The 288,358-nt window shown below is 33.2% G+C and overlaps 6 protein-coding genes across 7 annotated transcripts in view; 4 read left to right on the forward strand and 2 right to left on the reverse strand.

Moving 5' to 3' along the window:
* Window positions 1–7,769: 7,769 nt before the first annotated feature.
* Window positions 7,770–166,087, forward strand: LOC140437853 (bicaudal D-related protein homolog). Of its 2 annotated transcripts, none has more exons than XM_072527629.1 (8): window positions 7,770–8,000; window positions 19,035–19,342; window positions 150,348–150,644; window positions 152,229–152,478; window positions 157,699–157,876; window positions 160,447–160,615; window positions 161,140–161,397; window positions 162,878–166,087. In XM_072527629.1, the coding sequence occupies exons 2-8, from the start codon at window positions 19,121–19,123 to the stop codon at window positions 163,007–163,009; spliced, it is 1,506 nt and encodes a 501-aa protein (XP_072383730.1). In that variant the 5' UTR covers window positions 7,770–8,000; window positions 19,035–19,120; the 3' UTR covers window positions 163,010–166,087. The 2 variants fall into 2 exon arrangements, with proteins under 2 accessions (XP_072383730.1, XP_072383731.1); XM_072527630.1 differs by having other exon boundaries at window positions 157,726–157,876.
* LOC140436312 (uncharacterized) lies at window positions 70,866–87,541 on the reverse strand. The gene is made up of 3 exons (XM_072525022.1): window positions 86,934–87,541; window positions 78,049–78,313; window positions 70,866–71,205 (listed from the first exon to the last, which is right to left on the reverse strand). Exons 1-3 carry the CDS (start codon window positions 87,460–87,462, stop codon window positions 70,947–70,949), a joined length of 1,053 nt encoding a protein of 350 aa, XP_072381123.1. The 5' UTR covers window positions 87,463–87,541; the 3' UTR covers window positions 70,866–70,946.
* Window positions 166,088–169,492: 3,405 nt separating the features above from the next.
* On the forward strand, window positions 169,493–196,371 carry LOC140437854 (SUN domain-containing ossification factor). Its single transcript, XM_072527631.1, has 8 exons — window positions 169,493–169,696; window positions 173,266–173,520; window positions 179,890–180,242; window positions 188,930–189,194; window positions 189,279–189,466; window positions 189,673–189,959; window positions 191,079–191,801; window positions 195,565–196,371. Exons 1-8 carry the CDS (start codon window positions 169,641–169,643, stop codon window positions 196,297–196,299), a joined length of 2,862 nt encoding a protein of 953 aa, XP_072383732.1. The 5' UTR covers window positions 169,493–169,640; the 3' UTR covers window positions 196,300–196,371.
* A 2,928-nt stretch (window positions 196,372–199,299) lies between these two features.
* On the reverse strand, window positions 199,300–222,186 carry LOC140437855 (facilitated trehalose transporter Tret1-like). Its single transcript, XM_072527633.1, has 6 exons — window positions 221,953–222,186; window positions 210,977–211,265; window positions 202,350–202,528; window positions 201,173–201,389; window positions 200,893–201,093; window positions 199,300–200,838 (listed from the first exon to the last, which is right to left on the reverse strand). The coding sequence occupies exons 1-6, from the start codon at window positions 221,996–221,998 to the stop codon at window positions 200,406–200,408; spliced, it is 1,365 nt and encodes a 454-aa protein (XP_072383734.1). The 5' UTR covers window positions 221,999–222,186; the 3' UTR covers window positions 199,300–200,405.
* Window positions 222,187–236,591: 14,405 nt separating this feature from the next.
* Window positions 236,592–271,726, forward strand: LOC140437856 (uncharacterized). Its single transcript, XM_072527634.1, has 3 exons — window positions 236,592–236,675; window positions 263,914–264,268; window positions 268,313–271,726. The coding sequence occupies exons 1-3, from the start codon at window positions 236,634–236,636 to the stop codon at window positions 268,657–268,659; spliced, it is 744 nt and encodes a 247-aa protein (XP_072383735.1). The 5' UTR covers window positions 236,592–236,633; the 3' UTR covers window positions 268,660–271,726.
* Window positions 271,727–282,048: 10,322 nt separating this feature from the next.
* ImpE3 (Ecdysone-inducible gene E3) overlaps window positions 282,049–288,358 on the forward strand; it is a 13,136-nt gene continuing 6,826 nt past the window's right edge. Inside the window, exon 1 of the mRNA XM_072525023.1 lies at window positions 282,049–282,250. Within this exon, the coding sequence (XP_072381124.1) occupies window positions 282,206–282,250 (45 nt within the window). The 5' untranslated portion in view covers window positions 282,049–282,205. The remainder of the gene's footprint in view (window positions 282,251–288,358) is intronic.

The raw sequence follows: 288,358 nt of genomic DNA on the forward strand, positions 1-288,358 counted from the left end.
GTTAATTTGTAGTAGGTGTGTTGAGCTTGTGACTCATTGTGTGTTCAAGGAATCTTGTGAGTTTTGAAAGACAGGCAGAGATATTCGAACAACTGCGAATACTTTGCCTGTCTTTCAAAACTCATAGTACATAAAGGGGAAGTTATTCAGGAAACTTTTGGAATACACATTAAAAAGGCAAATCTTACTGACAAGTAAGACTATATAACTGGACAAGTGGTTAACCATCTGATATTTGCAGATGACATCCAGATAGATGAGGCTAAAAATTTGTTCCTTTCGTATATGTTCATTGCATTTCATGAGTTGTTTCGTCTTTTTTAAGAACTCATCAGATAGGGCTAGAACCGAAGACAGATAAGAGCTGATGAATATTTACGTTAATAGAGCTACAAATTTATCTGCTTTTTTACATATTTTCCAGTATCTGTTGTTTTGGACATTTGTGCTTCCATCGATGAAACGCATCATACCTAATTATTTTTCGCAATATCTGGCTTGGGTGGTTTTCTAGATCAGCTAACTTAATCCTGGCTCTTTTGACCATGGTGTCGATCACTTTTACTTGCTGCAGTTCTCTGGTCAGGAAACGTTGAGCAACCTATCTGGGTACATTTAGGCTTCCCATAGGCTGCTGTTTTGTACCGCTTATTTTTATTTGTAATTTATTTTGCTGCATGTGAGTCCTCTTATTGACGCTTTAGCCATGTTTGCTTTTTGTAATGTTGTGTCTACATGTTTTTTAAACCTTGATCCATTATGATTCTCAGGTATTTAGGATCTCTCTTCCATTCGACGAGAGTGAGGTTGATGTAATCGCTAGGAATTTTCCTCATTTAGCTTTATTATCAATTTTTGAGATAATTATCGGTACATCATCTTACACACAGTACTTGAAAGCTGAAGGGCCTTTTCTTGGTTGATGTAATATTTAATTGATGGTACCGTGTGGTGAAATTCACTGTAAGGTGACCATTTTATATGTGTTTGAGGAACGTTAATACGTGGTTGACAATTTTGGTGTTCCTGTGTGTGTCGGTGATATCCTTTCGATTGGAACACCCAGATGGATGGATGAAAATACTAAAGACTTCAGTTTAACTAGGCTGAAATACAAATAAGTTGATGCTGAAATCTTTTATGCAATTGTAGTCTTCCTTCACGCTTAATATTTTTTAATTATTAATTGTCTTCGGTGTTGATATGTCCTTATATTAGTTTTTATAATATATGCCCCAAATAAGAACTACCGGAATTCTTGGTATTCCGTAGAATCACTGGTGTGTTCTCGATTCTTCTATGAAGTTAAGGTTTTACGAGAGAAAAGCAAGCTCTTTGATAAACTGATATCTAGATTTGTGTTCACCTATTTTTTGTGGATGTATATAAAACATACGAATTTACGGAAGAAATGTTCAGGAGCTGAAAAAAAATCGCCATCGTCCACCTTCTAGTGCGTCTGCTTGTCGAAAAAGTATCGCCTTTTTGTTCCAGACTATCGACCCCACCTTTAGTGATGTTATAAAAGGAAATTATTTGTTCATTTTCAGTGTTAGCATCAGTTGCCTTGTTTTTATGCAAGGAAGGAATCATTAAAACTGCCATTCTTGTTTGGAACACAAGACAAAAGTGTTTTATTAGATATGCATCCATATTAGGACGAGTTTATAGCACTAAGTTTTGATGGCTGGAGTAGGTATGGTATCACACAGAAGCTCCATTAAATATTATAAAAACTATCCAAAAATATCTACCAAAACAACAAAATGGAAGTCAGAATAGACGGACAACTTACAGAACCTATAGGGATAAGCAGCGGAATAAGACAAGGGGATTCATTGAGCCCCATACTCTGCAATTTGATGATGGATGAAATCATCAAAAGCGTTAATAAAGGAAGAGGATACAGAATGGGAAACAAAGAAATAAAAATACTCTGTTACGCAGACGACGCAATATTGTTAGTCCAAGATGAAGATAGAATGCAAAGACTGGTCCACAGATTTAACATAAGAGCAAAAGAATTTAATATGACAATCTCATCTCAAAATATGGAGAATGGTGGTATATTTCGTTTAGAACCATAGGTCGGTTTGCATAACTGCAAAATAGCTTGAGTTGGAACAGATAATTTCTTTTCATCTGTTCTTAGTGCTTGACCATCAGTACCTTTTCTTGAATAAATATAAGCGTTGAATAGATATGATGTATGAGCGTCACATAAGGTCATCATTTTGATGCCATATTTATAAGACTTATTTGGCATACATACTTTAAATCTACATCTGCCTCGAAAGTCAATAAGCATTTTGTCAATATATGTCAAATCATGTAAGCAGTAGTTTTCTTGCGAGTTTTCAACATTTCTTTTGAAAATCCATGATATTGCTGCTGTCCTGTCTGTCTTCTCTTTTTCTTTTTGGCTATCACCACAGTCGAATCTCAAACATGCCAACTAAACTTAAACTCTTGTTAGCGCAGTTCCGTCCACTCCCAAAAATGTCCCTCCCAGTTCCGTCGGTAGCATAAAGACTAACAAGATCTTCGTGGTTCGATTTAAAAATAGATGAAAAAACAAAATGCCAAAGAACGCTTTTAGTTCTACCATGTCAACATCAACTAATTCATTTTTTTGTTGGCCCTTGTATTTTATTCTTGCAAGTATCAGTTTTTTAATTGTCCTGTTTATTATTTCCAAGAGAACATCGTCTGTAAAGATACACCGCCAAAGAACTAGTGTTGTTGGATTTTGCCCCTTGTCCTTTGCCCATTTGTATCTGTTCCTCCCATAAAAGACTCTCCTTTCATTAGTTGCTTGTTCGTCTTCACTACTTTTAAAAGAGAACTGTTTCAACACCGTTATATCCTCGTCATTGATTTCTTCGCTTTGCTCTGTGTCGGACTTCTGCTTCATTATTTGTTCCCTCTACTGTATCGCTATCCAAATCGCTACACCACAGCATAGCAGTCCCCTCAAAGTTGGGATCAATGTAGGATACTTTTTTTGATGACCCACTAGCCATTTTTCTACAAAAAAACAGTAATTACATAATTATCTACATAATAAAAAGTTTCAGTTACGGTGATGTGGTGCCTTTACGTATCCCAGCAAATATTTAGCACGAAATAGAAGTAAAATCATTTTTGTCGTATGTGGTGAGGTCGTATAGGACCCCACCTCAACAGTTCATGGTTCAACATGTAATAAGCATCGTGCTATCAAACATTAGAAAAGGCATTATAAATGAAATTTAGTTCTCAACTTGTCTTGCCTCATTTGTATGATTTAGTGTTATCCTTCTGATATCGGCGCATTTGTCTTTTGTATAATGCTATCAATCTTCAAAAAATTCAAAAATGGGTTATATAGTAAATCATTCCAAACATGATACTCACTTGGCAACACCGCCGAGGAGCACTCACCTGTGAGCTTGCGTCAAATATCTTATCGGTTACGTTATTGTTTTGCGGTGTCATATGGTGTTCGGGAATAAAATTGATTATTTTTTCGATACAGGTACAAATCGACGCTGAAATTTGGAAATACTGTTAGGATTGCATCGTTTTCTATTATGAAATGATGATTGTTTAAGTGTAATTTAGGATTTTATCTATTATAAAAGATTGAGCAAATATTTTATTTTTATTTTCTATGGTTTATAATATCCTACGTCATCTTCCGGTGTCTAATTTTTTTCCTACTTAACTTTTTTAAAAAAACATTTTGTAGGTAATTCCTTATTTGTCAACTACTTCTTGTTCCTGTTCCTTTACTAAAGTTCTTCTCTTTCTTTCCTTTTTATTTATTGATATTGAATTTTTTTTTCTGCATAAGTAGGTAGTCTATTTTTTGTTGTGTTAGTCGATTCTTGTTTCTTTTGTGTATATGTTCACGCCATTTTGAGGTGATTTCAGTGTGTATCGCACTATTTACTATCACTCTTAATATTTCTTATTTTGTTCGAGTTAGCTTCAACTTTATTATTTAATATTGTCGTCAAAGACGATTAAATATGAACTTTATACGAACAATAAAACTTCCAGAAAATATAATTAGTTTACTATAACATAATAAAATGTACCCAGAGGAAAATCAACACTTTGAGGAAACATTGGTGTCTAAAAGTAAATTAGTGAAATTGATTCAAAAAAAGAGAAAAAAGAAAATGGAATAATGCAAAAATATGCTCAATTTAAAAACCAAATTATAAACAAGAGGGATTAAAACATACAAACATACTTGCTAGGTCACATTATTCTCTGCTTCATTCTACAGATTACGCATTTCGTACCTGTTTCAGTTTCAGCATTAAATTGTGCTCAATCAGTATTTGTTTAGTTAGAGAAAACTTGCCAGGCAAATGTAAATAGACAATACTGAGAAACTAACGTTTCAGTGTTTAATTAGAGTGTTCCAAATAAAGGAAGCGAGAAAAGCGAAATAGACAAAATATTAATGAAATGTAGCATCATTAAACACACTACTGAAGGCAAACAGTGTACCTATTCAGCACAGATGAATTCCAAAATATTAAGCAATAATTTGATCAACAGTTTTATACTCATGTGCAACATGGAGCATGAAGCCGAAGAAAGAAAAAATAAAGATCTGGAAAAAGAAAAATTTAATAAAATATGATAGCAGCCAAAGAAAAATAGAGGGGACAAACAACTAGCAGTAAATGAAAATATATAGAGGCAGCCTAAAACAAGCGAGGGAAACAGGAACAAAGAAGAGAACGACAAAAAAAGAGATGGATAGATGCTGTTCAGAGGGAAATCGACGAAATGTCAAATAGTAAAGTGGTGATACAAATGAAAGACTGAAAAAAGTAGAACACTAGCCTATAACTTGAAGTTCAAGAGCGTCCATGCTCTTTTAAAGAAACCAAGATGAATCGAGTAAAATTCGTATGTTTTAAATGAAGTTACATATAAAAAATATCAATTGTAGAAACTGTGTATACTTTAGTAACAATATATAAATACACAATGAGTTATAGGTGGGCGTATTAATATAATACTTGTAAAAAAGTAATGAAATCATCGTAACCTTCCAGATTGAATAGCTGTTGATGTAATATTGGCGATGATTCCTCGAATTATACATTTTTATTAAACGATAAACAAAGCAATTGTCGACAATATATATGTATATATATATATACATATATATATATATATAAATATATATATATATATATATATATATATATATATATATATATATATATATATATATATATATATAAACTAAGGTACACTCGAAGAGTGGTGGGTTTTTCGGTCAAAGTGGAGAAATAAAAGACAAAGAAGGTGGCTACTTCATCTATTTATTGAAGACGTTTCGCTTTCTGCTCAGAAAGCATCATCAGTTCATCTAAAAAGAACAATATGAAACCGAACGTCCATAGAGAAGTTACAACAAAAGTGTGTTACCTTACAAAGACATGTAGCAGTCAATGATATTAAAAATATGAAAAAACTTACAAAACTGGACATTATGTCCAGCGGTTCGAATTTATATAAATATATTTATTTATAAGTTTATAGTTCTGTAATATCTTAACAACTCCAACTCACTTATAACATCGTTACATATATATACCAAAAAGTATTATTCTCGGAACTTCTGGGGTAGTCCCACCTCTAAGTCGTTGTTTGACAAATGGATTTCTACAGCGCTCGATACATCGCGAAGGTTCTCGATGCCATTTCGAGATGCAACCGTTACATAGGCCATGCCGAAAGCATGTTCGTAACACTGCTCCCCTCTTAGATCTAGGCGTGCTGATCAGCAACTATATATGTAGGCCCAGGATGGCGGAATCTACAGGCCTCTCCAGCTCTGCATGACCCCCTCAAGAAGAAATAACAGTCTACTGAGAAGGACGCGATCTCTTTAGGTTAATACAACACACAGTAATTCTTACGCCGGTTTCTCGGAAGATCACTTCAAGCATGCTTCTGACAATCTTCTAATCCAGATTATCTAGTGCATGGCCTATCTTGGGTAAGGCCAAATTCTTGATTTCATAATTGATTGATCATAATTGCACACGATTTTCTTCAAATTAGTTAGAGCACGCCATATATACTCGTAGCTTGCCCTGTCTGCATACGACTTCCTGGTCACCATATACAGCAAAGATCGAGGACCATCTTCTAATCTCAGTACTCTTCCAACTTTAGGCTGCTGATTTTTCAACTAGTCTAAACGACCGAACTTCTTATAAAATACAGATGAGATTCCTGTAGTCATCTTAAGATTTTGGGCAACACTAAAAAGATCCTGCTGAACTTCTGTCGTCACGCCGAATCTAGCACTCTTTCTCTCTGCGTAATTTGACATAAACTCATTAAAGCTTATTCGCCGGTCATCTTTGATCTCATGTTGAAGGGTTCGGGTTTCTTCTGTTTTATTTGAGCCAGCACAATGTGCAAGACGATTTATGTGAACAACTTTTGGTTGACCTTTCGGCAACTTCTTAATTCGGTATATTACGTCATTTATTCTCTTTTTAAGGGAAGTATGTAATGTATTTTTCTTTCCAAGATTTTGAGTTTTTCTTTATTAGCTTAAGTTCCCGTCCATGCTTCGCATCCACATGTTATTATAGGTCTGACAATGGACTTGTAAATTTTGATTTTTGATGTACTTGTTAAGCTTTTCTGTTTATGTTATGAAGTCCTTTTTTGTATTTATATAATTAATATGAAGCACAGCTTGATGAAGATGATAGTAATAAGCAAGTTATTTTGTTATTAAGACAAAGAGTGATGTAGTTCCTAGGCAAACTTTGGAACTAATCCAAAAGGTCAAGAAGCTTCATATATTAATCATGAAGAAGAGGTAACTGAATAAAGTAAACCGGAAGAAAATAATTTGTTATACGTGAACCAATTTCAGCAGCTTAATTATTAGCAATAGAACAAAGTAAAAAATTGAAAAGATAGAGAAGATCATTCAAAGAAAAGTTTGAAGAAAATATATAAGGACTATATGATTGAATAGCGCTGGACCAAAATAATTACAGATAAACAAACCCACTCTTATTCATATTTAAACACATTAAGCCACCGCCACCACAGAGTTAGACACCATTAGAGCAGAATTAATACAAGACGCAAAATTGAGAAAACAAAAGCTTGGTGAAATAGTAGAAACCTAAATTCGTCGCAGAAATAACGTAGCAATCGATAGAATGGTTCACACTCTGGTTCTTCGGGGCCTAATAAATTTATTGTTCAAAAATCTGTTGGAAAAGTTCTTGCTTTAGTTTTTTGAGAAAGTCTAAAAACCGGACAATTTCTTCCAACGAAGAGGTGATACAAGATGTGGAGGCCTGGTTTGCAGAGCGATATAATTTTTTTAAAAGGTCTAGAGTCGTTGCAGCTTTGTTGAAATACATGCAAAGAATATAGGCGTTTGATACATTTATCCAATTAAAAGGAGAGTACCTATATTGAATAATAAATACTATGAATTTTAAAATTTCGTTTTCCACTATAATAGACTAAGAATTTTTCTATACATCCTCGTATTTTCATTTTACATATCTAGCACCGGTGTTTACAAATTTAAAAACATAATTTTATTTTAAGTAAGCAATTTATGAATAATTGAATTTGGCCAATTCTTTGTGAATTAGAATTATTATAATATAGAAATTAGTCTATTATTGAGGGTAAAATATTTAACAGCGGCAACGCTGCGTTTCCAGGTAACAATCGCGGGCGAGTTTGAAAACAAACGGCTATGGAAACAACTTTACCTTAGACCGCCGGCCAGACAAGCTGGCTGAGCTCTTTTCGTGGTTCTGTTTGTGTTTGTAATGTCGGAACTTTGCATCGGTTCAAAAACTTCTAGTGTCTGGTGTTTTGTTCATTCGAATTGGACTGTTTGTTGAATTTGTTGTTTTTGTGCGATTCTCAGTGCTTTTGACAGTTTACTTTTGGGATATAGCTGTGCTTTTATTGGATTAATTTATTTTGTACAGGTAAATAATTTATATATGCAGATCGTATCTTTAACGGGACTTTTTGTGGCGGTTGATTCTTAAGTTTTACACTCTACATCAATATGTTGTTATGTACTTTACATAAATTATTGATAGTAGATATCCATTTCTGGCATTTGTTTGTATTGTAACTAACACACTTTCAATTGTCAATTAAAGAGTAATTGAAGACAAATGCCTGAAGGTAGGTTTTTCAAAATTGTGTTTAAAGCCTTTTTATGAGCTAAAACTTTTCTAGCATGTTGAATTTACCTTAAAATTGATAATAACTATATATCTCAGGCTTATCTAGGATCTAAGAACATCTTAAATTTTAGTTATAAATGCAGGAAATATTACTAGAATCCTAAAAGTCCTGTTTTTAAGTCAGGTTCAATAAAGCATGCAAAAAAACCACATTTACTTAACAGTAAGGTGTCAGAAAAGCAACTAGACCGTTTGTAAAGTTGGCGTTATAACATTGCATAAATTTCATTAACGCAAAAAACGCTAATCTCAGGAACTATAATTTTCTCAATATTAGGTACAAATCTTGATCAAGTAAGTCACTCAAGATGTTGCGTTGGTTTAGCTCTATTCTTCCATGTGTTTAACTCATTTATTAGTATCAATATCAAAAATAAATTATACGTTCCTATGTTCATTATCCTGCTATTTACGTTTCTCGTAGCTGATTTTATGACAGTTTTTAATAATTTCTGTTTACGTTTCGTTAGAATCTTTCTGTGAAAGAACATACCACTTACCTCTTTCCATATTATCCATCCTGTTGTAACTCTGTTGCATGCATCTCAATCTATTTCCCCCTCACTCTGTAATACCGATCCTACGCATCTGTATATGTCACATTTTGAGACATCCTGAAAAATATGAACTTGTCCATCTGATCATTCAGGGTAAGATCCAAAATAAACGTGTTCCTGATAAAAGAAGAACATCATGGCTGAAAAATCTAAGATAATGTTACGGAAAATCGACCACAACATTATATAGAGCTGCTGTCGATAAAGTCACGATAGCGAATATGGTAGCCAACATGATATCCAACGATATTATGTTGGCGGTCATGGAACTAGAAAAAGAAGAAGAAGGAGACCTCTGTAATACCTAAATTTAGTTTTCATAATTTTTCTTCCGCTGCTATAACATCTCTTATAGCTTTTTGCCAATTGTCAGATGAAATGTTGGATAATGAATCATTTAGTAGTTGACAAAAAGCTTAAGTTTAAGTGTGGTATTGTTCTCACGACAAATTTCTTCATTTAAGTTCTGATTGCGAAAAGATATGGGTTGGTGCAATTAATTCTTCAAGGAAAAGTAGAAGGAAAACGAGGACCAGGAAGACAAAGAATTTCATGGCTGAAAAATAAATCTACGTACGTGGTTCAACACAACAACCACAAATCTTTTCAGAGCCGTAGTTTGCAAAATATATATTGCCATGCTGTTCGTCAACATCCGAAACGGATAGGCACTACAAGAAGAAGAAGAAGAACTTCTGATTGGTTAAGTGTCCGATGGTCAGGTGGTAATCGCAACTCCACGTCTGAGCAAAATCTTTATCTTCCTAGTCAATTCTGCCTGTTTCTGTTTCCTTGGATTGTTCCTTCATGTTATATATTGCCATTCCATCTTCCTTGGTCGAACCAAACTTCTTTTTGTCTATTGACTCCTCTACCGTCTACCATTCTGCTTATAGAATTGTTCCATTATCTCTTCCTATTCAGTATCCAGTCGCCTATCTTTTTCACCTTGTATGCTATTCTGATATTATAATTCTGAAATTTGGAACAGATAAACAATATAATTGGAAACAATAATAGATATTATGTATTTAACAGGAAATATGTTAGCCTAGCCATCCACGATTCTGTAAGTCAACAAAAAATTCAGAAATACAAAATTAAGAAGAAACTGAAGGTAAAATTAAGGGAGATAGGTGATTGACTCAGAATCGTAAACGCAGACTCAATAATTAGGGGAAATGACGAGAAAAAATCGGTGGAGACCGTTCTAAAAAAAGTGTCTCTGCATGTAACACGTCTTAAACAGCAAGCTACTTTTGATGCTATACATAAACATGAAGAAAAAATCAAAAATGCCAGAAGCATAGACACTGACCAGCAAAAACTGGCCACCCTATAAATTTTCGAAAATAAAAATTCATTGGAAGTTAAGCACTACCTCATATTATATATCTTTCATTTTTAAAACAAAAAATGGCCATTACTGCCTGATACCTTAGCATAATTGATTTAATTAGAAGGCTACAAAAGGAAAAATAGTGTAATATGGAAACGAATTACAAACAATAAAAATTACGAGTGAACTTAAACAAAATTGTCTAATATCGTGTATTAAGTATGCCCTAAAACATCAATAACCTTTTGCATACGATTTGGAAGGAAAAGGCACACATTTTAAATAAAAACTTAGGGAATACGTTCATATTCTTCACGAAGCATGTTTTGAAGTTCTGCAATACCTTCTGTCTGGTCTGGTTGACTTCTAACCCTACAATGAAGTTCATCACAAAGATGCTCGATGATATTCAGATCAGGGATGCAGACTGGGCGTTCTAGAGTATTAATTCCTACTCCCTCCAAGTAATTTGTCACGATTCTTACAGTATGCTGCCGTGTATTTTCATGCATAAAGACGATATTGTTTCCAATAAATGGACCAAATGGAACTAGTGCATCTGCCAAAACATCCTCTATACATTAATGAAAATAAGTTCATTTCGAGCTTCAACTGAGATTCCAGCCCAAACCATGACACTACCACTGAAAAACTTTCTTCTCTGCGACATATATGCTTGGGCATTTCTCCGTCTCCAAACCCTCTCTCACGACTTCAGAACCACGATTCACCAGTAAAGAGAATTCGGCTCGAATCCTGTATATCCCAGTGTTGATGTCGAGCAAAAATTAATCGATTCCTTCTGGGATGTAACTCGGAAACAATAGCCGGCCTTCTTGCCATTAGTTCTCTTTCTCTCTATGTACATTCACATTTCAAACCTCATGCAGACGGTTTCTTGCAGCATTTTCAGTGAAAAAGCGATTTCTTGGCACCACAATCAATGACCAATCGGATCCACAACAAGAGATAAAAACCCGAATACAAATGGCAAGACAAGCTTTTGTGAAATTCAGACCGCTCCTATGTAATCAAAACCTAAATTTCGAAATACGCTACAGAATGGTCAAGTGCTACATATGGTCCATCTTGCTTTATGGCATGGAAAACTGGACTTTGAAAAAAACATCTATCAACAAACTTGAAGCATTTGAAATGTGGTCATTGAGAAGAATGATGCGCATACCTTGGGTGGATAGAGTTCGAAACGATGACGTCCTTAAGAGAGCCGGCGTAGAAAGAGAACTCTTTGAATTAATTAAAAAACGCAAGATTGGTTACCTTGGGCACATATTGAGAGGAGCAAAATATGAAATACCACAGTTAATCCTACAAGGGAAGATCGAAGGTAGGAGAGGAGCCGGCCGCAAACAATTATCCTGGTTAAGGAATATTAAAGAATGGACAGGAATACACAATACAGGCGAGCTGTGTCACGCCGCCAAGAACAGAATTCTAGTAATGAGATAGTCGCCTACGCACTTTGGTGTATGGCATGTTAAGAAGAAGAAGGCGATTTCTTAAAAGTTGTATTACAATAAAAGGATGATCTTTTTGCGAGGTAACTCTTCTATAACCGGGACTAGGTCGACGTGAGTATGTACCAGTCTCTATAAAGCGATGGAAAGCTCTCTGTATTGTACTTTTCGAAATACCTAAAGTTTTGGATACGTTAACTTGACTTCTTCTTGTAGCAATGCAATAATTCGAGCAACGTCTACTGAAGATAACACCATATCTTAATTATTCACTTAATCGAAATCCACGTTTGAAATGCTGAAGTACTGTTTAATTAAATGTTTTCAACTTAGAAGGTAAACGTCAAAATTGACAAAAAAGCATACATGAACAGTGCATAAAACTTCCAATGAATTTTTATTTTCGGAAATTTATACGGTAACTACTTTTTTTGCCGTTCGGTGTAGTTCCATGAAGGTCCCCAACTCTTTTCTTGCTTTTGAAGTACTGCTTAATGACGTTTTAGCTGATTGTTTGTGTCTTAATGAGCACTGGCTTGTACCTGCTATGATGACGAGCTACATACTGTTTATATTAAGGGCTATAAGGTTGTTTCTAGATTTTGCAAGACGGTCTGGTCTCCTGGAGGTGTAGTGTATATATCAGGGATAACATAAGCTAAAAAATGCTGTGAGAGTGCTGACTATTGTACTCCAGATAGTGATTTAGACAAATTATGTACCATTATGCCTAAAGATCTTAAAAAAATTGAGGTGCACTAATCTGTTATTATTATGGGTGACTTAATGTTAATTTTAATGAAATAGACATAAGAGGTTTAAAACTGTAATTTTTTAGGATCATGAAATCTTATAAAAAAAGGTTGAATTTAACACACAGAGTAATAGATATCTTGATAAATATCTTACAAATATTGACGGCACCACAAAACTTGGTAGATCCCACTCACACATCTGACCGAAGAGGTATTTCCTTTCAAATAACTTATTCATCCACAAATTGTGCAACCAGAGTTTGTTATAGACCAATAACAAAGGATCTCTCTCTTGTCGTTTCCCCATTACTGAGGATGGTGATTTCTTTCAATATTCCTAACAATTTTTCTCAATTTCTTCGTAATTTTTATCAAGTTTTTCTTTAAATTTGGTTATACTTAAATGAATTTCAAAACAAAAGTTTCGTCGTAACGATTATAAAATTGAGATTTTTGCTACATTCAAAGATGCATTTTATTATTTTCAGAGCATATAAATTCACACCCTGTTAACTTTATAACGATTGCTAAAAAATAATCTTATCCAACTTCTTTAATAACTTTTGTTATATAATTACGTCAGCGAAATCAAAATTATTTAAATGTTGATATTGAATAACAAAAACATACTATAACATAACATAAACCTACTTTAGTCCTTTTAATGCTTCCGGATTCCATTGAAAATATTTCGTTTTCATTGATGGTCTTTTTTATGATTATTATTGAAGTTTTTTGCGTATGTACATAAATGTTTTGTTTCGCCATGCAGCAAAATGTAGTATAAATAGTTAAAGTAAGATACAAGGCGGTGGATATAAATTATTATATTATGTAAACAACGGTCACTTGGCGTGTCTCCTTTTCAACATAGCTCTGGAAAAGGCGGTCAGGGATGCCCAAATAGACAACAAAGGAAACTTTTTAATAAATCATCTGACATTTTGGCATTTGCAGATGATGTTGACCTACTTGCCCGCACAGCACGCAAGCTAGAAGAAATGTATACCACCTTGTCAAATGCCTCAAAAAATATGGACCTGCAAGTAAATGAGGCGAAAACTAAGATAATGACATCAACACCCAACAATAGAGCCAGAAACATTGGCGACCAATTCACGGTTGATAACTCTACCTTTAAAGTGGTGGACAAATTCACATACTTGGGCTCCCTAATCACCAAGGAGAACGTCTTGACGGAAGAAATCAAGCGAAGAATAATCCTAGCAAACAAATGCTATTTTGGACTGAGTAGACATACGAGAAGCAGAAACTTAAGCCAAAAAACAAAAATAACCATATACAAAACCCTTATACAACCAGTGTTGACATATATGGGTTGGAGACATGGACCATTTCCAAGGCAGATGAAAATCTCCTGCTTATATTTGAACGAAGGATCCTGAGAAGAATAATCGGTGGCATCTGAGAAAATGGTGTTTGAAGAAGGAGGTACAACTACGAGATATATCACAGATATAAACACATATTTGGTGATAAAGACGTAGTATCCTTTATAAAAATAGGAAGACTAAGATGGGCAGGACATCTGGCAAGATCACAGCAGAAAAACCCTCCTAGAAGAATCTTTATGTCACAACCTGTGGGAAGTAGAAGTAGGTGTAGATGAGGATGATAGAAAAATATGCCCAGCAAACTGGCAACAGTTCAGATAGGATACTTCATCACAACAAAAAGGCTCCGAAATATACTTAGAGAAAGCCTTCACTACATGGAAAAGAAAATGCGAAGGAATGGGAGTACCGGTACGGAACGAATACCTATATAAGTTAAACTTTGCAGACGAGCAAGTAGTGATTGCACAAGACCAAGAAAACCTCAGTTACATGATGAAGAAATTACAAAAAGGCTATAAGATATACCAAGGCTGGCCTAGATATTAACCTCGCGAAAACAGATTACCTATCTACAAGTGAAGAAGACATAGAAAATCTACAGATTGACGACAAGAATGGAGCCCCATAGGAAGGAGGAAAAGAGGACGACCCCGAAGATCCTGGAAGAACAAAGTAGACGACGACGTCATGAGTAATAGAGGCCTAAACGATGGAGAAGCAAGGTTAGCAGACGGTTAAGCAAGGGAAGGCAGTAAATACTGTAGAATCCCTGAATATATATACATACATACATTCTTGTTCTATAATTAATTTAATTAAAAATTTTTTGGCCACCATGTATAAATAATTATGGTAAGTAATGTTTAAATCACTAAATAGAGAATTGAAATAACCTTTAAAATAAGCTAGCACATGACCCCTATTTTCATTTAAAATCTACGATTACGTCACCAAATTCAAAGCGACGAAGTCGCTTATTTTCGATAAAAAATGAATTTATTTCATAATTTTGTCTCTCACTATATATAAAATTCTTTTATTAGGATATTTTTTAAATCCTATTTACACAAAAACATACAAGTTTAACTGGTTACCCTTACCCAAATTCAAACCTCAACAGTAAAAACTACAAAAATAGCATCAATGAATAGTGTCTTTGTAACATTTTACAAGAAAACTAATTTTATGAGTAATAACAGTCGGATTTGTTTGATTTAAGAGCTAAGCGAAAGAAACATGTGCTCGTAAAAAGGAGACGACAAAAATATGATGAGATCTCCACCAGTACCCACGGCCGCATACGTTTCATTTCCTACTCAGGTGTGCGAATATCTAATAACGTTGTTGCGTTTGATAATGCCAAACTCTACCGGGAATTTTATCCAAAAAGTATAAAAATTGTATAAAAGTCGTTTTTTATGTCTTTTATTTTATTAGATTTATTTTAAACTCGTCTTATGGTAGGCATTTCATGTACCGGATGACTAAGAATGACCTTCGGCTATGTCTCTGGTATGGATTATAATATAAGCGCAGGATAAAAAAAATATAGCAAAAGTCGCCTAGAAATGATTTACAAAGTTGTAAGTCCAGAACTAGATAGATGGCGTAATTAAAAATGAAGAATGAAAAAGCAACATTATCAAAAGAAAGGACACTGGAAATATGATCCTTCTATTCTTCGCAAAATTCTTCGTTTATATTTCCGTTTTAGTCTATCTTTTTAAATAAGAAGGGGGAAAGAATCGTAAACTTGTCAGACAATTTTAATCTTTGCAAATTTGATTGTCCTGTCCAATTGGTCCCCTGTTAAAAAAGTTTCTTCTCAGCATTGAAAAATCTCATAGTAAACCTTCAACTCTGTAAATCATTGGTCTGGTTTCGATCCTAGCACAAATAGAAAGTGTACAATAAGCTAATTTGTCACAGGAAGAACACAGGTAACAAATGTACAAATCCTAGAATAAAAAATAAGTCGCTTCATCATTGGTATTCAACATGAATATGTTCCATAAATTTAGTCTATGATGTCGAAAAATCACATAAAACATTTAATTATTCGTTGATTACTAAAAAAATATAATATTAAAATTGTAAAAACTTATTATTTAATGTTTTTTCTTCTCTTATTCGTCCTAATGTTACGCCCAGATCCAACAAAAGTTACATACAACATTTGCAGGTATCACCCTGAATGTCTGGTGTATTATTTGGGTACTGTACGTAGGTTTAGTTGCTGATGACTAACAAACCGGATTTTGATGCAAAACGTTTAACAATAGTGATTCATATTGTAAAGAACATGCTTTATTAATTATTTATGATACACCATTTAAATTACGGGATTACCTAAAAATAGTACCTGTAAAATAATTTTTTTTTAATAAATATCTCTTTTTATTTGTTTATAATACTGTACAAGCAGTGTAGAACTAGAGCTAATAATATTATTTACTTAAAGGTTCTCTGAGAATTTAAAGTTTTTTCATCGAAGCAATAAGAACCATATTTATCCGAATCGGAACCATTGATAGATGGAGAAAATATCGACGAACATTTTATGGGAAGTGGTTAATATGGAGACAACAGTCAAGAAATCAATAAAGATGAAGAAACCATTGTGGAACCGGTTATGAAACAAACAAAAAGAGTGTTCTGTTTTTCTTTACATATATACAGGGTGTCCAGAAACTCTCCTAACAAACGAAGACTGGAGATTTCTCAGATAATTTTAAGACAATTTAACCCAATTCTCCTAGTCCGAAAATGCTTCCTAAGGGAGCTAGAGATCTTTGAAGATGGCGCCTTGTAATTAGTATTTCTTAAATACCTCCAGAACTCTTCTATTTAGAAAAACGAAAACTGGTACGATTATTAATCCTCCAGAGTTGAATCGATTTCATAAATTGCTAATTTGTAGTATTGATCATAGACGTCCGTTTTAGGTAGGTCAACGGTTATTTTAACGTATATTTTAAGTATAATCACAATATGTACAACAGAAGTATAACCTACGTTTTTGTTGTTTGTGGTCAGTTCGCGAAGTGTACCTTTTAGTTTTCTACTTTGTGGCATTCAAATATAACAATTTTAATTCAACAAAAATGGTTTTTACTAATGGGGAATACTCTGATATGTTTTAGTTTATGGCGAAATGAGGTGTAACGCTCAAGCAGCACAACGTAGACCCTGAAAAATTTCCCAATCGTGATCTCACTCACTCAATATTTAGAGCTATTCATCAACGATTAAGAGAAACAGTTTCAGTGGTCTCAAAAAATAATGAACGGGGATGACATGATTATGTAACAGCAGCACATGAAGATGTTATTTTAATGGAAATTGAAGAAAATCCAGAAATTAGCGTTCGAAGACTCTCATGTATCCCACAATTTTAAAATCTTCCGTAGAAAATTTATATGCTTTTCATTTCACAAAGGTACCAGTACTGCTACAAGGAGATTTTCCTGCTCGTAAAGAATTCGCTAGATGGTTACAAAATCAGAAAAATCAAAATGATAATTTTTTTCAGGTACATTTTGTTTTCGACAAAGCTACATTCACAAAAAATGAAATTTCTAATGTGCATAATGCACAAGATAATTCGTATGTTCGTAACAATACATAATATGTTTAAACATTTAAGCATCAGCATAGGTTTAACATAAATTTGAAGCATGTATACAATTTTCTTAACTATTCCTCTTAAAAAATTATTTTCACGCTACCTATGTCTATATACGTTGCTAGATGCCTTAAAAATAACCCATAAGCAACGAGCGAATTGTCATGCCTGTACACAATAACGAAATAGCTCAGAGTAGGTTGTCCTTGCTCTTATTAGCTTTCGTTATTTAAATAGAAACCCTTCCTCTTAACAAAGAAGTTAGTTTCTATTATCGAGCAACCCAGATTACTTTCTAAGAAAAGCGGATATGTTGGTCTTCTATTAAATAATCTATTTAGTCAAGAAAAGTAGAAGTTATAGAAAATAAGGCCACACCGGACTTATTAATTAAGTACCATTTTCGCGTGGCACTCTTCGAAAAATGCTCCCACTCTTTTTTTATCCCTAGCCGGTCCAAATATCGAAAATCGAGTTCATTTTCGTTGTGGTTCCTGTTGCATGCGGTTGCCTCTATCAAACGGCAGTAAATGTAATTTCATACAGTGCTTCCTACATTAAATTTTTTTCTCTTTTGTCGTACAGACGTCTTCCAATTGAAGTCAATTCTGTTTGCCGCTTCCTCTATCTATTCAGTTCAGTCTATTCTATTCCAGTCTAGTCTAGTGTGAGGATTAACCTGATGTTTTACCTGTACCCACATTAATTTGATGATTGATGTGCTGATTGAATCCACCGCAATTCGTTACCTTACTTAATAAATCATCTACGATGCCTGAGAAGTCCCAATACACCTGTTGCGAGTGCAACATGTCAAGTGCCTTTATCGACTACTGTTCTATGAATGAACGTTATTACCTGTGACTACCTGCCGCCGACTGTAAGTACAATACCGATTCTTCAATTGTGATTGGCTGAGTTTTATGATCCAGTGATCATCTTTTCTCCAGTGCTACCTAAATCGTTAGGAATTGATTAATGACTTACAGTGCCTTTACTTTATGTATGGTTTGTTTATTTTGAATCAAACGGAACGAACTATTAATAGCATAAATCTACGGTATCTATATATATACGATGTATGATCAGATTTGTTTTATATGTAGTTTATATTTATGATAGATTTATGGTTTTTACATGACGGCTGTCCGGCCCAATTTAACAGGTATTTACGAGACTTTCTTGATAATAACTACAAAGACCACTGTATTTGAAGAGGCGGTCCAGTTGTTTGGCCAGCAAGGTCTCCGGATTTTAATCCTGGCGATTATTGTGTTTGATGATACTTTTTCTACTGTCTTCGCCATAAAATATTTCTTGGAACTCGCTACTATATTTGAAACCAGCTGTAGTTCATTTTTAATGTTCCACGACTTTTGAACTAATTAACAGTCAATCAATATGGAATAAAGAGCAAGTTTCATTTTTTAATGATTGAATATCCTATTCTCATAAAAAAGAAATAAATATAGATTGTTTAATTTATACTGATACATATAATTACTATTACTTAATTGCAGATTGGAAGTGAATAACTGTGTAATTAATATTTCCATAAAGACATATTATTATTATATTAGCGTATAATGATCATCAACTACTTGACAGTTAAATTGGTTTTGTATCTTTAATTTTATATCTCTTTTTCGTTTCAGATTGCTGTATTACGGTCACAATGTCGTCGTTTTCCATTTCGTTTCCCCTTTTCCGTAACCGGAATCCGCCTTGTTCACTTTAAACCATGTTACAATCGTTAGAAGAATACATAGTAGAAATGGAAAACCGTAGTGCCATAGACCAATCCCACGCGGGAGCAGTCAACGAAGACATCTGGACACAACTGCAACAAAAGGAAAACGACTTAGTTTTAGCCGCCGAATTGGGAAAAGCACTCTTGGAGAAAAGCGAAGAACTGAAGAGGCAGAAGGATGCAATGGAGGAGGAGTATTCGAAAAAATTAGAGGTAAGTTCAGTTTTTGATTTATGTGTATATACATGGTGATATGATTGTCAAAAAACATAGTTAACTAATACTTTTTCCCTTATTATATATTTTATACCTTTTGAAACTATAGGCCCGTAGTCGTCTTAAAAGCTCGTTTCTCTAAAACCAGCAGCATTTCTTTTGTAATATAAAACAATATTTCATTGTGTGGCACACCTGTTGACTCTCTTCTGGTGTGTACAATTTGCAGCACCACAAATTTAATACTTTAAAAATTATCGTTCCATCCGTAACGATGAGTGAGCAGTTTTTCACAAGTTCACACAGCTGATAAAAGAACTTAAACGGCGTGAATGCTCGAAGAAACCTCACGACAATTAAGAAAGAAATGGATGTTGCAGGTCAAAGGTCGTAATAATGCTCTACACGTTGTCGTATGTTTTCAGTTTTACTTCGGGAAGCTCCAGCAGTGACGTTTCAGGGATTTCTAGGCTCCAAGCCGTATTACTCTAAAAAGACGTGATCTGTAACTGTAATATAATTATGTACTTCGGTTTCACAATAAATATTAAAGCGACAAAATGATTGGTTTGGTTTTGTTGAAAGGAAATTAGGTTCATTAAAAACAGTTAAAAAGATATAATTCACCTTCTTAATTGTATAAAATGTTAAAAAAGTGCTCCATGATTGTGATAACGCTAAAGCCACGTACTAAGGCCGATTTGCAATCTAATGCTGATAATTATATTACTAGTAGACCAAATAAGCGAAGATATCTTTTACAACATCTTTATGTATAACATTTTACTGCTCTGTTGTGTCAATCAGCGTTCCTCAACAAGTTTTCGATTTATTTTATTAAAATAGGACCTACGGAATATAATATATCTTATTTTTACAGCGAATTTATTAACAATCATGTTTTAATGAGTTTTGTTAATTTTTTTGTGACTTATAATGTAGGTTTACCAAATGATCGAAGTTATACCTTTGCCAGAACATATTTTTATTAAAAAAAATATGGTTCCATCCACACATATCATTGAACAATGATTGATCTAATCTAGCCACTGTTAAGCACAAAGAAATATGTGCTGCAGCGGCGATATCTGTAAAGATTCTATTACCATCAAATTCAAACTTGTCATCATATATTAAATTTTTCTTAATGGTTAAAAAAGAAATGATTTGGTATTACCAACAGTTTTTACAATCTTTTGGTCATAGGTTTACAGATTAATAAAGATTTGCATTTGTAATGAGCTGCTAGTTGCAAACCTTACCTGCTGTATTTTCTTTTTAGCGTTTTTCCTTCTTCAATTGCTTACTTTTGTAATATTTCTTCTTCGATTTTCTTTTTTGCTACTATTAGTTGTAATGTATCTCGGGTTATATATTTTTTTCATTCCAATCATTTCTTTTGTTATTTCTGACATTAGGGACAAAAGTCGTCTTCACAACGCAATAATCTTATTTTAAACTCCAGCTGTGGCTTATTCCCATTAAAATAGTATTAACTTTAAGATGCCACAAGAAAATAGCTTCTGAACAATAAATATCTCTGCTTTGAACATTCTTTTATGAAGACGGTTGTAATCTTCGGTCATAAAATGACGTAGTATGACGAAATATATTATAATGACGTATCGAACGCCGTAATACGAGCTTTTTGGACATTTAAAAACGACAAACCATAGAAGAAAATATAAGCATAAAGATAAAATTAAGAAGTAGAAAAGAAATCTTACAGTTAAGTAGTGTAGAAGGTAATGTGACAACAGACAGAGTGAAAATACTAGAAAAACCAGAAAAATTTTACATGAAATTGTATGCACAACCAACATTAACACAAATCAGATTGACAGAAAAGAAGTAACAAACCAAGGATTTGTGGATATCATAATACCTTAATCTTCTCAACTTACATAATATTTGTCATTTTGTCATTTAGCATGCAATTTAAAACCTACTTATTCTACCGTATTTTGGACGCAAACGGGAAGGTATGTGATACCTAATTTGGAATTATTATAATTTGAGTATTTATTTACTGAAGACCTCCGTTTGAATACATAATGGGACTATAACGATGTCAGACATTAAGAAATGTGGTATATAGTGACCTGTTTCTCATTACTATATTTATCATCGGGACATTCTTACAATATGACAACTAAGAACTAATTAATTTGAATGTAAAGTGTATTGAAAACTCATTAATATATTATTATTTTCTTTCACCCATTGGGAAATAGCACAGTTATTTCAACTATATTTTCTGTGAAATTCTAGATCTTGTTCCCATCATAACAAATACCACAATATTCTGTAAATACGGTAAATTGATTCTTCAACAATAATTTATATAGTAATATATTCAATAAATTGCAGTCATTTATGTGTCAGTTCACGTATATAATGTTTAATCACTTGATTAAAAAAGTAGCAATTAGGCAGATTCATTATATCCACTAATAACCCTGCGCGGTTGATGTGGTTTTGTGTTTAAATAAAAAAAAAAAAAAATGTTTGTTCAAATTTTTTGTATTTATTAATTTTTGCTGTCAGAATTTATAGTCGGTTCGCTATATTTACGCGGGTTTCGGATAAAAAAAATTATGCTAATGACTCGTTAATAACCAGTTGCAGTAAACGACTTCCCAGAAAATTAGGCATTAATGGTCATATTTTAAAATACTTTAAAATAACATTAGGGTAGGTATAAATTTGTTACAATATTACAGTTGAATTGATTCTTTGCCAGTGTTGACATTGTATGTTTGGTGGAAATATTTAAAAATGCCTAGACGTGTGTTAGGTGTAGATAGTCTAATTTGTAGTGTACATAAGTATTTTACGGATGAAAAAGAAAATGGCGGTCCTTTAAAATCGGTAATGTCTGTTCAACAACGCGTATGTGATGCTCTAGGAATTGGTGAAAAACCAAACTAAGAGGAGTATTACAAAATCGCAATAATGAACGGCCGAAAGAAGATCACCGAAAAACTCGCCTATCATTGAAAACGAAAGATATTCCAGATGGAAAAAAAATTGAAATTCGTGATACCATTTATCGAATGCGAGCCAACAAGGAACATGTGACCTTAAATACAATTCTATCGGAATTAAAAGATAGAAAATTTGACGAAATTGGCAGAACAAGTCTATGGCAAGTGATACATAATTTGGGTTTCAAATTTCAAAAGGAGGATAACAGAAAAGCCCTTTGTGAAAGAAGTTCTGTTGTGCATAAAAGAATTAACTTTCTAAGAAAATATTCTAAATTAAAAGAAGAAATGGCAAATTTTATATATTTAGACGAAACATGGATATTTTCTAAGGGGTACTTTCAATTGTAACTCCAGAAGTGTGGTGCAACTGTATATTCAAGTGCGAGAAACTAATAGAAGATTGGTGGACTCGTGAAAATAAAATAAACGAAATAAGTCCAATCATAATAACAATTAATGGTGATGACAGTGATGGTGATGACGATTATGATATTTTTGATGATAATGACTGATTTTCATTTTTGTTGGCAAGTTAAATTTTTTTATTTTTCATTAGAAATTCTCTCCATGGAACAAATATACATAGACCATATTTTCTGTGTGAAGTGTAATATAAAATTATTATTAGGTTTATATTAGCCACATTAGACTCCATTAATGAAGTAATTCTCCTTATTATACTGTCAATTATATAAAAGATTTTCCATTGTTATTTAATTAAAAAAAGTTATGGATTATTTTTCATTTCATTTGACCAGTTGATATTTCCCCAAAGAGCAGGTAATTAAAACTGGGTACTTACAATAAAATTTTTAATCCGAAACCCGCGTAAATATAGCGAACCGACTATACTTATCTTACAATTTGTATAGAGCTTTTGTGTGATGGTATATAGTTTTTATTCCGTTATATTATAACGAATACGTTATTATATAATTCCCCCAATATTGTGTACCAAAAATGAACTTCAATGCAAATTATTATAAAACAAAATCGTTATGTCACCAAAATACAAGAAAATATTATTGTATTCGAGAAAATATACCTTAAAATTTCATAAATAGTGCTATTATGTTTACAAAACTTATTTTCATTTCGTGGTACCGCTACCGCTCATGCCGAACCGTTCGCTTTACTATCCATTGTTATTTGGCAAGAACGTGACTTCCAAAGAAATAGAAAAAAGCCGATGGCTCGTTTATTTATTTCTCAATTTCCTGCCACAAAAACGATTGGTAATTTTTTATTGTTGACTTAAGCTCCTTGAAGACTTCCAGTGATGGTTTCTGCCATTAAATAGTTACGCAAATTTCGTTCCTAAGGTGATCTAATGCAAGCGATGCCGATGAAAATGTAAATCAAGGTAGTATGACGTGGTTTAATATATGGTAACACCTCGTCCAATAAGTACTGACATTTTAAATGAATAAAACAATTTTTAGGCTAAATACAATCTTATTTGCCAACTTGGTGTACGTCTAGCTTATTCTAATGCTCCCCTAATCAATTCAATATATACAAATTTAAAAAAAATCAAAACCAATCAACAAAATTTGAAGATTTTAATAAAAAGAAAATTTTAATAATTTTAAGTTTCTTTTATAAGTTTCCCCCCACTCATTCCTAGTCTTCTAATGTAGGGTAATATTGAGAATATGTATTCTGTAATTATAAGAAAATAAGAAAAAGAAAACCAGTTGCAGATCTCCTTTTTCGAAAACCGTATTTTTGCATCTATTCCTTTCATTGTTATATAGTCATATCCTTCTTCGTTGTTGCTTATATGCCACTACAACAATTTATCTACCATTTTCCTAAGTTCTAACTTTATTATTAATTCATTCCTGTGCTTTATTTTATAATCCATAAAAAATTACAATATTTTGCAAAATGTCCCCCGGATATATTTTCGATTGATTTACGCATAGTAAAATTTGCTTTTTAAGCTACCAAGGGGTTGAAACCACTTGCAAAAATACGTGATATAGTGTTTCATTTTGTAAAAGATCCAAAAGTCGTCTGTAACCGATACCAATATAGATCTTTTCATCATTCCAAATCTTGATTATGAGCTCATACATTTGTCCTGCCACCTAATTTATATAGTTCGGATCACGGTGCCAATACCTAGAGCCTTGTTATTCTCTTTTGTCTTCGTAGTGCTTGTTTTACGTCTTTCATCGTCGGGGTCCTCTTCAATAAGCTGTATGTCCATATGCTCTTCATTCTCTTGTGTCCCTAAAAGAGTTTGGCAATAGATTTTCTAGACTGATTTTGTTTCTCTTGGATCGCAGGTTATCTGTCCTTGATTTCTGCATAGATTTGTTCGGGGTTTGTACCCTTCTCTTAAATTGTGTAGATAATTATACACTTCTTTTGTATCGTTTTTTTGAAGATTTTCTTCCAAAAAAACTAAAGGAAGATATTTGGACCTATTAACGAAAACGGAGTGTGGATATCCAGGTACAACCATAAACTCTACCAACTGTTCAAAGAAGCACCAATCTCAGAATTTGTCAAACTTTAGATACTTCGATGGTTTCTTCATGTAGTAAGAATGGAGATCGAAATATTGACGAAAAGAGCCCTAGGTAGTCAAATGCAGGGAGAAAGACCAAAAGGAAGGCAACGGAAGAGGTGGGAGGATGAAGTGGGGATGAAGATCGCCGCGGAACCAGCAAGGTCAGAGGCATAGTTTGAAGAAGGACAAGGCTCGATTTGAGCTGTAGTGCAATTGGAGAGAGAGATCAAATATGAAAATACCATCCTGTTCTTTTTTGTTTTTTATATCCCTTATATTTTTGGTTACTATACCACGTGTTTCAATACAAGATTTCCTGTTTTATCTTCTTGTTGGGTATATACGCGAAAGCTCAGAAGTGAAGCAAGAAATAATAATCTAGTATCTACTGTGGGTATTCAGTTTAGCATAAAATTAGGGTCACCTCGTAATTGGAATTTTTTTTTTCAAGTTAATGGCACTGGCAAAGCCAAAAGGCCAGTCATGTGGAATTTATTTTAGAAATTATAAATCCCTAAATCCTAAAAACCATTATCAGCATGTTTTTTGTTTTTGTGATTTTAAAGGCAATTGTAAATTGTTTGTATACTGATTTTCCATCTAGCTCCTGAGTTGTCATAGAATTGTGGGAAAATAGTTTAATATTTAGATTTACCATACATTAGTTCTTTGCTTGCATCTTATATATTCTTCTACAAATATTTTTCTTAACCTCTGTTATTAGTTTAATCCAATTTTTATCACTGTCTATTTGTAGCAGTTTTTGTATTACCTATTTGGTCACCAAATTTTGTTTTTTGTTGTTGGTTTAGAGATGTTTAGGTTTCCTTATTTTAATTTCTTTAATTACTTTTCCTTATTAGTTTATTTAAATTATTTCATATGTTTGCATAATTTGCTTTGTTTCATTTGTAAATCTCTTAACTCTTCATGTTTCTTGCATCTATTATTTCTTAGAAGAAATTGTCCCTAAAAAAGAAAGCTTACGCCCTCATCGAAGCTGTATTGACCAAGTTTAGTCACTAACAACTTTTATTAAAGCTAGTTTTCAAAAGAAACAAAAATCAGCCATATCATTCATTCACAGATCTAACATCAGCATACGATATTGTTTGGAGAAAGGAATTGATATATAAACTGACCTGTAGTATCTACCGCAAAGAGAAAATCAACCATTAACAACATGTTAACAAACAGAACCTTCCAGGTAATAATGGAAAAGAATATGAACAATCAGAAGAAACTTAGTATTGATCTTCCACTGAATCATGTGCTTTCCCCTTTAGTTGTTAGCCTCTATTTTGCTGATATGCCTGACAACCGAATCTCGCAAGTTTGTATAAGCTGACTACTGAAAACATTCTCATGAATGATCTATCCATCCTCAGCGAATAGTTTATAAAATTTAGATTACAACTACGTATTTTCTAAAAAAATTGAAGTATCAACAATTCATCTCGATAATAGGCTAGCAAACAGATAAACACGAGCATATCTTGATAACAGACTATTGAAACATGTACTCGAAATACCTTTGAGTTACTCTAAACAGATTGCTTACATTTATGGTGCACCGTCTAATTGAAGAAATGTTTAATTAAAGTCCGAAAGAAGGAGGAAGCGTGGGATGCCTCTTCAAAAAATTAAGAACAAAACTAGAATGAAAAAGAAGATGGTATGTAGGTATCACATCTTCTTTTAATCAGTTGTTTGCTGTTTTTGTTATCTAACTTTTGATCTGTTGCGTTTAGATTGAATTGCACCTGGACACAAAAAATTAAGTCTTCGTTTTTTATACGAAGACGGTTGCGTTTCGATTTAATTTAAGTCTCTTACCACTCCCTAACACGTGTTTCTGGGTCTACCCGTCATCAGAGAGAGTTTGTAAGAAGACTCAAACTAAATCAAAACGCACCGACTACTCTGGCAATTATAGGAAAAACAATTACCAAAGTATGCTACTAGAGACCTCTAGTGAGGAAATATGAAGTTAAATGTGTCGATAGCAATTAAAGTAAATTGTATACCCAAGCTTAATCAAGCCATTCAGAGCGATGCTGGGAATATTTATATTCCAGTTATATTGCCAGAGTAGTCGGTGCGTTTTGATTTAGTTTGAGTCTTCTTACAAACTCTCTCTGATGACGGGTAGACCCAGAAACACGTGTTAAGGAGTGGTAAGAGACTTAAATTAAATCGAAACGCAACCGTCTTCGTATAGTCCTTACTCGACGCAATGAGTACAAGAATGATGGTAATTTATATGGGTAAATTCTTGATGCATAGTGGAATATAAATATTCCCAGCATCGCTCTGAATGGCTTGATTAAGCTTGGGTATATAATTTACTTTAATTGCTATCTACACATTTAACTTGTTCGTTTTTTATACAATAGGGTCTAGTATGCAAAACAATAATTGCCTAAACACTTATTATCCCTAAAACGTAATTACAAACTTCAATAGTAAGTACTGTTTTACACAAATCTCTCCACCATAGATTCTATTTTTAACCAGAAACAATAAACGAATAAAAGAAGCAGGCGTGTAACGACCTGCGTTGAATTAGCTCAACAAATGATATTGAACTTTAATTACACTACAGATGGATGCACTTAAACTAAATATTTAAGTGAACTGACTATGTAGGTATTTATTTTCCCAACGGGATTAAATATAGAGCACGGTCTGTTTGAAATAGAACACAACGCTCTAGTTTTTTTAATTAAACAGCCAAAGAAAACGAAATTACAGAAAGATAAATATCCTGACCGGAAGATACGTTAATGTAGCAATCAGAGATGAAAAAAAAAAAAAAAATAAATAACAACAAAACATTGAAAACTTTGTTTTCAAAACTTCCACAAATTACATATATGTTCTTATATACTTATAGAGTTTTAAAATACGATATTATTCTTCGGAAACACAATTTTTCAGTTTATTATTATACGTATATATAGATAGTCATATCATTAAACAATTTCTAAACAATTTGCAAAAGTCCATACCGAGTAAACAAATAAACTCGGTTCGCTATTCCCAGTCCGAACTGTCTAGTGAATTTAGTAATTATTTTTTTGCGAAGTTAGTTACTTTTTGACAGACTAAAAGTGGCTGGAAATTACTATACAACCAAGCACACGTACTCATAGCCAATATTAATAGTAAACAAACTAAATAGTAAATAAAATAGAACTTTACGAATTACCGACAATCAATATTTATTTATCTGCACCATATAATAAATAGTTATGTTAAATTATAACATCTAAAATATATTTTTTAAATATATACTACCCAAAATTTGATGGGTTTAGTATACACTTCTACTATTTAGAATAATTCTTCTTTTTTAAAGAAAGAAGTAGGAATTGTTGTGTTGTAGGTTTCCGACAATGAATCTGTCAAAATGTGCCCGAGCTAAGCGAATGGAGTTTAGGCATATATATTTAGTGTTTTTTATGTCAGAGAAATTAGTAGGCAAAATTTCTCCAATGTCAAGAAACAAATAGCAAAAAAGCTCCACGCGAAGACTTATCAACAGGCTAAATCTTTCTAAAAAATAACTAAGTAAAGATGTTATCTATTTTATTTGAACTGTATTTAAATGATCTACTAAGTTCAATGAATGAGAAGAATGTTTGAATAGAGCTGAGGCTTGGTTCATTGCAAAAAAACAAACTTAATCTGGATAAGACACTCTACAAAACCATCTGAACAACTCTACATTATGAGGTAGAAGAAAAACAACATCCCAGTAAAATGTTTACAAGCATATATCACGTGTCACATTCATTACGAATTTTATGTACAGAAAGATCTTTGGATGGTAAAGGTACGTTTTTACTGGAGCGTCTGTTGCGATCATCGCGAGCGATCGTCGCTAAGCGATGATCGCGGTGTACCGCTTGTGTGGTCTGTTACGTCGCCGTTTCCACTTCCACTGAAGAAGAGTCTGTCGCTGGGGCTGCTAGCGTCGATCATTGGCGACTGATCCGAGAGCAGACATAGTCGTAAAACGCTGAGCGATTATAGTGGCTTGTGCATGTAACTTTAAGAGTTTTTTATTTGAGAGATTCTCTTCTGGAAACACTGAATATGGAATACAGTTTGTAGACGACTTGTCCATATCCTGTTTTACTAAACTTAACAAAAAATCAAACTGTAGTTCATTCAAATGGAAGAACTGTGAAAACTTATATATTGTATGTTTTTCTAATCTTCGTACACTTAACATTTCTTCTTCCTCTATTCCTTCTACTAGCAGTAATTTTAACAATAAATGTTCTCTTTTACATACGCCCATCGCTGCAACAAAACCACTTGTTCACTAGACAATTCACTAATCAAATCATCGGCATCATCGCTTCAGTAAAAACACTCCGCTTGCGATCATCGCTTAGCGATCATTGTTCAGCGACAATCGCTGAACGATGATCGCAACAGCCGACACAGTAAAAACGTATGTACCTACGTACATAATTATGTAGGGGACTCCTTGCTAGAATTTATTTATTAAATTAATTAAAGATAAAAGCTTCTTTGGTAAATATTTCATACACGTTTTTCTTGTATTAGTAAATATTACGTAGTCTATTATTTTTGTTTTGCTAGATTAAGACGATCACAACTAAGTGATGATAGGAAGACAAAAAGGAGACTATCAAAAGCATCAGAAATATAACACGCTACTACAACAGTTATGAATCTTTGCTATGTCCTTACGACTCAAATAGCTGTAGATTAGAGACAAAATAAATGATCATATTACACAGATTTGTATTGTAGTGTTGTACTACCATTCTGTGCACTTTTGCAGTGTTTTTCTACACTAATAATAGCAAAAGTAGTAAAACCAGTAGTAAAATCTGCATGATTTTGATCAGAAATCGCCAATGATATCGAATAAACCATAATTAAGGTATATGCACTGTTTTGATAAGATCATCTCGTCAAAGCGCAGTAAATTAAAGTTTGCATGTGTCGGTATTATTTTAAAAGATACAATTAACTAGATATCCTTTTTATATTGCATCAATTATCGTCACGCTGTATTACCAGTTCATTCATTACCAGACGTAATGGAAGTCATTGACTTTAATAACCAAGCTGTAAACACTACAAAGTTTTTACAAAGGTTTTTATTTAGACTATCTAGACTATAAATAAGAGTATTAAGTTAATAATTACTGACCAAAATGTAAGTTTTGTTTTAAATTAAGAATGATAAATGTCATATTTTGAACGAATGGTATGAAAGTTTGAAAGGAAAGATAGGAAAGATAACGTCTGTAGTATTTAACTTAAAGAGCAACAGATCTCAAACTAAAATAGAGAGAAGCATAAGCAAGAGTTTGAAAACAAATTGTAGAAAATAAAAACAAATCATCGGGAAAAAAATATAAAGCCATTGACACAATCCTAGCAGATCTGTTTTGTTAAGTAATTGCTTTCATGACAGATTAAAAAATTGTAATAATTAAAATTATAAATGTTAGGGTGTGGCTAAGCTGTCATATTAATTATTCCCAAAGTTTAGTTTAGAATTTAATAGTCAGCGACTTCGATTTCGTATGATTTTAAGCCAAGAGTGTAATTTTTCTTCTTGCTGCTCTTCTAGCTTATTCTTGCAGCATGAGTTTTAGAATTAATATGATCCACACAATCTATGGTTCAAATAAACAAGCTTCTTCACACTTCTCAGTGCACTAAAACTAGTCTGTTTATCCATTTAAAGATGTTAGAACGCTGAAAAGTGATAGATCAGGGAGAATTCATATGTGATTTATCCCCAACATTATTCAGAATATTCTTACAACAAGCATTAAATGAATAAAAACAACAATGTAGAATGATAGGATTGCAATTCAACATCACAAGATTACGGGGGCAACACAGTTGGGAACAATATGACAAACAGGGAGTAGAGGTGAATCTGAAAAAGACTCAGGATATTTATTTTTAGGGACAACAAAAAAAACGAAATGGAGCAGTCAGAAAACACAGCACAAGCTACTATTACTTTGTAATAAAGGTCGGACGTAACGAAATCCTTTATGGATAAAACCAAATTATTATATAATTAAATATCATTAATTAAAAACCAAAATACAAAAGAAAGAAAGGTCATATCACTATGTAATGGGGCCATAGTTAGAAGTTTTTTCATGTATAACTTAGAGGAATGAATTTTAAAAGACAAAAATGCTAGAATTTACTAAAATCTAGTTTAATAAAAAAGTCGGATAGAATTAAATTTAATAGAATTTTGTAAAAAAAAAATAAAAAGTCGGTTTTATTGCATGGATTTACTCAAACAGAAATATCTGTGTTGATAACAGCTTCAGACGCGGATTAAGTACTTGTGTGCTAAGAAACGTTGCGATGATTTAAATCTTAAGTGCATGCAGCCATGTGGCAACCACGTTGCCTGTCAATTATAAAAAGCGGGCTTGTAATTCAAAATTAGTTAATTTTAGACTGTTAATTTAATACTCGTAAAATAAAATATGTTGAAACATAACAAGTTAAATATCTCTTTGCAATGGTCATCTAGATAATTGGTATAGGCCAGTATTTCCAAACTGTTAGGTCCTTAGACCAGTTATCGATAATTTTTATTTTTTCAAAATTTATATTTATATAAGAAAAAAAACTTTATAATATAAACAATATAACACAAAAAGAATAGTTCAAAACAATTCTCTTGAACGAGAGAGCAAAAGTACTGAAAAGGTGGCAGGAACACTTTAGTTCGCTTAAGTACTTAATGGAGAAAGTGGAGCTAAAGGTAGAGATGATATAGAGCTAGAACAAGCGGTAACATAGATATTCATCTTGACTGATGGAATGGCATTAGCTGGATTAGTTGTGAATAAAACTCACTCACCTCTGAAGTTTTGGGAAGCTATTGCTAATTTTGAAACTAAGCTTTCAGGAATTTGGAAAAGTGTGTAATCTTAAGGAGTTCGAGAGCTAAAGGGCTAGTAACTACACAAGTGTGCGTGTGTTTAAGGGTTCCAAAGGGAACCACAGCTTGAATATGACACACACTTTCAATCAGGTACCCTGTACAATCAGCGTTCGTTATTCGCCGAATCAAATTAAGTGCCTTGAAAAGTGTTCATGTTTCTGATCCAATGACTATACAACCCCAGCTCTACCTACGTGGAGGTACTAGGATGAATTTAAATGACAAGGTGATACGACGTTCACCCAGGAGCAGATATAACTGAATTAGCGTTTAGAAAAAGTCTATTTGAGCTATGTTTCAGCAAACTACGTCTAGCGAACTTTGGAAAAAATAAATAAAAAAATTCAGTCTCTAGACAGAAACAAGTCACCCGGAGCAGATAAAATACGCAGCAATAGTGTAGTGGTCAAACATTTATAATCCTTTTTCACAAACTATTAATACAGGTATGGCAAGAACGCGCTTTACCAGAAGATTGGAATACTGGAATTATTTGCCCTACAAACAAAAAAGGAAACGTGCTTGACTGAGATTTGGGAACCGAGAGCTTTAGAGGGATTTCCACTCTTAATAGGGCATACAAAATTTGGTCCTTGATACTTAACGAACGACTGGCAAGTATACTGACAATATAATAGAAACCTAAAAAAGAGATCTGAGATGAATCAAGAACAGAAGCACTGTGGTATTTCCATAGTCAAAAAATCTTCAAACGTTCAAAGTAGTAAAAAAGCATTTAAATGCTAAACTTCGATCGAATTTTGGCAAAAATTTAATTTAAATTCACGGCATTAAATTTAATAAACAAATCTGTTAAATAAGCGATGTCTGGTAATTACTTTGGAAATCTATGGTATAGCCAAAATACTTTCTACTCTTTAGTAGGATGTTTAAATTATTTTGGAAATAAGCAAAACTTGGAAAATGTACAAGCAATAATTGCTACACGACGAAAGCACAATAACAATTTATTGATTTACATGTTACAAAAACATGTTTTCTTTGGGAAAACAAACAGTTTGAATAAGGTGAGAAATGTATATTTATACAGGGTAGCGCAAAACTATGGAAACACGGTAATGTCTCTGAAAAAATGAATATATATTTATAAAATTCTGAAATGATAAATGAGATGATATTCTGCATTTTCTGAAGAGTATTTAAAATTTATGCGACGTCAGCGTTTAGCGTATTGCCGATATCTTGATTTTTTTTAATGGCAACCTAGGTCGAGTGATATATGATAAAAAAATAAGAAAAGCTTATTTTTTCCTCTTTTCAGCAATACCAATAAAGTACCATATTAAAAATGTAATACACACTATCACTAATATAATACAAGAAATATTTGAAAAGACATAATACATGTAATTGTTGAACAATTTATATTAATTTTGAAAAGCAACAATTAATATGAAAAAAAATGCATTTTTGTACAAAAATGTGCTATATACACAATACAATCTGGAAATTTCGAATATAATCATTAATCATTTCTGAAGAAACCACCTGCATTTCAAGACGTATTCGATCCTTCAAATCTTTTAAATTAATTTCTCTATTTACATAGACCCGGTGTTTAAGATAGCCCCATAAAAAATCAAGTGGAGTCAAGTCGGGAGATCTTACCGGCCATTCAATTGCACCTCTTCGACCAATATATCTCTGGGGGAAAACGGTATTCAAATATTTCCTAACAATTTAATGATAGTACGCAGGAGCGCCATCCTGTTGAAACCACACTGTCAGATTTGGAAATAAATTGATTATTTCAGGAATAATCTGATGCTGCAGAAGATCAAGGTATTTTATACCGGTTAGTTCGCTGTCAATAAAAAAGGGACTTATCAAATGGTTTATTACTAAACCAGCCTACATATTAACTTTTTGTGGATATTGTGTTTGAGTCTCATCTATTCAGTGTGGATTGGAATCTGATCAGTTTCGGCTATTGTGTCTGTTAACAGTACTGTTCAAGCAGAATGTCGCTTCATCACTAAATACATGGAAATCTAAAAACCTTTTTGTCTATCAGTTTTCCAAGTAATATTGTACTTTTTTGGTATTGCTGAAAAGAGCTTTTCTATGATATACCACTCGACCTAGGTTGTCATTAGGAAAATCAAGATGGCCGCGATACGCTAAACGCTGGCGTTTAATATTCATAAATAATTTAATAATAATAAATTATTAATAAATAAAATATTAATTAATAAATAAATTTGAAATATTTTCTAGAAAATAAAGAATGTCATTCATATATATTCATTGGTTTCAGAGAAATTACCTTGTTTCCATACTTTTTCGCTACCCTGTTTGTAAACAATGGTTAAATCAAATCTCTAGTCTATGGAGTTGATATATTCAATGTTTAGAAGGAGAGACTTGGGTAAAGTTTACAGTCGTGATAACATAAACATTGCTTATGAATGAGGAAAAAATATTACACTCATAGAACTTTCAAAAATTTAAAAATTTCTCAAGAAATATCTTTATATCACCGTGTGCAACACTATTGCTTGATAAACACGTAGCTACATTCCTTTCCTGTATTAATACATAGCGATCGGCTGTTTTTAATCAAAATTATGTATTAAACTTCCTACAAATTACATGTTTAGCTTTAAAACCAGTTATTATCTTCAAGATAACCATTGCTAATGAAATCAATTCGCAGCAGTTGCATCATTTCTTTTTCGAAGTGTTTCTTATTATTTTTAATATGTGCTAACGATCTAAATCGAGACTGCGATTATTATAACTGTGAAAGTAATAAGCTAAATATAAGCGCATAAGTCGCTAAAGTATCTAGTTAAGAGATATTATAACCTGAATAAAAATATTATGCAATGAATGTAAAAAAGTTTTATTTTCAATGAAATTCCTTTTAAAAATAACAATTCTTTCAATTATTTAACTGAACTGGTATTTGTTAAACTGTTTGTTCGGGCTGTTAGGCCGTTGTCTTCTGATATTAGTTCTCGACGTTTCGCCAATACTAGGGGTTGGCATTTTCTGGAGATGTTACTGCTTCGCTTGTAAGCTGATACTGACGCCGCCGCGTTGTTTGACTCATTGTTCGGATTGTCGTTTGTTGAGTGTCTTCGTTTTTTTGGATGTTTTTGTTGTCTTGCTTTAGGCTTTAGCCTCTTCAGGACGTGGTTTGTTTTTTTTTGGTTTTGGCACTGGGTGGTCGTGGATCCCTGGTGTTTGCTTGTGGTGACCTGGTCATCGGAGGAGCGGACAATCAGAGGTGAAAGACAATGTTGAAACGGTTCTTTTCAGAATTTTTTGATCTAAAAAAATAATTAGTATATTTGTGAATTTAAATTTATGCAGCTGTGGCTGGTACCTCTGCAAATAGACAGGTATCGTTGTGCAATGGGATCGGGAAACCACAGAAAACCGATCCCCCCTGTCTAGAGCAAGCTCGAAGTGAGCATTTAATGTTAGTGGCGTGGCGACGGCGGTAGTAGAGGAGAGTTGCCTCCTGTATGTATATCAATGTATTCATCAGGAAGTTCGTTGCTGGCGAGTGCCAGTAAAATAGTGGGTAGGAAAGGGAGTTTGGGATAACGAATTTGCGATTATTTTGGATTAGGGATGAACCATTTTTTAAATTATATTGGTTCTAAATTATAATGGTAAATATAAGCTGATAAAATAATTACAATAACACTCACCGTCGTCGGTATCTTAATTTGGATTGTAAATGATAACTGAGTTAATTGCTTCGATGCGATTTGCACGTATCCACCATTCTTCTATAAACTTTTCACATTTTCACACACTTTTTACCTAAATTGCAGGAGTAGTAGTATTCAATACTTCTTGTCATCTTTAATAAACTGCTGCCTCGCTGTAACTGTTACGCCCAATATAGTTATCGTTGTAAGTTTGGCATATTCCTCAAAAACTATTCAAAGGGATTGAATTCACCCTGGTAAAGAGGCATTCTTTTATTTTATGTACTGTCCATGCAAACTTGGAAGCAGTTTTTCTGTCAACGCTCAGGATCCGCTTCATCGTGTTTTCCACACGTATACAATATAATATCCTTTCTTTTTAAAGTTAAAAAAAAGGAGATTATCTCTCAGAGCTCATTTATTAGAATCACATTACATCCTAGTTACCCCCAGTTTGCAGGTAAATATAAAATAAAAACATGTTTTAAAATATTGTTCTGAAGTTATTTTCTTGTGGAATTTTGGTGCAATTACTATTTTTATTGTCTAAAATAATCTCTACTTTAAGACTAGGACTATTCCTACAAGATTTATCGCATAGACAGGTAGATTAATTATATACTATATTAAAAGACTAGAAAACTTCGTTCAAAATTTGTCACACAGACAGAGATTATTATTTTAAGGAGAACCTGTTGGTTCCTTAATAACAATATGAATAATCTATTCCTAACATTTAGTTTCAAGCGAAATATTGTTAAAAAATCCCATCCCAAACATTTGTGAAAGCTGTAAATCTGAAAAAGAGACCGTAGATTTCTTAATGGATTTTGTAACCTCTTTTAAAATGAATTTTTATTAAATATCATTCAGATCTTCAAACTTCCTTGTTTTATCTCTAATCAACTAAACAACTTTGATTCTGTGCCAAGTTTATTTTCCTTTACATTTAGCACTTAGATTATATTGAAAAATAATCCTTTACTCTTTCATTTTTACGGATTCAGGTGAACTATTTAGGTCTTATTAATTACATTAAGATTTTGTTTGTAATGTGATTATATGAACACAGTTGCTTGTGTCGCTAGTTTTACTGATTTACGGATAACTAATAAGAGGTCGTGGGATTTAACAACACCGTCAACGTGATTGATGACCTATTAACAAATCCCTTCTTAGTTTTTATTGCATCAATGACGTATTATTTCATTTTACTGTAGATGGCACCTAAATAATAAGACGCAATGCTGTTATATCTATTATTTATTTTCTTTGACCTATTAAAGTCATATGACTCAGTACGCACAGAGTCAAAATATTGACCAATTTGACTCAAAATGGACTGCAATCATAAAATGCTTTCATCATCATCATCATCAATTGCGCTACAACTCTTCGCGAGTCTTTGCCGCGTTTACTATTGCCTTCCATTCCATAACATGGTCCTCCGAAAAGGAGGTTTTGCTACGGTCCAGCGACCCATACAAGTAAAAAAAATTGCTACGAAACGAATATTATTTCCTCGGAATAGGACAGATTATAAAAAATGCTTTCATGCAATAAAATTAATAGTGTTCGAGCTTAATTTTTTAAAACTATCTGGTAGGAATCAATTATTTATTTACCCAAAACATTTACAGTTGTAAATGTGCAATATTTGTTTTCAGATAACACAGCCACTTTAAATGGATTATCTAATCCTAAAAAATATATCTTTTGTTTTAAATTGTACTGTTTGTTAATTTGTTACTCACAAAACTGATAAGCTGAATTCGTTACATAGCAGCATATTTTAGAGTATGTGTATACTTAGAGTTATATAAAACTATATTTTAACAAGGCTGATTTTCAAGCTACTGGTTATCATTAGATAAAATAGAAGTGGGAAGCAATAAAGTTTTGTGCTCTTTTAATATGGATGTTGTCCTTTAATAGTTCTAAAGGTTTGTTCAGGCTGGTTATTTCTGGCGTACCTATGTCTAGTACGTTAGATCCTAAAATACGTAGATTTATGAAAATGCTTTTATGTAAATGCTAAAACTCTAATAAACCATCTAATATTTCTTCTTCTTATTTAGCCCATTTGCATCCACTTCTAGACAAAGATTTTCCCATGAGTTTACTTCTCTTTATTGTGTTTTATTTGATGCCAGTTTCTCCCCACTTTTGTTTTGATGTCTAGTTACCGTTTGTGTGATCTACCTCTACTGCGGCTATCTTCGCGTGGTCTTCAATGTACAATGTTTCGTCTGATATTAATAGTTATAAACTAATAATTTTCTTAAATCACTAATTTCCTTTCGATCTTGATGTATGGTCACTGTTAAAACGTTTACTCATTTTGCGTTTTAATTCTTGCTATTTTACATAATGTTTTACACAAATGCATAATGCTCCGTCTCCGCAGCTTATTATGTCTGAAACAGACATTCGAGAAGAAGCAGTAATATTCTCCGAACATTGCGCATTCGCATTACCTCAGAAGTCTGGAATATTTTGATCAGGGTTCGATTAATTTTGAATTCTTTCGCGATCGAACCTAGAATATGTCGCGATCAACCGTTTTGACACCGCTGCTGTATAGTCTCTCATATATTTCTCATTTGCTATATATATTTTAGTCAGTATATTCTATGTTGTACACATACATAAAACAGTTACACTATTTGTATCACTCACTCGGTGATTTCCTTTTAATCCTTTTCTTATAGTCGTTGTGTTACATCATCATCATCATTCAGGCAGGCTTTAGAACCCTGCCTGGGTCCTAGTCTCCTCAAGAATTTCTCCTCAAGGAACCTTGTTCTGGGTCTTCCTCTTCTTCTCTGACCAATGGGTTTATAAAAGAGGGTTTTTATAGCTGGGTCATTTTGTTCCATTCGCATTACATGCCATATCCACCTCAGACGTCATATCTTAATATGTTTTATGATAGCAGGTTCCTGGTATATTCTATAAAGTTCGAAGTTGTATTGTTTTCTCCACACTCCATTGTCATTCATTGCTCCATTGATTCGTCTTAGTACTTTTCTTTCGAAACATCCTAACATGTTTTCATTATTTTTTGTTTCAGAGTCCAGGTCTCTGAATCATATGTTAGGACTGGACGTATTATTGTTTTGTAGAGTTTTATTTTTGTATTTCTCGATATAATTGTGAATTTAAGGAGGAGATTGAACCCAAAATAGCATCTGATGGCGGTAGCATCATTTTCAGTGTTAAGGAGCGCTTCCAGGTATACAAATTCGTTCACTGCTTCGATGACGTAGTTTTCTAGAACAAGTGGTCGTAGGATTTGTGGTTGCGTGCTTATTTTCATATACTTTGTTTTGTTGGTGTTTATTATTAAACCCATTCTCCCAACAATATTGATATCATCAGCGTAGGATAGGATTTGCACTGATTTATTATATATCGAACCAGTGGTTGTGATTTGTGACATACGTATTACTTTTTCCAGAGCCAGATTAAACTGTATACAGGAAAAGGGTCTTCCTGGCGGATCCCGTTATTTGTTTCGAAAGGTTCAGACAGTTCCTCCTTAATTCGTACTCTATATTCAACTTCCTCAAAAGTTAGTTTTGTTAAATTTACCAACTGATTTGGTATTCTTAGCTTTTTCATTGCCTTGAACATTTCTCTTCTATTCACAGAGTCGTAGGCTGCTTTGTAGTTTATAAATATGTGATGAGTATCAATGCCATATTCCAGTGTTTTTTCCAAAATTTGTGTCAGAGTTGCAATCTGATGAATTGTCGATTTATCACCTCTGAAACGCTGCATTTAGAAGTGTAATCCCTCTGTGGTTAAAGCATTCAAAGATATCTCCTTTTTTGTGTATGGTACAAAGTATTTCAATATTCTAATTATTGCGGAGGGATTTCTGTATCCATATTTCTTTTATAAGTTGCTGTAATGCCATTATGGTATCATGGACACCTTCTTTATATAGTTCAGCTGGAAGATTATCTATTCCGGATAATTTGTATCTGGCTAGTTTTTTTAACTGCATTTTAAGCTTCAAGAATCTTTGGTGGTTCCTCTTCCCTCTCGTCTGTTCCCCTTGGCTTATCTCTTGTGACTTTAAGATTTTCTTCTTCTTTCTTTATACATATTAAGTGCCTGGTTAAAGTATCCCACCCATCTATTCAATACATCTTTCCTTGTTGTTAAAAGGTTGCCATTCTGACTTTTGCATTGTCTTGTGGTTGCCTTAAATTCTTTTCTGTTGTTCATGTTAACTTTCCTTTAAAATACTCTGACTTCTTTTTCTTTGTTGAGGTTTTCTATATATTTAAGTTACTTATTTAAGTGGTTTCGTTTCTTTTGTGTATCCTCTTTTCTTGCCTTCTATTTGTCTAGTAATTCTATACAGTTTTTTTAGTTCGTCGTGTAAGCATGTTTCTGTAGGCTTTATTTTTTTCTTTTGTTGCATCGTCAAACCAATGATTTTTACGGGTTCAAACCTATTGTATCTTTCGCTGCTGCTTCCATGCCTTCCTTTATTCTGGTCCAGTAGAAGTTTATATCTGTTTGACCTTCTTCATTTATATTTTGATTCCGTAGCCTGTTGGTGATGTTTTCCGAGTACCGTTGTGCAATTCTCAGCTTTTGCACATTCTATTTTTTTCTGTTATTATAATGCACATTATCTAAAAAACTGGGAGAATTTATATGTTTAGAAAAGATTTCACGTTTTCGACATTAATATCAGCGAATTCGCCACGTTTTGTCTTGAACATTGCGTAATTACCAGGGCTTTGGCTTGAATTATAGGCCCAGAGACTGGCAAGTTTGTGTTTGCAGAATTACAAAACCAATTGAGCACAACTTGATCCACAGCTAGTCTTTTTTGGTCAGCATTTTTTTGCCACAAAATTTTGACTTATTTATTTTGTAGCAATGTGGTAACTTTCTTTAATTATTTCTCTTTTTTTTCCTCTCCCGGTGGGAAAGAGCGTTTCCTCTTTCCCACCATACTCGTTTTTTACTAAATAAGACTAATACCACGGTAAAAAAACTGAAAAACATTGAACTGGACGTTTTAGCTAGATCTTAAAAGCTCGAGAAATAAATTTTATGGATCCGCCTTCCATTAGGAAATTTTTACCCCATTTATATTCCTTAAGAAAGGTCGAATTTTATTGTCCTTTATGGAGGTACTTTTAACGTTAACGGGTAAGTTCCGATGATGAGTGAGTTTAACAGAATGGTCGGTATAGAGAGAGATATATAAAAACGGAGATTTCCATTTCTAATGACCCGAAATTCGGAATCGGTGGTCATTTTATAGGAGTGGTCGCTTACAGTGGTTTTACTATACTTCTTTTTTTTTCTGAGCGATATTAAATCCTTCGTCTTCTTCTATCGACTCAGTAATCGAATATTCTTCACTTGAGGTGAATATTTATCACTACTTGAGTATCTTCTACTCCTATTATTATGCTGTCATATTATTTTTAATGTAATATTTTAATATTTAACGTCAGTTGTCATTTAAATACTGTTCTTTTAGAACTTTTATCATTATGTAAAATTAAAGAAGTAGTTCAGAAAAACAGTTGTTTTAATTTATGTTTTTATCAATGTGATTCTATTTAACATAAACTGATTACAACTGTCATCATATTTTTTTTGTTGGATGATGAGAGTAAGTAATTCACCTATCTATAAATACCAATAATTATCAGTTAAGTATATATCCCCAGTAACAATGTACCTTATAATTAAAACAGATAATGACAACTTTAATTATAATATCTGCTTTACGCAGCGGTACATTTTGAGTGATCACCTAGCTAGAGAATTTTCATTAGGAGGACCTTCCTTTATAGATCGATATGTTCGTGTACAAGGTTAAGGTTGGAAAAATTTATGATAGTAGTATCAAGGGGACAAATATAGACCACCGGAATATTTGTTTGGGTTATAAAAGCCTTTGTAAATATATTTACACAAGCTGAATTTTTTATGATACCAGTTGTAACGAAAACAAAATCATTTTATGAAAATTAAAATAGATTAAATTATAAATTAATTATAAATCTACAAAGAAATGCTTTTTATATTAAGATGACTCTACATTATGCAGTTTTCATGCTATGTAAGAGCTATGCAAGACAGATTATGCAACTGCCCATGCCCACAGGATATTTTCATGTAATTTCTGTGCTAGACGAAAAATTAGAACGTGTTCTATATTTCATGCTATTTTGATGCAATTTATCATCAAAATTCATGTTGCCAATATAACAAAATTTATAGTTTATCATAAAACTTAACCGTATTGTGTAAGTGTATAATAATTTGTGATTTATAATTGAATATACTTAATAAAGGACTGAAATTTTCAAGTGAAATATCTAAAGTTAAGGTTTTAATATACTCGTATTTCTTCTGTTGGCAACAATAAAAGTGGTACCTAAAATTGCTGTGATGTAAACAGATCAGCTAGGCAAGGGATGTGCCATGCAAGAAGTACTTGCATAGCATTAGACTTGCATGTCCTAGATGTATAATAAAGTTATCTTTATGTTTAAAAACATCTATTTTACAGATTTAAATTTGACATTTTTGCACTTTACCAGAGAGAATTACTAACTTCACTATGCAGTACAAAACTATGTGTGCAAAATGCAAAAAGTTTAACAAAGTCAAGTACATATTTCAATAAGATTATATATAACCAGTATAGAAACAATATTGATCAATGAATTCGAGAAAGCATGGAGTCTTTGGAATGTGCATTTTTGAAGATGGAATTATAATTTGACAGTTTTTTGCAGCCCTTACACCATCCTTTTTATCATTCCAGGAGCCTTTATTATTTAATTCTCATTACCTTTTCTTTTTATCTATTTGCTGGACGGTCTCTTCTTCTTTCGTATTTGTCAGACCCAATTATAAATTTGGTTCGCTAATCTTTCGTATGGTATTCTCCTCATGTGTATAAAACCCTGTTTTAACCATATTAATTTTTCTTTTGTTCTTTTCTGAGAATGTCCACACTTCTTCTAGGTATGTTACAGTATTTTCTACCAACGATCTGAACATTTTCTTCGTTCTATTACACAAACTTTTATTCCATAATAGGAAATGTAATTTTCTTGTTATATCTTCACCTCTCTATTTTGTTTTGTATATCTGCATTATCCTTGTGATCTAGTATCGGCAACACTGTGATCTTCTTGTCATCTGCATCTGTTTTTATATCCTTTGCATTATGTTTTTCTATTGATACTCAGTTTTCTTAGCATTGATTTCCAGACCACATTTTTAATATTCTTCAAGTAATTTCCTTATCATGTAGTTTTTATCGCCATCATCCTCCGCAATGACAACTTGATCGTCCACAAATAAAAGAGTAGATTTGCCTGATCGTAATTCGAACTCCCATAAGAATGCATTTCATTGCCCATTGTTTCAGTGCAGTATGGACGTAATATCTTGAAAATAGTTGGGGACATGCAGCAACCCTGTCTTAGCCCTATGTTAACTGAAAACATTTCTGAGCAGCCGTTCCGTATTCTTATATAGCTAAAGTTGCTTTCATAGAATTCTTTAACAGTATTTACACAAAATAGTGAGATATTTTGCTATTTCATGACAAGCTACAATTTATTCAGGGATACGCCGTCATAAACTTTTTATCGTTCAATATCAAATTCTTCAGTTTTCGTGATTAGCTGTCTGTGACAGAATAAGTGATCTGTACAAGACCTACTAGCTCTAAATCTACTCTGCTCTTCTTTGTCTGTCATATCTTTTTCTAGTCGATTTCTTAAAATGATTCATCATAAAATTCTTCTTTTTTCTCTGTCAGGGCATGCACATGAATTAGACTGTAGTTAAAGAAACTTCTTCTAAGAGTCTTGAAATACACATTCTGGGATCTGAAATCTCTTGATATTATTAACTTCAATTGAAGTCATTTCAAATGTTAAAAAGAGATCAGGTACAAATTATTTGATAATAATACTAGTAATGTTTATTTACTTTTCATTATACTGTTCTGAAGCTATTTTCTTGTGACATCTTAACCCATTAGTGCATAGATTATTTTTTCGCAGTTTTTAATGTGATATTTTTCGCTAATATTTTTTGGAAGCAGTATTATTAAAAAACGTTATATATGTATAAAAAACGATGCTATATACACATAAAAAATATGATTAAATGGCCAAATATATGGCCTAGGAGGACAAATTCGTTAAACTTCCCGTGCTCGAATCGGTATCAATAAAGTGTTATGATCATTTCGGCCTAGCCCAGCCTCATCAGACACTTTGGGCTGATACAAATTCAAACTCGGAAAGTCCAACGAATGTCTCCCAAAAGTTCACTACAACCGTAGTTAGCTACAAAAGCGCCACCTGCTTTGGCGGCCGTGAACGAAAACGATATGATAATATCGTTTTCTGTATCCTCTGCGCTATGCGAAATGTGTAAAAGATATAATCTTTTAGCGAAAGCCGCTATCGCTTTATTAAATTAAATGGCCAAATATATGGCCTAGGAGGACAAATTCGTTAAACTTCCCGTGCTCGAATCGGTATCAATAAAGTGTTATGATCATTTCGGCCTAGCCCAGCCTCATCAGACACTTTGGGCTGATACAAATTCAAACTCGGAAAGTCCAACGAATGTCTCCCAAAACTTCACTACAACCGTAGTTAGCTACAAAGGCGCCACCTGCTTTGGCGGCCGTGAACGAAAACGATATGATAATATCGTTTTCTGTATCCTCTGCGCTATGCGAAATGTGTAAAAGATATAACCTTTTAGCGAAAGCCGCTATCGCTTTCGCTTTCGCTTTAAACTTGCACGATAGCCCTTCGAAAGTCTATTTGGGACATCTGACAGTTGTTTGATTTTCGATACATACATCACGCGTTATTGACTGAAACATCAAGAAGCCATGTACCACAAACATTATTTGTTATACTCTGCAAGTACTGCTGTTCTGCTAACTTGTATGTGTTTTTTTTCCTTTTGCGAATAACCTCTAACATTTGTTTTTGGATTGATGCCATATCTATTTGAAGCAATGTATCCTACATACCAAAGAAACTGATCCGGCTAGTTAAAATGACACTAAATAACTCTACGTGTGAAATTGCTTGGTAGGGTTACATATCAGATCAATTTACGGTTGCAAAAGGCTTGAGACAGGGAGATCCTTTATCCACTACATTATTCAACTTAGTGTTAGAAACTGTAGTGGAAGAAACGATCATGAAAAATGAGCACCAGTGCTTGTCATTTGCTGACGATCTAACGATCCTAGCAAAAACCGAGAGAGAATAAAGAAGAGTTGTGAAGAAAATCATTGAAGAAGCACACAAATTCGGATTGGAACTAAATGAAGACAAAACCAAATATATGATCTTAGGAGGGACAGAAGAGAAAAAAGAAGACTTTAGTGTGAGGTCTATAAGTGGTAAAAGCTATATTTTTAAAAGGTTGGACAAATTTGAATACTTGGGTGTAGTTTTGGATGAAAATGGAAAAGAGAAATGGAAGCTCGAAGCCAGAATATCAAAAGGGAATAAAAAATTAGGTAGTTTAAGAGCTGTACTGAACTCAAAATACGTTTCTAGACAAGGTAAACTCAGAATATATAAAACAGTAATTCGACCTTCAGTAACATATGATGGTGAGACATGGACATTAAATAAGAAGGAAGAGGATACTCTGGAAAGATGGGAAAGGAAAATATTGAGACGCATATTCGGAGGACGGAAGACAGAAGAAGGTTGAGAGAGAAAAATCAACAATGAATTAATGGCTTTATACAAAGAACCCAGCATTACTAAATTCGTCAAGTCAGATGGTTGGGACATGTGGAAAGAATGGCAGCAAACAGAATGCCTAAACTAGTAATAACCAGAAAACTACTCGGCCCCAAAAGAAGAGATAGACCCAGAACGAGGTGGATTAGTAAAGTGGAGGAAGACCTTAAGCACGTGAAGGTGAGGGACTGGAAAGAAAAGCACAAAATAGAAGCGAATGGAGAAATATTGTCCACCAGATCCTTCAGAGCAGTTAAGAATGTTGTGTATACATATTTAAGTTAAAGTTTTGTTTAAAATAATTGTAATTAGTTAATATTAGGATTAAAAATTAGACATTAAATATGCCCTAAGCCTTAACGGCCTGTTGTGCGTAAAAATAAAATAAATAAATATCTTACATACTACGAGTAATAGTACTTAGTATCCCCTTAAACTGAAACTAATGGGTTAATGCAATTTACTATTTTTATTGGAAATAAGCCACAATTTTACTTTAAACCTTTACTTTTTAAGTTTATTTTGACATTTCGATTTAGATTTCGAAAATCGTTCTCAATACACAAAACATTAATAAATTAAATAATTTTTTTAATAAACATAAATATAAAATATATAGCGAATATGGTAAAGTCAAAATTGCAAACAAAAATTTCAATTCCTTGGTTTTTTTCATTGTAAATACAGTGTATTTTTTCAATTTGAAATCTGATAAATTCTAATCTTGGTCTAAAACTAATTATATACCATAAAAGTCGTTTGCATGCTGAATTGATCGTAAAAAATACAAAAAAAACCACGCAACGCTCTTTTAACATAACCATTTCTGAATTGACCAACCAAACAATAAACTTAATTAAACCAGAAGAAAAACCAAGACTTCTTTTTATACGTTTAATAAAAAGTACCGTAGAAAAGCATTCCGCAAGGTCGTCTGTATACCAGGTTGCTTTCGTTGGACGGATGTCGAAACGCTTGCGGAATTGAAGGATGTAACACTCGGTCTAAGTTTCGCATTGTTATTGGTACATTGTTCGGCTTAATGAATAGCCAATTAGGAAAATTGCAGTCGCCTTTGCCGAACTTAATTGGATTTGATAATTTTTGCATTTAACAGTTGCAGATTGGTTTCTCTTTGATTTCTTTTCTTTTCAACGACAAAATGTAAAGATATGAAAGTTGCATTGTACAAAAACTTCATAAAAACACGTAAAATCTCAAAAACATTTATTATATCAAAGTTTATGCTAAAATGTACTTGTAGAAATGTTATAAGTTCATGGAGTTTGAAGAGTTAATGGAATTTTAATCTTTTTTCGTGTCTTTTGGCTACGCAATTCATCATTAACATTTTCTTTACCTTTGTTAATGGAATCCTCTTCAGAGACATGTCGTACCTAAGCTTTCAGTAATTTAACCTATGTCCTCATATGTTAGCATCAATTGATCCACCCCTGGACTTTTTCAATATATATTCATTCTTAATATTACCCTTTTTTGTCACTCCACTCATTTATCTAAGCTTTCTCATTTCTAACATTCAGTATCGTACATTATAGCTAATCTCATCAAATTGGATACCATCCGTCCATCTATAGTGTATTTTTATGTATGAGAGAGTAATAAAACAATAAATTATGTATGCAAATCCCTAAACTGTTGATACGGGTGACTCAATGAAAAACAGATATTTGTCAACAAGTTTACAGAAGTATATAGGAAAACAATTTCAAATTGACTATGACCACCAGGTATAAAGGTTGGAGCAGAATAGAATACAATAGTTGTGAGGGTTACTAATCCCTAAATAAGGTTGCCAGTGTCGGAGTGATGGAGGTTAACAGGTACTAATGAATTTGCAAGAAATGTAAGATGTTTATTTTATTGGTTATATATAACCAATAAAAGTTTAATAAGTACCTACCTATTTGCAAAATAAAGTTTAATTCTTTAGATAAAATAAAACGTTTTATTTTATCTGAAATGAGTGCATTCCACGAAGTAAGGGTTTCAACAATCAAACATTTAATTCTTTAATTCCAGGAATCTACGACAGTAATTGACTAGATAATTACCTTCTAAACTTATTCCACAGAAAATGTGATAGTGGGTTTTTCCATTTTGTAGGAAGGTCCAAGTGGCGTATTCAAAATTCTTAACAGTTCACTAAAAATAGGTACTTCAGTTGCAAGGTGCAGTTTATTGTGTATACTAGTGTTATGGAAAATTTGGAAGTGCCGTGTAAACGCCGAAAAATTGGTCCTTTAACAGTTAATGAAAAAACATTAATATTTAATGGTTTTAAATCATTTACAGACAAACGTTTATGTGAAAGTGTTGATGAGACCGTTGAGTTAGTTAGCAGTACACTTGGTGTTGGGAAATCTACGATTTACAGAGTTATTAAAGAAGAGAAATGTGGTAGTTTTCAAATGCCACGTAATGCTCCAGGGAAACCAAAATTTCAAATAGAATATCATTTTAAAGAAGGACTTCGACGGAAAGTGCATGAATTCTTCTTTAGACAAGAATTTCCAACATTGGATAAAGTTCTTGTCTCAGTTCGAGATGATAAGGATTACCCAGAAATGAGTCGAAGTACGTTATGGAAACTTTTAAAAGAAATAGGCTTCCGCTGGAAAAAGAATCCCAGAAAGTCTATTTTATTAGAAAGAAGCGATATTGTCATATGGAGAAGACATTTTCTAAGAACCATAAAGGAAATGAGAAACCAAAAAAGAAAAATATTTTATCTTGATGAAACATGGATCAACGAGGGTCATACACCAAATAAATTTTGGCAGGATGAAACTGTTACAAGTCAAAGGCACGCTTTTGTAAATAACTTATCTACTGGTTTAAACCCACCATCAGGAAAGGGACGCAGGCTGATAATAGTACACATTGGCAGTTCAGACGGTTTTGTTGAAGGTGGTTTATTAACTTTTGAATCAACTCGTACCGGTGACTACCATGAAGACATGAACGCTGATGTCTTTCAAGAATGGTTCGAACATTGCTTCCTAAGAACTGTGTAATAGTAATGGATAATGCAAGTTTTCACTCCAGACTTATAGAAGGACTGCCCACAACCAAGTGGTTAAAAAAAGACTTGCAGAATTGGCTGAGTTCAAAAAATATTACGTACCATCCCGGATCTATAAGAAAGGAACTTTATTCGTTGTGTGCCCTTCATAAAGAAAAATTTAAAAAATACGAAATTGATGAAATTGCCAAAAATCGTGGAATGACAGTACTTAGATCCCCACCATATCATTGTGAATTAAACCCGATTGAACTGGTATGGGCACAGATAAAGAGTGAAGTTTCAAGAAAAAATACCACTTTTAAAACTCATGATGTTAAACAGTTGTTTTTGGAGGCCGTAAATAATGTAAAACCTGAAAACTGGGAAAAGGCAGTAAATCACACTATTAAAGAAGAGGAAAAAATGTGGAAGCTGGACAATATTACTGATAAAATGATCGAGCCAGTTATTATAAATCTTGGTTCTGAAAGTTCATCTTCTGAATCTGATTTGGATTTGTAACAAGTAGCTGTAAATTTTATATTAATATTTTTATTCATCTATTTAACATACCTTAGACGGTTTTAAAAACTCTTTTTCTCTTTTGTAATTTTTAAAAATTAAAAAAAATGTGAATTTTTTAAAACCCTTTTTAATGTAGGCCAGTCAGTTCTAATATAGTGTGTGATAAAAAAGGTCACTTTTGTTTACATACACATAACACTTTATAACACTGAAATAATTCATTTATTTTTTACAATTATTCAAAGTAATTTTTCAATTAATCTTGAGCACGCCCATGGAGTGGTCGGAGGTACCAGTTAAAATTATGCTAATTACTCTCTCGTTCATAAAAATAAACTATAATGGGTTAATGCAATTTACTATTTTTATTGGAAATAAGCCACAATTTTACTTTAAACCTTTACTTTTTAAGTTTATTTTGACATTTCGATTTACATTTCGAAAATCGTTCTTAATACACAAAACATTAATAAATTAAATAATTTTTTTAATAAAAATAAATATAAAATATGCATATAGTGAATATAGTAAAGTCAAAATAGCAAACAAAAATTTCAATTCTTTGGTTTTTTCATTGTAAATACAGTGTATTTTTTCAATTTGAAATCTGATAAATTCTAATCTTGGTCTAAAACTAATTATATACCATAAAAGTCGTTTGCATGCTGAATTGATCGTAAAAAATACAAAAAAACCCACGCAACGCTCTTTTAACATAACCGTTTCTGAATTGACCAACCAAACAATAAACTTAATTAAACCAGAAGAAAAACCAAGACTTCTTTTTATACGTTTAATAAAAAGTACCGTAGAAAAGCATTCCGCAAGGTCGTCTGTATACCAGGTTGCTTTCGTTGGACGGATGTCGAAACGCTTGCGGAATTGAAGGATGTAACACTCGGTCTAAGTTTCGCATTGTTATTGGTACATTGTTCGGCTTAATGAATAGCCAATTAGGAAAATTGCAGTCGCCTTTGCCGAACTTAATTGGATTTGATAATTTTTGCATTTAACAGTTGCAGATTGGTTTCTCTTTGATTTCTTTTCTTTTCAACGACAAAATGTAAAGATATGAAAGTTACATTGTACAAAAACTTCATAAAAACACGTAAAATCTCAAAAACATTTATTCTATTAAAGTTTATGCTAAAATATACTCAGAAGTGTCAAAGCATGTAAAAGTTCATGGAATTTGAAGAGTTAATGGAATTTTAATCTTTTTTCGTGTCTTTTGGCTACGCAATTCATCATTAACATTTTCTTTACCTTTGTTAATGGGATCCTCTTCAGAGACATGTCGTACCTAAGATTTCAGCAATTTAACCTATGTCCTCACATGTTAGCATCAATTGATCCACCCCTGGACTTTTTCATTATATATTCATTCTTAATATTACCCTTTTTTGTCACTCCACTCATTTATCTAAGCTTTCTCATTTCTAACATTCAGTATCGTACATTATAGCTAATCTCATCAAATTGGATACCATCCGTCCATCTAGTCGGTGTTTGTCCTCTGCTTAGATACGCCTCTTGTCTTGGTCGCCATTCCAGAATCCTTCTGGTCCATCTATCATCCATCAATCTGGCAACATGTCCGGCCCTAGCCCATTTAACCATGGCTATTCTTTCAACTGCATCCGTGACTCCTGTTTTTCTTCTTAGTTCTAGCTTGGTACTTTATCTCTCATGGTTATACCTAACATTGATCTTTCTATAGCGTATCGTGTAATTCTAATTTTATTTATTGTTTTTTTTTTGTCAGAAGGCTAAGGAAGAAGAATAGCGAAAAATCTTGCAACACATATAAAAAGGCACAAAAGAAAATGAAACTAGAAAGTGTAATGAATGAAAATGAAACTGGAAAGTGTCAGTATAAATAGAAAATGTAAACATTAAAGAAAAAACGACGAAACATATTAGAATGGAGAATAGTCTTGGAACAGGCCAAGATCCTAAAAGAGTTGTCGAACCAGTGCTGATAATGATCTTTTTAATTTATTGTACTTTAAAAATTTATTGCTATGTTGCAGCTTTTCTATACATTAAATCCATCTAAAGAGTCATAAAACCATTTTAATCTAATGTTTAAAAATAAGTAAGCGTAAAACATAGCGCACATTCTATTTGACAGAAAATGATGCAAAATCCCGTTTCTTATGTTGTCTAATAACTCCACTTATAATATTTTATACATTTTAAATGCAAATATCACTCGCAAAGCAATCTTAAAGTCATATATTATAAATGTAATCATTTTTATGTAGCCGCAAAGTTGCGAAAGGAAAATTAACCTCTAAATAGTCCGTCATTACTGAAAACAATAGTTCACTTACTTCATGGACGTAAGCGTATTAGGTAAAATAACTCATTAGTTTCTTAACATTGTTTTATCGTAGATAATGTACTTGTTTTTAGTCTTTAAAAATAAAATGTTGCACAAAATAAATGCTTACGCTCCAAAGTTACTTTTATTTTTTACAACAATGTGTGTTATACAATGCAATACATATTTTTAATCTATAATATGTAATAATCTCATAATTATTATAACTAATATAGTTTTATTAATTACGTAATTTCTAATGTGGAGTTACGAGGTTGCGATTACCACTTTATCATTGCGAGATACCCCATTTAAACTGGAAGCTATTGGACAACTACTAAATAGCGCAATATTAAAACTGTTATCTTACAAACTCAATAAACTCGTGTTCTCAGCGACTGAGGACTTTGTTTTATTTAAAATATTTATTTCTCCCCTGATTTTCACTAAAACTTTTAGAGCATTCCACAATGTTTTGCTTGCAAGTAGTTAGTACAAAATGAAAGTGAAAATAAATTTAAAAGTTGGTTTGGACCAGTTGAGTGATGTCGTTAAAGTACTGTAATTGGCATTGGTAGAAATAAAGGGTAGGATTATCTTCTAGTACCTGTTCGGGGACGAATTGAGGGCCGACCAAATCGAGGATAGCTGAATTTTTCAGACCAATAAACAAGTTCGAGAAACTACTTTCGGATTAGTTGTCTATTATTTAGATCCGTTTTATCTTAATAAAAAAATATTTATTAGACCTAAAAATTATGGCATGATTATCGTGTAAATGAATAGTCTCGTTCGCCCGATTGTAAAAGTACAGGTGACTCATTCCCAACCTACGTTGTTTAAATAAACTGATAAGAAATTAATTAAAATACATAGATATGTGCCCTTGAAAACATAATCGATAGATAATTATGAACTTGAATATTTTTGGATTCATGGTAAAATATACCATTATCACAGAAAAAGTCTCAGTAATAACAAATAATATTACTTTTAGACAAAATTCAAAGTTATTCATTCATTTAAAATTCATTTAATACAGTTCTTAACCCTGTTAATAAAATTTTGTAGTTTTCTTATTGGTTCTTCATTATCTTCACCTACGGCCAACACGGCATTATCATCAACAAATCATTCGGTTATGATCTAATTCAGGGATATCAGTAGTTTATAATAGGTACAAAACTGGTCCTATCACAACACCTTCTGGTACACCTGCGTTGATTTCTTTTAATTCCGAGTAGGCTTCTTCTTATTAAACCCTAAAACCATTATCTGAAATGTATGATTCCAAAAATTCTTTGTATTTACTTGACAAATCTTGCTGAAATACTTTATGAAAAGTGCGCCACGTCCAGTAAGACAGTTTTCTTCTTTTGATGCCTATTCGTTTCGAATATTGGCGATCATTCTGGCTATAATTATTTAACTGATGCTTTAAATAGATCAGTTGTTGTTGTGGAAAATCATTTCCTCAGGTTTTTTAACCATGATATTCTTCTTCTCCCAATTCCTCTCTTTCCGAATGCTTTGCCTTGAAGAATTCTTTTAAGTAGTCTGTATTTAGTGCCGTTTCTCATTACGTGTCCGAGATATTCTAACTTTCGACTTTTAATCGTATACATCACTTCTCTTTCTTTCCCCACTCTTCGTAGTACAGTCTCGTTGTTTATCTTGTCCGTCCATGATATCCTTAGGATTCTTCTGTACAGCCACATCTCGAAGGCTCTTAGTTTTTAGTGTAAGACAGTGGAGCGATCTTTCTTTTCTTCAAGTGATATTTCTATTATATCCGTTATTCTATGTACTTGGTCGATAGTCAAATGACTTGCTTGAAACCCAAATTGGTGTGATGGAATAAGAGCCTTAGCGTCTATGAGAGGTTTCAGCCTTTTTAGCTATAGCTTTTCGTATAGCTTCGAAATTACAGGTAGTAATAAAATCGCCCTGTGTGATGATACTGTATTTGTTTGCTTTTGAGGTTTAAGGATCATTATGACCTCTGCTACTTTCCATAACTTGGAAATATATTTTATTCTAAACGATGCTTTATAAGATATGTAAACTTTACTATGTCTTTTCTAGGGAGTTAAGTTAGGATTTCAGCAGTAATTAAATTAAACCCAAGTGCTTTCCTGGGATTGATATTTGCTTTAATTTTGTAGGTGACACTTCTTTTGGAGAGACTAGTTTAATTTCATCTAATTTCAAAATTCGTAGTGAATTCAGTTTCTAGTACTCCAAACGGAGTAAAGTAATAAAACATAATGACGGTATTAGATTTTTGTTTCGATACAGGGTAGCGGCAAGCCGCTTATACGTATTTCGACCACTTTAGGTCTCCTCAGAGCGGTATAGCCACTGCTCTAAATCAAAACAAAACCTATCCCGTCCTCAATAGTTATCTAAATAACTATTTACGGACATAACTACGCCATCTAAAAACAAAAAGAGAAATAAAATGATTTCTACCTGGCGAAACCGAATTCAAATTTTCACCACTGTGCCTTCTAAAACTTGCAAAGCAAACAGCAAAAAGTGTAAAGACTTGCTTACCTAGAAATCATAGACGCTATGAGGGACAGAGGAGCTATGAAGGCCCTAATGGATCTTCATCTTTTAAGCATAGTCATAAGATGAGAGGCGAGAATGTCATATTATGCCAGCCACAAGAAAACCGATCAGAACATAATATCACCATCATAAATAGAATCAGGTCTACCGAATGGATGATAATTTTTGACCATAGAATACCCAGATAGAGGCCGAAAGTATTTTCACAAGTTTGTAATTTACTTACGAGATGGATGGGGTGGAGGTAATACTTAACCCAGACTGCAGAATTTTATCTGGTACATAGACTGGTCTACAACAACAGAAAGGTCAGGTGCAGGGATATTCGGTAGTGGTAGAAATTTGAACGTTTCCACTAGGAGAATATACTTCTGTATTTCAAATATTTGCAATCTTGCAGTGAGCTAGAGAAATCAAAATGATGGCTTTCTGACATAGATGCACAGATAAGCTAGCAGCCAGGGGACTCTTATAAGCCCTACTAGGCTCGCGTGGAAATGTCAAAAGGAACTCTACAAACTGGCGGAACGTAAGTATCACACTGGTATGGGTTGAAAGTTGTAGGGAACACAACAACGAAAAAGCTGATAAATATGTTAGCCGAGAATCAGCTACAAAATACCTTAGTCCAGAGCCGGCCGTGAGAGTGTTAAAAGCCTCATTCAAAAAATGCCTGCATCCAAGGACAACATATCTCTCTCTGGGGAAACATACATACATTTTATAAAACCAAACAGCGAACGATAGTAAATATCTAGATCTTATATTTCTAATTATTTTGGGTATTATTTTAATGCTTTTGTGTCCCTATAGTAGTTTTTATTAAATTGTTATATATCTTTTCTACTAATTAGGCATATACTTACATTTTTGGGATTTGTTTTTCTGCTGTTTATCTGTAAACTTTTTTGGTTATTGGTCAAAACATCCGCAAATGTTCCATTATCAAGCCAAACAAATTGCAAATTCATTTGGAACTGGCACTGATTTTCTGACACCTTTTAAACTTTAAACTAAGTGCTGATTCTGAAAATATAAGCTATATTACATACATACCAACTTTTACAATACCTTTAAACATAGTTATATTTTATAATAAGCAGATTTTATGCAAACCATTATTCGCAAAAGTGACATTGTTGAATATAAACAAGTATATCAAATTCTAGTATAATTCTCCTTATCCATGCGTTAGTGACGAACTTTCCCTGAATTATAGATAAACTTAAGGCTACCTGAAATTAAAAATCCAAGGTTGACTTTCATTTACCCCAACAATCGTTAAAAGGTCATTTATCAATGACACAACTACTATTTTTTTGATATTGATAACTAAATCAAGTACAGGGTGGAAAACTAAAAAAATACACAAAAATATAGATATATCTTAGACCGTGTTTTATTTTTTTATGATATATTTTATATTTTAATTACATTTTAATTTAGTAACATTATTCTACCTTTGTTAGCCAAACATAGATTTGGTATAGTTCACTAGTCGTATTAATATTTTTTCGTCTCATTATATGCGTATGTGAGGACATACGTGTTAATAAAGTTGGTAAAGCTTTTTAAAAGACCAAGAGAATTAATTGCTTTTGATTGGGAAACGATTCGAGAGGTATTCAGTCATAGTAGTTACAGATCAAAAGAATCTAGAATGCTCACAGCACACAAGAGTAAATTCAAAGAAAACTTCGAATTTATAAAGATTTTTGAAACGATTCCTCGGCAATTCGTTAGCCAGCAGTTTCTCCTGACTTAGTCTTAGTCGAAGTCATATAGAAACTATTGAAAATTAAAATAGAACAAGCAGTTACTTGATCAGATAAAAGACACAAAAGACATGCCAAGACACTGCATATTTCTTGATAAAACATATGTTATTTGAGAGTTATATTTAAACATGTAAGGTGATAATCTTCACGAGAAAAGGCCATCAAAATAATAGTAAACTCTGTTGCCTTATAAGCTAGAACCAAATTAATAGTTTTAAGCGATACTGAATTTACATAATGACTGCTTAAAAAATTTACTTCAGTTTAACTTTTTGTGTATTTTATTGAGTTCATGATCATTATAATCATGTATTCGACTGTTGCACAATAAACTATTTTGCACTACTTGACCCTACAATTGTATACATGTTAAACAACACCTCTCAAGTTTGCTGACCAGACAGGGTCACACTAAACAAGAATTGAATCCGGTATCGAATAACAAATTCAGAAGACACGTAACAACATTTTGCACGACAAGAAAGCTATTTTTGTGATAATTCAATATGTGACTCATGCAGGTATTCCTTTATGGGTAGTATGAAAGACACTTGTGTGCGTGTGTGGAGGGAGGTTTGGCTTCGAGCTGTGTTTATTAGCCACAGATCATATTAATAAAATATTTCTAACTTACCATGAAATGTAATAAACCTGACTACCTCAAAAAAAAATTAAGCTATTTATGGTAAATATTTCTTTTTGTTTTCCTAAGAAATTCAATAGATCATACACTGATTTGTTGAATGAGGAAATCAAACAAGATATATTAACTGGACCTGCAATGTTTAGTTTATACAATTTGGATAACTCTTTGGATGAGCCCATCCCATGTTTGGTACATTCGAAAAATATGTGTTTTAAGTCTTTCACTGAAGTGTTGTTACACTCACAAAAAGGACTTTGGAATACTCCTATTTCAAATAGATGGGCTAGGAAGCAATCATGATGAATTTTATATATATATATATATATATATATATATATATATATATATATAATGTCGGTTTACAACGTTCTTCGACGTCTTCCGATTTCCAATCTCCATCTCATTCTATCGTTCCATAGATCGTCCTCCAGTTCTCTTTCTCTGATTTTTTTATCAACTCCTTCTCTCCAACTTCTTCTAGGCCTTCCTGGTCTTCGCCTACCTCTTGGTTGCCATTCAAGAATTTGTCTTGGTATTCTATTCTCCGGCATTCTCCTTAAGTGTCCGTACCATCTAAGTTGTGTCGTTTTGATGTCATCAACAATATTATGTGTAACCCCCATGATTTCTCGGACTCTCTCGTTTGTTATTCTGTCGCGTCTGGAGATTCCCGCCGAGCGGCGCCAGAAGTCCATTTCTGTTGCTCTAAGCATTTTCTCTGTTCTGTCTTTTAGGGGCCACACTTCGCATCCATATGTTGTGATACTTTTTATTATGGTGTTGTATATTCTTCTTTTATTTTCTTTAGAGATGTTTTAATCGCGCAGTACGCTGTTCATTAAGGCTATGCCTTTCCTTCCCTGTGTATTTCGTTCCTTTATGGCTGCATCTAATTTTCCGTCCTGAGTGATCTTTACTCCTAGGTATTTGTAGTCATCACATAGTTTGATCTCTTGATTTTCCTCTACGAGAAGGTTATGTTGATCTCCTCCGATACTCATGTACTCAGTTTGTTCCATATTCACTTCCAAACCCCACTCTGTAAACTCTTCTAATAGTTTTCGCATCATGTAACTAAGGTCTTCAGAGTCCTGTGCAATGATGACCTGGTCATCCGCAAAGCACAGAGTGTACAAAGTTAAGTCTATTAGTGGTATGCCCATATGCGTACATTTTTTCTTCCATTTGTTGAGTGCTGCTTTAAGGTATATTTTGAATAATGTTGGGGATATACAGCATCCTTGTCTTAGTCCTTTAGTCACTTTGAATCCCGGTGTTATCATGATGAATTTTAACTCTAGTAATAGTGGAAGCATGTAATTTGAAAAGAGAAAAGATTAGGTGAGAAATGCTATTAGGCAGAGTTGGATGAATTGAATAATAGTGAGCAATAGTTACACTTTTATTTAAAGCTTTCTATTTGTTCTCGATATCTTTCTTTATTAGTGGCAAGACATCGTTATTACTGGAAAGATGTATTGAATAGACGGGTGGAATACTATAACCAGGCATTTAATATAGAGCAAAAAGGAAGACGAAAGACATGCGATAAGGGGAACCAACGAGAGGGAAGAAGAACCACCAACGATTCTTGAAGTTAAAGATGCAGTTAAAAAACTAGCCAGAAACTCACAGCTGAAGTATATAAAGTAGGTTGCCACGATACCATAATGGCATTACAGCAGTTGATAAAAGAAATTTGGACACAGAAATTCCTCCCCAATGATTCGAATACTTTGCACCATACAAAAAAGAAGATATCTTTGAATGCTCTAACCACAGATGAATTACGTTTCTAAATGTAGCGTATAAACTATTTTCCACAGTACCATGTCACCGTATGGCACCACATGCAGAACGGATAGTAGGAAAATACCAGGCTGGTTTCGGAGGTGGTAAATCGACAATTTATTAGATTGCAACCCTAAAACAAATTTTAGAAAAAAACACTGGAATATGGCATTAATACTCATCACATATTTATAGACTACAAAGTAGTCTACGACCCTGTAAATAGAAGAAAAATGTTCAAAGCAATGAAAGAGCTAGGAATACCAAATCAGTTGGAAAATTTAACAAAACAGGGAGACCCTCTCTCTTGTATATGTCTCTGGAAAAAGTAATACGCATGTCACAAATTACAACCATTGGTTCAATACAATACATTGGTTCAAATGAATGAAGATGATCGGCAAACACCCCCCATCGAAGAAGAAATTAGAGAAGCCATCGCAACACTGAAAAATAATAAAGCTCGCGGTTCGGATAATCTCTCTGCCGAACTTTTCAAAAATGGTGGCAACCCTCTCATGAAACACATGCATAAACAGATAACTGCAATCTGGCAACAGAAAGAAACACCCACAGACTGGAAGTTAGGTGTACTGTGTCCTATAAACAAAAAGGGAGACATGATGGTGTGTGATAATTATAGAGGCATCACTCTACTCAATATGGCATATAAAGTGTTGTCCAACGTATTGTACAAAAGACTCCTCCCCTACGCCGAACAAATAGTGGGAGGATATCAGTACGGTTTCCGTTCTAATAAATCAACAACGGACCAGATATTTACAGTGAGGCAGATCCTTGAAAAAACCCTAGAGTTCGGCGTCGACACTCCGTTAATAGAAATAAACTTCTACTTGCTATAGTAGAATTTCGCATTCCATTTGATCTTGTCCGGTTAACTGAACTTACACTCACAGGTGCAGAGAGCATGGTAAAAATCCAAAACGATCTCTCAAGACCCTTCCATTGCAAAAATGGACTAAGACAGGGTGATGGACTATCGTGTCTCTTATTTAACCTGGCATTAGAAAAAATAATTCGAGAGTCGCAGATTACTACGAATGGTACTATCTTTAACAAATCAGTACAAATTGTCGGATACGCAGATGACATAGACATCATAGGTAGGTCTACAGAATCTCTTACTGAAGCATTTCGGTCGTTAAGAGCATCTGCACACAGAATGGGACTAAATATAAATGTTCAAAAGACCAAATATATGTGTTGCACTAGGTCAAGCAACCCGACACCTACACGAATAATAATTGATGACCTAGAACTGGAAGGTGTTGACACCTTCATATACTTAGGGTCGCTGCTAACCAAAGATAACAACGTCAGTGAAGAAATAAAAAGAAGAATAGTGCTCGCCAATAAGTGTTACTATGGCTTAAGAAGACAGATGGCCTCAAAAATGCCTAGAAAAATTAAACTGACCGTATACAAAACACTAATAAGACCAGTGCTAACATATGGCTCAGAAACTTGGACACTAACACAGAATGACCAAGAATTGCTCAATCGTTTTTGAGCGAAAAATACTAAGACGAATATATGGAGGCATAAAAGAACAAGGTTTGTGCCGCAGGTGTTACAATTTTGAGTTGTATAGAAGATTTGGAGAACCTGACATTGTAAAATTCATTAAGGTAGCACGCCTCAGATGGATAGGTCATGTAATCAGACGAGAGGAAGATGCCATAGTCAGAAAAGTTTTTGACCGAAGAGGGCCGATCGGACAACGAAGAAGAGGAAGACCGAGACTTAGGTACCAAGACAACCTAGAAAATGATTTGAAGTCTATCGGAATTAGAGCATGGAGAAGAGTTGCCAGAGACAGGGGCGAATGGAGGATTGTTCTGAAGAAGGCTTTGGCTCATAAAGAGCTGTAACGCCACTGATGATGATGATGGTTCAATATATAATAAAGCAATGCAAATCTTTGCCTATGCTGATGATATCAATATTGTTGGGAGAGCGGAAAACGCTGTACGAGACGCGTATGTAGCATTAAAAGAATCAGCTATAGAACTCACGCAGGGTTGTAAAGTCAGAATGATGATGGATCGTTATTAATTCCAATTGTTGCTTCTATTTCAGTATCGTAAGCACTTTCGGCTGCAATGTCTACTTCTTCTTTACCATATACCTGCATGTCCTTTAACCCAAACGAATTTAATATTATTTATGGTTCTGCATTGAAGATATTAAAGGTTTAGATTTAGATAATTTTTAAAGTGTTTAATTGGAGATCCAATGGTTGCTTGCAAAATCTATTTAGAGAGATTATATATCTAGATAGATAGAATTGCAGCTGTCTTAATTGGATATGAAAGGCACTTACAAGTTTAATTTTAACAGGAACATTAAACTATGAGCATATATCAGGCTCTATCAAATATTGGTCTAATGAAGTTAATATAGATCGATAGATGACTTAAGTGGCTCCCCGAAGAAAAATATAATATAACTTTTTTGTGAAGATAGTCTTTGTTTTAGTTTTATTAAATAATAAATTATGAAAACAATAAAAAACTATTTTTGGTTAAACAGTTAACTAAAGATCTTATGCTATAAAAAAACAGACGATGATAATAAATTTAGCGATCACAGTTTTGGTGGACAAGGTCATGAAATACATAAAATAAATAAATTATATATAAAATTTAATATCCATTACAATTTGGCAACAATAATAGTCAAGGAAGTATCCTTATTTCTCAACTTATATATAAAATGACGCAAGTGGTCAATTTGAAACAGCATTATGATTTCTTGTGCGTATTAAGGTTGTGCACCTATAGACAGAGACAAGGTCAGGCAACCGCCAATAGAGTAATAATTGGAGAATGAAAATCATTCAATTGATAATAGACTGTTAATAACTTTAGTAATTACTTTTTTTAATTAGCAAATTACTTCAAATTTCTATACCCGAAACGTAGCAAACGCCTGCGTTATATCATTATTTAAAAAAGACGACAACTAGTGCGAAAACTATGCAAATACTTCTTCTTCTTCCTTCTTGTATGTTGGCTTTAAGCCCGTTTCTTTTTCAATATTAGCCTCCTAAATTGTTTAAATTATCACACCATCTTATTCTTGGTCTGCCAATACTTTTTCGTCCATTTGTTGACTTATCTCGTGCTATTCGTACTATCCTTTCCTCTGCCATTCTACTAATGTGTTCGTTCCACTCCTTGTATTGCAATATTGTATTGTAATTCAGGTATGTTATTGTATTGCAAATACTTAAATTGATAAATTTGAATGGCAAAATTAGTCTAAAAACAGTTTTAAGTAGTTGAAGTGTAAGAAAGCGAATAGTGTGTTGTCTGACAGAAATATTACAATGAAACTGAAAGGAAAATTCTATAAAACTGCCATAAGACCAGCTATCTCGTACGGAATGCTTAGATGAAGGAGTGGAGGATCAAAAAAGGATAAAATTAAGGATGAATATATTAAGCAGGATGTCGGTAAAGGGTATTTTATTGGCATGACCTAAGATAAACACTTACAGAGAAATACAATACACAGAAAATACAAAGAAAATAGGTTTTCCAGACTGATTTTATTTCTTTCGGATCACTGGTCATTTGCCCTTCTTGATTTCTGCATAGATTTGTTCGGTGTTTGTATCTTTCTCTTAAATTACGTAGATATACGCTTCAATTATATTTTTGCTTTGGACACTTTCTTCCATTTTCTATATATTACCGTCTTCACATTTTCTTTTCTCTGTTCAGCATATTTTATCGGCCCTCCGTTTTGCAAATTCGTAGCTTGCTCTTCTTTCTCTGTTCTTCTATCCATATATTTCTTGTGTTCTTCATTTCTTTTTGTATCGCCTTTTTACACTCGTCATTGAACCATTCTCTTTTAGTTTGTTTAATTGTTTTGCTTATGATATTTCTTGCAGCGTTTATTAAATTTGTTTTAATTTCTTTCCAATGTTCTTTGGTGCCTAGACTGCCCGTATTTGTCAGTGTTTGTGTTATTTCTGTCTCATAGTTCTGTTTGATATATTGTTGTCTCAATTTTTGTATATCTAGTTGTTCTGTTGTTTGTTCCTGTCGGTCCCTCCTGTTTCTTTGAATTCTGCATCTGTATTTTATCTGTACTAGGAGATGGCCAGATCCGCAGCATGCTCCTCTTCCACTTTCTTTAAATATTGTATGCTTGTTGCGGCCCTTTTTCTCTATCAAGACATGATCAATTTGGTTGGCGGTTGTTCCACCAGCCATAATTCATGTCGCTTCGTCTATGTTGCGGTTTGGGAAAAAGTCGAGCTAATAATTATGCTTTTTCTACTGGAAAAATTGATAAGTAATTCTCCATTTTTATTGGTGTTTTGATGAAGTGAATGTTTACCAATAGTTCCTAAGAAAAGTTCTTCTTTGCCTTTTGACCATTCATATGTCTTCTATTTGACCATTCATATGTCGTATTACGATCATGATCAGCTAATCAATTTTAATATATTTTGAAGAAAGCTTTAATCACATGTAATGTGGAAATTTTTGTAAATGGTAGAATAAAAAATATTGTTATACCTACAGTACACTCACGACAGAATTATAATCGCTAGCAACTTGGATACAAGACTTACAGAACTTGTTGGATAGGAAAAATGAAACTAGCAATTACTACAAACTGAGTATAAACTTAGCATACAAGAAATGAATGCTTGAAATGCATCTGTCAAAATGAGATCATTTAGCATTCAGCATCAAAGATCAGAAGAGCTGAAGTGAGTGCTAACCTTTGTCGTAGGATGGCACCATACGAAGAAAAGGAATATAATGACCGTAAGACACTCAAAACAAAAGCAATAATTGGTATAGGAAACAAGATAACTACAAAGATACAAACAGAAAATTGAATTCACACGTTTGTACCAAGATCGAATAATCAAAACGAAAAAACGATTATTAAACCCTGTTTTTAAAATGCACTATAATATTTTGTGAAATAATTCTTCCAAAAATGTTATTAAACTTTTACAGTTTATCATTTTAAAATAGTATTTATTCAAAACACTCTAGTACGTTGAATATTTCATTGTATACTTCACGTAATCTACTTTAGAATCAAAAACAGTTTCTTCTTAGTAAACAAAAGAAAAAGTTGAAGGTTACACCACCGTAATCCTTCTCTCGCTATTACGGCAAGGTTAAATAAGAACAGAACGATTCCTTCTGAATAAAACATAGGTGATACTCGTTGCATAAAGCCCATTTTCCTGCGATGTGGTATATTCTTCCGGAGTTTTACGCCGCATTGAAACAGACAATGAAAGGAAGGAAACATATAGTTTGTTACGTTAGAGATTTTTTTCAAGCTATATTTTATAAGAAGGTGGCGTGTCTTCAAGAAACACAGTGGTGGTACGAGAAAATCAGCAAGCAAGTACTAATTCATGTATCACAGGTAGTCGTTCTCGAAACATGCGGATTTTAGTCACTCCAATAGCGAAAATTATATTTTTTTACAGTACCATACATCGTTAAAATAAATATTCTGCAGAATATTAAGAATCGCGTTATATTAGCAGATATGAATGCACAAAACTGTATTATTCTTTTAAGATCATCGTTATAAAGCTCTTGAAGTATCTGCATTTTATGGGGATGAAACCTATCTGCTTTTCTTACAGTTTTTCTGGACAGTCCCGTTTGTTTTACTACTGTCGTATGGGTTTTCTGACTTTTCTCTAAAAAATTATCACTGAAAGTAAAACTAAATTCTTGATTCATTAAATTGTTATAATTTGTTGATCTTCTTTTATTTAAAAACCGTTATTTTAAATTTGTCTAGAGATATATGGCTTTCATTTTTACAATAAAGGTCACACTATTCACTTTGACTATTTTTAAAATCGCAACAATTGCAATACCACCAAGAACATATTATTTTTAGAAGTAGTATTCATTTCACAACAACCAAACTTACACAATATCAATAAGAAGGCTGACTTTAATCATCTCAGTTTCCTATTATATATTTATCAACAATATGGTAACACTCCTTTCAAAAGCCTTTCTGAATCTCTAAAAGTTAGTATTTTTTCAGTTAATTTCCCCAATATCTTTATTTTTTGTTGGTGTTCTTTATTTGTGATATATTACTATATATAATTCTGTTGTGAGTTGCTCACATACTTTCTAAAAGCATCCCTGATGTCCACTGCATTTCTGAAACATCGCATTCCCCTTTCTATACAACCCGCAATACTGTTAAATCGATATGATCAATATTTGTCAAATTGTTCTTTTTAACTGCAGGAAAATGCTCGATATGTCATGAATACTACAGATGCTGTAACTAGAATAAAAGGTGTTCATATACAGCAAAGTAATACTTAAAAAAACAATAGAAAAACACTGATTTCATAAAGAAAAAGAATGTTAAGATTTGTAAAAAAAAATCTCTAGATCCTCACATAAACCACATGTGAATTGTTGAGAAGTTAAACGCAAAAAGCTTGTCTTTATACTAAAATGAGACATTCAATCAAGAAACAGGTGATCTGAGCAGGCATTCGTAGTGGTCTCTCTAGAAATGGGCTTATAACAGCCTAGAACAATTCTAGAGCATCTAATAGCAGGTCTGGTGGTCTTTTTCTTTACGTGCCATCTCCGCGACGGAGGTTGGCAATCATCATGGCTATTCTGATCTTAGATGCTGCCGCTCTGAATAGTTCGATTGATGTGCATCCGTACCATTGCCTCAAGTTACGCAACCGTGAGATTCTTGTCCTTCCTACACTTCTCTTGCCCTGGATTTTCCCTTGTATAATTAATTGAAGTATGTTGTATCTTTCATTAAGCATAACATGCCCCAGGTATTGCAGCTTTCGTGTCTTGATGGTTTCCAATATTTCCATTCTTTTGTTGACTCTTCTCGTGACTTCGTTGTTTGTTACATGCTCGGTCCATGATATCTTCAGGATTGTACATCCATGTACTGGTTTTCTATTATTTTAAGGATATCAATAGGCAGTTGATCTGAGGCTTTTTCCGTTTCTGGTGTTCTTTAATACATACAATACTTCTTCCTTTGTAATTTCTATACTTGTTCCTCTGTCCTCTAAAGATGTCTTGTAGGTTTCTTCTTTCGTCGTCGAAGAGCTCTTCCATATATTCTTTCCATGGTTTTAGCTTTTCGTCAGTCGTTCTCATAGTATTTCCATATTTATCTAAAAAAGTTGTATTGTGGTTTCTTTTTTGCAGCTCTGCCATTTCTTTAATCTTTTTATATAGGTTGAATAGATCGTATTTGTTCTGACGATCTTCTATCTCTTTACATTTTTCCTCATAGTAAGTTTGTTTTGCCTCTCTTATCATTTTTCTGATTTAATTATTAATGATTTTGTAATTGTGATTGTCTTTGTTCTTGGCTTATCTTCTTTGGTCCATCCTGTCGAGTATCTCGTCGGTCATCCAGTTGTCTCTCTTTCTTATCGGTTCTTTTAATAACTCTTTGCATGGAACGAGGAGGCAGTTTTTTAATGTTTCCCATTGTTGATTTATCTCGTAGGTTTAAGTATCTAATTTATCAAAGTTTTCGTATATTTTCCGTTGGAGTTTGTTTTTTTATATTAGCTTTTTTCAGTTTTCTAGGTGGTGGTCTAGAATAACTTAAACCATATCTTGAATAGAAACGATCTACACATGTAAAAAAGATTCTGTACAGTTTTGTCACAGTAGAGTGGAAAGGTGTATCCACAGTTTAAAATATATTTACAACAGCTTAGAATACGTCTTAACTTTTCTAGATCTTTTTAAAACTGTTCTAGTCCTTTTTCTAAAGAGAAGACTCTTAGCATATTTGTAACGTCACAGTGGTATGGTGGTTCTCAGATTTGTAACATCGCATTGGATAGTGGGGGTTACGCCAAACAACCTAATACTTTTACATCTGACAGTACATTTGCAAAGCAAAACCTGTAACATTTCCGCCAATTACTGATGATCTTCCACACATATTTGCGCTATCTTAAGCTATCGTGAACCCCGAGAAACTCCATCTTATCCATAAATAAAGGTCGAGGACCAACAGGAAAAGTTGAACTTAAAGTCAATGAAGAGAAAACAAAATACAACTGATAACAGAATGGGCCAAAGGGACAGAATTGGACAAAATATCAAAGTCAACACTTAGAATTTTGGAAATTTTGTCATCATCATATAACGGGGGTCCTACGGCGATTGCCGCTTCCCGCATTTCAGCCTCCATCTTTTCCTATCTCTCCAATCTCCCTCTTCTAAGCCTCTAGATTGCATTGTTTTTGTAATTTCTCTTCTCCAGGAATTTGGTGGTCTTCCCCTTTTCCTTCTTTCTGGCGGAACATACATTAAGGCTTTCTTTGGCCACCGCTCCTCCTCCATTCTCATCACGTGACCATACCATTGTAATTGCCTTCCTTGTATTCTATCTGAAAGAGTATCTCTAATTCCTGTACGGTTTCGTATTTCCTCATTCCTGATTCTTTCCATTCTCGATACTCGACATGACCTTCTAAGATAATCCATTTCCACAACGTCTACTTTATCTCGTTCATTCTTTGTCATCGTCCAACATTCGGCACCATATGTGGTAATTGGTTCTACAATTGCTCTGTATACGCGAAGTTTGGTATGCATCTTTATTTTATTAGACCACAGTAATGAATTCAGTATTCGGATGCATTTTTTCCCTTGGATTATTCGGTTTTGTACATCTATCTTAACTCTGCCATCTGCTGATATGATGCTTCCTAGATATTTATACTGGTTGCAGCCTTTTATGACTGCGTTTTCAAGCCTCAGATCTGTGGTATTTCCTCCAATTTTTAAATATTCTGTTTTGCTTATGTTTACAGTAAGCCCCCATTTGGCATATTCCTCAAATAATTTTCGATTCATATAATTTATATCTTCCTCATCGGTTGCAACCACCACCTGATCATCTGCAAACAACAATGTATACAGAGTTTCTTGTCCCACTTCGATGCCCATAAATCTACATTTATTTCTCCAATTCCTCAATGCTTCTTGGACGTATATTTTAAAGAGTGTCGGTGACAAACAGCATCCTTGCTTTAGGCCTTTAGTGACTTTAAATTCATTTGAGGTTCTGGTTCCAATTTTTACACAACTAACTGCATTTTCGTACAATTTATATATCGCTCGGATATACGTCGAATCCAATCCGGACCTTTTGAGGACCTCAAACATTTTCTTTAACGGGACACTATCATATGCTTTCTCAAGGTCTATCTAAATTTTGTACTTTTCAAATAATGTGGAGCAATAATTACATCTGTTAATGATACCACTGAAGAAATAACAAACAGAATCCAGGCTGAAAACTCATGATCGTATACACTGGATAACTGGAAAATAGAAAAGTCTAACAAGGGTATTAAAGGTCAAAATCTATATATTGTAGTAACATATGGATGCACAACATGGACACTGACCAAAGCAAATGAAGAATAACTGATTTGAAAAAAAAATATGCTTAAAACAATTTTCAACGATCACCACGATATAATTACATATCAGTATAAGATAAAAATAATATACAGTAATATAAAATACATATTAATCGAAGATCGAGACAATTGGAAAAATATGTATAGCCAGCCATGCCACACCGAAGATTGTAGAACTACATATATGGTGATGCTCATCTTAACAGGATCTCTTAGTTGGTCCGAATTGGTATGGGAATTTTAGGTACGTATTGGGAGGGTTTTTTATTACGTGGTGTTGAGAGCCATATCCTGTTTAAATAAATATGCTGTTATTTACTAACAAAGTTAATCGTTTGGAATTTGGATCTCTTTTCTGCAACTGTGGACGCATACGGGCACGCACATCTGCTATAATATTATGTCAAAATTTTGTATAAAATGATCATTTTACCTTCTTCAGATTTCGACGAGACTCCACTGTTAATAACCATCCTCCTCTGCTTCTTCATGCAGAGAGTGAATTACAGATATATGTATTTTTCTTTGAGATTGTTATTACGTATTATTCACCTACTTATTATAATATTTCAGGTCTGCTAATTTTTCAGGAATGTGCAGTCGCCATTACAAATAAGTTAGATAATAGAAAGAAGTGAATATCTGTTTAGCTGGTATTCTAGCCAGCTAGTTCCATTAATGTTTGTTGTATCCTTTTTGTTGTATTTTAAATTCAATTTCTTTTTCGAAAATAGATGCCTGGATGTGGTACCTGTCAGATAGTCTACGTTAGCTCTATTAAAAATATTTGTATACACGAGGTAAAAGAGCTTAATGATATTAACATTCTAGTTCCAATCCCGCTTCGATATCAATATATTTCAAATGCAATTTTACCGAAGGAGAGTCGGTATTGTATCTATAGCATGTGCAGTTATTAAACTAGATTTATTTTATATTGGAACCGTTTTGTGTTCATGCTTCAGCACTGTCCAACAACAATGATCAAAAATCAACAATCACTTTAAACACAAATAAAATATTTACTTAAATAAAAGGCAGATAACGAGCACAGTTTTTATTAAATCTTGCCCAAGTACTTTCACTCTCAGAACATCTTCAGAGGCATTTTTGACGAAAAGCATTTAGATAGAGCTGAGACTTGGAGTGAAGAAGAAAAAAAATGTTATCGTGATACTAATAAGGATCAATTGGTTGCAAAATAACTCAAGTAACAAGTCCAGGGGTTAAACATGCTGTATTTGTCTAAAGCTTAGTTTTATTTTATAAATACCGAGTATGCCAATTATAATTTTCCATAAAGTTTGTAGAACAAATTTATAGCATTTTACAAACTAAATGATAATTTTTTATTGTAAAATGATTAAAAGTAAAACTAATGTGTAACGATAAGACTACCAAAGAGAATTGAAATACTATTGTAAAAATAATATCTCAATCAACCATGGGAGCTTATCGTCTATACCTTGCCTAGCTCAGTATCTCAAGGGTGAGTTCGTCTTGTCTTAAACTAGGGATTGAACCTGAGTTCTCAGTTGATAGCAAATAAGACAAATTTTAACCAATCATATTTATTTAAATCAATAAAAAAAACAATAATTAACCCTGCCAAAGCTTAACAGTTATAAGTGTTACTTATTGCTTCGATGGGCGGCTTGTGTGTTCTAGCTGTTGGATCCTCCAATTAGAAGTTGTGGCTTCTGGAGAGCTGCAGTCACACGTGGCTGTATGTCCTGACTAAGTTTTGGTGTCCAATAAACCAATAAATTCAATAAATCCAATGAAATGTCCAGTAAACCAATAAGTTTTATATCTCCAATAAGAACTGAAAAAAGAATTGAAACAAATGAAAAATGGAAAAACACCCGGGCCTGGAGACATTCCCATCGAGTTGGTGAAACATGGACCGGATGCTCTTTTGGAAAGCATAGTGAATATTTTTAATAAGTGCTTAATTGAAGGCCAAACGATTCCAGACGATTGGAATTTGGCCCACATTAGCCCCATTTATAAAAAGGGAGACAGAAAAGAATGCGGACATTATAGAGGCATTAGCGTAACTAGCTCGCTGGGAAGGTTATATGGTCGTATATTGAAAAGAAGAATAGAAGAGGAGTATAAAGAAATTGAAGAACAAAGCGGCTTCAGAGCAGGAAGATCGTGCGTGGACAACACATTTACCCTTCAACAAGTAATTGAAAAACGAACAGCTCGAAATCTCCCTACGCATCTGGTATTTATAGATCTGGAGAAGGCTTATGATACAGTTCCTTTAAAACTCTTATTTAGTGTCTTGACGCAAACGGACCTTAGTAAAACATATCTAAAAGCAATACTGAACATCTATAAATGTCCTCAAAGCACTGTAAAAACAGGAAATACTTTCTCAAGGGTATTTACAGTAACGAAAGGCTTGAGACAAGGATGTTGTCTTTCCCCCACCCTATTCAAAATATATATCCAAGAAGCACTGCACCAGTGCAGACAAAAATGTGCGGGAATGGGGTTGAAGCTTAACAACCATTATCTGACAACGCTGTTCTTTGCAGATGATCAAGTACTAATTGCAAGCTGTGAAGAAGATGCAGATTATATGCTTAGAAAGCTCAAAGATGAATACGAAAAATGGGGGATGAGTATGAATATGTCTAAAACAGAATATATGCGAATAGGCAGTGAAGACGAAGACCCGGATTTGGAAATTAGACAAATGAAAAGGTGCTACGAATACAAATATTTGGGAAGTATTATCTGCAGTAAAGGAACAACGGAACGAGATATAGACTATAGAGTGAAACAAGGCAGGAAGAGTGTTCAAATTCTGAATTCGATACTTTGGTCCAACAAAGCTACTATGAGAACTAAAATGACTATCTACAAAGTATTTGTAGAGCCCATTCTTACATATGGAGCAGAATGTTGGCAAATGACAGTAAAAGGAAAGAAAAAAGTTGACACGGTTGAAATGGACTACCTAAGAAGAGCTTGCCGTATATCAAGAGTAGAACGTATACCTAATTCTGAAATTAGAAGAAAAACAGATAGAGTACATACAACTTCTGAAAGAATAGAAACTAGACAGTTAATATGGTATGGACACGTACAGAGGATGGACGACAACAGATGGCCAAAAAGAGCTATGGAATACAATCCAAGTAATAGAATGAAACGAGGAAGACCAGCCAAGTCTTGGATACAAGGTGTTATGGAAACCATGAAAGATAGAGCCATTGATGAAGACACCTGGAGAGATAGAAAAAGATGGCGATCGAAATGCGGGAAGCGGCAGAAGCTGTAGGATCCCCGCTTATATATATATATATATATATATATATATATATATATATATATATATATAAAACTAAAGTTAAAAATTCATTCCGTATCAAATGAAAATACAAAGATCCTTCTTTTAATAAAAAATCAACTTTTATTGAACTACATAAGGTTGCATAAAACACTTCACTTTTTCATTTCATTCACATTTTTCATTGTTTCTTGTTCTGATTTTTGATCTTCTTCTCCATCGTTGGCTTTTCGTTCAATTGTATTTCTAGAATTTTGGCCAAAAGCTGCCTCGGTGGTTCGACTCTTTTGAAATCCGCGTATATATTCTTTCTATCCAAACATTCCTTGTTGAACTTAAACCTGCTTGGTATGTCGTCAGGCTTTATCGGGCCACTTATAGATTTGTAGAGGTGCTTCGGAGTTGGTAACTGACGAGGAGGTTTTGGAGTCATCATATATCTGAAAAAAAAAAGATTTTTAAATTTTATCTTTACATTTAAAATTGATAAAGGATTAGTTTAAAGCTGTCCAAAAGAATGTGAAATATAAGATAAAAACATAAGATGGTTTAGAAGGAAAGAGATGGAGATATCTATCTCTTTCGCCATAATCAATCAAGATCAAATCAATTATTCTGAAGCTATTTTCTTGTGGCATTTTAATGTAATTTACTGTTTTTGTTGGAAATAAGCTACAATTGATATTTAAAATTAAGTTTATTTGACGTTTCGATTTCGACTTCAGAAATTTATAGTTTTCATACGAATATGTTTTTTTAATTTTTTTTTTTGTATTCCAGATTGACTGTTTTTTCTTTTCTCTGCATTTTTTCTTACTTCCTTGCAGAACCAAGGAGTTTTGTTGTGGAGTTTCTTATTCCTGTTTGCCTTTTTCTTTTTACCAACAAATTCTTTTGTACGTTGAATGGCCGACAGTATTATTAGATAATGCAGCATAAATAATACAAAGTAGGAAGCTGACATGAACAAAACTTTGTTCAAGAGTAGTAGCAGAATTTGAGACTCGTATCAGGCAAACAACTGATGTTTCTACTCGACAGAGAACCCTTGCTTCGTACAAATTACTATATGTTACTACAAATTTCCTTTAGCAGTTCTTGACATTGATTAAAACAGTAATTCCTGCCTACAGAACCCACTTTTCTCTCGTTATTGAATCCCAGAACATCATACACGCCTCCATCTTCTATTAGAATTTTATATTTGTATACAATATTTAAATTTATCCAAAATTATTTGTTTAATATCTTCATAAGTTCAATATCATCGCATATTTGGAGTTCACGTAGGTTTTTGTTTATTATGAATTATTTACATATATTTAAAGCATCACTAAATATTTATAGCTTTATTTATAAATAGTACTAACAAAAAAAATCATAGAAATTTATTTATCAATATAAATTGAATACAAGTGCATAAAAGGAAAATGAGATGAACTATCCGGGGTTTCGAGTATATTCTTCCTCAAAAAATTACTTAGAATACCCCGTAATTATATCTTATAGCGTCCAAATTCTTCTAAATTATATGACAAAACGAATAACAAACTAAACGAAAATAAAATCAGAAACCTTTCTTCTCTATTCAAAAAAGTAAAATCAATCTCTTTCTTAAGGTGCCCTCTCCATTACTGAAGGTTGGCTATAACTACAACAAATTGCTCTCTATCTTGAGCTGTTCTTAGTATCAAATGTGTGTCCATGCTCGTTCAGTGTCTTACATTTTTCAGCCAGGAGCCTTTTCTTCTTCCTTTCACTTCCCCTTTCATTATCAGTGACAACAATAGTGGAGAAAGTACACAGCCCTGGCGAACTTCTCTTTTTATTGACATTTCTGCTGTCATACGATTGTCTATTTTAATCGACGCCATTCGATCCCAATATAGTTTTTTAATAAAATCCACCGTGTTATGGTCTATCCCATGTTGTGTTAGGGTTTCTATGAGTTCTGTGTGTTTTACTCGATCAAACGCTTTTTCCTAGTCGATAAAACAGAGAAACATGTCTTTTAGTTGATCTCGGCATTTTTGTAGTAATATCTGGAGGCCAAATAATGCCTCCCTCGTATCAAACCCCATATGAAATCCAAATTGATTTCATCTGCTGTTCATCCATTCTTCTTTGGCTTTCCTGATTTTTGTTTCGGATGGTTCTCTGGGTTTCTTTATATTTTACTTCATTGCGGTTTTTGTAAGATCTTCTCACGTCCATCAGTTCTAGGATTTCTTCTGTCATCCATGTATTCTTTGTTCCTGAGGTTGCCCATTCTTTTCTACCAAAACATGATTTTGTGTATTATTGAACTGTAGGATTTGGGACCTCGAAGGTCCAGCTTCATCCAAACAAAACAGTTAATATGGTACGGCCATGTACAGAGAATGCCAGATGACAGGATTCCAAAACAGATTTTGACGTGGACACCACAAGGGAGAAGGAAAAGAGGAAGGCCGAGAAAAAGCTGGAGGGAGGGAATTGAAAAAGAACTAGAGGAAAGAGAAATCCCTCCAGGCCTATGGCTGAATAGAGAAGAATGGCGGTTAGGAGTCGGAAGGCGTCGGAGAACGCTGTAAACCGATAGTAGTAGTAGTAGTAGGTCCAGCTTCATTTGTTGTTCTGAGATTTTCGATCAACTTCTGGTGGTAACTGCAATCCAGCTACATATATGATTTTAGAGACCTTGCATTTGAGTGACCCGTTAATTTAATTAACTCCTGTTCAGAAACATCTTGCTTGAACAAGGCTGACACAGCTGAAGATTATAAGAATGGTTTGTTATTTTATGTTTTTTTGTGTCTATTCAAATTATTTCAGCTCACATTTTTGTCCACTTAGATACGGTGTTGATTCCAAGTGGACAGTTTTTGAACCAAGATCCATCCTTTCAGTTGGGGTGAACGGTAAGAAAAAGTCTGTCTGGCAAAATCTTTGGTCCCCCTTTGTCCATTAATTTCAAAAATAATCTAACTGGGCATAAATTTTCGTTTGATGAATTTCTTACCAACCATTTGCTGCTTGCGAAACTTTTTAAACCGCCTTGATTTGTTTTGGAAAAATGCTGTTGTATTCAATTCGGCCCGCAAATTCTCCCATAACATCAAATTCCTTCTAGAAAAAGTGAATCTTGCAGTTTACGGCCTCATTGCCTCTCTAAGAAAGTTCAAATGAGCAAGGGTAAAAAAACTTTTTTTGTGCTCCATCCGGGGTTTCCTCGTCGTAGCTTTGGATGATTTTTAATAGTTCTTCGGTGGATAATGCTTTTGAACTGAGTTTTCTTTTTTCTTGAACACTTTGAAGCTGCCTCTGCTTGGTATCTCTAGCTAATCTTGCACATTTGAAATATATATCCGAGAAAGGTTCGATTTTTATGCCGTACTCCGTAAATTTTTTTTTTACCATTTTTGCTGTAGTATTCAACATTGACTGATTCTTTATAGTCTTCGCCATTGCCTTTTTTCACATTGTAGGCATAATCCTCGAGAATTTTTGCTAGTTCTGTTATGGTAGTACATCTTTCAAGCGTAAAATTTCTCACCCGTAGAAACTCCGAAAATTTGGTCCAAATAGAGCTTCTGGACCTCTGCGTGTTCAATGGGACATTTTCCGAAATCAATTTTTTGATTTCTTCACCTGACTGGCATCAAAATCTTGATTTTTCGTCTGGATTCATTATATCTGTCCAAAATTGATTACGCCTCAATGACGTTTGTCAAACTGACAATTTTTCGCTGAGAAATCAGGGACAGGAAGGAGTTTTGTCAGTAGGAAACGTGGCGTTTCTATAACGCTATCAGTTAAAAATAGTCTAGTGAAATAGTCTCTTTAACAAAGTTTTGACCACAAATCAAGTGGTCTGTGGTTTTGACAGTCTCTCATATTTGTACACTCCGCATTTATCATCTTTTTATCTCTATAAGCGTGGTGTTTTTCTATTATTTTATTCAGATACCAACATTTTTTTATCACTTTTTCTGAACTTTATTTAGGATCATTTTAAAGTTGCTCACCAAGTTATAATCAGAGTTAATATCTGCACTTGGTATAGTCTTTGCAACGGTACAACTGTTTTAAATCTACTATCTGTTGGCGATTTCTATGGGTATAGGCGTTGTGGTAGAAGTTTAAAAAAATTGGTATAAAAACCTGATACTTTTTGCCATAGTGTAAATTTTTTACCTTTATTTCAACGAGTAACAATAAGAACAATTACTAATAATAAGAATGAGAAAGTTCGTATCATATAATTAAATTAACATAAACTTCCAGATCACTTCAAACATTATGCACTTAAAGTAGCAAAAAATGCACAAAAGATAAAAAACGTCTCGTTTTACATCATTTTACTTGCAATTACATCACACACAAGCGATTGCTTATCTAGTTTAATCGACGTTTTTGTATTTCTCGTTAAAACTAATATTCTCAACGAAAGCTGTAATAAAGTATTACAGAATTGCTCGTGTTCTGATTAATCACAACTTACAACATGCACCGCTCTACCGGGTGTAGCGGAAGTGCAGCAAAGCCAGCTGTTGCATGGAGTAATCACTAAAGGACGCAGTTTTTTTGACATAACGGTTACGTTTATGTTGGTATTATGACACCCTTTGCATTCTTGTCTTATAACAGTGAAAATCAAATCAATTGCATAATCTTAGTTTTGTTTTTATCTTCTTTACATGTTCATAATTTTTGCGGTATGGGGAAGATACAAAATAAATTATAATGCATTACTCAATATGCCCCATGTTAAGATTTGAGCTCCGTACAGTTTACAGTGTACAAGTTACAGTAACAGTTACTTCTTCTTCTTCTTACGATGCCTATCCGTTCCGGATGTTGGCAATCAACATGGCTATCCTAACTTTGCTTGCTGCTATTCTGAATAGTCCGGTTGTCGATGTATTAAACCACTTTCTCAGGTTTTGAAGCCAAGATATTCTCCTTCTCCCTGGTCCTCTCTTTCCAAATACCTTGCCCTGAAGAATGAGTTGCAACAAGCCGTATCTCTGTTCATTCCTCATAACATGGCCAAGATATTCTAGTTTGCGCTCTTTGATGGTGTTAATAATCTCGCATTCCTTGCCTATTCTACGTAGGACCTCAACATTAGTCACACGATCTACCCATGAAATTCTTAAAATACGTCTGTAACACCACATCTCGAATGCCTCGAGTTTTCTTAAAGAAGCTTCGGTAAGTGTCCAGGCCTCTACTCCGTATAATAACGTAGAAAATACATAGCATCTAATGAGAGAGATTTTGGTAGCAAGTGGTAAATCGTGACTTTTGAAAAGAGACTTCATCATTATGAACGCCGATGTCGCTTTTCCTATGCGTTGTTTTATTTCACTGGAGTGATCCCATTGGCTGTTAATGTTGGTACCAAGGTATGTGTAGCTGTTCACTCTGTGGATAGTAACAGTTACAGAAAAATGAAAACATAAATTGGATAATAAATAATTCCTTCTTTTAATAGGAAAACTACTGTTTAAACATTAGATTATAGTTTGTAAATGGCCCTTTGTATCTGATTATGTATTATATTATTAAGTGATGTCCTAAAGTAACGGATAAATTCATTTTATACGTTATTATAAACACAAATGGAAAATCCTGAAACAGGTCAATTTTTATATCTGAAAATACACTTTCCCACTGACATTATACAAATGTATCTTGAACTTCCTAGGGGTAGTAGTTACCCCTGAGAAAATTTTAAATTAAAAGGGGTAGCGTATGATACAACGTTTAATAGGGTTTTCAATGTTCTATTCAGTAATGTATATATTTTTCTTTTTTGTACAGGGAGCGTCAAGGAAAAAATTATTTTATTTCATTCCACCAAAAAGCCATCGTGTCGATTATCTTTCACGATTGACTGGTCTATTAGTTGTTTTGTTGTCAAAAAAATAACTTTTATTCTTTAAGTCTTCTTGTATATAACAATTTTTACATTCATGTAATAGCATATTTAAAAATATATACAAAAAGGAAACCAACTGGCATTTAGAAAAGGGTTTGGCACTAGAAAGGCCTTATTTGCTATACAAACATTCATATAACGTGTGATATATTCATATGCCTAGTTGACTTTAAGAAAGCCTTCGATAAAATACAACACAGAAGGCTGGCAAACATATCACCGAACGTAGAAATAGATGATCAGGATGTGAGAATTTATGCCGATATCAGAAAGCTATAATACGAGTAGACCAACAAAAATCTAAACAGATATCAATAAGAAGAGGAGTACGACAAGAATGTGTACTATCCCCTCTACTTTTTAATATGTGCTCAGAAGATTAAAAAAAGCACTAGAAGACGTCAATGAAGGCATATCAATTAACGGAACACTAGTGAATAATCTAAGATATTCAGACGACACAATACTCCGTGCGAACAGCCGAGAAGGGCTGTCAATTTTGGTAGATGGCACTACGTAGTATTGCGAGAACAAGAATGAAGAATGAAGAACAAGATTGAAGATGAAACAATTTAAGGTAAAGAAAAAGCTTTAGAGAAAGTACCCAGATACAATTGCTTGGGATGTGAGCTAAACGAACAATGGGACTACAGCCTCGAAATAAAACGATGCATTAAGATAGCCAGAAGCGCTTTCAATAAGATGAAAGCAGTATTATGCAATGGGAAACTGGGAGTAAAAATTTGAACTAGGGTCTTAAGATGCTACGTATTCTCTACCCTTTTATATAGAGTTAAAGCCTGTGTGATGACGGACGCAACTAAAAAAAATACTTGCTGGCTTTGAGATGTGATGTTATCGAAGAATGTGGAAAATATCATGGACACAACATGTAACAAACACGGAAACAAAAAAGATGAAAAAAGAAAAAGAAATACTCAACAATACAAAGAAAAAAAATGAGCTAGTTTCGTCACATACTAAGAAATAAAAAATATGAATTGATGCGATTGGTTGTACAAGGGAAAGTGGAAGGAAAAGGATGACCAAGCAGACGACGCACGTCCTAGTTAAAACATTTAAAATAGTAGAGTGGTGAAACAACGATAGAAATCTTCAGAACTGCTGCAGACAGAATACAATTGGCCCAAGATCTACTATATCCTTGAAGGATAAGGCACACAAAGAAGAAGACAAAAAGTATAGAAATAGTTTCTTAAATTAAAATAATGGATATGACCAATAGACAAACCTGAAATAGAACAAAAAGGAATATATTTTCTTAGCACTTAGTAGTTTGCTCTGTAATGTTGTATTAAAAAAAGAAAACAGTCATGGTGTAAATATACAATCTTACTTTTTATATAGCGGATGCAGCTTTTTGTCCGCCAAATCCACCAGTCTTTGGCCGACGCTCTGAAACTCAGGCATGGGGTCTTCGACGTTCTTCAGGTCTGGATGTCTTTCTATTCGATCAACCAAATTGTTCTCCCACATCTCAAAATCGGACATTTTCTTTCTAGAAACTTTTTCTTTTTGGAGAAGGTAAGCCTGCCCACACGATTTGTAGATGGTTCCATCTAAGTGTCTGAAATCAGGATCGGGACCTGTTTGAACTTTTACTGTAAATAACAAAATGATTTTTAGACTTTAGACTTTAGATTTTTAGAATCAAAAATAGAAGAGATTGTCAAAACTTGTTAATGGAGTTAAAGTTCATCCAAAACGGGTATAACAATACAGACGATAAATATCTACCAGTTGATTGGATTAAATTGATAAGAACATAACATAGCTTAATAGCTTAGTTTCGAGCAAGTAAAAAATCAATAAAATAATTTTAGTTGAAAGTAAATATTGAAGATTTCACGTTTAAAAACACTTTTCTAAAAATTATTTTAAAACAAAAACCACATCACCGAAACATTCAGGATCTTAAGCATGTGAAAGTTTATCAATCAAGCTCTTTTTCAAGATTATACGATTAGCTATCGTGTAGTAATAGGTAGTTTCAATTAATTAAACGGCTAATAAACAAAATTAGAAAATTAATTTAAAAACAAAACATTTAATTTTATTCATGATACTTATCTTTATTGTACTTTGATTACGAATTTTACTCGTTTGATATATTTTTAATTAAAGAATTCATAAAGTTTAATTTCGTTTGATGTGTAATATTAAACGATATAATTTATGATGTCACCGATGCATTATTAGAAAATATCGTGGGACCATGGACCGGCTTTATTTGTGGAAAATATTATAGAGTTATTTGTTGCTTTTTGTCATTGTGTTCAAATTTAATATTGTAATGTTTATTTTAATTTATTTAGTCTTCTAAAACTTGTTTTAATTTATTTGCAAGAGTCTTCTAACACTAACACTAAAAACACAATTCATTTATAGCATTTATTGACCTAACAGTGCAAATTTATTTTATCGACTGACTCTAAAATCTAAATTGTTCTTTGTATATATTTTTGCCTATCTTTGCCAACCGCTTCCAGATTCCAGTTGAAGTCTATAGAAGGCGCTAGAATTGTCGACAAGCAGCGTAGCAAAGACTTAGGCGTAAAAATATCATCATCCATTTTATTAATCAATGATAATAATCGAGATGATAACAATTTTGTTGCGATATTATTGTCTTGTACCATCTAGGTATTACTCTTCTTCTTCTTCCCGTGTTAAATTCTCATTAGACGTTGGCGACAATTTTGGCCCACATTAGTTTGTTTACAGCATTTATAAGCAGCTTTAAGAATGTTATATCCATCCATTGTTTCAAATTTTCACAATGGAACTGCTCAGAGTCTGATTAGGTTTGTTAAGACGCCCTTTTGTTAGGTATTTTTCAATATTCAAAAAATGTCGTCTCAGGTTTTTCTGTTAACTACACATGCACTGTAATTTTGAACAGAATTATGTCATCTTACTTTATTTCTTCTTCTCAAGTCAAAGTATTAGTCACTTATTATCTATTTCAGCATCAAACTTCACTCCATATTACGATGTGTAATATATTTTGTTCTTTCGACTTGCAATTTAATATTGCTTCTATTTTCTTCTCTATTATATTTTTGTTTCTCTGTTTATCACGTCTTCTTCTGGCATTTTTTCTTCGAAGAAATCTAATTTAGTTAGCTTGGATTTATGGGTTATATCTTTACTTTTTTACTTGTCTTGCCTTTTATTGTTCTGTGAATCTCTGAGCACATATACTGAAGCCTGTCAATTTTTTTATCAATTTTTATTTATTTAGCGTATGGCATTTTGACACATCTACAATATTACAATAAACATTACAATAAATGTTAATATAAAAATACTTAAATGATGCCCAGTTTATAGGCAAACGTCGAGGTTGATTATATAGTTGGTCGACTCGATCGTCGCAAACGGGAAGTCTTGTGAACTGCCCTCGTAGGCTCGCTGGTGGCACTCTTCTGTTCTGTACTTGATAGATTAGACCTCTCCGCAGCTGCATGACGGTAATGGTAGCTTGCCCCATTTGTGCAACATATCCGCACATCGACCATGTTAAGTTCTGATGCGGTTAAGTGTGCACCAGGCCATACGTGGTAGGTCAAATCCAGGAGGTGTCTGTAATGCAAAGTATGGCTGTATTTAGTCGACCATTCATGGATCCATTTGGTGATCATGTTGAACCCTGTGGCTGCGGCTGATTATACAGTTTGTATTGGAGATTTTGTAGAGCGCAGTCGACTTTTGATTGCATCTTCTATATAGTTATGAATCGGCAGCACCGTGTTGCTAAGGAGCTAATTATATTCTTTGGTAAGAAGAGTGAGTCGTCGAAGATGTGGTGGTGGAATGTTGCTCAGCACTGGTAGCCAATGTGTTGGTGTAGATTTGATTACTCCAGCGATCATTCTCATGGTGTTATTTAGGTGAACACCTATCTTTTTAACGTGAGCACTGTTGATCTATATTGGCGCGCAGTATTCAGCTTTGGAATAAACAAGAGCTAAGCTTAAAGACCTGAGTGTGGACGCTGATGCCCTCCATGTTGTGCCGCAGAGCTTCTGAATGATGTTATTTCTGGTTTTTATCTTCTCGGTAACTGTACTTAAATGTTCTCTAAAGCTTAACGTTCTGTCCAAGGCCACGCCTAGATATTTTGGATGTTTATTGTGGTTGAGTCGTATGTTATCAAAGTGAACGTTAAGGGTTCTTGACGCCAGATTGTTGTTTAGGTGGAAGCAGGTTACTTCGGTCTTGGAGGCATTGACCGAAGTCTTCATTTTTGAAAGTAATTTCTCATAACCTCTAGATCTTCCGTAAGAATCTCTTCAGCTTTTTCTAATGACTTTGTTTGGGTTAATAAAGCCCAGTCATCAGCATAGCCAAACTTTGTTGATGTTGTTGTCGGCATGTCTGCGATATAAAAGCTAAAAAGCAGTGGTGCGAGTAGCGAGCCTTGTAGCAGACCATTTTTGAGTTTTCTGTGGGTGCTTACTTCGGATTCTATATTTACTTGAAATACTCTGTCGGTGAGCATATTTTCTATTAATCTAGCGGTGAATTTGCAAGGAATAGTGCATAAGAGTTTATAAATAATTCCTTCTCGCCAGACGGTGTCGAAAGCTGCTGACAGATCTATGAACGCAGCAGAACTCTTTAGTTTTCTTTGAAAGCCGGCTTTTATGTCTGTGTACCTGGTCTGTGCAACCTGAATTTGGTCTAAAACCTGCTTGCTCAATTGGTATAGCTTTGAGGATTGTTGGGCTTATTCTGTTAAAAATTAGTCTTTCGAGTACTTTATACATTATAGACAATAGAGCAATTGGTCGAAAGCTTTTTGGGTGGTCAGCTGGTTTACCCTTTTAGTCTTGCTATGACTTTTGAGTGTTGAAATTCCCGTGAGACACTGCCGGTCTGAATTATGTTTGTGAAGAAATGTGATAGCCAGGTTTTTGTGTATTTTCCGCAATTGAGTATGAATTCGGTGTTTTTATCAATGATTCACGTGAAATTCTGATCTTACCTCCTGTACTACGTAGAAAATAACATCGCGTTACTAATCGGTATTTAATCGCCCGTACTATCAATTTGTTCAAGATACGACTTGATTTGTACGTCAAGTATTAATGTTTGTTGAACGGAGATAGGTAGTGTCCAACAGGTTGTCTATTTTAGTTAGTAGTTGTGAAAAAAATGTTAAGAGGCTTTATAAGAAAGTATTTTCTCGTCCATATTTTTTTACAGTGGTTTTTTGACCTAATATCTTTTGTTTTACAAATTGCTTCTTTGGAATCAACGATGTACCTACCGGCTTTAAGTAAGCAGTTAGATTTGTGGTATTAGTCTTTATTGGATTTATTGGGCGACTAAAAGAAGCTACACTTAAATTGAATTTGTAAATTCAAAAGGCACTAGACTTAATCGAGAAACATCAGAAGCGGATTGATTTCGGTTGCTTTGTATGGGTTATAGTGAAATCCGACTTCAGGTTTTGCGAGGAAAACCCTTTTTTAGGCTTTTTGCAGAATTATACTTGGATCCTGCATTCTGTGGAATATTTTGGGAACTGGAATTTTGTGGAGTTACTCGTTGAGATCTGGTTTCCAAGTTTTCTGGTTCATTGAAGTTTTCTGTAGTTTATCAGTTAGAGAAAAAAAAGACCCACGTACATGAACCCAACATTGAGGAACAACCCAAGAATACTTTGGTATAAGCTAAGTGGAACATTTTGAACTTTGCATTGAGTCTTATTAAAATCCAAGTAATAAAGCTCAGTTTCTTCATTGGTATGCCGCATAAGATTTTTCAGTATTTCCGGAGTAAAGAATTTTGTCCAAGTCCTGGTTGCTTACGAAAAATGTTTGGTACAGCTCGCGACCTAGGGCGTGGTTGGTGGGCTAAGTAGATTATTCCTGACTTTGATTTATATACATGTGGCGTGTCACAGTTTTCATTAATTGTATCAACAATGGAACTGTTCTCAGTTGACTTTTCAATGTCGTCGTCTTCATTTTCACTCACGTCTGAGTCACAGTTGCCGGAATTAATTCCTGACCGAACCTCGAAATCAGAGAGATTTGCTACCACTTCTACTAATTCTTTCTGCGTAACATATGTATTGATGTTTAGTTTTCTTATTACATTCAAAGGTATTTATAAAATCAGATGTAACGCAATGTTGTGGATACGTTTTAACACACTCTTGGTGTTTCTAGTCTTAATCTAACTGGCCCATATAATACCTTTTTATTTTTCAAATTAATATCAATAGAATCCACCATAATCTCGCTGTTTAAAAGCTAGTTGAGTCCCAATAGTTTGTCAATGGATTTATGGCTCTATTTTAGTAATTTAGAGAATACCTGTTGTCAAACAGAGGGCTGGATTATTTCTAGACATGTAACAACTTACTCATAGTGTTAGGGCTTTATAGTATGTTGCTTTATCCAAACTTTTATTAACTGTCTTATTTTGCTACTTTCTTGCTACTTGTGTCCGTTTTGTTCTTCCATCCATCATATATCTAGTTTGTTAGACTTCTACTCTCTTTCTGTGAACAAAAAATTCAAGACCGGTCCTGATAAAGTGAAATTGTAAAATTCAGCAGAGAAATTCAGACGGTTGCGTGACCAAGTCGTGTGCATTCGTATGCGCATTTAAATAAAAATTTTTCTCGTTTCGCTTTGTGTAATACCACTAATACCAATACGAGAAATTTATAATTTGTTATTTGTTTCAGGTAAGCCATTAGAAGTTTTGTGACATTTTCTTTATGATCGAGATTCGTGGTAAGTTTATAGTTATTTATGTTTTAGTTTGTGTAATATGTTACGTCTGAAATACGAGGGTATAGTAAAAAGTTTCTAGTTTCGTACAGTGTACCGGGTGACCAACTAAGAACGGCAGATATTAGATGATACAAGCTCGAGATAAAATACACAATAAAAGCGGCATCGAGAAACACCTGGAAATTATTTGAAGGGTACAGGTCCACTGGTAAATGACGTAATTAAATAATAACGTAATAAAAAGCAAAATTTTATAAATTAAAGTGAACTAGATTATTGTATTCTTTGCAAAATTCTGCGTGTATTTTTTGTTTTTTGTTATTTAATAACGACATCTAGCGGTGAATCTACGTTGTACAAGAGCAGTTCGGAACTATCCGATACATAAATGTACTTTTTCAATATTTTGTAAGTTTCGTCCAAAAATATATTGGGAAACAAAAATACATACCCTTTATTTATTAAAAAATAAAATAAAGTAAACTAAAATTATGTATGTATGCAAAATGGACAATATATTTTATTTTAAACTTCGATAAACATTTGTATCACAATTTGATTGAATATTTTTTATTCCCCTTCTAACTCCATACGAGGTCTGAATACAATCGAGATAGATTTCTACATTTATTGACATGATACACACTTGTAATGAATGTCAGAATCTATATCGCTGAAACACGGAGATTAACCCTTTCGTAACGGAAAACTGATATATCCGCGAAATCTAACGAGTCCGATACCCGGGAGACGTATAAGTCCGCAGGGACAGAAGATGCACTTCGAGACGGAAAACGTATTTATCAGCGCATGGATAACTTGACTGTGATCATTCTTACATATCTCTGGATCATTCACGTAACAGAGCACCAGCAAAATATCAATAGTGGGGATTTCTAGCATCGATTCTTACTAGCTCCGATAGGGTCGACACTTGGTTGATTTTGCGTCAGTGAATTTATAACTTCGTAGGCATACGCAATGTATTTGCACGTTTTTTCACAATATGTTTCGTAAAAAGGGTTTATCTGAAGAAGAATTGTTAGAACTTGCTTTTAACAGTGATTCAGACGAAAACTTTGATGTTGAATCAGAGAAGAGCTACGGGTGGTAAAATATTTGCGAACCGATGTGCAGTGATAGTGAGAAAAACCATGACAGTTCAGAAAGTGACACCGAACTCGTTGTTCCTGATATTCCATAACCCAAAAGACGAAAAAGAAAACAAAAAGAATCGGATCCTTTCGAGTGGCAAGAAAAAAATATTGCTCCTACAATACATAATTTTTCAAACGATGCCTCTGGATGTTGTATTGAAGCATTGTCGGACGCTCCATCTGTCCTACAAGTGTTTGAAGCCTTTTTTACACAAGTGTTAATGGAAAAAGTCGTTGAACAAACCAATATATTCTGTGATAATGCCAATTCTGGAATGCTTGGCTCTTTTCTCATGAAAAACTGGCAAAACACAGATATTGATAAGATATATGTTTTTATTGCCGTACCTTTGCTCATTCCACAACTAAAAAAGCAGAGACTGCGTGATTATTGGACCAAAGATGCTTTACTAGAACCACCAACATTTCAATAGTGTATGCCTCGAGATAGATATTTTCAGCTATTGAGAAATATCCAGTTTTCGGATAACAATAACTGTAACTTAAATGACCGTCTTGTGAAAATTAGAAGCATAAGTGACTATTTTAGAAATATTTTCAAGAAAAACTTCTATCCATTTGAAAATATTTCCATAGATGAAAGCCTTAGGTTATTCAAAGGACTTATCTCGTTTCGCCAATATCTTCCGAAAAAAAAAGGCATCGTTTTGGAATTAAGTTTATTGTCGCCATTGATTGTGAAACCGGTTATATATTAGATTTCATAATATATACCGGAGCGGATACAGATATAACTCAGTATTCTGAGAATCTTGGTATATCTGGGAATATCGTTATGACACTGACCGAGCCATATTGGAATAATGGCCACAAAATTTACATGGACAACTGGTACAGCAGTCCATTACTGGCTGAAGCTTTATTCGAAAAAAAGACTAATTGTTGCGGAACTGTAAAGCAGAATTGAAAACATATGCCAAAATTTAAAAATAATCTGGAAAAAGGTTCTATACAATACTTTTCTACTGACAAATCTTTCGCACTCAAATGGAAAGATAAAAGAGACGTTGTAATGTTGACAACCATGCATAAAGCTAATATTTCTAAAATCAAAAATAGCAGAAACCAAGAAGTTGAAAAGCCTGAATGTATTATCGCGTACAATATGAATATGGGTGGAGTCGACAGAACAGACATGTTCCTAAGTTCTACTGAATCCGTAAGGAAAAACGTGAAATGGTACAAAAAGGTCTTTTTTCATATACTTGACCTGGTTGTACTAAATGTAAATGGCTTGCTATTTACAAAGTCAAAACTGGGAAAAACATTCCTCTATTGGATTTCCAGAGGGATTTGGTGAAACAAATTTTACAAAAATATAAACAAAGCACTCCTCGACTGTCACGAAGTAACAGACCGAATGCTGGTGATCATCCATTACGGTTGGTAGAAAGACATTTTCCTACGCTCTATCCGTTACGAGAAAACCGGCGACCTTTGTCAAAAAGATGTGTCGTTTGTGCCAAACGCAAAATTAGAAAAGACACAAGGTACTTGTGTCAAAAGTATAATGCGTCTTTGTGTGTAGTAAGTTGTTTTGAACGATATCGTACAATTTTAACATTTTGAGTTCTGTATTGTTGAATTTGTTTCAAAATTAGAATTAATGTTTTTTTGTGCACATTTTTTTGGTTATTTTGCTTCTTTATAAATTTTCAATTCAAATAAAAATGATTTTTTAGTGACTAACTTGTTTCTTTTTCTAATAACGCCAATACGAACAGAAAAATAAATAAAAATGAATATATGTAATCACCATCATAATTACTGATTGTGACCGGGAAGCGGATTAATCAGCAACTGTTGACTTTGCCCGTACTGGGAAACTACTACGTTTAACCTGATGCCGGCTCGAAAGGGTTAACAAAATACAATAAAAAAAAGCTTGAACATTTTTTAGATGAACCTATGAAAGAATACTTACCTTGCCCAAGTAAGACATAATTAGAAACGAATACACACAAGAACTCATAATCGCCAAAAAGACAATTAAGGAGAATGCAAAAATGACTAAAAATAAAGACCAGTGTGAAATTGGACACTATCACAAGAAGAAAGCAGAGAAGACCAAAACACCTATAAATAGATAAGCCTAAATAATGGTCTCTTGAAAGCTCTTTATTACTGTCAATACCAAATAAAATTTAAGAAACTAATCTTTTCTGAAAAACGAACATAGTCTAGGTCCTAAAGTCTTCAAAGGATTTCCTACCTCTGAGGAAACCAAATTTGTTGTCAGGTCGTATATATGCCAATTTTTTATTACCTAATTCTACAATATTTCTTACCAAATTCACAACAATCTTCCAGACAATCCTTGTCCTTCTCCTTTTGCTCTTGTTTTGACGAAAAAAAACTCCAAGATTTTTTACTTTTTTCCTTTGGCTTTGGCTTAGTGACTTTTGTTGGACATAGACCTTCCTGCACAGGTTCCTTTGCTTTATCGTCTTTAGTTTTGGGCGTTTTCGAGCTTGTGGCAAAATATCTAACGGAACGTGAGTCCATGGGAGTATTTAATTTGGTGGTATAAATATGATTCATGGAAATACATTTTTTTGAATATTTTACACACTTGGTGGTACCAACAAATTGTTTCTGTCTAGTTTCATCTGTTGCTGAGCTTTTTGTACATAGCTGATGTTGGGCTGTTGTATGTTTCTTCAGTTCAAAAAATTTATTGACTGGATTAAACCATCCTGGGGTTCCTATCTTAACACTCAAGTATTTGAGACATCTAAATTGACTTGGGGATTGTATTGGTGCTAAAGTTGGATTAAGAATAATACTGCAAAATTTTTTAAAACTTAACAAAGCCATTTTTTAAACAAACTGATGTTGGTATTTTTAAAATGGGGTATGAAAATTGTACGTCAAAATTTTTAAATAATGTGACAGATTTGTTTTATGGTTTATTCAAAAAACTAAAGCTGCGATTGGTCTAAATGTTTACACAGTGTCTGTCAATTATTTACTTATTTACGAAAAATGAAAACACATTGATAAATTGTAGTGTAATTTAATGTTTGCAAATATAGGATACGAAATAAATACACATATATAAAGTTATTCGATCTCTATGTCCATATTTTCCTTCTAATCGATTTCTTCCTCATTTGAAGAGGTAACTTTCATAACCCCAAATGCTCAAAAACATTTTTTTTAATAAGAGATGTTTCTAATTCGTCATTTTAAAATACATAGCCTGTCATGTTATGATTGCGGATCAAAACTCCACGAGAAATCATAACAAATGGCAAAATCGCGCCACGTTTAATTAAAATAAAATCTTTATCAAATCTGAGTTTGTTTACGGCAAAAAAAAGAAAATTCTAATAAACATTTTTGTTTAAAATTATCTCAGCTACATTTATTATTTCAATTATCGGTAAATCGATTTTTTTGAGTTTTTACCTCCCTACGAAGAAAGTTTTAGGGGGAAGCCCAGGGGTAAAAATGGTAAACTTTTTTTGCATCTTTTTGGGGTCCAAAAATTAATATTCTCGGTAAAATTCAGCTTTAGCAGTATAATTTTTAGAGGTTCTGTAGCATTTTCGGCTCAGACGAGCTTAGTTCAGAAACCAGTACAGATTTATAACTTTATTACATCAAAATCTGTTAGTGAAACAATATAGATGAATCGGTTTTTTTGCTTTCTTGAAAAAATAGCCAATATGGACATGTGCGGTTTTGAAAATTAGCTCATATTTTTGGTAGTTAGTATTAGATAATCTAACATTTTATGATAATGTGCTAAATTGAGATAACTTAATTCTTCGAATGTTTGTTCAAAAAACTGTCAAAATACCAATCGCGGTATTAAAACACTTAATTTTCTGGCTATGTATACAAAATATCATTATATTGCATCAAATATAAATCAATAATTATAGATAATGTTAGAACACAAACAACACGTGGGCTGTCACCAGAGCAACTATTTTTTTCAAGACCCCGCGGCTAAAAATGACGGACGATTAAGCGGATCTAACCGCAGAAATTATTCATTCGCACCATTTCAGCTGTTTAAACGTTGCTAATCGGTCTTCTGCATAACATTACGGATTATGTCATCCTTTAAAATTAAAAGTAAATCGGCTCTACAACTACCAGTAACACCATTGCAGCTGAAAAGTGTGTCAAAGAAGGAGAAACTTGACAATTATTTTGGAATGAATTAATTATGGAATGCACAATAACGCAACAAGAGATGCCAAGGGAGTGTAAGACAGAACTGACTACAATGTTATAATATGATTAAAAATGTTCACTGTTCTTTGATCGAATTATTGGCAATTACCATATTCTTTTCTTGGCAAAATTTAACTGTCCTACTATATTTTTAACTACACTTACGTCAATTTTTGCATTAAAGTCCCCTAAAATGTACATAATATCTTATTGGCAAATAAGCGAGAATAAGTCAAAAGTTGGATGAAGACAAAATATGGACGTTATAAAGTGTTAATTGTTTTAGAATGATATACACCATTGACAATTTATGTTTTAGCTTCTATTTATTTTAACAAATATTTGATAATGTGTAGCAAAAGAAATTTCTTGACAAATATTTCAAGTTCCCTTATGTACCTTAATAAAATTTAATCGAAAAGACTTCATCATTTTTTATTTATTATCTTTGTAAATAAAGTAAATAGATATTGTAAAAATTGCTGACTTCTTTGATTATTTTCGTCCAGGAATACAACGAATTACCAGTACGATTTCGAATTTACACCAATCCGGCAATGAATCGCTTAAAACAAACATCGCGTGGGACTGCATCGATCAATGTCTTCAGCAAGAAACTTAAACTCGTACCAGCTTTAATGGCAGAAGTAGAACTCGGTCAAGGAGCCTTCTCACATGCGAATAATTAAAGAAAAAAATCGGAAGCGATATGACTGAAAATTAAATTATTCAATTGTCAACCCACATAACTTTTTGTAGGATAAACTGGCGTTTTAGATAATGATGTTCGTTTTAAAAATACAAAGCGTCATTAAAGTGAGAGTAGTTGATGATTTATTTAATTAATTAGAGAAAAAACACGTTAGTAGAATTTTTAAATAGCGTTTAGTGTTTTTATAAAAGAAATAAATTTCGAAATTACAAAGCCTTGTGTAAATTTGGCTAGGTAAGCTAGCTTAATATTGTCCTTAACATTTGGTTGTAAATAAAACCTACACTTTTATTAATAAATGAAAACAAATTTATTAGTAGTAAAAAATTGTATTGTCTCTAAACAATATATTTTAATTATACCAAAAAACCAAACAGAAACTGAACAAAGGATAGTTTTTATTTACGTTGGAAATGGCAATATTAGGATTACACAGATCCCCTATTATTGCCACCCATGTCAATATTAGTCACTGCAGTTAAATGTTTCTGAAAAAATAAAGGCAATTAAGTAGTATAAACGTAACAAACATTTCTGAAAAACATAACATAAGAATATTGAGGGAAAATAAACTTTTCTTTGTCATTTTTAGTCAGTCCTAACAGGCTTCGTGAACATATCGATAGCATACTATGCAAAATCTTCTTTATTGCAGATGTTACAAAGGAAACAATACGACGACTCTTCTTTCCTTAATTTCTCTGTCGTACTGCTCGTTGCTTTTTTAACAACTTTAATTAGATTATTCAATTTTGGTATTGGTGCAAACAAATCTTTCGTAACTTGCTGGTCTTTACTGTTTAAAGCTGGCTTCCTTGTCACAATGGGTAATTTAGTTAAAGTATTTGGCATCAGAAGTTGTTACTTGATTAGACCCCGAATTACATTTTGTTGTTTCTTTTGTAACAGTATTGTCCTTCTGTTTATATTTTACTTCAATTAGTGGACTGTCATTTTCAGAGCTGCTACTCTATTAGATTTTTTCATAGGTTCATCTTAACCAGAGTCGTCGTCAAGTGAGTCATCGTGAAGACTAAAATCTCATGTATGATTCGCTACTTAAGACAGCGCTTTTTTTGTTATTACTTTTCTCTGGCACTTTATTTCCTCTTGTACTTGCCTCAATTGGTTCAATCGACTTGCTAGAACTTCTAACAACATCTGATAAATCTTGGTAGCTACTGTGGTTTACTTCGTCTTCTTTTCTGTGGGTGATCAAACTTGGTGCAAAGGCAGCTTCAAGTATAGCGTCTGATCTAAACGAATAAATACCGGTAGCTGCAAAACCGGGGATAATGTTTAATAGTTTTATTGCTGTTTGCCAAACTGAAGTAAAAATTTCTTCCAACCTCATTTTAATAATCGCTTGCCAGGGTTTGCTGTTTAAAACTGTAGGACTTCTTGGTCCCAAAATGTATCAAAGCTTTTAAATGCTGATTGAAAGAAAAAATAAAGTTATGTCCATGCGATTAACTCCCACAACTATTGAAATATCTAGGTGACTTTTAGCTCCATCAAATATTAGTAGATTAGGACCAGGGTTTCTAAATGAAGAGAAATGGTTAAGCTGCGAAAAAAATGCTTCGCATGTCATACTACCTTTATTTGTGACAATGGCTTTTGAGCCAGGGGGCAAATGATCAGACCAGTCAGGTTTAAACCGTTGGCCTTTAAAAAGGACAACAGGTTCACCAAGCGCATTTCCGCAACCTACAATTGACGCCTATTCTCCGGACTCGGGTGCGGTTAAATGTACCCGTTCTGCTCTCTTTTTAGCAAAAACAATTTGTTGCTTATGAATTCTCCATCTGCATCCTTCTTCGTTTATATTATATATGCTACGTTTTATCAAGTAGTCATCGATGATTGTTTTATTCATTTTTTGGGTTCGAGCCGTATTAATTTGTTGAGCTTTTCGCTTAGCTACGTCTGAATGCCTACACAAGAATAAGTTTCTACCAGCTTTATTCGACTCTTTAGAAAACGGATTTGGTATGTGATTTGTTGTAGATAACTCACTTTTCATTAAAAATCTTGCTTGTAATAGGCATTCCTACCTCAGCGAATCTGTGAATTCTATCGACAAAAACATTTTCTTGTGCTGCAAACAACACCGGTGATCTTCCAAGCTTTCTTACGAGATTTTGTGTTCTGCGATGAAGACCTCGCATTGAGCGAGGCATATTGTAACGCTTGGCAGCACCTTTCCGCATGGACATTTCGTTTCAGATGGCTTTCAACGAAGAGCGTAGATCTTGTCCTGACCATTGAGCTCGTTTTCTTGTCATTTCACAAAAGTGTTTAATATTTCGTCATTAATATTGTCACTGACAATATTATTTAAATGATTGGGAAAATTGCATTTGAAATAATTGATGTAATTCATAAAATAAGAACCACTGGAGTGAATTACTTAAACTGAATTACAAAAATCCAGAAAATTTTAATATATCTTGCACAGGATCAAGGGGAAAATAGGTTTATTTATAATGCGCACACGAGAAACAAATAGCGAGCTCGTACATCTGATGGATATTATAGACTACAACCGCCGAATAGAAAACAAGTTGCTGATAGACACAGACACTTGCCACTGTTGCCACTTTATTTACAGCGTCGATACTATCTGTTATAATATAGAGGGTGGCAGTATCAGGAACAGTGGCAATATTTAGCGTACCTACCTTATGTTCGCAGCAAAAATAAGAAAGAACAATGGAAATCCCTTCAAGACTTCCCATTCAGGAGCAGAATATTTACAGAATTCTGTGAACTTACTTTAAATTCTGCAAACTGAATAATTTATTTTTTTAAATCTCATAGAATACGTTGACTATGTCACTTGCAGAGAATTTACAACAATTAAAAAGTAAGAAATATCACCGAATGGGAGATCGTTGAAAACAGACTATGAGGAAATTACGAAAAACGTAAAAATTATGGTAATCCGGCACTGGAGAAGAGTTGCACATGATGAAAAGAAATGAATGATGTAGGTACCTAGCTTATTGGTTTAATAAAATTATTGTGACATTTGAAACAAGAAAATTTGAAATTATTTATCACTTGTTTGTGACATTACCTTGAGGATTCTAAACTGTGTCATTAAACTGTGCTCTCAATAATGTTCAAATATAGTATAGATACAGTTTGTAGATGGCTCTTTGTAGTACACTGTCTTAATTTTGTATTATCAGCTGGTCATCGGAAAAGTAATATGTTTTACCTTAGTGAATTAAATTGGTCACTTAAAAGCGTCACCGTTGCACTCCAAAGATGGTTAATCCATAATATCCTTTGTTTTGGTTTATTAAATAGGAAATCAATGATCCTGCAATTTATTTAGAGATTTTGGCACAGAAAATATGCAAAAAATAACTTTCTCGATACAAATATTAATTGCTAGTAAAACTCTTAATCGCATCTGTTACGCCAAAAAAACAATTTTACTCTATAGATGAATGGAATTCGTATAAGACTGTTTTTTCTGGCCCACTGTTGCGTACAGCCTTCACAAGAAACCGGATGCTACGCACGTCTGCTAAAGATTTAAACGTAATTGGATAAAACTGATATATATCTTGATATGTTTAATTGCCCATTGTACAAGCTTGAGCCGACAATAAACCTTGATTTTTAATCCAAATTATTGTGAAATATTTTTTAGTTATTAACAAAAATGTATCATTGTTTTCTGTAAATAGAGTGAGATGATTGCGTTCATTAAGATTGTATGTAAATTTTTTTTTTGGTTTTTTTTAATTGCGTTAACGAAACAAAGAAGAGTATTTATAACCGTGGATGAAGATGCCGACCGAAGAAGTATCAGTGATGCATGATGAGCAAAATTAAAATTATTTCAGTGTAGTATAAACGTTTAAGAAATCATATGATAGAGTTCTTTGAGAGGTTCTGTGGTGGGCACCTAATAAGAAAGTAGTTCCTGATGAGTTTTCAATTTTTGACATACGAAAAACAATATTATATTTTTCGCTGTATCAACTTCTATAATTTCCAGTTTCAATAGCATTACTTAATCCAACCGTTAATAATACCTACCTTTAATCCTCTGCCAACATATTCCATACATATATTAAATAGAGTCGGAGCTAGACCATCTCTTTGTTTTAGCCCGTTATATATTTTTATAGTTATATGAAAGGAATTCGTCAATTGGTTTTGTGTGAGTCATTGCGCCTTGGACTAATTTTATCAATTTTCTTGGTATATCAAATTCTCGCATAATTAAGTGTATTTTATCTTTTTTTTATGTTGTCATAGGTTGTTGAAAATTAAAAAGATTTGGAAGATATCTATATCGTGCTTTCAGTCTTTAGGTAATATTTGTTTTACATTGAAACGCTTGTTAATAGTAAACCATTTTGGTCTGGATCCGACTTGGTATTCTCCTATGATTTGTTTTGTAAAGGGACTTAATCTCCTGTTTATGATCCACGTAAACACCGTATAGGTCACACAAAGTAAAGCTGTATTAACATGGGTAGTGAATCACGAGCAACTCATCCCAGATACCTACGGTATCAAAAGGATTGAGCTCTGGTGGGACTCTTTCCGTGTTATCGAGCCCTAGGGTAAAGAATGTAAAACACCCTAGCTCGAAGAAAATCACGGATACAAGACAGCTCAAACAAGACAAAATATATGCGGAAACAAAATTTAAAATAAACGAGAACTTAAGGAAAGTCAAACAGGATAATATAGAAACTCTATTGACCAAAAATTGGAAAAAATTCAACATGCCCTTGTGTTAGTTGGAAAAGAAACCCTCAAACCACTTGAGGAAAAAACAAAACCTTGGATGACAGTAGAAATTCTTAAACTTATGGAAGAACGAAGAAAACATAAAGCAAAAGATCTGCATAAATACAAGGAAATTCAGAAAACATCAGAAAGAAAATTCGAGAGGCAAAAGAGAGGTGAAGAAAATAGATCGGGATAATTAATTTGCACAAAAAAAAATCAAAGAACTGACAGGGTCTAAAAAGAGCACAAGATTGAATATCCTTGAAAATTATAAAGGAGATATTATTACTGATATGAAGGAAAGATTGTGAAATCTATCACACATTTTATTAACTGCCAATAGAAACACTTTGAAACTTCTAGTAAATTTTATTAAAGAAGTAAAAATAGAAATTTAAAGCAGCATAACCCACAACTTTGTATTCATATTATAAGAAAAGTTCTGTATACAACTTTCTGTGGCAAATGGACTTGATTCCGTGCCATTATCCTTCCACACACACACAAGGAAAGATTGTGTCACTGGACCAATTACATCCAAAATCTATTTAATGATAAAAGAGAAGAACTAACCTTAGAAACCACAGAGGATACCGGACCACCAATATTAGGGGAAGAAGTCATCTCTGACATTAAAAACACAAAAGGGGCAAAACTACCGGACCAGATGATGTGCCCATCGACTTATTAAGACTTATTGATGAAGATATTATTGACGTAATGGTTGAACTATTTAATCTAATATATAAGACTGCCACAATCCTCAGACAATAGCTGCAATCGACCTTTGTGGCAGTACCCAAAAAGTCAAGTGCAATATCCTGCTCAGATTACAGAACGCAAACAAGTCCATCTGAATAAGTTGGCCGCCTTTGAATTTTAGCGTTACGGAAGAACTCAAAGAGTATTAAACGGAGAAGTTACTAGAATAATAGGAAATAAAGCTGAAATACCATTGACTATCAAAATAACGTGGCTTAAGAACTTGAGGGAATGGTTTGAATGCAGTAGTGCAGAACTATTTAGAGCGGCACTCAACAGGGTCAGCGTAGCCATGATGATTTCCAACCTTTGATAGAAGATAGAACTTAAAGAAGAAGACTTACACACGATTTACACATAGATCTACACGAATCTCTTATTTTACACGGAGAGTGGCTTGCGAAAGTGTGGATCGCGTTCTTGATTCACTACCCATGCCGACGCGGCTTAAAAATATGCCTCTGTAGTTTTTGTAACTGAGCTGGTCTTTCTTCTTATGGATTGATCATATAATTTATTTTTTTTAGTCTCCTGGAATTTCTTCGGTGTTCCATATATGTCTGTTATTAGTTTATGAAATCTATCCATCAGTGTGTGTCCCCTCTAATTTTGAGAATTTCTTCTGATATATTGTCAATACCTGCAGCTTTATTATTCTTCAGTGCTTTCCAGCTATCATACATTATTTTTTTTATTTTGGGTGGGTATGTTAATTCATTACTCTGGTTCTGGTCTTCTTTAATTCCAAATCCGCTACTGCACGGGCTATATTTGTTTGTATTTGCTCTTTTAGCAAACTGTCGAAATAGTTTTTCCAGCTTGCTTTTATTGGTGCATCATCACTGATAATTTGTCCTTCACTATTTCTAAAAAAATTAGTGCGTGGTTTATATCCCTCTATGAGATATTTCAGGAATTTATATGGTCCTCTAGTGTTACCCTCATTGAAATCTTCCTCCATTTTTAGTATTTGGTCGTTTTCGTATCTTCTCTTTTTTCTTCTACATATTTTGTCTGCCTTCTTCTTTGTTCTTCAAATTTTTCGCACCTTTCTCGTGTTTTTCTTGATTATACTGAACATTTGGCTTGTTTACATTCGTCATGAAACCAAAGCTCTTTTGTTTTCTTTTATTTAGGTTGTAGACTGGTTTCAAACCGATTCCAGAAGAGACTAGTTTTTAATCATAAACTGATTCATTTTGTTGTGAGTTTTTCTCATCAATTTTCAAATAATTGTGCAGATTATTGTCCATTGAGTAAAGCAGAGAAATTTTTATAATTCTATTGTTTAATAAATAACTGTCGACTTCCAGTTAGCAACACTTCTTTAATTAAAGTACAAAAAGATTAAAACTATAACATGTACATTTACCCCTATTGTATTTTGTCGGAAGTAAATCATAATGTACAAAACAAAAACATTATTAGTTTTTTTGATTATACGATAATTATCTTGGGAAAAGGTGTGCAAAAAGATCAATATATCAAAACTTAATAATTAACAAAATTATGCTAGTTATAAAAGAATAATAAAATATAAACACTGCTAAAATTACAGTAAAATAAAATAGGAGTCAGCAAAAATGCTACGCGGTGGATCTCACAGTAATAATCTTTGTATTCAATAGCTAGCCAGATATTTATAACATTTTTTTTAAATCTGGTAGTACGGTAGTTTTATTATTTATTCATTCATTAAGCTTTAGAATCCTTAGGGATTATAACTAACGCCATGGCGTTCAAAATTCTATTCTTGGATGAGGTAGATTATTCCTCTATGTCATTTATAGCTTGCTGTGTGTCTTTGCTGCTGTCGTCTCTTTTCCATTTCTTCCTGTCCTTGCTTTAAACCTTCCAGTCTTTAACATTCATTATTGTTATATCTTCTTTTACATCATCTGTGCCTTTTTCTACACCTAACCCATAGTTATCCTTCTCAGCATATCTGAGTGTGGACGAATTCTTCGATTTCAGCATTTGTTTTCAATCTTCCTTCTCCCTCTCTGGTTACATTGGGGCCTAGTATTGTTCTCATTATTTTCGAGTCAAACGAAGCCCTATACCTAAAAGCACCTAATTAGAAATCATATAAAAAAAAACCTGTTTTATTACACTTCACCGCATTGCTATGTTGATATTCAATAGGTATTTAAAAAGTTATAATTTCGATGAACGCAATTAGTAATTTTCCACGATCGTACTTTATATTTGCAAGATGTATCTGCAAATGTCGCTGGCTCCTTTTTAGTACGAAAAAAGTCATGAAACCGGTATAATGCACTATCAGAGTTCTAGAAGAGCTTGATTCCAACCAAATAATACCACTGTAAGTTTAGAGATTTTGGTTTGGTGTTTTTTATCAAGATAAATCTAGAAAGGTAAAAATTATAACTACACAGTCTTGCATTAGGGACTTCTGAATTTTGAGCGTTGGTAGTGGCCATATTGTTACAGCACATCTGTCAAATTGGCTGTCCTTTATTCGGTCTGTTTTTCCAAATAATCATGGATGAATATAGCCTACTACAATAGGTGCAAATGATAAAAATGTTTTATCAATATGGGTGTCTTGAATGAGTATTCACGAATATGAAAATTGTATAAGAATAAAAAGGATTATCATACTGTATATAGCCGGTACATGATTATTTTAGAATATATATAATAACGGATTTATTATGGCTGTCGCCGCTTCTCCGCCCCCAATTTCTATCTTTTTCTGTCATATGCAGTTGCCTCTTCTAAGTCTCTTGCCGCCATTGCCTCATTAATATCGTTGCGCCAACTTCTCCGTGGTCATCCTCTCTTTCTTCTTTCAGGAGGGATCCATTCGAGTACTCTTCTAGGCCATCTGTACTCTGGCATTCTTTTAACATGTCCGAACCAGAATAATTGTTTTCTTTCTATTTCATCATTGATATTTCGCTCCATTTTCATTTCGTTTCTTATTTGTTCGTTTCTAACTCTCTCCAGTTTCGATCTTCCGCAGCTTTTTGGTTTCTCGTCGAATTGTTTTTTGCCAGAAAAGAGAGTTTAAGGCATAGGTCGCTGCTCTGCCTTTGTTTATTTTTTCCCTGATTTCATCTGCGCTATTTCCCTTCTTGTTGAAAATGACCCCCAAATATTTGCAGGATCGCACGCCTTTGATTTTGTCGTCTTCCAAGACTAGGTCACATATTTCATCTGTTCCCACTGAGAGATATTCACATTTTGTCATATTTATGTTTAGACCTGCCACCTCATATTCTTCCTGCAGTTTTCTTACCATATAGCTAAGATCGTAGCTGTCTTCGGCAATTACTACCTGGTCATCCGCAAAGAAAAGTGTACATAGCTTGTTTTCTTCCACCGTTATTCCCATGTTTCTACATTTTTTTACCCATTTCACTAAGGATCTGTCCAAATAGATTTTAAATAAGGTGGGTGACAGACAGCAACCTTGTCTTAGTCCCTTTGTTGTTTGAAAAGGAAAGGTGATTTTTTGCCCCATTTTAATTCTTGCAAAGTTTTGTTCGTAATATTTTTGAGTGGCGTTAATAAGAATTGGGTTTATTTTCAAGTTACCCATTTCTATCCATAGTTGGGAGATCGGTACACTGTCATATGCTTTTTCCAAATCTATTAAAGCTATATGAGTTTTTCTATTTCTCTGCACTCGTTTTTCCATTGCAATTTTTAATGTGAAAATATTATCCACAGTGGAGCGTCCGGCCCTAAATCCCCGCTTGTTCTTCGGGTTGTTTGTCTTTAATATCATTTTCTATCAGGTTTTGTAGTACTTTTGAGTATAGTCGGCCTATAGTAGCAATCACTGCGATCCCTCTATAGTTTTTAGCATCCATCTTTGTGCCTTTCTTGTGTATTGGAGAAATATACGATTGTCTCCATTCTTCTGGAACTTCTTCTCCGTTTAAGCATCTTTTGAATAATTTTCGGATCATCTCAAACAGTTTTGATGATCCATACCTAATCAACTCTGGATGTATTCCGCCTGGGCCTGGAGATTTTTTTAATTTCATTCCCTTAACTGCTTCTTTCACTTGTTCTATTGATATTTCGATTCTTCCTTCTATTTCTACTTGTTTATTTGTATGTTTAAACCATTTATTATTTTAGAATGCCATTTAAAAATTCAGCTGATACATTCCAACGCCTATGTGATGGAAATGGCTTTAGTTACTTTAATACCTACAGGATGTACATTGTACATGCCCTTGTAAAAAGACACTTGTCTCATGATTTCAAAAATGAGAAAATCTAAATAATTTTGTAATAAAAAAGTGTAAAGAGAGCAAATACTTGCTAAATTGCTAATAGGGCGTTATGTTTACATTTAAATGAACCCCATTTACAACTTCTTTGTATAATTTTTATCAAATTTTCGATATTAAAGAGTTATATTTGATTCTTATTTTTGTTGTAATACCGTTTCAAGATTATAATCTTAGTACAATGAAATGCCATTTAGTGGAAGACTCTAAACTAATGATTACATAATTAAATATTTGTTTTAATCCCCGATAATTATTAGAGCATAAAATCCTAGTGATAGTTGTTTAAGAGTTGGAAATATTTAATAGCTAATTGTTGACGCCTTCGTTTTCAAACCGCGAAATACGAATCGCAGAAATACGTAACCTTCAAGAACCGACCGCAAAGGCATGACTTCCTCTTTTTATAAAATATACATTACACGTCCATATTAAATAATTACGACCCGATTGTCCATAGAGGTTCTACTTTTCGTTCTACGGTACCAATTTTAAAAATGCAGAACTGGTTCTTTGCGAATTCAGGACCGCATTGGGAATTAAGGAGATATTGATTTGCAATATTGCTCTGGAAGATGAAAAAATTGTTTCTTCATTGTTTTTGACAGACAAAATACCTGTTTAATTTTATTTCAATCCCCATTATGAAACTTTTAAATATTATATATTTTGTGTTGTCCCTCTCGCCTTAAACATCGTGTCTATAAACGCTTTTCACAAATAGAAAAGTAAATCTTGAACTCATTTTATATTGACGTAAATCCCCTCGTGGAAAAATGGTTCCTAAGGTAGCTAGAAATGAAATATCAATTATTTTTTTACAAGATCCTATTTCATATCTCCCCAATTTAAAAATAGTCTCTAATTCGTTCCAGTTGATAAATCTGAAACAAATTGGATTCAAACAATCAGTAGTATCAAAAGCATATCTTCCTCTAGTACTGATGGAGTATCCATAAAAATTTTCTTAAATCTCCCAAAAAATGTGTTGGAAATCCTGGGCTCACTAATAAATGATTCCTTGTTCCCAAAGATAGCCAATATTATGCCTCTTCATAAGGGTGGTGAAAAATCGAATTTCTGCAACTATAGACCCATTGCCTTACTACTGGTCTTATCCAAAATTATTGAGAGACTTATAAAAGACTTATGTCCTTTCTCGTTGAAAACAACATTTTATCACAAGGTCAGTTCGGCTTTTTATTTAATAAATGTACCAGTGATGCTATAACTCTATCAATTTTGTTCCTTTGCAATCATTCTGATATTGTAACCGGATACTCTTGAAGAGCTATACTATCTAATAAAATAATAAAAAAACGTCAAAATATCCTACCTCCCCCTTTAACGTCGGTTTAATTCAAATATCTCCAAAACGGTTGTCTTTTAAATGATAAAATTATGTGCATTTATTTAGTGGATTGTACTCAATTGTTTGACGTAAAAACGATTTTTGAATTTCAGTCATATGCGGTTCGTTCAGGAATGGTATTAAGCATTTTATTCATAATTTTTGGTCTTTCAAAATTTCATCATTTTTGTTGTCAATTTATTTTGTTTTTCTCTAAGTACTCTACAAAGCTTCTATACAAACTGCTGAGATTATACCATTTATACTAAGAGTGTTGCATCCCTTGTTGTTCGTTATTGACTTCTTAATGTGCAGTATCTGTTTTTCAAGCAGTTTTGCATTGCATTGCAGCATTTAAATAAATTAGGTAATCAGTGATGGATTTAGAGTTTTACGATTCCTATTTCCAAATACATTTAGATCTAGATGTCCTTGTATGTGTATATCCATTTGTAGTGCCGAATTCTTTTTGTTGGTACATCATAATAAGCATCTCTTCAATATCATTTAATATGTCGTCTTTGTATCATAATGTGGTGTTTTGACCTTTTTCAGGTTCTGGTCTTGGTCTTCTGGTTACGTGTTATGTCATCGATCGAGATACCTTTTCATATGTTGGTTGATTCGTATTCATTATGATCTTTTTAGTCATCATTCCCATCATTATTCGGGAAAATACCCCCAAAAATGTTAGCGTTGTCCAAAATGATTCAAGTTGAATCTTTGGAATCTCTCGTTCATAAGTTTCTTACCTTGTATATTCTTTTTCACTTTTCTTTTTTATCTTCTGCTTAATTATAAAAGATACCTCCATTGAAACTCTTTGATTTTGCTTCATAAAGTCATCAATTTCCTTTACTTTTTTTAGTTTCCTTGGCAACTACTATATAATTTTTTTTTGGTTACTTTTTTTATCTCGTCTCTTTTACCAAATATATTTCTTATACACTACACTCATGTTTTTGTCTTCCTCTTTTCTGCCTTCTTCTAGATGTCCATTTGTGCACTTCTTTGAGAAGCCTATAGTTTTCCGATCATTATATCGAATGTATTACTTAACATATGCTCTGAAAAAATCTTTCAAATGTTGAAGAAGGGTCTCGAAAATGTTGAAGAAGGGGGAAAAGTCAAACGAATAGATAAATAGCTTAAGATACATAGACAATGAAGTCATTACTTTTGACAGTGATGAGGACGACGTTTTATTGCTATAAATAGAGAAGAGTTTATTTTAGAGTTGATAATAAACACAAAAAAAAACAATGACCGTGATACGTTTGCCAAATTCCTGCATTTATTTGGATCTGCAACAAGTAAATAGAACTTTAAATCTTGGTTGCTAAATACAAAAACGATCTTGAACAGGAAGTTGAGATACAGTTCGTACAAAACATACTAGATCCGCTTTACAAATTACGAAGAAATTCTTAAAAACATTGATTCTTGGAATTTTCAGTATAATCTCTTGTTTGTGATCAATCATGAAATGCTAGGAATAATGGGAATGAACAGAGCTCTTAAACACTACAAAATACCGGAAAACAATTAACCTAGAGCAAATTTATAGAAGACAAAAGTAAAACTCGCTACTAATCATAATGGAAGGGAGGGTTTAAGACAAAAAGGAGCTCAGGGGGAGAAGAAAATATCTATAAAAGAAAAGAAAAGTTTAAAGAATATAAAAGACTAAATAAACAAAGGGCATACACCATTAGTTTCTTCTTACCTAGTATCTACACGCGAGTATAATAAATACAATTTCTTTACTATGTTAATCCCGTTCTGTAACGTTAGTTACAGAGCATTATCTTCTAAAAGTCCGTTTCTGCATAAGGACACCATGAGGTGTTCATGCTCGATCGCCTTTAATTTTCTATTATTCAATGATTGCATAAGCCTGATCGCTCTTCTAATGTTAGTGCTTATTACTCTTGATCTTTATACTTTCTCTGAAACAGCAACCTGACGATTAAGTACGAAATTGATGTCAGTTCTTGGACAATTTAGATAGGCCCAATTAGAGAACCGTGAGTAGCATATTTTGCATTAAGTAATTTCAAAAATGATTGTCGATAATTTATTTGAATACAGTGTTATTATTGATGGTTTATTTTTATTAGCTGTCAATAAAGAAAATAAGGTTTTGAAACAGATGGAATAATGATCTTGAGTTTTATTATATTATAACTTTTATTCATTTCTGATATATTAAAAATATGGTTTTTATGCTAAAGATTAAGAGAACTCTAAAAATAATACTTAAGACTACTTTTCATATAAGAGAGTGATAATAAGTTTATTGTACTGTTTATTACGATGTTCAAAAACTAACTGTTCTGTTTACAACAAAATTCCTCTTTAAATATAAAATGCTGTTAGTTCTTTACTCTTTAGTACTTTATTCGGCCTGCTTCTGAAATTTCAAGTCGTGGGTGACTCAACAGAATTCAGGTAAACAGGTCTTTCAACTGAGCGCCGAAATAACTAGAATAGAAAAGAATTAGTCGTAATATATTTACAGTTTTATACGCCATAATATTTATCGTAACATTATTCTAGTGATTCTTGACTGAATAGTTGGAGGTTTTTGAAGATTACTGCTAAAGATAAAGAAGCTTCAAGATACCGATAACAAGGAGCACTTTGATAGTCGTAATATCTCTGCACCAATTCCTTTCATTTCATTCATTTTATTTCTCTTTGCATTTCTCTAGATCTTCTTCTTTCTTTGTTCTCAGATATTTTTGGCACAGTATTTTTTCTTTTGTTATGCATTCTATGATCTCTTCGTTTTAATCGATTTCATATTGGCTCGTTTTTTATTCCTCTTCGTCTAGAGCTTCGCAAGCCTTCTAGAGCTGCCGCTTTAATGCAAATTTTTACACGTTGTATGTTTCTGTAATGGTTTCAAAGCTAAATTGTTCTAGTTTCTGATCTAACTTGTTTTGATATAAGTGTTTGATGGAATCCTCTTAAAACAGGTGTATTTTAACTTTCTTATTTTTTTCTCCATATTCTTTATTTGTCTCCAGTACCTTTTGTCTTTTCCAGTTTCAAGACAGTTCTAATTCGGCGATTAATAGCTTGTAATTTATGCCATATTCGCACATACTGCACCTCTTTTAGCTCATGCTATATTTTACGAGAACTGTAGTATTAGTTTTTGTAATTGTATAATCGATAATTGATTTCAGTTTTCTTTTCTCCTGGGTCCAGATGTCCTTGTGACGAACCTATTATGTTATTCGAAGTTTGCGAAGATTTTTTCACTCACATAGTTCAATTATACGCTTTCCATTAACGTTGGTGGTGTCTTCTCCAAATGGTCCTACCATATTGTCATTAAATTTTTTCTCCGTTATTCTGATTGCCTGCGATAAGTAGGTCTTGGGTTGTTTTCATTTTTTCAATTTGTTTCTGTAGTGCTTCTATAAATTTATTTAAAAAAACATTGTGTGATATAGCCCGATAGGGTGTTTTAATTATATACCTTTTATAAAGGAACTTTTAAATAAATTTTTGTGATACATGGTATACACCCAGGGAACTTAGTTTCCTTGTGGACTTCTATAAATAAATTCTTTTCATCCGCGTCTTTCATCCCTTTTGCTTTCATTAGGATTCCTACGTGCGGCGTTATCTCTTTTTTCTTATGTTTGCACTCCACTCCAATAGTGAAAGGCTCGATTGCAATTTTTTTAAATTCTATCACTTTTTGTGCTTAGTGTTCCATCCTTGGATGTTCCAGGTTCCGTATACAAGATTTTTTGGACGTTTTTTTTTCTTCCTACAATGGTTGAGATTTATGACTGGGTTTTTTAAACCTTTCGCAGAATTGACCCCCGTGCCTTATCCGATGGGGCTCTCTCTGTTGGAGGTATAGATTTCCGCCAGGTGAATAAAAGTTACTTGACCTTTATTTTTGCTTTTCAGCTTATTTTCAGTCTATTGTCAAACGCCTACTTTGGAAATGACGCTATTGGCAATCGTACACTCTGGGTCAGACGCTGTCTGACTGTTAATGTTAATCGGCGCGAGGTATTTCATTTCCCTCCATATCTGGGAGGCAATACCCGCTCCGCCATCCGGGGACGCGCCCTCTGGGGTTCACAGGCTTAGTAGTTATATAAAGAACAATTACGATGATTATTACAAATAAAATTTAGTATGTATTTGGAAATATAATAATCTGACCACATAACCATTGATACTTCTGCTAACAGTACGTTGAGAGCTAGCAGAAAGCTGCATCCTGTTGGGAGGTGGATGTTTTAGAGATCTTCAACCAACTTTTCTTTCTAATTATTCTCCTTACTCCCACGTTTTCTTAATTTTAAAGATTGCTGCATACATTCTACTATATAAATCTGCTACCACTCGAATTGATCATCCTTTTTATATTTTCGTTATTATTTGTGCTTACTCGATCTCATTTAGTGACGAGCCAAACTAATTTTTTAATAAATCAACTTTTACAATTTTTATCAACTTTATTATATCAAACGTTATAAATTGCTCTATTTTATGTCATTTACACACACACACACACACACACACACACACACACACACATGCGCCATTTTAAGAATAGAGCATTTTTGACAATCTATAATATTTGATAACTTCAAGTTTCATTTCATATGTCTGATTCATTCAAACAACTTATGTACTATTTTTACTGGAAATCAGAAACAATTTTAAACTTCAATTGTGACTTATTCCCATTAAAATAGTAATTGCTTTAAGATGTCACCAGAAAATAGCTTCAGAACAATATTTCGTTTATAGAATTCATATTTCGTAATCGATATACAATACACGAAAATTACTTAAATGATACACCTCATCTACTCGACCATTTGGCGGAAATAGCCCGAAATAAAAACTGTTTGTGTTCGTGTTGTCAAACAATGCTCCTAGAAAAGTTCAAATGCAACGCCCTGCTCCACACTGTCTATGTTTAGCACGCCACTTGCTCAATGAGTTATTTTAGCTCATTCAAAATGCGTATGTGTATATCCGTTACAGTTGTTGCGCCCGTTATAAACATATATCAAGTGTGTTTGGCTTTTTAGAACTGGATTAAAAAAATTCATGCACTGATAAAACCGTTGACTGTGTATGACTTCGAACAAACAACGAGATTTTTTCGGGTTAGTCAGTGGAAAATTGAGGAGAAAATTCAAATATACACCATTCATGAAAAATAATATATGTATATGTTAAATGTTGATTATTACAAAAGTCGCTCAACTAGAATAAATATCATGATCTTAAAGATTTCATTTTATCTTAATCTGGCTTGTGCTGCTGATTATTTATGTATATTTATGATACTGTTTTTTTTGCTACAGTTTTGAATATACATACTACACAATTCTCTTCAGGTGCATCTACAGGTTTAGATAAAATCGCAATATCATCAGCGTAGGCTAATATTTGATGTTTCTTAATAACAGTGTTATGTTTACAGTGTACTAAAACACTAAAGGTGGTTCTTTTACTTCCTGTTTGGCTACAAAACTAGCCTAAGAGTTTGTCATTATATTTGTTATTTGTTGTCAATTTGAATATATGCGTTAACAAGTGGTGTATTCTATCGTTACTTAATGGAAATTCATTTTATATAACAATAAAACACTGAATTTTTTTTTCAACACTTTTTCATTGTTTATTATAAGAAAGCTCTACTATAGCTTATTACTATAGCTATTTCGGCAGAGTGCCTTTCTCAAGATGTGTTAACCTACTTGATATTCCTTTAGTAAAGGTATCCCATTAGTTTTAATAATTTATTTCTGTCTATTGAGTTACGTTCTACCTGTATAAAATCTCTTGAAAACTGTGTAGACAAGAATCTCAGATTCTTAAAACATTCTGTCAATTTGCAAGAATAAAAATATTTCAAATAATAATACTATTATAATGATAGAATGCTAACTTAACAAATTAAAAATAGCACAAATTCTTTCAAATCTTGGACAAATTTGAATATATCGGGATAAAGATTATAAAATCTTTTATTAAAATATGAATGGAATAATCAACAATAATTAGTGGTTTTTGTGCTGGTAGCTTCAACACCACAGATTCCCATATTTTTGTCGGTAATTTGGAAAATGCATCAATATAATTGTCCAAGGTAAACAAAGGAATTTATTAATTGGTCATTTCGAATTTCAAGATTATTGAAATCGAATACGAAATATTCTCCCACCTAATCTGATTTTAAAGATGTTATGCCAAATGCTCACTGTATACATGATCCATATCAGAATGAATCTTTTTACAATCAAGCATCAAACCTAAGTTTTGAATTCTTCTCATCCAGGCCTGAAACAGATAAAATCTGTATCATATATTAGCTTGAGACCCCATTAACCTCATTGATTTGAAGTAAATTGACACCTCGAAATCACAAGTTTAACTTTAGTAAAAATAATACCTCAATCAACCATGGGAGCTTATCGTCTATGCTTCGCCTTGCTCAGTATCTTAAGTGTGAGTTCGTCTTGTCTTAAACTAGGAATTAAACCGTGAACCCTTAGCCGATAGCAAATAAAACAATTACTTAACTAATCATATTTATTAAAAATAAAAAGTAGTATTTAAGTAGGTAAAAACAACCCTGCTAATGCTTTAAACTAAATAAATTCGAACGATACTTGTGGCATCATGGCATCGATGGGCTGCTTGCTACTAACTATCTGTGGCCTCCCAATTAGGTGGTTAGGTCCTCCTGACAGCTGCAGTTATTCCATAAATTGTTTCATAAAATATTCTAGGAATATCCAGTTACTCCATATTTTCCAATAGTGTTTCAATATATCCAATAAACAGCCAATAAACTAAAATATAAGTAACAGCTTGTATTAGAGACGAGGTTTAACTTCCTTGCCATATTGCCTTTGTTAAGATTCCTACTGCACACGAAAAACGTGGTTTAAAAGAAGTAAGGTTATGAATATTGAGAATGCTGTCAGAATTATAGAATATAGATTACAATGAAAGTACTCACCCCAAGAGAATTCTGCAGACCATAAAATGAAGTTTATTATAATTTTTGCCTTCTTTTATAAATTTCAGAAACAGGCAAAAAATTATATTCACACTACGTTAGAAAAGTTGATTGATAGAAAGTAGGGAGACTAAAATGAAGTTTGTACATATGACATAAGACATATGCCTATAATGAAATTAGCACTTCTGTCAACATAGAACAGAATATTTAGTCTACCGGACAGAAAGAGAGAGGGCGAATATTTATTCTACGAGACAGAAAGAGAGAGAAAAGAAAGACAGAGGGCGCCAACTATTTTTTGAAGAAAAAATAGTAAAAACGAAACTGGAGATAAAGGAATGAATAAATTAATAAATAAATTAAAATAAAATAATTATTTAAATATAAAATAATAAAGATGTGACGTTTATAATGTTACACTTGTTGTAATTAAAGCCCAATTTATTAATTTTAGTTTTAATAATTACAGAGCATTTTAATACGTATTATGACTTCGACAGTTGAATGTTGGACTAATTCTCTGTTGATTAGTTTAGCTGTTCTTTTTGCAAATATCTTATGTGGCATTGCGTTTCAATTTATTTAATATAATTTGCTGTTGAATGTTATGTCTTGCTAATATCAGTTTTACACTAACTTAACCAAAAAGGAAATCAATGCTAATTTAAGTAAACATTCTGTATATCTACTTAGTTTAGTGCTAATATGTTTATATTATAAAAGAGTTAGTTTCTCTACAATAGTACAAATGGCGGGTGTTGGAGAAGAGTGGTATAAGTCTAAATTTTAAGTTTCGAGAAAAACGCAATTATAGTTTTTTCAAATTTAATGTTGTTGTTACGGATACAAATAAGGTATTTTCGTTAAACAATTTTTGGAAATGGCTTTGAATTTGTTGGATTAAAATAGATCTACTAGTAAAAAGGACCTAGTTGTACAATTTTAAAAAAAAAATATGACTTATATCACTTTTCACAATCATTAACAAAAAAAATGTGAAACTGAAAAGTTTTATGTTTACTTAAGGGGGTACATTTATGGTCAAATACAACGTAAAAGTTTATTTAATTTTTAAAAATTTCAATTTCTGTGTGTACACTCTCCTCGTCACTACTATTTTCATCCTCGGGTAACATATTTGGTATATCCTCCTTCGTAGTTAAATTTCTATAAAAATCATGAAATGTTTCTGAAATATAAGGCAATAGCTCTACCAAGTTCTTTTTTTTATCGATGTTTATTGGATTGGGACCTTTATATGACAGAGGAATTTTTATGTTTTTAGGCCACGTATTACCTTTTCTTAAAAAACATACGCTTTTAGATGGTTCGTCTACATTTAAGCTACTTTTGTATTCAAGGACACCAGGATTCTGTGAAAATCTCAACCATTTCATTTGTTTCCACATGACTTTTTCTCCTAAGTTGTAAATTTTTTTTTGTGGAAGGACATTCTTATACAAAGAAGAAAACTCAAGAAAATCCGATCTGCACATTTTAGTAACTAAAAAAGTTCGCTTATTTCCACATAATCTTACCAAATTCATCCAGTCTCTTGGGTGTTCTATCGAACATGGATATCTTTTCTTTTTTTTCTCTATGATTGCGTGATCTGAATCACACTCCATGTGGGTGTGACCAGGAACGAGAAATTTGTGGTTAATGTATGATAGATTGGGATTCTCTTTTAAAACCATCATGAACATTGCAGGTAGAAAAGAGTTCTTGTTTTGTCCTGCACACGTATCAGAATATAAGGTGATCTCTTTTATTTCAGGTGAAATATGTGAAATCTGCTTGTATAAGCATGACGCAATCTGATTTGCACCCCGTCCAGCTACGCCCTCATGCCACATAAAACACATTGCTTGATTATCATTAAATCTATGTAATGTTAAATTAAAGGTCCACAACTGCCTTTTATAGAATGCTATTGAAGTCTAAAGATCAGGTGTGGGGAGACACTGTTGTAAATCAAACGTATAAATGATTTTTGATTCATTTTCTAACGCAGTATTTTTATCCATACGCTGTGCCTCATAAGCGTTTGATGCTTCTTGTTGATCAAGAAGATTTTGAATTTATTACATTTTTTGTGCATCTTTAGTTGTTTTCAGGAGCATATGATATTTATCGCATGTAGGGCAGGTATCCTTTTTAGGCTGTTTGATTTTTATTTCCATGGAATGGAATACTTCTTGATATTTGAATTTCGATACTGGGGTTTTCTCGTGAGGTAGCCATTTTTTGTATTCTTCAGAAGCCTATTTTTATGTTTTTTGTTTTCTAATTTACGTTTTGTGGTTTTCTTTCCGTCTGTTGTTATAAGCCTAGCTATAAAAGACACGCGTTTGTTAAAGCTCGCTAAAGACCAATATTCTTTGAAAATTTCCTGTCGTTTTTCTTCAGTTATCCTGTCTTTGCATTTTAAGCGGCAAATTAATAGCTCCTGAGATGTCCGTGCTTTTATAACCTTCCCACTGTTCGTGGTGTACGATAACCCAAGGTTTCTGTTCTGCTTTCGTTCCTCACGAATTAGCCTAGTTTCATTTTTTAGCGATTTTCGCCAAGGTTTATTTTTTAAGATTTCTCTTCCTGACTCATGTGCAATAAGTGCTGTTGTATTTTTGCAGCTTTTTCTTTGGGATGTCATTATCGGAGTCGGTATCACTTTCTTGTATATAATCTGGGTCCGCGTCACTATCATCAAACGCCTCCTCATTACCTGGATATTCCAGATAACCTTTGTCGTCGTCATCAATCCCACATACTTGATCAATAACTTCTTCCAAAGTCTTTCGAACATTTGGTTCACAGAAGGACAGTGAAGGTGCAGGACTTGATATATTATCTTCATCTGCTAAGACAGGTTCTTCAAGGAAAACACCCGCATTGCCCATCATGGAATTTTCATCTAAAAACCCAGATTAATATCAAATTTTTGAAAATTGGTGTTATATTACAACTAGGTGAGGTATACTATCACTACACTACTTATTACATTTCTCTCGAATACTTAAAGCTCATTTAAAAGGTCAAAACAAAAGTGGATAAAACCAACAGTAACACACGTGTAGTACTAAACCACAAATGACAGACAAGTCGATTGAGCGGGAACAAAGCGGTCATTATTTTAATAGGGAAAAGCGAGGTAAGTCGACCTAAAACTGCACAGTTTGAATTTCTATTGCCGTAACTTCTAGTATATCTCAACATATATCATCAGTTTTCAATTTTGAAGTTAAAACATTTGTGATATGTCAACATATAATGTGTTTCCCTATATTTTTTAATGAGAATAGTGATATATTTTTACATATACCTTTATTCACAATCATATTTTACCAATAACTTTTGATATATTTGCACTTGTATCACTATTCACAAATATTAATCATAAAATTATATAGGGAAGACTATTATAACTAGACTTATTTCAGTTTTCTCTATAATTTTTTTTCCTGTCTGGCAGATGGAGGCAAAACAAATAGTACTAGAATATTTATAACATTTTTCACTATATTAAATGATATTAAAAATACTTATATCATGTAACGCAAACAAATAACACCTGCTTGCCTATTAAATTGACTTATATCACTTCACCCTATCAAAGATACATGCATTTGAAAGTGGTATCTATGTTTAACTCATTTTTTACATTTTTCGACTTATATCACTTTTCCCCAACACCCGCCAAATATGAAGAACGTCCTAAAAAAGAGGGTGAACAAACATAGAGTGTTGGATGCAAATATGTTTGTACTATTGTACAGATATCACTGTGATACTGAGTGGATATAGATGTAGCAATCCTGGCTGTTTGAGGTCCCAAGCAACTACGCGAGAACCAAAACAAAAATGATGTTTTACGATACTATTGACTAATAATTTTTTTATGCCACCAACGAGACAAATCCTTAATGAATCTGGAAAGCACTATATATGTGGAGGAAAACCTTGATGGACTTTAGGGCTTCTAAACTGAGGATGTTGCTTTTTGCCTGTCCTTTGTCGCTTAGGCAGCTGTACCTTGTGTTTGGGGGCCTTTTTGGTATTAGCTATAATGTTTGTCAAACACTTATACTGTTGTCATTTGTATATTTATATGTTTGGTGACGTTGACAAATTATTTTCAAAGGTGGAATTAATTTTTTATTTACAAAACATTTTTTTTAATTGTTTTATATATTCGAATCTCTTCTTTTTATTCTCAACAAAATTTCTAAAATTAACAATATCATGAATCTTAATTATCATTGAACATTAAGAAAATCTTTAACTAAAAGCTTGCTAATGATTATTATATGTAGGTAAATTATACCTCGATTAAAAAATAATAAATTGTGAATTGAGTGTCATTGACATACATAAAGGACAATGTTTTTGTACAGTTTTGACAAAAACCGTAAGTAATTATGGGATGGAAACACCCACTATTAAAAAACGGATGATTCATTCACAAATACAGTATCAACAATTTTTTTATAACAGGAAATAGTTTATTACTCCAAATTTTTGTTATAGTTTTCTTCACTATTGTTTAACAGATTTATTCTCTCTTAGAAAATACATAATATGATTCATTGACTGATACAGTTGGAACAATTAGAATATATTATGCAATGGTTTATTTTTTTTTCAATCTCATGTTCTTCTCTGTCATGTGGTTCACAATCGCTGACTTGATTCCTATTTCATTTTGGACAATATTGGCTTTCTCACTTCCGCCTTGTCTTGTTTAACCCTCTTGTTCTACTACGACTACGTTTTTACATAGCTAAATACAGAGTATTTTATTTGTTTACAAGCTACATATAAAATACTTAATGTTAGACATTCTTCTTACATAAAACTACCTATAAGAAAACACCAATCTTAATCTGCGGATCAAATCTACACATGACATAGATACAGCAGCTCAATACTTCACCACACTTGTGCAAAAAGCGGCATGACAATCTACACCACGAACTGAACGCAAACCAACATATACCACAAATATTTCCTTGCATATTCGCCAACTCATTGCTGAAAAACGTCGTGCGAGGAGAACCTGACAGATATCTAGAAACAACATAGATCTCCATATATTCAATAGACTAGGTAGGTAACTTGGAGTAGCCATCAAAGCCTCAAACAACGAAACCTTCGAGCATTACCTTACAAACCTTACAGCAAATGACCAGACGTTATGGAAGGCGACTAAGAAGCTTAAGACCATACACAATGAGCCTGTTCCAACAAAGATAAAGCGGACGTCTTTGCTGTGCATCTTAAAAACGTGTTTCAAACAGACTCAGCAGACCCTGATGAAGAAGTGGAAGAACTATTAGCGCAGCATGTCAAATATCACTCCCAATAAACGTTTTACTAATATAGAAGTCAAGAAAGAAATAAACAAACTCAACTCACGAAAGGCCCCAGGTTATAATTTAAGCAAACTTTTTGAAAGATCGCTGCTACAAAGCATATACGCAGATTATGAATTTCTAACGTTACTACCAAAATATCTTCTTCTTCTTCTTAAAGTGCCTATCCGTTCCGGATGTTGGCGATCATCACGGCTATCTTTACTTTGTTTATTGCAGCGCGGAACAGTTCAGTGGTAGTCGTGTTATACCACTTTCGTAAATTTTGAAGCCAGGAAATGCGTCTTCTTCCCGGTCCTCTCTTACCATTTACTTTTCCTTGGAGAATCAGCTGGAGAAGGCCGTAACGTTCTTGATTTCTCATTACATGTCCTAGATATTCCAACTTTTTAGTTTTGACGGTCATGAGAATTTCACATTCTTTCCCCATTCTACGCAGGACCTCCACATTAGTAACTCTGTCAACCCAGGATATACGTAAGATGCGCCTATAACACCACATTTCGAAAGCTTCGAGCCGATTCATAGATGCAACAGTCAGTGTCCATTCTTCCATTCCGTAGAGCAGAACTGTGAATATGTAGCAGTTCAATAGACGGCATTTCGTTTTTAATGATATGTCTCGACTGTTGAAAATAGTTCTCATTCTAACGAATGCTGCTTTTGCTTTTATTATTCGCTGTTTAATTTCTGTTGAGTGGTCCCATTGGCTATTTAAATCGGTGCCTAGATATGTATATTGCTCGACTCTTTCGATATTCTGTTGGTTGATTGTAAGTTGAGCGTTTAGTATTGGTTTTTTACTAATTGTCATAAATTTGGTTTTCTTTATATTAAGAGCTAGTCCGTATCTGTTGCTGACTTCTGTTATGCGATTTGTTAATATCTGTAAGTCATTCAGATTATCGGCAAAAACTATAGTGTCATCTGCATATCTAATGTTATTCAACCATTCACCGTTTATTAGTATTCCTTTCGCACAACCGTCTAAAGCTTCCTTAAATACCCATTCAGAATAAATATTGAACAACAATGGAGACAAAATACAGCCCTGTCGTACTCCACGTTCTATTGCAATTTTATCAGTTAACTGGTCTTCTATTTTGATTTTGGCCGTTTGATTGTAGTAAATGTTTCTGATAATTCTAAGATCTTTGTTGTCAATTCCAATTTCTTGCATTAGAGTCATTAATTTGTCATGTTTTTCTCTGTCAAATGCCTTCTGGTAATCTATAAAGCATACGTATATGTCACAATTCACATCCCTGCATCTCTGAAATAGCACCTGTACAGCAAAAAGGGTCTCCCGTGTTCCCAGAGCATCACGAAATCCGAATTGTGTTCTTGTTAGTTGTTCCTCACATTTTGTATATATTCTTTTTTGGATGACCTTTAGAAATGTTTTAAGTAAATGGCTCATAAGGCGTATAATTCTATAGTCTTCGCACTTTCTCGCGTTGGGTTTTTTGGAAGATTTATAAAAGTTGACACTAACCACTCTTGGGGAACCACGCCCGTATCATATATACTGTTAAATATATTTGTCAACCATTTTATGCCATCATAGTCCATAAGTTTTAAGAATTCTGAGTGAAAATTATCAGGGCCTACTGCTTTACCATATTTGGTGCTTTTGATGGCATATTTTACTTCTTCGACTGTAAATGGTGGTCCAGATTCGCAATTGGTGTTTGTTGTAGTACCAGTGTTACTTCGTATATCTTCAAAAGTTTTTTCCACGTATTTGATCCAAATATCTCTTTTATGCTCTATTTCCAGTACTATGTTTCCCTGATTATCTGTCAGGAATCCAGTGTTCTTGTGTTTATATAATGGAGTTTTATGGAGGTCAAATGAATCATGTTTTTGTTGTAATGACTCTATCTCTGTACACTTCGAGCTAAACCAATTTTCTTTTGCTATTTTAATAGCCCTTTTTATTTCGTTATTTATGTTGTTGTAGTAATTCTTATTATCTTTAGCGTTTCTTCTGTCTCCCATCATACATAGAATCTCCTCCGTCATCCATTCCTTTTTATTTGTTCTTTCAGGTTTTAAGTATTTTTCTGTTATTTCTTGACTTACTTTGTGCAAATTTTCTAGTTCTACATCTGTGTTATCTGTCTCTGTACGGGCCCATGGTTTTTCTGTACAAGCCCACGTTTTTTCTTTTAGGCGTTTTTGTACCTTTTCCTTTACTGTTTTATTTTTCAGTTGGTTACCAAAATATCACTTTGGTTTTTTGGGAAAATCACTCCGCTACCCAACAAGTCCATGGAATGATAAATTAAATATCAAAAAGTTTTGAAGACAGGAAATTCCTACGAATTTTCCAGAAAACGATTTACATTCCCACATAGTGCAAATATTGCTTCGTCGGAAAAACATCTCTTGTTAACAAAGTTGTCGTCAGTTACAATTTTATCTTTACTTCACTAAACTGTAATCTACGGTCGTAATCATCTTCATTTAATTCTTGTAACAACAACTGATTTTAATGAACTCTTATGTAATACATGCAAGTACATCATGTATTTGTGCAACTTTGCGTGGGGATATATGTGGATATTCAACGAAACTATGTATTAAATCTAAAGTTTTATCGTAATTTATAACAGTTTTTGGTCTATCTGTTCGAATGCCATCTTTTAATCGTCGAAAACTATTTGGCACTGAGAAGATTTAGACCTTCGTGACTAGATAAAATACCAAGTGTTGCATATGGTTAAACTGGTATTGAAGTGAGGATTCCAATAATAATACAATATACAGAGTGTTGTATTTAAAAAACCAAAGTCACTATTGATACCAGAAAAATGGTAAATCTGGAAAAATTGCAACAATCACATTTCAAATCTCCATATTGCAGAATAGGTGTATCCCCGTTTTTTGTACAATTCGGACCATCCATTTAAAAGATAATTCTGCGTTTCCCGACTGTTGGTCCACTCTATATACAGGGTGGTCCTTAAGTAATTGTACAAAAAGAAACAGTAGATTCTACACTTTAAAATATTACGATTTAAGTCAAATTGCTTTAATAAAATGTTGATATTAAGAAAAATACAGGGTGTTAAATTGCAAAATTAAAATTTAATTTTTCGCTATAACTTTCATGTTTGTAAACATTTATGTATAAAAATTCACAACTGGATACTCTTAAATACGAGAAATTATAATTTGATGCACACTTTGATGTATCTGATAGAGGGCGTCACTTATGCTACATATGTGGTATAAATTTGCATTTAACTTTTTTGCTCTTTAAGTGACCTGTATTTGGGATAAAAAATATTAAAGATACATTATTTTAACAAAAAAAGGTATACTTGTTAATAACTTCAAAACTCAACAGTTTTTGAGATAATCGCATTTTAAAAATCAGCTGCATAATTCTGATCTAAGGCTCCAGGCAATGAAGAAAAAATAGACAAAAACATTAATACTTCGGAATTTTGGTATAAAATACCTTTAACTAAAGTTAATAGTTAACGAAATATTAAATAAAATAAATATATCAGCAGCATAATTAATAATATGATTTGACAAAATAACAGAATAATAGGATTTTACATCAAACATTTTATGTTTTATGTTAAATTAAAGTCATAATCAAAACATTTTGTTTACAAACCAAATTAAGAAATAGTTAAACTAAATAACATAACTTTTTGTTAAAGTAAGTGTTTGATATGTACACCATTTACTTTAATTCATTTGTCAATATATTCCATAAAAGATCGTCTCATATTAAATAGCATCATTCGTTCTAAAGAAACTGCTGCAGTATTTATTTCTTCCCATAGTTGGTTGCGAATGTTTATGAGATTCTTATGGAAACGTTGTTTTAATGCTCCCCATAAACCAAAATCAAGCGGAATAAATTCGGGGCTACGTGGTGGCTATAATGTATAATGGATGAATATATCGATGACATTACTTACTTATATGATTACGTTACAGCTTACGAGTAACTATAATTACATCTCGAACAAATGGACTATTATGATTTACTAACGAACTAATATTATGCTGAACTAAATTGCCTGTGTTCGGTTATTAGGACAACGATGATGTTTTTGTAAAAATGCTGAGTCTTTCAGGTTAGATTTGTAGCAAAAGTATTATGAAACAGGACACATATGTGTTATTCAATACCTGTGCTCTAGTTTGTATGTGTCCTAATAAAAATGGGTAAACAATTTACGTAATGAACAATAAGTATTCTTTTCGGATTTTTTTATGAATTAAATAATTATATCAATATCTCACCACATTGCCAAGGAATATGACTACCACGACCAATCTAACGTTCAGAAAAGTTGTATTTAAGTATGTTCTAACTGCCTTCTCTCTAGAATTTGGTTGTGTACCATCTTGCACAAACCACATATTTTGGGTTTTTAGCATTTTACAATAGAGAAAAAGTAATACGCCATTATGGAAACTTAAGAAGCGATAGTAAAGGGAAATTGTAAACATGATTACGGCCAACGTCTGAATACGGACACGGCATCTAAAGAAGAAGATGAAATATCTTTTCTCCAATAAGACATTTAACACATATAACAAAGCATTTGGTGATGTTACATTATCATCTTTGGGTTGTTTTAATAAGAATAAACTATGAATTATGCTTATCTACAGGTATTCAGTGCTTTACCGCACAAATATCAAACTAAGAATTATTGTGCAGCTGACTTATAAAATGCATTTATCTCGAAAACGGTTGAATTTTCAGGTTACTAACAAGTATACCTTTTCTTTGTAAAAATAATGTATCTTTATTATTTTTTAATACAAATAGAGCTACCCTAAAGGGCAAAAAAGTTAAGCGCAAATTTATTCCACACATGTGGCATATGTGGCGCCCTCTATTAGTTACATTAAAGTAAGTATAAAATTATAATTTATCCTACTCAAAAGTATTCAACTGTAAATTTTTGTCTAAAAATATTTACAAACGTAAAAGTTATAGCGAAAAATAAAATTTTTAATTTCCACTTTAACACCCTGTATCTTTCTTAATATCAACATTTTATTAAAGCAAGTTGGCTTAAATCGTAATATTTTAAAGTGCAGAATCTACGATTTCTGTTTGTACAATTACTTAAGGACCACCCTGTATACATACAAAAAAAAACAAATCCCCAATTCCTGGAATGAAGAATAACAAGAAAATAGAAGGAATTTCTAGCGGCAATATTATATATAGTTGTATTTTTCCTCTTAACAATTTTGGTTCCCTCCCGTGCCAATAAACAGTTAATTACAAATAATGTTTTTCGTTATTTACAGTTATACTAATAACCCATACAATTATTATTTTTCTAAAAAACGAGCACGTTGAACTGTGTATCCGGTACCATTCAAATTTCATTAATAGTCACGTAATTGCATATAACACTTCTATAGTAACAAGAAGATGCTATTGAATTACACATAATGAACGATGCTTGTCTATTCTTAGTCCGGGTTAATTAGTACATAAACATAAAGCATCACTGTTTCAGATAATGAGATGAACCTAGTTCGAATTGACACTACTAGTTATAGAAATGTCTATTTCGTGTTTCTTAGCATAATATTGTAACTGTCTGTTTAATTATATTGACAGTTATTTAATCGAATACAAATATAATAGTAATTTTAAATTCTTTATAAAATACAGGTAAATAATAGTAAACCATCATCATAAGTTTCTATCTTGGATCATACCAATATCAATCCTCTTTACCGACATATCCTGCCTAAGCATCTCTCCCAGGTCTTCTTTGATCTTCCCCCCTACTCTTCTCAGCAGCTAGACTCCCTCTTATCATTATTATCATTCTTAATTTTATCCATTTTAGTCACTGCACTATCCATCTAACTAAGTATTCTCATTTCCGTTACATTCATTTATTGTTCCTCTTTGTTTCTGTTTACCCTCTTTCTTTTGAGTTTCAGTGGAATCTTTATGTCACACAACACATCAGTTGCTTCCTTTCATTTTATCCATGTCGCATCAACGTTACTGCAGGCATCTCCATATATTTTCCCATTACTCTGTAATACCGATGCTATGTACTTGAAACTACTATTGTTCACAATCATTTTACCACCAAAAAGTTATCTTGTACATCTACGCCAACTGGTGGTTGACAGTGGTGTCAGTAAAAATATTCTTGGTATTGCTTTGTCTAGTAAGGCCTCTCTAATGTATGCTTTATCAAAGATACTTTTTTTATTATTATTGTATTGTAGGTACTAAATTAAATAATATATTATAAAACAAATTTTCAACACAAGAGTAAAAATAAAAAATAAAAAAAAAATCGGTTGCCTGTAAAGTCGGTTTTACGGGCGAAGATTTTACGTGACAACGTCTTTTTCTCGGTAGAATATTTATTGATATGAATATTATTAAATTGCACAATAGGAACAAGGAATTGCCGCTATAAACTCAGTTTCTCAACTTTTGTGTCAATCTAACAATTAATCAATCAATCATAGTTTACGATAATGAAATATTAGTGTACAATTATTTACCTTTATTGTTGTAGTTGTTGTAAATGACGAATCTACTCACGAATTGAAGACAAATCTCACGATCTCACGATTAAGGTCTTACATCTTACGATTTTTAAATTTTTTTTAAATTTCAAGTGTTTCTAATAAAATGCATGGGAGGAAATCAGCTTTTTTTAGATTGTCACCTTGAAATATCCATAAATTGACTGTATTTTTGTATCAAAGTGGGCTACTCCAATTAACTCAATTAATATACACAAAATAATATAAACAAAGCTTAAAAGGTTCTTTATGCTTTGAAAGTGGTTTATAAACAACTGAATTGTAATGTATATTTTACCGCCTTTAATAAATATGAAGTATAGACTAAATTTTGTGTAAAGAACAAACATTCAACAGACCTAATAGTAAAAACATATTGATTTAAGTGTGAATTTGAGATAATGTGCTAACAAAATGTTAAATCCTAAGAAAACAAAATTATGTTTTTATGTATATTCATTATACTTAATACTCTTGGGTAAAATACCTCATATCATATATGTCTTTAGACACAGTTAATAATTTTCATTAAAGTTTAAACTATAAAGAATGTTTACAATCATTGCTCAATATTAAATGGATAAATCCATAGCAATATTATAAAAGAATATAGGTCCCTAGGTAATTTCCTAAAATTATATCTGATACTGGTGGTTCCCCCTAAAATAGGACACTGTAAGCACTCCACATCTTCACTACAGACACAGCTGACGATACTTTCAACGATTTTCAACTTTAGCGATTCAACGCGCCTAATTCTCTAGTGCCGCGCGCAGCTGACCGATCATGTTTGAGTGGGAGAGAGACGCAAGGCATTCGCCGGTCCGGCGGGCCTCTCTCTCGTTCGGTGACTCACTGTAACAGACGTGAGCGGGCGTTGCACTTTTTCTTAAATGACTCCGAGCCACAACCTAATTTAAGACGTTGTCACGTCAATAATCCAAAAGAATTAGTTCTTAGAAAAAGTTCTTACAATAACAGCAAATTACAAAAAAAAAAACAAATATTACAAAGCATACATAAGATTACAAAATTTTTTCTTACAAGAAGAAAGCATATAAAATATATTCTTACATTTTTAACTTTTTAAGTTTTCAGAAAAAAATTACAAACAGTACAAAGTTAACATAAGACTAGGTAATTTCATCAAACTTCTTTTTGAAACTATTCAAACTAGCAGCTTCTACTACGTCATCACGTAAACTGTGCCATTTATCAAAAACTCTGTTAACCAAAAAGTTTTCTTTTATAGTAGTTTTAAAAGACCCCTTCTTCAATTTAATAATATATATCAATAATATTTAATAAGAATTCTTTAAATAGAAATAACATCGTCTCTTTCTCGTCTATGAGTTAATGGAGACAACTTGAACTTTCTTAGTCGGATTTTATAGTTTAATCTTCCATAATCAAGAGGTAGCTTACTCTTTCTAATAAATTAATGTCCCTTTGCAAATGGGGTGACCAAACTGATACTGCAAATTCTATGTGAGGTCTGACATAACTTTTGAAGAGTTTCAAAAACAAGTCTGAAGACATTCCATGAAAATTTTTTGATATAAAGTATAAAGCAGAGTTCTCTTTACCAATTAATTTTGTTGTCTGAGTAGACCAACTTAATGTTTGAGTGACCGTAATACCAAGACCAACTTCCTGTACCGATTTCAGGGGAACTCTATTCAAAAAATAATGACTTGCGGACAATAATGAATGGAACATAAGACTTACGCGTATTCATTGGAATAGCTCATGTCATGGTCCATTCTGATACCTTACTCTGAAGAGTATTAACGATATTTGATCACTGAGAGACACCACTGGTTACTGCACGTGGAACACTGCAGTCATTTTATACTTTGACCGAAAAAGTTCTTTCAGGGAGGAAGTTTTCTAACCACAAAACAACTCACTACGCACGCCGTAATGTTTAAACTTGAGCATTAATTTTTTTATAGGTACCTTATAAAATAGACGGGAAAAACCTATATAAATAATATCAATAAAATCATATCGGTCCAAAGATAAAGTCCATTCATTAAGAACTAGAAATAGGTTGCTAGTTACAGAACGATTTGGCAGAAATCCGTGTTAAAAGACTGAAATTACATTATGTTCTAACAAAAAGGATATAATTTATTGGCTATTATTTTTTCCATTATTTCAACTGATGTTGCTGAAATTGTTACCGGTCGATAATTATTTGAAAGGAGTTTATTTCCATTTTTGTTACTATACCAAATATCCATTAAGTTAGGATTGAAATTGTTTGCAAAGATTTGGCCAGTAAAAATGCTATTGTAGCCAGGTGAAAACACTTCAGTGTTTATTTTCAAATTACCTTGAGCAAGACATTTTCTTTTTAGAATCTCATAAAAAGGTATAAGCACTTATCGTTGTTAAACTGCGTCTTATAAAACTTATTTTCTTGATTTTAAAGACCCATCAGGTGACTCAAATAATTGTTCTATAGGCTTTATTCCATCAGTTGTTAGTATAAATATATGGTTAATAATTCCATTTTACTTCTTTACGGAAGGAAAAACTAAACATCTTTTACAAGTATTTAAATGCTTGGTTTTTCTTCGTTAAAATTCCTTCTGGTTGACGTGAGGTGGACGTAATATATACTTCAGATATGGATATCCTTGATATTCTGATGGATAGCCCGATGTTTTAAAAACAATATTACGAGCAACTTTTCTATTTCTCACCATTTTCTCATCAATTACTCTAACAAGACTCCTCTGACGCCAAGAGAGGCTTTTTTCTACACTTACAATTCTTGTACCCTATCACCCCCTACATCTCCAGAGGCTACTTCTACGGCCCCAAAGGTACATATCTAATCATCCAGTTCTACATCAAAGTGACTTCAAATTTCCATAAATATACTACTTTAAAATCATTGGAGTCATCAATCATCAATCATTAAAAACATTGATATTAACACCCCTAGTCTCTTTAACGTTCTGAGTGGACATACTACATGAAGAAGTCTCTTGTGTGTTTAAAAACATTTTATAATTGCAAATCTATAAAGTCAAAAAGGTATACAAAAGTCTCTTTATTTTCGTAGCGTTCAAAAACAGCGATAAACATAAAGAGGTAGTATAAAATACTATCATAGCTGCGTTGAGAATTTCAATAAACTACCATGATTAAATATTCTGGAAGGCACCATATTTTTAATGTATGTGTCATTTCTCAGAGTCGTATATTATGTATGTGCAAAGTAATAGCTAGAAGCCATTCCACTGAGGTACTGTACAATAAAACAATATTAGTATTAGTGTCTTGTACTAAACATACAGTGGTTATTACAAAATTGCTTGTAGACTGGTGTTCAGAAAAGTAAAGTAACAAAATCACCACAGTATTGACAATTCTCAATCAGTTCGTGTTGGTAATTTAAATCTATTCTTGGTTGGTAATTTAGACAATGATTCGCCTAATTTTTTTTTTAAGAAAGTCGAGGAATTTTCTAGAAATATTGCGAACATTCTGTCTCCGGCTTCTGCACGCAATGTAGCTTTTCTTCAATAATTTTAAAGTGTTTGTTTGTCCTTTTGTAGTGTAGTGTGATGTACAATTATATGTTTATGACATTTTGTTCTTGTCGGATAGGCCGCAATTGACGAAATGCTCCTGAAGATGATCTAGGGATCGAAAGTACTTGGGCAAGATTAAATTAAACTGTGCTCGATATATACCTTTTATTTGATGAAATGTCTATATTTGTTTTATTGATTATGCCAGGGCATTTGACCATTGTCAGCACCAGAAGATGGTTGCCGCCCTACAAAGAGTAGGATTGGATGAGACGGACATTCGGATCATCATGAATTTATACTGGAACCAGCGTGCTCAAGTCAAGGTCGAAGACCAGCCGACCGACCAAGTGAAGATCATGCGAAGAGTAAGGCAAGGCTGTGTGCTCTCGCCGACTCTTTTCAATATATACTCTGAGGATATTTTTACTGAAGCCGTCACAAACCTAGAGATCGAAATCCGAGTGAACGGTGAATCAATCAATAATATCCGCTACGTCGATGACTCTGTCTTACTAGCAACCAGCCTAAATGATATTCAAGCCTGACTAGACCGAGTGAGAACTGTAAGCGTAACATACGGACTAGATCTTAATATTAAGAAAACTAAATTCATTTTAAATTTAGATCCCGCGGCACTAATGGCAGGTAGCGAAGAGATCCAGACAGTCGACAGATTCACTTACCTCGGAACTACCCTCAACTTACAATGGGACTACGCTCAAGAGATTAGATCCAGAATTGAAATTACACGATCTACATTTATCAAGTTGAGATCTTTGCTGTGCTGCAGTGATCTCAGTTTGGCAACCAAGATGCGTATAGTGAGGTGTTACATTCTTCCAGTGTTACTATATGGAGTTGAAGCCTGGACACTGACGCAAGCCACAGAAAAGCGGATTGAAGCCTTCAAGATGTGGATCTAGAGTAGAATACTAAAAATATCGTGTGTAGACCATGTCACTAACGTTGAGGTCCTACAGCGCATGACAAAAGAAAAAGAAGTGCTTCGAACGAAGAAAAATATCGAATTCTTCAACTCGTTATGCAGGGTAACGTATTTTGCACTGTGTGCTGCTTTTCTACCAGAATAATATAATGTGTGTCTATGTGTTAGATTTTTCGCCCCTTTGTACTTTTTCTTGAATGTATTGATTTCTAATATTTGGATATTATAACAGTCAATTTTTTCACAAACTCCACTATTTTACACTTAGTGACTTAGTGACATTATATTCCAGGTAGCGATTATTATCTATCATTTCATCTTGTCGTAATACGCGTCCATTTGATGATTTCAAAAATAATATTTTTTACTTGTATTTTTGAGCCTTGAAAATTGTAATTGTTTTCATTTTTAAGTTATTTATAATTATACAAAATTGCAAGTTTGCTAAATTTGACTTTTCAAACTACTCTTTTCCATGACCCTGAGTAAAGTTACTTACGCAGATTTTGTTGAATATTGATGGATGACCTTCATGAAACCCTTTCTGCATATCCTATTAAAACATTGCAAATCAATCTTTTGGATAACGGATCTCAATTTGATTTGGCTACTTGAATAGGTAAGTGTCTATATTCTAAACAAAAATTTTAATATTCTTGCCCGTATTTTCATTATAATATTTGAAAACTTACTGGCGCCCATCACGTATCCTATTTCTTCGTATTTTTGAATTTGAGTATAGTTAAAAATATGTAAAAATGTAAAGTTATGCAAATCGACACCACTTTTAAAAATTATTTGCACGCATACAACAAGCTTTAAACTTTCAATTCAACAACCCACAATTTTCACGCAAGTATGACTATTAAAGTTGAAACGATTAACTCACTTTTTTGTCAAGGTAACAGTTTATCTCAAAACGAGTAAAATGAGTAAGCAAATGGCAAACGTTCAAGAGGTTCAAGCATATAGACCGGTAGCAGAAACCTTGACAACCTTGAAATTATTTGAAAGTAATATAATTCTTTGTTTTCAGTTAGCAATGACTAATGAATCCATGGGAGTAACAAAAGATTTTTTACTTTATTAAAAAAAATGGAGGAATTGAAAAGAAAAATTACTTCAAGAGTATGTTCAAGTGTGTTCAACATTTAATTTCTAGCTGAGTGCTTTCGGCCGAAAAAGCCATCTTCAGAACTATGCTACAATAATATAATTACTTTATGTAAGTCATTATTTAAATATAATATTGTTTTAACTCAGAATGAACTTGACCAAAACTAAGTTTATGACAAATATGGTCCCCAATAACCATTCAACTATTCAAGATAAAGTAGTAGAACTAGTGGAGAAAGATACGTATTTGGGTCATGAAATAAGAATCAGCAGGAATAACCAAACATTCGAAATCGAAAGAGGAATTACTTTAGCGAGGACAGCCTTTGGAAAATTGCGAGACACACTTAGGGCCAACATACCAATTAGCCTCAAAAGAAAAGTATTTGACAAATGCGTATTACCAGTCATGACCTTTGGGGAGAAAACTATGACTCTAACCAAGACTACGGCTTCGAAATTAAGAATGGCACAGAGACGAACGAAACGGTCTATGCTGGAGTGACTTTGCGGGACCGAATAAGAAACGAAGATCTGCGAAGAAGGACAAGTATTGCTGATGTTGTGGAATGCACAGCGGAACTGAAATGGAACTGGGCAGGCCATGTAGCGAGAATGCACGACTCACGATGGACGAGCAAAATTACAAATTTTATGCCAAGAGCAGACACACGTAGTAGAGGAAGACCACCTACACGTTGGGCTGACGATATCAGACGTATCACCAAAAATTGGCAACAAAAAGCACAAAATTTTCAGCAGGGGACGTGATAAATGAATGCTGGATGATGATGATGATGATGATGATTGTTATAACTTACGCCAAATTTTAAATAATACCACTACAAGAGATGGATCTCATTGTTTAAAAAATAATTTTTTTTTTCATCGAAATTTAAAAAAACTTATTTTAACATGCTTCCTAAAGTTAAATTTAAAATCTTATATTACTAAACTAGGTAACATAACATGTACTACTGGATGAACTGTAGATGTATTGGCGGAATAAAAGGTTATTCCTAATATCGTCCAATAGCTACTAGTAAGTTTGGATTTGCAGTTCATCTAATTCACCATCAAATTCTCACTCAGAACTGAGAAGTCTCCCCACTTCTTGTTACTTCATATAAAGGTCGCCACTAGTGTACTCAGGTATTTTATAAAGAGCTTTGCATTTCAATTCCAGCTACCACAAGTTTTCCTGATGCGAGTTAGACCCTCGAAACACGTGTAGAACAATAGTAAAGGACGAATTGAAAAGAAATGCAATCAATCGTTCACTTTTATTTCAACGTTTTTTCTGTACGTAGAGAATACAAAAGATGGTGTTTTTCAAGGGTAAGCTGTCGGAATAAAAAACATCGTCCACTTGCTTCCAGTAAGCTTCTGACTTCTTGTTGCTTTTTACACTCTTATTAAAATACGGCTAAATAAAAAAATTATTAAAAGACAAAAAATTATCGGTAATTCAAACAGGGATGCAACTTTCACCATTACCCTTTATCTTTAAGATTAGAGCCTTATATTTCAATAAAAAAATGCTTAAAAACATATCCTACACCTATGCTTTTCAGATCTTTGACCAGGTAGAGACAAGGATTCAGTATCGATCATTTTATTTTAGCGATGGTATGATCTAATCAACTGGCTTTTAATACTGTTGCGGGTTATAATTCAACAAACTGTCGACGTATGCTAAAATATCACTTTTCTATTTTTGGCGAATGAGCCGCAAATCACATGAGCCTGTCTTCGATTCTTATTGAATAAATTAATTTGTTTAGTCAATTTATTTATTCAAACACACGCCTACGCAGATCAATACGGTGTTTAAATGTTTAAGTACACGTGAAAAGAAAGTCGGAAGGTCAAATTAGTTAATACATTTAAGTAAAGAAATAAAATGACAAAATTTTTGTGAAACGCTTGTTAAAATTATTGGAAAAGGATTTGAATATATTATAGGCTTCTTTTGTTGATTCTTAGAACAATTCTTCGAAGTATGTTTCTCATTCTTTGGTTTTGATAGTTGCATTGATTATCCTTTTTCGTAGATATTTTTTTTAATTTGTGAGACATTTTAAACCAGTGTTTTCCAAACCATTTTTTACTATCTTTACATCATTGGAAAATTATTCTGCAAAGCATGTAGTAAAATGGTGAGTTTTAAGATTGCTTTCTTTCTCTTTTTTTAATAAATAATATTTTACTGCTTCCTCAACATTTGAAGTTTAAACAGTTCTTGATCGCCGTTTTTAAGTAAACCTTCTTTTCGATAGCTTCTTGGTATATGCTTTTTGGCCGTGCTTATTACGAATCTTTTGTAATTTTTGATGGTAGGGGGTATTCAGCCTAGAGTCTTGTCCAGTTCCGCAGAAAACCTATCCCACATAGCTTTCTTTAGATTCCACCGTGGGCGAGGGCTGTATGTGATTATAGGAATTTGGGTTCCTGCCTTTATGATCACTGGGTGGTCTTGGCTGTGTAGGAAGTCGTCCATTACATTTCGAAAGACTGCTAGAGGTTGTCCGTTTTTATTAGTAGAGACAAAATATAGATCAGGATTGTACTTCTTCTTCCAGGCCGCTGACGTGAATGTAGGTCGGTCTTTAGCATCAAACTTAAGTGATAGATTTTCATCCTCCGCCCATTTTACTAGTGCATTCCTATTGCTGTTGCATTGTTTATATTTTCACTGTTTATGGTGACTGTTGTAGTCACCCACGTGTATTGACGGGTGCGGATGTGTGTGGATGACTTGATCTGGCCAGGAAAAAAGCTGGTGGTTTGTAGGTGTTAGTAACAGTGATGTTACCAATTTTTACAACATTAAAAATTCCATCATTAGTACACGTGGAAACAAGCACGGCCGTTTTCTATGTTTTGTTTAACGTACTTTGCTGTGCCGTATGATCGATGGTACGTGGCACCCAGTAGTTCGAAGCAAGGTATTTTTCCCCTTTTTTACCAATGAGGTAAAAGAACAAAAAATTAAAAATCGACTTTTTACTGGAAAAATCTAGATTTGAAGAGAGCTGTGGAGCGTAGAGCTACACAAAAGGGCATATTTCTTGAGGAAAAGATGTTTAGAATGACAAATGGAAAATTGTATGTTGTATGTGATAGAATTGACTGTCTAGCGGCAGCCGAGTTCTAGTTACTTCGTACGAGCGAACGAACGTAACGAATACCGCTAGGATGCTGGCCCTACCAGTCGTAAGTAGTGAGGCGATCAATGGGATTACATGAAAGATGGTAAGCCGTCGTTTAAGGTGTAGGCATCGCAGCAACGAGCACAAGGCGCGACCTAGCACCTACGTTCCGTACGTAGGAACAGTAATGTGGTGATTGTTTGAGGTGTCGATAGTAGGTATGGGGACTACTAGAAGCGAGACGAGTCAATAAGTCGCACTGGTCAATGGGTTGCATTCCTAGTATCCGAGGCAAACTTATGTGGAATCACTCTGATTTCAATCCGCAGAACCTCTGTAGGGAGTTTTGTACGACTTCCCTTCGGATGCTGGCCATACCCTCTACGCGTCTACTCTACCTTAACGGGGCTTATTGGGTCTTCAGGTCGAGGGCCTCTTGATTTCACTCTTCGGGGAGGAAACCAATTTTATCCATTTGTGTTGATTTGGATTCTTTGCTGGGTATGAGGTTGAGGTTTTTTTGTGTATAAGAGTCATAGTGCTCCTGGAAATGCACTGGACTGGTGTAACCAGCAAGGGAATGGAAGGGCGTATTTGCCAGTAAGTTGAAAGTATTAGAGTTGATTGCATCCAATTGGATAATTCAATTTTGTGCTCTGGAGGGCTAACCAGCTTTCCCTGGTGCGGTCGTAACTATGACTATTTTAAGGTGGACTTTCTTAAGGTGCTTCGTTTGATTTTTATCGATATTTGTATAGATCTATTTATGTATGTTTTATTTATTATAGAGATATAATTATATATTTGTTAGTTTATTAATTTATTTAAATGTTATCTACGTGTTCTGTTTAAGGTTCAGATTATTTGTGATGGTCAAATCACTTTAAAATGAGACTATTTGTGATTCGGCTTTCGGTTCTGAAGATATATGATAAGTTTTCAATGAAGACAAAACATGTTGTGCTTATCTTGGTGTCTTAGTGTTCATGAAGACAGATTCTTTGAGAGATGTATATGTTTTAAGTAAAAGTAATCTTCCGTTTTTGTTGTGCTGTGTAATTTTTGGTAAAGTAAAAGCAATCTTCCGTTTTTGTTATGCTGTGTACTTTTTTCCACGGATTTTACCGCTCAAATACCACCTTCAAAGAAGACGCATTTAAATATAGATATTTTAATTACACTGTACATACAATAGGAATTGTTCCTAATATAAATTATTTTAATACTAACGTTATAGCGTCCTATTGAACTACATATTAATTCAACCGGTATTCTAAGCATCTTCCGCTTTGTTTTAAAGCTTGTATAAGAATCATTTCGCAATTGTTTCTTACGATTATCTTAACATGTTCTTCCTTGTGACCATTCTCATGAGAAAGTGAATGTTTTCGGCAGTTGAGATTTATTATTTATGCTATATTAAACACATTTCCTGAATAATGTATTCACAGAAATTATCATAATAACCTTGTTACTACTAACATATTGTATAAGTAAAATATTAACAATTTGTGCATCATAAAATTTAGAAGAAAGTAATAGAGTGTGGGGCACTTCAAGCTTTCCCTGATTTTCTGATTTTATTAAATGTATTATGCTCTGTTTTAATTATTGATAGCTCCGTTTTTATGACAGTCAAAGGCCCAGCTGAGATATGTATGACATAAGATTCGAGGCAGTCATTGATCCATCCGTTTTAAAAAGTATGAAAGGCTGTATATTATTTATCTATATAAAGAGATAAAGGCAATAAGACATGATATAATACCTATGGTAGTTTGGAAGACTCTAGGAGAGGAAGGGGTTGATATTTTGTGGCAAATGATGAGTAGGATAAATGAAAAAGAAAAAATGCCCAATGCATGGAGAGAGACTGTCATCGTATCATGGTATAAAGATAAAGAAGACATTCAGTAGTGTAAGAACTAGAGAGGGATAAAGTTAATGTCTCACACAATGAAAATTTGGGAGAGAACTGTAGAGCTAAGGTTAAAGAGGTATACATCGATAAGAGAACGGTTTGAGTTTATGCCAGGAAACAGCTCTCGTACAACACAGTTCCTAGACTAGAGCTATGGAGATGGATGAGAAATAAATGGGTTCCTGGGAAGTACGTAAGGCTCGTAAAGAATATGTATAAGGTAACTTAAATTAAGCAGGTCGAAAACGAAGTATATGTGGTTGGGAGAAAGAGGAACGGTGGATGACATAGAATTGCTTGGAGAAAAACTAGAATGAGTTGCATAATTTTAACACCTTACATTAACGGCTCCTACATTAACGGAAAATGGGCCACAAGGTCGAGAAATTGCCCATAGGATACAAGCTGATTGATTTAACTGGAAGCGAATGAGTGTTGTGAGACCGGCGTCGGTATACGGTGGTAAAATGTGGCCGGTCAAGAAAATTCATAAAAAGAAGATGGAGGTAGCTGAAATGAAAGTGTTGCGGTGGTTGTTGGGTAAGACTAGAAGGGGTAGGATCAGAAACGACTTGATTAGGGAAAGAGTCGGGGTGACTACAGTTTCAAAAAAGATTCAAGAAAAAAGGTTGCAATGGTTTAGTCATGTTAAACGTAAAAATGAAAATTATGTGGGACGAAGAATAGAGCTGTTAAAACTTGATGAAAGGAGAGGTAAGGGCAAACCGAGAAAAAGATGAAAGGATTGTGTGGCATAGGATTTGAGAGGGAAAGGAACAGCAATTCCTGAAAAGCGAAAAGCTAAGGAAGATTATTTCTATATAGATGTAAAAGTAAACAACTAGGCGCAAAAAAGTATGAATTAGTATTTAATTAAATAGTGTGCTGTTTAGAATTACATTAATTTTAGCGAATTTCTTCTGTTTTGTTCTTGTAAATGTTCCTGTATATTTCACAGTATTAGTAATATACCTACATATATGGCTCTATCCTTCCGAAGGTTTCTTTTAATGAATCAATTGCTAAATATGTGGCATAATACAAGTTGAATTATTTTCTTACTTTTTTTAATCATCCATCTTTTACATTCCTGTTTTATTACGGTTACGTGAATATCAACAAAAGTGTGCTAGATTTTGTAATGCATTTATGTGAATGTCAATAGAAGTAGATGAAACCGTTTATACTCAATCGCTCAGCTGACCTACCCAAGTGCCCTAAGGCTAGAATGATAAATGTTTGCAAACTGGAGAATGACTAATACTTTTTAAGTGTGCAGTACGTGATTCACACAACCGTATTTGTCGTGAGATTGTATTCATAAGAGTGGAGTACTTTCTTGGATTTATACAGGGTTGCCCACTTAAAACAGTCTACCCTAATATTTGGCAATATTCTGGGATTTTAAATGGGACATCTTTTAACGATACAGATATCCGGTATCTATCAACCCCTCCCTTCTAGTACCACAAACCCTTAATTTTAAATAGAGAATATACCATGAGTGGCACTTTGTTAGACAGAGGTGTTTCGCTGAAGAATTCAGGCACTCATAATTTTTGCACCATTGCTTGCCACACAATGGAATTCCTCCTTGTGTCTGTTGCACCTTACGAACGACCCATTCTAGACCAATATTAAATAGAAGTGGAGATAGAAGATCTCCTTGTCTTCAACAGTTATCGCAGTTAAAAACTTGGCTGATCTGATTACCGATTTTGAACCTGAATTAAGAGTTCCCGACACATGTTCTTGTCATATTTATCAGTTTTTAAGGAAAATCAGACTGTTTCATTATCCTCTATAAACTTTTTCTTTCTATATTATTTAAATATAGATTATATTCCCCATCATTTTTCCAAGATTTACCAGAAGCTAAAGATTTGATCTTAGTTTCTCTATTTTTTCTAAATCCACGTTGGTATTCACCAATGCTGTTTTCGACGTATGGTTTTGTATGTATCTTTTAAGCAAGATATATAAAAGTATCTTGTAGCTCGTGCATAAGAGAGATATATTTTCTTTCTTTTCCCATATTGTTACAACAATGAAGTCCATTTCTTTTAGTGAGCTTCTCTCCACTTTATTACTAATTCCAAAAATAAATCTAGAGACTGCACAAAAATAGTAAATTTCGAAAGAAATAACACAAGATCCAGTTCGGTACAACCTGATCTACCTCCAGACGAAATAAATCAATTTTTTATTATAATTGCAAAGAATATTTTGTTTAAAATTTAAATTATTTCGATTAAGGTTGACATGCTGATTAAAACAAACCAAAACACGTTGCCAGAAATTATGCACCGTTTTGCCGGAAAATCGAAAAAACTGTAGACCATTAGATTTTTATCAAATGTCGTTAATAATATTGGCGTGAATTTTGGTCCGAGAGTCAAACGAATACACATTTCCTACATAAAATTGGCTGCTCGTTCTTCTGCAATACTCAGAATTTTCCTACATCTAAGGGTTCGTGAGAAAAATTTCCACTTGGATGTCTGTATTTGCTGAAAATTTCGTGAAAATTAAAAGTGCATATTTTGTTTAAAATTTAAATTATTTCGATTAAGGGTGACCTGCTGATTAAAAAAATCTAAACACGTTGCCAGAAATTACGCTCCGTTTTTCCGGAAAATCGAAAAAACTGTAGATCATTGGATTTTTATCAAATGTCGTTAATCGGCTGTATTGGCGTCAATTTTGGTCCGAGAGTCAAACGAATACACATTTCCTACATAAAATTGGCTGCTCGTTCTTCTGCCATACTCAGAATTTTCCTATATCTAACGGTTCGTGAGAAAAATTTCCACTTGGATGTCTGTATTTGCTGAAAATTTCATGAAAATTAAAAGTGTATATTTTGTTTAAAATTTGAATTATTTCGATTAAGGGTGACATGCTGATTAAAAAAATCTGAACACGTTGCCAGAAATTATGCACCGTTTAGCCGGAAAATAAAAAAAACTGTAGACCATTGGATTTTTATCAAATTTCGTTAATCGGCTATAGTGGCTTCAATTTTGGTCCGAGAGTCAAGCGAATACACATTTCCTACATAAAATTGGCTGCTCGTTCTTCTGCCATACTCAGAATTTTCCTACATCTAACGGTTCGTGAGAAAAATTTCCACTTGAATGTCTGTATTTGCTGAAAATTTCGTGAAAATGTAAAGTGTTTATTTTGTTTAAAATTTGAATTATTTCGATTAAGGGTGACTTGCTTATTAAAAAAATCTAAACATGTGGCTAAAAATTATACACCGTTTAGCCGGAAAATGGAAAAAACTGTAGATTTTTTAATTCGATTTTTACTCTTTTCCGGCAAACTGGGGTTAAGGGGTCAGAAAAAAACACATGCTTGGAATAAGCTGGACCAAATGCATGTACCAAAGCAATAAACAAATTTTTTTTTTCGGAAAATTTGGAAAAAATATTCCAAGGGGGTACCCTTGGATTTTTATCAAATTTGGTTAATCGGCTATATTGGCGTCAATTTTGGTCCGAGAGTCAAGCGAATAGACATTTCTTACATAAAATTGGCCGCTTGTTCTTCTGCTGTACTCGGAATTTTCCTACATCTAACGGTTCGTGAGAAAAATTTCCACTTGGATGTCTGTATTTGCTGAAAATTTCGTGAAAATTAAAAGTGTATATTTTGTTTAAAATTTGAATTATTTCGATTAAGGGTGACCTGCTGATTAAAAAAATCTAAACACGTTGCCAGAAATTACGCTCCGTTTTGCCGGAAAATCGAAAAAACTGTAGATCATTGGATTTTTATCAAATGTCGTTAATCGGCTGTATTGGCGTCAATTTTGGTCCGAGAGTCAAACGAGTACACATTTCGTACATAAAATTGGCTGCTCGTTCTTCTGCCATACACAGAATTTTCCTACATTTAACGGTTTGTGAGAAAAATTTCTACTTGGATGTCTGTATTTGCTGAAAATTTCGAGCAAATTTAAAGTGTATATTTTGTTTAAAATTTAAATTATTTGGATTAAGGGTGACTTGCTGATTAAAAAAATCCAAACATGTAGCTAAAAATTATGCACCGTTTAGCCGGAAAATGGAAAAAACTGTAAATTTTTCAATTCGATTTTTCCTCTTTTCCGGCAAACTGGGGTTAAGGGATCAGAAAAAAACACATACTTGGAATAAGCTGGACCAAGGGCATGTACTAAAACAATAAACAAAATTTTTTTTTCGGAAAATTTGGAAAAAATATTCCAAGGGGGTACCCTTGGATTTTTATCAAATTTGGTTAATCGGCTATATTGGCGTCAATTTTGGTCCGAGAGTCAAGCGCATGGACATTTCCTACATAAAATTGGCCGCTCGTTCTTCTTATATAGTCAGAATTTTCCTACATCTAACGGTTCGTGAGAAAAATTTCCACTTGGATGTCTGTATTTGCTGAAAATGTCGTGAAAATTAAAAGTGTATATTTTGTTTAAATTTTGAATTATTTCGATTAAGGGTGACTTGCTTATTAAAAAAATCTAAACTTGTGGCTAAAAATTATACACCGTTTAGCCGGAAAATGGAAAAAACTTTAGGTTTTTTAATTCGATTTTTACTCTTTTCCGGCAAACTGGAGTTAAGGGGTCAGAAAAAAACACATGCTTGGAATAAGCTGGACCAAGTGCATGTACCAAAACAATAAACAAAAATTTTTTTTCGGAAAATTTGGAAAAAATATTCCAAGGGGGTACCCTTGGATTTTTATCAAATTTGGTTAATCGGCTATATTGGCGTCAATTTTGGTCCGAGAGTCAAGCGAATGGACATTTCTTACATAAAATTGGCCGCTTGTTTTTCTGCTGTACTCAGAATTTTCCTACGTCTAACGGTTCGTGAGAAAAATTTCCACTTGGATGTCTGTATTTGCTGAAAATTTCGTGAAAATTAAAAGTGTATATTTTGTTTAAAATTTGAATTATTTCGATTAAGGGTGACCTGCTGATTAAAAAAATCTAAACACGTTGCCAGAAATTATGCACCGTTTTGCCGGATAATCGAAAAAACTGTAGAACATTGGATTTTTATCAAATGTCGTTAATCGGCTGTATTGGCGTCAATTTTGGTCCGAGAGTCAAACGAATACACATTTCCTACATAAAATTGGCTGCTCGTTCTTCTGCCATACTTAGAATTTTCCTACATCTAACGGTTCGTGAGAAAAATTTCCACTTGGATGTCTGTATTTGCTGAAAATTTCGTGAAAATTAAAAGTGTATATTTTGTTTAAAATTTGAATTATTTCGATTAAGGGTGACCTGCTGATTAAAAAAATCTAAACACGTTGCCAGAAATTATGCACCGTTTTGCCGGATAATCGAAAAAACTGTAGAACATTGCATTTTTATCAAATTTCGTTAATCGGCTATATTGGCGTCAATTTTGGTCCGAGAGTCAAGCGAATACACATTTCCTACATAAAATTAGCCGCTCGTTCTTCTGCCATACTCAGAATTTTCCTACATCTAACGGTTCGTGAGAAAAATTTCCACTTGGATGTCTGTATTTGCTGAAGATTTCGTGAAAATTTAAAGTGTATATTTTGTTTAAAATTTGAATTATTTCGATTAAGGGTGACTTGCTGATTAAAAAAATCTAAACATGTGGCTTAAAATTATGCACCGTTTTGCCGGAAAATGGAAAAAATGTAGATTTTTTAATTCGATTTTTCCTCTTTTCCGGCAAACTGGGGTTAAGGGAACAGAAAAAAACACATGCTTGAAATAAGCTGGACCAAGTGCATATACCAAAACAATAAACAAAAATTTTTTTGTCGGAAAATTTGGAAAAAATATTCCAAGGGGGTACCCTTGGATTTTTATCAAATTTGGTTAATCGGCTATATTGGCGTCAATTTTGGTCCGAGAGTCAAGCGAATACACATTTCCTACATAAAATTAGCCGCTCGTTCTTCTGCCATACTCAGAATTTTCCTACATCTAACGGTTCGTGAGAAAAATTTCCACTTGGATGTCTGTATTTGCTGAAAATTTCGTGAAAATTTAAAGTGTATATTTTGTTTAAAATTTGAATTATTTCGATTAAGGGTGACTTGCTGATTAAAAAAATCTAAACATGTGGCTTAAAATTATGCACCGTTTTGCCGGAAAATGGAAAAAATGTAGATTTTTTAATTCGATTTTTCCTCTTTTCCGGCAAACTGGGGTTAAGGGAACAGAAAAAAACACATGCTTGAAATAAGCTGGACCAAGTGCATATACCAAAACAATAAACAAAAATTTTTTTATCGGAAAATTTGGAAAAAATATTCCAAGGGGGTACCCTTGGATTTTTATCAAATTTGGTTAATCGGCTATATTGGCGTCAATTTTGGTCCTAGAGTCAAGCGAATAGACATTTCTCACATAAAATTGGCCGCTTGTTCTTCTGCTATACTCAGAATTTTCCTACATCTAACGGTTCGTGAGAAAAATTTCCACTTGGATGTCTGTATTTGCTGAAAATTTCGTGAAAATTAAAAGTGTATATTTTGTTTAAAATTTGAATTATTTCGATTAAGGGTGACCTGCTGAATAAAAAAATCTAAACACGTTGCCAGAAATTATGCACCGTTTTGCCGGAAAATCGAAAAAACTCTAGACCATTGGACTTTTATCAAATTTCGTTAATCGGCTATATTGGCGTCAATTTTGGTCCTAGAGTCAAGCGAATACACATTTCCTACATAAAATTGGCCGCTCGTTCTTCTTCCATACTCAGAATTTTCCTACATCTAACGGTACGTGAGAAAAATTTCCACTTGTATGTCTGTATTTGCTGAAAATTTCGTGATAATTAAAAGTGTATATTTTGTTTAAAATTTGAATTATTTCGATTAAGGGTGACCTGCTGATTAAAAAAATCTAAACACGTTGCCAGAAATTATGCACCGTTTTGCCGGAAAATCGAAAAAACTGTAGACCATTGGATTTTTATCAAATTTCGTTAATCGGCTACATTGGCGTCAATTTTGGTCCGAGAGTCAAGCGATTGGACATTTCTTACATAAAATTGGCCGCTTGTTCTTCTGCTGTACTCAGAATTTTCCTACATCTAACGGTTGGTGAGAAAAATTTCCACTTGGATGTCTGTATTTGCTGAAAATTTCGTGAAAATTAAAAGTGTATATATATTTACATCCCTTCCGACAATTAATATCGATGTCTTCTTCAGTTATTAGACACTTACACAAATTATTCTTCTCCGAGCAAGTCCTTTTTTCGTCCCGTTGTGGAAGAAGAGATCTCCCAAATACTTAAGTCTCTTAATAATTCCTCAAAAATTGATGTGGTATCATTTTTCACTGCGAAATGGAACGCAAGTTTTTGAAAAAATTACGTGTGAGGCCATAAAACTTGGGAGTCCATTTCTTTGAATTTCATTAATTTAAAACACAACTTAAGCAGATGTACAGTCTTGCAGGTGGATAAAAATGAACATGTGGGACAAATACAATATAATACATACAACTCTGTAGATGATATATTATAACATTCATTATACTATCGATAAGAAGCTACAAAGAGCATTTATAATGGCGCCATCTATTAAATATCCATAAGATATCGATGTTGTCCGCTATTTCTGGTTTACCCCCCGTCCCCCTACATATTATAGCTCCAGAAGGGGCGTCGTCAGTTACGGCCAGCAACACAAAATTTCCTTTCTCTACTGTACATAATATAAAATTTTTCTGTATACTATTTATTAAATTATGATAATTTATAATTAAAAGATGAAAGTGAACATAATTTTACAGACCGTATAATTATCATAATGAAGTTACAGTCATTTTAAGGATCACCGTAATCACCTCTAAAATAAAATAAAAGTAAAAACAACAAGCTAATTAAATATTTCATAGTTATATAAAATTATTGTGGATTTTCATTTGTATATACATAATCGTTATCGTTGTGTATGGCAAGGAGACACTATTGTAACATCGAGTACTACCTAAATAATAGCCAATGGAAGAATGGTTAGAAAACAGAAGAAATAAAGAGAAACATATTTGCCTTGATTATTTAAAAATTCCTATTCCTACTATGATTAAAAGTTGAAATGAAAGTAAAGAAATGTCATAATACAGCATATTCTCAACATTGAAAACCACTAATATGATGAGAAAGATAGTCAAGCAATATAAATGAAAGAAAACAAATAAAAAAGCTACATCACCTTATTAGTGTAGAAAATTACGTATTACCCAAAAATGACAGTACCCATTAAAGATGCAGTAACATAAAATAATATTCGACACAAACAACCTCAACAAAATGTAAAGTTAATTCAGATACACCAAAGGTATATTGAGTTAAGTAATTTCTGAGAATTTAAGAAGCAAACAGTATTGGTATAACATTGGTATTACCATATTATCTTTGATTTCTTCATTAAGTGTAATATATTTTCTATATTCTTTATTTGTATTTATTTTAAACGGTTCAGTTTCTCCTGGATTTGTACTCTACATTCACCTTTTTCAACGGTTCTTCTTCTTAAACTGCCCTCTCCTCAATGGAGGTTGGCTACTACAATTTTAAACTCTTCTCTATCTTCAGCTGTTCTTATTAGCTGTTCAAAATTTAGCCCTGTCCATTGTCGGATGTTTCTGAGCCACGATTGTCTTTTCCTTCTTAGGCCTCTCTTTCCCTCGATTTTTCCTTTTACTATAAGTTGGGCATATTGGTACTTATTATTTCTCAGTATGTGGCCTAGGTATGATGTTTTTCTAACGTTTACTGTGTTAAAAAGTTCTCTTTCCTTGCCTATTCTATGCAACACTTCTTCGTTTGAGGTATGCGATGTCCATGAAATTTTGAGTATTCTCCGGTAGATCCACATTTCAAAGGCCTCCAATTTATTTACGGTTGATGTTTTAAGGGTCCACGTTTCAACTGCATATAGAAGAGTCGACCAGACGTAGCATTTTGATAAACGTAGTCGAATTTCGTTTTATTCGAGAATCACAAAGCAGTTTTTTTATTTTTTCGAAAGATTTTCTGGCCTGTTCTATTCTCGATCTTATTTCTAGATCAGGATTTAGGCTGCTATCGATCCAATATCCCAGGTACTTAAATCTATTGACCTGTTCTAAAATGTGCCCATTTATTGTGCAAGGTTGAGGTACGTTTTGGTTTTTTCGGATTGACATCACTTTGGTTTCTTAAATGTTTATTTTCATACCAAATTGCTCACAGGTCGAGTTGGTCTTGTCTATGAGTCGTTGTAGACCTAAGTCGGAATCCGCAATTAACACTGTATTATCGGCGTATCTGATACTGTTGATATTTACGCCATTCACATTGACTCCATCCTTGGAATCCTCCAATGCTTCTTTAAATAGAAACTCGGAGTAAAGATTAAACAGCAGAGGCGACAGAACACATCCTTGTCTAACTCCCCTCCTAATTTCTACTTCTGCGGATGTGGAACCTTTAATCCTAACTCTGGCGTTTTGGTTCCAGTACAAGTTTTTTAAGAATTTGATGTCTTTCCCATCTAAACCGACTTCTTGCAAACGTTCTAATAGTAGGTCGTGTCTTACTCTATCAAATGCTTTTTCGAAGTCTAAAAAGCATATAAATATATCTTTCTGTTGGTCGTAGCATTTTTGGGCGAGAACTAGTAAACTGAACAGGGCTTCTCTCGTTCCCATGCCGGCTCTGAATCCAAACTGATCGTCTCCGATGATTGTTTCGCACTTTCTATAGATACGATTATGTACGATTTTTAGTAGGACTTTTACTGCATGACTCAAAGGCTTATCAGACGGAACTCATTGCAGTGTTGTGGGTTTGGCTTTTTTGGTAGTGTGATGAATATTGACTCCAGCCAATCTTGGGATATTTTACCTGTATCATAAATGCGATTGAATAAAAGGACAAATATTTCGATATTTTCTTCGCTGATTAATTTTAACGTTTCTGGGTATATTCCGTCAACGGTTAGTTTAGTTAAATTTATTAACTGATTTTGTACTCCTAGCTCTTTCATTGCTCTGGGCATTTTTCTGTAGGTTACATTCTTGTATTCATCGTCAAACCAATTATTTTTATGGGCAAAAATTGCTGTTCCTATTTCATTTTTTGCTGATATAGTAGAAGTCTATATCTTTTTGAATTTCGTCATTTAAATTTTTATTCCTTAGCTTCTTGATGTTTTCCGAGTACCGTTCTATAATACTTGCATTTCTCAGCTTTTGCACGTGCCATTTTTTCTAGCCGTTTTATTTTTTTTTGCTAACGTTCGAAATTCTAGTTTTCGATGTTGAGATCACCAAAAAATGATCAGATTCTATGTTTGCGCCTCAATAACTTCTGCAGTTTATTACGTCTGTTCCATGTCTATTACGATGTCATCAGTCTGGCTCGTTGTTCTTCTATCAGGGGAGGTCCAGGTTACTTTGTGTATATTCTTGTGTTTAAAATAGGTTTTAACGTCTGTCATGTTTAGTGCTGCTAAGTTTATCAGTCGTATTCCATTATCACTACTAACGTTGTGTAGGCTATGCCTTCCTATGGTGGGAATGGAAACTCGCTCTCGACCTATTCTTGCATTTCACCCAACACTATCTTACTGTCATTGCTGAGACATCTTCTGTCGGCTTGCTTTAGGTCTTCGAAGAACTGATATTTTATTTCTTCTTGATTTGTCATCACTCGGGGCATGTGCATTGATCAAACTGTAATTGAAGAATTCCCCGTTTTAAGCGCAAATAGCACATTTTTTGACTGTAGGCTTTAAACTCAGTAATAAGGTCTTATATTCTTTGATTTACAGTAAATACCACTCCATCTGTGTGTTTACTTTCTTTGCCTTTGAACATAGTCGTCTACAAAGCTTCAAAATGTGAAGATCCAATTCGGTCAGCTTGGATTAGTCGAGGAGAAACTTTAAAACTTGCGCGGGAGCTTTAAAATATAAACTTGGGAAATATATCTCCGGTTCATGTTGATGGATTTTGAAGTTTTTTTTTATAATTTCTATGTACTCTTTGCATTCCGAATATGCTTTTTATTAATCAATTTAATGTTAAATTAACCATGTAAGTTAAAAAAAAATTTAACGATATTTTTAGAACGATTTTTATTCGAAAACATAAACAAAAAGCTTGTCAGATACCTGGCCGGGTTAAAATTCGCCAAGAGAGTTTTTATTTTTAGCTTATTTCTCAGTAATATAGCAGTTGTTCTTATATATTGTACAGTGTTCAAATATAACCAGAAAAAAATGAAGTAATTTTGTAAAAAAATAACAGTACTTAAAACATAATAATACTTTTAATATTAGTATAGTTAAACTAGATCTCATAAGCAATCACAATTTCTATCGATGAACTTCGAGGAACTTGTGTATCGTGCCACTTTCAAGACAATAATATCTCTTTCTAAAGAAGTAAACAAGCATGTCATCTTACATTCCTGCAACATTCCGTAATATGCTCACTTCCGAGTTTCTTTCTTCGCCTATCACTCATCATCACGCCTTTCGATTTTGTCAAACGATTAAGAAGATAAAAAGATAGACGTGATGGGTTTTTAAATGGAATTGCGGTGAGAACGCGAAAAATTGTGAATTCTCAGTGTTTATTTTTAAAGATAAGTGTCTTTATTATACGTCGTTTTGTGTTTATCAACAAATTTAGCAACTTGTGATGTAACAGATTCTTAATGTTTATTGGGAGATCCAAATATAATTTTTTTAATGGTTGGAAGGGTATAAAATGTTGGGAGGAAAGTAAAAGGATGATACAAAGTCCCCAAAGGTATCTAAAGATATTCGTTTATCTGGTTTTTTTCTTTTTGTATCATTTCAATTCAGGTTTTATCTGGCTCAGTAGCTTTATTCTTTTTTTATATCTATAATTTCCTTTTTAATTTCTTCTCCGGCAATTGGGGATAGTATTTCTAAAATATACTTTGTTTCAAGTTTTTATTCTGTGGTTTAGAATGTTTTTTTGTTTAATTAAAGAGATTACTATAATATTTCTTTATTATCTTCGTTGTTTGGGTCGTGCTTTGTTTATATTCTATTAGTTATCTACAGAGTGTTTAAAAATCGACATGCTCCTTGAAAAAACGAAACCAAGTTTTCTGCTGGAATCTTTTTGTCTTTTAGCTGGACTTTGGTGGCTTATTTTTCTTAAATCTCAAAATGACGACCCTTAACTAACTTCTCTCTTCAATCATTGTTGATTAAAATATCACTCCGCCTATCCATGACAACCAATTAACGATGATTTACATTTGTTTTTTTAGTATAACTGTAGAAATACACACTTTTTCTACATCTGGAAGGGATGTTTAACCGCCAGGTGTGAAATTTCGGTGCATACACTAAACACGAGATAATATTTCATTGGGGTGGAACACCGAATGTGAGAATTTTTATCGCTTACATATGTTGCCTACTTGAAATTGCCGCTTCCGACCGTTTGTGGGTGGTACCGGAAGTAGTTCACCAGGATTCGGTTTCGGAAAATGGGCCACTATTATCTCGTAATATAAGCATAGAAGTAATCGTTTTTAGTTTATTTATATTGGTGGAACGGTTTTACGTGATCAGTTCTGATGGTAATAATCGTTTTTATGTTAAATTTTGTATAAAAAAGTTATCACCACTAAAAAGTGGTCATACTGTGATTATAAAATAACTCTACAAGTATCGCACTCTTTTTCTCACATCTGTTTTATTGGTTGTCTTCCAGTTTATAATTTTCTATTTACCCATAAACTTTTTCGTATTTTTACTCCATCTAGGTTCTTTGTTTTTCCTGATATATTAATCGGCATTAAATGCGTAAATACACATCAAAGGATGAATTTCTGGTGGAGTAGTCATGATTAGGTCTTGATGGAAAAACATGTAGGTGTTTACGAATTAAACAAACAGTTTCTAGAATATATAGAGAGGGAAGAGTTAAAATCCCGTGATTTTTGAAGTAGCTTATGCAATGGGTTATTCTACTGAGGCCAAAAAGATACCATATTGCTTTTGTTTGTAATTTAAAAATAACATCAGATTGGGCAGCTGTAGAACCCCAAAAAGGAAGACCATATCGAAGATGAGACTCGAACAAAGAAAAATATGTTATTTTGGACAATTCTAATTTAATTTTTACACAATCAAAAGCTTTGGCATGGTTTATACAGTTTGTTCGAAGATAAGTTCAATAAATTAACTGATTTAATATCTAAGTTATCATATAGATTCGTATCGATTGAGGATTGTCTCGAGGCCTTGGAACAATCTTCTCAATCTAGCTCAATGGAGTTCGACGACTGTTATAGAAGCAAATGTTCGTTATTAGAATTCGTTTAACCTAATGTATGTAGGCGGAGTATGTGTTTACTTTCATAATGGCTTCTTTCAAAAGTCTAAGATAAGTACTGTAGGCCATAATCTGGAAGGTATTGAATCTGGTATGTTAACAAATTATCTTTTCTAATAAAGTTGTTATGCACCTTCTTGTTATCTATTAACCAAATATTTCTTTTACTCTCACCAAATCAATGTGTGAATTTATTGAAAAATATAGCAGTGAAAGACAAAATTTAATCATTTCAATTTTAAGGATTTAAAATAGCTAGTTCAAACTCAGCTTATTGGAGATCATCACAATGTTCCATTTTACAATTTATTTTTTAAAACTAATCTGAACAGATTTGTTACACAACCTACTATATATCGTCAAGAAAACCTTCAATTTTAGACTTGCTAATCACTTATAATGAGAAAGGAATTATCAGTGAAATTCATTATCTTTCACCAACAGGTATTTTGGACCATGTAGTTTTTCAGACACAAGCTCAATTGGACATTACTGGTACAATCAATCAAAAATAAAGGATTTAGTAAAATAGATTATAATAAATTAGATCAGTATTTTAGCGAAGTAATTTGACCTATTTTTAGATGGTTATTCATTTAATAATCCTTTGAATGACTATAAGGAAATTATGTGTAAAGGAATAGATTCATGTTATTCAAGGTACACCCTTAGGACCAATCCCAAAAGTCCTTGGATCGATAATCGACTGATCGCAATGAGTAAAGAAAAAAACATTTTATGAAAAAGGGCCAGGAAAAATCCATCTGAGGAAAACATATGTATTCATAGACAATTTTTCAATATACTGACAAAAGGGTTAAGATTATCGAGAAGTAACTAGCAAAGAAAAGTTAGTTACAGAATTCTTAAAGCATTTTACAGTTTAGTGGCTCCAATAGCATCTTTACTGGCCAAATCTTTGCTAACAAATTCAATCCCAACTTCATGGAAATCGGGTATAGTTCTTTCTCGACTAATTTATCGACCGGAAACAGTTCTATTGAAAAATCAATAGCTAATAAATTAATACCATTTTAGTTAGCGCACAACGTTATTCCAGTCTCTTAACTTCGATTTCTGCCAAATCGTTCTGTAACTAGCAACCTCCTTCTTGCTCTTAATAAATGGACTTTATCTTTGAACCAATATGAGCCGATTGATATTATTTATATAGATTTTTACCGTGCGTTTGAAAAGGTACCTACAAAAAATTAATGCTGCAGCTAGAACATTACGGCGTGAATGGTGAGTTGCTATTGTGGTTAGAAAACTTCCTCTCTGAAATAACTTTTTCGGTCAAAGTGGAAAATTACTGCAGTGTTCCCAGTACAGTTGCCAGTGGTGGTCCTTAGGGATCAATATTAGGATTCTGTTTTTGCTGTATCTGATTTAACGTAAAGATGGCAGTCAAAATCGGTTTCCTATGATGATTGAACGTTGTATTACTGTCCAGATATCGTTAATGCTCTTCAGAGTGACTTTAATCAGTTATCAGAATGAATCATGAAATGCATAAGTGTTGTGTTATTCAATGTGGATATAATAATCCATATATAACATATTTTTTGGATGGAGTTCCTCTGATAGGTAGATAGATAGATGGTTTATTGGTGAGAATGTATAGAGTCAAAAATCTGAGTCTGAAATCGGTACATAAAGTTGTTGATCTTGGTGTTACGATCAACCAAACATTGAGTTGGTCTACTCAACCAGCAAAAGTAGTTAATAAATCGAACTCTACTTTATATTTTATATCAAAAGCTTTTTATAGAATACATCCAGATTTGTTTTTGAAACTCTACAAAAGTTATGCCAAACCTAGAATTCGCAGTGTCAGTTTGGTCATCCCATTTGCAAAAGGACATTAATTTATTAGAAGGAGTACAAAGAAGAGCTAATAAGCTACCTTTTAATTATGGAAAGTTAAACTATGACTATGAACCCGACTAAGAAAGCTCAAGTTGTCTTCATTAACTCAAACAGCCAGAACTTCCAAATTCTAATTATTTCCGACTCCAAAATTATATTTTTTATGTAAAACCCTTTCAACTGTACTAAATACTTGTTCTTCGAGAGGGTACGTGACAAACGCCGGCATTTTCACGCTCTACATACTCCTCTGCATTCTTGAGACATATTTAAAATAATATTTTAATACAATAGACAAGGTAGACTTTTTTTGATTGTCCTTATCTATATTAAAATTGTATTTCACTTTCTTTTTACCTTGAATTGCGTCGTGCTGTGACAAACTACGAAATTGTTATGGTTGACATACATAAAGACAATAATTCATTATGCTTAATGATAGATTAGAGCCTAGTTTTAGTTTAATATCCTTTCTTCAAGACAGCTTAATATTTTTGTTCAGGATGAATATATATCACAGGTATATTTTTTAAAAATGTGTCTTTGTATTTGTTATTAATTTTTTTCTATGTTGTTTTTAAAGAATTAACGGTAAAATGAAAATATATTTTATATATTATAATAATCAAAGAATAAGAATAATCAAAGAGAGGAAAATGCAATACTTGGGTCATGTGCTGAGAGGCGAAAGATATGAATTACTTCAAGTTATACTGGAAGGAAAAGTACAGGGCAAAAGATCAGTAGGAAGACGCCAGAACTCGTGGCTGAAAGACCTGAGGAGATGGTTTGACCGCTCATCCGCAGAGATCTTTCGCGCAGCAGTTTCCAAAACTACAATTGCCATTTGGATCGCCAACCTTCGAAAGGAGACGGCGCAATGAGAAGAAGATATTTTAATAACCGTATCCTTTAATTAAATTGTCTTAATTATTTCCTTTTTGAAAGATACCAACAAACGTACATTTGTATGCCAAAGGACAAATAATAGAACAGGTAACACCCATAAAATATTTGGGAGCAAATATTAACAGCCAGTGTAACCCAAAAAAAAGAAATCCTGTCAAGAATCGAACGAGCGAGGAAAACACTCATGAACAAGAAAACATTTTTTACAAGATCAAACCTTAGTCTAGAGCTCAGAATTTGAATGATCAGATGTTACGTTTTCTCTGTTTTGCTGTAAGGCTGTGAAAGTTGGACAATGGATTCGGAAACAGAAAAAAGGATAGATGCCTTTGAAATGTACATATACAGACGGATGCTGAGAAGTCCATGAATACAAAAAGTTACCATTGGTGAGGTACTTTGGTGCATGAGTAAACAAAAAGAATTACTCAGCAAAATCAAAGCAAGATAAATACAATACTTGGGTCATGTGTTGAGAGGCGAAAGATACGAATTACTTCAAGTTATACTGGAAGGAAAAGTACAGTGCCAAAGATCAGTAGGAAGACGCCAGAACTCGTGGCTGAAAGACCTGAGGAGATGGTTTGACCACTCATCCACAGAAATCTTTCGTGCAGCATTTTCCAAAGCTACAATTGCCATTTGGGTCGCCAACCTTCAAAAGGAGACGGCGCAATAAGAAGAAGAATTATTTCCTGCTTTTTATTTTCTCTTTCTTAATTTAGGTCCCATAGGTTGCTTTTTTTTTCGGAAAAGTCAGAAATTATTTTAGCTCGAAGACCAGAAAATGTTTATTGAAAATTCAGTTAGTTCATTTAGTATATGTACAAATACTGCAGTTTATTTCCCAACAACCTATACGAGTTGCTTCATTAGCTACTTAATGTCTCTGGATTTGCTCTAAATGGTAATGAAACTTAAAATCTCCCATTCAGTTAACTCGTGCGAGTTCATATGAAGTATTCTTCACAAACTACTTCATTCTTATTGTATATTGGAATATACAATGAACATTCTTGAATTTTCCAGAAATTATTAGCGGATCATGTAAAGTAATATTTGAAGAACAACAGATAAATGATTTTTTGAATTAAAGAACTTAACCAGATAAAATTCAAGCTAGTTGTCATTTCTAAAGGATGGGAGATATATTGCTTATTTTTATTTGTTCACGACAAATCGATTGCCAGAAAATATATGCTCCTAAAAGAATATCTACCTTATCAATATTGTTCTGAAGCTATTTTCTTGTGTCATTTTAATGCAATTACTATCTTTATTGGGAATAAGCCATAATTTAAGGTTAAAATAAGTTTATTTATTAGAAGTAGAAATCGAAACGTCAAAAATAAACTTATTTTAAACTTAAATTGCAGCTTATTTCTAATAAAAATAGTAATCTACCTTATTAGGCTAGTAGTTATGAGATGAATCGGCTATTGGAATACCCGCAATATACCCGGCTGTCTATAAATCCGTTATTTTTGTGCACCTTTAAATGCATTTTTAAGGGGTATTTTGTTTTCTAAATACTTCTTCTTCTCCTTCTATAAGCAATTCTGCTTGTTTGTCACTCTATCTTTTGCGAGGTCGTCCGATCTTTTTTCTGCCGATTGGATGACTTATTTGACGACAGATCGTAAAAATCATGTTCCATTTCTTTCGAAAAGCATTCCCAGTGATCATTTTTATTTTTCTTACAAGAGCATGTGTTTCGTTTCTAATTGTCTTGTAATTATGGCATGCCTCTTGTGTTTTGGTTGACATTTATTTCAGGTAAGCTTTTTTCTTTTCTTTACATTTTTTCTTTACTTCTCTACAAAACCGTGGAGTTCTTCGCCTTGGGAACGAAATATTTTTATTTAAATTTCTTTCACCAAAAACTTCCTTGGCCAAGGCTAAGATATTAGACTTAATTTTTGCTCAGCTTTCTTCGACTCCATCACTTTCGGTGATATATGTATTTCTGCTTTTTTCGGTTATACTTTTTTGGAATAGGTATTTTGTGGAGTCATCCTGTAAGCTTTCGACTTTTATCTTTGTGGTGTATTCTGGTGTTTTGTTATAACATATATGTGTTTGGATTCGGATTTTGCACAATGCCAATTTATGATCGCTCCCTATTTGTGCTGATGTTAGTGCTCTTACATCCAAGATTTGAGAGGCCTGTAACTCTCTATTCGACAGAATATAATCTATCATAGATCTTTGTTCCCTACTTTTTTCAAAAGTGTATTTGTATTGTTCTTTGTGAGAGAAAAATGTATTATTACGTATCTCGTTTATGCTGCAGAGGTCCGTCAGAAATCACCTATAATGATTAAATATTCATCATTTGGGGTCTCGACTGTTATTACAGTCTGAAGGTGTTCGTAGAGGTTTTTCCTTGTGGTGGTATCTCTGTTGTTCTCTGGTGCATAGATTGCTATCATCCAATTTTTACACTTATTATTCTTTCAGAGGTATATTTACATTCTTGTACTTTGTGTAAAAAATTTGGGTGTACCAACAGGCGACTCCTTCTTTGGCTTTGGTTTCTTTCGCAACAGTACTGTAAATCATCAGGTAGTCATCTAGAATAATTTGACCCTTTCCTTTCTTCTTCGTCTCTTGTAGCGCTCATATGTATTTTTTTCTATAAGCTCTTTTGTAATTTCCTGCTCTCTTGCGAAGTATATTTCTCGTTTTCCATTAATTCGTTGTCCTCTTTCTCGCGTTAGTCGTCGTAATGAAATCATTCCTGTTCCGAGGCATAATACTGTTTCTATGAGCTGTATGGTTTTAAAGTCTATCAGTAGAGTGCTAACCTGGCTGTAGACCCCCTCCTCCTTTATCCGGGCTTGGGACCGGCAACAGTTCTGTCGAACTACTCGATCCATCCAACAAAACTTCAGGCTTTAAGTTGTTTTCTAAATTGAATTAGATAATTAGAAAAGAGAAAATTATCTAAAATTTGTAAACAATCTTTTAGGAAACAATCACATAATGGTATATCAATCGATTGACTATAAATCGTCTATTTCTTTCTAGTGATGTCTGGAAGTTTTGATCTATATTCCGGTTTTTTAAGCAAACACGCTCGTTCGGTAGGAATATATGGATCGATGGACCTCGTGTCCCTATCTCTTAAACTATTGCTCATCCATAGATCAGCGTATTCTAGACTAAGTAACAGATTCATTTAGAATTTTAAACTAATACATTATAAACAAAAAGAGAAATCAAACGATTTCTACTTAGCGAAACCGAATTCAAATCTTAACCACTGTGTTTCCTAAAATTTGCGAAACAAACAGCTGGATAAATTACTCGGCATGGGAATCTAAAATTGCATTCCACAAGCCGTTCATCCTGGTCAAAATTCGTAGTGAATTCAGTTTCTGGTACTTCAAATGAAGTAAATAACAAAACAGAATGACGGTATTAGATTTTTGTTTTGATACAGTGCAGCGACAACCGCTGCTAGAGCAGTGACTATACCGTTCTGACGAGACCTAAGGAGGTCGAAATACGTATCAGCGGTTGTCGCTGCACTGTATCAAAACAAAAATCTAATACCGTCATTCTGTAATACATTATACTTTTTATTTTCTGGCCAGGGTTTGAACCATCTTATAGATGATTTACAGTGAAATGAATGTGATTCATCCGCCTGGTTCGCTTGTTTATCGGACCGACGAAGATTTTATACAATTAAAAAAATTTATATTGGACCCAATCGTTTGTAAAGCAGACGAAACACGTCTGTTCTTCAGTAATTTGCAAGTCGTTGATAGTTGTTAAGCTTCTTTAAGTACCTTCTAAAATATACTTTTCTCTTGTATCAAACATTCTATAAATAGTTTTCCGTATTCACTAATAAAGTTTTCTTATTTTCTTTCAGTCACTCGAACAAGACCGCCACATCCTTCGACGGAAACTCCACTCTAAAGAATCCGAACTAGATGCCAGAATAATAGAACTTCAAAATGACGTTGCGGAACTCACATCAAAGCTTCAAGCCAAAGACAATCTTCTAAAACAATGGGAACGGGACAAGAGCGGCCTAATGGCGGAGTTGACAGCTCAAAACACCAGACTGACGTCGCAGCTGAAGGACGCAGCACATAAAGAACAACATCTCGCGAGAGAAATCGATGAGTACAAGGAGAGGTTGAGTTTAGGAAAGAGCAGTTTACAGGTAACTTTTTATGTTCATAGAAAATCTTTTCTAAAATAATACTGAAGTAAGTTTGAAGCACATGGAACATGTAATTCCTCAATTTTTTTGACGTGACAACGTCTTAAATTAGGTTGTGGCTCGGAGTCATTCATGAAAAAGTGTAACGCCCGCTCACGTCTGTTACAGTGAGTCACCGAACGAGAGAGAGGCCCGCCGGACCGGCGAATGCCTTGCGTCTCTCTCCCACTCAAACATGATCGGTCCGCTGCGCGCGCAGCACTAGAGAATTAGGCGCGTTGAATCGGTGCGTGCTTCCGTGCTTGTGTCTCTGTCTTTCTCGAGCGTTCTTGGCGTTAAAGACACATTACAGCAGAAACACTTCCTTTCATTTCATATTTCTCCTATCATCGTCCTATCCTCAACAAAATCACTCAAATAGAAATTAGTTAAGTTTAAGTTTACATGTACAATGTTTTAGTAAACAAAATATATTTCTATAGTTAAAATTTGTGCAATTCTTATTTTCATTCAATTCTTTGTTCCTATTGTGCAATTTAATAATATTCATATCAATAAATATTCTACCGAGAAAAAGACGTTGTCACGTAAAATCTTCGCCCGTAAAACCGACTTTACAGGCAACTGATTTTTTTTTTAAATCTAGTTTGACATCTGAAAACTATTATTAACAAGCAGGAGGTAAATTTTATTAAAAGTTTTAATAAAAAAATTTTTATAAAAAGTATAGAATTAAAAATACCATTTCGGGCTATCGTTATATAGAACGTTTTCATCTAAAAAGGTTAGCATCAGAGTAGTATGTTTTTTAGTCCGAAAACTTTCTGTGATGTAGCCCGATAGGGTTTTTATATGAATATACCTTTTATAAAGGTTTTTTTAATAAAACTTTTGTATTTCATGGTGTACAGGCAACTACAGGAATTTCATTTTAATTGTGGATTTTAAATTTTATTCGTAACAAAGTTGTTCACAATTTTGTACATTTCAACGAAAATCTTTGTAAAATTTTCGTTTAAATCTTACCTGTGGATGTTCTGTATTCATGAATAAGAATATTTTTTCTTCATTCATTGTCACTTTCAATTTCTAATTGTTGTAGTCTTCGATTTATACTTCGCACCTTTTTTCTTAGTTGTTCTACCCCTTCTAACATTTCTAGGTTTTTTGTTTTCAGCTTTTAGTTGTTTCTTATATTGCTGCTGCTCTGCTATCAGTCCTTTTATCTGTTTGAGTAATTTTTATGTCTTCACTTTGTTTTTTCTGTTTGTTTTTATTTCTTATGTAACATCACTGAGATTTTGTAGTAGTTTTATCATTTAAGCAGCACTTATTGCTTAGTACAGCTAGTATTTTGTCCGATCTCCCAAATATATCCGCCAGATACTCTTTGGCCGTATCGATCATATGTACATAACATTATAATTTTTTAAAATCATTTCACTATGCACATTTACCGTGTTATTTAATGTATATTTGTATGCGGCCATCACTTCGATAACTTAAATGTTAGAATATTTCTATACCACCTTTGTGATTACTCTAAAGTTAATTTTACAATTATTTAAGTCACTTTTCTTCTAGGAACACATGAATAGTGTCAGCGGTCTTAGAGACGAACTAGAAATAGCCAGTGAAAAAAACCAAGAACTGGAAAGGCGCCTACAGGTAGCAGCATCTGATAGAGACAGCATAGCCCTAGCATTGGAGGAAGCCTCCGATAGAATTCTGATGTTAGAAAGGCACGCCAGGGAGCAGGATATGCGGTACCAACAGAGTCTGAAGGAATACAGCTTGCCACAAGAAAAATTATCGATAGAGGAAAGGCTTAGTGGTGAGTTTTTGCATAACTTTGTGTTAATAATTGTCTAACAGCTAGAGAATGCATTCATGATAATATTTACTGCATCTTTTTTATAATTTGTCTTCTACTCTTCTGTACAAAGTTATTATTAATACAAATGTAAAAAAACAAACCATACCGCATAAAGCTATGGTGAGTCTCAGGTGTTTTTAATTAACTAGCGTGCTAATTTTTAATCTAATTATGGTTAAAATCAGCACAAATTTGTTATACATAACTAGTGTAGCATCAGTTAATACAGCAGAGGTTAACATATTTGAGATACGTTCAACGCCAAAATGATAAATATAACCCGATATAAGTAATAGCAGATTTTACTACAGTCATTGCTTAATTTATTAGACTCACTTAGCAAATTCTAGTTTTCTGTGTTTTATAATCGATTATAAATATGTTAGTTATAAGTAAGAAACATAACACAAATGATAGTAGTAACAAGGAAAAGACAGTTAAGATTTTATTTCACGTACAGGGAGCTTGCGCATCCGTTTATACGTATTTCGGCCCAATAGGCCTCATCAGAACGGCTTTCGCAAACGCTCTGAACGTGAAATAAATATGTTCTGTCTTAGGAAGCAACTCTAACATGGCTTCGTATAGACGCAATGTAGCGACATCTGATAATAAAATCGTAGACTAATTTTCGAAACCAAATTCAAGAATTCCGCTTTAATCTGTGCCTTCTAAAAATTGCAAGGCAAAACAGACGTTGATAAAGATGTTAAGAGAGACATGGGGAATACCTATATGGGGATGTAGATCTTTTTGCATATTTACTGAACAAAAACAACGTAAATTATTACAATATTTTAATATAATATTTATATTTTGTTAAGCCGCCATTGGCTTTAAGCAGTGCAGCCACTCTCCTAGGCATGCTGTTTATGCCTGAGATTTTCCTGAGATTTCTTTTAAATTTTTGGTGTGATTCCAATGAAAAATGATTCTTTCTATTAACTGAACCTTGTTGGTAATTATTTCCTTGGCTAACTTTTTTTTAGGCACTCCCAGGCCTTTTTGAATGGGGTTCATGTCTAGTAAGTTTCCGGGCCATGGTTAGAGCGGAATATCTTGTTCTAACAAAAAATGTTTAATACTTTTAGCCATATGGCAAGGTGCTTCATCCTGCGTAAATATCTTATGGCTGTTATCAAACCATTTGTTCACTTCTGGAACCTATCTTGTCTGCAAAACCCTTTTATATTGGTCTTGTGGCATGGTTTCTTCTACGACATACAAACGTCCCATACCTTTGCCACTAATCATCGACCACGAATCATATAATTTAAAATGTGGCTTCATCGCTGAAGCAAACCTGTGAATGTGAATAACAATTATAAAGCGCGAAAATAAAATGATTTATAATAATTTATCTTACGCCAATCATCAATAGACCAGTCTTTATGGCTTCTTAACATGCCTGCGACACTAAGCCCATGCCATACAAATTTCGAAAGGGTGGCCATTGATACTGAGCATCATGCTTTTTCCAACTTATTTCTTAAATCTCTATGGGTGGCCCTTCTCGCACGCAGGCGCTAAATTTTAGGGGCGCCAAATATTTGTTTACCATTACAAAAATATTCTCACTTCTAAAACAAAAAAGTCAGTGTTCAGTATTTCCCCGGTAAGCGCTAAAGCAATCACTTCATCCGATTGCTATTCCCTATTTATCTAAATTACCACCCTACAATTTTATTGGTGTCAGCACACGACGCGCCGTTTAATGCCGCTCGCCGCGTGTGAGTAAAGAATGTACTATTGATAAAGAGCAACAAAAATATTATGAAATTGAAAAACAGCGATGGCGTGAAATAATTAAAAGAATGATTTGTATTGTGCAGTATTTAGCTGGCCAAAATTTAGCTTTTAGGGGTGACAGTACGAATCTTTATGAGACTAATAATGGCAATTTTTTGAAATCAGTTGAAATGATTGCTAAATTCGATCCAATTATGATGGAACACCTGAGCAATATTCGAAGGTCTAAAGGGTTGTGACGAAATATGCCTCATTACCTGAGCAATCACTTTCAAAATGAATTAATTCATTTATTGTCAAGACATATTTAGAAAGACATTCTGAGTTGCCTCAGAACAGCAAAATATTACTCAATTATTTTGGATGAATCTCCAGATGCTAGCCATGTTGAGCAGCTGACGGTCATAATTCGCTTCGTTTATTGTTCTCCATATGAAGTCGAAATTAAAGAACACTTTTTGGGGTTTTTCAAAGTTTTAAATACTACAGGAGAACGGCTCTTCAATTTTTTAAAAGAAGAAATATTATCAAAATTTGAAATAAACCTTGATGACATGAGAATTCAGGGTTACGACAATGGGGCAAATATGTCTGGCAAGCATGTGGGCCTTCAAATTCTCAAAATTAATCCCAGAGCAATGGTTTTACCTTGTTCAGCTCACACTTTTAATTTAAGTGTCAATGATGCAGCTAAAATTTCATAGGAGACTGTAGGTTTTTTTTTTCAATTATTCAGGAGTTGTTGAATTTTTTTTCTGCTTCACCCTACAGATAGGACATTTTAAAAAGGAATGTACCAAACTTAACTTTAAAATCAGTAAGTGAAACACGATGGGAAAGCAAAGTCAAAGCCATTCGCCCTCTTAGGTTTCAATTCCTCGAAATTTGTAAAAGTTTACATGATTTGGTGGAAGATAATTCAAGAGATATGAACACGAAACATTCAGCAAGGTCACTATTAGACAAAATTAAAATGTTCAAATTCATTTTTTCTATTATAATTTGGCATGATGTTTTAACAAAAGTTAAACTATATTAATATAGTAAGTAAAAAGGTCCAGAATCCAAATACAACTTTAAATGAATGCCATACAGAAATAAAAAATCTTATTATTTATTTCACTGAAAAAAGGTCAGACAAACATTTCGAGATTTTCATGAATGAGGCTGTAGCAGAAGCAGAAAAAAGTGATGTAGAGCAAACATTTCCATTATTAAGACAAAGAAAGACGAAGCTTCAATTTTCGTATGAAGGTACAGATGATCAACAATATTCGATCCACAACAAAAAGTTTTTATTTTCAAATTTTGGACACAACAATTCAATCCCTACAAAGACGCTTTGGGGGAATAGATAAGTGCCACGATTTATTTGGATTTTTGGGTAATTTCCAACAACTTGACTATGATGTGATTAAAAGATCATGTATGGATTTGGATTTAGCTTTACAAATTCAACATGAAAGAAACGTACGCAAAGATATTGATGGTCTTGATTTGCATAATGAAATTCTGTCATACAAAGTTCTTAACCCACTCACAGACTCTAGCAAAATTTCGGATTCGTCCATAGATATTTTAAATTATATAACAAAGAAAAATTTACAATCCTTGTTTCCAAATCTATTTATGGCCTTGAGAATATTCCTGACCCTTCCAATTTCGGTGGCATCTGGCGAAAGGAGTTTTTCAAAGCCAAAGCTCATAAAAAATTATTTAAGAACGTCAATGTGCCAAGAAAGGCTATCAGATTTGGTAGTCATTTCAATTAAAAATAAAATTTGTGAAGCCATTGATCACAATGAGATGATTAATGAGCTTGCATCTGTGAAAGCACGACGTGTCATGTTGTAATTCCAATATTTGTTATTTAATTATTTTTCACTTGGTATATATGTATTATTTAATAAAGTTTTTTTGTATTGAGAGTATCTCCTTTCCGTTATTGTTTCATGTTGTATTTCAGAATGCTTTATTAATTTGCGAATTGAGTGTTTTCTTTCTTACTGTTAACTTACATAATAATATTGTTTTAAAATGACCTTTTTTCTTCATTTAATTTTGAAAATAAAACCTTTTTTCAAACATGGTTCATTTTATTTTTCTTTTTACATTCATATCGTATTTTCAATCATATCACAAGAACATGTTATGATATGGCCCTTCTGTGTGTTACAGATAATTTTTTTAAAATCCGTTACCCCCTGGGGTGACCGAAGGTTTTTGCCACACCGGTCCTTCCGAACTGGCGTTACAGGTCTCTTTGAGTTTTTGACTCATTCTTCCCACTGACGACTGGAATACACCACATTTTCGTGCTATTTCTCTCTAAGTGCTGTATTATCTAAAACAGCAGTAATGGATGAGATTTTCTCAACCCAAAGATCTTTCGATTTACCTATCTAAAAATTCCAATCCAAGATTAATCGTTTTGTTTTATGATTAGGAAGTAACCAAAATCAAAAGTAACACTATTATGTAGTAATGTCAATACTTACTAGTGCAAATTTTAAATAAATGGACCACAAATGTATGTTTTAAGTAAAAAAATTAAATTGTAAAACAATTACTTACTCCACAATTTGAGCACATTCTGCTGTCATCTGTAAATATTTGAAAATTATTCAATTCTAAGAAAAATTTATACCATTTTCTACCTAACTATGTACTCAATAGTTATGCAACCCATTCAACACCTTAGTATCCAAGTGAACATAGTTTCAGTACGATTGAAATAAAAAAAACTGAAATTTTTATGGTGATCTAATAAATTGAGCAGGAACTGTAGTTACTCGAACCAATCGGAGAGATAATTTAAAGAAATCATAATTGGAAACGGTTAAATAAGAAATATCTGAATAGGAATTGTTATAGAAATGGCACAAAATGTCTGTGATTTATTCGAAAGTTTATCGAGAGGCCAACTCATACCAGACTACCAGGAATACCCTTTAAAAGACGGCGAGATAGCTGTCAGTTAACGTCACAAATAAGCCTTAAGATCCGACACGTATAGACCTAAGGCCTAATATAAGAGCAGGAGACTACCTAAAAGAATATCAGTATTTGGAAAGCTCTGCAGTTATATCATCAATTTCCGATCTTGCTCTTGAACCGGTTGAGACAAAGCCCTATGGATATCATCATAATTAGCCGTTTAAAGTGTATTGCTACTATTGTGTATTGCGGCTCATGTCTATGGATATGCTGTTTTTTTAATTCTAGTATCATTATATTATCTATAAAATGTACATATGATACGTCAAGATCGCTGAAATATACCATACTCATGTTTGATCCTATAACAAATTGCTTAACGAATAATAGTTGCATATTTACCTTTTTTGACTTCTAACTAATTGAATGTCCACCATTTTATCATGTTACTAACACCAGTTACTAACTCTTGAATGTATATTGTTCGATCAGCTGGTGAAGAGCGATCTCTATTGTCAGAAATGGACATCTCGGAGCCGACTTTGTCTCAAGAGTGTATGTCTGTCTACCGCCAACTTAGATCTCTTGTTCTGCAACTGAAGTCCCATTCCGACGACGATAGCGGTCTACATTCCGATTGTTCAACTACGTCAATGGAAGATTCTTCGAGGTGAGTATTCTTTGGTACATTTTTTTTATCCGTAATACAATCTGTACCAACGGTACGAATTTGACAAATGACTAACAAAAAATTAAGGGACAATCCACTGATATTCTACTTGTAGTTGATCTTATAACTGATCGGTTACTAGTTCATCTGTTGTTTCTATTGGAGCATAGATATTAACAATTGTAATCTTATGACATTTCTAAATTCATCATCATCATCATAAGTGGCTCGACAATCCGTTGTGGATATTGGCCTGCTCACAAAGAAGTCGCCACTCCTGTCGATTCCTGGCAACTTCCCTCCACCTTCTGATCCTTAGCATCTGTAGGTCTTCTTTAACATCATCAATCCATCTCCTTTGTGGTCGTCCTCTACTTCCTGTGTCCTTTGGTTTTAAAAATGTTAATCTCTTCGTGAATTCGTGATTTGACATCCTAGCAATGTGTACAGGCCATCTAAGTCTCTGCACTTTAACAAATTTCACAATATCTTCTGGAGACCGTGAATAGTTTTGTTTACTATTACTATGCGTTTTTTTATTTCGTCGCTTGTGGTGTTTGTTGCGTTTACTAGCGATCCAAGATATGTGAATTCTTTGACTTCCTCAAAGGTATGGTTTTTAATTTGAATTCTCTGTTGGATATTTCGGGGATTTTTAGAAACCAATATATATTTGGTTTTTTCCTCGTTTACCACAAATCCTAGTTCACTTGCCGCATCCGCAAGCCGTGTAAAAGACTGCACCATGTCTCTCATACTTTTGTCCATTATAACTATTTCGTCAGCGAATGCGAGAATTTGCGTCGATCTATCAACAATAGTTCCATTCATTCTAATATTTAATTGTCCGATTGTCTTTTCCAAGGCATTATTAAAGAGGAGACACGCCAGCGCGTCCCCATGTCTTAGACCATTAATAATTTCAAAAAACGTAGAGTTTTCTCCTTCAATTGTAACTTATGAGCTTACGTTTTGCATTGTTAGTTGGGTCTACCTAACTAACTTAGGTGGCATCCTAAAATCTATCATTGCATTATATAATGTAGTTCTTTTAACACTGTCATAGGCAGCTTTGAAGTCGATGGAAAGATGGTGTGTATCTATGTTATATTCTAGTGACTTTTCTAGAATCTGTCTATGTGCTTGAATTTGTTGTGTAGTTGACTTTCCAGCAGTAAATTCGCATTGATATTGACCAACAATTTCCTTTGTATAAGTTTTTCAAACATTACATTACCGAAGATTTTATACGCAGATGCTAACAGAAATGCCTCTGTAGTTCTTACACTCCAGTTGATCACCCTTTTTATGCAACGGACATATTATTCTCTTTAGCCACTCTTCTAGTACCAATTCATTCTGCCATATAAGTACTATTAGTTTAGGGATTGCTGCAAAAAGTTGATCCCCACCTTTTTTAATACATTTCGGAACAGATTTCATCGATTCCTGTAGCTTTATTGTCTTTTCTTCTTCTGACACTTCTTTTTATCATGTAGAATTTCACCGTTAGTGTCTTTACAAATTTTTAATCGTGGTTTAAATTTTTGACGGCTAATATTTAAGGATTTATAGTATTTCCCCGTTTCATTTTTATCGAATAAACTTTGTATCTTATTGAGAGTGCTCTGTTCATATTCCCTCTTCTTACGTCGATGGATACGTTTTTCCTCTCTTCTAAGACATCTATACCCTTCTTTTTTTCTCTGTGTACAACCTGCGTCCATGGTTTTTTGATATGCTGCGTTCTTTCTATTTGTGGTCATTTCGCACTCATGATCTAACCAATGCTTTGTTTTTTCTGACTTGGTTTTGCCCAATATGTCAATCGATTTCGGTAACACAATATCTCTTATATTTGCCCATAGTTGGTTAATGTCTTCTTCTTCTTAAGTTTTCTGTCCTTATTTGCTGTCTGTATACATTTGCAATGTCGGGATCTTTTAGTTTATTAATGTCGATTTTTTCTCTCCTTTTCCCGATCTCCTTTTTTAAATTGGATATTCTCTCTTTAAATCGTGCTTTAACTAAATAGTGATCACTATCTATGTTGTAGCTATTACCATGGTCTTAGACATCGCAAAGTTTATGATGCTGAGACCGTTATCAGTAGAGTCTACGTGTACATTTCTAAATTGCTGTTTCTAAAAGAAGCAGTAGAATATTTTTAATTTTCATAAAAAATAATAAGATTAATTAATCGCATACTCTGTAACACTAAAAGTAAAGTTATGATACAATGACATGTCTCGGACAGAGGTCTACGACAAGGTGTCCCTTTATTCACACAGAAATCAAAATTTTACAAATTTGAAATTGTATTTTGAGAACGATTTTCGAATTGGAAATCGAAACATTCAAATAAACGTGTTTTAAACTGAAATTGAGCATAATTTCCATTAAAGATAGCAAATAACATTAAAATTCTACAAGAAAATAGCTTCCAAATAAATTTACCAGAACTATTCTATTGTCTTTCCGTCGCTCTATTTGAATACTCTGCATTTAGGTCTATTAATACATAGACAAGCCACAATTTACGACTAAATATGTATTATATCAATTTGTAGATTTGCTCCAGGAATGCTCACGGAAGTTGCTCAAGATCTTGTCGGTTTAGTGTTAGATACGGACGTAGTGAGGATATTGGAACGGCTAGAACAAGCGCGAAGGGAAATACAAGAGAGGGACGAGGAACTCGCTAGAAGAAGCGAACGGCTCATGGAGCTCAACACAAAAGTAAGTATTAAAACAAAATACCTATCCGTTTATCCCTTTTTAAGTTAATTATACGAATTTTTCATCAAGGTCAATTTTCCTTAAAATCCCGGTTTGGTTTTTTACGTAATACGCTAACGAAAGACTTATTACATAATTAATATTTAATTATATATTTTTGAGTTATTTTCCTGTGCTATAATTCCTTATAGTCTAGGTCTAGGGAAATATGTTTTAAACGGGACTGAAAAAGGGATGTAAAATAGATCTTTTTAATACAAAATATTTCGTCTACGAGACATAGTTTATATGCTAAATGTTTAAGTTAAAAATGACAGTAATAATTCAAACATTGTTTTTCACATTTTTTTGTATGTTACTAATGATAGTGTTCTTCTACATGATAAAAGTAAAAAAAATTGCATTTTTGGTTGCTTCTTTTTCCTTTTTTGAATATTTCAATGGATATGTACAAAATACTGTCTTCTTTACTTATTTCTCTGAACTATTATGTATTGTTTTACTTTAATAATACCGTGTTTTAGGCTTCAGTGTGTGAGGTCGAACTAGCGTCTGCGTTGGAGCAGCGCGACAGAGCCATGCACGACGCTTCAGATTCTTCATTGGCTCAAGATGAGGTGGTAGCGAAAGCGCGCGAAGATCGAGACATTGCCGTTCAAAGGCGGATCAAAGTAGAGGTGGAGTTGGCCAAAACTAGAGTGGAACTTATGCAAGCCAATAGCCAGCTGCTCGAGACGGTTCAACAGAAGGTGGAGTTGAGTCAACAACTTGAACAGTGGCAGGTAAGTAATATCGTTGCGTATCAGGAGTAAACACACAATCATCAAACTGACAATGCCATCACGAGCTTTCGATTTCACTTCTAGAGCCTTCATCAAATGGCAGAGACTTTAGTACCCACATAACTTCACTCTTCACTATACTACTGCCGTTATTTATTCGATACTATTACTTTTATACTGTTGATGATGTTTAGGCGAAGCTTATTGACAGTGATAATAAAAATTCTGATTCCCATTTACCACTTAATTAAAGCAAATTCATATTTATATTAGAAATCATTAGAAGGGTGGTAGCAGTGACTCTTGGTATTTATAGCCAAAAGTGACAGTCATTGATTACAACACAGTAATTACAACAACACACAATACCAACACAGAGGTATTAAGACGAATGGGTAAAGAGTTGGAATTGTTAACAACTGTTAAAAGGAGGAAAGCGTCATACCTGGGCCATGTGTTCCGTAATGATAAGTATAGTCTGCTACAGCTTATCGTGGAAGGCAAGATTGAAGGTAGAAGAGGTTTGGGCAGAAAGAAGAAATCCTGGCTGAGAAACTTGAAAGAATGGTTTCAAATACCAGAAGCTGCGAACAGAATACATGCGGCACAAAACAGAGAAACCTATCGTTTGATGGTCGCCCATCTTCGGTAGAAGACGGCACATAAAGAAGAAGAAGTAACTCATTGTGTGTGATCGTAAATGGTACAAAATTGCTCTCTCTTATAAAATGATGTCACACGATATGTTTTGTTTTTCTATGCCAAATCAGGATCGAGGAAGTTTTTGTGTCCCTTTAGTTAATTAAGATAACAAACCTGAATACTTTTCCTTCCACTAGAACCGATCCATCTCCACACTTCCCGAGAGAATTCAATAACAATAATATGGATGCCTTCTCATATCGGCATCCAAGGAAATGAGATGGCTGACAGCGCTGCAAAAGAAGCATCTACATCCAACTTACCCGTCTACAACATACAGCTCCAAGGAGATATAAAATCAAAATTCAAAAGGAATATCCAAGACAAGTGGCAGGAACTTTGGATCACCAAAAACACAAAGCTCAGAGAAATACAACCTAATGTTAACAGCTATTTATCCCTAGCAACTCTGAACAGAAAAGAGAAGATACCAATACGAAGATCGAGAATAGGACACACACGTTTGACACACGGTCATCTTATGTCCTCTACAAACCAACAGTTATGCAACGATATTCCTATTACCCTCGAGCACATTCTCACAGAATGTAAACAACAACCCGCAGTTTAAAAGAACTTCTGAACTGTTCAAGCCGACTCAAGAGCCTAATAGACTTTTTAAAGACTACACAATTGTTTAACAAATAAAAAAAGTCCATTGTTTTTCTAATACTGTCATTTATATATGAATTAAATATACTATTTACACTTCACTTGACATTATACCAAAACACCCACAACTCCTAACTTGCACTTACTAATGATTGTACCGTTTCAGATGGATATGCACGAACTGCTCGACGAACAGCTCAAAAACAAGCTGTCCAACCAAGAAATAAAAATGAAGATGCCCAGTGAACCCGTCGCTCCACCGAGGAGAAGACTCCTGCTACGGTTCTTCAATCGATAGCATACATATTATAGCATAAAGCTAGACCAATTAGGGAAATGACGTTGTAGACATTGTAAAAACGTGTTATGCCCTTTTTTTTCGTATTTTTTTACCGAATTAATTTTTATCGTTACTTAAATTAATTTAAGGGAGGAACAGTAATTGTTCAATATAGATTCGTTGTTGATAGTGCCTTAATTACAGTGTCGGAAGCGTTTTAAAATTTTAAGCAATATTTTTCGATTGGGTTATATGAATAATAATATTGTTCTTGGCCTGAATACGTTAATTTGAACATTTTGTAGTCTACAGCATTATTAGTATCAAAATTTTGATAATTTCGTTTCATAGACCATTTCATCATAAAATAGTGTCTGCCATTTTTTTCGTACAGTTTTTATAATCAAACATGTTAGATTAGGTTAGTTATATAAATAACCATAGACATATAACACAAATAGACTGACTGCTTCAATACAGTCTCGTTCCCCCAGTGAGATAGAGAAAACTGACGTGAAGCAGTCCCTACATCTCTATCTAATGGGCCGGGTTTATCGATCACGTGACCTTCTCATTGGTGATTTAGATTACGTGGTTGATAAACCTGGAAAATTAGAAAGAGATACAGGGATTGCTTTGCGTCAGTTTTCTCTGTCACACTGGGGGACCGGGCATGTATTGCAACGCTCAGTATATTTGTATTATATGTATATGTAAATAACAGTGCATTAGAACACATAATTAAGATAAAAATACCAAAGAAAATCTTGTTAATGAAAAAAAGAAATATGTTAATAAAGAAAAAAGTGCCTCAGTTAGCAAATACATTTTTTAATCGGTGGAGAATGTAAGAGTGATACACGCTGTATAAATTATTTAAAGCCAATACCTAAGTATTATTTTTTAAATGAATTCTATTTTGTTGATTATACACTATAATAATAATTATTTTAATTAATATATTTCGGAAAGTAATGATTGATATCATTAATTAGAGTAAAAAATTATTATAGATATTATTTTTATGGTAAACAAGTAGTCTTACCTAACCTCTCAATTGTCGATCAAAACTGTACGAAAAACATGGCGGCTGCGCACGCGCTCGTCGCTTGATGAAAAGGCCTATACTGGCACGGAACATCAAAATAACTTAATGACAACGTTAACATTAGTAAAAATAAATAAAGTACATAATATTATGTGGGAGCGCGTGAGGTAGGGGAGACCGGGGTTAGTTGTTACAATTTTTACATTTTATTTTTTTGTGCATTCAATATGTAAAATAGGCACCTTATAAAAATTGGTGTAAGAAGCACTCACTTCGATATAATCCTTTTAAATATTATATAAAAAAATATATATTTGTTTAGTCTTGCAAATTGTATCAAATTAACCCCCCAATTGGGTAAGTTGTTATATGGCAGGGGCAAATTGTGACACTGGTAACTTTCATACTTTTCAAAGAAATATTTTAATTTTCTTAATGAAAAAACTTTAAATGAACTTTATTTATTTATTTTTTATTAAAATACAAACAATTGTGCGACATTTTTAAAAATTATTTAAATGTATTATTAGACTAATCAGACTGGCAATCTATGCATACAAAAATTGGAGAACCGTCACTGCAAAGTTCATGCCCCCACCACTTACAGTCTGCACATTGCACCCATTTTTCTTTTGATTTTGAGTTAGTGTACGAGTTACACCATATAATGCAGAAACATTCTTCATTTTCTTTATCGCTTTCTTTCGAAAAAATTGTCTTTTGACTTTTTGTTTTCCTTTTTTATTAGCTTTTAAGTTTCTCAGTTGCTCTTGCTGTAATAATGCTTGCTTGTCAGGCGTGTCCGTTAAAATAACAGTATGTCTTCGTTTCCTATTTTGTGCAGTATTTTTCTGGGTTGAGCTTTAGGTATAGGACGACTATCTTTAGGACTAGTAAATCCTGTAACTAAAGCGCGAGAAGTTGAAGGTTGTGGATCTTGGTCTGGTTCCTTGTTGATAACTTGTGGTGGCGTACTTGGTGGTGTTCGTATATTTTGTGTGGCCGCTTGTGACTGAAGTTCCATATTTTCTTGCAACTCAGGTCTATTTGTAATGGATGATGGCAGAAAATCTTCAATCAGTAAAAACGTCCCTATTAAACGGGAAAATGCCAGTTACATGAAAACCAGGTTGTACATTTTTTGGAGTTACAGCTAACGGCAAAGAATTTGCAACAATTGATGGAATAATATAATTTGTCATTGTAACTCCTGGATGAGTTTTCATCCAGGCATCCATCTTACGGCTAATACATTTTTTTAGGCAATGCAGAGGCAAGGTCAAAAGAACAATGTACTTTTTCTTGCAATAATCTATTACCTCAACCGACAAATGGGAATCGTGATTGTCCAGTATGAATAATACTGGACGTTCCTTATAATATTCTTGGAAAAATGTTTCACATAAACTAAGAATTCCACTTTCGTCATCCATCCAGAAGCATTGTTGGTTCCTATACATTATGGTGGTCCACTGGAAAAAAAAAGTTCTCGATAATTTTTTCGCGGAAAAATACACATTGGTGGCACTGAGTTTCCACTGGCATTCACTGCCAGACACTCTGTCACCCCGATGTTCCTCGTTCCCCCTAAGTGACCGCCCCCACTTGCTTCACACCTTTTGATGCTATTATTTTTGCAGGTTTTTGAACTGTAGTTACCCCGGTTTCATTTAAGTTGTAAATATCGTTTGCTCCAAGATTGTGCCTATTTAATACATTGAAGAGTTTGTCAAAGAATAAAGTTTGTGGCTCGCCCTAAGCTCGTAGCCTGAGGGGTACGGATGGATAACTCATTGTGGCATTTTAAAACGTTTGTTAGCCAGTCAGCAGATGCAGTCTCAAGTTTGGTCCAGTTCATCAGGAACAGTTACGTTATTTTTTAAAGCAAGCTGTTTAAGATCTTTTGGGGAAAGACCATCTGTGAACATTTAGTAACATAAGAACCTAATTCATTTTCTTGTAGATCAGAGATCTTCCGATATTTTAAATATCATGTGAGCATGGTATCAGCATTTGAAAAAAAAAACAAATTTTAACGAGGCATGTGCTATACTCATTTATTTTACTACACTCACTATGAAGCCTAATTTTCTGGATCTTTTTGACGTATCTCTGAAGCGTTATAAAATAATTAATCCCGTATTCATCAGCTACTGGTCTAAGAGATCTTTCATTTTCTATCACCTTCTTTGCTGCAGCAATAATGATTTCCTCTGGCGTATTATCACGCTTAGTTTTTTTCCTATAGATTCTCATTTTCATCTATTAAAAATTTACAATTTTATCTACAACAAGATCTAGGTTACTAATCAACCTAGGCACAAATTTCTTGAGATGAGGCACGTTGTTACAGTAACAACTTCTCCCTTGAAAATAGTAACAACCTGCCCCTGGACGCCATATTAAAAATAAATTGTAATTACTCATCAATCCCAAATATTTAATCTTGTACGTATAGACAATAATAAAGCTAACAGTCAATAAAACATGCTGTGTGAAAACAATAAGTTACCTTACCTTGTAAAAATAGAACCAGCAAAAATTGAAACAATGTCTGAGTGCTACTAAAAACACAAAAATGTTAGAGCCTTAAACCACACTAACCAAACTTCGTTAAGATGTAGTGAGGTCTGCGCCGCATTAGCTACGTCGAGTTAAAGGTGCTGCCATCTCGTTAAGTTGATTAAAATTAAATGTAACAACCTGCCCCGTGTAACAACTAACCCCGGTCTCCCCTACATAATTTTTTAACGTATATTTTAGATAGCGTGCATCAGAGTCGCCATATTAAAGAGATTGTGACTTACTCGTAGATATTGGGTCGCCAAATCTCTCCTTGTTTACAGATTGTCTTTTAATCATCTGTTGTAGCTGTTAGGGTGCTAGATAGTGTCTTTAACGTTTTTAATTAACAAAGAACGGCATGGAAACCTTAAAATATGAAAACGCCTAATGGAATATTTTTAAAATTCTGTAATAATATTGTATGCATAGGGCCTAAATATAAAAATACTACCCTTAAATGACGTTTTTATAATCGAAAAATAAGTAAAATAAACAATATATGTATAAACGTATAATGTGCGTGACTTTGATAACATATATTTTAAGCAATGTGCCTCATAGTCGCCATATTTAAAGATTAGTGGCTCACCTGTAGATGTTTAGTCGCTAAATCGCCAAAAAAATCGCCACGCCCCTTTAAATATGCTCACCTTGTATCATTCCTTTCGTTGTTAGCGAACATCCTTCCTGTGAATGTTATAAGAAGCAAATATACACATTAATACAAATTTAAAATAGTATTTTGAGGCTTGCTGCTATTATATTTGACAATTACTGTTTTTCTCTTTCAAAAAGTGTGATTGTAGTCTATACTTAAAGTGTACTTACTTTAGTTTATCTAACTTATTTCGACTGTGCATTTAGCGAAAAAAATTCAAATTTTTTTATAGTAGGCCAGTTTTCACAAAAAAAAAAAAAGAATTTTATAGAAAAATCATCACAATTTTTATAATATTCAGGTTATTCCATTATTATAAAAACACAATTGATCCATATAATTGTCAACTGTTAATATTAGTGATCATTATTTTCTTTTTATCAATTGCGAATCGAATTTTACGAAAATTAGTACAAGAAGTTATTTTATAATAATGGCCGACCCTGTATATAACTAAATTTTAATTTTTGTTAAACGTCTTGGCTCACAGACCGATCGTTGATGCATGTAGATATTTAAAGCAATGTTAAAGTATTTTACTGAGCAGCTGTACCTCTGTAGATTTTTAATACTAGGAAATAATTGGAAAAAGTTAATGAATAGGGATTGTAGCTTCATTTTTGTATTATTTTGATTTGTTTGCTGTTTTATTTTAGTCCAAGGGCAAAACACTTTTATTGGCGTTCGAAGACTCTCAGAAAAGAAAAATACTACCATAAATAGTGTTCTAAGAAAAATCAACAGAAATTAATAACTTTGGAACACTCTGTATGCATGTCCTTAGTTTTATTTTGTATCTGCTGCTTCTTTAAGTAGATATATTTGCTAACGAATATTGTCGATTCTTGACCAGCAGACTTCATTCCGTAAACTTGGTTCACCCTGTAGATTCCGAATACAAGGAAAATAGTACAGAAGCGAAAAGGCATTGTCGTTTTATATCTTATATCGACCTTATCAATGTTTTATCGAATAAGTGCCTTATATTTCTTTTCCTTACATTTTACAATGACTTTTATTGTGTTTTACAATATTTCAATTAATTCATTAACTTTGTCCAGCTTTTTAACTTAATAATTAACCTAAAAACTGTGATTTTAATACGAAAGGCTATACACCTGCACTTATTTAATATATTGTACATTTTAATAAATAAAATATATTAATATTTTTGTATTTTGTTTTAAAAACACTTTTCCTTAAACTTGCCAAAAGTTGCATTAAAAATTGCATCGAGTTAGAAAAATCGTCTTCAATCTTTGTCTGCAATTTTGTACCTTAAGACAGCAACCACCAATACTACTACAAATATACGCATTCCAATACAAGTCGCCAATGGTACAATAAAACAGACAGAACACACATTACGGCTAAAATCTTAAATTAAAAGATCCAGTGACAAGTAATTTTTCAAAAAATTAATTCCTTTTAATAATTACCGGGAAATTTAATAAACGACAAATAAAAATAATCGATTAAGAACTGAGAATGAACGCGACTACAAAGTTAAACGTCTATATAAAAAAGAAGAATCTGTTTTTCGTAATTTCTTTGGATGCAGGAAGGACACTGAAGGACAAAAAGAAAACAAAGATGGTAAAGATTTGAAAGCTTGAAACTATATGAAAATCATCTGTAAAAAGTATCTATGACAGTTAATAGCCACAGAAATACAAGCCAATTTATCATAGGAAGCAATATAACAAACAAAACAATATGTTACGCTACTAAAAGGCTCCAAATATATGGCTTAAAAGCTATTTTTACGTAAAAACAACATCAAAATTTGTTCCCTACTTCTATTTCCTTTAATTTTGCGCCCTGAGATAGGCAACTAAGAATACAATAAAATTATGTCAAAATTTCTTCTTTTTTACCACTGATTTTCCATCTACCACTCAAATTTAAAATAATTTTTTTTATTCCATACAATTTCAATAATTCTTACCTCAAATTTTTATTAAACAGTACTTTGTGATTATAAAAAACTAATTTGTCTTCTCTTTTTTCATTACAAATTAAGATCTAACATTTAAAAACAAATAGAACGTGTCCCAGATTAGATAAAAATCCAATTTCAAAATTTTTATGCTTTTCAAAAATGATTATTAAATAAACAAAATGAGTATTGAACTTTTTTTGGAAAGTCCGCCATCTAGAGATAAGTAGCAAAATTGACAGAAACACGTAAACTATTTATGTGCTTTTAAGCTATTGGCTGGCAGAATATCCTAATGACTTCAAGCCAGTATGTGGACAGTTGTTCAAAGAAGGATGTTGAGGTTATGTCGCTTTAGTGATTAACGAAAAAATATGTCTTTTATTTTAGTAAAGATCACAAGACAGAGAAAGATAAAAGTCAATTTAGAAGTTTTAACATGAAGAACGGAACTGTGACCATTGTACTCAATGTAGTTTTATTTTTAATTGGCATGTAAGTAAAAAACATTAATTTTTACAGTGACAGTTATTGAGTAGTAAACATTTTTCTATATCGGGTGAAATTAGAAAGCTCTCTTCAAATAAGCTCCTATTGTTTTCCATAGTCTCACTATTATGTCTTTATAAATTATAAATAGCTACTTAAGAGATTAAATATATCAGGTTTCATTTGGGTGTTCCCTACAACTTGCAAAATCAATTGTATCATTAAAATATTTAGGGATTTGGGTATTTCCTTCGTTTTTGTAAATATTTTTACATGTTTATACTTTTAACGTTTGAATTTATGCAAAGTTATCAGTTATTATTGAAGACAAATGTATCTTGTGTGTTGTTTCTGTTTTTTTAAACAAATTTTTATATTGTAAACATATGATCAAATTGAATCTGTTTTTAAATTCTTTAAATCACCCCATACTGTGTATTCCTTTATTTGATTTCTTATGGTGCTTTTATTTTAATTTCAAAATATTTAAAATGAAGTGCTCCAAATTTGCATCTTATTATGCTTTTCTGAAGCAATGAATCTTCTGTTTTTGTGCAGTATTCTTAAAGTATGTGACAATAACAAAATTCTACAAAAGTAGGGACCAATTTGCATACATATTTCTAACATGAATATATTTTCTGTTATATTTTATATATTTTATGTTACAAAATTTTCTGTTCAGGATATTTATTGTTATCAAATCTTTAGGAGCATGATACTATAGTATTCTAACAATTTTTATCAAATACAGTTAAGAATACATGCTACAGCAACAGAAAGTATGTAACTTTAAAAAGCACATATATATTAAATCCTAAAATTATCTGTTTATTTAATCATACTATTTAATTATTATATGGATTGTAAATTAAAGCACTTAATGTGAGATTTTCAAACCAAACAAATACTTTCTGGACTGCCACTCAGATTGTTGACACTAAGATTTAAAACTTTGTAAAAGATGTGTTAGCATTTGTGATTACAAAAATTACTGTATCTTTTGTACACTAAGTATGTGTGATTCCAAGCCACAAAAAAACAAGGAGATTTCCAAAATTCTGCTGATAAGAAACAGTATTATAAAATTTAAACTTTTAGAGTGGGAATGCAAAGTGGTTTTGGAACTGTAGATAAAAAATTAACGTTCCATATAGGGTAGTGTCTACAGAGGTGAAACATTCTTAGAGAGGTCTGGAAAACTTACTGAGAGAATTATTAATTTAAAATTCAATTGAATCAGTAAAGAAAAGCGTAATAATAAAAGCAGTTTTGACAAATATTAATACAAAATCATATACTGTCTTCTGATATCTTCAATTTCTTTAATGTCTCACCTAATTTAAATTTACGTTATGCATAAAAGGTTTTGGCTTAAGTTTTTGGTCAAGTTTGCAACGAGATTATCCATCATCAATGGTATCTGTCTATATGAATGTTATATGCTGATCTTTTAATTTTTTATTTGTTTCATCATCATCAGTGGTGCTACAGCTCTAGTTGAGCCTTGACCTTCCCCAGTCTATTTCGCCAGTCGTTTCTGTTCATCGCCAACCGTTGCCAATTTGCCGCGCCGATTTTCCTTGCGTCCTCGTCCACACCGTCCCTCCATCTCAGTCGTGGTCTACCTCTACTCCTATTTCCCACTGGGACCGATAATAGAGTTCGTCTGGGTGGGTAATTTTCATTTGCTCTTGACACATGTCCAGCCCATCTAAGCCTACCTATTTTTATGAAGGATATTACATCTCTACCATTTACTATTTTTTTATACTTCTTGTACAATTCGAAATTATATCGCCTTCTCCAAATACCATTCTCACAGAATGCGCCCATTATTCTTCTTAGTATCTTCCTTTTGAAGACGAGCAGAAGATTTGCGTCTGTTTTGGAGATGGTCCATGTTTCTGACCCATATGTCAGCACTGGTAGGATGAGTGTTCTATATATTATTAGTTTGGTTTTCTGGCTTAAATTTCTGTTTTTTAGCTGCTTGCTTAGTCCAAAATAACATTTGTTTGCTAGCAGTACCCTCCGTTTTGCTTCTTCAGATGTGTCATTATCGTTTGTTATGAGAGAACCCAAATATGTAAACTTATTTACTACCTCAAAATTATATTGGTCAATACTGAAGTTTTCTTCGGCGTTTCTAGCTCTATCTCTGTTATTTGGAATAGATGCTAACATTTTGGTTTTTTCCTCGTTTATTTTAAGGCCCATATTTTGTGCGGCTGTCAAGAAGGTGGAAGTCATCTCTTTAAGTCCTCGTGTAGTACGTGCGATCAAATCCAGATCGTCAGCGTAAGCCATAATCTGCGTTGATTTATTAAAGATTGTTCCCCTATTGTGTAACTCGGCATCTCTTATAGTCTTTTCTAACGCTATATTAAAGAGAAGGCACGCCAGCGCGTCTCCCTGCCTTAACCCTGCATATGTTTCAAACGCTTGTGACATATCGCCTTATATTTGCACTCTGCAGATCACTTTACTCATAGTTGTTTTTACGAGCCTTATTAATTTATGGGGAATGTTAAGTTCATTCATGGCTTCGTATAATTTACCTCTTAGGACGCTATCATACGCTGACTTAAAGTCCACAAAGAGATGGAACGTGTCAATATTAAATTCATTGGTTTTTTGGAAGATTTGACGTAGCACAAAAATCTGGTCAATTGTTGACCTACCTGGCCTAAAACCGCTTTGATATTCACCAAGGATTTCTTCCACGTATGTACTTAAACGGCTGTACAGGGTGTTGGAGAATATTTTGTACATTGTATTCAGAAGAGTTATACCCCTATAATTTTTACATTCCAACAAATCTTTTTATTTGTTTGCTATCTGTAAATTGCTTAGAAAAAGTAAACAGTTTTATTAGTGGAGGTGACTTGCAGGAAAGTATCTCAGGACAATTGGCTATGTTTCCATACTTTTGTAACATAATTGTGAGATTTGGATCTACATAATATATAATTTAAATACATACTTAAATAAATAAATCAGTTTAAAAATTTTGCTGCAAAGTGTTGGGATATTCTCTTCATGAGGTTCTTTGTTAAACTGCTGAGATGATTTTCTTGTTGTGTACCATATTTTTGTGAGCACTTTGCAATATTTTCTTTAACAGTTTGAAGATCACTAGTAATTAAATAATTAAGTATACCTCAAGATGTATTTATAATGATGCGAAGAACTTTTGGTTGGAATCACTCTAAGATCTTCACACTAATTACCATATTTATCATCATAATCCAACACTAACTTAATGCTTGATATATTAACTAAGATTTTGTTATGAAGAATCAGTTGTTGTGGTCTTTTACCTATTAACCAGTAGATTCTACTGAGCTTGAGAGGCATTTGAGATACATACCTAGGTAATAGAGAGGGTCATTTTGTTGCAATAGCTGGTGTTTACATATCTTGCTGTAGTGATGTAATTGGACATGGGGAGGTTATCCTGTATATGTCGTTGATTTGCTTAATTCTTGTAAACTGATTGTTGTCTTACAAAGAACTGTCAATCATTAAGACAGGGCTTAATAATAGAGAAATAATATATTATTTTTTTACAGACCCTGCATTAACCTAGAAGATGTAAATACTGTGTTAAATCCCACAAATAGCCTAGTCCAAAATGAATCTATTAGAGATTATCAAGAAAGTGATAAAGTAGAAGAGAAATTAGCTAATATAGAACCAGTTTTAGAAACTATTTTAGAGCCTAGTGTTAATGTGGAAGAAAGTGTCAAAGTTGCCATAGATTCTGAGAGTCTCGAGGGTCAAAAGGGCCCTAATACTGAAAATGACAAGTCTGAAGTACCAAATAGGTAAGTGGAATGTTTTTTTAGATATATATGCATGCAATACTGTACATTTTTGTAAACAGAAAGGTAAATTTCAAACTTTAGAAGTAGTTATTTGTTATGCTTTGTTATTGGGTGCGAGTGAGTAAGGGAGGAATAAATCACTGTCAAGTGGTCATTCTGTAATTATAACCTTTTATATGCTTACAATTTTTGTAGTAATTTTACAACTAATATGTACTATAAAAACTGAACTAAATCATAAACTGACTATTTCAGAACAAACGTGTCGACATATACTTATTTCTTTTTTGCTAAATTAACCATTCCTAATAGATAATATACAAGGGTAATAATGAGAAACTTTTAAACAGGATTTATATCTTTCCACTACTGCATAATTCTCTAATTATGATTGTAGTCCATCCGACAACATTCTATAAAAACTCTCTTGGTTATTTACTCAGAGAAAAGACTTAAATTTCTGCCATAGAACATTATAAAGTTCACATTGTAGTGTTAAACATTAAAAATCTTCCATATCTATTCCATTTAAGCTTGTGATTAAATATGCCTTTTCTGTAAACAACAAAAATATTTTGTGCATATTTAGAGCGCTCTAACGCCAGAATATTAAAATGTCGATTTGTTTGTTGGAAATATGCTCAAAGATGACTGTAATTTCAGTTATTAACAATAGTTATTATTTAAAAGTTGTAAAAAATTAATTTGTTGATCCAAAAACTGCAAAAATAAGGCAAAATCGTTGTCTTGTAAAATTCGACCAATGATTTTTCACTTTTTGTGGTACATATGGCAAAAAACACATCGCGAAACTCATACTTTTATACCACAGGAACATTATAATGTTGTAGTAGACAAAAATAATAAATCAAACGGATATTTTTGTTATGTTTTGTAGTCAAGATAAAAAATGTTGATATTTATTAACAAACAATTTATTGTTTTTTGATTTTATCTATTAGCTTTAGATATGTGTTTAACGACAATAATATTTTGTTTCGTTCAAAATGTCCTTAATTTATATTTCGCTGTAGATACGTGTGTAGCTTAAGCCGCGCTTAAAAAGTATTTTGAAATACGCGAATAGTATTTGTGTAATCGTGTAATGTATAATGTTGTTGAAGGAAAAAGAATCAGTTAAAAGAATTTATAGGTCCAAAGTACTCCCTGAGACTTTTGTGTAATATTGTTCTCATTTTGGTTTTGTAGATCGCAACCTTAGATTTCCGGAGTCTCTCGTTATCGTTATTTTTTCAATTTCTTCTTCTTCTATTCTAGAATTGTCTAGAATTATTGATGTCGAGGTTAGTTCAAACTAGATATCTTACGTTGACAATAAAATGAATACAAGTTTTTAACAATTTTCTGTTTTATAATATCTGCCATTTGTTGGGGTTTTCTTCCTGTTTACTTTTTCGGTGGTTCTGTAATAGGTCCTTGTTTTGGTTGTTTCAACAGTCTATAAATTGTAGCTTCTCTCTTATAGTTAGACACCGAGGAACTATATAGCTGAACGAACAAGCTGAATTTTGCAGAGACTGTCAATTTTGGGACTTCGAAAAAGATGCACAACAGTTTGCCACTCCTACTTCTGAGTGTCTTCCTAAAACCCCTCTCGTAGGGGGACGGCCAAGAATCTGATAAATGTTTCAAATAAGAAATCTAGCTGAGATAATTTTAAACAAAAATGCAGGAAATCAATTTTTTTAAATAAATTTAATGTAAATTTATTTAAAATCGAGAAAATCTAAAATTTCACCTGAAGACACGAAAATTATTCAGAAAAATAGAAATAACAAAGAAAATGGGTAGAAGGAATCAATATGTACATAGAAAAAGGAGTATTAATGAATAGAAAGACCGCAGTGCCGATTGGGTATTGAACGAAGACTTTCAACATTTTACAACCGATTATATCCTTTCTTACATTTTATCTTCACTATTGATCGCATCTCCCTGGCATTCATTTTTAAAAGAACTCCTTCCAAGCTTGAGCAATATTTGTAGTATCCTTTTTTTTTTTGATAGGTGTTACTATTATTTTGATATATGGAGGTATAAGTCAAATGACATTTTTCTTAAGTTTTCAGTTGAAATTTAAAAGGGAAATTCCCAGTTGTTGGCTGTATACCATAGTTTAAAAACACTTAAAATGAAGAAAAAACTTACTCTACAATTTTATAAAATTTTATGATTAAAATTTTTTAAAAATCCTTTTTTAAATCCATCTGTTCTTTATTTGTCTTTAAGTTATATAAAAAAACATTTGCATTTTTGTGTTTTTACGATCGCTTCAATATTTTATTATCATTGTACATATTTCTATGTAACTCAATTTGAAGAATGCTACCAAAACCAAACTGTCCTGATTTTCCTGATCCTTCTCGGATGATACTTAGTACTTTTACTGCATTGGTTCATAAATATGTAGATAATTTGACAAAGAACATATTCAACAAAAAGATGTTGTTTGAATTATGCATAATATTGTCCAGTATGTATTTGGAATACGTTCCAGAAAGGTAAGATACTATACAGGGTGAGTCATGAGGAACTTTACATACTTCTACCATATGTAGAGTCCCTCAGGGAGCATATCATGTGGCCACTAAAAAATGTCAACTCCTCTTCTTTATTAATTAACAGGGTGATTTGTGTAATTGACCATTTATTTCATTTTACTGTAGTGTTTATACGGCTCATTTGATTTTTTTAATTTTTGCATGATACAGTACACTACTATCAAGCATTCGACTGGTATTAGCTAAACTAAAAAATTCCAGGACTGGCTTTGGAAAAATTAATTTAGAGATTCGTATTAAATATTACACCTTGTATATATATTTTTTAAATTGCAATAAGTGATTTTCAAACTACATAAATAGCCAATGAAAACGACATATGCGACAATGTTGTCGCACTTTTATTAAATTTTTAGTGAACGATCAAATCTTACCAAAAATAGAACAACCATAATGAAGTATCAAATTATAAGGTATTAATTTAAACAAATGTTATAAATTTCAAACATTTTAATTAAAATGAGTTCCTACAACATAATCTAATACGTAGAAAATTAACATCTTTACTGTCACTTTGTATTATCTCTACGATAGAATCAATTGTTTTTCAATTTTAAATTTTTACTCATAGATCGTATTGGGGCATTATTTTCGATAAATAATAAATTAAATTGATTAAAAAGTCAAACCTCTTGTATGTGTTAGTTTGTGTTGATTGTAAATGATTAAAATTTTATGTCAAATAATAATACATTGCATCAACTATACTAAATAAAAATAAATCTAAAAAAGTTTAAAATGAAGGTTGGCGTTGACCGTTTGACGTTTCTTGATATTTTATACCCATTGTCATTATTGTCATTATCAATTGTTATTTATGTGTACAAGAATACATATTTCTTCTGTCATATCTACGTTAAGTACATTGTGTTAGTTTTGGTAGAGCTTCTGTTACTTTCGTTCAAAATGCCACATCAGTTTTCGACCACAGAATATACAGACATAATATTTGTTTATGGATTCTGTAATGGGAATGGTAGGGCTGCTAGTAGAGAATATCGCAGGAGATTTCCTAATCGTCGAACTCTCAGTCATCCAACATTTGGGTCAGTTTTTAATTATTTGCGAGAAAATGGCACTTTTCCTAGTGGAACAACAGAGCGACATGTAGATGAAGCGCAGGAAGATGACATTATGGACGCCGTTACTATGAACCCTACAATAAGCACTAGACAAGTAAGTCGAGAACTCAATGTTACTCAATCAAAAGTAAGTAGAGTCTTACAAAAAAATAATCTATACCCATATCACATTCAAATGGTTCAGCGACTACATGCTGGAGATGAGATCGATAGGTTGGAATTTTGTAGATGGATTAACAATAATCGACCAACGCTATACAGGACACTATTTACAGATGAAGCCCAATTTACCAGAGACGGGATAAATAATTCACAAAATTCATATGTGTAGGCAGAAGAAAATCCCCATGCTATTCGAGAACGTCGTTCTCAGTTAAGGTTTTCGGTTAACGTGTGGATTGGTGTCATAAATAACCAATTAGTAGGTTCTCACTTTTTTGATGGTCCTTTAACAGGGGAGGTCTATTTGAACTTTCTACAAAAAATTTTGCCGAATTTGCTTGCCAACGCGAACGTTGCTATCCGAGGGATGTATTTTCAGCATGATGGGGCACCCCCACACTTTTTACTGGCAGTGAGACAACATCTCAATAATGTTTATGGCAACAGGTGGATAGGACGTGCAGGTCCTATTTCGTGGCCTTCAAGATCCCCTGATTTGAATCCCGTTGATTACCATATTTGGGGACGATTGAAGCAACTAGTTTACGCAGTGAATATTAATAACCGACAACAATTAATTGATAGAATTATACATTGTTGTAATACTATTAGAAACGATCCCCAGAGTATCCGTAATTCAATACGTCAATTAACAATTCGTCAACAAAAATGTGTACAGGCTGCAGGGTATCTATTTTGAATTATTTTTATTTTGTTACCATTATTGTATCTTTTCCAGTTCTAATTTATGGGTTTATCATAACTATGTACATATTTTTAGTTTTTTTTTTAAATTGTTCTTCGTTATTGTTAGTAGTTACTGTTTTTTGTTGTGCAGTGACTCAGTTTATCATTTCAATTAAAATGTTTGAAATTTATAACATTTGTTTAAATTAATTAGCTTATAATTTGATACTTCATTATGGTTGTTCTATTTTTGGTAAGATTTGATCGTTCACTAAAAATTTAATAAAAGTGCGATAACATTGTCGCATATGTCGTTTTCATTGGCTATTTATGTAGTTTGAAAATCACTTATTGCATTTTAAAAAAAATATATATACAGGGTTTAATATTTAATACGAATCCCTAAATTAATTTTTCCAAAGCCAGTCCTAGAATTTTTTAGTTTAGCTAATACCAGTCGAATGCTTGATAGTAGTGTACTGTATCATGCAAAAATTAAAAAAATCAAATGAGCCGTATAAACACTATAGTAAAATGAAATAAATGGTCAATTACACAAATCACCCTGTTAATTAATAAAGAAGAGGAGTTGACATTTTTTAGTGGCCACATGATATGCTCCCTGAGGGACTCTACATATGGTAGAAGTATGTAAAGTTCCTCATGACTCACCCTGTATATGAATTTTTCAATTAATTTATTATTTGGCGCTCACTTAACTGTCTTTCTTACTTGCTGTTCTGGATTTCCTTTCTTGCTCATACCAACTGTTTTACTCGATGTCATCGATAATGGTTCCTTCAGTACCCATTATTTTTTTAATGGCGTTATTTCTGGCTCTATCTTTTCTTGAAAGCATGAGTTATCTTCTAATTATATCCATGGATGTATCGACGAGTATGGAATATACCATCTTTCAAATATTCGCTACAGTTTCTCTGAAAACCCCATAAAGAGTCTAAAGGGGTCAAATCGTATGAACTTGGTAGACAGTTCAGATCACGTTCACGTGAGATGGACATTGAGCAAACACGTCGTTTATACTCCTTTACCTTCAGCTTTGGGTCAGTTGAATGTTCGTGACTGGGTCCCAGCATAAAATTTATATTAATAATAATAAATATTTATTGTAAAATATTACACCGGGCAGCTTGTTTTCATGAAAAGGACCATTTTTCCATACGTCCATCTTTGCTAGTCGACGTCAAATTCTCTTCGCCTGCCGCTGATGTTGTTGATTGTTGTCATGATCATTTTTATTTTCATTATTTTCTTCATATTCAATTGTGTGCTCTAATTCTGCGTCCGACTCTTCAACTGCATTTTTGGGCCATGGAACATGTTCATCATCATCAGAGGGTTGAAATGAAATCTGACCGATTCACACCCCAGTTTCGAGTGGTTGTCTAAATTTAGATATAATAGGTTTCACGTAGGATAGTCCAAGTTCATTTGCCCATTATTTGTTGGGGTTGCGATGCACTTCATCATAAAAATAATCTTTAAAATAATAAACCATTTAAAGCTTATGTAGATACAGGTGTACCTTTTACGTTATCTACGTATATAAAAATTGCCAGTAACTTAAAGGTTACCTGGTTCAGATTAATTTGAAACTACTAATGAACTAATGCCCCGATGCATTCTACCTTCCTCAGAAGTTCTGCTTGTACTTTTAGTAAACCCGTTTACATGCTGTTTAAACAGTCACGTTCAAAATTGATTTTGTTTCATTGTAGTAGTATTTCATAGACGAGCAGCATGCTTTTGTAGCTGGTAGATCTACCGTACCTATTCTCTTAAGCGGTCCATTCGTGAATAAGCCGCATTATGACGAATTTCTTCCTTTGTTGCAGAGTAATCGATGATACACCTATATTGTTGTCAACAGAAAGCTCAACGGTGGAGTTGGACCAGCTCTCCGATATATCCGTAGTTTTAACTAGTCAAAACGAAGAGATCGCTTCGAAGAAAATCCTAGAAACCGAAAACGTTAACATTCCAATTAACATTTCCGCGAACACTTCCGAAACGGAAGAGAAGAAAGTCGAAGAGACGGTCGTACAAATCGAGGAAAGCGAGAAGAATGCCACCGAAGGAAAGACTGAAGACATTCCTTCGTTTTCCGAATGGGCCCAAAAGAGGCTGGAAGAGGTCGAGAAAAACGAACAGATTAATTCTTCTATGAAGGGAAATCAAGTTCCTAATGGTAAGTTTTTTAATACATTTTAACTACCATTATTTTCATCATACAATCTGCAGGTAAATAATTATTATTATTTATGAATTATTGTGTAAGTACGTCATTCTGAATTAATAATCCGCATTCAGTATGAAGATAAATAACATTAATTATTTTTAATAATACTATCGTCTCAAATAATATCCTGTTTAAATTAAACAATGTGCCAATATATATTTTATATAATTGTTTTTTATAATAACATTTCCTTCTCGACAGTATCACAACAACGTTTTGCTTATCGCATTTCTTGTTTTTCTATGTACATATTAAATGTCTTCGAACTTGGGCATTAGATTACTATGTACTTGTGTACTTGTACTTGTACTCGGTTATATCTATCAGGATTCTTCAATAATTATATGTACGAACCTAAAAAATTCAGGGATTTTCGACAAAATTATTTTAAACGAAACTTTTCGACAATGACGACGTTTTTCGTGATGCATTTCTTGTTTTTGATGTAGTAGGTATTATGTATTCAAGCTTAGGCATTAGATTACTCGCTTATAACTGAGAGAATTCTTCAATAATTGTACAATTGACAAAATCGTTTTGCTATTCCTATTTTTTTTGTTTTCTTTGTAATGTCTTTTAACTTTGTTATTAGATCAGAGGTTTATATCTAGGAGAATTCTTCGATTATATTTATGTGACCCAATACAGTGGCGCACCCAGGGGGGGGGGTTTCGGGGGTTAAACCCCCCCCCCCAGGACCCTATTCCGACACTGTTACTCACACATTTTAAGGACTCAAAATGGAGGTAACATCATAAAAAAAATTTCGGTGACCAATCAAAACCCAGAGGTCAATTCTGGGTGCGCAGCTGACCCAATAAAAAATTAAATATTTTTCGATAAAAACATTTTAGACGGACTTGTTATCGTCAACCAATTTTCGAGGTTTAGAAAGACATGATTATAACTAGACTTCGGCAAATATGCAAATAAAAATGTAGAAAATATGCGCATAAATATGCACGTGTTTACCCGAAAATATGCAAATATTTTACAAAATATGCATACAAATAAATAAAAAAATCATAAAATAGTAACAATTTTATTTAAAAAAAAAGTGTACATAACTAAATATTTCCTACTATTCATTAAGATTTACATTTATTTTAAGTAACTACATCATTTTTAAGTATGAATAAACTTATTTAGAATTATGGTAACAATAAATGACCAAGTGGTGTTCAAAATTTTCTAACAAAAACTTGTGGCTTCTGTCTGAGTACATATATTTATATATGGAAAAACTTCGTTCAACATCAACTGATGTAACGGGAGCATTTTTCAAACTAACCAAAACATTTGGTTCTAAATTAATTGTTTCCGAAATATTTCCAGCTAGAACACTGACTACTTCAGAAAGAATATGGTAACCTTTATTTTTTTCCATAGTAGCTTCAAATTTTTTTAAAATATCTTTTCCAATATTACCTCTAACGTTCCGACAACATGACGCAAATTCTTTTATTAATGCTGTACTTTCGAACAATGACAGTTTTGGTGATTCTAACTGAGTAATTGTTTTTTGAACAAAACTAAAATTTGATTTTATAAATGAAAGTTCTTGTTGAAGCAAGTTACTCTGAAAAGTTTGTTTAGAATCCAAAAGAGATTGGGAACTTTCATCTGTTAACGTATCAATTATGTTCTTTATTTTAACAAAATGATCTGCATAAAAATTAGCTGCTTCTAACCATGTTCCCCATCGCGTTAAAATAGGTTGTGGTGGAAGAGGAATGTTAGGTAGCATTTCTTTATAAAGTTGAATTCTTATAGGAGATTTAAGAAATACTTTTTTGACACTGGATATCATGGTATTTACAAGAGGAAACTTTTTTCGTATTTCCTCTGCAACTCTGTTTAATCCATGCGCTACACAAGTAACATGTATTAAATCTGGGAAAAATATTTTTAAATTTTGTCCTGCTTTCACCATATAAGGAGCAGCATCCGATAAAATAAGCAGTAATTTATTAGTAGGAATAGTTGTCGGAAGAAAAAAAGTTGCTAATGTTTCTTGTATAAAACGCGAAATTGTTAAAGCATTTGTTTTCTCAAGTTGCTGGCATGAAATAAGATGAGATTTTGGTAAGGTATCTTCTTTAAGAACACCAATCAATAAATGAGCAATATACTTTCCTGAAGAATCAGTGGTTTCGTCTACAGATATGTAAAAATAATTATCTGCAATTTCTTCCTTAATATTAATTAACACCGACGAGTATAGCCCGTTCACATTATTTCTTCTTAGAGACCGATCACTTGGAACATTAAGTTTGCAATATTTTTTTAGAAACGAACTAAAATTTACATTTGCTAATTTTGAAAGCGGTATGTTTGCAGACACTAATGCGCGACACAAGTCTTCATTAAAAGTTTCTTGCTCATCTAATTTTTTTGAAGTAGATTGGAAACATTTAGCCATTGAAGTTTGATGTTTTCCTCCTATTTTTCCTTTTTTTACCATGTGTGAAGCAGTTCTCACATGTTGGTCTATCTGAAATTTCTTCTCACATGCTATCTATAAATAAAAATAAAAACCTTTATTTTAACCCAACCTTTAAAATATAAAAATATACAAGGTGTTTTTGGTTAATCAAATAACTGGTTTGGAAAAAAAAACACTCGCTAAGTGTTTTAAATGCAGTATTAATCCACAAATTAGTTTTTGTTACTAACCATTAGTACATCATATAACTTATTTTAAAATTCAACAAAAGTTTTTTTTTTGTTAATTCAATTACAATAAAAATAATTGTGTTTTAGAATAGCTGACTTCATAAAAAAAAGTAAAGGTGAAAATTTTTTCTAAATACACACCATTGTATTGTACCATGGACAATTTTTTCTCACTAAAGGAAGCTATTTTTCATTTAAAAACAACCTACGAGTACTAAATTGCAAGTAAATACGTTTATTGGTTTTAAAGTTATTGTTGTTATTAACTAAAAGAATTTAATTTTTTTTAATTTTAACACCCTGTATCTCGAAAAGTAAATAAGTTTGACCCCTCATTAACTATATCGTTTTGTTCAATTTTTCGAGAAGTATCTACAGTCAAACGTTGTAAGTGTCATTTGGAAACACCCTGTATGTATGAAATATTAGATATTTAATAGAAAATATTAGATACTTACAATTTTGCCACAGACTGAACAGTAGATTTTTCCCATATCCATAGACAGCTCTATATAAGGTTTAATCCAAGTTGAAGCACTGGTTGTTTTAGGCATTATAAAATCACAATCTTCCTTTTTGTTACGCACAACGAGTGTTTACGCTTTGAATATCAAAACAAAAATGATTTACAAATCTGAGCATCAAATTAGAAATGTTTAGGTACCTAATTCAATAAACTGGGAGATTTTAGAAAATCCCTAAATTAGGAACAAAACTATTAGCCGTTTACCTGCTGTTAAGATACAATAAATTGTAGATATATTTGGGGATTAGATCATAAAATGCAAATGAGCGAACCCTTAGCGATTATCCAATAACTGAATGCCTCAGTGACCGAGACTTTCTAAGAATGTTGAGGGCTACTTAAATTGATCTTCTTTAAAATTGTAAATGTTTTGTACCTGTAGAGATTACGTACTTAGATCATTTCTTGATTAAAATGACTACAAAATTTTATACAAGAATTGAAATAAATTGGTATGTTTAAAAATTTTCAAATACAGTATAAAAATTTGAACTTTTATGCACTTTATGCAAACTTTTATACAAATATGCCAAAATATGAAATATTTGCATAAAATATGCACAATATGCAAAATATGCAATATGCATATTTGCCGAAGTCTAATTATAACTTATCTAAATGGTCCCAACATATTGAATGGGGGATTAATTTAGAATTATTTCAAAACCTTTTTGTCGATGTAATACCAGACGTATGAACAGGTCCTTTATCTTGATGAAAAGCTATTCTTTTTGATAATATTGTTTTTTTGATCGGCGTAAGAACAAAAGTTATTATTAAATCGATATCTTTCTCTTCCTCATTCTGTTCAATTATTTACTGTCTAACTTTGTGGAATGCCTTTTCGGAGTCAATGAAACATGAAAATATTTCATAATTAGAGTGGCGTACTCTGTGGATCAAAACCTGGATGATTATCCCACTTATCACGGGTTTACACCCATACATTAAAGATGCAGTCAAATGAAATGTCACAGAAAAGCACCAAAAATGGTATTTGAATGACTGTAAAATAATTTGCATTATATATTACGAATATTTCGCAAGGGTAGACCTACGTCTGTTTCATTATATTAATTTATAATAAAAAAAATATACACTGATTGCATTTTCAATTTTTAAAGGACAAATAATTCTAATAAGTAAATCTGCTCTAGTCTACCATTCTATTTGTTATAACAGCTATAAAAATGTTAAAGATTTAAAAATAGTTCCACTTTGATAAGTCATCGTCGGAAAAATATAGAAATAACGAACAGTACGTGACATTTATTGCTTTTGCGTTTTTTTTATAACACTAATATTTTGCTTTTCGTTGTAAAGACATAAAAAGGTGGTGATATTAATAATTTTATTGTTATTGTTGATAACGAAAGCTGTAACATAGAAAATAATAGACTCACATTAATTAACGTAACATAAAATTGCTGATGGAACGGAGAGGCACCGAGAAGAAGATTTCTAAAAAATTAACGTCATGAACGGAACGTGAGATGGAAAAACTAAATAAGATAGGAATAATTGAAGTTGGCCCCGAAAGAATTTTTGTTGCCTTTCCGAGTATTACTGAAAATAGCAAAGGAAAGAGCCGAAGTAAATAATAAAAAATGTCCGGTCAATAAAAAAATAACCATCTCGAATTAATGGTAGGTTAAATAGGAGGATGAGTAGGAAAAATAACTGGGCACTTCTGATGAATTTGGGAACAACGCTAATTCCAATACCAAAGCTCACAGGAAAGTGAGAGAGTGTACAGCCTTAGAACAGTTCGAAACCGGAAAGGATAATAAAAAATATAAAATTAGTATTTCTTGGGTTTAGGTTCAATAAATTATATTACATGTGGAACTAGATTTTATTTTCCATAGAAATCAACGTTTCAACAGGAAACATGAAACACTAAATAAAAAATCAGAAGGTTTTTGGGCATTAAATTGTATGTTCATGATTTTTTCGGAACACTCAGAATTTTTTTTTTTTTTCGAAAAAACACATTTTTGGCGATAGGGCACTTTTGGGACAACCTAGGGAGCTGAAAATTTGGCTAAAGGGGTTTTGAAATATGTACTTTTGAGTGCCTAATCCCAAATAGGAGTCCAGACGAGTGCAGATTTTACCATCTTATCTCGCTACAGCCTTAAATTGCACTTCGCTAATGAATTTGTACGTGTTGCTATTTGGAAAAACACATTGGTAATGCATTGGTTAGTTATCAGTGTCTTGGGGCTTGGAAAACTGACACCCTCGGAAGGCCTGAAGAAGAAATCAAAGTGAATGTCGAAAGCTCGGCACAATGATAATCGACGCGTTTGAACCAATTAATTGTTTTACTACAAGAACAATTTGTTTTAACGTTTGGCATTCTTTTCTGAGGTAGATGCTGCTTCCTCAGGTTCTTCTAACTCTAATGCCACAAACTGGCCGCATTGCTCCCGTGGTGATGCTTTCCCAAGTTATCATGCTCCTTTTCTAACTTGATTGCACCGTACAGAAGACGACCAATAGTCAGAAATACGTATATACGATACTATTTTGTTTTTGTTTTCCTGTTTTGCGGGACATGCAAGATATTGTGTATATATATATATATATATATATATATATATATATATATATATATATATATATAATTATCAATACATTATCGCGATCCTTTTATACCAAAACTGCCGGACATCCGTCACCGAAATCCATACACGCCAATTTTATTCAATTCGAAACTTACACTAAAATCGTGCACATCGTAATAATATCGTATTCGTTGTAAAACTTTTTAATTCTTACGATAACGATAACGCGACTGCGAATCAATGTTTGCGTTTTGCGGCCTTGATTGTCTAATTTAAAAGTTAAATATTATTAAGTGGCGTTTGGCCGCTAATGAGTCCGGATTTTCGTCAGTTGAATAATGCAGATGGTGTTAATTTAAATAAAAAAAGTTTGTTATTGGTAATTGTTTAGTAATTATTAGGTCAAAAAGTGACATTTAATGATATTTTTTCAGTTCAGACTTTGTCTAATAGTTTATTATTTTTGCCGAGTACTGGAACAAATCGTTTATTATTTTTGCAGTTAACCGATTAAAAACTTTGTTATAAAACAGTTTATGCCTTTAATAAAACATAGTTTCAGATAAATGACCTATTTAAGTATTAGAAATATTGTTATATTTATTCTGTTCTTCTCCCTATTATTCTTTATTTTTTCGCATTTTTAGGCGACTGTTCTATACTGTTTCATCATCCCCTTTCCATTTTTTTCTAGTGCTTCAGCAACTTTCTCGTCTGGTATATTAGTGACCATTGTTGTTACTGGCTACGTTAGGTAATTTGGATTTCAGTCGCGTTTTTCATTTAATAATCTCTCAAAAAACTTTTACACCGCCTTTTTTGCAAAAATTAGTCTTTATTCATAAAAATAATCCAACACTTTTTTAATTTTTCGATGCCGCCCTTGTAAAACGATTTATCTTTAAAATATGCATCAGTATTCTCCGATTACTATAGACTATACTGCGGGAACAGAAGCAATTCAAAGCCCAGTTCGTGTATTTTTGTCATCGTTTTTATCGACTTGTCTTTTTGAAACAACAATGTTTTCTTCAATAAATGATTGTCTTTACAATTTCGGTCTTCAAACGCTCCAATAAGCCAATATAGTAGTTGCTATTGATTTTTTCTTCATGTTTCAAGTAGTCAATGAAAATAATTCCTTGTGGAAACCAAAATACAGAGGCCTTCACTTTTCCGGCGATTTATTGCGTCTTTGGTCGTTTTGGATGGCTTTCTCCGGGTGCTGTCCACTCCAATGACTGCCGAATTGATTCTGGAGTGAAGTGATGATCCATGTTTTATCCATTTTAACATACCGACGCAAAAACTTCCGAATAAACATATCTAAATAGGGCCGAGATTCATCAATGCGTTGTTATTTTTTAAAACAAGTTTCTCATACCCTAATGTTCATGTAGAATAGTTAAAACGTTATCCTTTGATAACTTTAGTGTGTCAGCTATCTCTTAAAACTTCAGTTTGTGGTTTTCCATAATAATTTTCAACGTTTGTTCGATTTTTTCGGGAATAACTGCATCATCTGACCTTCCAGAACGCTCAGCATTATTGGTTGTAATCGATGGATGAGAGTCTCGGCAACACTTTTTGAGCCATTGCTCAGTTTGGACGGTATTTTTTCCCATTTCCCACTACCCAACTACGTCTTTACGCCTTGCTAGCTAAAGTGCGCCTGGTTTTTTAACCTGGTAGTGCCAAGTAAGACCGAACCATCATAAAAAGCCTATTGTTATTCGATTTTGAATATATTGACGTACATTTTTAAACTGGTTGAGAGTATAAAGTATGGTGCCAAAGATAATATGCAAGTTTTCAACACTGTCAAGAAATGGTCTATTTAAGAACAGCTTTATATATAACGTTGGTCAAGTCCCGAGGCTAATCGTAAGATGTCGACTCTAATGGTAGTGCAAACCTTCAAAAACATACTGTCGTTTGGGTTATTATTTACCTAGTAACAGTTCTTGAAGTGACGCTACTTTTGAAATTTTTATAAATGGATTGAAAGCATTTCGTGTGCAATTTCGTTATTTGATGGGAAAAAATACCAACCAAACTGAGCAATGACTCAAAAAATATTACCAAGACTTTGTCCCATCGATTACAACCATTAAACCATGGTTGAATTCGAACGAGGTCGTACCACGTTCTGAGCGTTTGGTAGTTATCAAACTTAGGCTCGGAACTTATTGACCGACGTAAAATTTATTACGTTTTTTGTTCGTAAATTTATTACGTAGAAAAATCCTCTTCTATATTATTTATTTCCAGTTAACGTACTCTGTAGTTGATCTTTGTTTATTATCAGTAATGACTTTTACACGAGACCAATTTTATTTTAATCAAGTACGAAATTCATCAACCTTGATGTTTGTTTGCAGATTTTGTTAGTATTGTTACTATGATTATATTTGTAATGAATTGTTTATTCTATTTATATACAGAACTCTTTGTATGTAAAACTTTCCTATGATGGAGCGTAGGCGAAGTATAAACTAAAATACTGATTTGCCGATACCGGTTAGGTGTCCTCGAGTGCTTTCTTGATTGCACCGCAGTAGCCACTGAACAATATTCTCATTATTACTACACTTATTGGTCCAAAAAACTTCGCGAATAACTAAAACTTCAGAAGATAAGCTAGAACTTACCCAGATTATCTTTTTTTACCCAGCATTAAGGTGACTGTATATTGATCCTAGTACAAAGTGTCATTATTACGTTGTACTACAGCTTTTCTATAGATTGTTGTAGGCAATGTTGTTAAACGTTGAATAGTCATTCTGTAATACCTAATCGTAGTATTGATGAGAGAAACAAATAGCACTTTTTCAAATGTTTATCCAAGTATTGTTTTTCTTTAGGTAAAACCCAGAATGCGAAACTCCGTTGGAAAAACTACGCTTCGTTAGACTGTGGAGCGAAAGTGGTAGCGGCAAATCCGGAGGCGATCAGTCCTGGAGCGATTTTGTCGCCGTCCAGCGACGAATACAAGCTGAATCCTTGCACCAGTCGTATTTGGTTCGTTGTAGAACTGTGCGAAGCTATTCAAGCCAAAAAGATCGATCTTGCCAACTACGAATTGTTTTCTTCGTCGCCCAAAGAGTTTACGGTGTCAGTCAGTGAAAGGTAAAGACAGAGAAGATAAATATTTATATTTTTAATCCTTTAATAAATTTGATAAATTTAAATTTCTTTAAATTTATTTGCTAGGTTTCCAACTCGTGATTGGGCACAAGTAGGAAAATTCACCGCCGAAGACGAGAGAGATATACAGAGCTTCGACTTGGATACCGAACTGTTTGGGAAATATATTAAAGTCGAGATCAAATCTCACTATGGGTCAGAACATTATTGTCCCATCTCGCTGTTCAGGGCTTACGGAGCATCTGTATTCGAAGGTAAGTAATATTTTTTACATATATTAAATGATAAATCACTTGAATGTGTGCAGAGAACAATTATACGACTGAAATGACAAACCTAACTTGTGGCAAATTTATGACAATTGACACACCTTTGACAGTTGACAATTTACATATCATTGACATCTGACAATTGACAAATGACGCTAGCTTCTTGGTTTTATCGTCGTTATTTATTTTAGTTCTGCAGAAGGAAGACGTTAACAGACCTGACGACGACGACGATGAAGACGAAGACGATGAAGAAAACGATCTGAATTCTTCGCAAACGGACAAAAAGAATTTGTTCAGTTCCGCCACCGACGCTGTTATGTCTGTCATGAAACGAGCAGCCCAAATTTTAGGTACGAAGTCGAACGATGACAGTCAAAAGAGTAAAAACTCCAGCGCCAGTACATTGATTAATACTTGTAGTTCCCCTCGGCATATTATTAGTTGTCAGAAGTGCAATGAAACACTATATGGACAGGTAAGAAGTATTTAGTATTGAAATTGTACAATTTTTTTAATAACATCTTTTTTTTGATTAAAATTTAGAGAATTTCACGTTTCCAAGACCGATAGTTATATGAATAGATCATGTACAAATAATTTCATATTTCTGATAAAAATATTAGTGTTTAAATTCATTCCAGTTGTTTTTCACTTCATTTCTGATTATAATTTTTAAAATTTCAATTCTCCAAGACTGAAGATTAACAGTACACAGCTATTGCACACTAGTGTCTCATACTTTTGAGTATATTTTAAGTAATTTCCATTCTGCCAGACTGAAAGTTAACGAAATACATGTCTGACATAAAGAATTTTATATTTCCAATAGCAATTTAAGTTTTAAGTCATACCAATTGTTTTTATCTCCTTTTTCATTGCAATTTAGAGAATTTCACATCTCCAAGACCTTACCATGCATAAAGAATTTCATTTTAATGGTTTTTCTATTCAGTTTGTTTTTTAGTTTGGGGAATTTTCGTTCTTGAAGGTTGGAAGTAATTTATACCACAGGTACTGCATAAGGAATTTCTAATTTGTGTTAAAAAGATGTAGTTTGAGGTAATATGAGGTGATTTTCTTTTTATTTTTGATTAAATTAGATGGATTTTAAGTCTACAAGATCGGAGGTTACATTACATCGCTTCTGCTAAGAGAATTTGACAATTCTGCAAAAAAATTGTTTTTTAATTCACTTCGGTTGATTTTCATATGTTTATGATTATGATTTAAAGGATTTTGATTCTGCAACACTTCAAGTTACCAAAACACAAATAAATTCTTAAAAAATTGCTATAAATCATTATACAAAGCGTCCATTAACCTAATCTAGCATTATTATATCTTTTTTTTTTTTGAGATGCAAGAAGTACAGGGATAACTCATCATCATCAGTTGGCACTACATTCCTTCGTGAGCCTTGACCTGCATCAAACATTCCATTCTTCCCTGTCGAGTATCTGTGTCCTACAATCTCCCTTATATCACATGTACACAATTTCCATACCGTATTAACACATTTAATTATACATAACGAAAGATTTCATGCATTTGATTAAATTTTCCGTATGCTCTAACAAATTTCTCTTTATTACAGATATACGAGTTGTTGAGCTGCAAAGCGGAAGAAATAAGACGAATCGTCAGTATCTCTTCGATCTACAAAACTCTAATATCGTCGTGTATATGTAAAAAATTTGGCTACGATTTTAAAAACCATTCGGATCGGAACTATCTGATCAAGAACATCGAAGCGTTCTTTCCTGAGCCCTACATAGGTGCAATGTGTAATGAGGCAGCAATATTAGAGAATTACGGAGTACTTAATGTTAGTCAACAGTTTAGTAACATCACCAAGAAGATTTCCAACGAGAAATTAATTGAAATGAACATAGAGATTCAAGAAGTGAGAGTCGTGGAGTCGGTTACATCTAGTGACATCTTGCAGAACAACACTATTACTAATGTTTCCACGGATGAGATCGCTCAGATCAAACCCACCAAGACTCTTACAGTGAATGAGACTCTTCCGAAGACCGACACTCAAGGAACACCGTCGGAAAGCGTCGCATCTGTCGAGACAGTCACCGAATTACCAGAAACCGGAGCTATTTTCCCAGACAGTACCACCGAAGGGACTTTTGTGAGTGAGGGAGATGTATCTACCGAAGGGACAGACGTCTTAGACGATCAGTTGAATAATATTATATCAGATTTGACTGCGGAAGGTCCCAACACCGTTGTAGCAAGCAGTGCCTCGGCTAATAGTCCGCAAGCCGCCAAGGAATCAATATTTTTGAGATTGTTCAATAGAATTAAAGTAAGTACATATTAAAAAGTATTTTTTTTAACTACTGTAATGAAATTTTTTTGTCTTACTTACGTAGATTGGTTCTTTTTTTAATAGAAATGAATTCACCAAAAAAATTGTACACAGTTACTCTATTTAATGTAGAAAATACTCACAACATCTTTTGCTCTAATATTAATTTTCGTTTTTCTTTGTTACCTCAGATATTTTGACATTTGAAACATTTCAGATTGTCCTGAAGGCCTTCAGAGATTCTTCTCAATTCATCTAAAGACGTTAAAATATTCCAGGAATATTTTTAAATATTCCAAATTAATTGAAGTCCTTAAATAGTCACATAAATATTGAAAAGTAATCTTGAAACATTCCAGACAGTCCTGAAGTCGTTAAAAAAGTTTTTAGCCTTTCCTCTATTGCTCCAAATTTTACTAGAAATTTTAAAACAATCTAGGAATATTTAAAAGTATCCTGAATTATTTTTAGAAGTCCCAAAAACAATTCAAGGCAGTCTTAAAATACTTAAGTATGCCCCTAACTCTTTCAAATATTGTTGAGCTATTTCTGGTTTTCCTGACATCTTCCAGAGGACTTAAAAGTCGTAAGTAGGTCAAAATATTCCAAAATAACCTTAGGTTCTTTAAAAGTTCCTACAATGTATTCTTTTTAGTCTGTCCGGAAGTCCTCCAGATGTTTCTGAACCATTTATCGTTACACCAAATTTCTTTAGAGCTTTTAAAACAATCCAAAAATCTCTTAAGATATTTCAGGCAAACCTGATACATCCAGAGCCTCTTCCCGGACGTTCTTTAGTTCTTGAGCTTTCTCCAGAAGCTTTGAAATAATGCAAGTATCCCCTAAAATATTCCGATCCACCATGAAGTCCTCCATAGACTTAAACCATTTTTGCTTACCGTAATTTCATTAGAGGTCCCACAAAAATTCCACGGTGGCCTTGAAAGTTTCCAGTCTGTCCTATAGTCTCCCAGAGACTTTTTAATGAGTATTGGCTAACACTAATTTTACTGGTAGTTCAAGAAATATTCCAGGCCAATGTTAAAAGGTTCAGCCTATCCTGAAGTCCTCTTCATCCCCTATCCCACAGTCTCCTGAACTATTCCTAGTTGCCCCGAATTTCGATATATGTCGCAAAACAACTCACAAATAATTTTTTAGGAGTCCAAGAAACACTCCAGGGTAGTTTTAAAAGGTTCCAGACTAATTTGAAGACCGTTTAAACTCTTTGAACCATTCCTGCTTACCTGGAATTTCTCTAGTGCCTTTAAAATATTTAAAGAGCCTCCTGAAATATTCCATGGCAAGCTGGGGTCCTTCAGAACCTCTTAAACCATTAAAGAATGTCCCGACTTACTCTAGAGGTCCCAAAACAATTTAAAAACTCTTGAAATAATCCAGTTTAACCGTAAGTCGTGCATAGGCTTCTGATATATTTCTGATTACCTCTAATTTCACTAGACGTCACAGAAATACTTTCAAAGACCATTTTAGAAAGTTCTAGTCGATTTCGAAGTCTTTTAGAGTCGCTTAATCCATTCCTTGTTGCCCCAAATTTCACCAGAGGTTCTTAAACATTTTTAATCGAATCATGAAATATTACACAATAAGCTCTAGGTTGTTAGAGGTCCCAGAAACACTTCGGCCAGTGAAAAATAGTACTTCACTTCAAAGTTCAAAACATTCTAGGAGTGTCGTGTGACATTCCAGAATAGCTTGAAGTTCTTTATAAGTCCCAGAATCAGCCCAGGGCAGTCTTAAGTGATTTCAGCCGGCCAAACCATTACTGGTTATTCCTAATTTTACCAGAGGTCTTAAAAATTTTTAAGAGCATCAAGAAATATTCCAAAATATTTTCTAGTTTTTTGTTGGTTCCAGAAACACTCCTCAACGGTTTTAAAGGGTTTCAGTTTGACCCCAAATACTCCAGAGGCCCTTAAACCAATCAAATTGCCCCGAATTTCTCCTTAAAACAATCCAAAAGTGTCTTAAAATATTCCAATCCTCCATAATGTCCTTTATATGCATTCAAACCATTGCTTATTGCACCTAATTTTACTTGAGATTCCAGAAACACGCCTAGGTAGTCTTTAAATGTACGGGTCCTCACTCAAGTCCACCAGAATTTTTTAGAAAGTTTACAGGTTACAGAAATACTCCAGGGCAGTGTACAATGATTACAATCTGCCCGGAAGTACTCCAGAGACTCATAAACCATTCTTAGTTGCAACTAATTTATCTTTCAAACAATCCAAAAGTGTCCTGAAATATTGAAATTCTCCCTGATGACCTCTTTATGCATTCAAACCCTTTCTTATTTCATCTAATTTCATTAGAGGTTTCAGAAACATTCCTAGGTACTCTTTAAATGGACGGGTCCTCACTGAAGTCCATCAAATTTTTTGAGTCATTCTAAGTTGCCCCTAATTTCACCAAAGGTTCCAGAAATACTTCAGGGCAGTCTTAAATGGTTACAATCTGCCGTGAAGTGTACAGAGACTTTTAATCCATTCGTGGTTGCACTAAATTTATCTTTAAAACACTCAAAAAGTGTCTCAAAATATTTTAATCCATCATGATGTCCTCTATATGCATTTAAACCATTTCTTATTGTGCCTAATTTTACTAGAGGTTCCAGAAACACTCCTGGATAGTCTTTAAATGTACGGATCCTAACTGAAGTCCGTCAGAATTGTTTGAACCATTTTTGGTTGTCCCTAATTTTACTAAAGGTTCCATGAACACTTCAGGGTAGTGTTCCAGTGTGCTCCAAAGTCATCCAGTGGTTTTTTAACAATTTATGTTTGACCAGAATTTCTGTAGAGTCATAAAGCAATCCAAAGTACTCCATAGGCTTTTAAACCGTTTCCGATTATCTATAATTTCATTAGAAGTCCTAGTAACTGTGTAGGGTAATGTTTAAAAGTTCCAGTATTCCCCGAGTGATCTAAAGGCCCTCTAGAGCCTTTAAAATTGGCTGAAATATTCTAATCCACTCTGAAATCCTTCATAGCTTTTATACTATTTCTGATTTCTCCAGAGATCCTAGAAATAGTCCAGTGCAGTGTTAAGAGATTTCCCTGAACTCCTTTATAGACCTTTAAACCAGTCTGGATTTTACTAGAGCTCAAAAAACATTCTAAAGCACTGTTAATAGGTTCCAAATTGTCATAAAGTCCTCCAAAGGCTTGAGACCTTTCCTGATTAACCATAATTTCGCTGGAGATCATAGAAACATGCCAGGATAGTCTTCCAAAGACTTAAAAAATTTGAAGGGTATACTAAAATATTTCAATCTATCCTAAATTTCTTTACGAGGACTTAGAAACACTCCAGGCAGTCTTGGTTTTAATCTGCAATGAAGTCCTCCCAAGACTATTGTACTGTTTCATATGATCTTAAAGCAACTCAAGTATACCCCGAACTATTCAATACTACAGCAAAGTACTCTAGAAGCTATTAAATCATCCCTGGTTGCATCGACGTTCTCCTTAGGTCTTAAAACCTTCTAGATCTACCCAAAATAATCCCAAATCACTAGAAGTGCTGTAGAAATCCAAAAGAAATACCAGATAGTTTGTATAGAGTCGATATCATGTTCTAATTAATAATGACTTGACTTACTAGTTATGCAAGCAACTATATGTTAAACGTAATATTGGTTGCATAACTTACAGTAATCACAATTTATAGCAATGTGTATTTTCAGTCTGCATTTAGTTTTATATAGGAAGGGTATTTAATTGATGCTTTGTTTTAGGCACTAGAACGCAACATGTCCCTGTCAAGCCAGTACCTAGAAGAATTAAGTAAGCGGTACAAGAAGCAAGTAGAAGAGATGCGCGAAGAAACACAAAAAAGAGACGAACTAAATAAACAACTAGAAGAACGCCTCGATAAGCTGACCGCTACCATCGAAAATATGGCAGCCGAACGCAGAACCTTTCTCTCCGTGGTCTACTGTCTTCTTTTTTTCGGTTTGTCTTGCCTCGGTATTTACTTTTTTTGTGGAAAACGGCCGGAGGTTTCGCGAGACCGTGAAGAAGTGCCTTCGGCTGGTCGTCGTAAGTCTGTGGATGAATTGAAGAAGGAGGAGAAGAAACGCCGGCCCAGCGATCAAGTACTTAAAATCGTTCGGTACTCGTCGTTGAACGAGGATCGGAAGTCGAAGAAAAAGAAGAAGAAAATTTATCACAGCAGGTCTATTTCTTTGGGCAGCATAAAGCTAGACAAGGAAAAATGGCCGGAAGAAGGTGAAGGTCGGTCGATGATTGAAGAAGTACCTGTCGTGTTGGACGAAAGTGATAATTCGATTCTAGATGGGTGTAAATTGTCGAAAGAAGTAGAAATAGAAGGACAGAGCAAATCTAGTCAAACCGAAATTGAATGTAGAAACGAAGAAAACAATTTATCTACCTACGCGAATCTGATTTCTAACGAACCGATAAAGAAGGAGAAGAAAGGTTTGAAAAGGCTGTTGAAGAAAGTTTTTTAAGTTATGTTTTGTGTGAAGTATTTACTGTTTACTTTTACCGTAATTTATTTGATTATACTATTATTTTTTTAACTTGTGTTATTTATTGCCCTTGCCCTGTAAAGCAAATAGTGCCTCTATACAATCTGGAAATATAAACATTCAACTACGAAAAATTGGAGGAAGTAGGCAAGTATCCAATCAATGAACCAAACACTGAAGAATAATCTAAAAGTACCATTTCGCCATTGGCGAAAAATGGGAGAGACCTATGTCCAGCAGTGGACAGAAGAGGTTGCATGATGATGATGATGATGACCATTTTATATGCTTAATTTTCCAGAGATTTTGAAACATTTCAAGATAGTGCTGATATATTGTAAACCGCTCTAAAGTCCTGAAATCTTACAAACTGTGCTTAAGTCTACCAACCGCCCCTAAAACTCTCCAGCTTGTCCTGTAGTCCTTCAGAAACTCTTGAAATGTTTCGGATTCTCCCAATTTCCTCTAGAATACTTGGAATATCGTCAAATATTCCAAATGACCTTATTTAAAAATTCCAGGAATATTCCAGAATAGTCTTGAAATACTGCAGATCATCCTAAACGTCTCCAGAGGCCACCGAAATCTTTCATACTGTCCTGAACTTATCCAAAGACTTGAAATATTCCAGATTACACTAAAGGCTTAAAAGCGCCCCTAAAGTTTTGGTCCACCGATTTTCTCTAGGTGCCTTGACTCACCCTAGGAATATTCATAACTATTTTCAAATTCTTATACTAATTTTGAGAGTTTCTGCATTGTTTTAAACGCTTAAGTTGTTCTGAAATCTTTCAGATGCCCCTAAAACATTCCAAGAAGAACCTGAAATCTTCCAGAGACACTTTATATATTCTAGCTGCTCTCGATTATCTCTAGGGGTCTTAAAGCATGGCAGAAATCTTCAGAACTACTTTAAAATCCTTGAACAGTTCTAGGAACATTACTGAATTGCCCTAAAACCTTCTAAGTTGTTCTGAAATCTTTCGGGCTATACTGAAATCCTTCAGAGGCTTTTTATATATTCCAGGTGTTCTTGATTATCTCTGGAGGTCTTAAAAGAGCCCAGGAATAATCAGAAATAGTAAGAACTACCTTGAAACACTTTTAGAAGTCCCAAAAACACTCTAGGCCAATTTTGAATCAAACGAGATTATCTTAAATCTACAGATAAACCTATAACATTTTAAACAGCTATGCAGAGAACCACTTCAGAGACTTTTAAAACATTTCTGGTTTTCCAAGATTTTCTAGAAGCATTGAAACAACATTGAAGCCTCAGAAGAATTCCAAAGTCATTTTGAAACATTCCAGATTTCCTTAAAATCTTACAGACGCCCGTAAAACTTATTATGGTAGAACTTTTCACAATTTAAACATTTAACTATAGTGTTTACTGCTTTTTTACAAAACTCACAGTATATTCCGGTTTGTGTACTTCCCGTCATGTTGCCACATGATTTTAATATTGTTATCTGCTCTAAAGTCTTCTACAGGCGTCTGGTTTCTTTCTGAATATCCTGGAGTCTTGATTTCCCCGAATTTATGTAGAGCCCTTAACATGTTCCAGGAGTGTAATGATATGTTCTAAACCAGGGGTTCCCAAACTTTTTTGTACCACGCCCCCTTTTGTTAAAATGAAAGTTTCTCGCGCCCCCCACCCTTATATTTTCTATCATAGTTTATAATATTTTAATATTTACTATCATAGTTCCTCAAGTAAGATTTGAACCCATTAAAAGAAATACCTCGAATTCCGTAGAAATATAGGAAACAACTAGTTAGAGCAAATGGTAGTGACTCTAGTCACAAAAGCACTATATGTGGAGTACCACAATACATCAGTACCACATACACAAATTTATCACAAACAGTTGGTAGATACCTGTATCAAAAAGTGTCACAAAAACGTTTTTTTTATTTGCTAATTTCTCTGCTTCAGGAAATTCTCTGCTATTATCAAAAATCACCTCTGCTTCAGGAAAAGTAGATTTGGTACTGTTGATTGTCAGAGTTATGCAACCAAGAATACAATAAAATTCGAAATTAAGTTAATTGTGCAGTTTGTACATACATATTGCTATCAATGTAAACAGAGTTTATAAACAAATTGTAATAAAATTTTTAGTAAAAAATGAAAATCAATCAATTAGGTTTTGAATATCTAAATCAATCTGTGTAAGTTACTACAATTTTAACCCGCGTTATTTGTATTCGACAGGCTACTCTAATTAGGCTGTTTTTTATGGCTGTATATTACAGGAGACTTGATTGCTCGAAGAACTTGAAGTTAGTTTAGAACAGGGGTTCCCAAACTAGGAGGAGTGAGGACATGTCGAACATTAAACTAAATTTAGGTAGTCTTTCTAAAATTATAAATTAACCATGATGTTTAGAAAATTAAAACAAACCACTGTAACATCTGACTTTACACATAAATTTGAAATCGAATGCTTAAAACAATGGAATGTGAGCCTTCATCTTATCTGCAGCAGCGCGGAAAAGCTACACAGATGTTGTATTGAACCAGATTCCGAGGCTCTTTAACCAAGATGTTCTTCTTCTTCCTGGACCTCGTTTTCCAAATATTTTTCCTTGCAGGATGGCTTGAAGGAGAGCATATTTGGATTCATTTTGCATAATATGCCCGAAGAACTGTAACTTTCGAGATTTGATGGTGGTCAGTACCTCTCGGTTCTTATTTATTCTTCTGAGGACCTCCTCATTTGTGACTCGGTCAGTTCACGGGATCTTAAGCATTCTCCGATATAGCCATAAATCAAATGCTTCTAGTTTTCTGCACATATCTTCGTTCAAGGTCCACGATTCAACACTATAAAAAAGGACAGAGAAGACGTAGCATCGCAGCATTCTTACTTTTGTATCAAGAAAGAGGTTGTGACTCTTGAAGAAGGCCCCCATCCGATTGAAGGTGGATCTAGCTTTTCCGATGCGTGCTCTAATAATGATGATAGGGATATAAATATAAACTACACTATTAATAAATCAATTTCTATTTAATAAATATGTATATATCACAATAAAATTTGTATTCATTAAGAATCTAATTGCTGTATTTATACAGCATTCAACGTTTAGTATCTTAATGACTTATTTGCTAAAATTGTTTGTTTTCACCGCTTTGATTTTATGGCTGGAATTCATCACAATTTATTAAACAAGTAATTTTTTCAGTATTTTTGTATTTTTCAAGATGTTTATGCTTTTTTCATCAAGAGCAGCTTTTTTTTCTTTAATATATTTCTGGTTTTACTTGGCTGTCTTCGAATTTTTTCTTGTTTTATCGTATTTACATGTTTCCCTTTACTTTTCATTATTTCTTATTAGTATTTCTAATATTATCTGATGTAGAAGCTAGTTTGATTTCACATGGTGCATCCTGGACAACTCTTAACGAAATAGAATATACTGGCAGTCAAATACTTGCAACGAAAACTGAAGTTAGCTATCGGTCTATTCAACAATCTGGTTCGAAGGAAACATCATTTGTTTTACGACATGATTTTGAAACATCGTTGAGTGTGACTTTAAGATAAAATATTATGCTTTAAAAGACGCATAACTAGAAATACTGATCAGAAAAAAATATCTAGAAATTCGACATGAGAAGCAGTGTAATCTTTGCCAAGGTCCCACCATTTACTTCCTCTGTTTTCCAGTGATGTTAGTAAAACATCAACAACATATTACAGGCATATAGAACAGAGAACTACCAGTACAAAATTATACGGAATTAAACAGACAAAAAAAAACAAATTCAATTTAGTAACACTGGACTAATACTGACTTCTCATTACCACACAAAATCTGGTGCACACTAAATAGTATTAAGTAGACTAGTACACAAATCGGGTAAATTATTATCTCTCTCATGTGACTACGGAAATAAATATCAGAAATATCACAAACTATCATACGAACGTAATTTCCAAAATTGTTTTACTTTTAGCACAAGAGTAAATACATTATATAATTGATTAAGAATGATTAAGAATGAGTATAATTCATTATACACATAAAATGAAAGTAATATAGCAAACACCAGACGAACTCGTTAATCCAAAATTTTATCCATTCAATATATCTTGTATCTCCTGCAGACTTTTGCCTTTGGTTTCAATAACGCATAGCCAACAAAAGATCACCGATGCCAAACAACAAGCCGTTGAAAAACCAAAGACGTTGCCCAAACCAAATGTTGCCACAGCTAATCCAAAGTATTTGGTAACTACAAACGACACCAACCAACAAACTGTCGAGACAAAAGCGCTGGCGAACGATCTGTATTTCGTCGAAAACATTTCCGACAGTACTGTCCATGGAAGAGGACCGTATCCGAAATTAAAAGATATTATGAAGGTGGTAAGCATTAACACTGGCACCCAGGAGAAGTTTTCTACGTTGTAACCAGCAGTTCTTATGTAGAGGTAGATGGCTAGAGGACCAATAGATGCTGTCATACCTAGAGCTGAGACTTGGAGACATAACTTGCGACCGAACCTAAAAAGTCAAACAGACATGATCGTTTTGACGAAAAAAATATTTCTACCTTACCTGTCTACTACAAACGGTACTATAAAGCTGCTGACGAACTGTACACCTACCAGAATGATTGTACAAATATGTGGAGGGATGGTACTTCCCGCTGTTTCAAAAATAGTCTGACTATAGAACATTATGGCATTTATTCCTGACAATTGTTGAAATACAAGCAGACCTACAGAGGCAACAGTACCTTTCAAAAGTGCTTTTGAACTAAAATAAAAAAAAACATACAGTTTGTTTTCATACAGTAACAAATATTAAAATAATATAGAAAATAAATTTTACCTACCTTAACATTTCCATAACATTAATTTTATCATCCTCCTTATTTTCGTACTCTGTTTGCATTTCCATAACATCCTTTTTAATTACTTCTGCAGTTCTTCCTAAATTTTGTAATGCCACTTCTGCTTTATCACATTTCTTTTTCTTGACTAAATAGATGGGACTTTCTTCGGCCAGAAGACTGAACACAATTAGGAAGACCAAAGGAGGAATTGCTAAAACTAGAAGAATATCGTATTTAGACATGATGAGAATTAGATTGAATAATTATATAAGAATACTTTTAACTTAATGTTGCTTAATTATTCGATAGCTTACCAATATACATCTAAAATAAATATTTTTCATGGATCTTATCTAAAAATTGGCAGAATATGCTCTATTTCCTTTAATTTTTAATTATTTTTCTGTGTGTCTTTAACAGAATTTTCTTAATCTATTACAATTGTTAACTGCCTAATATATTCTTGTTATACGTTCTTGCTTATACCACAAGAGAAATTATATTTTAATTGGTTATTTTGTAAGGTGTCGAAAAGCTGATACGTTAAATTTTCTCTAAATTTCTTTTATTTTATTAAATTTAGTATAACACTCGTTTAATGTATTCGAGTATTCTCGTTTAATTTTTCTTAAGAAATCATTTTATGCTGTTTTCCGTTATAGTTTTGAGCACCCAGGACCTTTCAACTACCCGCATAATCAGCTAAGGATTAAGCAAGGTTTTACCAAAATGCAGACAAAGATCCCGTTACGGTGTGTTTGGAAAGATTTTAAAAAACCCCCTTTAAAGAATACCGGCATGAGTCACATAAGACTTCTGAATATTTCGGTCTAAATTAGGAAACGGTATTTTGCCCAAGCAAAATTTGTTTAAAAAAAATTGTTAAAAAAAATTGAACAACGTTCCGGCTGGGCTACCTCTTGAATCTTATATTAAGGTAACTTATGAAAGTGATTATGCCAAAAAGTCTCATATGAATATTTTTCCGAACAAACCCAAGCTTTTCGCCTTGTCTGTAGTAGTTCGTATCAAAAATAATCGTACTCGCACTGACAATAAACAAGGCAGACACAAACCCAAGTGTTTATGTTCCTCTCAGTTTATGTTTCTTTCATCTATTGAACAGACGTATTTATTATAGAACAAGCAGATTTTTTACGATGATTGTTTTACTTACCGGTGTTAAAAAACTGTATTGACTTGAATGGTCCTAGGGAAACTGAAAAAAGCAGACCAATTGAGCAGACAGCTCCCGTTAAACAGCTGATCAATCCCCTGTTTCTGCTTTCAGCTATCTCTCCAATGTACATGGGAACCAATGTAAATACACCACCGACACCAATTCCCGATAAAAATCTAAAAATATGCGATTATAGCTTAAAAAATGTTATATTCATTAGGTAGACTAACAATAAAAGTAGTCAATTTTCCAATTAACATTGCTTTGAAACATGTACATATAACATCATTCCAAATACAAAAAATAGCGTTCCTGGTAAACGAATGTTTTTATAAACTGTCTTTCTCGAATATTTTTAAAATTAATTTTTAAATTTTATGCAGAGAAATTTCCTACTCTTTTTCCTATTTTCAGAATAGTAAACTCTGCGTAATTTCACCCAAAGTTCCGGCTAACTTAAATGCAATATAAAATAAGATAAAATCTAGGCAAGTAACACCCAGAAACCACAAGGGACGCTGTCCTCCAGTATCAATAAACGGTCGTCCTCTGTCATAGGAGGAAAACATACAATACTTAAGAATGTCTGTGGATCGTAGTCTTATACGTGGTGGAAGCACAGCTTTATAAAGCAGAAACTTATTACTAGTAAATACTAAATAGTAGAAAACTACTAGTTATTAGACCGAACATTAATCAACGAGATCTTAATTCTTAATCAACGAGAAGTATTTGATATATTATGATATGATATTATTTTCTTTATTTCATTATTCAGAATTACCACGGCACATTCGCCAAACTTTGAAAAATTTAGTGCTGCGCTCTCACCAAAATTTAGACTGTCAAAATTGATGATGAAAATTTGCGGTTTTAGAAAGTTTGTTAATCAACAAAATTGTTTCATTTGTTTAAGTGTTAAATTAACTATTAAATTTATTGTTATTCATAACTTCTTCTTTTTCTTCTTCTCCTGCAGTAAGTTGTCGTTCCATCGTTCTCGTAGTATTTCTACTGATCGTATTAGTATTGGGGAACTTACTGATCTCTTTGTTGTCATTTGGATCATATGAATGTTCCATTTTACTCTTTTCTTTCTTACCCAATCCTTGATGCTTGCATTTCTTTCAAGAGTTTTTTGCTCTGCTATTTCTAGCATTCTGTGTTAGGCCTGTATTTTGCCACGTAACTAATATATTATAATATATTTTTGTATCCAATATGTCATATTAGCATGAAATATAAATTAACATACAGAAGTTAAAACACTTCACCATTGTATTTAGGTATATAAAATAAATATTTATTTTATATTCCTAAATACAATCTTGAAGTTTTTTAACTTCTGTATGTTTTTTTAAACGATGGTATACAGCCAACTACTGGGATTTTCCCATTATTTTTTAAATATAAATTAATTAATGAATTTTTAATATTTCTTGTTCCTTTCAGCTTAAGCCTCTATAATTCCAAGTAGCTATCTTTAATCTATCTATTTTGAAAGACATTTAAATCAGTATCTGCAGCAACAAGCAACCTCAGTAAAAATAAATAATGAATTAAGCAATTTGAGAACATTAAATACAAAGAGGCAAGTTCAGTTTTCCAAGGACAACGAACCCATTATTAAGAACACAAGAATATACACCTAGAGAGCCTCTATAGATGACCGTGAGAACATAATAAGAAACCAGATTGACTGAATCAATATAAATTAAAGAGTCCTTAAGACCATATTATGACTAAAGCATACTTAAAGCAAGTGATCAATCACCATCGCAGACATGAAACTTAAACTAAAAAAAAAAAAAAACAAAAACAGCCATCAAAACACCTAAAATTAATCTAAAAAAACTAAAAGAAGCTGATCTCTTCCAACAGATCAATGAAAAAAATTAACAAAGAAGTCCAGGAAGTAGAAAGTAAAGGACAACTTAATTCTAGAGAAAAATTGAGTTAAAAGGAGATCTTGAGAATTATCAGACAACAACAACTAAAGCGCGAACATTCCTTAAAAGCAAACAATGGATGACACAAGAAATAAAGTAATTGATTTTGGAAAGGAGAAAATACAAGAATAAAAACGAACAACAATACAAAAATGGAAATAAAACAATCAAACAAAAAATCAATCAAGCAAAGGAATTGTGGCTATCAGAAAAATGTGCAGAAATACAAAAATTAGAAAAACAACATAACAACTTTAACATATACAGGAAAATTTAATAAGCAGATGTTATCTACAAAATATAAGTATTGGAAACATAATGGACAAAATCAAAAAAATAATAATTGAAAGTGCAGAGAAAATAAATAGATGGGAAGAAAAAATACAAAAGAGCTATTTGAAGATGATGAAAGAATGGAGACAATAGAACCAAGAGGTAGAAATGGATGGCTACAATTACCAAAGAGGAAATTGAAAGAGCACTAAAGCGTATAAAAAATAATAAAGCCAAGGACCAGATGAAATGCCTACAGAAATCTTAAGACCACTTACATAGAAACACATTGATATCGTGGTAAAATTCTTCAATGAAATTTGGAAATAGAAACTAGAAGTAGAATATTGAGATACTACGCGTTCTCTGCCGTTTTATATGGAGTTAAAGCTTGGAGAATTACGGACGCAGTTGAAAAAAGACTTAGCTTTAAAATGTAGTGTTATCTAAGGATGTGGAAAACATCATGGGCATAACACAACAAACACGAACATGTTAAGAAAGATTAACAAATAAAAAATATACTCAACACTATGAAGGAGAAAAAATGAGCTACTTTGGTCACATATTAAGTATGAGTTGATGCAATTAGATATACAAAAAAAAGCAAGAACAATTGAAGGAAAAAGTGGACTAGGGAGACCACACACATCCTGTTTAAAAAAGTTAAAGCAATGTAGTGAAAAATAACAGTACAACTCTTCAGAACTGCTATTGACAACGTTAAATGGGCTATAATTATCGCCAATTTCCTTTACGGAATGGGCATCCCAAGACGGAGAATGAAAAATCAACTTGTAAGAAACTAAGCTAGGTAAAAGTTGGAGCAAGATTCATACCCTAAAAATATTTGAAATATACTTTCGAAATATCTTTTTAAAGGTACACTTTGTATATTTTGACATTTTTGGATCCTTCTCGATGCACTCGTCTGTTGAGATAGCTAACTATTTGAGACAACGACTAAGGAAACGAAAGCAATGAATGCACACTGAAAAAACTGGAAGAAATTGATAAGCGAAATATTCAAAAAAACGATCCAACACTGAAAGACATAAGGATTCACGCCAAAGAAGAAGAATTTTTTTATTTTTATGCTAAATTTTTAATTATTTAAAAACCACTAGGTATAAGAAATAAAAATACGTTTCTGGTGAAAAAAAGGTAAAAAATTGGAGGACTGAGAGGGTAAGACATCTACAACAATTACAAAACAACAAAATCTCCCAGACAAATCTTTATGTTACAGCCTGGAAAGAGTAGACTTAAAAATAAAACAAAACTGAAATGCAAGAATGATGTAAATGAAAATACTAAGAATATTAGTGAGATAAATTGACAGAAGCACCCTTGTGTAGGACTTATTGAAAAATATTTATTTTGATTGCGTTTATTTTTTGTAATCTTTCTCAGATTTTATAAATAAAAAGAATACCTAAGCTTATACAAATATCCTAACATATTTTTAACAGACATTTTCATCAAAAATTTATGACTACATTTGAAAAAGTCCTGAATTGCATTTAAAATTGACATTTACACTATAAATAGTACATTTATGAAACTATGTGAATGAAATAAAAATGCAATCGTGCAATATTACTAATAATTATATTAACATAAAAGGTTTAATTTAAATCTAATTATGCTTCCCGTGTTAGATCACCTTCGTTAGCAACTATCAAGGTGAATGTTACCAACCTCGCTCAATAAAAACATAAACAACGTGGCTTCTGATGGCCGGTACAATATAGGAATCCCGGTGCTTGCCATCGGATTGTTTTCTTCCTGTTTTATTAATTCTGTGGTCATGTGTTGAATATGAAATGTCTTAATACGTTTTCATGCAAACGTGCTGTATAAATGTTTCCTGAAATTATTCAGGTCCTATATTAATAAAAGAAGAAGTCGATGTTTTTGTTTCTAGTATGGTGTTTATTCTAAGATTTTGTAATTTCTGTTAAATTAAACAAAAATAAAATGTATAAATAAAAATTTCTCCTTATTTTCTTTTTTTCGTCCAACATCTTATATATTGTTCTGAAGCTATTTTCTTGTGGCATTTTAAATTAATTACTATTTAAATGGGAATAAGCCACAATTAAAGGTTAAAATACGTTTATTGACGTTTTAATTTCCACTTCGGAAATCGTTCTCAAAATACAATAATGAATACATAATTTACTAATGTTTGTATTTTGAGAACGATTTCCGAAGTGGAAATTGAAACGTCAATAAACGTACTTTAACCTTTAATTGTGGCTTATTCCCATTTAAATAGTAATTACCATCTTATATAATGCTTTTTTAATAAATTTCACAAGGGAAATGAAATTCCTGTAGTTGGCTGTATACCATGAATTACAAAAGTTTATTAAAAATCCTTTATAAAAGATATATAATTTAAAATCACTTTTTGGTTACATTACAGAACGTTTTCCATCAGTGTATTTTTACCTTTAATAAGTATTTCCACTTAATTTAAAGCAAACGTAAAGGTAAAATTTTAGCTACTCGTAGGATTGAAAAAGTAATGTGGTTAAATACTTACTCGGTACACATGAGTTAAGCCATTCAATACCTGGGTAAAAACCCTTTAGATGGTACAACATTTAATATTTCTTACATTTTATTGAAAATTATGTTGTGATGATTAAATATTTTTCAGATAACCTACATGGCAATGTAAGACTCCCACTAGGTGTTGCTGCTGACCCTCAGACGATGTCTGAATGGGTTCTAGATGGTAACTAATTAAAATGACAATTTTTGAACGGATGTATGAACAAAGCAGTCAATGTAACTTTATATATAGTATATGTCGTTCTCATCATCTCTAGCACTTGCCATATACCCAGTCAATATCATAATATACTTTTAATTAAAATTTGTCACATAGTCTTACGCCACTGGTCAATGGTTAGAGCTCTAAAGATCTCGTTTTCTATTAATTTTTTCAATTATTTCATCACCTTTTATACCAATAATTATTTTCTAATATTTCTTTTTATCAGACATTCTGTTTGTTTTTCCATAATGTAATCAGCCTTACATAAAGCAGTTTACAATTTATTCTCTAACATTTAACTACACAACAACGGTAAACTCAAGCAACAAAAAAAAATCTTCGGGCACCAAATGTTAGTTTTCGACATAAAGGGTCTTAGTTTCATTAACACTTACCATTAACCAGATTTCATAATTACAACCAACTACGTAATGTTCTTTTTCCTTTTCTACGGCACTACAGCCCAAATTGAGCCTTGGCCTTAATTTTTGACTCCACCATTGCTTGTCTGTGGCTGATCTTCTCCATACACGGACTCCTAAAAGGGCTTGTGCGTCGCTGTTTACTGTGTTTTCCCAGCGCTTTCTTGACTTTAAAACCGATCTCTTTCCCTACATTCTAGTATTCAGTGCTCTTTTTGGTAGCCTATCCTCTCCCATTCTTATCACGTATCCGGCCCATTGCAATCTTTGTATTCTAATGAAGTCTGACAGTGGTGCTTCTTTATAAAATTGATAAAGCTCGTTGTTGTATCGACTTCTGAAGATTCCGTTTTCCCTCACAGGTCCTAGTATTCTCCAGTAGTTTCCTTTCGAATGTGTCTAGTTTGCTTTTGGATGTTTCTTTCAGGACCCATGCTTTACTGCCATAGCATGCTATTGGTCGAATTAAGGTGTTATAGATTCTCATCTTTGTATTTCTGTGGACATTTTTAGACCGAAATATATATAAAGTAAACTTTCCAACCCTTTCAATGTAATCTTCATGTATAATGTTATGTGGGACTATATTTCTTCTCGTCTGTTTCCTGTGCTCCTGTTGATGTTCTACTCAGAATAATAATATCATCGGCATAAGCGGCCAGTTGAACCGTTCAGTTGGTCAGTAGGTTTCCTCGTTTAGTTTGCATTTGTCTAACCGCATACTCCAGTGCCAGGTTAAACAAAGTTTGGGCCAGCCCATCTCCCTGCTTTAGTCCCTGCGAAATTTTAAAAAAGTCTCTCCGGTGGTTTTGTATTCGTACACGTGCCTAAGTTTTATCCATTGTGGCTTTAATGAGTCTAATTAGCTTGTGTGATATTGCCAATTCAGCCAATTTATTGTAGAGTTTGTTCCTTTGGACTGAATATGCCTGTTTGAAGTCTACAAACATATTGTGAACATCAATGTCATGTTCCCATGATTTACTCAAGATCTGTTTGACTGTAAATGTTTGATCCAGTGTCGATCTTTCCCGTCGGAAACCCGTCTGATACTCTCCATTAATATTTTTTGCTAGTGGTTGGAGCCGCTGGTTATACGTGAGGACTTTATATGCTGTACATAGTAGAGCAATTCCACGGTAGTTTTTGCACTGGAGTTTGTCTCCTATTTTATAGATCGGGCATACTATACTTTTTTTCCAGTCGTTAGGTATTTTCTTTTCTTGCCATATGTCTTTGATGAGCGCGTGGATGTGACTTGCTAGGTGGTCGCCACCTACCTTATAAAATTGTGCTGGTATTTCGTCAACTTCCGGGGCTTTATTGTTTTTCTGGGCCTTAATAGCTTCGAGAACTTCCTCTATGGTTGGAGCTTCTACTTCATTCTCTTCTAAGTAGTTCGTATCCATTTCATCTTCCATGTCTACTTGTGTACCAAGTAGGGTCTGAAAATAATGCTTCCTGCTTCTAGGTTTCTGTGACTTTCTGTTAGTCACTGATTATTTGCCCACTTCCATATTTACATAGACTTGTTTGAGGTTTATACTTACTAGGTAGTCGTAAACCCCTCTAATTTCGTTGTTTTTAAAATTTTCTTCCATTTTTTCTATTTGTTCATTTTCATAGGCTCTTTTTTTATTTCTAGATATTGTCTGCTGTTTGTCTCGCGACTTCAAATGATGTTTATCTTTCCCGTGTTCTTCTTGTAATATACATTTTGTGTGCTTCATTTCTTTCCTCTATGGCTAGTCTGATTCTTCGTCTCGCCTTTTTCTTGTTTCCCAGGGTGACGCTGCCGCTGTCAGTACTGCTATTTTAATATTATTCTATTTGCCCTCCATGGAGTACAGTTCTAGCGCCCTTAACTCATTTGCGACTTCTTCTTCGAACTTTTCTTTACATTAATGAATCTCCAGCTTTTCCAGGTTAAGTTTGTTTCTTCTTTGCTGTTTTTCGTTTTTTCTTTGTTAACTCTGCATCTAAATTTGGTTTGGAGTAAAATATGGTCTGATCCACAGCATGCTTCTCGTCGTGTTCTCACATCTAAAATACTACTGGCTGCCCTTTTGTTTATTAGCACATGGTCGATTTGATTGGTTGTGGTTTCATCTGGTGAATCCGTCATTTTGTGTATGTCTTTATGTGGGAAGCATGTGGAACTTATAACCATGTTTTTACTGGTGGCAAAATTTACCAAAAACTCCCCATTCTCGCTTGTTTCATTGTGCAGTGGGTGTTTTCCTGTTGTGCCATAGAACTGGGGCTCCTTGCCTATCTTAGCATTCATATCATTCATTATAATATTGATGTCATTTTTGGGCGCATTGTCACATACTATCTCCAGTTGTTGGTAGAAACTATCCTGTGTATGTTGTTCTTCTGTTGGGCAGTGAATGTTTATCATTGTTAGGTTCAAGAAGTGGGTACAAATACTTAACTTCCTTTTACTGCCTGCCTGGAAGTCTATGATATTTGATTTAAAATAATTATCCACCAAAAAATGCATAATGTTACATACCTACATATTTTCATACCCAGAACCTTAATCAACCTTTGTTTCCAATAGCATTAATTCCTTTATATCCAATAAAAATTTAATTTTATACAATTTACTTATACTGGCCAATAAATATTCCATATTAAATTATAATTGTTTTTTTTATGTTTATTTTTAAAGTACATATATATTAAAAAAATTTCAACATTTTATCAAAATTGATATTAAAAAAACCGTTTAAAAAAAAGATGACATATTAGCTTATAATAATTTATAACTTATTAGTTGGCTGATTGATAAGTGACTGATTAACTGATAAATCAATTTTGGTTTTACTTGAAAATGCCGAAACGTAGCAACAGACATATTATATCACTGTTCTTGTGCAATAGGTCGAAGAAGATAAGGTTTTTCTCCATTATTAATATTATAACTGTGTCATATATTGTGTTTTTTGTTTAAACTATTGATTTTAAACTTCTTAAAATCATTTTTTGTTTTAGATCTAATTGTCATAGCAAACATATAATCAATTGCTTCATAAAGCATATATTATGATTAAAAAAGGGTGGAGAAATGCTTACCTTTAAATTGTTCCTTTTTATGGAATACAACAAAATATTTATAAAATAAATAAAGAATAGAATAATTCCTTGTGTAGATCTCTTACTATTAAAAAACTAATATTATCTTACCTTGCACAATAATATATTTCGATGACCGTCCCTGTCGCCAGCATCACATAAGAAACAAAAAACGGCACGCCGACTAGCAACATCGATGGTTTCCTTCCAATACCATCGGCTAAGAATCCATACAGAAAAGGACTAAACGCTGCACCCAAGGTCAACAACGAAGATATCCACGAAATTTCTTCCGGCGTTATTGTCCTCCCAAAGGAATTCTCCGTGATGTTTAGAAGTTTTGGTATTTCCGGAGAGGACCAACAGCATGCAGTGCCTGCCATAAACATGAGCAAGCTTGCTGAAAATTAAGACATACAATAATTTAAAATAATTATTCTAAATTGGGAAATATTTAAAACAAACTTAAATTTCTATTTCGAAAAACGAATTTCTTGACTCGGTTTAACAAGGACAAGTTTACGCCGAAAGGAGAGAAGAAAGAAAAGAAATTTTTTGCCTTCAAATTCGAAGAAATATAATTTCGGCATTTCCTCTTATCTCATTTCTTATATATTGGCTGTATAAGGCCAACTATCCTTATTTGATCATTGGTTCATATTAATATTATTAGATAATGAATTCTTCCCCAGAGTTCGGATCTTCCATGTTTTAATAATGTTTTTAGCAACATTCCCCCACTTTCAAAATGAACTACTTCTTTATAACTCGTGTAGAATATATTGTCTCGTTTTGTTCATTTTTAATGTCCGTGTTTAGGTTTTAGTAAAAACTATATCCAAGCAACTAGCTTTACCATAGATAACTGACTGCTAGTGCCATTTACAATCCACCACGGCACACAATAAACATACAGCAATATCAAGAGTTTTCCAACACACGCGGCAATAAGTTCCTTACGGGAGGCGACTACAATGCTAAACACACTTACTGGAGATATAGACTAATAAATCCAAAAGGCAGTCAACTGTATATGGCAATGACTAGTAATAATCTTCGATATATATCAACAGGTGAACCTACATACTAGCCAATCGATCATAACAGAACTTCAGACTTGGTCGATTTTTGTGTCACTAAGGGAATTTTACCCGAACTTCGAACAGTACAATTGTTATCCGATCACTCTCCTATCATGGTTACTATATCCATAGAAATTCCCGGGAAGGAACATCCACCATTCCTAGGTTATAAATTCCGGAATTGGGAAATATTTCGGAATATTATTGATAACAAATTGCATACAAAAATACCTCTGAAAGGTAACGGCGAGGTAGATGAACCTATTAAACAATTTACCAAAATAATACAAGAGGCAGCTTGCAACACCAACCAAATCTTTCAGCGATAATGACTGTATCGTCGGCATAACGAATGTTACTTATATTTTCACCATTTATCTTGATCCTTCTGTAAAGTTTCCAAGTGCTTGTGTAAATAACTCTTCGGAGTACATATTAAATAATGATGGTGAAGTACACAGCCTTGTCTCACTCCTCTACTTATATGTTACACATCCGTGGTATGTCTATCCAAGTTACCTCAGCCTGTAGGTTCCAATAAAGATCTCTCACTCAAGTTTTTCTTTGAAGTTGATTAATTCTAGCTTGCTTTATTTCCTTTGCTGCAGTTCTGTATTTATCATCAGACCATTTCACATTTCTTTTCCCTTGGTATTTCTAACAATTTTATTCTACAGATTCCGTTGTTACTGTTTTTAAATGTCTTTCTTCATCTTCTGCAGTACCTTTCCCTCTGAGTCCGTTAAGTTTTATTCGGAGAGCATTTTGATATTCTTGTTTCTTTGTTGGGTTTTTAAATCCTTCAACATTCCGTTTTTTAATTTGACTATTTGTGCCTTTTGCCACTGTCGCGATTTTCTGCGGCAATTTTGCCCCCACAAGATAGTGATCTAAGTCAGAGTCAGCCCCGTGATACGTTCTGATGTAAAACTTAAAAACGTAATGTAGTAATGGTCTTTTAAGGTTAATCCAACTAATTCATTTATGTTGCCTTTTAAAAAATATCTATTGACTTTTTAATTATCTTTATTTAAATTCATAATACACGATTTACTACTATTTACTAGCACACGATTTAATATTAAATTTTAGAATAATACTTTTCTTTATTTATTTAATCGTTTAAAACTAGATCGACACTTTTATGAACTTAATCGTGTTATGGATATCCGTGAAAGTGCATAAGATTTATGAGGCGTTTACTTTTCCTATAGTAAGATTCACAGCTTCGAAAAGGTCAAAGTGTCTTCAGTTGGCATTGCATATTGAAATTGGCACATTCTTTATATATTTAACTTCGATTAATAGATACAAAGAACTAATAAATTCAGTCGATTCTTTGTATGTTTCTAAAAATAACTTGCAAATTGTAACAAACGAGAGTAAATTTTCAATGGAGATTATTTTTGGCACCTAACAATAACTGGTTTAAATTGTTTCGTTCCTTGTTGTTGCTATAGGTAATTGGACAATTCGTTTAATAGTACCAATTTACCAATTACACTTTATGATATTAAGGAATTCAAATGCATTATGACGTCTTGAAATAATTTATTATATATTATCTGAAGAGATTTTAAAATATATAAACACTAACATTTTCAAGATTCAATTATTTCAATTTCTATGAAGATATTATTTCGTTATGAAGGTTATTTGGGTTAACTTGTATTTATTTACTCTAATTTTTTGATGACGTATTGATAATAAGGAAGATGGTCGGTTTGGAGAAGTTCCAATTTGTCAGCTAGTTCTTGGTGGATAATCTTTGCTACTGAGTCATGGCGTTCTTTATAATCAGTACCGACAAATGCCTGACAGTCACCGGTAAGATGTTGGATGGTTTCTTGGGCTTGGCATTTGTTATTTTGGACTTGAGGATCTTTAACAATATATTTCAGGTAATTTTTATTTGGAATAACTTTATCCTGAATGTTGACATATTCTTGGCTGATCTCATTGAGATGTCGCCCATGCAGAGGTTTACTCATCCAGGTGCACATTTTTTCTTGCTTAGTCAGGTGGTTTATGCGCATTTCTTGTTCTCTCAGTTTAAGCGGCGTTCTATCATCTATTGCGCAAATTGCTCGATGTTAAGTAGATGTCTCATCCTGTACCTGATCTTGAATATAGAAACCTCAGGGCTGAACCTTTCTGTAGCTGAATTTTTATTATATTATTATATAGATTGTTTTTTCTATTGTCGTGCAGGATGCTATTTTTTGTTCTTTCTTCAACTTTTTAGACAAATTAGCAACCCTTATAGGAGTCATCTCACCTACACTACCGAAGCACCTGGCCATCAAAATTCTTTAACTAACAAGGTCCTGGCTTCTCACACCGCCGAAATGTTTTTCAGGGTTTTTGGGCCAGTCTCGCCAAGATGATACTTTCATAATTTGAGATAAACTATTTATGATTTCTACTTCTACTTTTGACTTTTATTTTCCTCGTTCTCTTCTTGCTTACACTTCTCCCCATTTTCTTGTTTGCGCCTCCCTTTAATTTTTTTCTATTTTTGCCCAAGCTTCGCTTGCTTTTCTTTCTCTTCTTGCCTACGCTTTTCCTTATCCTCTTTCATTTTATAAAACCATGCGGGTCTCAGAAGGTATTCATTTGTTTATCAAGTTCAGTAGATCTTGTATTAACCATTAATAACTACTAAATTTCTCTTTTATCTCACCACTGTCACCAATGTTACACTTCCATCAGTTTTATTAAAATAGAAAACAAAATTACTCCTTAAATTTACTTAATTACTTAAAAACTCCTGATAACAACTTTAACTGAATCACATGAAGAAAAAGAGAATGCAACCGAAGAATTAAGTCTCCAGATGACCACAGTTAAACAAGAAGACGATAATGATCACACTTTTCTGAAAAACTTTAAAAAGAGTCAAAAGAAAAATATTGACTTAAAAGTCATACCACAATGTCTTAAAAATAGTGTAAGACCTATTTGGCAAGAAATCCAAATATAGTGGGACAATACAGACGTACTGGGCTTAATGAGAATCTCTGTATCTTTACAATCGGTTTATTATATTGGAAGTGGGAAAGTCCCGAATGAGTACGTACAGTTCAACAATTGGTACTGCCAAAATGGTACAATAATAGTGTGTTGCAAGAACTTCATAGCAGCATTTCTAGTATTTTGGAATCAAAATAAAACTTGTCCAAGTTTAAGACAGATTTTACTGAATTAATTGAAATGTAAAAGATTGATGCAAGAAATGCGATTTATGTAACGGTAGAAAAAGGAATCGTAATAAAATGTCACAATATTTTTCTGGAGAGCCTTTTAAAGGACTTGCAATGGATATTCTCGGTCAACTTTCGATGGAATACAGAGAGGATACAAGTACTTAATGGTTGTAATGAATTTTTCTTCAAAATAGCCTTAAATTGTACCTGTTCCTAATCAAGAAGCGAATACAGTAGCATTGATAACACACGTTATATCAAGACATGGGGTTCCTTTAGAGTAACATTCTGATCAAGGACGAAATTTTAAATCAGACATATAGCAAGAATTAACCATTCAGTGAAAGTAACCTAGTATGCTTATATAATCCTAAACGTAAGAAGGGACTTTATCCGAAACTTCAACGGAACTTGAAAGGCCGTACGCCGTTTTATAGAGAATAAACAATTTAATCTACCTCATCCAGTTTTTTGCTAGAGTAAACTAAAGATAGGTCATATCGAGAGATAACTCCATACCATGAAACTGATCCCCCATGGTGATTTCAGTCGAGCCCTGATAGATCAGTTATTCTAGGCAAATAACTATAAATGAAGGCACAATATTACGACAGATCCATAATAAAAAAGAAGAAATATTAAAAATCCAGAATGTTCTAAATGTCATCGGAATATCCAGAAATGTCTCGTAAGGAACGCCAGAAAATGTATATAAATAGAAGGTGGCAGTTTAAGTAGTTATAGTAATTCATTGTTTAAATAGTTCTGCCATTCATTTAGAGTTGTTAAAACGTATTGTAATATTCTTTGCTGTTTTCAATAAAAGTGATTTAAAGAAAGTGTAGCAGAGCAAAAGATACCACGCCATGGTCGAGGTCAAGTATTCACCAGAATTCTCTCAAAAAAGTTTCGTTACTATCAGATAAGCTTCTGAACTTAGTAGGAAACGAACTTACTGATGAGTACTTTGACACTATAGAAACAATCTTCCTAGAATATCGCATGCAATCGCCAGCATAAGCTACACCGCTGATCAAAAAGCAGTTTTTAAGAACTGTATGGTTTACAAGATTGGGTATTTTCCTCTGAGCAATTTAATACAAGTTAACTACTATCCCACACAATGACTACTCTTAATCCCCAAAAACAGGAGCATCAATTCCTTGAAAAGACATAGAGCCTAAAACGAGGTATTACAACACGTTTGTTAAGGATGCTTTTGTGAATCTAGAGTACAGACAAAGGAATGTAATGCCGTCAGAAAATTTGATGGGATCCAATTCAATGTATTTACCTTCCTATTAGAAATATCTCTCTGTTAGGACTAGAAAAAATGTGGTATTTGTTTCTTTAACTACGGCGGAAGTGTAAAAAAAAACATCATGTATAAATAATAAATGATATGCAAACTTGGGAACATGTATTTAAAAAGTAATTTATAAGATTCTTTATTTTTTCTAGTTAAATAACCATTATCAGCCGTTTGATATCATGTTAGATACTATATTCGCTTTCATGGATTTATTGACAGCGGAACTAAATAACACTGAAGTTGATAGTCACATATTTAAACGCCATAATTTTCTTCTTTTGCGAGCACCACGTTTACTCTGAATCTTTTCCTGTATGATGGGATGCGAAAGTTTTCAGAAAGCCTCATAACGTAACTGAAGTATTTCAGCTTACGTCTTTTTATTATATTGAGCAATTTCTATTAATACACAAACGTACCTACACCAGAGAGAGCTGGTCGATGTCCTAAACAAGAGAAAACTGCGTTTACTTGCTACACAATTGTGTATCGTGCTAAAAGACAGAGAAATGAAGACGAATATGAACGTGTTGAAAAATTGAATATGTACTCGATCACTGAGAATATAAAAGAGATTGACGGAATTCGAAATAAATGACTAAATATGAGTATGAAGAAGATTAGCAGAAATTAGCAGATTATATTGTGTAGACACTAAAAATGGTAACCTCAAAAAAGAGACCATTCTCCACGATGACAATGCTTAACGACTTTTAAAAAGCCAAAATATTTTACTGGTAGATCAGCCGTTGATACAACAAATGAGTTGTTTTTATTTTTCGTATTCTTTTATCCAAATTTCGTCGACCTTGTTTATAAACTATACTGATCTTTGATTGAATTTTTTAATAGCTTATAACACATAAATCATTGATATTTGCCAGCCCACATAAAAATTGCACATTACTACCATAAATATTTTAAAACCAATAACAAAAATCAATAAAATTAACATAATTTTTATCACGCAATCTACCAACATCCTGTAATTTAAAACTTGCTCTAAAAAAACAATTGTTGGTAACAATTTAACTCGGTTGTTTAATCATTTGACAAAAAGTAAAACAATTATTTAACCAAGAAAGTGATTTCTGGCACCAAACAGTTTATTTTGTTATGTCATGTCGTCTCGCTCGTTACCTAAGTTAATGATATGATGTTAACTTAAGGACTGTACTTATGAGAGTATGTTTTAATTTGCTTTAACACACAATTAAAGAAATTGTATGCTTTTACGGCACCTACATGCATTGATTTTTATTTGAATGAACCACAAAAAAAATTTACGTTGCAATTTTAGTGAGATTTATCGATTTTAAAAGAAATTGCTACGTAAAAAATATCAACACCACAAGTTTTAAAAAGTTCATGGACCAAATATATTACACAAGAAGGTGAATAACTCCGCCTGCAGTTTTGTTGGGTGGATCAAGTAGCTCGACAGAACTGTTGCCGGTCCCAAGCCCGGATAAAGAAGGAGGGGGTCTACAGTCAGGTTAGCACCCTACTGATACCTTTAAAACCATACAGCTCATAGAAACAGGATTATGGGAACAGGATTGATTTCATTACGACGACTAACGCGAGAAAGAGGACAACAATTTTATGGAAAAATAGCAAGAGATAAGTCACGAATCGGCACAAGAAGTATTGGACCACTGCGCAAAAGATAGAGTGAAAACCTTCCATAAAGGTATTAATCCGCCAATGAACAAGCACAATTGTTTATAAAGAGGAACCAGGAGAAGAGAGTAACTCAATTATTTAATAAATGTTTACAAGTACAAAATATCCCAGATGATTAAAATATTGAATATATCAGTTCAATATGTATATAAGGTGTGAAAGGAGAACATGTGTGCTCTAATTATAGAAAAATAACTTATTACCAACTTAATGGGGAGGTTGTACGGCTGAATATTAAAAAAAAAGAAGAATATAGTTAGAATACGAGGATATAGAAGAATAAAACGAATTCCGTGCAGGACGATCGAGAAGATAAAATTCTGATAAGATAAAATGAGTCAGATAAAATTAAATTATTGGAAGAACTTTCACCAAGTAACAAAAAAACAATACTTATTTGTTTAATTTACTAATGTTTGTATTTTGAGAACGATTTCCGTAGTGGAATTTGAAACGTCAATAAACTTACTTTAACCTTTAATTGTGGCTTATTTCCATTTAAATAATAATTATTGTATGTAAACACTTTAATATAGTCTAAAAATGTTAAACAAGGAACCAAAATAACAATCTATCGAACCTTTGTAGTGGCTATCATGACTATCTTGGCTAAAAAGTATAGAAAATGAATTAAAGTAGTTGAAATTGATTGGCTAAAGAGAGCTTGTGGTGTATCCAAAAATGACCATTATCATAAATAAAGATATTAGGAGGATAAATACCATATATTCCACTGTAAACAGGGTTGAAGCTAGACAGCTAGTGTCGCATGGTCACATAAAGAAGATAGATGGTCAAGGCAAGTAGTATATTACATACCACACTAAAAAAGAAGAAGAGAAAGGCCGTGCATTGCCTGGAAAAAGAATATAAGGCAGACAATGAGAGATAAAGCTATCTAAAAAAACGAATGGAAGTATAGAAAACAATACCTGTCTAAATGCGGGGGGTCACAGAGACTGTAGAAACCTCACTTATATTACTATTTTCAAAGTAGAAATTAAAACGTCACATTAAAAATATTTTAAACAAAAATTGTGGTTGATTCCCAAACAAAAATAGTAAATTAGACAAAAACATTGATCACAAATTTGAATTGTTTCGGTGTATATGGGGAACAATTCCGAAAACATTGAAAAACAAGATAAGACACGATACAATGATAAAACTTTACCATTTAATACGGATGTCCAAGCTGGGTAATGATGCAAAACTTAGACCAGGGCGAATCTGTGAAAAAAACGACTACATTTGGATTGAGAGGTGACATTCTGATTTTTGCATAAAAAGTTGTGTGATGACTTCAATAATAACAATTGATTTTTCTTCCCTCTCAAATAGGTCACGAATAATAATAAAAAAAATATTTAAAAATGTTTAGAAAATATCGTTTTTCTCTACTATCCTTAAAATTCTTTAAAGCTTTGTACAACAAAAACTTCACCATATCTAAGTTTCTTTAAATTCTTTTTTTTTTTCATATAAACGAACACTCCACCCATTCCACGTCTTTTATAGAATTGAAATCGAAATTTGGACGTCCTCGGGAATTTTTTTTTTAAACTAGTAAACAATTTTTTGGGTTATAAAAAAATAGAATATCTCGGTAACTATTATCTACAATTAAATTCTAAAACCGGCGTTAGAAAAGGTTAGAAAAGATGCTTATTTTAAAAGAAAAAAAAAGTGTAATTTCGAGAAGTGGTTTCTGAGATACAATCGGTCAAACTTGATTGACATTTGCGAAAAAGTTATAAACAATGGGATGATAATCTTTGAACCAGTACCTTTCTCTTACGGAGCTCTTCATATCGATTTTCATATCTTCACGATATTCAGAACATGTACTTACTTATTACAATAATAAAAACCATAGGTATTGCGAGTGAAAATATCGAAAGAAACTAAGTTAAAGCAAATTGAATTTCAAGATCAAAATCGAAATATATAAAAACGGATTTTCTGATCTTACAATAGCTGAATTTTTTTATTTTTTTTTAATCCCATGCAACTAGAATATAGAAACCTAAGTATTGCATAATCAAATCTTAAAGATGCTTTAATTCAGTTATAAATAAATTAATTTATTTATAACAAAATAATCTGCATATTTTTTCGTATGTTGTCAGACTTTTTTTTTAGAAAAACTTACCACTTTTTTTGTGTTAAGTGTGTACTTTTTAACACTCTAAATACAAATATTCTCATTTTAAAGCTGTATAATTATTAAAACAATCTTTTGTTTAAACAAATTAAATTTTCTTAATATTTTTTTATGATAAAATATTAAAAATGAACTTCACAACATAATTGTATGTTTTTACAGTAAATTTACAGAATTGAATTAAGAATGATTGTTTATTTCGTATAAAAAGTATCTTTTTTTTTAATTTTCGGATAATTATTCGTTTAGACGTACTTTCCTGCACTGTTGATAAGAAGGATCCTTGTTTTCATAGAATTCTTCATCTTGAAGGTAAAAATTACTCCCCAAATGTCCATCATGTAACTATAAATCAATTTCATCAAAGTTAATAGCAGTATCAGTATTTTCTTCTCCGAGGTGCATGGTTAAATTCATTTTTTTTGCATTTTCGTTTTATGAAACTTATATACCTCAGTTCATTCAAATCTACTCTAATGCTCCTTTTACCACCATAAAGAGCCATTATTATTTTAAAATCAGCACTTTTTATTTGGTAAAAAATAGTTTTAAGTAGTTTTGGGGTGAATAATAGGAAGTAACTAAAATTTAGGGAGTAATTTTTACCTACAAGATGAAGAGTTTGATAAACTAATGGTTCCTTTCAGTCTACAGTGCACAAAAACATACCTATATGAATAATTATCCAAAAATTGAAAACAAAGATACTATCTATATGAAATAAAGATTATTTTCAATTAAATTCTATAAATTAAATCTAATAATATAAAATTATAATGCTGTGAAGTTCATTTTTATCAATTTATTATAAAAAAATATTAAAACAAAAATTGTAAACACTAATTTGTTTAAACACTAATTGTTTAAATATTTACACAGCTTTTAAATGAGAATATTTGTATTTACACAATAAATATACATTTATTATATAAACAAATAAAAATACGTATATTTTTTATATATACCGATTTTGAACGTTGAAATTCAACTGTTAACTTAGTTTTTTTGGTATTTTTCACTTGTTTTTATTGTTTGTTTTGATTATTTTATATATGTTATAAATATCTAGAAGATGTGAAAATCTTTATCGAGAAAGAGATCTGAAAGAGAAAGGTAACCAACGGTTTAAAGATTACCATCCTATTCTTCATAACTTCGTCGCAAATACCGGTCAACTTTACCCGGTTGTATCTTAGGAACCACTGCTCATAATTCAACTTTTTTTCTTTTATGAGAAACATCTTGCCAAGCCTTTTCTTATTCCGGTTTTAAAATTTAATGTAAACTGTTGGTTACTGAGATATTATATTTGTTTATAAACCAAAAAATCGTTTACAATTTTAAAAATACTTGAGACTGCCCATATATATATGCAACAACCTATATATTATTGTAGATGCACAACAATTTGTGTCTTTATTTTAAAAAGCCCAATAGAGTATTCCAAATATCCCCTGTATCCCAAAAGCAATAAAAAATCTTATATACAGTCGCTAAATAAATTCGTAGTTCATAAAAATGTATCGATAATTTTCTTAGTATTAAAAAGAATATTTTTTAAGTCTATTTTTATTATAAAAAATCGCTTATATGCTTGTAACTAAATGCCAAAAAAAAATAGCAAAAAATTGACCTACCCGCTGCAGCCGAAACATAAACAGACTTTAAACTAGGAAGAAACATTTTTCGTTGAGCACTTTCTGTTATATCTTTCACAATCACACTGTCACCTGATAAAAACTCTAGAAACTTGAACTTGGAAAAGCGAATTTTTATCGGACTGCGATCATAGTGTTGACCTTAACTACCGTTTTCAGTCGCAATCCTCGATGAACATTAAAATTATTACGTGTTGCAGATCGTATTTGGAGAACGGTAGTATGTTTCACGAACTGGTGGTTGTGCTTGGTACCACTGAGATGTTGGATGAATTTGCAATAGGTTTGAAAGGGGGTGGGCTGCCAGTTAGATTAGACTGAACTCACTCAGAAAATTAAAAGAGGCCATATGTACATAGATAGATAGATAGATTGATATTTTACTGGTAATAATTTTACAAAAAGTACTTTTGCAAGTGAAATATAAATGTAAAGATTGATATAAGTAAATATAACTGGAAAAGTCAATAGTCAAATATTAATAGAAAAAAATAAATATAAAACTAAGTATATTAACAAAGATAACAGACAGGTAACAATCACAACAGATTAAAATTGAAAGAGAAATACTCCTCAAATGGAAAAAGGCATCCACTTTATCCAAGGTATTTGTTAATTTTTGCTTTGAATTGATAAAAGTTAAAAGCTTTTATTTTAGCTGGCACTATGTTATCAACTGGTTAAATACTTCAAATCATTTTTGAATCTCTCAATGCGGCTACATTCTGATACAAGATTGCTGTTGTTTCTATTGGTATAATTGTAAAAATCTACATGCGCATTATATTTGCTAAGATTTTGTTTAATGTGTAACAAACACTGCATACATTTTAAATTTCAAAAGCTCTAAAGGAGTTTCTACAGTCTGCTTTATAATCAAGCCCAAAGATAATACGAACACACTTTCTTTGCTCTCCAAACACTTTATCAATATAACAAGAGTAACGGAACGAACGGCAAAAGTAAGATAAGAATAAAAGTTACTATGACAAGGTATTAAAATAATTTTACTTAAAAGGGTCACTTCTACAAGATTTCTGAAAAAGGAAAAGATGTCGGGAAAGCTTTTTCGATAAATTATCTACGTGTTGTTCCCAGGTTAATCCTGCATCCAAGGATATCTTCAGAAACTTCACCTCGTTTGTATATTGTGTTATTTCTTAAACAATTTGTGATAGTAGTTTAAAGAAAGATGATTAGTTAAAAACTAATTAAATAAGTTTTTTAGATGTTTGGGAATCAAGAGTGTCAAATTTCAGAAGGGAGATAGCTTACATAGAAAGTAGTGTCATCAGCAAATAAAAAAATGATCCCTTATTTTGAGGGTATTCTAGGTCATTAATATAAATGAGAAATAATATTAGAAAGAAAAAAATGATGACCAATCTCGTTCCCAATGAGCTAATAGAAATCGAAAAGTCGCCCATAAAACTTGTGGAAAAATATGTGTATTTGGGTCACGAAATAAGGTTAACGCGAGATAACCAAACATGCGAGCTACTCAGAATAATAAGTCTGGGTTGGGCTGCTTTCGAAAAAATGAGAGACGTATTTAAAACAAATATACCGATCCATTTAAAAAGAAAAGCTTTTAACCAGTGCGTTCTACCAGTCCTCACATACGGAGCAGAAACCTTAACTCTCACAAAAACATCAGCCGAAAAATTGAGAAGGACACAACGAAAGATGGAGAGATCAATGCTTGGAATAAACTTAAGAAATAGAATAAGAAACGAGGAAGTTCGTAGACGAACCGGAGTGGAAGACATTATCGAACATATTACAAGGCAAAAATGGAGATGGGCAGGACATGTTGCAAGAATGAAAGACGACAGTTGGACAAAAAAATTGCTTGAGTGGAGACCACGGGCTGACAAGCGAAGCCGAGGAAGACCCCCAACTCGATGGACCGACGACCTCAAAAGAATCGTGACCAATTGGATAGCAGAGGCGCAGAACAGAAGCAGATGAAAAAGTCTAGAGGAGGCCTATGTTCAACAATAAACAACTCAGGGCTGATTGATGATGATGATGATGATCGTATCAATTCCAGCTACGTCCATCCAGCAGAAAGGCTCTTCTCCAGAGCCGACTTTACCATGAGGAAACAAAAAGCCAAAATAATTTTTTTTTAAATATACCCAGTAATCAAAATAATGCAGCAAAACAACAACAGTACAGGGGAAGAAAAGATGTTTAAAGGAAAATATGAAGTTTCAATACAAAAGAGGGGTAGAGACGTTTTTTCAAATAAAAGAAAAACAGAACGCAGAACAACATAAAAAAATATAAAAAAAAATGAATGAAAATTGACCTGCTAAACAAAAACTATAAATATATATCTATAATACCTACATGTCAAAACTTTGAAATAAAGATGAAGGTTACTGTAATTGAGGTGAATCATATACCAGCAATATAAAGACACAAAAATAAAAAAACATCAATTTAAAGATAAACAGAGACTATTGGACACAATTCACTAAAGACTTTAAATAAGACGTATATAAAAAGCAAAAAGTTGTTTGGAAAATACTTAAAAGTAGAAAAAACCCATTAATGAATTTTAAAAATTAATCAAAATAGAAATATGACAATGAATTTAAATAAAAGAATTTTACAATGGAGGCAGTATTATTATTTACTATTTTTATTGGGAATAACCCAAAATTTCACTTTACAATACGTTTATTTTGATATTTCCATTTACCCTAGTATTCTTTAAGAAAATAGCTTTCAAATAACATTAAAAGTAAATATTATTTTAACCAATCTAAGATTAGAAATTCCATTGTAAGCGTTAAGACTTTTCCCGGAGCAGATGTCCCTTCAGACCATAACCCCCTTGTCTCAAAAATGAAACTGAGGGTAAAAGGATAATAAAATCCAAAAGTTCTAAGGTGAATATTCAGTTATTCAAGATAAACAAAATTCGTGCTGAGGCTTCAACTTGTATCAATAAAGAAATAAAGAAATTAACATCAGAAATGAAAAACACTGAGAATGTGAACATTTTGTGGAGCAAAATTAAAGATTCTTTTATAAAAACACAGAAAGAATCTCTACAAAAGAAAACAGAAAGCTGAACACCTTGGATGACTCAAGAAATACTGGAAATCATGGAACAAAGAAGAAAATATAGAAGCAAAAACCCAAATAAGTATAGAGAAAAAAACATTAATTAATAAGGAACAAAATAAAAGAAGCTAAGGAAAAGTTGATGATGGAAACATGCATCGAAGTGAAAGAATTGCAGAAAAAGCATGATCATTATAATTTACATAAAAAAGTAAAAGAATTATCTGGAAAATCACGAATAAATACACCAAATCGATTAATTGACAAAAACAATAAACCTATTAATAAACCAATTGAAATAAAATAAGTATGGACTAAATATATTGAACATCTTTTCATGGACACGGAACAAACACAAATTGATAACGAGGAAGCTCCAATAATATTAAAATCTGAAGTCCAACATGCTATAAACAACTCAAAATCTTGCGGAGCCCCTGGGCGAGATGAAGTTCATATCGAGCTGATTAAACTTATAGACGAAGACAATTTAAGTGCAATAACTATACTCTTTCACAACATATACAAATCTGGTAAGATACCTACAGAATGGCTGCTATCGACCTTTGTTCCGCTACCAAAAACCAAGAACCCCAAACACTGTAATGACTATAGATTAATCAGCTTAATGTCACACTTAATAAAAACATTTTTAAAGATTATACATGCAAGAATATTCAGATAAAGCGAAGCGGATATGAGTAATAGACAGTTTGGCTTTCGTAACGGCTTCGGAACAGTGGAAGCTCTGTGTAGTTTCACAACTCTTGCCCAAAAATGTCGAGACCAACAAAAAGTTAAGACAAAGTTAAACATAACATTCTCATGGAATGTCTAAAGAGAAAAGGACTCAACAAAAATGACATTAACATAGAAATCTCTATTGGAACCAACAGGCTGTGGTAACATTAGATGGAAATAGCACGGATGCGTAACAGATAAGTAGAGGAGTGATACAGGGCTGTGTACTTTCACCATTACTATTTAATATATATTCTGGAGAGTTATTTACGCAAGTACTTGAAAACTGTACAGAAGGGATCAAGATAAATGGTGAAAAGTCATTGTAGCTGAAAGTGAGACAGACCTGCAGACGTTACTAAATACAATTTGTGGTACTGGAGAACAGTTTGGTTTAACAATAACACAACACTAAGAAATAGAAGAAGAACTGTCACACTTTAACATACATTAGCTTGTCAAATTTACCTCTTAAAATACTAGTAGATAACAAAAAACTCAATTTTACCAGTTTCTCTCCTAAAAAGTGATGTAGTGCCAATAAGCCCCTTTTTTAAAAGTTTTATGTCTGTTTTGTCCTTTTAATTGTGTTCTGTTTGTCCCTAATTGTCCTAATTGATTTAGTTTTATAATTTTAATTACAATTTTGTGCCAAAACGGAAATTAAATGCCTTTTATAAAAAAATTTGATAATTACAAGTCAAAGAAATTGCACACCCACAAAATAGTACATCTAATTTCATTCATTGTCATATAACTGTCCTCAGACTGTAAAAAATTTCAATAAATTAGCACACATTTCTAAAATATATCTCTTGAATAAATATAAATAACTTTAATTTAAATAATATAAAACATCACTTTCATTTAACAAACAATCACATATACCTTACTCCTATTTCATTTGTTAACATCTCTTCCCTCAAGAAACTTCCTCGTTAATTGTCAGACAGTTACAACATTAACCGAAGATCACCCATCATCAGCAATTACAGGATAGCTTGAACTATGTATCACGAATCATTATCTAAAAATTCTTGTACCGGCATGTAAGTAGTATTTTGTTTGGTTCTAATTTATTACAATTCAATAGATTATCTCTTACCAATTTGTGGGTTTTCACTTTGTCTGCTAAATCAATTTTATGCATATTAATAAACACAGACATGTAACATTGGCATAATTACTATAACCTTTTTTGATCTTTATCCTTATAAGACAGCACCCTAATATGGGCTTTTTATAATTTCAGCGTTTAATTTACTTTGTACCGTTTGACCTGAAGATGCTTTGTAAAGTGTAGAAAGCGAAACCGGTCGTTTTGGTACTAAAATTAAATTGATTGTGAGTAATTTTATTTATTTTACCTATTTGAAATGGACTCACACAAGCAACACATTCATGATTAGGAAAATAATAATTTAAAACCAAAAGATATTCTTTTAGAAAATTTTAAACAGCAAACATTTATCAGGCTAGTAGAGGACTAGCGTAAATACCAATACATACAAAGGAAATAGTACCAACCCTACCAATTATTGTAGAGTCTTCTTGCTCAATACAACTTTAAGCTGTTAACAACAGAGATATTAATGAAAACGAATACTTAGAACGCCGGATATCAGAGTCTTGAGATCAATTGCTGCGAAAACATTAATAGACATAATACCGAATATTCAAATAAAAAATCTCTATAACATGTAGAATATTGTACTATGGGGAAGACAGAAAAGTTGGCAATGGATTCAGCATGTTATTATACAAATGGTGAGAGACTATAAAAAAATAGGTCGATTTTAAAACAACAGGCATCAACTCACCATGAAGAACCTTTAAGAGATCGCAAGATATCTGGCAGTTAACGTCCAGCCTTAAGACTTGACAGCCTTACGACCTAACAAGAATAGCCATAAGGCTTAATATAAAAAAAAGAAATAAAAAAGACTTGGTATAAAAAAGCAAAAAAATAAGATTGCAACAACTAGCTATACAGATATAGATGATGCCAGAAATTTGAAGACCGTTAACTTCAAACTTTTTTTTTAAATTGTAAATAAAAAAACTTTTGTTTATTTCCCATGATGATGATGATGATGATAGTGTGTTTGGCATGGAAACTAGTCCTTTTGCCACAGATTTTTAAATGATTTATGTTATGTTTATCAATTAAAAACTTGATTGTACTAAATTTATATTATATATCCGGATGCATATAAGTGATTACATATTATGAGTTCGTATATAGATTTCTGATTCAATGACAGTAGGTGGGTTATGTTTACTGGAAGTTGCACATTACTTTATAAAACGTAGATGAGAGTGCTTTATTTTTAATACATCCAAACAGGATGTGATTAACATCACACTGGGAAATATTATCGCATAAACACTTTCCTGATTCTATAATGTTTAATCTAGCCAGGTGAGCAGGAACAGCACCGTGACTAGTTTTTAATCTTGTGATAGTTGCTGCTGATCGTTTAGATATATTATAATGGAATATGTGTGGTAATTCTGTTAGGGATGGTAACGTAGGATGGATCTTGTAATAATGATTATTTGAAGTATTCGCCAATATTTTCCATCTGTCTTGCCAGTTAAAATTTATTTTTTTAGTATAAAAATTGATTAGGTCTGATACTGTGTAAATATGTTCTTGTATACTTGAATGAGTAGAATCCTTCGCAAGCTCGTCTACTATTTCATTACCTTTTATCCCGGAGTGACTTTTTGCCCAAATAAATGTTATATCTTTGTTTCTCATTTTTTGTTTAATGTCACATATTAGCTCACATGTTTTATGGTTTAACTCAGTATTATTAAGTCCACTAAGAATTGACTTAGAGTCTGTGATGAAATATAATATTTAATTTTTTAAAGATTGTATTAAATTCTAATTTATAAGATGGTTTAATATAATTTGTTGAAAGTGTAACCGGTAAATCATTAGTTTCCAGAAAGGCATCTGCTAATGGTGGTGAATTTTTTATTCTCCAATAATTATTTACTAGATTTTGAATGGATAATTCATACAGCATACTTAGTAGGCCACTTGTTCTAGCCCTTAATTTTAATACATATTTTGTTGCTAATAAATTTCTACGATATTCTAATGGCATTTCATTACTTTCAGCAAGTAACAGGGGGCATGGTGTTGATTTCATAGCACCCAAAGTTAATCTCAAACTTTTAAACTGAATACGATCTATTTTTAGTAAATGTGTTTTGCTTGCTGATCCGTATAACACACATCCGTAATCCAAAATTGATCACATCTTTTTTTTACATATTGGACATGTTTAGACCATAGTAATTTGGGGTCTAGGATTATACCAAGATATTTATACTCAGTGACAACGGGTATATCATATCCTGACAGGTGTAGACTATCAGGCGTACGTAACCTATGTCTTGTAAATATCATAATGGCAGATTTTTCTGGGGATATAGTAAGTTCGTGGTCTTTAGTCCAATTATCTACTAGTTTCATGATGTGTTCCAGGACCTCCACACAATCGTCATATGAATCACGGACGGAGTAAATACATATATCATCGGCGTACTGTATACATTTTATGGAATCAACAAAAATGTCGTGTATACTTGCCGAAAATATGTTGAAGAGAATTGGGCTTAATACAGACCCCTATGGTAATCCTGTATGAGTTATTCGTGGACCATATAACTGATTACTATGGTCTCTGATATATAAAGTTCGGTTGCTAAAAAGATTAACTATATTAGCGGATAAATTTGTGGACAACCCCAGTTTGCATAACTTTGAATGCATTACTGTTAAATTAACACAGTCGTAAGCGCCTTTAAGGTCTAGAAAGAAACATGATTTATTTCCCAGAAGACATTTAATAAAATCCAAGTCGCTTCGCTAAAAAACAATAATTTCCAAACAGAAAAAAAAATAAAAAATAGACAGTTTTTCAATAATTAACAGGTAAATATGCTTGTTGGTTGTACATTATATACCAACAAATCCCCACACGTTTGTTTAGTTATTGGAATCCATATGGTAAACAATGATAATTATTATGCGGGCGGCATTTCCAAGTCGATTATGTTTCTTTGTATGCAGAGCGGCGAAGTCATTCTTATTTGGGCCAAAGTCAGAACACATGTTCTTTAATATCTTCAGCAAAGGACAAAATATAAAAAAATAGGCCAGGTTTTGAAAGGAATTTACAATTGCCAAGTACTTTAAAAATGTAAGGTGCTACTGACGAAACTATCATATGTAAATAAACAAAGATTTTTGACATTTTAAAAATATCGTTGAACACTGTTTGATTATTGTTTTTTTAGCCATCTTCTTAGTTTTTTCAACTATTGAACTTATCTCATTCTTTTTCTCTCAGGATGGTATTGGCCTAGCTATAATATATTTTTCTCTTAATTACAATTTTTTCTGTTTCATCTTGATTGTGTAGCAGACATGTTGACTTGTTTTGCTCTTTGTATAGCGTTCTTCTACCGATGCTATGATTATCTTGATTATTTCTATGATCCAGTGATATGATGGTCTCAATTCTCCGTATGTATTGTTTAAATATTGCAGGTACTAGTAAATCAAAAACCTTAATCCCCTTTAAGTTTCGACTAGAAAATATACCAGATATTGTAGCCTTACAAGAATCACATACAAAAATATATTTCACAAATTCAATATACAGAAATTATTGATGGCTACGACGTAGTTGAAGCAACGTACCATCCTTCCAACTACATCGAAAAGGACAAACATATTTACTGAAACTGACAGCTAGTGTACCCGTTATCATTGTTTATAAACCATTTTCTGTACCTCGGTCCAGTGATGCCACCCGTTCGGTCTTTGATTCAGGCGATCTTATCTAATAGCTCACAAACAAGGCAGACGCCAATAAAACAATTAATTAAAAGGTTGCCAAAGTGAGTTCATCTAAATGATATGGAAAGAAAAGTATTTACTCACAATTCTTCAAGTTTATTAAATACTAATTGAGATGTTTCTGCCACCTGTTTCGGAGCTTTGTCGGAATTTCTATGTCATCATCAATCTACAGTGAATGTTGTAGTTAGTTTTGCCACCATGAAACTACTCAACCAGTTATCTATTTTTTTAGAACTTTAAGTCTGACACTCACAGATTATAATTAAAATTCACCATTAAAATAGAAAAATATTTTTTTGATTATCTCTGAGAGTCCGATTAAAAAGAAAATAAAAACAGATAACTGGTTGATGAGCGATTTTATGGTGGCTACAATAACAACAACAACTATTTGATATATCCTTAATACTGTAATTCATCTTAGTTTCATAGTCCTAATGAAGGAGTATAAATTGTAAACTCCGAAACTGGTCGCAGCAACATACCATCAACTAGTACTTAATAAACATAAAGAATTGTGAGTGAAGACTTATATTTTCCCACCATTCAACAAAACGATATATCTGCTAAATAGATCTCTGAAACAAATCCGGACCTCCGTTTTGCCACTTCAGATAAACAGAATGATAGTATACTCATAGTTTTATTAACTATTGACCAACTACAAAAAACAGGAATATATCGATAAGCGTTGAACACGGAAGACTGATCTGGAAACAAATTGACTGGCCCTATTGTATTAACCGAAGGCCAACTACTTTTGCTTACGTGTTGATCTAGTAGCAGCTCCCGAATCCAGTCTGAGAGTATTGATCAGAGACCAAACCGTACTGTGACTAAGTGTTGATTAGTCACTTCTAGCTCTTTGTCGGATTGAGTGTTGACCGATCCGTCCACCTCTATTCCAGATAATTCCTTTTCCTTGGTGTGTGTATGTGTGTGTGTATGTGTGTGTCTGTTTGTATGTGTATGCGTGTACTAACGCATCTTATTTTCGTTGGAAGTATTGTATTTTACGGAAGAAACCATTTTATTTTTTTATTTATTTATTTAGAATATATTTTATTTTAATTAAATCTATGTTTTACTGATTCTGGTATTTAACAGAGCTACCCGTTACAAATTTGCGCCAGAGTAAAAATAAAAAAGTTGCTGTGTCCAGCAACCACAGACACACGTTTTGTAACCGGTACTACGACAAGTAAGTCGTGGATATCCAGGCGTCAGGAAAACGAGTAACAGAGTGAAGAAATAAGGAGTCATCTCAGTCTGTGGAGTAAGATTCGACTTAATTCGTTCTCGCTGTTTTACAATTAGCGAACAACGAGTTTCGACTTTTTATATCAATAAAAATCGGGTATAAAGCTTATAAATGGCTAATTAAAACAGGGACTATCAAAAATTATGCCAAAGACAAAATTGCACAGACATATAAGGACTCTTTATAAAACTATAGTGGACGAACAAAAGTAGCGAAAGGTTCATCAATGGAACTAAATAAGAAACTAGCTATCGACTGCGAGATCGATACTTTACAGATCCGAGAAACATTCATAATAACGTCCAGTTAACAGAAAACGTTATACTAGGAGCCGAACATACCGAGAGTATTGTATGGTAGGTACAAACATACCAAGAGATGTACCCATAGAAATGGTTAAAAAATACAAATACCTGGGAAACTGGATTTCACAAAATAATGATCAAACAACAACAATAAGGGACAGGATAAAAAGAGCAACAAATGCGTTTGTAAAAATGGAAACAATTTTCTCCAATACAGACCTTAGATTTAGTTATAGTTTAGATAGATATAGTTCTCTGATAGCTCTTTGTAGGTCACTTTCAGAATTCACATAAACAGATGGTCATCGGCTCTATGTGCATTTAGCTCTATCGCTTCCAAAGCTGACGACGAAACTCTCAACAGACCTAACCACCTAAACAATAGCTTAATTCTCACAGTGCCAAATAACTACAGTAGATTCACGCGATTAAACAAAATAATTGTTAAAAAACACATCCAAGAGAAGTAAGAGGAGAGTACCTCCCAGGATGAAGTAAATTCTAATATTAAACTAGCAATTGTTTAAAGACTGTCTTCCTTAAGAATGATGCAAAAGCAAAAATTTAAACTTTAAGCATTATAGTGAGAAAGCCAAATTAGCGGTGATCTACTGCCAACAGATCTTCAATGTCGAGGAACTGCAGGCAGCATTTTAAAAAGAAACAAATGGACAGTCTTCTTGTTTTGATAACAAATACCAGGAATTTTTATTGCACTGTGGACTAAGACATTGTTAACAAGATTTTTTACTTATATTTTCAGGAAAATTACCCAGAGAATTTAACTAAACAAAAATCGATTCTTAAACCAAGCAAACCAATACTTACCGTATTCTTTAAGCTCTTTGTACGATTTATTTTCACATACCTAAACAAATTTGAGAATTTTTGGAGAAATACAAATAGATCAAGCTGCTCTAGCAATCATGAAAAGTTGGTGCCAGGTGCCCTGGAATCAATAAGATTTATTTTTTAATAATTCATAATTTTTTAATTTCTTTCTGTTCATTTTACATTAACAAAATATGTATTTTAACAATGTATTATAGATACATAGATTTACATTATGTCATGATGTAAACAATTACAATAATATTCAAAAGTATTTGAAAAATTTATAAAAGTTCCATAGAAATCACACGCAAACTTACATTTATTGTACAAACCTTACTAAATAGCAGTGATTTTAGGTAATTAGTGTGTCATTTATGAATAATTCCCTTTGTAATAAAATCAAAGCAAATAACAACAAACATTCCGTTCCAGCAATTATTTACATTCCTATTAGTAACCATTCGTGTAGTTTTTTTTTTCAATTTAAGATGTTTGGATGAAGTTTGATATCTAAAATATAAACCAAAATCCGGGAGCAGCATCTTTTATTTTTTAAATGCAGCCTTTTTTAAATGTTCTCTTTTGAAAACTATTTTTTATGAATTTTTATTTAAGTATTAGACAATATATTGTTCAGACGCTATTTTTTGTGGCATTTAAAAGTAATTACTATTTAAATGGGAATAAGCCACAATGAACGGTTAAAGTAAGTTTATTGACGTTTCAATTTCCACTTCGGAAATCGTTCTCAAAATGATCTTGAGAACGATTTCCGAAGTGGAAATTGAAACGTCAATAAATTTACTTTAACCTTTAATTGTGGCTTATTCCCATTTAAATAGTAATTATTGGATAATATGTATAGACACCTAAACAACGAAGGATTTCACAAAAAAAAACTATAATAGGCGATTTGAACGCAAAAATATATCGGGGAGAAGTTACCCACCACAGGTCGGTGTGGGTGAAAGGAATGAACGGTGAGAATGGTTGATACTGTTTTATATGGAAGAAGATCTAAGCCTTAACAATGTTTATCAAGATGTACCATTTACATCTAACAGATAGTGGTAAAATTAAATCGACTATTTTAAAACTATTAGACTTCTGAAATCTAAAATATAATACTCTAATCTTCTTCTTTAAGTGCCATCTCCGCGACGAAGGTTGGCAATCATCATGGCTATTCTGACTTTCGAGGCAGCTGCTCTGAACAATTGCCTTGAGCTGCAACCAAACCACTCTCTCAGGTTCTTCAAACAGGAAACGCGTCTTTTTCCTACGCTTCTCCTACCCTCTACTTTTCCTTGAATTATGAGTCTCAAGAGGTTGTATCTTTCGCCTCTCATCACATGCCGAGATATTGCAATTTCCTTTCTTTTATTGTATTTTTCATTTCCGTCTCTCTGCCTATTCTCCTTAAGACTTGTGTATTCGAGACTCTATCTACCCATGGAATCCTTAACAATCTTCTAAATTACCACATTTCAAATGCGTTAAGTCGATTTATTGTAGTCTGGTTTAATGTCCATGATTCAGCTCCATAGTAGAGTACACTGTGTACATAGCTTTTAATTAGCTTTATTCTGAGGGCCAATGTCAGATCTTTGCTGCATAAAATCTTTTTCATTTTAACGAAGTTGGCACGTGCTTTTTCAATTCTGACTCTTATTTCTGCAGTATAATCGTTATTTTCTGTGATTATCGTTCCCAAGTAAGTATATCTTTTTACTCTCTTAATCTGCTGGCCGCCTTCCGTTAATATTTCGTTTGTATTGTTGTTCTTGCTAATTTTCATGAATTTGGTTTTTTTTTGTGTTAAGAGAGAGTTATTCTCCATTATATTTTAATATTGTGTTCATTATTCTTTCTAAGTCTTCAAAGTTGTCGACTATTATGACTGTATCGTCGGCATATCTAATGTTGTTAATTCAACTTCCGTTCACTTTTATGACGACTGTCTCGTTTACCAAAGCTTCTTGTATGATTTTTTCAGAATAAGCATTGAACAATAACTGCGACAGTATGCAGCCTTGCCTGACCCCTCTCCTTATCTTCACTTCTTCTGACACTTTTTTTCCAATTTTTACATTTGATCGTTGGCTGTAGTATAAATTTGATATCAATGTTACATCCCTCACATCCAGATTCTTGTTTTTGAGTGCTTCTATAAGTCCATCATGTTTAACCTTATCGAATGCCTTGTTGTAGTCTATAAAGCATACATTAAGATCTCGATTAATATCCAAACATCTTTGGGTCAGCACGTTAAAAGAAAATAGTGCCTTTCTTGTGCCCACTCCATGCCGAAATCCAAACTGGGAATCACTAATATCCATCTCCAGCTTGGCGTGTATTCTACTGTGAATACTCTAATACGAAAATTTAACATAAGAAAAAAACTAATACGGTCAGAGAATGAATCAACTTATATGAGATCAAGACTTTGAGAGAAAATAACAAAAGGAAAGAACTTAAAACTGAAATAGAGAACAACTTAGAGCACCCAAACCAAGTGACGAGCTAACTGTAAAAGAATATGTATTGGGAAAATATAAAGATAACCGCGAAACAAGCAACAGAAAAAAGTTATGGTACAGTAACTTTTTTTAATTGAACTTTACAATATGTAAAATAATTAAAATAAGTAAATTCTCTGACAATATTTAACAATATAAAAATTATTAAAGAAAAAATGTCTTGTCGAAAATTGCCAATTGACAATTTCCTGCGGATTCTTAGCAGTGGAATAGTGTCACGTATGTTTCAGGGTTTGGTTGGACTTCTGCTTCTAGATTCTACTGTGGTCTGTTGGTCTCTGAGCATACGGCTGAAGATACCTTGTACAGCATGAAAAACTAATGAGGACGTAGTGAGCAGGGTCAACAAAAATAGAGAATTGCTGAGAAGACTGTTAAAAAATAGAAAAGACTGTTAAAGAACGGAAAATGTCTTATCGGGGACATAAGTGGGGGGAAATCGATATATAATACTAAAAAACATCTTTAAAGGCAAAATAAAAGGAAGTAGAGGTGTGAAAAGAAATCAGGCCTCTTGGTTAAAAAACATTCATGAATGGACCTATATATATATATATATATATATATATATATATATATATATATATATATATATATATATATATCAAATGCAGGACAATCATTTCATGTGACAGAAGTTAGAGAAGCCTCGAGAAACCGTCGCAATGGTGATCGCCAACGTCAGATAGTTTTGATATGGCACATGAAGAAGAAGCATTCTTTTCTAAATAAAACTCAGATTTTAAAATAATTGATATCTTAGATAAAAAAAACTATAAAATTATAATTCTTCTGTCTGGTATTGTTATTGCATTTGTTATATGTTTTAAACTCACTGTTGGATTTGATATTTCAGTATCGATAAAAATATTGAATTGCAATTTTAGCGACTGGACTAGTTGTTTCAACATCCAACCTTAGAGTCTAAAGAGGGATTGTCAAACTATTTATGCATATCACACTTTTATTTTTTTAATATTATCAGCGTCATTCTCGTTTCATAGTGTCAATTGAAAATGTGGGTACGGTGCTTGGTTTCAGTGCTTTTCCTCATCAATGTAAGACTTTTTTTATACTTATATGTATTTATGATATTTGTTACTTTTTATAAAGTTCAAGTAAAACGAAGTAAAAAAAAGGAAACTGCTTTTCTGAATTATGCAATCAGTGTATTATTTATTTATTGGTAATTGTGAAGAATTTTAAATATGTTTCATTTTTATAAGATAGTATTTCATATTTTATAAATCTGTTTCTCATTTAATTTAATTTAATTGTATTGGACGGAAATGATTTTGATATTTTAATTATAATAAATTTATATCTTTGCTCACTTATATGAGATTAAGCAGTTTAATTCAAAATTATTTTCTTTTTATAATAATATTAATACTTATTTCGAATATTATACATATAATATGTACGCGATATTCCTTAAAACACAAAAAAATTATAAAACCAATTACCTTATAAGGTTCAATCTGCTGCAGTAATGCAAGAATATTTGGCATCCTATTCTGTCACGTCAATCTTCGAATGGGATAAATATACTTAATATAACTATTGTTAAAACCACGTGTTGGTAGAATCATTTCAAACATACTAATTTATTTCAAAAGATAAATAGAAAATATATCTCAATATATCATCATCATCGTTCTCAGCGTATTTTACCGATTATGGTGCAGCCTCCCTTACACACTCATTCTTCATTTCTGCCCACGATTGTCTAAAGTTCGCTTTTCTGTTCCATGTTGTACCTTATGTCATAGTCCCATCTTAAATTTGGACGTTTTCTTGGTCTCTTGACGTCTCTTGGATACCACAGTATAATTCTAGTGGATCATATATTGTCAGTTCTTCTCGCTAAATGCCCCTACCACTGCCATTTTAAAGATTTAATTCTATGGATTACGCCATGACCTTGGTTTTCTGTCTTCGTCCGTTCTATTCTATTTCGATCGCTCTTTGTTATACCTAGCATACATCGCTCCATTAACCGTTGAGTGACTTATATAACAGCATTTCTTCCAAAAGATGACCCAAGCCAGTTTCTTTCTTTGTTATGTCAGTTCATTTTGCTGAATATATTTTTTAGAGTTGCAGTGAAGAGTTTTGATAATATTGCGTCTTCTTGTCGGACGACTCTGGTTGTGGGAAATTCTGGAGTTTTTTCATAAATTTTTACCTAAACTTTTGCTAATCTGTATATATTTGCCAAAATCTCTATATACCGTTTGTCAATGCCTTGATTGGTCAAAGCTTCCATTACTGTCTTGTCTTGGGATATGTAGAATCAAAAGCCTTCTCGAAATCTGTGAAGACTAATGTTAGCAGTATTTCATATTCTTTAGCTGTACTTACTAGTTCTCGAAGCGAGTGGATATGATCCAAGATACTGAATCCACTTCTGAAGCCAGCTCGCTCTCTTGTCTGTGCAGCAACTAATGCATTTGATGATCTCTTGATGATGATCTTTTGATTATGATCTTTGTGAATATCTTGTACATAATTGGTAGTAGACTTATAGGTCTGTAGTTTTTGATATCCTCTTTGCTACCTTTCTTATGAATGAGAATTATGTTTGCTGTATTTCAGTGGTCTGGTATGCATCTCAATTTTTATCATCATCAACCTGTATGCATCCACTGCTGGATATAGGTCTCCCTCACCTCTTTCCATCGGCCTCTGTCTTATGCAGCTCTTATCCAGTTATTGCTAACACGCTTCTTGTCGTCAGTTACAGTTTTTTTTTTCGATTGTATCTTACCTTGTACTTATACTACCTAGGCCACGTGATAAGGGACCAAAATATGAAATATAGGAAAAGATTCAAGGAAGAAGATCTGTTAGCCGAAGGCAGAACTCATGGCTGAAGAATATACGTGATTGGTATCCACGCAGATCTATTAATTTATTTAGAGCAGCAAGTTCAAAAATAAAAATAGCCGTTATGATTGCTAACATCCATAGGGAGACGGCACTCTAAGAAGAAGAAGACCTTTTCCTTATTATCTTATAGAGTTCTGTGTATCGTATTCTCTGTATGTTGCTACTTACTTTCATTTCTCTTCTTTGTTTTTGCATTATTTTGGTTTTATCAGAGAGTTTACTTTATTCATTTTGTTGTTGCGGGCCTCCGATTTCTTTGGCACTATCAATAATGATTTCTATTAATTGAGAGCTGTCGATTTAGCCATATAATCTTTTAATCAATTTTCCTTTGGTATTGATCTGACTTTTCTTTTAGATTGTTAATGTTTATGCTGATTACTGTTTTTGTGATCAATTTTATTCTTTCTAGTTTCAGATCTAAAATAATTTTTGTTCTGATTAGTGTATGGTCGCTGCCTGGTTGAAATTTATTTATGACACTGACATCATTTATTGTAGAAATCTTGTTGGTTATAATGAAATCAATTTCGTTCTTAGTGGTTCTATTTGGAGCTATCCAAGTCCGTTTGATGTTCGATTGTTTTTTAAAGAATGTATTTGCAATAGTCATGTTTTGGTAGTGTGCAAACTAAACCAGGCTTCTCCCCTTTTATTTCTCTCACCGACTCCATATTCTCCCATGACTTTTTCGTTGCCGTTTCTCTTTCCCACTTTGGCATTAAAGTCACCAATTAAATACTTAAAATAATTTTTATTGTTATTTAATGCTTCAGTTATCTTACTGCAAAGTTCCTCTATTGTTTCGTCAGTGTGAGTAATCGTTGGGACGTATATTTGTATAATTTGTATTTCTGTTATATGGTTAATCTAGCTACTCTATCCAAGATACTAGTTATTTCTACTACCCTTCGTTTCTCCAAGAGATTGTCTCCACTGTTCCGCTTTTTTCTTTAAATATCTTTCATTATTAATTTACTAATTATACACAACATTGTTTGCTAAAGTTTTTTCAAGTACTTCAACTGCAGTACCACTAGTTCACTCACTATAAATAGTCATAGTCATTTCTGTCATAAATTAAATTACAATTCTCTTTTATGACCCGTCTCATTGTCTCTATAACATATTATTTTAAGCTCAATAAATCTTTTTTCTCATTTTTTAACATCTACCATTTAATGTTTGTGGTCTTTTCTGATATTTTGGTTCATATGCGGTTTTTACTTCAATACCCAATAAAATACCTAATAGGTATTTTTGGTCTTGATAGCTATTACAATCCATGCAAATACCTTTTTTTTTAAATCTATTTGTGAATATTGTTGTCCAGTTTTGTATGTGAAAATCCGGCTTCCGGAAAATTGCTTCCGAAACAATTTAAATTAAAGGATGCCAATATTTCATTATAATTTTGCTTATTTTGGAGAAAAATTTTTGAGAACATATGGAAACAGTACAATCACGAATTTTTCTAACACTTTTTACATGCACTGTACAATATATACCACAATCAAATTAAAAAGCGTGTAAATCTATTTATTCACACGGCCGATCAGATTATTAATACCCGCTTACAATTTCATTCGCGACCTATTTACGTGACAATTGCCAATGGTTTCATAAAAGATTTAAAGAGTTTCTAAATGATATTATATTTTGCCTCTGAGCATTATGCAATATTACGAGTTTTTAATAAAAAACCTAAACAAGTAATTAGAAAAGATAAAATCTTTTAGCGAAAGCCGCTATCGCTTTATTAAATTAAATGGCCAAATATATGGCCTAGGAGGACAAATTCGTTGAACTTCCCGTGCTCGAATCGGTATCAATAAAGTGTTATAATCATTTCGGCCTAGCCCAGCCTGATCAGACACTTTGGGCTGATACAAATTCAAACTCGGAAAGTCCAACGAATGTCTCCCAAAACTTCACTACAACAGTAGTTAGCTTACAAAGGCGCCACCTGCTTTGGCGGCCATGAACGAAAACGATATGATAATATCGTTTTCTGTATCCTTTGCGCTATGCGAAATGTGTAAAAGATAAAATCTTTTAGCGAAAGCCGCTATCGCTTTATTAAATTAAATGGCCAAATATAGGCCATATATTTGGCCATTTAATTTAAGTAATTAGAATTTTTCGACTGAATACTTTATATATATATATATATATATATATATATATATATATATATATATATATATATATATATATATATATATATATATATATACATATTAGATGTCCCGTGAAATTTCTATTGAACTGTAATCCTCTATAGCGAGGCAAATTTGGTTATAACGATAGAAAATAAGATCGAAAAATGTGTTTTTTTACGTTTTTGGCCCGACCGTGGTTATAAATAAATACCCTTTTTAACTGCCCCGCAATAAACTTAACTGCCGCCCGCAATAAACTTCTTTACAATAAATACAACTGTTTTACATCTTTAGAAAATATGATGCGCGCCTCTAAAAAATGCACGCTAAGACATAAAAAATTTAACATTTCAATGGAGGTAATATTTATGGACACTGCAAGTAAAGGTAGTGCGATTTGAATCAGAGAATATCTTCGACATAATGAAGAAGTCAAATTTGAGTCTGAAGATATTAAGGCAACGGTGGAAAACATTAGGACCAAGAACAAGGACCTGGCAGTTATTGATCTATATAGGTCCACAAAACACTATATCAAAGCTAAAAGATATACTACACTTTTTGAATTAGCGGGTGATCGGTTCATCATGGGAAGAGATTTTAACGCGAAACACACATAATGGAGTTTAAGACTCATAACAACAAAGGATAAAGAATTACAACCCTGTATTGGTCAATAATAAAACAGATTTTTCTTTTTTGGAATTACACTAGAAGATACAATTGATTTGGCAGTGTCATTGAAAACTAAAGAAGACTTGGACGCTGACGTGGAAAAATTCAATACCGATATTCAACAAGCAGCCTGGGACAATGCCTCTAAACTACTAAGAAGATTAAGGACAATAACTACCCTAAAGGAATCTTGAAATTAGTCTACGAAACTAATCGGAGCGCCACAAGATAAAACAAAAGTAAACCAACTTGCCTCACAAATAATATTGGTAAATTCTTGATACATGTGATAAATGATTATAGTACTGAATACTCGCTATGGAAAACCACCAAGAATTTAAAGATACCAATTGTGCAAACGCCTTCTATAAGAAATAAACAAGCGTTTTGGACGAGAAACAACGAACAAAAAGCATTAGTGTTTGCAAACTATCTCAAAAGTGTTTTCGAACTATACATAGTAGACATAGATGAATCTCTATCAGAAGTTGTTCGACAAGATGATATGATTCTTCATTTAACCACACCAAAAGAGGTTAAAAATGAAATCGACACAAACATTAATCCCAAAAAGACCCCCCGCTACGATCTGATAACTGGGCAGGTCCTTAAGTATCATCATCATCATCATCATTGGCTTTTACAACTCTTCGTGAGTTTTTGCCGCGTTTACTATTGCCTTCCATTGATTCCGATCCTGTGCTATTATTTCCCATGGCCTTACTTCCATCTTCTCCAGGTCTTCCCTGACTGCGTCTTTCCACCTTTTTCTAGGCCTTCCTGTCGATCTTCTACCATCTGGTCTTTCCCAAAACACATTGCTAATCAGTCTGTCGTCATCACTCCGTACCACGTGGCCTGCCCATCTTAATCTATTGGCTTTTATGTATCTTACGATGTTTCCTTTCCCGAAGAGAGTCTCTATTTCATTGTTGTATCTGCTCCTCTATTCATTTGTCACGCTGTCCCTGCAAGGACCATATATAATTCGCAGGATTTTGTGTTCCCATACTAATAGCTTATTGATTTCTTTCTTTCTCAATGTCCATGTTTCACTTCCATATGTCACTGCTGGTCGTATTATGGTTTTGTACATTTGGATTTTGGCACGCCTTGAGAGAAGCTTTGACCTCATTAGATGTTAAAAGACAAAGAATGATTTATTTCCCGCCAGTATTCGTATTTCAACCTCCCGTTCTCCTGTGTTTTCACTGGTAATTGTTGCTCCTAGGTATTTGAATTCTTTGACCACCTCAAAATTATGATCGTTTATGGTAATGTTTTGTCTTATTCGCTGTCGTTCCTTTTTTAATACGACCATGTATTTAGTTTTTTCTTCGTTTATTTTCAGGCCTACGCTTAGTGTTGCTTCTTTAAAGTTCGATACTATATCCTTAACTTCCAGTGTTGTCTGTGCTACTGCATCTACATCATCTGCAAATGCGAGAATAATCTTTGCTCCTCTGGTAGTTATGTAGGTCCTTAAGTAGCTACCTAGAAAAGCCCTGGTTAAACTTAACAATGTAATTAACGTATCGTTTCGTTTAAATTATGTTACACAACTATAGAAGATAGCTGAAATCATCAAGATTCCAAAACCAAGCAAACCGCCATATGAAATTACGTCGTATTGGCCAATATTCTTACTACCGGTTATGTCAAAACTGTTCGAAAAGCTCTTGCTAAAGAGGATGAAACCTATTATCAAAGACATACGACCCATCTCCGATCACCAATTCAAATTCAAGAAAGTCAAGAAAGATAATTTGCTTAGCATTATTTTTGGATGTAGCACAGGCATCCAACAAGGTCTGGCACACGAAGATCCTTATTCTGAACTAAGGAAAATTAGTGCAGAGGCACCACAGGGAACTGTACTGGGGCCCGTCCTATATTTCCTGTATACTAAAGACCTGTTAGTTACAGAACAAAATGTTGTAGCTACGTTTGCTGGTAATACGGCAATTATGGCTGTTGGTAACAATGTAATTGAATTAACAGATAAGTTACAGAATGCAATTACTGAAGCGGAGAAGTGGATAAACAAACGGCGTATTAAATTAAATGAACTAAAAACAGCACATATAAATTTAACCAACAAAAAGATTGAGAATTAAACCCGCATTTATCAATCATCATACACAGCTAAATACCTAGGTATGACACTGGACGCTAAATTGAGATAAAAAACACATGTTAAAAGAAAGCAAGATGAACTCAAGTTAAAATATAAAAAACGTATTTCTTATTGTGTCGATATTCGACCTTATCAGTATATAATAAGCTCCGAATTTATCAACAAGTCCTCAAACCGGTGTGTACTTATGGTATCAAATATGGAGATGTACCAGTGCAAGCAACATAAGTGTCATAAACAGATTCCAGAACAAAGTACTTCGAGGCATAGTTGACACCTTCTGATATTTTCGTAACAATAACCTCCATAAAGTCTTAAATTGTAGAAACCCTCACTAAGGTAATAAAAAAACAAGATAAGTGTAAATGTGATTAGATGACCTTAACAAAAAATCACTTGATCTGGGTATTAGTAGACTGTGTTAGTTAAGTTAGGCTAGAATTAAATTGCTTGTTGGTCTTATGAAATAGATTGTAAAAATGGGACCATCATATATGTAAACAGGATTATCCTGTAGCCAAAGATATGACAAGAAAATGCCAGTTATGGCAACGATACAAAGTCGAAATGTTAAGAATGAAAATATTGCAAAGAGTATAGTGTTGCGACAAAAATTGGATGTGGATATCTTTTCCAAACACGTAAAATTATATAGCTCTCGTACATCGAAGGGCGAAGAAATTCTGAGAAAAATAGATGACTTCATTGCCACAGTGGGCACACCTAGGAAAATCGTATTGAACAACCCTACATATTGTAATGAATGTTTTAAAGGGTACCTTAGAGAAAGAGGGATTCAAGAGTACATTCAAAAAGTCATAAAGTTTCTCAGAATCGCAACTGACGGACAACACAAGTGATGGGATAGGAAGGTATCTGAAATAAAAGAGTATCTTAATTCCACACCGAACACAGTGACGTAAGAGACACCAGAATATGTTATGAAAGGAACAATGCCATTAAAACCATGAGAAGACCTAGAGCCCCGAGAGTACCAAGAGGTGTTGGAAATTGTCCAGCGGAGGTTACGTAAAAGCAGTGAAAAAAGTAGAAGCACAATGTTTGTGCAAAGCTTATGTCAGTCTTCGAGGTTCCGTACATAAAACATAATGAAAATGGAATCAATACTTCTGTACTAAGACAAATGGATTCAGATAGTATCCGGGGAATTTTCAATATCCACTATCTGTACAAATACATTAAAATTCTTCCGTAAAAAACCAGCAAAAAAACGTTAATAGTATAAATGATAATAAATGTGGCTTAGTTCATTACAATCAATTGTGGCTTAATACCAGGGAAACAAATATTTTTTACCTTTAACAAAAGGTTATTGCTGTTTATTATTATGCATAATTGTATTTAAATTAATTTTTGCTAAAAACATACTTCCTCGATTTTATATTTACATCAACTTTTTTCATAATAAACCATTTAATCTTTAAATAATTATTTGCTTTGATTTACAAGCGGTCGTGTGCTCAAAAAGTTTCATATAAATATGACAAGATCGCCAAATGAATCAGTACCAGCTCAGATACTTCTCAAATTCATATCTATAAAACAAAAATAAAAATTAAACAAAATGAAAGCCGTATATATTTTCTTCTTTTTGGTTGTTCTGGTTGCCTACATTTCAGCTGCTCCACAAAAAGCAAAGAGTTCAAACAAAGAACTTAGAAGTATTTTGTTGGAATACTCAAAAAGCGATAAACAATTTTTGCAAACTTTAAAAGCAGAAAAGGGTAAGTATGGCAAATAAAACAATGGAGTACATTAGAAACAAAGATCGTACGAATTTAATATTGTTGTTTTTGTTTTAGGAAAATTTCGAGATTTTTGTGCTGACATCCTTTGTGACGTATATTGTTTCCTCTTTTTCGAAGGAGATGGATTTTGTGATATATTTGGCGAATGTTGCTGCGGTTTCTTCTAAATGTTAATTTAAAAAATTATAATAAAATGTTTACGCATATCTATATAATTTTTTTATTATAATCAGATAAAACATTTAGGTATCATCAATCTTTTTACCTTTATCCTATCCTTCAGATACGTCCTAAGCGTGTCCCAGAAGAAGAAACTTTCAACTTATCAATTCATCGTAATGGATGACAACTCTATTGTTTTGTATAAAACTTAGAGTTCGCTGGTGAAATGAATTTAGAAATAATAACGAAAAAAAAATGCAATATTTTGACTATAAATAAATTAGCGGAAAATAGCAACTATCAATTCTGAATAAATTACTATAATTAACTAGCCTTACTCATTATTGTTTTCTGTACAAAGAGTTTAGACTTACCTTTTGGTATATTGATGTATACATAGAGTGAAGTAGCGTTGGTACCACGTCACGACGCCCGGGAACGTCGACACTTCGACGTCATCACTAGGCAGCGAACGAAACGCACCCAGTTTTATCGGTTCACGAGCTATCGAGCATCGGCATTCTCGGACGTCGTGACGTGGTACCAACGCTACTCCACTCTATGAATACATCAATATACCAAAAGGTAAGTCTACATTCTTTGTACAGACAACAATAATGAGTAAGGCTAGTTAATTATCGTAATTTATTCACAATTGATGCTATTTTCCGCTAATTTATTTACAGTCAAAATATTGCACTTTTTTCCACCTATAATTCTAAACGTCTTAACTTTTGCTCGCACATTTTGACATTAATTGCTACCACTCCTAGACATCTTCTTATACATCAATTCTTCATTTTGTTAAGTATTAGCATTTCTGCCAGATATATTCATACTTTCTCTTTCTTTTTGACTATCCATATCTATAGATTTATGAATGTTCATAAATCCTATTTTGAATTCTACGATTTGTTTGGCCTATATAGGATCGGGGACAGTCTGCACAAGGAATTTCATAAACTCCGTGCTGTTCATTTGGAATATTGTCTTTGATTTATCGGACAAGGGATCAAAGTAATTAATATTTAACTGGGAATAAGCCACAATTAAAGGTTAAAGTTAGTTTATTGACGTTTCAATTTCCACTTTGGAAATCGTTCCCAAAATACAAACAATAGTAAATTGAAATGAAAGTTTTTCTTCTTCTTAGAGTGCCGTCTCCATACGGAGGTTGGCAATCATAATGGCTATTTTTATTTTTGAACTTACTGCTCTAAACAAATCAATCGATCTGCATTGATACCAATCACGTAGATTCTTCAACTATGAGTTCTGTCTTCGGCCAACAGATTTTCTTCCTTGAATCTTTCTTTGTATTATGAGTCTCAAAATTTCATGTTTTGGTCCCCTCATCACGTGGTCTAGGTATTCCAGTTTTCTGGTTTGTATAGTTGTGAATAGTTCTGTTTCTTTACCAACCCTCTCCAGTACTTCTTTATTTGTAAGTCTATCAGTCCATGATATTTTTAATACTCCAATGTACAAGCCAACATGTGGGTTTGAGCACTGATGTGGATAGTGCTCGGGTCTCGAGGTTTTCCATAAAGATATTGGCAATTACCTTTATTTAATTTGAGTGTTTCAGTCGTATTTCAGAAAGACATAAATGGATGGGTGACAAAATGAGTGAGAAAAAGATAGTACGATAATTTAAATAATTTAGGAGGCTAATATTGAAGAAGAAACAGGCTTTAAAGCCTACATACAAGAAGGAAGACGAAGAAGTTCTTCCTGCAATTCAATTAGCTTCTTTTGAGTTGCAAGTGTTCTTACGTTATAAGTTGCAATATTCAACGTTCGTTGTTCATGGTATCCGTGTCTATCCTGGTGATTATTTGTACCTTCTGCCTTTGATCTGATCTGCTGTCTACCGTCACTAGAGACTAACAGGCTTTTTCTAGTTTGTGTCATGTCATTTACAGGAAAGATTAGCCATGTCACAAGGACGCTGGCCTATGCGGGTTAGTAGCGGAATATAGCGGAATAATGTAAAGATTGGCAAATGAAGGGAAAAATAGGTTGGAAATCTGGCCTTTCCTGAGGGCTTGGATATAGGAGAAAGTCAGTAGCTAGCGTACGACAAGGAAGCTACTTTCTGTAGCAGATTGTCCTCTACCGGGATCGTAGAGGAGTGGTACTCGCTACCGGATAATGTTTTAATACAGTTGTAATACATTTTTTTGCACGAATAAAACGGGTGTCAGTCGCAAATTACTCAACTAGGGAATTTTAGCAAAATTTGCCGAAGGAACTGATATCTTCTTATGATTAAATGTCCAAGATTGTTCATGTCCAATATGTTTTTCATTAGGTAAATTAGGTAATGATTCTTGATGATATTTAAATTGGCTGTAATTTATATTAACCTTAATTTATATTGGCCTAAACACCAAAAAACAGGAAGACTTAGACCTATATAGAGCGAAAAACAGAGTAAAGAAAAGAGTAACAAATGAAAAGAACGAACGATGGAAACAAGCATGCACAGAGATAGAACGACATATCGGAGGAACGAGAAATTCAGAATCATGGCGAATATTAAAAGCACTTCAACGAAATAAGACAGAGAAAACCCAGATCGGCAAAATTAGTGAAAACGAGTGGCAAGAATACTAGGTAGAACTACTTACAGAAAACCGTCCCCAATTTCAGGAAGAGAATATAGAACATGCAGGAAATGGGGCATACGACCAGATAGAAATAAGCCTGGCATAAGTTAAGAGAGCAATCAAGACATTGAAGAACAAAAAAGCCAAAGGACCCGGAGGAATACCAAACGAACTAATTAAAAACGGAACGGAAAAGTTATTCCGCATGCTACATAGAATGTTCGAAAGAGGACTAAATGGAAAAGAAATACCTGCGGAATGGACACAAGCATACATCACATCCATACATAAGAAAGGAAACAGGAAAAAATGTGAAAACTATAGAGGAATTAGTATAATATCGTCGGTAGGTAGACTTTACGGGAAAATTATTAAGGAAAAACTAGAAACTGAAATAATAGGAAAAATTCTAGAAGACCAAGCAGGGTTCACAGTAGGAAAATCATGCCTATATCATACGTACACATTAGAACATCTGATAGAGAAGAAAATGGCAAAAGGTAGACCGGTCTATCTGGCCTTTGTTGATCTAAAGAAAGCATATGACTCAATACCTAGAGTCAAATTATGGGAAGCAATGAATGATCTCGGAATCCGACAAACACTAATAAAAGCAGTTAAAGCACTATACAAAGAAAACAAAGTAGCTATTAAATGTGGAAATAAAGCCTACAATCCATTTAAGACGACAAAAGGACTTCTATAAGGCTGTGCTACGTCCCCTACTCTGTTTAAAATATTCTTGGAAAAGACACTTAAACCATGGAGGAGAAAGTGCGAAGGAATGGGCATACCAGTAAGAGACGAATACCTATACACCTTAAGTTTTGCCGACGATCAAGTAGTCATCGCACAAGATGAAGAAGATCTCAGCTTTATGCTCAGAAAACTAGAAGAAGAATATAAAAACAACGGAATGGAAATAAACTTAGAGAAAACCGAATACCTAACAACAGAAAACAAGGATATGAGAAACCTAGAGATAGACGAGGGAAGACAAATAAATGGAACAGATAAATTCAAGTATTTAGGAACCATAATATCGAACCAGGGAACAACAGAAGAAGATATAAACAACAGACTGAGACAAACAAGAAACTGTATAAGACAACTAAACTCAGTGTTGTGGGATAAGAACATTACGATAAAGACAAAAAAGAGAATATATAATACCCTGACAAGAAGTATCCTGACATATGGGTCCGAAAACTGGACAATAAACAAGAGAAATAGAGGTAGAATAAGAGCAGTAGAAATGGAGTTCCTGAGGAGAAGCTGTAGACTTACAAAAAGAGACAGAATTGAAAACGCAGAGATTAAGCGGAGAATGGGAGTGCAATCAGACATAATCGACTATATAGAGGAGAAGAGACTATCCTGGTAGTAAGAAGAAAGAGAGGAAGACCCCGAAGGTCATTCAGAGATGAAATCGACGAGGCTATGGAGAAAAGAACCCTGCGAGATGGAGACTGGAATGACAGGGAAAATTGGAGAAAACGGTTGAGTGAAGGAAGACAGTGAAAACTGTGGAAATCCTTAGTAGTAGTAGTAGTGTAATTTATATAATGCAAAAAATAAAAATAAAAGAATGGACAAAAACAGGACTATAAGCTAGATGAATTAATGTAGAACGTAAATATCGTTAAATTTTGTAAAGTCACAAAGACTAAACTGGCTAGGTCACCAAACAGAAAGAATGCTAGATAATTGAGCTGTAAAAGTAATCCAGAAATAGAAACTCCAAGGAGATAGGACAAGAGGAAGACCTCGTAAAAGATAATGAAAAGGAAGATCTTAAAACTATGAGCATCAGGCAGTGGCGAAGAAAAGTATTCAACAAACCACAAAAGGTAGTAGCGCCATTAGAAGAAGAATATAGTTTTCCCATTTGTCCATTATTTCTTCTTTTAAGGATAGTGCATAATATTTATTACTCGTCAACCGTATGAGTGTGTTTCTTTCGTGCATGACAGTAACTTCTTTTATTTTCTTTGTAGGTCTTAAATTTGTCACGTTTTTGTTGCTATTCTTGTAGTCCCTCACATTATTTTCGCATTCGTAACTTTGTGGCTACACTGATTTTTCTTCAAATTAGATTATTCTTTCGTTATACTCTGAATTATTTCTATTTTTGAGTGATCCTCCTTCTGTCATCATTTCTATATTTCATCTATCATCCACGCTTATTTTTTATACTGAGTGAATGGGTTTATACGATTCTTTAGGTTATTCCATATTGGTCATCAAGAAAGTATGAAGCCCTCGAACCTACTTCGGCATTTAAATAGCAAAAATCCAGACAAAAAAGAGAAGCCTGTAGAATACTTTGAAAAAAGCTAAGGTGTCTTCACAATCAACAAACAATTTTTTTTATCATCAAACACTATAAACAAAAATCATTACTAGCAAGCTATAGAGTTGCATATCGCATTGCAAAAACCAGTAAGCCACATAAGATTGCTCGATTTGATTCTACCCGCAGATGTTGAGGTGGTGGAAATAAGAGTAGGGCAACAAGAGACTACAAAAATAAAAAAACGGGATGTGGCACTTTCGAAGTGGAAATCGAAACGTCCAAAATAAACTTATTTTAAACTTATATTTTGGCTTATTCCCAACGCAAATAGTAATTACCAATACCACCAGACCAAGGCTATGACAGGACACCGATATGGTCTTATTAATAAATGCCAGAAGTAGTGCCAAATGCTAAATGGCTACATTGATACATCAAGAACCTCTTGCTTCAAAATGGTAAAATAAAAGTTAACTAATTTATAAAAAAAATTAATTATGCTAGATTTCAATTGGAAAAAAGAATTTTAATTTATTCCAGGGCGTTCAACAGCTCATGGAAGAATTAATTAAGTATAATAACAGAAAAAAAATTGAGCAATTTTTACACACATTCAAGCTACTTTGGATAATAAAAACCAACAGCTTTGTGATGATTTCCCTAAAAAATTCAAACCAGACGTGACAAGTACATTACAGGTATTGAATCCTTTTTTGGGCAATTACTTCTAACAAGCTGACATTCCAACAAAAATGGAGTATAAACTTATTGAAATATCATGTGATGGAATGTTAAAACTAGACTTTTTTTCCAAAGTCTGGATCAGTAATGGACCAGAAGAATGCAAGAATATCCCGAATTGGCGACTGAAACACTCAAGTTAAATAAAGGTAATTGCCAATATGCTTTAACATGCATAAGAAAATAAAGGAAATGACAAATACACTGAGAAAAAAGAAAGATGCCCTTCTGAAAGACGTAAATGGAAAAATCATTATAGAAATTAAAAAAATGGAAGACATACATAACAGATCTGTTTGAGGATAATCGACAAGAACCGGAAGAAATCGACAGCGAAACGGGGCCAGAGATCATAATAGAGGAAATCGAACAAGCAATATACCAATATAAAGTTAGAAGATCAAAAATCCGAAAATATAGATATAAAGAGAGGAGTAAGACAGGGCTGTGTTCTGTCACCATTACTGTTTAACGTGTATAGTGAAGCCATATTCCAGGAAGCGATAGCGGATCTGGGTGATGGAATCTCTGTAAACGGAAGAATAGTAAATAACATAAGATTCGCTGATGACAACCGTTATAATGGCAGACACCCTGGAATCGCTACAAGAATTGGTAAATAGAATTAACGATTATTGCATTAGATACGGACTAAAAATAAATAAGAGAAAAACTAAATTTATGATTGTCTCAAAAACGCAACATGGAAATGAAAGATTAATGATAGAGCAAACCCAAATAGAAAAAGTAGAGACATATAAATATCTGGGAACCTGAGTTGATGACAAAAATGACTAAAGCAGAGAAATCAAAGTCCGAATTGAAACTGCAAGGCAAGCATTTGTGAAAATGAAGACAATGCTTACCAACAGAGACCTTCAGTTGCATCTTAGATTGAGGGCTCTAAGATGTTACATATTTTCTATCTTACTATACGGAATGGAAGCTTGGACATTGAAGAAACAACACATAAGAAAAATAGAAGCGTTCGAAATGTGGTGTTACAGAAGAATATTAAAAATCCAGTGGGTTCAAAGGATTACCAATGCTGAGGTACTACAAGGTCTAAATAAGGAGTTAGAAATTATGAACAGCATAAAAAGAAAACAACTAGAATATTTGGGTCACATAACCAGAGGAGAAAAATATGAGCTGCTGAGAATTATTATGCAAGGAAGGATCCAAGGAAGAAGAAGCATAGGAAGAAGACGCATCTCCTGACTGAAGAACCTTAGAGAATGGTTTAACTGTAGTTCACTACAACTTTTCAGAGCAGCAGCCAACAAAGTGACCATAGCCGTTATGATATCCAACCTCCGATAGGAGATGGAACTTTAAGAAGAATTGCCAATATCTTTATGGAAGATTTCGAGACCCGAGCAATATCCACATCAATGCTCAAACCCACATGTTGGCTACGATATGTTAACGATCCATTCGTCATTTGGCCCCATGGCAGGGAAGCTTTGGTGTCTTTTAAAACCCATCTGAATGGTATACATCCTAGTATCCAGTTCACGATGGAGATGAAAACGATGGAATCGACGTTATCATAAAGAAAAACCAATCCCAAGGTTTTAATTACTCTGTTTATCGAAAACTCACACATACCAATCGTTACTTACATGCAACTCTCACCATCCACCTTCACAAATGAATTCAGTCATTAATACCCTTGTCTTCAGATTAATACGCCTTCCAGATGATGCAAGTAGACCCGCTGAGCTCTCTTGTTTAAAACAAGCCCTCATCCAAAACGATTACCGCGAAAATCACATCGATAGGAGCATCCACAGACATTAATTTCCCACTCAATCTCAATCCAAAGACTCAGACCCTTATCATATGAAAGCTTTTCTTTCTTGCATCAAAGCTGTCACTGGCAAAATCGACAAAATTCTTAAATCAAGAGGAAAAAATTACAATATTTACCCCCCAACAAAAACTTTCGAACTCTGGTTATACCGCAGAGTATTAAAAATATCATGGACTGATAGAATTACAAATAAAGAAGTACTGGAGAGGGTTGGTAAAGAAACAGAACTAATCAGCACTATACAAACCAGAAAACTGGAATACCTAGGCCACGTGATGAGAGACCAAAATATGAAAATTTGAGACTCATAATACAGGGAAAGATTCAAGAAAGGAAATCTGGTTGCCGACGACAGAACTCATGGTTGAAGAATGTACGGATTGGTATCAATGGAGATCGATTGATTTGTCTAGAGCAGCAAGTTCAAAAATAAAAATATCCATTATGATTGCCAACCTCCGTAGGGAGACGGCACTCTAAGAAGAACTAACGAAGTTTAATCTTTAATTGTAGCCTATTCCCATTTAAATATTAATTACTTTCATCCCTTGTCCGATCAATAAAGACAACATTCCAAATTAACAGCACGGGGTTTATGAAATTCCTTGTGCAGACTGTCCCCGATCCTATATACATAGGCCAAACAAATCGTAGAATCCAAAGTTGGATTTATGAACATTCATAAATTTATAGATATGGACAGTCAAAAAGAAAGAGAAAGTATGAATATATCTGGCAGAAATGCTAATACTTAACAACATTAAGAATTTATGTATAAGAAGATGTCCAGGAGTGGTAGCAATTGATGTCAAAATGTCCGAGCAAAAGTTACGACATTTAGAGTTATAGGGTTGTCATCCATTAGGATAAATTGATAAGTTGAAAGTTTCTTATCCCGAGACACGCTTAGGACGTATCTGAAGGATAGTATAAAGGTAAAAATATTGATGACACCTAAATGTTTTATCTGATTATAATAAAAAAATTATATAGGTATGCGTAAACATTTTATTATTATTTTTTAAATTAACATTTAGAAGAAACCGCAGCAACACTCGCCAAATATATCACAATATCCATCTCTCTCGTAATAGAGGCAACAATATACGTCACATAAGATGTCAGCACAAAATTCTCTAAATTTTCCTAAAACAAAAACAACAATATTAAATTCGTACGATCTTTGTTTCTAATGTACTCCATTGTTTTATTTGCCATACTTACCCTTTTCTGCTTTTAAAGTTTGCAAAAATTGTTTATCGGTCTTTGAGTATTCCAACAAAATACTTCTAAGTTCTTTATTTGAACTCTTTTCTTTTCGTGGAGCAGCTGAAATGTAGGTAACAAGAACAACCAAAAAGAAGAAAACATATACGGCTTTCATTTTATTTAATTTTTATTTTTGGTTTATAGATATGAATTTGAGAAGTATCTGAGCTGGTACTGATTCATTTGGCGATCTTGTCATATTTATATGAAACGTTTTGAGCACACGACCGCTTGTAAATCAAAGCAAATAATTATTTAAGGATTAAATGGTTTATTATGAAAAAAGTTTATGTAAATATAAAATCGAGGAAGTATATTTTTAGCAAAAATTAATTTAAATACAATTATGCATAATAATAAACAGCAATAACCTCTTGTTAAAGCTAAAAAATATTTGTTTCTCTGGTTTTAATCCACAATTGATTGTAATGAACTACATAAGCCACATTTACTATCATTCCTACTATTGATTTTTTTTTGCTGGTTTTTTTTTTGGAAGAATTTTAATGTATTTGTACAGATCGTGGATATTGAAAATTCCCCGGATACTATCTGAATCCATTTGTCTTAGTACACAACTATTGATTCCATTTTCATTATGTTTTATGTACGGAACCTCGAAGACTGACATAAGCTTTGCACAAATATTGTGCTTCTACTTTTTTCACTGCTTTTACGTAACCTCCGCTGGGCAATTTCCAACACCTCTTGGTACTCTCGGGGCTCTAGGTCTTCTCATGGTTTTAATGGCATTGTTCCTTTCATAACATATTCTGGCATCTCTTACGTCACTGTGTTCGGTGTGGAATTGAGAAACTGTTCTATTTCAGATACCTTCCTATCCCATCGCTTGTGTTGTCCGCCAGTTGCGATTCTGAGAAACTTTATGATTTTTTGAAAGTACCTTTGAATCCCTCTTTCTCTAAAGTACCCTTTGAAACATTCATTAAAATATGTAGCGTTTTTCAATACGATTTTCCTAGGTGTGCCCACTGTGGCAATGAAGTCATCTATTTTTTTCAGAATTTCTTGGCCCTTCGTTGTACGAGAGCTATATAATTTCACGTGTTTGGAAAAGATATCCACATCCAATTTTTGTCGCGACACTATACTCTTTGCAATATTTTCATTTTTAACATTTCGACTTTTGTATCGTTGGCATAACTGGCATTTTCTTGTCATATCTTTGGCTACAGGATAATCCTGTTTACATATTGTTTATAACATTTTCTTTTTTTTCCTAAGGCCTCTAGAGGAGGTACACTACACAAACGAGCTTTTTTTCCTTTCCATCTCCATTCCGTTTTTTCGTCTTCTTTTGAAGGTATTTGTTGTTAATATAGTTCATTAAAATATTTTATATTATTAAAAAAAATATTTTTTCAAATAATATAAAACATTACTTTCTTTTTTAACAAACAATTACACAATACCTACTTCCTATTTTATTTGTTAGTATCTCTCCCCTCAAGAACTTTTCCTCTAATTGTCAAACAGTTACAATAAAACCGATGATCACTTATCACCAGCAATCCAGGATAGTTTGAACTATATTTTCTTCTTCTTCTTTTGATATAGACATGACTCTGTCTGTTTTTCAATGTGCCTCCAGTAAGTTGTCGGTCCATCGTTTTCGTGGTCTTCCTATTGGGAAACCGTCTTTTCCATTTTTACTACTCTATTTGTCGTCATTCGGCTTATATGATCGTTCCATTCTACTCTTCTATTTCTTACTCAGTTCTTGATGTTTTCTACCTTGCATCTACGTCGTATATATGTACTTTTAGCTCTGTCTGATAGTGTCTTAATAACGATTTTCCATTTCTGCTGTTTCTAACATTATTTTTGTCCTCTCTGTATCAGATCTTGTTTCTGCCGCGTATGTCATTATTGGGCTGATGACTGTTTTGTAAATTCTGTCTTTCGTTTCTTTCCCGATATTTTTATTTCTCCATATTGTTTCATTTAGGCGGCCTGCGGCTCTGTTTGGTCTATTCACGTGATCTTCCACTTCGGTTTCGAGCTTTCCGTAGCTAGATAATGTGATGCCTAGATGTTTAAACTCCATCACTTGTTCTATTATCTGACCTTCCAGCTCCAATTTACATCTTAGTAAATTTTCTGTTGTAACCATGCATTTTGTCTTTTTTTGGGGAAATTAACATGTTAAATTTTCTGGTGGTTATATTAAATTGGTGCAACATACGTTGTAAATCATCTTCACTTTGAGATAGTAGTATTGCGTCGTCTGCATAGCAGATTATTTTAAGTTGTTTTCTCCCATTTGGTATCCTTTTCTAGTTCTTACTTTTTTTATTATTTCATCCTTAATCAGGTTGAACAATAGAGGGCTCAATGAATCTCCCTGTCTTACCCCATTACCAGCTTCAATAGGGTCGGTTAGTTCTTCTTTTATTATAGTTATATCTCTATTGGTTATAACATAATCTATCATAGATCTTTGTCCACGGGTGTTATTAAATGTATATTTGTGTTGGTCATTGTGGTCAAAAAATGTGTTGTTTATTCTCAGTTCGTTATTCGTGCAGAAGTTGACCATCAGTTCTCCATTTTCGTTTTTACCATTCTCGTTATGTTTTTGTTTAATGCCGGGTATGACTTGATTGCCTATTCGAGCGTTAAAATACCCCAATATTATCATCTTTCCTTTGACTTAAGCTACTACTTGTTATAATTGGTCGTAAAACGCTTCCCTTGTTGTTTGAGGGTTGTTATTTTCTGGGCCGTATACTCCGATGATATTCAGGTCTTCCTTCTCCATTCTTATCTTTGCTGTTACTATTTTTTCTGATATGTATTGACACTCTTTGATGTGATTTTGATGCCTTTGGTGTATCAGTAAGGCTACACCTTTCTTGGCACTGTTTTCTTTTGTTTCTCCACTGTAGATTAATATGAATTCACCTAATTTTGATTGACCTTTTTCTTTCTTTTTTGTTTCCTATAGAGCACAAATGTCTTTTTCTTTCTTTTTCGGCACTTGGGTTATTTCTTGGTCCCTTGAGTTGAGCGATCTGATATTCCAAGTAGTAATTCTCATCTGGGTTTTGGATGTTATTCGCTTGTCCTTATTTCTTGCCGTAGTCGTCTTCATAGTATCAATCCGGTTCCGAGGCCGTACATTGTTTCTTTGAGCAGTGTTTTTTTTTACAATTGGTAGGTTGCTAAGCTTGTCAGTTACCTTCCACATTTTATCCGGGCTTGGTACCGGCTGTGGTAACCGCAGAGCTACTCAATCCACCCCGCAATCATCCCAGACAGTATTAACTATGTTAACTATGTTTTCTAAATCACTAATTAATAATTCTTGTACCGGCATGTAAGTAGTATTTTTTGTTATTTAGTAATTTATATCAATTTATTAGATCATCTTGTGTCATTTTGTTGGTTTTACTTTGTCTGCTTTAATCTATTTAATTCATATTAATAATCACAGACATATAATATTGGTATAATTGCTGTAATTTTCTTTACTGGAGCACCCTAATGTGGGTTTTTGTAATTTCAGCATTTAATTTACCAGGTGCCATAAGACCTGAAGATGCATAGCAAATTGTAGTAAGCGAAACCGGTCGTTGGTGGTATAATTAAATAGATTGTGAGTAAGTCTTATTTTATTTCTTTTTACCTTGTTTAAAGAAGAATAAGTCTCACATGGGCCTTTGTCTTTTTTAGTCTAATATTCCAGTTTTTTTTTAATGAAAGATTTTTAACCAATGGGTATTTGCTGGTTCTTACATATTGTGCAGAAACACTAACTCTGACAAAAAAAAGATAATAAATAAAATAAGTTACACAACACGCTATGGAAAGATCAATGTTAGGTTTAACCATGAGAAATAAAGTACCAAACCTTATTTTTTAATTGAAAGAAGGTATCCATTGAATTCTGACAGGCAACGGTGGGGAAAATCTTTTTTGGACATCTACGCCACGGAACAAGACACCCTGGCATCTTTTAGCCGAGTAGGATACTAGGCCAGAAAACTCCAGGGTAGTGCCGGCTAAAACCTTAACCACCGTTACAGAGAAGTGGTCTTGCCACTTAATAAACAACTAAAAAAAACTAAAAGTTTATAAATCATCATACCTCTTACCGTAAATCAGAAAATGTTTCAGACGTTAGGCCATAAACTAAAAAATAATATTAACCATAAATTTCAGATCCCTGGCTCAATTTCCTCCTCTGTCCTCCTGTTCCTTTTTCTTCATCCCAGAAATCAGACAGTGTACTTCTCTCCATTCATTCTCCCCTCTCAACATTATGTTTACAATGTTTCTTTCATCCAGGCCGAAACCCATTCACCTCCCGAAATCTCCCATCTCATTTGCCCATCTCTGGCAGTTAAAAATGTGGGCGGAAACGTCCGGTACCCCACAAACAGTACAGTCTGTCGAGGCAGATTTGCTTATTCTTTTTGTGAAGGTGCCAAAACTACCATGTTCGGTCAGAAACTGCGTCAGGAAGTAGTCTAGTGTGAGTTGATAATGCCGTCTTAGTAGGACAGTCTGAAAGGACTTTAGATACTTTTAGATGCTTTAGAAAACTTAATAGGATAAAAACGGAATATTTGTAATGTTCCTTTAAAGATGACGTATTGTGAAATGATTGTTAAAAGTAATAGTTTTAAGTACCTGAGATCTTTATTACAAAGAAATGGTAATATACACTCAGATGCAAAAAAACGCAACGGAGAAAATTTTGGTCAAATTCAAAGTATTTCAATTTTTTCATTTTAGCCCTATTTTGATGATTTTTTTAACGTTCTTTGTATAAATTTATAAATTTTAATTTGGTATAGTCAGATTTTTAATAAAATTTTATATTTAACTTATTGTACGGGGTTAATTCAAACGTGGTTTTATTATTCTAACTTTGAAACATCCTGTGGAATAATTCCGTTTGCAAATTTTCGTAAAACCTTATTTTTTCGGTTGCAACCATGTCTCTTAAGCATTGTGTTTTTTGTTTCATGTCGAAATATGCCTTAGTTCATTTCTTAGGGCCAAATGAGTTTGCCTCCCACAATTTGGGACTTTTTTAATTATGATTATTTTGGAGTTATTTTGTAATACGAGGTGGTTTTGTTGATTGTTATCATTATGTCATATTGTCACTTACATTTTATTTAACTATGATTGATCATGATTCTTACTGTCGAAGATTGTGCGAAAGCCGTGGCTCTGGTTAAAGATGGGCGAAGTTATGAATATGTGGCTTAGGGTACTACACACTCATCGCTCTAGCATCCAAACGATAGCGGAACGTTTTATACAAACTGGAACAAACAAGAGTAAAGCGATAAGTGTCAGGAAGCGCAAAACTTCCGCTTTAGATGATCGTTTTATACGAGTGAACGCTTTGCGGGATCGTTATTTAACAGAGGTGCAAACAAGAAATCAGCTTCAAGAGGTTCTAGGCAATAATGTAAGTGTATTTACGGTTCATCGAAGATTACATGAATTTGGTTTTCAAAGTTGCAGACCAGTAACTGGGCCCAAATTACTTCCACGGCACAAAGTGGCTAGACTACAATTTTCCAGGGAACATTCATATTGGAATTTAGGACAATGGAGTAATATTCTTTTTACGGATGAGTCGAGATACTGTCTTTATTCATCAGATGGGAGTAAGAAAAGGATAGGATAAAGGTAAAAAGATTGATGATACCTAAATGTTTTATCTGATTATAATAAAAAAATTATATAGGTATACGTAAACATTTTATTATGATTTCTTAAATTAACATTTAGAAGAAATCGCAGCAACAATTGCCAAATATATCACAATATCCATCTCTACCGTGAAAAGCGCAACAATATAAGTCACAAAAGATGTCAGCACAAAATTCTCGAAATTTTCCTAAAAAAAAACAACAACAATATTAAATTCGTACGATCTTTGTTTCTAATGTACTCCCTTGTTTTATTTGCCATACTTACCCTTTTCTGCTTCTAAAGTTTGCAAAAATTGTTTATCAGTCTTTGAGTATTCCAACAAAATACTTCTAAGTTCTTTGTTTGAATTCTTTGCTTTTTGTGGAACAGCTGAAATGTAGGCAACCAGAACAATCAAAAAGAAGAAAACATATACGGCTTTCATTTTTTTTAATTTTTATTTTTGGTTTATAGATATGAATTTGAGAAGTATCTGAGCTGGTACTGATTCACTTGGTGATCTTGTCATATTTATATGAAACGTTTTGAGCACACGACCGCTTGTAAATCAAAGCAAATAATTATTTAAGGATTAAATGGTTTATTATGAAAAAAGTTGATGTAAATATAAAATCAAGGAAGTATATTTTTAGCAAAAATTAATTTAAATACAATTATACATAATAATAAACGGCAATAACAATAACCTCTTGTTAAAGGTAAAAAATATTCGTTTCTCTGGGATTAAGCCACCATTAATTGTACTGAACTAACCCACATTTTGAATTTTTTCGATTAGTGTCAAAAACTAACAAAGTTATATATATATATATATATATATATATATATATATATATATATATATATATATATATATATAAAGAATGATTTGATGAAATAAATGAATTTTTGATTATAAAAACTTGTGTGTGTGTGTGTGTGTGTGTGTGTGTGTAGTTTTATTTTATGACTAGAGACATAATCTATTAGCCTATTATATAAAAAAAAATCTTACAAGTTTTTATAATCAAAAATAATGTTATTTTGAGAATTTAAATGTGTAGTATTATTATAAAAAAATATTAACAATTCGGTAATAAGAAGACATAAAATTTCATTAACCCACAATATAGTAAAAACGTGCAATAAGGGGTACTCACGATTTTTTTTTTAAATTTTTTACTTGTCTTATATTTTGTCTATACTAATTTTGGTTTACTTGGTTTCGAAAATGGTGTTATGATTGAATTTTTTAAAAGGATTATGTTATCTATTTTTAGCAAAAACTCTTTGTATCGAAGTGTTAGGTTTTTAATAAAGACTTAAAGAATATTGTTTGATTTATTAGAGTAAAAGATCAAGCATTGATCAAATTCATTTCATATTTAGCCACTTAATAATAAAAAAGCTATTTTTTGTTAAAATTAGTTTACAAGCTTTATACAATCCAATATCATCATCATATATATCATACAAATCCGAATTATCTCAGAACTATACTGGCACCAAACGGCAACAATTGAAATAGAGCACACAACATCCGAAGATATACAAATCCAACGAGGAGTGAGACAGGGTTGCATCTTATCACCGCTACTGTTAAATTTGTATTTGGAGTCTATATTCAGAGAAGCATTAGACGAGCTCCAAGGCGGAATTAAGATTAACCGGAATCATTGACGGAAAGGTTACACGAACTTACTTACTTTTTACCGTCTTAATAGCAAGAAACGCACAAGAACTACAAAATATATTAAATGAGGTAGTTCACTACAGCGAAATGTTCGGTTTACATCTAAACATTTTCAAAGACATCAATAAACGTACATGTGCATGCCAAGGGTCAAATAATAGAACAGGTAAATTCCATAAAATATTTGGGAGCAAATATCAATAGTCAGTGTAATCCAAAAAAAGAAATCCTATCAAGAATCGAACAAGCAAGGAAAGCATTAATAAGCATAAAAACATGTTTTACAAAATCAGACTTTAGTCTGCAGCTTAGAATCCGAATGATCAGATGTTACGTTTTTTCTGTCTTACTGCATGGCTGTGAAAGTTGGACAATGGACTCTGAAATATAAAAAACAATAGATGCCTTTGAGATGTATATATACAGACGAATGTTGAGAATTCCATAGGTACAAAGAGTTACTAATGTTGAGGTACTTCGTCGCATGCTAATGAATAATAATAAAAGAATTACTAAGAATAATCAAAGAGAGGAAAATGCAATACTTGGGTCATGTGTTGAGAGTTATACTGGAAAGAAAAGTACAGAGCAAAAGATCAGTAGGAAGACGCCAGAACTCGTGGCTGCAAGACCTGAGGAGATGGTTCGACCACTCATCCTCAGAAATCTTTCGCGCAGCTATTTCCAAAACTACAATTGCCATTTAGATCGCCAACCTTCGAAAGGAGACGGCGCCATGAGAAGAAGATACAATCCAAAAATATTTCTTGGCATAGGTATTTGCCCTCAAAGAGAAACAAATATTTTTTTATCTTCCAAAATTTGAACTTTTGATCGAAAAGTATAGTGAACTGAAATAAGACCAAAATAAATTAAAGGTACAATAACTTTTATTAATAAATAAAAAAGTGTTTTTTGTTTGTTTTTGTTTTAAATGAGAAATTTTTTAAATTGATTCATATCAAAACAACATTTTTTATTTTTACGTTTGAAATTTACATTTGCAAATATACGAAGATTTTTGAGTACTTTTGGATAATTGTTAATATTTACTTTTAAATAGTTTCCTACCTCAGACGGTTAAAAAAACAAAATCTTAAAAAAAAACTATTGATGATTGTCTTCAGCGGTTGTTCATATAGAGCCAGCAAGATGGGTTCTTCTGTTTCTTCTTCGTTGTCTCTAACATAAGCAGTTGTATTTGATAATTGACGATTCATTTATGAAACCACCACTCCTTCTTTTATGCATATACTTCTATCTTTTGGTTATTTGAATCATACTATCTTGATGAATCCTGACTCTACTTTCCATTCGGCTCCATTTTTCACGTATTCTATTGTGTTTGACAAAACTCTATGGTCCTTTTAGAAGAGCAAAAAATTTCAACTAGGCATCAGCATAAAATCGGTTAATGTAATGTAAATTCCATATATTTCGGACAAATTGCATATTTCATATATAAATAATTAAGTTATACTTATTAAGACGATGAAGAAGATGACTGGTAATGGGTGGATACTTTTCTGTTATCCCGGTAGGGGATAGATCTACTTCAGGAATAGCACACCTGCCCACGCGAGCTCATGGATTTTCCCAGCCTTCCATTCCCGGGAAAACCATGTCCGAACCCAAAGCATCCACATCACTGTAGCACCAATAATAATGGAAAGCCTATCTTAAAACGTGGTATACAAGTTTTTGTGTCCAAAGAAGAACTGTATTGAATTTTTCAGCCTGACTCTTCTTCTCATATTTTTGTGCCTTTTGTTTTTCTTGATCACCAAAGAAGGTTTGCTTTTAGAGCATCTGAAATAAAAAGCTTTTCTTTTTTACGAAAAAGGTATTGTAATAAAACTACCTAACATTACAAATAATGTTAGGTAGTTATAGGTAAAATAAAAATTATAACAATAAATAAATTAAATAATAAAAAAAATTAAACTAATAGTGAGTATTGCCCTCCTCTGGCATTTATAACTGCTTGACAATGATCTCTCATACTGAGAATAACCGTTATTATTTCATCTTGATCAATTTGATCCCAAATTTCACCGAATTGCAAAACCAATTGATCTAATGTTTTTGGTGCCTTAGGTAGTTATTGTAGTCGTCTCTCTACGATGTCGCAAACATGTTCTATTGGATTGAGGTCGAGACTTCTCGCAGGCCAAACCATGGCAGGAATCCCAATTTTCTGACGATATTGCTGCACAATTCTTGCAATGTGTACCCTGGCATTATCTTGCATAAGCATGAAATTATGCCCTGTAAATAGTGCAAATTGCACGATATGCTCTTCTGAAATGTCTGTAATGTACCTGTGTGATGTAAGACTAATTTTGCGCTATATGTGAAGTTTTCGATTTTAAAAACCCTAATTTCTATTCCAGGTATTCCATTCGGGAACCAGCATACCCAACCCGTCCCTGTACAATCTCCCACGAGCCATTTTCAGCTTGGCCGGCTCGGCATCTGCTTCGTCTTCATCAGTAGACAATTCCCAATCCGCCAAATTTACAAATATTGTGGATTATCATAAAAAAGAACAAAAACGACAACAGCTGCAAACCGAAAAACGAATAGGAGAAGATGACGAAATTTCTGATGATCCTGTAGAGAAAGAAGAGAATGAAGCTTCACCGAGTTTCCTGCAAAAGAAAGTTAATAAGATCTTAGCGAAAATTCAACTCTTTTCCAGTTTTTCTGATTCTTCTGCAACGCAAGATTCAGAAGTAGAAGAAGAAAGTAAGTTTACTAAAATGACTACTTTTTACTAATTTTTAAAGATTAAAGTAGTTTATTGAGAAGATGAGCTAAAAAAGTTTAGAATGTTATTTATGCTTCCTGTATGTTTCCTTTCTTTATTCATCACACTTCTTTACCAATACTAGTTTTTTCTTTTGGTTTGCAAAGAGTTGTTTGTTGAGTTTGTCTTGAATTGTTTGCTAACAATCGATATATCTTGCTTTTTAATTTCCTGCTTTTTTTTGTGAGTTATTTTAAAATTTATTTTAAGCATCGTCGTGTGTTTTAACGTCGATTCCCGCGTCAGTATAAATCGTATTTTTTCAATTTGTTCACAAACATCCTAGACATTAAGTAATAAGTACATACTTTAATTGAATAATTATACAGTAAAAGATTCCAAGTAACATATATATTGTTGACTATGGGATTTCCAATAATTTACAGGTGTATGGCACATTCTTCCAATAGAATTAATGGATTATAAACAGAACATGTGATTTTGTTACATAATTTAAGAGAATTCTCACATCTCTCTCATCTTTTAAACTATTCTATTTTAAGCAAAAAACTTTCGTGGAAGTAATTACAAAGATAATATATTTAAAACTATAAACGGTATATTAAGAAATTGTACAAAAAATGAAGCTTAATAAAAAACTAATACGATTAAACAATTATAAGACATGTCAATTTCTACACAAATCATAAATTTATTTAAATATTTTATATATAACATTGTCTATAAAAATGTCTGTATTCCCTGTAGGGTTACAATATGCGGTAATAGTTATTTTCGCAGATTTTCGCAAAATATGACATACGTTTTTCTAGATAAAAACATAACTTCTGAAAATATAGTATACTTTTTAGGTTTAAATTTATCAAATTTTTCTAGATCTAATCACTTATAAGTTAAGTTTGGAAAGAAATCCATAGAAGAGTTACATGCACACGAAAGACTTAGTATACCGTCACATGTGGATTAGATCATAAGCTGCTGAAAATGAACTCCAGGTTTAAATTACACATATCAGTAAAACATATCAAACAAAAGGGCAAATGATAGATTAATAATTTGATAGAATTCCAGATGAAGTAAACAATGAAAAACCACAAATATTAGAAATACCAACTAAAACATAGAATGGAATAAAAAACTGAATACATTCAGCAAAAAAAGAGTGCACATCGCGTGAAATCTAAAAAATCAAACATTGTTTGTCAGGGGAAACCTTAGAGTTAGTCGAAAACAGAAGAGTGATACGCCAACATACCACAAAAACAGGAAAAAGCAACAGAAAGCAGAAATAGTGGAATTAAGCAGGAAAAGAAGTGTATGTACATCAGAGATAAAAATAATCATATAAATAACGCGTGTCAATAACTGGAGCGACATGAAACTCGCAATGAAAGTCATGAACTATTTAAACAAGTTAAATATTTGGATCGAGGGTTCAAGCCACAACTTCAGACTATTCAATACCAAAACGTAGAACTGCCAACCGACATAGAGATCATTATAGAAAACTAGAAAATTTACTGCTCGGAATTATAAAAAGACACTTCAAAAGTCGGTAAGATAGTTTCGAAACAAATTCAGATTTCTGCTTTAATCTGAACCTTCTATAAATGCAAGGTATAACAGACGTCGATAAAGATGTTAATAGAGACATGGGGAATCTAAAATTTGCATTCCACGACATGTCTATCAACTAAGCAGAAATCCTTAACGAATTTGTTTCTTGTACTCATACAGAGTAGATCCGAATAAAATGAAAAAGACAGCAAAGATTTGATTTCACGTACAAAGCGTCTATGTATCTGTTGATACGTATTTCGACTTAATAAGTCTCATCACAACAGTTATTCATAGCCGTTCTCGATTATTTTTCACGTTGAGCAACAAACGAACTCGAAAAGCCAGATAAGCAAAGAATTCTAACTTCAGATCAACACGAAAAAAACAAAAATATTGATAGTAGACTACACCGTACACATACACCAAGTAGTGAATTTCGAAGTATTTGTATATATTTTTGACGTGACAACGTCTTAAATTAGGTTGTGGCTCGGAGTCATTCATGAAAAAGTGTAACGCCCGCTCACGTCTGTTACAGTGAGTCACCGAACGAGAGAGAGGCCCGCCGGACCGGCGAATGCCTTGCGTCTCTCTCCCACTCAAACATGATCGGTCCGCTGCGCGCGCAGCACTAGAGAATTATGCGCGTTGAATCGGTGCGTGCTTCCGTGCTTGTGTCTCTGTCTTTCTCGAGCGTTCTTGGCGTTCAAGACACATTACAGCAGAAACACTTCCTTTCATTTCATATTTCTCCTATCATCGTCCTATCCTCAACAAAATCACTCAAATAGAAATTAGTTAAGTTTAAGTTTACATGTACAATGTTTTAGTAAACAAAATATATTTCTATAGTTAAAATTTGTGCAATTCTTATTTTCATTCAATTCCTTGTTCCTATTGTGCAATTTAATAATATTCATATCAATAAATATTCTACCGAGAAAAAGACGTTGTCACGTAAAATCTTCGCCCGTAAAACCGACTTTACAGGCAACCGATTTTTTTTTTCTATCCGAATTGTCGAATAAAGGCCTCTCCCATTTCTCGCCATTCATCCCTGTTGTGTGCTATCGTCGTGATATCGTCGCTCCAGCGCATTTTAGGTCTTCCTCTTGGTCTCTTCGCATCTTACGGTCGCCAGTTTCCGACTTCTTTGTTCCATGTACCATCTTCGAGACGTTCGTTGTTTTGTTCCGGATTGCTTCGTTCGTTTGCCGATCTATTAGTGAGATACCAAGCATCTGTCGTTCCATGGCTCGCTGGGTTTTTCGAATCTTGTCCATGTTCTTTTTTGTGAATGTCCAGGTTTGAGCTCCGTAAGTGAGAACGGGAAGGATACAAGAATCGAACACTTTGGTTCGAAGGTTTTGGGGTATCTTTTTGTGTTTCAGTATGTATGAGAGTTTTCCAAATGCGGCCCATCCCATTCTTACTCGTCTGCTTATTTCGGTAGTTTGGTTTGCTTTGTTTACCTTGATATTCTGACCCAGATATATGTATTCTTCTACATGTTCCACTTTTGTTCCTTGGATGGTTATTGTCGGTTGATCATCTTTATTCGACATTAGCTTAGTTTTACTCAGATTCATTTTCAGTCCTTTTTTTATGGATTGCGTATGAAGCTCATCGATCATCGTCTTCAGTTCTTTCCAGCTGTCGGCTATTAGTACTACGTCATCTGCATATCTTATATACTTATATGTCATATTTGTATACTTATGCTCCCTGATAACCAATCATGACGAGAGCTCTTTAGAAGTCAAGCGTAGACTAGCAATGTCCCAAACTGCAACAGCTAAATTAATTAAAATATAGAATAATCAAACAATAAAAAGAAAAACTAATCTTAGGTTGGTCAATGCCTTGATCTTTCCCTTTGCTACATACGCAGCTGAAACATGGACTCTCAAAAAATTTATAGAAGTAAGATCGAAACCTTCGAGATGTAGGTCTACAGAATATAGAACCAATATCAGTCTCATTTGACTGTCTGAAACTCTCTCTACGACAATGAAATAGCTTGAATTACTTCTAATAAATATTGATGGCTGTAGTAATAAAAAAATTTCATGAAAGTTCACATATTGACAACAGACAATTTAAAAGAAAGTACATTAGAGCAGCAATTGTTAAACAAACATCTTTCTATCTTTTAAATTTGCTTACTTAATCAGCCTTTTGGTCTGTTTAATTTTGATCGTGGTATTAGTATTTGATGTATATACATTTTTGAATTGATTTGATCAGTTGTATCAGATATCTTTTTCTCCGTAAGTTCGAATAGTTTCTATTTATAAACCAAGTTGAAGGCTTCTTCAAAATGTTTAAAGAAAAATACGTTTCTAGGTTAAATTCTCTTCGGTTTAAAGAACAACGCGATACCCGTGTTGGCTTACATTGGCTTATATAATTATTATTAAATTATTGCTAATCATGTTATTAAATAAAAATTTTTCTTCCAGCGAAAAACAACTCCACAGAAAAGACACCTAAATCCGATGTCATAATTGACTTTGGTAACTTTCCGTCTCCCACACCGAAGACAGCAGGTTCCCAAAAAGTTGTTGTTCCCGCAGAATACGGAGCGCCTTTAAGACTAACCTTGGACATCAACGATGTGGAGAATGTAACAGATATTGAACATATTAACTCGCCGAATTGTACGCACATAGAGAGTACGAATAAACTGGGCCAAATCGGTGTATACTTTGCAGAATTGTTCGGAAGTATTGTAGGACTGGCGTACGGTGCAATGGCCCATATAAATAATGCTCTGCAAGGTCAAAATAAACCAGAAACAACAATTTAAAAGATGTCTATATATGAATTTTTAATCACAGATCCCTCCCTCTTACCTAACTTGGTATCTTTCCAGTACTGTGAGCATCGTATTCCAACATGATTTTTAGAATTGCCAATATATTATCTAATAATTACATATTTAGACGAATTTTAGGGCTAGAATATTTAATCAATTTTGTCAATAATCATTACTTTTACATACTTATATGGTTTTTGGACTTTTGAAGCCGTAATGTAAGCAGTTGAAACTAAGTACTTATTGTCATTAAATTGTAGCTTAATTTTTGCTTTGTGATGCTCAAGTCAATATGATTTGCGTTTTTATACATGTTGCTTAATTTTCGTTGTTATTCCAAATATTCTTTTAATTGTTTTATTATGCTTTTTGTAATATCTACATTTTCATCTGCGCTTATGACAGTTTTTGCTTTAAATTTCATTATCACACTAGATTTTCATCATTTTTGCATATATTTTGAAGAAACATCTTTATAATTTCTTTAGTACATCTCAGACTATTCAAATATTGTCCAATTATTTTAATGCAATATACTTTCTTAAATATACTGACCAATGACATATTGCTTTTTCCATTTCTGAATGAACACGACAAATTATTAGCCTTTTTTATTATTATTTTTTCCAGATATTAGGCCTTAGACCACATTTTGTCATATTTTTAGACTAAAGTTTTAGCGGCAGGTCTTGGGCCCATTGTTCAAGCTCTATCAGTTTCTTCCTAGTAAGGTTTAGAAAGATTTATCTCGATTGGGAGGCCAACGGACCTTCATTTTAGATGAATGCTTTGGTTAATACAACAAGCTTGCTCTTCGTCGCTACATCTTTGAGGGTCGTTTGGAGAGAGTGGAATCATTGCTGCCTCGCGTTAGCAAAGGCTGTACAGTTGAATACAAAGTGTTTGGCTATCTCTTCTCTCTCCTGACATTTGAGACACATCATTAATTGACTAAGCCCGCAGATGTTCTGATCTCTCACGAAGTTAGCGTTACATTTGGGAATCTGTACTACCTCCTAAATTCCATGTCTACTCAAAATAGTTAGTTGGTTTGGATAGTTGTTTTGGGTTGATATCCCTTATACCCTAAGTACTGGAATTGTTTGATCCTCTAGTATCAGCGGAATGTAATACCAGCGACCAACTAGAATTTCCAACTCTACGTAAAAAATACAATCTCTGAATTTTTTGGACTCAATCTCAAAGAGAAATTTCGATTTCACTTTTACAAAGCTCGTAGTGTGCTTTGTGCCAAGTTTTGCAATGTATCTCGTCCATATATGCTTAAGCATAGACTCTATACATCTCTATTTCTACGAAGAGAGAATTCTATAATATCATTTAAAGAAAAAATCCTCCTTAGGGGCATCCTTTTCCAATAGGCCTAGTTAATTTTGCTCTGCACACGCCACGATAATTCACCTGTGCTCTAACATAAACCCGCTCCGTCCAGACACGGTATCGTTCCAATTAGCCCTTCATAGGTGCGAAGTCTAAATTGTCAACGGCCTTCTCTATGTCAATGAACCTAGAACAAACTGACCGTCAACAATTATTTTTTTTAGTCTCTACAGACTAGTTGGTGTAAAGTTGACTCCATAAAGCAACCTGGTATAAAACCGTACTAATTATTAATCAGAAGACCCGAAAATTCAGGCTACTCCTGAATAAACCAATATATTATCATTTTCATCATTTTCAATTGAAACAAGGATAGTATAATCATCCGAAAGGATCGTACTTTTTGATTAGACAACTTTCCTGGTTTGGCTATAAAAACTCCCTTAGACTTTCTGTAGGATAAAGGCACATATCTGGTAATAAGACACGCTTTGAACAGACCAATAATTATCCGTTGCACAGAACCCTATCCCTTCTATAAAATACTATGGGAATAATACCATCAACCCAATGGTTTAAATCTACTCAAGGTAGCTCGATATCTATCCTCCTTAACGATCGTGTTAGCTAACTCTCTGTCTATGGAGTCGTAAGACTCCATGTCATTCGATTGACTGACATTTGCTATAATCGGGACATTATGATGAAGCATTATCTGTAGAGTTTCCTCTGGTGAGTAAACTCACTATTGGGCTAAGTTATTATTCATATTATCATTCGATTGACTGACATTTGCTATAATCGGGACATTATGATGAAGCATTATCTGTAGAGTTTCCTCTGGTGAGTAAACTCACTATTGGGCTAAGTTATTATTGGAATCAGCATCTTCAGAGTCTTTGCCACTGACGAAGCTCCTTGCATACCGCTGCAAAAATTTATTTTAGTTTTAAATCACTTGCTATTGGTGCTAGTCTTTCTAATATTCTGTACTTTACAAAAATCTTTTATTTGTTTATTTGGTATTCGCTTTCGTAATGTATTTCCAGAATATCTAGCTCTTATTTCTAACGTTCTAAGTTTTCTTTTTAGTTTTATGTGTATGTTGTTAGATTTTCCAAACTACATTTTCCATTTCAGAGACAGTAGAGATACCAAATATTAAAATCACGTTCTACTATTTTCTGATTAGAAAGATTTCTTACCTCCCTAATGCAGCTGGTATTTTAAGAAGACGAAACAAAAAAGTTTGTATGGATTTTTGTTTTTTTTGAGGAACCTCAGTACAACTTTATACAAAAAATTCTTTTTCGAAAACGATTTAGAATGGAAACATTATGAAAATTTTACTAGAGCGATTAAGTTGGTAACAAAACAGTACACAAGCTTGTAGGAAAGCTACAATTCTCAATTCGTCAAAGAAAATACAGTTCACCTATTGGCTTTAGTTTTTTATGTTAGATACCAATATATTTTTACTATGAAATTTATGGATAGTAGAATTATCATAGATATTATCCTATTGCTATTAATAAGTAGCTAAATAAAGTTATGATCATCACAAACATACTACAACAGATAAAAAAAAGGTTAATAAATCACAAACCGTTATATATACATTTTTTTCTTCGAGTACATCTGCACTATTTTATTTTGTTAATGTATTCTAATATGCCAAAGAATGTACCTATTTATTAACAATAAATGTTTCAAAATCTTTAGTTGTTTAAATATTAATTATTAAAACTCCATATCAACCAGACAATAATGTGAAATTTGTAAAGACGCTATTGCTGTTTAATTGTTCTGGTAAAATGCATAACACTGGATCTCCTGTTTTTTTTTTAATTAGAACAGGTTATACATTGTCTTTAAGATAAACTAATGCAACTTGTCATCAGAGCTGGTATTCCCACCATCTGACTTACCTATTTTTTTATAGTTGCAGATTGGTAATCATGCAGTAAAATGTTTTTATTTTAAAACAAATTATACTCATATTGCATTTATGGATTTTTAACCGAATGGACAGATAAAACTCTTATTATATCCTAAAATTATATACTTTTAGATTATTATAAACATATTTATAATATTAATAATATTATTTATGAAAACCAAAAAAGATAATTGAAAATTTAATAGAAACGAAGAACAGACAAAGAAATCAACAGTATCATATAAGAATCAAAAACAAAGAAACACTTAGGCTAAAGATATTTCACCTGTATACATTACATTTATACGTCAAGGTCAACGAGGTCAAACGGTAGGTCCTTATGGTCTTATTTGGGAATTCCATAATAAAATAAAAAAATAAAATACAAAAATTACATATTTGGGAACAAATTTGGAGCCAACTAGATCTAGACATAGAAATAAAACAAAGAATAGCAATGACTAAAACTACTTTTAAATGTAGACATTTCTTTGCAATATCGTAAAGAGTATGTCCCAGGATGGGATAAAGAATGTGAGAAATTGTATCACAAATACAACGAAACACAAAACTACTGCACAGTTTGGATGCAGCTAGACGACAAAAATCGATGGAAACTGTGAAAAAATTATACTTTAGTAAATCAAGCAGAAAAGCATGGTCTTTACTTAGAGAACTTGATAGTAGCAGACTCCCAACTAGAGACAAAGTACCAATAGCTCTCAACAGAGTGGCCTCCAACTCATTGTAGCAACCTCAAGAGCACTTAAAGACCGTGATCACACCACCAAAGTAAAACAAGAACTAAAAATACTAAAGTCTGCATGCCCGTCTACATCTAAATACTCTGACGAGTTTATTTCAGAAGAAATTATTTTAGCAATATTAGAAATTAAGTCTGGAAAGGCACCCGGCTCCGATAAAATCCATACAGATATTTTACTCCACTGTGGCAAATATGCTACGAAATGGCTGGCTGATTTCTATACAGATATGTTAAAATCAGGAGAAATTCCCCATTTCCTAAAAAATGGCCTCCATTGTAGCCATATTAAAACCAGGAAAGACAAATAATCAGTCCCAAAATTACCGACCGACTGTACTGCTAAGCTGTGTCTATAAACTGTTGGAACGCTTAATATATAACAGAATTAGTAGAAAAAATTCTCCGTTCACTGAAAACGGACTACTCACTCATAACTTAACACCAAAATATCTTGGAGTGACTCTGGACAGAACATTCAGTTTTAAAAAATACCTACAAAAAACGGCAGCAAAACGGAAAACGCAAAATAATAAAGTCTAAAAGCTATGTTGCTCCAAATGGGGATCCTCAACCTCCGTACTTAGATCATCCGCTCTCGGACTTGTATACTCTGCGGCTGAATATGCTTCCCCATAGATTCCATCCTCCAAAGATTATTAATACCCAATTAAACCAGAAAGTGCGAATGATCTCAGATCCCACACCGAACTATTGGTTTTCCATTCTGAGTCACATTCCACTGCCGAAACTGCGAAGAAGTCATTCTCTTCTCAGAGATTATCGAAAAATCGAGACTAACCATCAAGTACCCATCCACCATAATAAGCTTGATATCGAAATAAACAGACTGCGCTCCAGATATCCTCCATTGTTAAGAGCTAACTCCTAATATCAGGAACATATCAACCTCACCAACGCTTGGAGAAAAAAATGAAAGAGCGACTCACCACAGGAAGCTCACCAAATGGTCTGTATCGCAAAGGCTTCTCGACTCGCCAATGTCGGATAATTCTGGTATGACACGTAAAGAAGAATATTCCGTTTAATAAAGTTTCTTATTAATGTTGCAAATTTCGTATAGTTCTTGACCGTTACCTACGTTTAGTATTTAAGGGATGTACTGATACTTTTTTACAAGAATATACTTATTATGGAATGAATGAAAAATTTATGCCGGAATTTTCTATCTAATAACATGCCAAACCATCCAATGAATCCAATGAATATTTCCAAATATCAGGGTAAACTCTTTTGATTGCGTATATTTTCGTTGTACTTGTTTTTGGAACATGTTTTTTTAAACACTGTATATAAAATTTTATTATCTATTGTGATTTATATTAGTATATGGCGTTTTGTTAATCAATTATAGGTTTATTAAACTCTTAGAAATATACATTCTACGAATCGAAACAAGTTTTGATTTTATCAAATAAAAATTCATACGACTTGTTCTAAGACCACAACATTGAACAACCTTGAATCTGTGTGTGAATAACCTCAGTCCTCAATATGTGAAATTTTCTGGCGATGCTATTGCAATTAAGATTTTATAAAAAGACTTTTATGTTCTTAATTACCTATACATCACGATATTATTAAAAAACAAAAATAAATGGATCATTAAAAAACCGGAATTCTTTTTCTTGTTGCATAGTATCATTATCAATTTTCAGTATGAATGGAAAGTTTTCGGGTATTTAGAATATGTCGAAAATTAAAAAAAATGCTATAAATCTCCTACATTACAAACTTTTTCGTCAAGAAGCTTTTACAATGAATAGTAATGAATCATCCTCCCACTCTGATATATATTTTTTTCTATGGCATTTTAAAATTAATTTTTTTGCAGCCGAGATGATAGCTTTTCTAAAGCGATTCCAGTTGTTGATTCCTCATGTAATCCGTCTTATGAACTTTTCTACTTATTCCATCGTATCCTTATTACAGTTTTATCAAGGTCTGGCTACAAGATGTAATAATTGCTTCTTCGACATCTACTTTCAACAAGATAGGTCGGTGTTATGAGTGAAAAAACTTCTTATAAACTGTTGTTGAGCTTGTAAATCTAGATTATTTCGACACACACAATATAAATTGGGATTTGAATATCTTCTTCCGGCAGCTGATCAAAAAGTGTTTTTGTCGTTTGTATCAAACATAGATAGACTTTGTTAAATTGAACCCAGTCATATAGTTATGTAGTTTCAAGCTTAGTGGTGGCCTTGGTAATCTCCCATATAGATAGCAAAACGATTGTTAGACCCTTTACTTTAATTGTAACCATATGAATACTGTAAGTTACACGTACGGTTACGTAAGTGTAACCAGATATTTTTCTTTTTCGTGAGCTGTTTTACTTTTGGGACGTGAGTCTTCTGGATAGCAACTGTATCAAAAAGTATCAAGAAGTCTAGAAGCATTTTAGATTCCTATTTGGTTTTTCTTCTCGAAATAGTTTCTATATTTAGTTGACAAATCTTGGTAATATTTCCAAGGCTTCAGGTCAGTTGCTTCTTAGAAGAAACGTCTCTGTTATGTTTAATGTTGTTTCAATTTTTTCCTTAATTTAGCCAGAATAAAAATCTTTAGACTAGCTTGACAATATTCTAACTCACATAGTATTTTACCACAAACGCGAGTTAATTTGCATTACTCTCCAGAACTATAAACGACAAATATAGCTAATTGAAATAAATCTTTAACCTGTCTTTAGACAAAAAAGTATCCGATTCAGTATTGAAAAAATTAACATAGTCAATGACATATACACTAGTAAGAACCAAAAGTTTTCGGGTATAAAGACTTATTGCCTGCTTGTTATAGAATAGCCACTAAATTTGAGGGCACTCTCTTGAACCAGTGTTAAATACTGACCCTAAAGGCATATAAACTAAAAATTCTGTAAATCAATCATTATGGCTATATAACAAGAAACTATTTTTACTGATCATGGATATAGGATTCGAATGTAAGGACTGCAAGGTAACAGTAAGTTCTACAATAAGCCAACAACATAAGATTCTTGTGAAGGACTGTAGAAAATAAGCAGGGAAAGCTCAGAGTCATAACAGATTTCATTACTGGACATGAGCCAGTCAAGTGACACCTGCGTACAATGGGACTGTTTCGTAGAGATTTAAGCTGCAAACTGTAGCAGAGAATCTGAGGAGGTCAACCATGTCAATCAAAAATATGCATAGAAAAATCCAAAATTAGAGAACTACAAACACCAATTCGATACAATTAATTTTGCGATACTCATGGCAAATTAAGAACATACACAGAAAAAATTTAAAAATATAGAAAATTATGTCGATAAAGAATTTAAAGATCATAGACTAAAGATTATCTTAATCTTACCTTAATATGTAATAAAATTACCTTAATTAAGTTACATTATTAATACAGCATTACTAAAGCAAGGGATAAATTATTAAAAGACTTAAGCCACGTGCGTCAGATTAAAAGTGCGGATGGAAGAGTGTTAAGAACCGATGTTAAAATAAGGCAAGTATGGTATGAGTGCTTTAGAAAGTTGCTAAATTAAGAAAACCAGAGGAGATAAAGACGATGAAGCATCCCAAAATACCTGGAGGTTAGGAAGGCTCTAGGAGAGAAAGGAATTAATATTTTGTGGCAAATGATGAGTAGCAAATTTATATGAAGAAGAAAGGATGCCCAATGCATGGGAGTGTGATGGTATCATTGCACAAAGAAAAAGGGGACATTCAGGACTGTAAGAACTATAGAGGGATAAAGTTAATGTCGCACACAATGAAAATTTGGAAGAGAACCATAGAGCGAAGGTTAAGCAGAAAGACATCGATACGAGAAGAACAGTTTGTGTTTATGCCTGGGACGAGAACAACGAACGCTTTATTTGCTTTGAGACAGTTGGTAGAGAAATATGGCGAGTAGAAAAAAAGAACTAAATTTGGTATTTATAGATCTTAAGAAGGCATACGACACAGTCTCTAAACAAGAAATATAAAGATGTATGGGAGAGAAATGGATTCCTGAGAAGTACGCAAGGCTCTTGAAAGATATGTATGAAAAAGCGTACGCCAAAGTAAGAACTTGTGTCGGAATGACCGAAAGTTTTCCAGTGATAGTTGGTTTGCATAAAGGCCCTTCACTAAGTCTCTACTTGTTCAATATTCTTATGGATATAAAGTAAGGGAGCGGTCTTCTTAGTCAATGCTCTTTCCTGGTGGTTGGTTGAATACCTTGGTTCCTACATAATGGAAAATGGGACACTGGATCTAGAAATTGCCCACAGGATACAGGCTGGTTCAATCAAGGAAGGTCTGAAAGAAAAGATATACAACAGTGTTGTACACGGTGATAGCCTGTAAAGAAGATTCAGGAAAACAAGATGAAGGTAGCTGAATTGAAAACGTTACGGTAGATGTTGGGTAAGACTAGGAGGTACAGGATCAGGAACGACGATTAGGAAAGGAGGTACATGACTACAGTCTCAAAAAAGATTCAAGAACAAAGACTGCAATGGTTTGGTCATGTCAGATGTAGAAATGAAAGCTAAGTGGGACGAAGGATAGAGCTGTTAGAAGTTGATGAAAGACGAGGTAGAGGAACACCGAGGAGTAGATGGAAGGACTATGTAGTAGATGACTTAAAAGAGAAAGGTTTAGGTTAAGAAGACCCGATAGACAGAAATGAGTGGCGAAGAAGAGTAAGGAATAACGACCACTGAAAAGGAAAAATCTGGGGAAGAAGCAGAAGACTAAAGATTACCTTAAACATGCAAACATAAATAAAGACTCTTAAATAACAAAGAAAGAAATTATTCTATACACTAAATACCTTGAAAGACGAAAAAGCAAAAGGCGCAGATAAACTTCCAGCTGAAATTGGTAAACTTATTGAAGAAGAGTAGATTCCTGTCTTGGTAAATTTGTTCAATAACATTGATAATTTAGAAATCGTGAAAAATACGCTAAAAACATTCCTAAGAGTGATACATGTTAGAAAATAAACAAAAATTAATGTTATTTCTCAAAGAAAGAATTTATTTGATAGCTTTGTAGTCTCGTAAATTTATCATGTGTCATAATTGAATCATTTTGCGTTAAAATAATTTGTTTACACATACTACACAAGCATAAAAATGCTCCCGTGAGTATAAGATATTTACTGTTTACCTATAAATTAGTCGCCACAATATATCGTTAAATATATTTTTAAATTACCTAGTCTTTAGAACAACACATTGTTCCTGTTATTCAATTTCAACAATGTTTGCTATTGTTTCGTGATTGTTATTAGGTTATTGCAGTCGCACTCCAAAACATAAACACAAACTTGTCATTATAAAGCATCGTATACCTGATGAAGTCTCATAAAGGAAATAAAACAATTTCGGAGGTTTAAAATTCGTTAAATACGAAGTGTTTTTTATTTTAATTTAACATTGTGATTTATTCCTCCGCGCCGGTGTTAGTTTCCATGAAGGAGGAGTTCTGAATTGAGTAAGGGCCTTTTAGGCCTTGGAAAACACACTCGGGTGGGGGTAACTCTCAATCTCGACAATAAATAGCAAACTTTGAATATACTCTTCTATTGGGATGACTTCTTGCAGCAAAAGGCGCAGTAGGTAAAACAGGGTGAATTTTTGTATAAAGTTTGTTACTTCTGTTACAGAAAGCATTCCATTCAATTTCCCAGTTTTCTTTTGATTCTTGTTTACCCAGCGAGACTAAGTCACCTCTATTGAGTCAACTAATTTCTAATCCTTTTGAAGCCGCTTCTTTAACAAAATAATCTGCTTTGGTGTTACCCGAGATATCAGCATGTCCTTTTACCTAAATGAAAGATACTGAATTATTTCTTTTAAGTAACTTCAGTTAATTTTCTAAAATTTTGACGATAATACTGTTTTTGTATATATTCTTATACGAATTATCTAAAGCAGACAACGCAGATTTTAAATCCGACAGGATAACTATTTGTTGATCAGACATTTTCTTCTCAATAGTCCATTCCAGAGCTTGATATATTGCAAACAGTTCTCTGGAATAAATAGAAGATTGTTGGTTTTTTATACATAATGTATTCTTGATTATTTTTGGATATATACAGCACAACCAACTCCTAAAATGGATTTTGACCCGTCTGTGAGAATCCTATACGGCTTATCAAATTTGGAAAGTTGTTTCTCAAGTTAAATGGCGTTGTTATCATCAAAAGTAGGGAAATAAACTTTGGTTTGGGAATAAAGAATATTGAAATTAGGTTGGAATAAATTAGTTTCAGCTGGGATTTCTAAATAGGAAGAAACATTAGGAAATGCTATAGCTAAAGTTGGAGAATGTTTGTTATGCCATCATTTGTCAACTAAGACATAGATATGTCGGATATTTTTTACAATTGAGGCGCTCCGAGGAAAAAGGGCGAATACGCCAGTTACAGTTTTTTTTTTAATGCAATGGATAGCCTGATCATTATTCGAACAATGTACCACCATAACATGGTTTATTCGTCCTTTCTATTCAGAACTATAATAGGTTGACTTAACGGAAGCAAACTGTATGAATCTTAAAAAGTATGGTAAATGTTCTGTGGAACAACGGCGAATACGCCACCGCTACGTCGGTACACAGCTAGCCCTCCCACTTCTGTCTTGCCAAATTTCTGAATAAAATTTCCGTGATTTCCGTCTTATTTTTACCGTTTTAAGCTACAGTGTCGTTTTGCTTGTCAAAACAAGTAGTTTTTATTTTGATTAGTTTGAATAGTTTGAGTTACTTTACTAATAAAGTTAAAATTTTACTGCTACAATGTCAGAAAGCGAGTTTACAGAAGACCAAAACAAAGGCTACACTAGAAAAAGGTCGAAAACTGAAGACACGTGGCAAAAGAATGTGAATAAAGTTAAAAGAAAGTCAGGTGAAGAATACAGCACCATTAAAAACAGAAAACTTGTGCCTAAGCGGACTGTGGGAAGTCCCTGTTCCTGTGGAACTGAGAACCTGTGTTTTGAGAAAGTAGGTTTGGAGAAAATTAGTATAATTTTTAAAAACTTTTGGGAATTATCTGAGTACAACCTACAAAACACTTACTTATCTAAAAGAGTGAAATCTGTTTCTGTCAACCGTTGTCGCATTAAAAATCGACCTAGTCGAAAGTTACGTAGTATTGAGTACAATGTACTTTTTGAAAGCAATGAATTTAAAGTCTGCAGAAAAGCATTCTATGCGATTCATGGTGTCACTGAAAAGAGGGTTCGAACTGTTTTGAATAAAGTATCCACAAGTGGCACTGTAGAATTGGACAGAAGAGGAAATAAAAATCCAGTTAACAAAGTAAGTGTAGAAATGAAAGAAACTGTAATGTTACATGTAAATAGTTTACCCAAATGTTCAAGCCATTACAGCAGAGCAAAAAGCCCTTACCGAAAGTACCTTTCCACAGACTTAAACATAAACAAGTTTTATGACCTGTACTGTGAGTGGATGACAGAAAATCACCCTTTTATTGAACCTGTCAGCTCACGGTTCTATCGTGACACATTTAATAAAAAATTCAATATTGGTTTCAACCCTCCTAAGTCGGATACTTGTAATTTTTGTGACAAAACAGATATGGAACTTTCAAATTGTGATGATTTACAACGTAACCAATTACAAGTTGCCAAGGAACTTCATTTAAGACGAGCCAAAGCAGTTCAAAAAATACTTAAAAGTTATAAAAGTAATAATGAAGACTCAGTTTCAGCAATTTGTATAGATCTGCAGCAAACTCTCCCTACCCCTAAACTGACGACATCTGTACAGTATTACAAAAGGAAGCTTTGGACCTACAATTTTGCAGTCCATGATGTTAAATCTGGAAAATGTGTTATGTACATGTGGAATGAAAGTACTGGAGGTCGTGGTTCATGTGAAATAGCAAGCTGCTTGTCCCATTACTTTGATTCTATGGATCATCAAGTCAAAAAAGTTGTGCTATTTAGTGACAATTGTGGCTGCCAGAACAAAAATATGAACATTGTTTTAGCTTGTTTGAAAAAAATTCATGAATTAAAATTTGATTTCATAGAACATTACTTTATGATTCCTGGACATTCATATTTACCTTGTGACAGGGATTTTACTTCGAGATATTGATGTTTATTCTGAAGACCACTATATTGACTTAATTCGTTCATCAAGGAAGGTCAGACCATTCAAAGTAGTAAAAATGACATCATCAATGTTTTTTGATTTCACTGCTCTTCAGAAGTTAATTACAAAAAGAAAATCAACTGCTAGTTTTAAAGATGGTAAAGTATTTCTTTACTCCAAGTTGTTCAAACAAGGGTTTTCCATACAACCAACGTACCAAAATGTTTTGTCCGAACAAGTTGTTTTGCAGAAAGGAAAAGTAGGAGAATATCAACGCCATTTGTTTGATTTATCTGCCGCAGTTTTGTCTCCTAAATACCAACAGCCTATAAAACTTTCAGAGGAAAAAATAAAAGACATCAAGTCACTTCTTCCATACATACCGCTTCATCATAGGAGTTTCTTTGATGAGCTGATCTCTCTCCAAGAATCACAAACCAATTTGGCAACGCTAACTGGAGAAAGTCAGGATGATGTTATGGATTTTTGCTTGAATTAATAATTTATTGTTTGGTGTTTTTTTAGTTTTTGATTTATCTTAAACAGAACAATTTTTAATTAAAAAATGTTTTTCATATCATATCCTTTGAATAAAACTTTTTTCAATATCCTGAATTATAATTTTGGTTTAGATGGGGTGATCTTATTTGCTTAACAAGCAAAACTTTTTATAAAAAAAATAGTTTTTACCTAACCGCATTACAAAATTTTGATGACGTGTATATTCGCCCTTATTGAATTAAAAACACTTTTTCAACTTTAATCGCGTTTTTCTCAAAATGCCCATTTGGCGTATTCGCCGTTTGTCCACGGAGCGCCTCAATTGGTAGGTTTGGTTATTACCTTGACATTTAAGAATAAACTTTTCAGCTAAAAAAAGACGTCTTAAATGTAAGGGAGGTTCCATACATTCGGCTAATATATTTTCTGCACGTGTAGATTTAAGTGGACCTAAAATTTTTATACTTTTAGTTGATAATTTGATATGTATATATTTAGTATTAATGTAAATCAAACGCGTTCTACTAAGTTCACCATTCAATACAATAAAGAGAAAAATATTCCCATATATGCATTAATTCCTAACTAGATCACGTTCTAGTTACCTTCATGCTAGAACACAAAAGAAAAAAGTGAAAATAAGTAGTACCGTCGAAGACTAGGCCTCTGTGTCGCGCCATACTTGAAGATCTACAGTTATTCACGGCGTAAGTCTTTTATTTTGGTCGTTTTCATCGCCGGAGACTGGTTTGGCTGCCGGTTTGTTTTCAACAACAAGACAATTGTGGCATCACGGTGGTTCTTATTGTTCTTCCTTCAGTCATTTGAATAAGTTATTCGAGAGGAGTTGTTTTTGCCGGTAAAATGTTTGTGCTCGTACGGGTTCTGTTATTCTTTGGACTGCTAAACGTAAGTAAATAGTCTTTTAAACATTCTAGTACATTAAATTAAAATGGGTGTATGTAGTGCAGAAGATTATAAATATTTTTAAAATAATAGTTTCACATGTTTTTTATGAAACAATCGTGTAAACAATGCAGATGCACTCAAGAAGAAAAGCAAATGCCTCCCCTTTATTCAATAAATTCTTAATACAAGTTACTATAACAATTAATATGTAACGTAGTCCCCTTCTAACATGATACAATGATTCCAATATGGCCTGTAACTTATCTCTGTTATGGCATTTGAAAATGTACCTTTTAGGGTTAACCCATCATCGATCGCTTCATATTTCACTTAGTCACTCTGATCATAAGTCACTGGGAGCATAAATTGTTCAAAAATCTTTAATTATCTGGACCTATTAAGATATTACATATAAGATTTCTGCATCGTTTATGCATATGTTCCTCCTAGCGATTGAGTTCGTCATATAATGGGTCTGCTTCAAGTATCTGAAGATCTTCTTTGAGACTATCTGAAATTCACTCGATATGCTCAGCGAAGCGTAAGTAATTTAATCTATTACTATCGATTTAAATTTGTCGTCTGTTCCCGTACTCAGACTGTTTTAAACATATATCACCTCGTTATGTTTTAAATATGTATGTCTTGTGCAGTATGAATCCAACTTTCGTCATTTTTCGCAGATCCTATTGCCAGCGTGTAGGTCTCCATTCGGTTAACTTGCGTGTCCACTTTCCATCCTTCATTCTTGCCATGTGGCCAGTCCATGTCCATTTCAAGCCCCCTTTACAAGATCTGTATTTTTTTTGGTTCTTTTTCGTAGGACTTCGTTTGTCATCTTGTCTTTTATTGTTACTCCTATTATCGATTGATAGGAGTATCCATCCTTATTTGAGCTACTCTTATAGTTTATTTTTATGAATGAGAGAGTAATTAGCATAATTTTAACTGGTAGCTCCGACCACTCCATGGGCGTGCTCAAGATTAATTGAAAAATTACTTTGAATAATTGTAAAAAATAAATGAATTATTTCAGTGTTATAAAGTGTTATGTGTATGTAAATAAAAGTGACCTCTTTTATCACACACTATATTAGAACTGACTGGCCTACATTAAAAAGGGTTTTAAAAAATTCACATTTTTTTTAATTTTTAAAAATTACAAAAGAGAAAAAGAGTTTTTAAAACCGTCTAAGGTATGTTAAATAGATGAATAAAAATATTAATATAAAACTTACAGCTACTTGTTACAAATCCAAATCAGATTCAGAAGATGAACTTTCAGAACCAAGATTTATAATAACTGGCTCGATCATTTTATCAGTAATATTGTCCAGGTTCCACATTTTTTCCTCTTCTTTAATAGTGTGATTTACTGCCTTTTCCCAGTTTTCAGGTTTTACATTATTTACGGCCTCCAAAAACAACTGTTTAACATCATGAATTTTAAAAGTGGTATTTTTTCTTGAAACTTCACTCTTTATCTGTGCCCATACCAGTTCAATCGGGTTTAATTCACAATGATATGGTAGGGATCTAAGTACTGTCATTCCACGATTTTTGGCAATTTCATCAATTTCGTATTTTTTAAATTTTTCTTTATGAAGGACACACAACGAATAAAGTTCCTTTCTTATAGATCCGGGATGGTACGTAATATTTTTTGAACTCAGCCAATTCTGCAAGTCTTTTTTTAACCACTTGGTTGCAGTCCTTCTATAAGTCTGGAGTGATAACTTGCATTATCCATTACTATTACACAGTTCTTAGGAAGAAGATCTATCATTTGTTCGAACCATTCTTGAAAGACATCAGCGTTCATGTCTTCATGGTAGTCACCGGTACGAGTTGATTCAAAAGTTAATAAACCACCTTCAACAAAACCGTCTGAACTGCTAATGTGTACTATTATCAGCCTGCGTCCCTTTCCTAATGGTGGGTTTAAACCAGTAGATAAGTTATTTACAAAAGCGTGCCTTTGACTTGTAACAGTTTCATCCTGCCAAAATTTATTTGGTGTATGACCCTCGTTGATCCATGTTTCATCAAGATAAAATATTTTTCTTTTTTGGTTTCTCATTTCCTTTATGGTTCTTAGAAAATGTCTTCTCCATATGACAATATCGCTTCTTTCTAATAAAATAGACTTTCTGGGATTCTTTTTCCAGCGGAAGCCTATTTCTTTTAAAAGTTTCCATAACGTACTTCGACTCATTTCTGGGTAATCCTTATTATCTCGAACTGAGACAAGAACTTTATACAATGTTGGAAATTCTTGTCTAAAGAAGAATTCATGCACTTTCCGTCGAAGTCCTTCTTTAAAATGATATTCTATTTGAAATTTTGGTTTCCCTGGAGCATTACGTGGCATTTGAAAACTACCACATTTCTCTTCTTTAATAACTCTGTAAATCGTAGATTTCCCAACACCAAGTGTACTGCTAACTAACTCAACGGTCTCATCAACACTTTCACATAAACGTTTGTCTGTAAATGATTTAAAACAATTAAATATTAATGTTTTTTCATTAACTGTTAGAGGACCAATTTTTCGGCGTTTACACGGCACTTCCAAATTTTCCATAACACTAGTATACACAATAAACTGCACCTTGCAACTGAAGTACCTACTTTTAGTGAACTGTTAAGAATTTTGAATACGCCACTTGGACCTTCCTATATACAAAATGGAAAAACCCACTATCACATTTTCTGTGGAATAAGTTTAGAAGGTAATTATCTAGTCAATTACTGTCGTAGTTCCTGGAATTAAAGAATTAAATGTTTGATTGTTGAAACCCTTACTTCGTGGAATTTCAGATAAAATAAAACGTTTTATTTTATCTAAAGAATTAAACTTTATTTTGCAAATAGATAAAATAAAACGTTTTATTTTATCTAAAGAATTAAACTTTATTTTGCAAATAGGTAGGTACTTATTAAACTTTTATTGGTTATATATAACCAATAAAATAAACATCTTACATTTCTTGCAAATTCATTAGTACCTGTTAACCTCCATCACTCCGACACTGGCAACCTTATTTAGGGATTAGTAACCCTCACAACTATTGTATTCTATTCTGCTCCAACCTTTATACCTAGTGGTCATACTCAATTTAAAATTGTTTTCCTATATACTTCTGTAAACTTGTTGACAAATATCTATTTTTCATTGAGTCACCCGTATCAACAGTTTGGGGATTTGCATACATAATTTATTGTTTTATTACTCTCTCATACATAAAAATACACTATAGTTTTAAAGTAGTGTTTTTTGTTAGGGACAGTGTTTCCACACCTAGGTCATTACTGACAGATTACACTGATCGAAAACATTCCTCTTCAGATCAATCGGTCCGTTGCCATCTTTAAATACGTTTTTAAGAGCTCCATAGGCTGCCCATCCTTGTGCTATTTTTCTGGATACTTCTCCTGTTTGGTTTCCTTGTCTATTCTAATTTCGTGTCCCAGTTATATGTATGTATCAACAAGTTCTACTCAGTCTTTCTGATTTTTTAAATATTCGAGGTTCGTCATGTATTTTATTTTAGGGATATTTATTTTTAAACCAATTTCTTCTTTGTTTCATTAGGGTTTTGGTTCCACTGCTGAGTTTCTCTTCGTTCTTTATTTTTGGACAATATTTCTTTTGGTTTTCTCGGATGGCTTGTGTAATGCATTTATTGAGAACATTTATATCTTCGTTAGGAGGTATCCTTGTACTTGATTTGAATTTGGCCTCAATGTCTTGGTATATTTGGCCTCAAATTGGTATATTTTGACGTCACTGGGTTGTATCCATGTACGTGCTTCATTTTTTTTTCAATAATCGATGTAGAAATATGCTTTTTTGCCACTGAAAATTGTACAATTTTATGGACAAAGCTTACAAAAATTAAAAAAAAAAAAATAACAATAACAATTAAAATTTACTAAAATTACATAAATCGTCCATATCACAAAATAAAAGATACAATATATTGCAAAATTTAACTAAAATGCAAATTGCCTTAAAAGAAAAAATTTTCCATCAATTTTTAAGTTAGTAATGTCATTTATAAAGATAAGGAAAAGTAAAGGACCCAGTATTGAACCTTGTGGTACTCCACATACAATGATTTTGTGACTAGAGTCGGTACCATTTGCTCTAACTTCTTTTTCTTTGGGTGCCGTGTCCGCATTCAGACGTTGGCCGTCATCATGTTTACAATTTCCTGAAACCTTTCTCTGTCGGCTGCTACGCGAAATAATTCTTCTACTGTGGAACCACACCATTGTCTAATATTACGCAGCCATGCAAGTTTCTTTGGACCAGTCCATCTCTTTCCTTCCACTTTTCCTTGTATTATAAGGCGAAGTAGATGGTATTTAGGTCCTCTAATTATATGGCCGAAGTATTCTGTTTTTCTCCTCTTTATGGTGTTTATGAGCAGACGTTCTGAATTGATCATTTGAAGAATATCTTCATTGGAAATGTGCGAAACCCACGATATCTTTAGGATTCGTCTATAGCACCACAATTCGAATGCTTCTAACTTGTTTAGCATTGTAGTTTTTAACGTCCATGTCTCACAGCCATACAATAGGATGGACCACACATAACATTTCAGGACCTTCTTACGAATATTCATCGACAGGTTTCTGTTGCATAAAACTGGTTTCCAGGTCATAAAAGCCTTACGTGATATTTCGATCCTGGTTATTATCTCTTCATCAGAGTCACAATTTACATTTAACCAGCTGCCAAGGTATTTGAAATGATTTACCCTTTCGATCTCCTCTCCATTAAGAGAAATCAGACCTTGATCTGTATTGATCTTTCCAACTGCCATCCACTTTGTCTTTGAAATGTTGATTTTTAGGCCTCTCCGATAACTTGCTTCACTGACTAGATTTAGTAATGTTTGGAGATCTTGTAAATTTTCTGCAAGAATGGCTGTATCGTCAGCGTACCTAATATTGTTGATTACTTCTCCACCTAGTCTTACTCCCTCTTGTCTGTCATCCAAAGCCTCCCTAAAGATTTCTTCAGAGTACAGATTAAAAAGAGTGGGTGACAAAACACAACCCTGCCGTACTCCACGTTTGATGGATATTTTTTCAGTCGGACTGTCTTCAATTTGGATAGAGGCTACTTGATTGTAATATAAGTATTTCAGCAGTCTTAAAGGCAATCGAAAAGTGTATCGTGTTGTACTCTGTCGAACGCCTTCTCGAAGTCGATGAAACAAACATAAACATTCTTTCGGAATTCAACTTTTTTGTAATACAACAGAATAGTGCCTCTCTAGTTCCTAGACCGTTTCTAAATCCAAATTGCTTATTACCCATCCTACTTTCGCATAGAAGGAATACTCGGCTTTGTATAATTCGTAAGAGTATCTTCAGTGTGTGACTCATCAAACTGATTAGTCTAAAATCACTGCATTTGGTGGGCCTGCTTTTCTTTGGTAATGTTATAAACAGTGACTCTAACCAATCATCTGGTATTTTTCCTTCGTTGTAAATTTTGTTGAAGAAAGTGGTTAAGCAGGCAATGCTTTCCTCATCCAAAAGTTTAAGTAGCTCAGCAGGGATTTGATCTGGTCCAGGTGCTTTATTGTTTTTGGCTTGCTGTATTGCCTTTTTGACTTCAGAATTCAGTATACTGGGACCTCTGTCTAACTGGTTGTCACAGGCAGTATTTGCTCTAACTAGTTTTTTCCAATTCCTCAAATAAGATTGGAACCAATTCAAAGAAATACCTCGAATTCCGTAGAAATTTAGTTTTTTTTTATCAAAATGTCGTGAAAGTATTCCAACATATTTTTTGGGAGATTTAGGAAAAATTTTATTGATAGTCCATCAGTACTACAGGAAGATTTGGTTTTGATACTACTGATTATTTGGATCAGTTCAGATTTATTATCTGGTCTTATGAAGAATGAATTCGAGATCTTTTATTAATTGGGGAGATAGGAAATAGAATCTTGTTGTGGCAAAATAGTGGATGTTATATTTTTACTTACATTAATGAAGTATTCATTTAAATTTTTAGGGTTTGGAAGAGAAAATGTTTGAGCTGTGTTAATTTTATTTCGAAGATCGTTTATTATGGACAAATTC

Source organism: Diabrotica undecimpunctata, chromosome 3 (genome assembly GCF_040954645.1).
Source record: "Diabrotica undecimpunctata isolate CICGRU chromosome 3, icDiaUnde3, whole genome shotgun sequence".
NCBI lineage: Eukaryota > Metazoa > Arthropoda > Insecta > Coleoptera > Chrysomelidae > Diabrotica > Diabrotica undecimpunctata.

Coding starts and splice junctions, on each gene's coding strand:
- LOC140437853 (XM_072527629.1), top strand. CDS start 19,121: ATGTTACAATCGTTAGAAGAATACATAGTAGAAATGGAAAACCGTAGT. Junction 152,479..157,698: donor GATAGAGGAAAGGCTTAGTG/GTGAGTTTTTGC, acceptor TTGTTCGATCAG/CTGGTGAAGAGCGATCTCTA. Junction 161,398..162,877: donor AACAACTTGAACAGTGGCAG/GTAAGTAATATC, acceptor GTACCGTTTCAG/ATGGATATGCACGAACTGCT.
- LOC140436312 (XM_072525022.1), bottom strand. CDS start 87,462: ATGGCTTTGTTAAGTTTTAAAAAATTTTGCAGTATTATTCTTAATCCA. Junction 78,314..86,933: donor GGAAGATTGTTGTGAATTTG/GTAAGAAATATT, acceptor TGTTATTTACAG/TAAAAGTTCAAACAGGTCCC. Junction 71,206..78,048: donor CTGCATCCGCTATATAAAAA/GTAAGATTGTAT, acceptor TTTTTTTTTCAG/ATATATGATGACTCCAAAAC.
- LOC140437854 (XM_072527631.1), top strand. CDS start 169,641: ATGAAGAACGGAACTGTGACCATTGTACTCAATGTAGTTTTATTTTTA. Junction 180,243..188,929: donor GGGAAATCAAGTTCCTAATG/GTAAGTTTTTTA, acceptor GTTTTTCTTTAG/GTAAAACCCAGAATGCGAAA. Junction 191,802..195,564: donor GATTGTTCAATAGAATTAAA/GTAAGTACATAT, acceptor GCTTTGTTTTAG/GCACTAGAACGCAACATGTC.
- LOC140437855 (XM_072527633.1), bottom strand. CDS start 221,998: ATGTTTCTTCCTAGTTTAAAGTCTGTTTATGTTTCGGCTGCAGCGG. Junction 211,266..221,952: donor TTATGTTTCGGCTGCAGCGG/GTAGGTCAATTT, acceptor CTTAATTTTCAG/CAAGCTTGCTCATGTTTATG. Junction 201,390..202,349: donor AATACAGTTTTTTAACACCG/GTAAGTAAAACA, acceptor ATATTCTTCTAG/TTTTAGCAATTCCTCCTTTG.
- LOC140437856 (XM_072527634.1), top strand. CDS start 236,634: ATGTGGGTACGGTGCTTGGTTTCAGTGCTTTTCCTCATCAAT. Junction 236,676..263,913: donor CAGTGCTTTTCCTCATCAAT/GTAAGACTTTTT, acceptor TTTCTATTCCAG/GTATTCCATTCGGGAACCAG. Junction 264,269..268,312: donor TTCAGAAGTAGAAGAAGAAA/GTAAGTTTACTA, acceptor TTTTTCTTCCAG/CGAAAAACAACTCCACAGAA.